The sequence below is a fragment of the Desmodus rotundus genome, chromosome 3, assembly GCF_022682495.2.
Source record: "Desmodus rotundus isolate HL8 chromosome 3, HLdesRot8A.1, whole genome shotgun sequence".
Classification (NCBI taxonomy): Eukaryota; Metazoa; Chordata; class Mammalia; order Chiroptera; family Phyllostomidae; genus Desmodus; species Desmodus rotundus.
In genome coordinates this window covers 56348176-56636533 of record NC_071389.1, presented here as the reverse complement: position 1 = coordinate 56636533, position 288358 = coordinate 56348176, and the positions used below count along the sequence as shown (strand labels likewise).

The 288358-nt window shown below is 35.3% G+C and overlaps 1 protein-coding gene, 1 non-coding gene and 1 pseudogene across 2 annotated transcripts; 2 read left to right on the top strand and 1 right to left on the bottom strand.

The window, feature by feature from the left end:
- Positions 1-484: 484 nt before the first annotated feature.
- Positions 485-648, top strand: LOC112309429 (U1 spliceosomal RNA). The gene has a single exon (XR_002975238.1). It is a non-coding gene; the product is annotated as a U1 spliceosomal RNA (small nuclear RNA).
- Positions 649-51549: 50901 nt separating this feature from the next.
- On the bottom strand, positions 51550-52230 carry LOC112309127 (putative elongation factor 1-alpha-like 3; annotated as a pseudogene).
- A 95806-nt stretch (positions 52231-148036) lies between these two features.
- On the top strand, positions 148037-259827 carry ADGRL4 (adhesion G protein-coupled receptor L4). The gene is made up of 16 exons (XM_024565496.4): positions 148037-148528; positions 149833-149982; positions 206400-206552; positions 213379-213528; positions 214171-214241; positions 215055-215234; positions 215344-215527; positions 217042-217158; positions 220782-220987; positions 225876-226049; positions 228023-228226; positions 230574-230794; positions 230924-230990; positions 256492-256583; positions 257904-258072; positions 258428-259827. Exons 1-16 carry the CDS (start codon positions 148279-148281, stop codon positions 258488-258490), a joined length of 2451 nt encoding a protein of 816 aa, XP_024421264.3. The 5' UTR covers positions 148037-148278; the 3' UTR covers positions 258491-259827.
- The last annotated feature ends 28531 nt before the right edge of the window (positions 259828-288358 follow it).

Sequence of the window (288358 nt, the reverse complement as noted above, 5' to 3'; positions counted from 1 at the left end):
TCAGCAATCTTGAAAAAGAAGAACAAAGTAGGAAGGATCACAATAGATAATATCAAACTATACTACAAGGCCACTGTAATCAAAACAGTCAGGTACTGGCATAAGAACACACACATAGATAAATGGACCAGACTAGAAAACCCAGAAATAAATCCATGTCTCTATGGTCAATATTTCACAAAGGAGGCAGAAGCATAAAATGGAGTAAAAATAACCTCTTCAACAAATGGTGGTGGGAGATCGGGACAGGTACCTGCAAAAAAAAATGAAAATAGACCACCAACTTACATCACTCACCAGAATAAACTCAAAATGGATAAAAGACAAACATAAACTGCAACACCGTAAAAGCCCTAGAGGAAACATAGGCAGGAAAATATCAAATACTACACACAGTATTTTCACCAATATATCCTGTAAGGCAAGAGAATTAAAGGAAAGAATAAACAAATGGGATTATATCTAATTAAGAAGCTTCTGCATGATACTTACCTGGCAGAGGAGATACCATGATCACGAAGGTGGTTTTCCCAGGGAGAGGTTTATCCATTGCACTCTGGATGTGCTGACCTCTATGATTTCCTCAAATGTGAGAAACTCGACTGCATAATTTGTGGTAGTGGGGGACTGTGTTTGCACTCTCCCCTGATTAAAAATAAACAAAAAACAAACTTCTGGATGGCTTAAGAAAATATTATCAAAATGGAAAGGGAACCTAATGTATGGGAAAAAACATTTGCCAACAATACCTCAGCCAGGGCTTGATCTCCAAAATATATACGGAACTCATGGGACTCAATGCCAGGAGGACAAAAAATCCAATTAAAAAATGGGCAAAGGACATGAACTTCTCCTAAGAGGACAAACAGAGGGCCCATAGGCATATGAAAAGATGTTGAACATCACAAGCCATCAGAGAGATGCAAATTGAAACCACAGTGATATACCACCTTACAGTGGTCAGAATGGCCATCATTAACAAATCAGCAAATAAGTGCTGGCAAGGTTGAAGAGAAAAGGGAACCCTAGTGCACTGTTGGTGGGAAAGCAGACTTGTGCAGCCACTGTGGAAAACAGTATGGAATTTCCTTAAAAAACTAAAAATGGATCTGTCTTTTGACCCAGTGATTCCACTGCTGGGATTATACCTTAAGAATCCTGAAACTGATACAAAAGAACGTATGCACCCTTATGTTCATAACAGCACAATTTACAATAGCCAAGTACTGGAAACAACCTAAGTGCCCATCAGTATATGAGTGGATCAAAAAACTGTGGTACATTTACACAATGGAATTCTACGCAGCATAAAGGAAGAAGAAACTTCTACTCTTCAAACAGCATGGATAGAACTGGAGAGTATTATGCTAAGTAAAATAAGCCAGGCGACAAAAGACAAATACCATATGATCTCCCCTATAAGGGGAACTTAATGAACAAAACAAACAAATGAGCAAAATAGAATCAGAGGCATGGAAACAAGAAACAAACTGACAGTGACCTGAGGAGAGGGAGGAGGGGGATAAGGGTAGAAAGAAGGGAAGAATCTAGTTCAAGAATAAGTATTAATGACCCATGGACATGGAAAACAGAGTGGGGATTCACTGTGGGAACAGGTGTGGTTGGGAAGGAGAGAGCAATAGGGGAAAATGGGGACAACCATAATATAACAATAGTAAAAAAATAAGTAAAGAGAATGAGCCACACTTAAAAAAAGAAAATATAAGAAAAGCTACAAATGTATTATTAAATTTAATGAGAAGATTTAGCAATTGGATACAAATCAATACCCAAGTGTGTTGGTAGAGCATACAATTTTCAAAGTCTTTGGATTGTAATAGCAAAAAAAATGGTATATGTAGTGAAAACTCAAAAAATTATGAGACATTTTTCAAAGCCATATAAGATTCAAATAAATGGGAAGTACCATGCTCTTGGTGAAAAGTTTCAATATTACAATAATTTCAATTCTCTAAAACACTCTATATGTTTAATGTAACTAAAAATGCCAGCTTGCTTATACAATGGTTGACAATCTAAAATTTGGATAGAAATTTAAATGTCATGAATTGCTAAAGCATTCTTGGAGAAAAACATAAAACTAAGTACAGTGGATATGTCCAGCCAACTCTGCATAATTATTATAAATATATATTAAGATGGTAGTACTGGTAAAGAATAAATATTAATTAGTGGGAAGAATAGGACTATGGACATTTAGTTTGTGATAGAGCTGACATTGCGTATAACTGAGGAAAAGATGAGCCATTAAATAATTTTCTGGGAAAATTTATAATTGCTATGAAAAACATTACACTTAGCTTCTACTCCACAGCATAATGAAATATTAATTTCACTGGGATTAAATAATTAAATACAACAGACAAAAGTATAAAACTTCTCATAGAAAACAGAAAATAAGTTATTATATCAACATTTATTTTTTGTTGCACTTGGTATCTATTTACTTATGTATATAATTAAAAATATACATTTTAATAATAAAGATGGTCTCTCTAGTTACATAGACCTTTTCTGCCTCCAGCAGTCAATTTGCATTTAGCCACTTCTTTTTTTTTAAATTTTTTTCAAGTACAGTTGTCTCCACTTTTCCCCCCACCACTCCGCCCCATCCCAGCCATTCCCACCTCCCACCCTTGATCCTATCCCCTTTCTTCACTATGTTTTTAAAAGAAATTCACTAAGAAAAACAAGTAATTTTAAACTTATTCACATTTAAAACTCTGATGTATCAGAAGTAAAACAGGATACAAAATGTAAAAGATTTTTACAACATATAACTACTAGAGGTGATAACATTTGCCTGTATTTATAAAAACTTAGATAATAATCTTGGCCGTTTCATGCTTATCAAAAATTATGGTTGACAGTTTTATGATACTTTGATATTTTTAAAAATGAAAGCAAAACTTAAAACTCTAAGATGCTTCTATGGGGGAAGATGGGGGGTTATTAAATGAGCCATTAACTAAAAAGTTACAAACTACTGCAAAAAAAAAAAAGATGAAGAAGAAGAAATCTAGATAAAGCCCTTGGGAATCTCAACAGTGAGAACTGTTTATGGACAAGGTATTAGTTCGAGTCTAGGCAAGAAAAATGAAAGAGTTGACATAGTCAAAAGTGTAACTGTCAGTGTTTAATGAATAAACCATTACCAAAGGCTTTGTTACAGAGCAGGTGGGGGGTGGTTCATGATAAATTATTACAGAAAGGATCCCCCCCTTTCTGTCTCTGGAGGTTCCCCCTTCCACACACACCTACTAGGTTCGAAATGCCCGCCGCCAGAGGAAAGACGTCTCTCAATGCCAGAAACTGGTGAAAAGGAAAGAAATTATTTATTTAAAAGTTACACAGACTTAGAGTAATGACTTAATGTCTTCATTAAGATACTAAAGTCCTTTAGAATGCCCACAGATGCACAGTCCTTCCCTCTCCCTCTGCCCAGTCGGGGTACCATATCTCAGGAAAAGAAGTAGAAGTCCGTGGTTCAGGCTCCCGGCACCATCAGCTGTGCAGCTGCTGCAATCTCCAGTTAATCCAAAGCCATGTGGCACCTTCTCATGGCCCACCAGCAAGAGTCCTTTCTCCCCTTTTCTTCCCGGCAAAGTCTCTCATGCTGCCTAAGCCGCATGGCAAAAAGAAGCACTCCAAAACCATATGGTCCGCTCCTATTCACTCTGGAACCCTGTGGTCCTCTCTTTTTCCTCCAGAACTGCATGGTACTCCTCGCTCACTCCAGAACCTCGTGGTCTTCTCTTCCTATGACTGATGCACCTAGGTTTAAATCCCAGCACCCATCTTCCTTTGCAGCCCCATTTCTGACTCCTCCTACAATCAGTCACACCTGCCAGCATCCCTGTATTCTTCCAGCTTTACTGGGCTGCCATTGTAAATCTGGGCAGGTGTGGCCCCATAGCATGGAGCCAATCATCTCCAAGCTCTCACGCAGGCTCTGAAACCAGGGGGAGTTGCTTCCCAGTCCCATCTTGGGTGGAATTCGCTCCCATCCCCCTGGCTCAAAGCAGGGGCACAGCTATTTAACATATCTATGAAACTAATTAAAGGTTATAGATATGTTAAATGACCATGCCAGGGGCTAGCTGCAAAGCTGTTGCTACCCAAAACAGCTCTGAATGACCCTGCTCCGTGTGTCCCATCCCCCCTGGCTCAGGCTTGTGGGGGTGAGGACATCCTATATATATTTTTCTAATATTTCCTGGACACCTTGAGTTCTGGACCCCATTACAAATCCCTTATTGGGGCTCTCTTCTTGGCTGCACCCTGCTTCAGCATGGGTATGCATAGCAAAGTGAACAAACAGAAAGCCCTGACCCCCACTAGCCCTGAAGGGGGAAGAGGAAGGAACAATTACCTGACAATATCTGTGGCTTTTATGGAAAAATAGAGCTATTCCAAAACTGTCCTTGCAAGATAATAGTCAAGAGTACAAAACCTCCCCTTCTACCCCTTACTCTCCTACTTACGAGTCCTGTTGAAGTGAACCCAACCAAAAGAGGGTAAGGCAATCCAATTAATTTATTACGTAGATGTCAGCTCCTGTTCCCTTCTTCCCACAATAGGATAGATAAGAAATATCCAGAAAGGAAGTAAAATTCAGAAATAACTGATATGCTCCAGTACCTAATAACAACAACAATCATAGTAAAACTTGTCATAATAATACCTTAACATTTTATAGCCTATAACTTTCTTCTCAACATTTTCAACTTCAATTATGTTTTCTCAAAGTTAGCCATAATCTCTATTTTACTAAATCTGATGACAATTTTTTCTGTCCTTATCTTCTGTAAACTCTGAGCAGAATCTGTTACAGCTAGATTCTTCTTTTTTTGATGATATACTCTCTCTCTTCATTCTTCACCTCTCCATTAAATGTAACTTTTGACACCCCTAAATCAAAGTTTCCTCATCATTCTACAACATTAAACTATTATTTTCCCATAATACTTATGACATCAGAAATTATCTTTTTTTTCTTTTTCCTTTCAGCTTTACTTGATTGTAAACTTGATGAGCATAAAACCTTATTTATCTCAGTCATTGCTGTGTCTCCAATGCCTGAACAGTGTCTCACATATTGTAGGCACACAGTGGTTAAATAAATTGATATATTCAGTAATATAACATATAAACAGATATCTGATACAAAACAAATGCTTTATAAGTAATAGTTTTTTTTATCTTTCTAGATTCTGTACTTTTGAAGAAAAGGTTTGTTTAGTTAAATGATCTTCTGAGTGATATGACTAGATTCCCAAATATATTATAAATCCAAGTTAATCATGGGTCAACATTCTCCTTAGTCTCAACTGCCATTCTTTTATGTTTCTTTCTTTTCTCAGTCATTTGAAAATCCTGGTTGAGTCACCAGCTCTTTCGCAAGGAATTCTCTCAGCAGAGCAGTTGGTTCTTCCTTTATTCTAACCTTTCCCTCCACTGTGCCTAGAAACTTCACTTCTTCACCCAAGCAGACACGCCACCAGCTTAGGTCCACTCCGTCAGATGTTTTCTGACATTCATGGCATTTTTTTTCAAACGATTTATTTTTCTCCAGCCAGCATCATCTCTTTTAGCAATGGCCATTCCTTCACATAGGCTCACACTTATGGAGACCGATTCAAATTCTCTCCCACAAACTTCCAAATACCCATGTAAATTTGAGTATGGTCAGGCATGTATTCTCATGAACATTCTGTGATAGGTAAAAGAATTCTCAAGTCATTTTGTCATAGGTGTCTCTACCAGAGAAAGAATACTAAGGAATGGTGCTACTTAGCTCTTCCACATTCTCTGACTCCCAAAGTACCCCAACAATATCCTAAAAATAAGTCAATACAGTAGCACACTCATTGACATGAGAAAGAAGTAAAACTGTTTTAAGAGACTGAATTGACCGTTTGAACGAACAGATCAGCAACAAGAAAGAACTGACCGTCAGCCCTGACTGGTGTGGCTCCAATCAGTGTTTCTCTCTCACATCCACGTTCTCTCCCTCTCTTTATTCCTCCCTTCCCCTTTCTCTAAAAATTAATAAATAAAATATTTAAAAACTGACCATTGGACACCCTAAAGTATGTACTTATACAAAGCACTATAATTTTCAAGTCACTGTTATATGTATTATTTTATTATTTATAGTGTTACGATAAAGTTAGAACTATCAGAAGCTATCATCAGTAGAAATGATCTAAGGTGTCATCTACTCCAATTTCTTTATTCCTATAACAATGATGATAATAACACCACATTACTGATTATCCCTTGATTTTATCTTATATCTTATAGAAAAACTAATATATTTTTAAAATTAACTTTAAAATTGGCTTTGACTAGCCAGTGTTCTTCTGTCTCAGTAATATTGCAATCTATGTCAATCATTCTAATAGATACATGGTGTTCTATCCTATTTGGGGGCACAGTTATAAATTATATTCTTAGAAATTTTTAAGTTAAATAAGGGAAGGGAAATGTAAGTTAGAAAATTTAAAATACAAAAATGCAGTCATGTATTGGCAGTTGCCATCCATATTGCCTTCTATTTGAAGACATGGCAACTGCACAAAACTTGTACCATATCCTACAGACTCTGATACAAAAGTTGACATATTCTAAAATGTCAAATCTACCAATGTCAATTCATAGTACCTTCTTTGGGAAAACGTTCAGATCCTTTTTAGCTCAGTGTTTTTTCCAGATACTATTTTGGAAGTTTCATGAGGTATTCATGACCAAAAGGACTCTATTAAATTGTTTTTCCTGGTAATTTTTTACACATCTTTATGGAATCTGCTCAGAAGAATACAAATAGAAACTTGCAAGACATTTTGTCATTTTTCAAATACCAACTGCCTGTCTATAAAAGAGAAAACTTTAGTTACTAGTTTCCTCTTTAGGCCACTAGTTACAGGGAAACAAAGAGTCACCTGGTAATACTGAATTGTTATGGCAACTTTGGTTTATCTAAATGCCACATCTTCACTATGAATCTCTATTCCAAGACCATTTCTGAGGAAACTTTAAAGGAAGAACAAGGTTAGAAACTGTGTGTTGACCATTTCCATGATTGTTTTGAGAGACTAAGGATTTGGTTAGAGTATGTTTTATATCTTATGCAATTTCCAGGAAACTATTATGTTAAATCATAGATGGTAGGGTGACTAAAGCCCAGAAAAATGCATCTGCTCCACCTGATTGTGCCTGACCAGGTAATAGGTGATAGTCCCATCTTATGGGGGAAGTAGCTGAGACTCTGACAGCTCAAGCGCTTTGAGAAAAATCGCATGGTTAATTCCACTGGAGAGAGGAGCTCTGTTACAGCACTTCGTGTGCTGTCATAATTGCTGATAGATCTTAAATAATGGCCCCCCTCAAAACATTCTAAGCACAAAAAAGTACAGTAGAATGATAGTTCCAATGCTTACCGTGAAATACTACTCATGTGTGAGCATAAAAGGGTATTTATTTTAATTGGAAGTTGTGAATGACACATTTCATTTGCATTTATTAGAATTATAAAATAAATAAATATTTTTTAGAGCAGGAGGGGACGATACTATATCCTACAAAGAAAAAACCCAAAATTTAATATTTGCTATTTTTTTAATTTCTGTTTATCAGTTTTACAGAGAAAGAGAGAAAGCGAGGAGGGAGAGAGAGAATGTGAGAGAGAGGATTTGTTGTTGCTTTTATTTATGCACTCATTGGTTGCTTCTTGTATGTGCCTTGACCTACAAATTTTGAACCTGCAAACTTGGCATATTAGGATGAAGCTCTAACCACTGAGATGCCTAGCCAGGGCACTAAGTTCTTTAAAGTATATAATAAATATGAAAATTAAAACACAAATAGGTATGAGTACTTGTTCCATATTGTTCAATGGAGCCCAAATGATGTTTTATTTTGTGTGTGTGTGCAGGGCGGTGGGGGGGGGAGTTGTGGATACCCTTTATGAATAAAATCTAACAAAAAATGTATAACCTCTTCAGGAAGTGTTATATTTCCCTTTCTCTCACCAGAGGAGTTTATTTCTGAGGCAGAGTACTCAATATAATTCACATTGAAAATTAACTTCAAAAGTCTTGCGCTTTCCTACCATCATCATTATTAAAGGCCTCCAGGTGCTCAGTGCTCAACCTCTTTCAGGCAGGAAATTGTTTGGGTCTTTTTGACAGAATTAGAAACAGAGAACCAATAAATCCATGTATAACCTCAAAGACCCATCTGTCAGTTGCAGACTGACAGGTCTTTGTTTTGTTTTGCTTTGTTTTGCTTTCCTTTATCCTGAGGGCACTAATGGATGCTAATAATTGGGACATAAAGATAATCAACAAAGAGACACAAACAGCATTATATATTAGAGAATACCATCAGATTGCCCTAAGCATTATTTTTCTCATCTGCTGCTAATGTGCATGGGTTTACATGATGTTTCTTTCAAATACAACTGTCAGAAAATATCAGACCAAATTGTTCTTATTTAGTATTCAGGTGGTCGGTCACTGTGCCAGGGAAAAACAGAAACAACGTATTAAAAGAGTAACTTTCTTGTATAAAATATCTATTCTTTTAACACACACTTATTTACCAGATCCTTATTATTATATGAAATATCTCTCAGGTTTTGAGTAATCATTTATCATATCAACATCGCAGTGATTTTTTCTTTCAACAAACTGGAAATTTATTCACATTCAAAATCTCATTCTTCTGTCAGTATATTGAATCTATAAAAACAGGGGAAGAATGAGGAGGAGAAGAAGGAGAGACAGAAAGAGAGAAGTCACTTTCTGAAATGAATGCTGTATGATGCACAGATGATGCCATTATCTTTAGCTATTGTATTCTGTTGTTTAATCCATAAGTGAGCTTCCTATTTAATCTTTTCTTGTAATTTAAAAAGCTCCAGCTTCAGTCAGAGCTGGTATCATGAACCTTCTAGAAAACAAAAACTTAAATAGCTTTCAGTTTTGAAGACAATATATAAAGTTTGTATAAACATCTCTAAAATACATGAAAATTGCTCAGTAATTTAGCTTTCTCCTTGAAAATCTGAGAGAAAATATTGAAAAATAATAATAGAGGCCTGATATTTGATTTGGTAGCTTTTTCCTTCTAATCTAAATAAACATGCAAGCACCGTGGGTCATGTCATCTCCATGTTTCTCCTCCGTTATTATAGATTTTAACACAATAGCTGATCTGAAAGTGCATTCCTGTGATCAAAGGCAAAACAAACTAACTAGAGAGCCTTCTCTTTTTCATAAAGACCAGCTTAATGGCTTCATTGGAGTTAGACTTATTTTCCTACTTTAAAAGTTCTTATTTGAGGCTAACCTAGAGCAAACCAAAAACAAAACAGGATAGAAAAGTTATTTTTTTTAATTTCATGGGTTCTTCTCTGTGTATCTGTCCTGCACAGGCCATGATATCACAATTTGTTAGTTCCAATTCTCAACTCTGCAAAAAGCCATATAGCTTGTCTATAGCTGTCTATATGCTTGAATATGCTATATTCGTGGTAATTACGGAAATTACCATGAATTGTTATTGAGAATCAGTATTATCGGGTTACATCTATTTCAGGGATAAATTCTGATGTCAAAAGGGCATAGAGGCAGTAGCCTACCAAGTACAAAAATTCTACAACAGGTGCTCTATACCGTATAGGAACTAGTACATAAATCCTATCTTCGCACTCAGGCGTCAGAATATGAGATTCACAGACAGGCCAAAAGATATTTCAAATGAGCATTATCAGTTTGGATGTTCTCCAAAGTGACTATATCTAATAAAATACTCTGTTTCAGACTGGGTTGAATAATAAGGAAATTATATTTTTCACATAAGAAATCCAGAAGCAGGCGTGGTGGAAGGGAAACACCTCACCGCTCCAGCTTCACTTCCCTTTGAATCACGTTCTAAAAGTGGCTTTGTTCTCACGTGGAAGAACTGTCTGCAGCGGTTTAACAAGTCAAATTCAGGGCCCACAGTGCCTCAAGGAAGAAGGTGACTATTTTATTTCTTACTATCCAGACTCTAGTGCATGAAAACCTTTCCAGAATCCATCCAGGAGATTTACCCTCCTTTCTTATTTATTAGTGTTAGGTCAAATAACACCCCTCGGAACCCATTCACTAGCAAAGGGAATAGGATTATCATGATTTACCCACTTTGGGGAAGATAGCATTAAGGAAAATCAATCTTAAGGAAGAAGGATGTATTCAAAGCAGAGAGAGTGAAAAAATAAACATACAAGAAAATCTGATTCAGGATGAAAGCAGAGTTGTCTCTTTATTTTGAAAATGTGTCAGCTATCACTAAAGCCTTGCTGAGGGTATATAAATTATTGTATTTTGGGATCCTATTTCCCTTTGTGTCTATGTAACAGAGCTTCACAAAGTGAATTAAATATTTTATGCTCCTGTCAACTTCTAAAACTCTAGCACAGCTCCTTAGTTACTAGCAACACCCTGGAGCTTTTCTGACATCTTACTCTACGTCATAAATTGCTTTTACATACCTTATTCCTTAAAACCATACTTTTTAATACTTAAAGTCAATATAATTAATTAGTACAACTCCTGCAGAGACTCACATTATCTGTGGTTTAATCAGAACTTAACTAAAAGTAGCACAGGTGTTTTCTTTAGGCTTCCTACTGTATTATGAAAGGAGTCCTCAAACTTTTCCCTTTCCTTTTGTGTTACTTCTTGGTTCCTGTCTTAGTTTGATATTGCTTTCCTCCACTCAGTCTTTGCTGCAAGAAAATCAATTATTCCACTTACTAGTCTATTGCCGTTGGTCATTCACCAATAGTTTCCCTGCAACTGCCCCATTTCCATGGCTACCACAGGAGATCATGTTTGGGGAGCACTGTCTTCCGTGACTTCAATTCTTTTGGCCAACTCAGTAAACTGCAACTTCTTTATAGCAGTGTAGCCTTTTAAAAAGTGTATTTTCTATTACAGTGTAATAAATAAATTGTCATATACAACATATTAAAACAACATAAATTTATTTTTTGTTTTTTTTAATTTTTTTACATTTTTATTTAATTTTTTTCAATTACAATTTACATTTAATATTACTTTGTACTAGTTTCAGGTGTACAGCATAGTGGTTAGATAATCATATACTTTACAAAATCTTCCCCCTGATATTTCCAGTTCCCAACTGGGACAAAACATAGTTATCACAATATTATTGACCATATTGTCTGTGCTCTACTTTACATCCCCATGACTATTTTGTTACTGCTACTCAGTGCTTCTCAATTCCTTCAGCTTCTTCCCCTAGTCCCCCAACCCACTACACTCTGGCAACCAACAGACTGTCTCTTCAAGTCTCTTACTGTTTGGTTTGTCCATTTATATTGGTCTTTAGATTGCACATATAAGTGAAATCATGGGTATTTATCTTTCTCTAACTGGCTTATTTCTTCTTTTCTTCTTTTTCATTTTTTAAAAATTTTATTGTTGTTCAAGTACAGTTGTCTGCCTTTCCCCCTCATCTCTTCCCCCCTCCAGGCATCCCCACTTCCCTCTCCTGATTCCACCTCGCCCCCTTGGATTTGTCTGTGTGTCCTTTATAGTTGTTCCTGAAAACCCTTCACCCTTTTCCCCCCATTATCCCCTCCCATCTCCCCTCTGGTTACTGTCTGTTTGTTCTTAATTTCAATGTCTCTGGTTCTATTTTGCTTGTTTGTTTTTTTTAATTAGGTTCCACTTAAAGGTGAGATCATACGGTATTTGAACATAAATTTATTATCTCAGTACAGACATGATGAGCTGAGTTCTCTGCTCAAGATCTCAGAAAGCTGTGATTAAAATGCCTTGGACTGGGTTCTCGCCTGAGGCTCAGTGTGCCCTCCCGAGCTCTCGTGATTGTTAATAGAATTAATTTCCTTCCAGCTGTAGAACTCATGAAGACTTCTTCAATGACAACAAGAACATTTGTTTGACTTTAGGAAGGTCCAGGACCTTTTAAGTATCCACATAATTAAGTAAATTCCACCCTGGAAAACCTCTCTCTCTTTTTTTAAGAAAGTGACATTTCATTTTTACTTATGAAAATAATAAATGCATATTGCTATAAATAAAATAATAAATACAGAATGCTATTAAATAAATAGTACAGTACTCAGCAAATGTGTTGCAAGCAAGGGTATGTGTGTGGAGGATGGTGAGTAATATATATATATATATATGTATATATATATATATGTATATACACACACACTGTGTATATAACAAGTTTTTCAAAAAGTCTTAACTTAAACATTTTCCTCTCAACTTTTATTTCCCCCTTGCTGGATTCATTACCCCACATTTTCACTCTTTTTTTATTGAAGTGTAATTTACATACATTATGTGTACACCATAATTTTTTATATCTGTATATATCACAAAGTGATCACCACTGTGTAAGTCTAGTTAACATCTGTCATCACACATAGTTACATAATTTTTTCTCTTGTGAGGGGAACTTTTAAGATCTACTCTTTTAGCAACTTTCAAATATGCTGTACAGTATTATTAACCATAGTCACCATATTACACTACATCCCACAAGGCATATCATAACTGGAAGTACACCTTTTGACTCCCTTCACCCATTTTACTACCCCCGAATCCCTATCTCTGGCAACCACCAATCTGTGCTCAATATCTATGAGTTTGGGATTATTTATTTATTTATTTATTTTCTTTTTGGATTCCTCATATATATGAGATCATATAATATTTTCTTTATTTGACTTATTTCACTTAACATAATGCCCTCAAGGTCTATCCATGTTGTAGCAAAGAGCAACACTTTATTCATATATACATGTACATTCAAATATATATTCATATACACACACATATATAAAGTGTGAGATATATATATATATATATGTAAGTTTCCAGGTAAATGGATAAAGAAATCACTTTCTTTATCCATTTACCTGGAAACTTATGTTTATGTTGTGGCTATTGGAAATTATACATGAAGGTGCTTATATAATTTTAAGACAGTGCTTTTATTTTCTTTGAATAAGTAACTAGAGTAAAATTGCTGCATCATATGGTAGCTCTATTTTTAATTTTTTGAGGAACCAACATACTCTTTGTCATAGTGGCTGCACCAATTTATATTCCCACTAAAGTGCATGAGGGTTTGCTTTTCTCCAAATCCTTGCCAACATTTGTTATTTTTTGTCTTTTTGACAATAACCATTCTAACAAGTGAAAGGGGATAACTCATTGTGGTTTCGATTTTCACTTACCTGATGATTAGTAATGTTGAACTATTCATGTGCCTGTTGGCCATCTGTATGCCTTCTTTCAAGACAGCGCTTATTTAGATCCTCTGCCTATTTTTAATTGGATTGTTGGGACTTTTTTTTTTTTGGCTATGGAGTTGTATGAGTTCTTAATATATTTTGGATACTAACTGCTTATCTGATCTATTATTTGAAAATATCTTTCCTATTCAGTAAGTTGCTTTTTCATTTTATTGAAATATTCCTTGAAATAGAGAATATTCAAAGATCTAGATGCTAACATCAACAGCAGATACATTCCAGAAAATTATGTTAACATTCCTGGGAAGAACATATGTAATAAAAAAAAAGAGAGCTAATAATTGAGTATGGGTTAAATGGAAGAAGAAGAAATAGAATCTGCAAAGCTGTTAGAAAAACAATAGTTGAATAGCTAGAAGAGGTTAGATAGAATAAGGCCATAGGAGTCCTAGAAAGAATGTCAACACTGCCGTGTAAGACTGGTGTAGAATAAGACAAGATAAAGACCAAAGGCCTTTGCCATTGGATATGGCAATTAAAAAATCATTTGAGTAACTTAAAAATATTTAATGGAGTCATCGAGAGAAAAATACACTTGAAATGATCCGAGGGATATAGAAAGTGATGAATTAGAGACACAAATGGGGACTATTCTTCAAGAACTTCACCTAAGAAGAAAGAAAGTTTAAAGGAAAATCTAGATGAGGCACAACTTATAGAAAAGGTAAAACTTGAAATATTTTTGGGTGACTGCCATGAATTAGTAGAAAGAAACATTAAATTAAAAGTGAAAGGAAAATAATATATGGAAATAAGTCATGAACAAGAGATGGGAATCATAAATGCGAGCTGTGGTGACACAGGACGATGGTCTTGAAAGGCAGAAACGCATCTCACGCAGACTGCTCGGAGGAGGAAGAGTAGCGATAGAACTGTCGGAGGATAAGGTTTTGTTAATGGAGTACAGCCAGATTACTTCAATTTGCTTGTTTATTTGTTTCATTAAAAAAATTAAGATCAGAGTTCAGGGCTTGTTGAGATGACTTGATTTTGGTAAGTTTCTGAGTGGAATAAATGAAGGGCTTTAAAAAACCGAACAAGTGTGGAGAGGCATTAGGGATCCAGGTGTAGATCACATTTAGCATCTCGTCATATTAAACATCACAAGCCAAAACGAGGAATTATTAGACTAAGGAACTAGATCAAGCAGCATGAAAGACCCACATAAGGTTATGAATTTCAAATTTCTCGTGTTAGCATAATTGTGTGTTTTTAAACAGCTACATTCAGACCTGTTTGTGCAAGCAGTAAATAGGCCGAGACTTGAAATTAACTTGGAGCACTAGATATCATTGTTTTGCCTTTTTTATCCTTAGTGCTTAAATATAAAATTCAAGTTGCTGCAAAAATTACTGCTAGTATTCAAATGCATACATCTTTAGTGACTAGATACAACACCACATTGTGATATAATTGAGTACTACCTCCTTTCTACAACCTGTGCTACTGGTTCTTTCTCCTCCTAAGTGTGACTGGAATCTAGTAGCTCTTCAGTTCCAAAGATGCCACATTAGTTCAAGGAACCAGTATCTTTCCCATAATCTAATACAATATCTCCTATTACTGCCTTCATGGTCATTTTTCCTTTCTTTCATTTTAATTATGAAGTTATTTAATACTAAAAAAACTATTGCGAATAATGGTAGATATTCAGATTGTTATATATATCACAAAGATTTTAAGGGAAAATGGGATTAAAATATAGCTAAGGTTTTTTTCTATTTATTTCTGATTTTATCAACTTTTCTTCCAAAAGATGAGCACTGTCCTGAATTTGGTGTTTATCACTTCCATGTAAGCTTTACAAATAAATTTATCATATACTCATTATAAATTAAAACAAAATATATGAGTGTTGTTTTGTATTTTAAAGTCATTTAAATAATATCATATTTTATGTGCTGTACCAGGTTTTATTTTTGAATATAATTTAATTTATAATGTATTTAAGCACATAAATTACTGAAGCATATTATGCAAAATTTGTAAAATATAACCAAACACTGAAAATGAGTGAAGAACTATATCATGTTCATGAGTTGGAAAACTCAATACTGTTCAATGCCAGTCCTCTCCAATATGAGCTATAGGTTCAACACAATCCTTTTCAGAATTGCAGGATAGTGTTTCCAAATACAAATTGGCAAGCTGAATCTAAAATATATATAAAAATGTAAATTATCTGGAATAGACATAACAACTTTTAAGAAAAAGTAAAATAATAAAGACACTATCATGTTTCAGTATTTACTATTTTTCTAGATACATTAGTCAAGACTAGAATTAGAAAATAGGATGAAGTAATTGATCAGAATAGAGTCAAGGAACAGATCCACATGTGTGGTCAATTATTAACTCAAAATATGTCATGGATCTAACAAGAAGAAGTAAACACATAAAACTTCTAGAAGAAAATCTTTGCAATCTTGGGATACAGCAATATTTCTTAGGGTATATGTACAAATAATAAAATAAAAATAATAAATTTTATTAAAATTAAAAAATGTAAAGGTATTTTTAAGAAAAAGAAAGGAAACCCACAAAATATTAGAATTATTTTAAATACGTATATCTTAAAATGACTTTTATTAAGAATACATAAATAATTCAAATGCAATAATGAGAAGATAAATAGCAATAAAAACAAGCATACGTCAAACAGATACTTCATAAGAGAAAATATATGCTCAGCAGAAAGAAAGAAGGAGCTGCTACCCTTTGCATGGATGGAATTGGAGAGCATTATGCTAAGTTAAATAAGCTAGGCAATGAAAGACAAATACCATATGATCTCACCTATAAGTGGAACAAAATAAATGAGTGAGCAAAATATAACCAGAAACATTGAAATAAAGAACAAACTGACAGTGAACAGAGGGGGCATGGGAGGGGACAATAGGGGGAGAAAAGGGAAGAGTTTTCAGAAACATTTATAAAGGACACATGGGCAAAACCAAAGGGGGGTAGGATCAAGGGTGAGAAGTGGGGATGGCTGTGGGGGGGAGTGGCGGAGGGAAAATTGAGACTACTGTACTTGAACAACAATAAAAAATAAATAAAATCAAAATTAAAAAAGAAAATATATGAATGGTTGAGCAGCACATAAAAAGATGTTCAGCATCATTAGTCATTAGGAAAATACAATTACAGCGAGGTTATAAACTTGTTAAAAGAGTTAAAATTTGTAAGATTGACAATACCAAAAAATATCAGGAATGTGGGAATACTGGGATTCTTATAACTTTCTGGTGGAAGAAAAAAATGGTACAATTGCCTTATATAACAGTTTGAGATTTCATAAGTCCAACATACTCTTTCCATACAACTTGCAAATTCCATTTATTGTATTCAAAACAATTTTATTACTAATAACCAAACACTTAAAACAACACAAATATCCATGAACAGGTGAATAAATAAAATGTGGTATATCCATATAAAACACTATTTAGCAACAACAACAAAAAAACTAAATCACTTTACACTGTGAATGAGTTAAAAAAAACTTTTTTTCTGAATAAAAAGCCAGAAAAAGGAGTACTTACCATATTATTTTTCTAATACATAATTCAAGACAATAAAAATGAATATCTAGTGAGAGAAATTAGACTAGTGTTAGGAATTATACTCTGCAAAGATGCACAAAGAATGCACCAAAAATGATTAAAATGTTCTGTATCTTGATTTTACACTATAAATGGATGCAATGTATTGTATGTAGGTTAAATACAATTAACCCTGCCACAAAAAAAATTAAAAGAAAATTGAATAGAGATACAAGTATACAATTTTACCACGTTAGCCAACAAAACAATTTTAAAACAATAATAAAGTTTTCAAAATTTGATTCAGGAAAAGAGGAAATAGTGTGAGTGATCAAATCTTCATCTTGCATTGAACGTGTGAAAATTAACAGAATAATAAGTCAACTTGTCTATTTTTAAAGTTGTGGAAGAAAATGCCTGAGGATTAAAGACCAAAATGCTATAAATATGTTGCTCTGAAGAACAAGATTGAAGTGAATGGTTAATGGAACAACACACCATAGTTTATTATTACTTGTTTGTTTTTAATAGACTATTAGTATTTAACTTCTTTCTCTATGAAGGTTTATTGTATGACTTTTAAGAGGCTTTACTGTCTAACTAGTGCTTCTTCCTGACAGCTCATGCCTTTTCTTGTTTTCTGTCTTAGAGTAAACTCTGGACATTCACCCATACCCCCTTGTGTCTTGTATTTATTAAGGAGTAATAAATACTCCTTGTATTTATTATTAAATTAATAAATACTCCTTTGTAATCTTGGCTGTCCAGAAAACTGTCCAGCGACCTCCAAATAAACTTCATTATTTTTCCCAAGAGGACTTACAGGGTTCTGTATGTAAATAGGATTCCATGTGGCCTTCTCTCTGTAACCTTGTGTTTACTCATAATAGCTCTATCCCTTTCCTCTCCCAGATTACAAAATTAGAGCCCTATTCAATATAATAAACCATGGAAATTCCCAGGTGCCAAAGGTAAAAATCAGGGGAGTTGTTTTAGGTCTGACACATTTCAAAGCAATGGTTTTGTCTACAGATGCATGAATATATTTGGGTCATAAGAATTTGATTTAACTAGTCATGCAATCATATGTTAGAATTGGGAAGAAAAATATTAAGTCCAATCTTATCAAAATGTTTTTCCATGGTCCTAAATATACTTTGTTTTTCTATTGTTAAACATCTAAGCCTCAGTGTGTATTCTTATTTGAATTTCCCCCCAAATACCCAAGTTTCACATGCTCAGAAATATATGGGGGTGATTCTTTTATAAAGCTTCATCAATAATTTTTTTTACCATTTTGCCATGCATAAACTCCTGGTTTTCCCAAAATCTCCAATAATATTGTCAAGCATGTCAAAATGCTACCTGTCATTTTGTCATTTTGTAGGGGTGGGGATGTCAAGAATGTTAAGTTATAATAAAATTTAAAAAACTCAAAGCACACTGATTTTTAACACAAATATTTTAAACAATGTATTTATTCATTGTTAAGAAACTATTTCTGGGTTCATTCCTAAGGGGAATACATATTTATAAATTCCGACTGAATGGTGAATTATGTCTAAGAATGGATGAGTAAATGGCTATTTACCGTTTAGATTGCCTGCTGATAATGTTTTAAATTATGTCAATTAAAGCCCCAGAGAAAATCTTTATATCTTTGTTCTGACTCAATGTGGTACCTGAGTATCATCTACTATTGAAAAAAAATGAAAGGTTTTGGTGGTATCAGTGTCCCTTGAATTAACAATTATATTTAATTGGGCTTTTAAAAACATTTTTAGCCCCCAAGAATGAGCCAAGTGCCTGATACAATGTCTAAGGACACAATAAGTGCCTAATGAACTACTGAATGGATACATGAAATCAAACACTTTTAATTTTTTAATCAAAAGTTATTTTATGCCTAAAATATCCTCTAAAATAATTTAAGTACCATCAGTAATCAAGCTTTTATGGAACTTGGAACAATATGGAATAAAAACAACTTTTGAAAAGAAATTAATTACCTACTTGACTGACAAGGTTAATGGAACAAAAGTTTTCAAAGTGAATATTCAAGGATGCTGAATCAACCTATTATTCTATACAAATTACCTTTTTATTGTCCTTGTGAAATAAATACGGTAATAATATTGATAAGAAATGGTACTGTTAATCAGTAATATTCTATATTTTGTCTCTATTTTCATGTATCTAGAGAATTTGAATGCAAGATGACTATTTTACTTTGCATTTGCAATGATTGCCTCTCATAAATAGCTTATGAAAGAGATTTAATATAGTGACCATTAAGAAGGAGAAGATTGTTAAATCTTCAGTCTATAAATTGCTAATCCCTTTTATGGAAAAATCAGCACAATTTTTATTAGAAGTTTTCACAGAATTAAATCATAAAGGGCAAGATTTTTATTATCTTTTCCTCATATTTAAAATATAGAAATGATTTATAAATTTTATTGCAGACACTTTGACCACTTAAAAAAAATCTTTCTCAAAGGTGAATCAGTTGACTGATAAGAACTTGAGCTTTTCCATAAGTAATATATTTTAAATTAGGGCTTAGATTTAACTGCAGCATAGCTTTTATATAGAAATGCAAATTTATAGATTCCTTAAATCTTGTTGAATTAATATGGCTATGAGAATATTTTCTCTATGGGTCCATTTAAATATGTCAATTTCATGTAAATGTCCATCTTGTTCCCATTTTCAATGGTTGAATAGCAAAATATAGCATTTTACAAATCAACAGATCTCCAAAACTAACACAATTAGGAAGAAATATAGCATAATAATAATAGAGTAAGATGTCCACATAACATGTCAAGTGACACTGGTTGTGGTTAAATGTCACCTTTATTTTGTAGGCACATAGTTCAAAAATAGGAAGTTGAGATATTCATAAATTCACCTGCTGAATAACAGATGTAATTCTGAAAACATATTCAGATACATTCCATGAAAGCCTTCTGAGCTTAATCATACACGGATAATCGAAACTTTGTCACAGAGTTCATGAAGATTGTGATTTAATTTGAAAATAAATTAATTAGCAGCTTGTACAGTACAGTTGATCCAGGTCCTAAAGACACATATCCTCTGCAAATTTGCCCAGTGATATTTTTAGATGTATGCTCTATGTTGAATTTATTCTGTCCCTGGGCGTCTTGCCTAAAACCATGTATGATTTTTCAGTTCCTCCTAAACTCTGTGAGCTAGGCAATTTCTTTCCAATAAATCACTCTTTTTGCTTAAATTTTTAAATTTTGTTTAAGTTAGCCAGAATTTGTTTTTCATTGCTACCAAACAACCACAATGGATATCAAAATTAGTAGCAAGAATAAGTTATGGGCAACATAACCTTGGAAATGTGCAGTGTTTGGAATTGATTGTTGAATTGAGAAGAATCAAAAAACTGAATTTTTGGTTCATATTTTATTACTTCTTTTGTTGTCTGGAAGGCATATGCCTACTAAATGTTAGATTCTGGTATCATTTTTTTTTTGTATTAGAATCCTTCTTTTGCTGTTTTAGAGATAAATTATTTTATATTATAATTTATTGTATAATTCATATAATTAAAGAGGGGAAATTTTACCAACTGGATCAGAGAAAAGACAGGAATTAGCATGTTGCCTTCACCCAGTAATCATTCTTTTTTGATATGTACCTCTTGGCTTACTGGACATTTTTGGAGACTGAACCTTTGATAATAGGATGTAAGAGAGGAGACAGTTTTCCTTGACCTTCTTAGGTTCCCTGGGTAAGCGTGAAAATTAAGCCAACAAGCACAGATTAACACAAGAAAAGCGTACAAATTTTAGTAAAGTTTTACATGTATGAGGAGCCTTCACAAGAAAGAAAGACCAGAAGAAACCACATCAGGAAGTTTTTGTAACTTCTGGACAAAAAGACAATAAATTTGTGAAGAATTGACAAGATGGAGGAGAGTTTGGGGCTGGAGGTAGTAAATGATAAGAAGCAACCAGGAAAATAAGGGTTAGTTTAATAAGGCTTATTTGTATAGATTTATTGGACCCAAATTCCCTGTCTCTGGTGATAAGAATGTTTCTTCCTTCTGGTACAGGGATCAAACCTTTCACATGGGAGTTTATGGCCTATTTCAGGAAAGGAGAAGAGGCAGGGTGTCCGAGTGACATTCTTACTTCTGTCATTTTTAAAAGATTCCTTTAGCTTAAGCTCTTTAATTTATGCTCTATTTTGAGGTAGTATGTCCTGAATTCATCAAGGGTACAAGAAAAAAATCCTTATAAATGAAGTACTATCAGATGAATTCAACAGCACCAAACAATAAATGAGTCAGACTCAAATAACCCTAAAAGCAGCAATGTGAATGAGAAAGTTACTCTCCAAATACGTGCTACTGTTTTCACGTTGTCACTCCTCCCACAGCCTACAACTGCAGTCCATGAAGAGTTTCCTACGGCGGCATGATTGACAGGGAGAAACCTCTAGCCTCATTTACACAAAGGCCAATGAGCTGCACCCACTGGAGTTGGAAGTGAACTTCTATCTTTTAATTTCACCAAGGAATGACCTTTAAAATTATGAAAAGTAATATGTTTCCAGTGGCTGTATATTTGCATGTTTATCTGTTTTCTACTTTGCCTGAAAAGTGTGATGACCATGCTTAATTAGATGTTAAGTTTTTTGGAAGGAGAAAGATTGGAGGATTAGTGACAAGGGGATTTGGGAAAGGGAAATTGGACCTCTGAGAATAAGTCTGAAGCTTGAAAAAAAATGTCTGTTTGATGTAATCATTCATCAAATCCTTTTCACCACCACCCCAGTTCCCATTAAAGAAAAGGCTTTTAGTTATCAGGTGGCCGGCAAAGCATCTCGGCATGTTGTTATCCTCTTCACTGAACCGGAGGACCAACAAATTGTTTAATGGGCACATCACAAAGCAGCCATGCAAAGGAGGCAATGCAGAGGCTGAAATACATGTATTTTCCTGCAGTGCTGACCTAGTTACTCACAATGCCAATCTTTTGATTTTCTAGGAATAGAAACCAATTTCAAGTTTCTTATTTTTGCAAATCTTTCAGAATAATTGATTGGGTTGGAGGAGGCAAAAATTTGCCCTCAGAACAGTCACTTAAATTATTCTGAATTTGGGTTTGTTTACTGAGTTGAATATTGTACTTTCCAAAATCATGTCCACCCAGGACCTTAGAATGTGACATTATTTTAGTTCACATGTAATTAACAATTAATTAAATTGAGATCACACTAGATTAGAGCAGGCCCTAAATCTAATATGAGTGGCATCTTTATAAAAGGAGGGAAAGTTGGACACAGAAACTGTGATATTGTGATATATAATAAGGAATATATGTATAATCTTCATCCACTGTTTCTGGCACAAAACTCCTGAAACTCTTTCCTATATAATTTCCTATATAACAGCTTTTCCTATATAATTTCCTATATAACAGCCTCAAAAACATCATTACATGTTTTGTTCCCTGCTTTTGTAGCTCCACAGCAAGAAAGGTAAAATGAGTATCTTTATTAATTCATAACACAAGTCCCTTTTAATCACACCTGAGTTTATGTTAATGAGGAGACTTTTGGAAAGCATCTAAGGATGGGGACTGGTTGCCTGGGAGAACCAGTAGGGTAAATGGAGGTTGGGAACATTTAACTCTACCCCTGGAGGTAGGGAGAGCAGCTGGAGGCTGACTTGATTACCAATGGTCAATAACTTACGCAGGCATGCCTAAGTAATGAAGCTTCCATAAACATCTCTGAAGGACCAGGTTCAGATTGGTGAACACGTGGAGGTGCTGGGAGAGTGGAGCTTCGCTTCCAGAAAGGGCATGGAAATTTATACTCCTTCCCATATACCCTGCCCTATGCATTTGTATATCCAAATTGTATCAGTTTCTTCCATCTGGCTATTCCTGGATATTTCCCTTTACAATAAACCAGTGAACTGGTTTTACTGAGTTCAGGGAGCTGCTCTAAGAAGTCATTTGAACATGAGGAAGGGGTTGCAGAAACCTCCTATTTATATCCAGTCAGTGAGAATCTCAGGTGACAACCTGTGCTTGCTATTGGCATCTAAATGGTGGAGATGGGGGTTTGTGGGGCAGGCTCCTGGGACTGAGCCCTTTAACCTGTGGGATCTGATTCTGTCTCCAGCGGATAATGTCAGAATTCACTTAAACTGTAGTACAGCCAGCTGGCACTTGGAGAATCTGAGACGTGTTTGTTTGGGAAACCCACCCTACCCCCACACAAACACGTCTGGTGGTCAGTAGTGCTGTCAGTATAGTGTGAGAGTCGAGGACACACGGAGGGCAGACACACAGAAAAAACACCACATGAAGACAGAGGCAGAGACTGAATGATGTGCCTACATCCGAGTAACACAAAGGATCACTGGCAACACCAGAGGCTGAGAAAGGCACAGACGGAACTGATACTTACTGAGAAACTTCAGAGAGAGCATGGCCCTGCCAACAACACCTTGGTTTCAGACTTCTAGCCTCCAGACTGCAAGGGAATACATTCCTGAATCAACTGAATCACAGTTTGTTTTTTTCTGAACAAAGCATTTACATCATATGGAAAGAAGCACAAAAATCATTTAATTTCTCAGATGACTTAGTGTAGTGACTGTTCTGTCTTTTACATGAGAAGCATTGAATGCGTTTTCAGTTGTGATGGGTTAATGTGATAAGATGGTAAAAGGGTGCATTGGGGCATGTTCTTCTTTGTGAAAATTGTAGAAATGAGCATAAAGAGAAGTGCCTTCAATGTTTATTATATAATTCTGTGCATAAAATGAGAAGAGATTGTTTTTTTTTTTTTTGCTTTCTAGAGGTAATCTGATAGTTTAAGATTTTAAATTATATTGCCTTTTCTGACATGAGCTAGATCCCAGGTCCTCAACTGCACTTTATTGGAACTGCAAAGTTTTAATGTAGAATGAAGAGTTAGCAGGACAAATAAGTAATAAAGCAGATGACAAGAAACTTAAGAAACTTGTGAGACTATTAGTAAGTTTTAGAAAGATAAAAGCCTGCCTCAGGGAAGTTGCTGGAACAAATAGAAGACAAAGCAAAATAGAGACTGTATTTTATACCACATAATACAGGCATTTAATAAATGTGAATATGTTTTCATTGCTTTCCTTTTGCTATCATTAATGTTATTAATTTATGAATCCCTGCAAACATAGAAAATATATGGTGATTGTAAAGCTTAATTAAACTAGGCAAAGTGCTACCAGAGTAAATGAATAAGTAAAACTTCCAAGTTCATTATATGAAAACCTCAGCAGTTCTATGTTATTAAAATTCATAGTAATGGGCTCTTTTTTAATGGATACATTTTTGATGTTTTTTTACATCAGATATGGTATTAGTCTCAAAATTTACATAAGCATAACCCAGATAACCAAAAATATGCCTTTTGGTACATTGTTATATATTTGTCCTAGTTTCTACAGAAATTTAAGCAAATCAAAGATTGTTTGATTAAAATATTTCAGGAGACAAAAAAGAATTGGAATTTAAGCAGTAGTCAAGGTTTCCTAAACTCCATTATTAAACTGGGTTTTTTTAGAAAACACATTTCAAGGAAACTACATTACAGGTCTATTTATAATTTAAGATTTTATTCCCCCATAGATACAATTACGTTGTAGAAAATTTCTTATTACAAAAATACTTCATATCTAATGAGTGTTTTTTATGTGTAGGGTACCATTTTAAACTCTGTTTGTATATATGTGAGCTCACTTAATGCCCACAGTTGAATAAAAATATTACTGATATTATCTGCATTTTGCCAGAGGAAACTGGAATAGAAAGGTTAAAATGACCTCTACACATTCATATAAAATTGAAATAACATTCCTTATTATTAATTGGTTAAATATGTAGAAAATAAGATTTCCCACAAAACGCGTAACTTAATGTGGCATTTCTCCAAATATGTTTCACTTTCCCATTATGAACACAAAACTTCAGAAGAAGTAGGTTTAAACAATGGTGGTCATATGATATATATATATGATATTTAGCTGGCTATACATATATAATTTATATTTATATAGCCATATATATGGTGTGTGTATATAGGTGTGTGAAGACTTCAGTGTTTAATAAGCTAATGTATTTTATGATTCATCAGAAGGAGGGTACAGTCACTTATTTAGTCAAAATATTCATTGAATTCCCACTATATCCTAGGTACTGAACTAGGAACTAAAGATGCAAACATGACAGAGACACATACATAGTATTGGCTGCTGGAGACATTATGTACAAGAAGGGCCAGAAAGAAGTGCAAGATATAACTTAAACATATACAAAGCAATCTCAGGGTGGTTTGGAGGAAATGACATTTAAGGTTTCTGGAATAAAATCAGTAGAAGAATGAATTGTTTAGCTGAAGAGAAGATATTCCAGATTAAAATACATCATGGGCAAAGTTGCTGAGGCAATAAAGAGAATGGTGGACTTAGGTAATTATGAAAAGCTTAGTTCAGCTGGATGAGAAAGAGTGAAAAGATACTGCCAGAGGGTGAGCCCAATGAACTTGACTTGTTCAGAGACTTAGTGAGATTGTAAGGATTTTGAATTGTATCCTAAGTCTAATTAGCCAGTAAAAGAGTTTTTAGCAAATGTATGCCTGTAACAACCATCCATTATATAAAGAGTAGTTGTCACTTACCTCATGACCTGCTTTAAAATAACACAGGCCATATTGAATCTGCCTCCAAGGTATGTTATGAATGTATTTGCTTCTCTCTATGTGTATTGTTACCACCTGGTCTAAGCCACCACCCATCTTTTCTCAACTGTATTGTATCAATTACCTGCTAACTGCCTTGTTACCACTTAATCACCACCCACAATTTCTAACCTTAACTTTTTTTTCCCATAGTGATCTAAATTTTTAAAGCAATATATTTAATTATTTTTATTACATAGAAAATAACCTCTGATTATTTTTTTAATTTTTAATTTTAATTCTTTACTATTTATTTTATTGTTGTTCAAGTACAGTTGTCTGCATTTTCCCTCCACCACTCCCCCCTACCCCAGCCATCCCCACCTCACTCCCCTGATTCCACCCGCCCTTGGTTTTTTGTTCATGTGTGTTTTATAGTTGTTCCTGAAACCCTTCACCTTTTTTCCCCCATTATTCCCCCCCAGCTACCCTCTAGGTACTGTCAGATTGTTCTTAATTTCAATGTCTCTGTTTATATTTTGCTTGCTTGTTTGTTTTGTTGATTAGGTTCCACTTATAGGTGAGATCATATGGTATTTGTCTTTCACTGCTTGTCTTATTTCACTTAGCATAATGCTCTCCAGTTCCATCCGTGCACCCCAATGTTCACTGCAGCACACTTTACAATAGCCAAGTGCTGGAAGCAACCTAAGTGCCCATTAGTAAATGAATGGATTAAAAAACGATGGTACATTTACACAATGGAATACTATGCAGCAGAAAGAAAGAAGGATCTCCTACCTTTTGCGACAGCATGGATGGAACTGGAGAGCATTAAGCTAACCTTACCTTTAGACACAGAGATCATTTCAACACTGATTATAAATCATAAATCACAAATCAGATTATATTCCTCCCCTGCTTAAATACATCCAGTGACTATCCACTGCTAAGAAGGTACCAATGTTTCACCGTGGTCATCAAGACCCTTCACGCTTTTGTTTCTAACACTCTGATCTCACTTACTCCTACTTTACAGCTTTTGAACTTACTATTCCCTCTGTCTGCTTTCTCTCTAGCTACTCTATAGTATAGGCAGGCATTCCAAGGGTATTGGGGCAGAGGGAGGAAAAGACCAGCATTCATTTTTAATCAAATGATATAAAATTTGTAAAATCATTGCTTTGTCTAGTTATATCATCTCACAGATACCTAGAACTCTCCCAAGAAGTGCCTAGAAAACTCAAAATTCCAAAACTTTCAGACAGTTTAAAAAGAAAACACCAAGGCTGGTGCCTAATTTATCTCAGAGAATAAAACAAATTTTGGAGTTGGAAAGTACATAAAATGTATAATTATCCCAAATTTCTATTTTTTATATGTAGATATATGTGGAAAAAATCTGGCTATTGCTTTTCAAGTGAGGATTAAGAACCTGAATTCCCTAGAACATGAGATATTAATACTGAGACATACTTTCCACTGTCCTTGTTAATTATGATGTCTTACCCTAAGACTTTAAAATATGCTTCTGCAAAACAATAGATGGATTGCTAATGACCTTGAATGTGTCTCTCTACAGTAGATGCTGTGATCGGGTGTGGTTCCCGAGTTGATTACTCAGTCTCAGTAAGTAGCACATTCTGTAAATAGCAAGGAACACCATCTGCACAGGCTGTGTTTTTGACTGTTCATAAGCTACAGGAAATCAACTCTGCCCTAATTTCCTATGTGATTCAATGCAGTGGAGGCCAAGGGAATACAAGCTAATGTGACCTTTAAATACGTCCACATGTATTAAGCTCCAGATGAAAAAAAAATAATTGGTAGAGGTAGATTGCCCTTTAAGATCAGGAATCTGCATCTTTCCTGGTCTTAGTAAACAAAGCTTAGCAATTTCAGAGCTGTTAGCCTTAGCAACAAGAATTGCTTCAAATTCTCACACTATATTTATGCATATCTTGCAAAGCTTAAAGTTGTAAAGAATATTCTAAAGTAATTACCATCTAGTAATGTAGATCAGTGCCCAAATTCAGTATAATAAACGTATAGTGTGACTTTTTACAGTGGTACAGTGGACCCACCCTTATGCATGGGAGGTAAGTTCCCAGCAGATGTCTGAAACGGAGGGTAGTACCGAACCCTATGTACACTATGCCTTCTCCTATACATATATGCCTATAATAAAGTTTAATTTATAAATTAGGCACAATAAGATTCAACAACAAATAATAGAAAACTAGAATAATTATAAATATATACTGTAATAAAAGTTGTGTGAATGTGGTGTTTCTCTCAAAAAAAAAAGTCTTATTATACCATACTCACCCTTCTTCTAATGATGCGAGATGGTGATATGATGCCTATGTGGTGAGATTAAGTGAGAAGAATGATGGCGGTAGGCATTGTGATGCAGCGTGAAACTATTGTGTTAGTTGAACACAAGCACTGTGAGATACCGTGACAGGTGACCTGACAACTGAAGTGGCTACTAAGTGACTAAAGAGCAGGTAGCATGCACAGGATGGATACAATGGACAAAAAGATGATTCATATTCTGGGCTGGACAGAGCAGGACAGCGTGAGATTTTATTATGCTACTAAGAATGCTGTGTAATTTATAACTTATGAACTGTTTATTTCTGGAATTTTCCATTGAGTAGTTTTGAGCTGAGGCTGCCTGTGATTAACTGAAATCATGAAAAACAAATCTGCAGTTAAAGGGGCACTGCTATTATTTATAATGCTTCTTTATCTTTACCAGATTCTTCTTATTAAAATTTTTAGAAGCCCTTATATTTTATATCTCAGGATCCCATTCCAAACCTATGAATTTGCTGCATAAATCCATTGCAAGGGCTGGTTAAGAGGCATGCAAAAATGGCCAAACCGGAGGATAACTTGTCTAAGGAAATGTTGGTAATATTGATGGATCCATGTCTATGACAATAATGTTGTTGCCTTTTACTGGGAAAAAAAAGAACCACCCCCACCAAAAAAAAATGCCTAAAGCACTCAAATGACAGCTATGGCCTCTGAGGGACAGTTGGCACTTCAAAGTAGGAAACCCCAGAAAGCCACGTACATTTTCAGGTAAACATATGTGAATAACAAAATGCAAAAGAGGCTGAGATTCTGAGAGGAAGAACTGAGCCATTCTTTTACTAGCTGGAAAGAAATAATAACACATTTATCCCAATTCTAAGGTTAACAAATGGAGACAACCACATATTTTTTCTCTATTGACTTTTTTAATGTGACTCCTGCATATTGTTTAGTTTAGCAAACTTTTTTAACAATTTCATCAAAATGTGATCATTGCACTGGCAAGCCAATTTTCCCTTCTGATGATGACAAAAGAAAAAAAAAATCCTGAGATATTCTAATTCAGGAATACAAATATTAGTGAATGTAAGAGAGAGTGGATTTTTCTAATTCATTTACTCAAACACATTTTGAAAGCTGTATTCCAAGATTGTGCCAGCGGAGGGTTATCTCTAAACTCTAATAAAAAGATTCTGCCCACTTCATCAATAAGGGTGTTCACTTAGCAGTCCTGTTTATATCTGGACTCCGCTCCCTGCCTTCGGCTGGTTGGATCAGTGGCGAGTTTTCTGTCCAAGCTAGAATCATCAAATGCTCTACCCAGCCAACCAAGAGAGTGAGTTCAGAGGCATTCTCTACCTTGCATAGTTTTCTGCTAATTGCAATTAAAGGAGTTATTAAATCAATGACATTTTAGTCTAAAGACACAAAGGAAATTCACAATTACAGTACAGGTGCTAAATGTTTTAAAAAAAGAACATAAAAGGAATGTATGCTAAACTAAAGTAGAAGGACGGAGAGGTTTTAGGGGCAGGGTAGAAGGTAGAGACAAAATTTTTTTTTAAATCTTCTTGGAGTTAAGGTTGTCCTGGATCGGGTCCTTGGTGCATATGTTAAGAAATAATGCAAAAAAAAAAAAAATCAAAGCAAACTCAAGGAAATATATGCAGGTCCTGAGAGTGTATATGGTTGATATTTACTAGATTTGGGGTTCTCTATGTGTTTATATATATAAAAGTATGTCTGGAGAAAGACTTCTGTGGAACAAATGCCCTGAATCACAGGTTTCACTCTTGTCTAGGGTAAAATGAGGGGATGCATAGAGAAACACACACATACACATTCTTGTTTGCCAGGGCATCAAGCCAATTGCCCAAACAATAGCAATTAATTCAGTATCTCTGTTTCTTTGAGATGCTGCAGATATACAAAACATTTAGGTCAGCATAGGTGTTATCAATGGAAAATAAAATGCCTACCAACTTCATTAAGATAAACGTTGTCACTGATACTAAAGAAGTAAACTCTTAAAAAAAAGAAAAACTATTAGTCAGCCTCTGTAAAGAATGAGATTTCTGTAACAGTTCTGTAGGTTTTTCTCTTCTTATCCATGGAGGATACAGTCCAAGTCCCCTAGTGGATGCTTGAAACTCTGGATATTACCAAACCCATATATATACTCATATGCTGTTGTTTTTCCTATGCATGCATACCTATGACAAAGTTCAATTTATAAATTAGGCACATTAAAAATTAACACAATAACCAATAATAAAACAGAATTAATTATAACAATATTCTGTATAAAACTTATCTGAATGTGGTCAATCATTTCAGGGGACTCCTTGCTGAAGTCTACATACACATGTATGCTCTCTGGGGCAACATGTTGCCATCAATCAACACATTTTATGTTCACGTCTTCCAACCACAAATTTAATGCCTTTTCCACCTTAATTAAGCACTTATAACTAAGCACTATAGATGTAACTTTTGCAGTTTGAGGTACAACAGAAAACTAGCATGATTTTTTTTCCTACTTAACAATTTTATGGATAGAAGATTCTTACCTTAGACCTTAACAACTTCAGCATATGACCTTTCTCTTTCCTGATTAAGAACTTTCACCTTTTCACTTCAAGGAAACACTTTATGGCTTCTCTTCAGCATATCTAAAATGTCAGCATCACTTCTCTTGCCCTTTGGGACCATGATTATGTAATAAAATGGTTATTTAAATACAGCATTACAATACCACGGCAGTACATCTGATAATCTAGAAGGCTACTAAGTGACCAAGAGTCAGGTAGTATATACAGTGTGGATTTGCTGGACAACAATGATTCACATCCCCAGCAAGACAAAGCTGGATGGCATGAGATTTCATGTGACTCAAAATGCTGCATAATTTAAAACTGATGAATTGTTTATTTCTGGAGTTTTCCATTTAATATTGTCAGGTTATGGATAACTGAAATCACAGAAAGTGAAATGGCAGGTAAGTGGTAACTACTGTACTTAACTCACCTACACTTTTTTCTCTCACCCGAGGATATGATATCTTTATTGTTTTTAGAGAAGGAGGAAGGAGGAGAGAGAGAGAGAGAAACATCTATACAACATGCATTCGTCAATGATCTCTCTCTCTCTCCTAAAGAAAAAGTAATATGTTTATGAAATAATTATCACAAATTAAAATTAATTCTTTTAGTTTTTGTAGAATGTTTTACAGTATCTCCTCTATTGCATGGTACCCAGAAGTATAATTAACCTATTTTTTGTATGCTTTGATTTTGCATCTTTAGAAGTACCACAATCACCTCTAAAAGAAACCTGACCACATTTTTAAAGACTAGAATTAGATTGCTTTCTAAATAACCACTCATTTTCACCCAATTTCCATAGTGCCTCTAGTTATTGACAACCCCTCCACAACTTACGTCATCTCCAAACATAACAAAATTCTTTTGAACCAACTAACTATATATTTCCTTCAAATGCTTTCAACTATGTCCCTGCTGAAATTCATTTTTTTGTTCTTCCTAACTTATATTTAATTTGTTTATTTTAGAAATACAGCTACATGTCCACTTTGGTTTTTTAATGACCTCCTTTGATAACTTGGTTATTTCCAATCAGTTCCTACTGTCACAAAAAAGAATTATTAGTGCAAAATGCCCTTTTCCTTCCCCTTCCACAAATATTCTTTAAACACTTACCTTAATAAACAATCTCCTACATTTTTCTCTTGGACATTTTTTGAAATTTGATATGTTTCGGTCTCAATGAATTATAAGCAGTTCCATTGTCCTTCAGCATTTAGATTTTATGAGTTTTTCAAAAAATATTAAATTAACATGTTGAATAATAAAAGAGTCAATAAGATATTTTTACCAGCTTTGCATATAAATTTAAGGACAAGATGTTGAAGAGCTGACAGACTGAAAACAATAATGGTTAATAGACATATAGGACAGCATAAATTACATTCCTTATGGAAATTTGGAGCAAATAATCTTTTAAGACCATTTGCTTTTATGAGGTTAAACCATGAGAGGAGATTAAAAACACAAAAGAAATGTCTGTCTTGTGCTTAAATGAAGGGCCCAGACAGGATTTCTAAAAGTAAATCTATAGTCAAAGTACAATGCACAAAAACACACTTGGTTAATCTTCGGTTTGAAAGAACCACATGCACTTCGCTTGCCCTTGAATTTTAGCACCTCATTTTTAACTGAACTTAGTTTACATTTTACTTACACAGATTAATCTTCTCTTTTGCTAACTGCATTGGAAATCATGAGTGCTAACTATGTAAATGATGTTAGGAAATGTATCCCCCAAGTATGAAATAAAGCTCTAACTAGATAATGCTAATAAATATTAATATGTGAAGAAAACAAAAGAATATTAAATAATTAAGCTGCTCAAAATAAGAATCGTCATATATCTAAAGTTCTCAAGGCAGTCGTTCTGTATTTCAAGGCTCTACAAATATTAACAAAAGCAGAGCCTGAAGAGAATTGTATGCCCTGAAGCTTTATGACTCACATCACCCTGAGATGAGGAATGGGCAGTGGCTATAATCAAACAGGTAAAACTGACTCAGTTGGTTAGAGCTGGTAATAAATTCTAATAGATATAGGCTACTTTTTCATATTTCAATAAGCAGTGTTTTTTTTTTCCTATAGAAGTTAGCACACTCCAGCCATTCTGTCTTTTTTTAAAGGATTTTATAAGTTTTAGGAGCCTCTGGAGAATTTGCTTCTACCCAAACCACATTACCTATTTTTCATTCTTCAGATAATTGGATAATGAATACTGGAGAGAAGGGAATGGACTGGTGTTATGCAGGGTGTAGAATCCGTTGTCACCCAAAGCAGAAATGAAGTCCACTAAGGTGCCTTATATCTTTGCAAGTTCACCCAGCAAAACATGAAATGAGTGGCAAGTCCCCTAACTCCCTAGTGCAAGACAGCATCATAGAAATAGCTTTTAATTTATTTTTTATTGGTTCAAGTATCTGAAAAATATCATGTCCAAGACATAACAGATTGCTTCAATTCAAGAGGGTATTCTCTCCTTTGCCTTGCATCTACATTGTTTCCAATATACTCTACTATTGTTTTAAAGCGGCCAGATGGATGACCGGGTCAGTGGGGGTTTGTAAGGATTGGTACCAGGCCATAGATGTTTTGTTTCCATATTAAAGAAGGCAAAGAGAGGAAATGATGGTAATCTTACTTGAATACCAGATATACGCTCAAGTTCCTCATGAAATTGCTCCCTCCCAAACCCCTCCTCAGTTTCATCAAGGAAAAGACACAATATTATACTACTGTGTATAGTAATAGTACAATAGCAAGTCCTGAGCATTTTTATAAGACTATTTCTTATCCCTGCAAGATTTGAGAGGGATACCTGTCTATCTGCCCCATGAACAGTTACTCTGTGTTCTGTACTGTAAATAAGGAAGCTGAGTTGTGACATTAAAAGTCAGTATTCTCAGTCATAGAACTACTGTTTCAGTTTAAGCTGCACTTATTGCTTATGGAGAGTATGTAAAACCAATAATAAGAAAATGACCTGGAAACAATTGAATAGCCGTAGCGTGATCGTTACCCTGCTGCAAAAATGAGAGGAACACAAAAAAGAGAACAGAGAATTATTAGAGGAAACAGAACAAAGCAAGCAGCACAAAGCAGAGAGGCTATAGATGCAATTTCAAGTAATTCAGGGAGTTTCTATACAGTGCATAGCTTTCAGCCTTAATAAAAAGCTGACGATTAATCCGACAATTACCCAGGCTTATCACCACTGCCCATACATGCTGACTGTGGCTAGAGTTCTAGGTGATATTCTTTTCATTAGTGTCGCCAAAGGGAAACTTAATTAGGGATGCATCTCTTGGATGGAAAAAGAAAAATACAAGGATTAACAAATGAATCCTAACACTTAATTACATTAAAATGTTTCCCATTCTGTATAGAAAATATTGACACTCTAGCTAACCTCCTTTTTATCTGCTCTCTTATATAACAGAGAAAACATTGTTTTTGAAGATAAAAAAAAAAAAGTGGGATATCCTTCCTGCTAGCTTGTGTCCTGAACAGGAAGAAATAATCACCCGAGTTATTATGGACCCTATCAGGTCCTAACCACATTCCGTAAATGCAGACATTTGGAAGAAAACAAACTTAAACACACAGGTAACAGAAATCAAATTATGTAATGATGGAAAGATAGAGAACTGTGGCTAAAGGATTCCAGGTAAGCCTAAAACACAATAATGAAAAGAAAACCTGGTGTAATATTTAAAGAAACAGTAATAATTGCATCACAAACCTCTATTATCCAAGCCAACAACTAAATTCCTATTCCAGGAATTGTAATCTCTGCCCTTCTGAGTTTTTCCTAGTTCTTTTTTCTTAATTTCTCCCTAAACTGTATGTGTGCAAAGGAAAGAAAATGTGTAGTTTCTTGGTGGATTTCTGAGCTACATGAAAATAAGGCCCAGCTATATGGTTTTAGACACCCATTCAAACCTTTCCATGTGTGTGCATTAACTTTACTATTATTGCTTTGACACTTAAGAAACAGATACATGTTTTTCTCTTTGGAAGGCAGACATCTGTTTTTCAGAATTTTCTCCAGAAGCTACAGTTTTCTAGCAAGAGCATTTTAATTAAAGAAATTCAACCATCTTGCCCTCTACTTGTGTCCTGAAATCCAAAATATTTTTAGAAACAGAAAAGAGAAATTTATGAATAAGCTCATAAGCATGAAGTCATTCCTCATGTGGATTAAGTAAGTCCATACAGTGTTCACTCCAAAGTAATCTATGCTAATGTAGTTTGCTGGTAAGAAAAAAAGAAGGATGTTGAGCTCTGAGCTGTGATATATGGAGAGTCACTGGAAGAGTCAGGTAGCCCCAAACTTCAGGGAAAAAAAGGCATAATTCTCAGGGAAATAAATTCTGTCTCTATTTATTTAGAAAAATCTAACCTAAAATGCATATAACCATTTGTGTCTGGTTCTGGCATGTTGAATGCCATGGTTAAAAGGGGGAAATCACCATGAATTGCACATAGGAAGAATTCTTCTTGTGTATGTTGTTTTGGTTTCATTTTGGGAGAGATTCTGTTTTGATTTTATTTAGAAAAGTGGATATTGGTAGCTCCATCAAAGTATCATTTGCAAAATATGAAACTGCAAAGCCGTCAGAGCATATCCAGTTCATCTGGAATTTGTAAGTATATTAATTTGCTATTCTCCAGGGGGAAAATGGTATGTTTTAGATGAATTTTGGATGTAAATTCTAAACAGGTGGACAGAGCAGCAGGAGGGCAATATCAGGCTTCCCCCAGGGGGCCCACACCATATAGTTGTAGAAAATGAATCACAGAGATTGGTGGTAAAGGAAATCAGATTTGCCAAGCCGAATATTTATATACGAAAAGAGCACCAGTGCTCAGTAAATTATAGATCAGGGATTCACAGCTGTGCGCCTACAACACAAGCATGAGGACTCACTGCAAGCCACCAACTATCCTTCACAATAACTATGCACCTATTTTCAAACCTTGTGCTGTGGCCTAAGTGTTCATATGTTGAACATTATATATATAATATATGCAGAGTGAATATATATATATGTATATGTATATATATATTCACATGTGCCCGAGAGTAAAGTTGTGTTTTTAATTACAAACATTTGCAAGCTTCCTGATGATGATGCCATTTGTGACCCTGGCAGGAACAGAAGAGTTCAGACTGGAGAGGTGATGAACTTGATGTTCTCTCCCAGTTAAATAAAACAGAAGAGAGCAAGGGAATCTCTGTGTCATTTCTAACAAGGCACAAATCGTCCTGAGAATAAATAACGGATGTTGTTTTTGGTGGCATACTCCCAGTGGGGACATAGATCTTTTTGTGGAATTTCCATTTATTGCTGGTATTCCAAGAAATGGCAGGGTTTTTTTCCTAGTTGGCAATTTGCAGGAAGCCGGAGAGTTTTAATTAAAAGATGCATTTTAACAATTTTAAAGTGTTAGAAGTTCAGTGTTTAAATGGTCTTGGTTGTACAAGGCCTTTATAAATATGATGAGTTCATCTGTGTCTCCCAGATGTAATTGAAGAAGGATCCTCAGCAGTACTTGCCTGGTGGTCTTCTCACAGCCACACTGATACTCCCAGGGTGTTTGTTCTGCATGATGAGGAATATAATGATAATAATGCAATTAAGATTTACTGAGCATTTACTACTTACAAGGCACTGGATTAAATGTTTTACATTCATTATCTTACTTAATCCTCACTCTAACTCTGGGAGTTAGGTAGTATTATTTTATCCCTTTTAAAAATGGATGATTAAGATGTAGTTTGAAGAGGGTAATTAATTTCTCTGAGATTACACATTCTAATCATTGGTACAGCCAGACTCACAGCTTGACTTCTCTGACAATAAAGCTACATGAGACCGCTCAAGGCAAACTGTATGGACTGCTTTCCAAACCAATCATTTTAATTTTTATTAATTATAATTGTAGAACATTAGGCTTCAAAAATTACTTCAAAAACAGTAATAAGCCCATGTTGCCTGATTGCATGTGAACTTGCTTTCATAGACCCTGCGGAAGATAACTAACTGCTGACTGTTCTCTCGGGTAAACGATAAAGGTGATCACTCGGTACTCATTCCTCAGCCCCTAGGTGGTTAGTCTCCAGCTTTTTCATACTGGAGCCTCTCCTCTGGGCAGCCCAATGAAATGAGTCCTAAGAAGACCATGTACATGTTCTACTCCTGATGGCCATCTACTTGACCACCATTCATTCACCTTTGCATCACCGAAGTCCAATCTTGAAATACTTCTCAACAAAACAGAACTTCATCTGATCAGCTACCAAGGTAGTGAGTCAAGGTAACTTTATCCTAGATGTTCTGTGGTGGGAAATAGACCACAGTTCATCATGCCTTCTAATTATAGAGGGTCACGTATAAGCTGTCTGTGGATCACCATAGAAGACCTCCACCAATAGGTGTGATGAAAGAAGGTAAGAAATGATCTCAACACTTGGATAAAGGAGAGGATAAGAATCAGAACAAAGACTTTACAAATATTGTATCCTAATAAGAATTTTCCCTTATTCACTCTACTGAAGTCTTAAAGGGACTGAGGAAACTCAAATTTCTTAGTACCGTTTCTACAGAATATACGTTGTAAATATGCATGCATATGGTGATTTGGCAAACATTTCATCTTATTTTATATCAGTGACTGGTCAAAATTTCAATTTCTTATATGCTGCTATATCTGTATCATTATTTATATTTATATGTTTTTTATCAAACATTGTCCAAGTTTTCTCACCTGATTATCTTTCAAAGACTGTACTTTAAATTTACTCAGTGTTATATTTGCTTATACATTATAATTAATTTAATTTCTACTCCATTGTGTGTTGTTCATGTGAGTTGTTTACAATTTGGAAAATAGTATGTGAACAATACTAACTCAGAAGTATAATTTAAGATTTACAGTGCCCAAACGTAACACATAAACAAGTTCAAAAGAAAAAACATGTTAATGGCACAAAAATACCGCCTATTTGCTTGAACATCACTTTAATATTGGATTAATTTGAATGAATCAGACAACATGAGAGTCAATACTACCTGTTAAGATAATCTATGACTACTTATTTCTTACTAAACAAGTATAGAAAGTGACAATCTTCAGGCAAAACATAAAATGTATCCTACACTTTTCAAGAAACTTTCCTTTGGACTGTCACTGTCCATTTTATTTCTTTTCTATATTTTTTCTTAAACTATGCAGAACTCTATTTTGCTAGAGTTATTAATATGTCAGCTTTTCCGTCCTTTCTGAGAGGTTTATAAATCAACCATAAAAGAATGTGATGCTGGCGTAAACTTGGCATATATTCTTAGCCTACGAGCATTATTTTTTCCCACACTTTTTAAATGAAATACTTTGGCTGGGATGAACCTACAAAGGGGCAAAATCTAAATGTGTTCTGACTCTGTATGTGTTATGCTCTTTTCCTAAAAAGATCTGTTCAACAAAAGGAAAGGGAAATTCAGAGACAGATCAAGATAACAGCTTCAGGGAAGTTATTACAAGTTTGCTCTGTCAAAGATTCCTGTGTTAGTGGCTTCATGTATACATCAATGCATGCATAATAATAACTTTAGAGCTTGTTTGACTTCCACTTGGAAGCAATCTAAAGAACACATATGGGAAAATGTGTTCAAAAGAGAAGAGGCAACCCACTGTGAGATATTCATTTCAACATTATAACTATTGCTTTTTTCTTTTTATTACCTATGTTTTGTTAATCAAAGCTCACTGAATATAGTGAATAGAAGAAGTGGCAAAATATCACTGAAAAGGAACAATATACATAGCTCACAAATGCTCTCAGCGCCTACAGAGAAGTCTCTAAATAGTGACCATTTCCTTGAGTGGGGAAGGGGAAAGCCAAGGAGGAAAGGGGGAGAAAAGAAAAATGAGGTTTTATTATTGTTGTTTAAACACTTTTAAAATTCAGAAAAATTCTATGGTTTATTTGATCATTCTAAAATATGATGTCATTGAAATAAAATAAATTTTATAATTTCCTTATATCCAATTATCCTATAATTATCTCATTTATAAAGCTTTCATTGAATTATTAACCATATAATTATCATAAAGCAATTATGAAGAATTAAAACATATTTGTGATTTTCTTTTTTCCTACATATAAGACAAATATTGCCCTAATAATAATAACTAAGAGTAATTTTATAGTTTTACCACATGGCTAATAATCAAAACTTATAGAAATAAAGTAAATCTTCAGGATTTGTTTGAATAAATTCAAGTTTGTATCCTTTGTACCTTACATTTCAAAAGAGAAAATAAAGTGTAATTAGTAATCATATCCTAAAGAAACTCACTTTTTCAATGAAATATTTAGTGTCTTACAAGAAAATCATCAAAGGACTTCTCAAAACAGTTCACTGACTATAGAGATTATATTTCATTTTCAAAGACCGACCGTTTAGTTTACCAAGAGTATGCTATGAGAAATACCTGATTTTGTTCCAGTTAAAGGTGAGATCATATGGTATTTGTCCCTCACCGTCTGGCTTATTTCACTTAGCATAATGCTCTCCAGTTCCATCCACGCTGTTGCAAAGGGTATAAGCTCCTTCTTTCTCTCTGCTGCGTAGAATTCCATTGTGTAAACATACCATTGTTTTTGGATCCACTCATTTGCTGATGAGTGTAGGTTGCTTCCAGTATGTGGGGTGGAGGGATGGGGAGAAAAGGCACACAACTGTAATTGAATAACAATAAAAATTTAAAAAAAAGAAATATCTGATTTTATATCCCTGCCCTAGAAAATGCCCTCCCTTATTAAAAGTACAGGAAGTAGAAAGGAAGTTTTTGATGGAGGATCATATAATCTAAACACAGAAGAAAAAATTTTCCTTGCGTAATAAAATATTATCCAGTTCATTATATCTCAGAGGACTGATAAGGTATCTTTAACCAGATGGTTTTGACTTGTTTTCATTTTATAAGGAATCAACAATTTCATGATTCCAAATCACATGATTCTATTCCCTGACCAAAACTTATTCATCACCAATATCTCATACTTGATTCTACAATATGAAATACACTACCCATAAATAATTTTCAGGGCCATATGAAAATAATTCTGTTTTAAAGTTTAATTAATTGCTGTTATGATCTGTAAAATTTCTGACAAATCAGAGAAATTCAATAGCATGTCATCCTATCAGATTTGTTATTTTCTCTCTCCTTATTTATTCAGTATAGATACACTCAGATCTACAATACAAAAAAAAATCTAACTTGCATTTCATTAGACTTTTGATTTGATATCAAGACTCTTTCAGTCTACAGAGACCAATTTAACTTTGTGAGCTTCAGATGAGAAAATTGTATTCAGTGACTTCCAAAGTCAGTTCCATCAACTACACTTACTTCATGTCCCTGGAATCCCTACCCCTATAAATGTATAAAATATAAGAGAACTAATATTTATGCCTATAATATACAAAACTGTATATGTAATATAGATATTATAAGTAATATCTAGTTTAAAGAACAGAGAAGGCAATATGGCAGAATGGGGTACATGGGCATTTAGGCCAATCCTTTATGTTACGTGCATCTACCTAAGGCTTGCTCAGGCCCAATCACATATTAATATGCTTGGATACCGGTTTGATTTAATGATGGAGTGCTGATGTGCACACTCAGGTCTGTGGCTTGTTGGGGCAAATAATACTCATTTTATGGTGGACATCTCAGGTTGCATGGTAACTTGGTGCCCAGTTGTTAATTGTTGAGTTTCCAATAAAGTCAAGTAAAAGGACAAAAGCTATTTAACAAAAGTGGGGTACAGAAATCCCTTGTTTTTTAAAAGTTTGCTTTACACCACCTTGCTTTTATGAGAGACCTACATTAGTGCCTGTTTCTGCTAATCAAAAGAAATCCAAGGAGGACTTTTGCTTTTAAGGAAAAAGGCAAAACTTGAAAATAGTGGTCAGTGTTTGTTTTGCAGTGAGCCATTATAGAGGAAGTTCATACCCACAGCAGCAAGAGTGGCCAAGCTCCTTCTGCAGGAACCATACTCAGCATCTCAGCATCAAGCCACAATAGCTTTGAACTGTGTCTGAGAGTATCTGTGCTTTATCTTGATTTATTTTGTGCTTCCTTTAGCAAGAAGTGTCCTAAGATAACTGTTTCTTTGCTGTATACCACTTTGACTTACAAAAGTTTTCCTAGGAATGCCCTACATTCATATAGCAAGGAAAACCTTAGTTACCTATGGAGCAGGGCAGGACTTTGTTCCAAAGCCATAAGAATCTGCATTGTGATTCCCCTACAGAGCCCAGCATCTCTACCTGCCACTGACATTTCAAGCACCTTTGGTTCTGCTCAATCACATGGTCCAAGTGGCAGAGCAGCTTGCAGAGCAGACTGGACCCATTACAGAGCCCTCTCATGCCCTGGGCCTCGTTCAGAACTAGCAGCTTCTTGGGTCTCTTGGTAAATGGGTTAAATACATACAAATCCAAACATCTCACTAGACATTGTGTCTTTGTGTGTGTTTGTGCCTGTAATCATATTTCTGGGAAACAGGATCATCTCTTTTTTAAGAAGAGGAAACTGGGTTTTAGAGGGTATAAGTCACTTGCCCTGCATCACATGAGTAGGGAGGAACAGAACTAAAGTTTGAACACAAGATACATTTTATTTGAAAGATTGTATTCTTTCAATTACATAACACTATCTTGATGGAAAAACTACACATCATGGTTGTAGCACATGCAATAATGATAAGTGAATTTATTCACTTATTCCACACATAGTATTGTTCATTTACCACATGTTAGGCCTATGCTTAGTTTGGGGAATATAAATATTAAAAGACAATATAATTTCTATCCCCAAGTAGCTGAATCTAGTGCAGAGACAAATATTCAATCTAAAGTTACATATGAATTATATGGATTGGCATACAACTTTCCAAGACTAAACCAGGAAGGAACAGATCATATGATCAGACAAATTAAAAGAAGCAAAACTGAGGCAGAGACCAAAAAACTTCTAACAAACAGAAGTCCAGGACCAGATTTCTTCATGGGAGAATTCTGTCAAACAGTTAAATAAGATATAATACTTATGCTTAAAGTATTCCAAAACACTACAGAGAAAGGAATATGGATGAATCTGAACCTCACTGTTTGAGTAAATATAATTAAACACAAAACAAGATAAACTATATATTTTTTACATGACATTCAAAATCAAGCATAACTATGTACACAGAAACCAGAACAGTGTTTGTCTTAGAGAGAGTGAGAATTTACTGGAACATGGTATCAGAGAACATTCTAGGGTGATAACACTTTTCACATCATAATTACGGTGTTGGATTTATCACTACATTTGTGAAAAGTCATCCAGTTGTACACTTCGAGCTGTAAATTTTACTTCAATTATAAACATCACTCTATTTAATCACTATTCCTTTTTCTTGCTGTGAATACAAAAACTTTAAGCACACAACTTAAAATAGCTATCAAAATTACCTATTACTCTTTCCTCATTTGCAGTTGTCAACTGATTAGTAACTGTTCAAATAACTGGGTTGGAGCACAGGCAGTTGAATCCCGTCTGACACTTACCTGATCATGAGGTCTGTGTGTGTGTGTGTATTTTCCAGGTGAGCACTCTTGCATAACTGTATGTATATAGACATGTCTAGGCCTACATTAATACTTATTTGCACATTTTAAAATAAGTTCAAGTATGTCTACAGAGAAAACATTTTTAAAAACTCATTTTGAAGTCTCCCTCAGCACACAGTGGGCGGTCACACACATGTGAAGCGTTCAAATTGACTCCGTACTCAAGTTGTTATAGTGAAATAATACAAGCTTAAGGTGCAGTGTGAAGAAACGGCTTTGCTGCGTTTTTCCATACCTACTGTTCTTCTCCCATGAGGAAAGTATTTCCATCCATTTGTTCTTATATATGCCTTAAAATTTGCTTATAATGTGCATATGTTGCTATTAATTGATTCTGTATTTTAAATATTATTTAATAAATTTCTATTATGGTAGATCAGATTTAGTCCCCTTACACCAGTATTCCTATCTTGGGATTTTGCCACCTATCATTCTAATGTAGTCTTTACATTTAATAATTATTCAAGGTTCATACTATTTTGAATATATAAAAATAACACTACTAAGTAAAAAGCCTTATGTTTATTTTTCTTTCTGGTGTGAAAAAAGTAGTTCCTATTATTAAAAATTGCATTTTTTAACTTAATTTATTTATTTTTATTCAGTTACAATTGTCTGCATTGCTTTTGTTTGCATACTTATTTCTGTACTAATCAATATGTCTATAATTTTTCAGTAGCTATTAAGTGCATTTTATAGTATTACCAGATATCTTATGGAATCCATCACTTTGATTTTTTTGCAGAACTCTCATTATTGAATCTTTATATGTTTCTGATCCAATGTGTTTTAGTTATTCTTCTGATCTACCACATAGCTTTTGTTCTGGAATTTCCGCTCCCAGTCATCTCTTGCCTTTTTTTTGTTTTGTTTTGAATTTCCAGTTTCTTTGATCTCATGTCTTGTCCTTTCTTCAACTTTTTCATTTTGGTCAATCACTAATCCGGTGTTCAAAGATGGACATTTTCTTAAGGAAATTACATGTATGAATATATATTTTTGTATCTTCACATTGGATTAATAATTTTTTTAATTATTTGATTCTATGATAAACCTAAGTTTCCCTCAAAATTTTGAAATCATTACTCTTTTTGTTTTCTGACTGCCAGTATTTCTTTTGAAAGTCTCCTGACTTTAACTCTTTGTATAAGAACTATCTTATTTTTCTTCTCTTCAAGGTTTGTGGTCTTCCTTTAATCTGTTTCATTATGAAAATTTAATGATGATTATGCATTTTAAGCATTGTTTTAACACATTCACTGTAATACTCATTTGGAAACTTTCTTCAATCTCTTTCCTCTACTTTCTTTTTCTGTTGAATCAACTCACTAATCATTTTAAAACCAAATAGTTGTTTCCTATTTTCTAACTCTGGATCTTTTTGTTAAGATCTTCTTACCTTTTATCTCTCTTTTTTTTTCCCTACAAAGTAAATTTTGTGTAGTTTATTTCAGTGATATGGCAGAGTTAATCGATAGGGACATCTGTGTGTTAATGATCGGCAACTCCACTAACTTACATCCATCTATTGTTATTCACTTTTCTTCCTGCTCTTACAATGCAAGAATTGTCTGTGCTCCCATCTCAGGCAACACCATCACTTCGTTTATTTATTCATGTTTGCATTCATTTATATGTACACATATTAGTTTAACAAATATTTATTGTGCATTTATTATATGCTTACCACCTAGCTCTGTTATAGTTGGGACAACAAATATAAAAATATATATCTGCCTCATAGAGTCTATTTGAGGGGCAGAGAAGACAATAAAAATTATGTTCAATAGTAAATTGGAAATTTATAACTCCAGTCTTACCCGTCTTTAAAAAGATGTTGCTCCAGCAACCAATTCCCTCATCTGTTATATTATCAACCTCATTAATACTGAGTTGTCTCTGTTAGCAAATGAACTCTCTATATTATATCCCAACTTAGAACAAAAGTTCTTAGACTGTATTGTTTCCCTTTATCTGTTGGCACATTTCTCTGCTCCCCTTTAGAGCAAAACTCCTAGAATGTGTTGTCTCTACTCACTATCATTGCTTGCCCACTTTCTCATGTCTTTTTACTCCACCACACTATCAAACTGCCATTATCAAGGCCACCCTCTTACCAAGATTAATGGACAATTTTGAATCCTATCATCACCTCACCTTCTTATTAGAAATATTTGATCATATGTTTCTTTTTGAAATACTTTCTTCACTGCACTATCAGACTACTATCATTGTTTCTATCTTAGTTTAACTTTCTGACTAACCTCTAAATACTGGTATGGCCAATTATATATAGCCTTAGCTTACTTCTCTTAACCCACTTCTCTTCATGAGGTGAACTCTTCCAATTCTGTGTCTAAATGCCATATGTATGATAATGAGTTCCAAACCCATGTAACCAGCCAGCTATTTTTAATGCCTTCACTGGAATAACAACTAATAATAGCTAACAGTAATTGAGTACTTTTTGTGAGCCAGAAACTGTTCTAAGGACAGTTCAAACATAAGTTCGTATATTGTATCTCCTAACCACCAATTTTATAAATGATGACATTGAACTGCAGAGAGCCTAATTCAATTCTTAATATCATATAGCTAGTAAGTGATTTAACTAAATTTAAACCTAAACTGTCTGGCTCTACCTGCCTATACTCTTATTGAATGTATTATATTTCTTCTGGCTAACTAACAGCTGGCATTTCATACTAAATACAACAAGAGACTTAAATCAAATTGTTTTCTAGTGTGAACCAATGCCATATGTATGTGTGTTTATATGTGAATATACAACTCATATTTCAAGATTATATAGATACCTGCTCAGGACAAAAATGAAGTAGCAGTTGATTTCCAAGACAGTCAACAAATATATATTTTTCTGTAATAATATTTTGTCTGTCTTCTGTTTCCATTCATTTGAAAGATAGTCACAATAAGTTTTAATGTTAAGGAAATGGGAAGGAAAAAAGCCTAGAGTCTATGGTAGAGTTTGAAGAAATATTTACAAATATGAAGTAAAAAACCTGTTATGTATATAAATTAATTGCTAATCAAACATAAATGAACTATTTCCATGAGTGTATTACTGAGTAAAGTTGAATATGATACAAATAACCTAAAAGTATTTCTACACGATAAACGAACACGTTTCTGGCCTCACATGACACTTATTATTGATTTCATGTAATTTGGAATGATACCATAGCTGACATAGTAATAGACTATACTGATAACTGTAAGCAGCACATGTTGACTACAAACATGAGAACACTACCCAGTGACAGCAGCCAATATTGGGCTACTGGTGATTGATAATCACCTTAGACATAATGAATGTCAGGTCTTCCGTGAACCAGGAAGATTTGGACCGTGTATTTGAGAACTCACAAATTGTTGGAATCCACAATTCAATACCTGCTTGAATCGGTTACTTTTTTATTGTTATTATTGAATATATCAGGAGAAAACAACTGAAAATCAATTCTTTAATTTCATAGGTCGTTTTTGAAATTCAGGTGAATTTATGACACATTGATCATGAACATGAAAGTTATTAGAAGCAATTGTTCTATAATAAAAATTGAGTGCACATAATGTGGTTATAACGCAAACATCTGCCACTCATGCAGACATCACTCTGTAAAGCCATCTAACTAACTATATTTTCCTTTCTGATTGTATCAGGGTAGCTTGCGGCATGACAGTGATTTGAGTGACAGGCATCCACCTTGGCATAGGGCAATGTATACTTCAGTTTTGTTTGTGGAAATTATCCCTCCTTGAAAAATGTAAATTTGTAAATTGGTTTTTATTGAAAAGAGGTATAAAAAGAAGCAATGTTGTTATCTTCCTTCCTTAAAAAATCAAAGTTATAATCTCCAGCTTTCATAAAAATTTTACTAACTTTTTAAATTGACTTTTTGGTTTTGTAATGCAAAAGAACATGAATTATTTAAAAGTCTCAGATAGGTTTTCTATACATATACATGTATATGTATGTAATGTATGTATATACATAACACACATATACATAATGGAAAAGACAATGTTTAAGAAAAAGTATAGCATTCACTGTATTTAAAAGAGGTTAATATCCTTACATCTACATCCACAGAAACAACCAAAATCACTTTTAAATTTTAAAGTTATGTTGTAGAAGTTACTATATACAACATACAACTACAAGGAATCCTTATTGAGAATATTAGCATGTTAGATTTGGGGGGACTTTTGAGGACACCTGATTTGATATGGAAAGCAATGTGGAAAGGTACTCCTGTCAGATGATCTTCTAGCATTTGTGCAAACATTTACCTGGATAGGAAATTTATAACTTCACAAGGAAATGTTCTATATTAGAAAATATGCTGTTGTAGAAAGATTTGCTAATATTAAGACAACACCTATTTTGCCTTCACTTCACAGAAAGCTCCTCCAATGCTATAAACTACAACAAAATACCTTAAAACGGAAACCCTTAAAATTTCTATAATCATGTGAGATGTTATTTTGATGTTGAAGTGTAACCACTTCAATTGTTCACACAAATATTATTAAAAACCCTTAACAAATAAGAATTTCAATAACATTCTGATACACTAATTACAATGTCTTTTAGTAGTGAAATTACTTTTATCTTAATTTTGACAAGTCTGAAAAAAAATCTTAAGCACGTAGAAAAAAAAGATGCATAAAGATTTGGATCTCTGCTCTTTCATTTGGTTACTTTTGACCATATCTTCATTTCCTCTCAGTGTAGCAGACATAATGGGTCATATAGCAAACATCTTAAACAGCTTTCCACCACCAGAGCTCCCTGTAGGCGAAATGTAGTCCCTCACCAATAAACTAATGTTCTCTTCAATTATATCAACCTATAAGTTGGATTTATACATTATGTGTTTATTTTCCAAGCAGTAAATTGATTTGTGAGGAGGTGAGAGAATTTTAAAAAGGAGAAAACAGTGAATAGATTCCAATAGATTTGTATTACTACATCACTGTGCTGTGCCAAAGAAGAAACAATAATATTTTTAATAATATATTTTATTGATTATGCTATTAGTTGTCCCATTCTCCCCCTTTATTCCCCTCCCACCCACATTCTCGCCCCCTTTAGTTCATGTCCATGGGTCACATATATAAGTTCTTTGGCTTCTACATTTCCTATACTATTCTTACCTTCCCCCTGTCTATTTTCTACCTACCATTTATGCTATTTATTCTCTGTAACTTTTCATCCTCTCTCCCCCTCCCACTCCCCTGCTGATAACCCTCCACCTGATCTCCATTTCTGTGATTCTGTTCCTGTTCTAGTTGTTTGCTTAGTTTGTTTTGGTTTAGGTGTGGTTGTTAATAACTGTGAGTTTGTTGTCATTTAACTCTTCATATTTTTTATCTTCTTTTTCTTAGATAAATCCCTTTAACATTTCATATAATAAGGGCTTGGTGATTATGAACTCCTGTAACTTGGCCTTATCTGAGAAGCACTTTATCTGCCCTTTCATGCTAAATGAAAGCTTTACTGGATAGAGTAATCTTGGATGTAGGCCCTTGCCTTTCATGACTTGGAATACTTCTTTCCAGCCCCTTCTTGCCTGCAAGGTCTCTTTTGAGAAATCAGCTGACAGTCTTATGGGAACTCCTTTGTAGGTAACTGTGTCCTTTTCTCTTGCTGCTTTTAAGATTCTCTCCTTATCTTTAATCTTGGGTAATGTATTTATGATGTGCCTTGGTGTGTTCCTCCTTGGGTCCAGCTTCTTTGGGACTCTCTGAGCTTCCTGGACTTCCTGGAAGTCTATTTCCTTTGCCAGATTGGGAAAGTTCTCCTTCATTATTTGTTCAAATACGTTTTCATTTTGTTGCTCTTCCTCTTCTCCTTCTGGTGCCCCTATAATTCAGATGTTGGAATGTTTAAAAATGTCCTGGAGGTTCCTAAGCCTCTTCTCATTTTTTTGAATTCTTGTTTCTTCATGCTTTTCTGGTTGAATGGTTCTTTCTTCTTTCTGGTCCACACCATTGATTTGAGTCCCAGTTTCCTTCCCATCACTGTTGGTTCCCTGTACATTTTCCTTTATTTCACTCAGCATGGCCTTCATTTTTTCATCTAATTTGTGACCATATTTAACCGATTCTGTGAGTATCCTGATTACCAGTGTCTTGAACTGTGCATCTGATAGGTTGGCTATCTATTCATTGCTTAGTTGTATTTTTTCTGGAGCTTTGATCTGTTCTTTCATTTGGGCCATTTTTTTTTTGTCTTGGTGCACCTGAGCCATGAAAGGTTAAGTGCCTAAGGCAGGTTCTGCTGAAAGGACTAATGTGCCAGACTGTCTTGGAATGTGCAGGTAAAAATGCTGGAATAACTTGTCCCCGTGTAAAAAGTCTACCTACATCCACACAATTAGAAGAAAGTACGTTCTCTGTGGAAGGAATCACAGCTCTTTTTTTTCCAAGTTTTCTGCCCACCTCATTCTTTCCCTCCCCAAATGTTTATTTTTTAAATCCAATCACCTCAAGTACAACTTGGTCCTCATGACTATATTTTTGTCTTTGAATACCTGATGCCTTATGAGTATAGTTATTAATCAGGAAAGTTCCAGTGGATCCTTTAAAAAAGAAGATAGGAATTTAGAACTTAGTTCAACCACATCATTTTAATGTTGATTAAACTGAGAAGACATGAGTAAACCTCACTTCCTCTGACTCAGAATTCTGATTGTTTAAACAATGTAGGCAAAACAATTGGAAGGTTCACTAAAAATTTTGTTGAGTCATGCATTTTTTAGCTTTTCATAGACAAGTCCATGCTATCTTAAGAAAAAAGACAAATTCTGACACATTCCTCACTTAAAATGTTCCCTCTGCACTTTGAGTTAGGAAGAAGGGCATAGTAAGTAAGGAACATGATAAGGCCTACCTATTGCTTTGTCAAGCTTGGGTAACAAAAAAAACAGGTATATTACATACTTTTAAGAGAACTTATATTTTCTGGTTTATAATGGGTAGAAGAGGGAAGCTAATTCTCTCAAACCTAGTCATTTCCACACACTATCCTAAAGTACATGTAATTATTTAATCAAGTAAATCTTAGGGGCAAAGCATAAGCAAAAATAATACTTTAATAGAGATAAGAAAATTGGAAGTTTTTCTTTCTTATAAGAGAACAATCCAATGTAAAATATGGAAATAATTTATTTTGCTAGAGTTGTAGAAAAGAAAACTAATAGGAATAAAACATGTAAAACATAAAGTGTCCAGATGTGACCCATCTGTATGAGTGGTAAAAAAATAATTAATGACTCTTTCAGTACCCGAAAGCCAGGAATTGATGATCCCTTTCTATCTTGTCTCCCAGGTTAAATAGAATGAGAATTATTAACTACTTAAAAAATGGGAGCTCCTTAGTGAAAGTATTTGTTTTGTTTTGTTTTATTTTGTCTTGTTTTTACTGGGTGGTGTTCTTGGTGATACTCCATTTAAAAATTATTACTATCCTTTCATAATGATAGGCTTTTTGAAGGAAAATACTACTCTTTCTCTCTATGTAGAGAATTAATTAAAGGGAATCTAGAGGCAACCTACCCATTATGATGCAGTTTGTTAGTATAGAAAACAAAAGCATAATGGGATAAAGCATAAAAATAATAGGAAAAACAAAAAGTGTGAAGGTTGAATTCCGTGAGACAAGGCAGCTACAGAAACACTGTGCATTTTTTCATAGCACTGAGGATACTTGCTGAAAGCAGAAAGCCTTTTAGCAATAACAGTGAGATAGAGATAGAGATAGAGAAGGTAAAAAAATACACAAGGAAAAAGTGAGGGAAATATAGTAACTCCCATAAAATTTGAGAGCTAAGGTAAGCAAGACTGTAGGAAGAAAGACTGTTTATAATACTCTCAGGGAAGGAAGCAAAAATTATTAAAAATAAAAATAACTTCGTACTTAGTCACTGTCAGAGGTGTGCAGTTCTGAAGTCCCTGAAGTATACAGAATACAAAAGAGATTTTTTAAAATGTCAATAGACCAAGAAAACAGATGTGTTTGTTAAGAACTTGCAGATTTTAGGGAATAGACACATGCTCCCTTTGTAGGTGATCTTATTCAGTCATTCGGCTTTAAGTGCCATCTGTATGCTAATAATGACAAATTTATATCCATGGAACAAGACTGAACACTGAACACCATACCTGGCTCAAAACAAACTTTGCCCTTTACAACATTTCCCAGTGTCCCTCCCCATGAACCTGACCTTCCCCCATGCTTTTCCACCTCCTTTAAAGCTTTATGTACTGAGGACAAGGGCAGAAATGAGAACGCAGAAGAATTTCAAACATAACATGCTCACAGAGTAATACCTGACTTCCACATACCCCTTCACTGGTTTTCTACTGCTTCTTCATGCTTCTCTGCCTCTTTTAATGGTACCAGTATTCACACATTTGATGCCAACATATCTAGGAGTCTCTTTTTCCTTTTCCCCCCAAATATAACTTTCAATTCATCATCAAGTTGACTATATCTACAAATTCCTTAACATTAATACTAATTGCGACCATTCTTTTACCACTCATTAAGACTGGGGTATCAGATATTACAGATAATACTCATTTAGCCTCTGAGCTTTCTGGGCAGACTTGGTGACTTTGTTGGTTCCAGCTGCCTTCTTGTCCCCAGCTTTAATGAAACCCACAACTGTTTCATGTCACGAACAGCAAAACAGCCCAGAGAAGGATAATCAGAGACACCATCAACACACATGAGCTTGCCAGGGACCATATCGATGTTGGGACCACCACCATATTTCAAATAATTTGGGGCATCTTCCAGCTTTTTTCCACAACAATGATTAATCTCTCTCAGCCCAGCAAATGTGCAAGCAACGTGAGCTGTTTGACAACCCAGCACAGGTGATATCTAGCATTGACAGCCTGGATGGTTTGGGATAATCACTTGACCTGTGAAGCCAGTTACTTTCATGGGTGGGTCGTTTTTGCTGTCACCAGCCACATTGCCACGATGAACATTGTTGTCAGACATGTCCTTGACATTGATGCCCACATTGTCCCCAAGAAAAGCTTCACTGAAGCTTCAACATGCAACTTCAACATGCAGCTTCAACATGCATTTCAACAGACTTTACTTCAGTTGTAACGTTGACTGGAGCAAAGGTGACCACCATGCCAGGTTTGAGAACACCAGTCTCTACTCGGCCCACAGGGACAGTATCATTACCACCAATTTTGTAGACATCATGGAGGGGCAGATGCAGCCATTGTCAAGGACAAGTTGGTGACAAGATGCAACCCAGAGCCTTAAGCAGCATGATTCCACTGGCATTGCTGTCTTTATGTGTGACTTTCCATCCCTTGAACCAAGGCGTGTTGTTGCCATTCCAACCAGAAATTGGCACAAATGCTACTGTGTCAGGGTCATAGCCAATTTTCTTACTGTAAGGGGTGACTCCTTTAACAATGTCCTTGTATCTCTGCTGGTTGTAGTGTGGCTCAGTGGAATCCATTTTGTTAACACCAACAATCAGCTGTTTCACACCGATGTGTAAGCCAGAAGGGCTTGCTCAGGAGTCTGCCCATTCTTGGAGATCCCGCTCACCAGCGCCAGCAGCAACAATCAGGACAGCACAGTCAGCCTGAGAATTATCTGTAACCATGTTTTTGATAAAGTCTCTATGTCCTTGGACATCAGTGATGGTCACATAATACTTGCTGGTCTCAAGTGTCCACAGGGAGATATCAATGGTAATACCACACTCACGTTCAGCTTTCAGTTTATTCAAGTCCCAGGCATACTTAAAGAAGCTCTTCCTTACCTCAGCAGCCTCCTTCTCAAATATTCTGGTGGTTCTTTTGTCAACCCCACCACATATGTAGATCAGGTGTTCAGTAGCGGTAGACTTGCAAGAGCCTATGTGTTGATGTTGATATGAGTCTCTTCCCATTATGGCTTTGATTTAGTGCTGGTTTTCATGACAACTGTGTTCTGGTGGCAAACCCACTGTGAAAAAGCCTACTACTTTATTTTTTATTTAATCCCAATGATACTCTATTTGGGGAAGTTTACAAAAAAAAGCAGACATATTTGAATATTTTTAAGGGTAACAGTTTGGAAAATCAACTTGGAAAGCCAATTTGGCAATATTTATCAAAAATATTATGAAATGTTCACAGGCTTTGAACTCAAGTATCCATTTCTAGGAATTTACCCCAAAGACCTACACAAAAGAGTTGTATTGCAACATTTTTGCCTAATAACAGAAAATACTTAATTAAAGCATGATGCATTTACTTGGTGGGATAGTTCATAGCAATATAAACTATAATAGACTATGTGGCAGTATGAAATATGGCTAAGTGAAAAATTGAGAAGTAAATATTACAGATATGAATCATAAGAATGAAACAGACAAACTTTCAATTTTCAATGATTCATATGTAGATTTTTCAAAAATTTAGTGTGCAATGCTTCCTTTGAAGGAAATTGACAGAATGGCCAATCCTGAAAGATCAAGTTTATAACACTTTGAAAAAGAACACAGTATTTGAAGCTTGGTTGAGTTCTACATAGGAGGGAAAAGAGGAGAGTAAATATACACACATATATTATATACACACATAAATATATACACATATGTAAATATGTATACATATATAATTTTTCTAGTCTAAATCCTATGTAAACATAATGATATGTTACAAGAGAGAAAATGAACTATGAACTAGATAATGATACAAAAATAAGACCTATACTAAACATTTTTGTGAACATTTTTGCTAATTTATTCACTGATATATTAATTTACCATTGGCATAGCTCTATAGTAGCAAGTTTGAGCTTCAGAGCCAGAAATCTTTGATGGGCAAATTACTTGATTTGGGGACAATATTAGGCAAATTACTTAAATTTTCTAAATGTGGCCTTCTCATCTGGTAAACGGGTTCAATAACAGTACAGTCAAAATTTGAAGTAAGAATTAAATAGAAGCATATTTGAAAGGTACCTGGCACAAGATGCATACAGCTGTCCCCAAAATGTTAATTTTTCTTTATCTTTCCTTTTGATTCCAGGGCCATCTAGAAAAGGAAATTTCTAAAATGAAATGCACAATTTATTTATGGATTTATTTTTACATTAAGAACATTCAAATATTTTCTTAGGGAAAATACAGTATTTTTTGTTCACTAAGTGGAGGTTTTAAAATGTTTTTTTTCAATCTTCTTGAGTATCAAAACTTAACAATTTTAAGAATTCAATATAAATTAACCAGAAGTGATCATATTAATTTACTTGACATGCAACAAACATTTAAAGCTAACATTAATTATTAAAGACAAAGGAGGTTTTTAAAACACTTGCGAAAGTTCCAAAGTGATACCAAAACTAGTGAAGAAAGTTAGCAAATAGCCACACATTTGAGTATTATGCCAATGGAATCAATACAGTCATCCTTCAAAGAGAAGACTAATCTAAGACCTGACTGATTTCTAGCCTTCAGTACTATTTAGGAGCACTGCATTAACTTCCAATTCAATAATAGATAAGCTTTAGTTGTCTCTCCCTAGAACTGAAAGGAACAAATGTATACTTTTCTCATTGGATGACTTTAACAGAGTCAGAGGGAGAGAGAAAGGGAAGAAATGACATTAGCCATATCACACACTCTAGGGGCTTTTAATATTACTGTCGCATTATATTTCTCCTGAATGAACGTACCCAAGGAGCATGACATGTTATTTCTTCAAAGAAGCTTTTCAAAAGGCAAAAGCCTTCCACTGACATGACTGAGAAATTATCTTATAATTCTTCCTAAGTGGATATGTATCCCAACCTGAACATACATGTAAATTAGTATTTTCCCCAAATGTGTATCTTACCTGTTATTTGTTTGGAATATATTTTTCATTGCCAAAGTCCCTTGACAAGCACTGAATCGGCTTTCAGGTTAAATGTATAAGTAATCAATAATACATTTCTAAGTTTTTCAATGTGTATTTGCATTTTTATAACTAAAGAAAAAATACTGGTATGAGGAAAAGGCTTTTTGTGGTTCTCACAGAAGCTAGGAGTCATTTATTCTCATATAAAGTCTCGATTATTTCTGCAAATAGAAGAGTTAAATTCATGTATAATTCAAAAGCATGAATACCAACAAATTGTATTATATTTGGCTTTGTGCTACATAACTTGGGAGGCAGAGAATTTACCCTTCTGACATATAAGATGCAACCAGAATGATGAGTAGGACTTGAACAAGTTAAAATGGGGACACATGGTACAACCTGGAAATGAAGTAGTTTAATAATTCTTGTACAAAATATAACAGCAAAGCTTTCTGTTATGTTGATAGCTAGACAAAATACATTTCACTCCTGCTTCCATGAAAGATTAGAAGTATAAGTTAGCTGACTTTTTCCCTGGGATATAAGTAACCCTGAATTAAGATTCAGAAAATTTCAATTTTGGTCCTGGCTCTCTCATTAACTCCTAAGCTTTATGTTTTCATGCAACTAATATTAGCTTTCTAGACCTCCAGTATTTCATGTGTATAATGTTGGAATTGTGTTAAGCAATCTCAAGGGTACTTTCCAGATTTTAAAATCAGTGTATTTGTAATTACTTCTAACACTGAAGCTGACTCTCAGGGAACGAAAATGGGCACTTAGCACTAGTTGTTCAACTTGTTTCCACTAGACACACATTAAACAATGAGGTTTTTTTTTAGTTGTTGCCCCCTGCCTTTCTTTTTCTTTTTTTTAAATATGCTCTTTATATTTTTCCATTACCATTTAGTTCATTTATACATATTCCCCCCAGTCATCAACACCCTGTTGTCCACGTCCATTAGTCCTTTTTCTTTTTTGCTCGATCCTTCCATTCCCTAATTTCCCCTCTTCCTTATTAGCTGTCATCTGTTCTCCATTTATGAGTCTGTCTCTATTTTGCTTGCTAGTTCAATTTTTCCATTAGATTCCACATATAAGTGAATTCATATGGCATTTGGCTTTCTCTGACTGGCTTTTTTCACTTAATGTTCTCCAGGTCCATCCATACTGTTACAAAGGAACACTTTCTTCTTTTTTATGGCCGAGTAGAATTCCATTGTGTTAATGTCCCATAATTGTTTTATCCTTTCATCTATTGATGGACATTTGGGCTGCTTCTGTATCTCAATGATTGTAACACTGCAGTGAATATAGTGGTGCTTAAGTTCTTTTGAATTAGTGTTTTGTGTTCCTTCAGATATATTCTCAGAAGTGGGATCGCTGGGTCAAAAGGCAGATCCATTTTTTGATTTTTCGAGGTATCACCACTGCTTTCCACAGTGGCTGCACCAGTATGCATTCCCACCAACAGTGCAAAAGGGTTCTCCTTTCTCCACATTCTTACCAGCATTTGTTGTTTGTTGATTTATTGATGATAGCCATTCTGACAGGTGTGAGATGGTATACCATTGTGGTTTTAATTTGTATTTTTCTGATTAGTGACATTGAGCATCTTTTCATATGTCTGTTGGCCATCTGTATGTGCTCTTTGGAGAAGTGTCTATTCAGGTCCTTTGCTCATTTTTTAATTGGGTTGTTTGAGGGTTTTTTGGTGGTGAAATTTGTAAGTACTTTACAAATTTTGGATATTAACCCCTTATCAGATGTATTATTCTCCTATTCTGTGGATTCTCTTCTTATTTTGTTGATGATTTCCTTTGCTGTGCAAAAAATTTTTAGTTTGGTGAAATTGGTCCTTTGGTCCCATTTGTTTATTTTTTTTCCTTTGTTTCCCTTGCCTGAGGAGATATATCTGATAAAAATTTTCTATGAGTAATGTCCAAGATTTTGCTGTGATACTCTCTTGTAGGATTTTTATGGTTTTGAGTCTAACATTTAAGTCTTTGATCCTTTTTGAATTTATTTTTGTGTGTGGTATGACAAGGTGGTCTAGAGAATTTTCCAGAAGAACTAGATGAAATGGAAGTAAGAAATTTATCAGATAGAGAGTTTAGAGTATTGATTATAAGGATATTCAACATCATGAAAAAAGGCATAGAAATCATAAAAAAGGATCAGTCAGAAATAAAGAATGCAATATATAAGATAAATAATACACTAGAAAGAATAAACAGGTTAGATGAAGCAGAGAATTGAATCAGTGTTTTGGAAGACAAGATAGAAAAAACAATCAGGCAGACCATCAAAAAAAAAAAAAGATTTACAAAAAATGAGGAGAGCTTAAGAAACATCTTGGACAACATGAAGCATAACGACATCCTCATCATGGGAACACCAGAAGAAGAGAGTGAACCAGGGTTGAGAACCTATTTGAGGAAATAATAACTGAAAACTTCCCAAATCTGATGAAGGAAAAAGCCACACAAGTCCAGGAAGTTCAGAGTCCCAAACAAGTTGGACCCAAAGAGGCCTAAATCAACACATCATAATTAAAATGCCAAGGCTTAAAGACAAGGAGAGAATCCTAACAGCTCCAAGAGAAAACAGGTAGTTACCTTCAAGGAAGCACCAATTAGATTGTCAGCTGATGATTCCTCAGAAACACCTCAGGCCTGAAGAGAGTGGCGTGAGATATTCAAGGGGATGAACAGCAAGGACCTACAGCCAAGGCTACTTAGCCCCCACGTTTCTTTCCTTCCATTCTTTAGTGAACACCTACCATTAGTCCACTAAAAACGCCATTGCAGGACATCACTGACTTCCAGGTTGACAATCTAATAATTAGTTATTTGCCCTTATCTCAGTCTTTCAGCAGCATTTGACACAATGAATTACCTGTGTTTTTTCTTAAAACACTTTTTTTTAGCATTAAAGTAACCTTTTATGTTAGGTTTCCCTTCATTTATCCTGTAGATTTAAGTTACCATCTGGTGTCATATCTTTAACCCAATTCAGCTTTGTGCTGAATCTTCTTCCCAAGAATCTTTTTTGTGCCTAAAGAAATTCTCATAGAATGTCGTGTTATCTGGGTTTGTCTACAATGAATCTTTTTTCAATTTTTGTTTATCTGATATTGTCTTTATTTCAGTTTCATTTTACTGCTTTCAAATTTTCAATTTAAACAAAGATGTCTTTGAATATTTTCACTATGATATTTCTTGGTATAGCTCTCTTTGTAGTTTTCCTACTTGGAATTTGTTGGGCCTCTTGGATGTATAGATTAATGTTTGTCATTAAATATGGGGAATTATCCATCATCATTTTTTAGCTAGTGTTTTGTTTGTTTCCTTCTCTCATTCCTCTCTTCTTCTGGTGAGTTTAATGGTATCACACGTTTCCCTTAGGCTCTGTTTATTTTTTCCTTCATTTTTTTTGCCCTCTCTGTTTTTTGAATTCTATAATCCCCATTGATATTTTTTAAACATATATGTACAGATTCACTGGTTCTTTCTTTTGCCAGTTCAAGCCTATGGTTGAGCCCTGTAGTGATTTTTATTTATTATTGTACTTTTAACTTTAGAGTTTCTAGTTGTTTATTCTAAACATAATTTATTCTAAATCATTTTATTGTTATTCTATTAGAGTTGTCCCAATTTCCCCCTTCATCCCTCTTCCTCCCATCCCACACCCCCCACTCCCACAGTCAATTCCCACACTGTTGTCCATGTCCATGGGTCATTCATACATGCTCTTTGTCTAGTCCCTTCCCCTTCTTCTTTCATCTGGTTCCTGGAAGATCATTCTTTCTTACATCTCTTCTGACATCAATATGCTACTCTTACACCTCTTTTGCTTAATCTTTTTTTCTCAGCCATTAATGGTTGAAATTCCTAAAGTTCTCAGATCTCATCATTTCTTCATCTATACTCACTGCCTAAGTGATCTCATCCAGTTCTATGGCTTAACAGACACAGGAGCAACTTATAATAGTATTGCTAGTCAGGCACTGTCTCTTTAATTACAATGCCAAAATCCAGTCACCTCCTTGATGTCTTTGTTTGGGTATTGAACAGGTTTTTCAGACTCAATTTTTTTCCAAAATCAGTATCTTGATTTTCACCAAGCACCTATGTCCTTGTTTTCTTCCTTCTAATCTTCCCACCCAAGTAAAGACAGTCACATTTTTCCAGTGGTTCAAGCCAATTTTAAGACCAACTCTAATTCATCTGTTGAATAGAAGCTTTATTCTATAATTAGAAAACTTTATTTCTTTAATATTATATTATCAATGTACAGATGTTTATTAATTCTATTTATTGATGTATTACACATTAATTTGTCCACACAGACTTGCTTTACTTATTTGTATTTTATTCAGCTGGGCATTTTTTTAATAATGTAAAAAGTACTCATGAACTTATAATTCAACATAAGTACTTCTCCTCCACTCCATCCCCTACCACTCCTAACCCAGAGTAACAACTATCAAGATCAATGATTCATCATTTCCTTTCTATAGTTTTACATATTTTAATCTCATCTATATGTATTCCATATATATTTTAATTATTTTTGACTTCATAGAAAGGGTTTCATGAGGTGTGCACTTATTTATTACTTAATATTGTATTGCTGACAATCATCCAGGTTATTGGGACTAAGGTTAATTCATTCTAACTTCTGCATAATATTCCATTATGTGAATATTCCACAACTGAGTTATCTACTCTCCTGTCACTGAACCCAAATATTGCTTCATGTACAAAGTGATGCTTCATGGTTTTGGCAACTGTGAATAGTGCATCGATGAACACTCATGTACGTGTAGAAAGTTTCTCTCAAGTTTTAGAAATTGGTGTTAGTGCCTTACACTAATTCTCAGGGACATTTTCACTGGTTGCTGCTGGCGCTGTTGCTAAAATCTTATACCTCCAACCTTTTCCGAAGGATCACTCTTGGGAAATAAGTGCAGCCTCACCTGAATTGCCAGGATTGTGCCTCAACCTCCCCACCCACCCTTCCTGAGTCAGCTGGGATTCAATGAAAGCATACAAAAGCTCTGCTCTTTTCCCTCAAGGCAAGGAAAGCTGCAGAGGGATCAGCCAAAATCACTTCCTTACTTAGCTCCCCTGCTTTCCCTCTCTTGCTTCCTAACTCCCACAATTGTAAGGTTCTCCCGAACACACTGCCTTAACAAATCATTACTCAGGAATCCCTGTCTCCCATCTGAGGAATTTGACCCAAAACAAACCTAGGATTTTAGGGTATAGGAACATACAATTTTATAAGACTGTCTATTTTTCAAAGGGGTTATATGAATTTCCATCCCCATCAGTAGTATACAAGTAAGTCTGTGGGTCCACATCTCCATCACTTAGTATTATCAGATATTTAGAAATTCTTTAAAACATCAGAAAACAAAATAGACATAAATTCAGGAAATTCAAGGAGTCAAGAAACTTATTTTGAGTAATTAAATATTTTGGAGGACACAGCAGTGCAACAGTGGCAGCTATGGAATTGTCTCACTCAGTACCTTTTTAAGGGAGAACCAGGGGTGAGAAATATAGTCTGCTGACAGCTCCCACCTGCCACACACATATGGGATCTACCAGTGTTTGGGTTGAGGGACATCCTTGCAGAGTTACTCCCATAAATGAACTGACCACAGTGGGAGTACCATAGTTGAGTCATTCTTCCCCAGTGCTGCTAAACTTTGATGAGAGACCATTGCTCTGGGACCCCCAAACAGGTTGCTCAAGATTTTCTCAGAACTCACTGTGGTTTGAGCCTTCTACCCAGCCCTTCTTTCTTCTCACACTACTTCTCAGGTATCAGACCCACATTTTAATCTGAAGACAATCTCTGCCTACTTCTTTTTCACCTCCCCTATATCCTTTATAGCAATCCCCTTCTCATCTCCCCCAAATTTCTTTTACTTTTAATTATATTTTTGGTTTCTGCTTCCTGGAGGACCCAAACTGACAATAAACACTGGTTCTTATTTGAAACTGTTAAAATATAAAGCACAAGGACATTAACTGGGATAGATTTGAAGTCTGCTGAATATTCACTTATTCAACAAATATTTGAGAACCATTAGTACCCATATGACTGTCTTAAGAACAACCATGACATTATAATTTTAAGATTTAATTAAAACATTTCTATTTTTTGTTCTTTAGAATTCAGAAAAAATATCTCTTGTTCTCCCATTGTCTGGACCATAATTGTGAATTATTAGAGTGTTACGTTATTTCTTGTGACTTAAAATAACTTTGTAAATTACTAAGCTTCATTGACTAGTCAGGTTTGTCAGATAATTATAGGTTATGATAAATAAAGAGAACAAGTAGGTAACTGCCCGATTAAAGAGAAAAATTGTAATAATGCCAAAGATTCTATTTCTGACATGCTTAGATCTTTTAAATAATTGAAATTTGAATAGAACCACAAATAACATATCAAACTATTATCAAGGTTTTGGATTAGATTCATTAATAAAATAAAGTTCACTTTTCATGCAATATATGTGTCCTGAAAAGTTTTATGCAAACTGAATTTGTCTAATCAAATCATGTACTAAAGCTTTTTATTAAGGGAAATTATGAATCTCTACCAAAGAATTATCCAGAGTTTTATACTGGCTTTGCTTAAATCAAGGTGAATTCTCAAGACAGCATATTTCAATATACTAAAAATTACAAATAATTGGAGAGGAAATGTCTAATAATTAAATTCAAAAGCTATATCTTGGAGTCTGGACTCCTACAAATTGAAAAGGGAAATGTCCCAAGTTCAACTCAATTTCAGTAAATTTGTAAAATAATCAGTTATTTTAAACCAATACCTCACTCTTTAAGATCTCTTGGCTCCTTTTCAAGTTATCTTGCTTTTCATGTACTTAGGAACATATTTTTTTCTATAATATATGTTAATAGACTTTTTTAAAGAACATTTTCCATTGTAAATACATTAAATCAAGATATTCTACTTTAGGATGTATTTATATAATGTTTTAAGTTATAAAAATCCTAAAATAGAGTTAATGTAATAGAAATCCCCCAAAAGATTAAAAGTGGCGAAGGATAGATGATAGAGTTAGTTACCATGGAAGAATCAAGATCTGCAACTTCTAAGTGTCAGAATCTATTATAACCACCTCAAATGCTTCCATCACCAGAAGTTACCATGCTAAATTTCCAAATTCCTCACTTTCATAACAGAATCTGAACATAGGACTATGAAAATTAGGTGTATTAAAGTCAATGTAAACATCGATGTACTGAGTTCATAAAAAGTTTTGCATCTGGATGGGAAAAAAATTGTCCCTGCTCAGTATTTTGGAATATTAAATGGCAGCCAGATAGAGGTTTTTGAAATTTCAGTTTTGCAGAGGGTTTTCCAATGGGCTCTTTTGATTTTCAAGCATTTGCTTCAAAGGGACACTTATTTCTCCTGAGTTTATTTAAATATTTGTAAGCATGCTCTTGACATTAGATGTCTATAGTAGTTAAGGGTTTATGCTTTCTTTCCATTCAAAGGCAAAGCCAAAGTAGCATATGGAGCAGGACTACCTTTGAGTTCTCAGTCACTGTCAGCCTTTTTAGCATAACATGACATGTACCATAGACTTTGAAGGTATAGTGGATGAATCCACATGCTTTCAGTTTTCAAACAAAATAAAAATGCAGAATTGTACAATATCACATTGCTGTTACCAAGGGTTGAAGTTCAGAAAGCATTAAAAAGAAGTAATTAACACAAACTAACTAAACCCATCAGTATTCCATCTGCACAGCAGTAATCTGATACCAGAGACTGATTTTAACTTCATATATATTCCAGAAGTCATTTCTTATAATCCAGTCTTGACTACTAAAATTTTATTAAGCATTGTTTTGATTCTTCTTTGAATACTTAATATCTCAAATTTATGTATTTATTCTCAAACATTCTGTTCGAGGAAAGCATCATTCCAAATTACTCTTAGGAATTTCCGTTATAATATTACAGTCACCTAGTTGATGTATCCACCTTCTGACTGACAGAAGGACAACTTTATTGCTTCTTTTCAGGATAGAATATAGAAGTTGATTTTATCTTTAGTTTGTTAAAGAATAGAATTTTTTCTTTTAAAATGGGTAACTGAATAAAAAAATAAAATAAATATTTAAAAAAGAAAATAAAAAATAAAATGGGTGTTTGTAAATGTAGTGTTTAAACAAGCCAAGCTACTTGAAAATAGCAATTCAGAGAAGACACCTTCGACTACTCTAACATTGCTTACTGATTTAAGGTAGAAAATGAATGCCTATAGAACTCCTTTGCAAACAAAACTTATGATGATCCTGAAGTGCTCTCAGAGGTACCAATAGCCAGTTCTGCAGAGCAACCTGAAGGAGTGCCCTCTCATCTCCAGCCATAATTTCTTAGGCTCCCTCACTCCATCTCAGGTGACTCAGGAAATTCAAAATTCTTTACTTATAAACTTCTCATTGTTTTTCTCTTTCTTTTTAGTGTCTGTTAAGAAATTCCTACTTTCAGTTCATTTCCCCTGCGTTCTATGTGCCCAAATCCTCACATTCTAGGCTATATAAAAATAAATAAGGTGCCCTCCTAATTTGAATATTTCTTAATGTTGGAAAGAGAAAAATATGTTCACAGATTACTTTGGGTAATGATCTCCCCTTTTATTGCAAGCATTCGTACATGTACTCCTGAAATATATATTTTCAGAAGCGCACAAAGCCAAGAACTGTAGCACCATGTAACAAGTGTTATAATGATAGAGATTGGGAATGTTGGCATCTCCAGGGGAACAGAGAGGAGGGAGCAAGTGGTCCCTCCCAGAGGAATTTGTAAGTGATATCACCCTGAATGCAGGTAATGTTCCTGTTTCCTCAACTGTGTAAGATTTTGTAACCTGTAAAATATAGAAGTGAGAGTGAGGAACCCAAAGTGCAAAAGCATTTAAATGGTGATTTTAATTTCAGAGAAGTATGAACAGTTTAATTCTGAGGGATTTTGAGTACGGATTCTTGCTCTTGGTTATACTGGGCACAAAGATTTAATGTAACGGAATGTGAATTTAGAGTTCTGAATGTGCTAATTTTATAACCCAGGGGTCCTGTGGAGAGCCACTGCTTAGGGAATTAAGTTCAACTGATTTATGTTAAAGAAAACTTGTAGAGTTAAAAGCTTCAGGCCAAAAAGACTGTGAAATATAATGCAGTATTTTCTTTCTCAAAATAGGAGAGACTTTACTGTCAAGGAGGTGATTCTGTGTCCTCTTTCTATAACAGAAATATCCACAACGATCTGTTGAAAAATGTATTTCTTTAATTTGATTTTTTTCTTATTTCATTTTTAAACATGAATAAATTCTGGTTTGAATTTACCCACTCTTTTGTACTATTTGCATTCTGTACCAGTCACTTATTACTTTCCTTGAGACCATGTCTTAATTTTTAAATCTGCAACATTTACAGATTCAAAAAAATAAATTTTATTATGTTTTTAGTGGTTCGGTGACTTGGAAAAGGCTGAATTACGATTCTTCTGCTCCATGTAGTGTTGAATGAGGTCCCTTGACATTATTCAGCTGAAAGGAGGGCTGACCTTGAGGGCCCAAGACAGCTTCTCTCACATGCCCAGGGCCTCTGCTGGCATGGCTGGGAGGCTGGGCTCAGGCAGCTGAGACTGACCACACACGGCCTCACCCACGTATCCTCAGGATAGTCAAGCTTCTGCATGGCTCTGGACTCCCAAAGAAACTATTCCTTGTGAGGTGATGGAAGCTGAAGTCTTTTGATAACACAGCCTTGAAAATCAAGGATTGTCAATTCTGCCATATTCAATTGGGAAATTAGAATTCACCTTTCAATGGGAGGAACAGCAAAGACTTTGCAGCCATCCTTAGTCTACCGCAGTTTGATGTTTGGTCAGCAATTACTTATATTTCTGCCATTTGCAAAACATGCTCAATGTCCTCTCAAAGCCCGCAATAGTGTTGTCTCGTTACAACAGTGGGCTCAAGTTGAAATTCCAGGATTTTGACCCCCAAATTAGGTCGAACTTAAAAAATATGTCCAAATTCTACTCTAGCTGTGTATTCCTGCATAAAATCTATCCCAAAATATAATTATTTAAAAATATATTAATAGTTCTTATAATTCTCTGGATTTATTTGGCTCAGATATATATTTGCATTCAATATCTCTCATGCTGTTACATTCAGGCAGGACCTGGGACTTCAGTTACTGAAAGACTTCTTTACTTACTACCCAGTGCCTGGGCTGGGAGGGTTTGAAAAACTGTGATATGGAACCCATATTCCTCCACAGCCTCTGAAAATAGCTTACTTTGCTTTCCTCAAGGCAGAATAGTTGAACTTCTTACATAATTGTCAACATCTATCAGATTGAGTCTTCCAAAAGACAGTGAGAGGAAGTTGCCAGTCCTTTATAACTCAGAACTGGCACGATGTCACTTCCACCATGATCTGCTGTTGGGAAACTTCCTACTTTCAATGGAAGGGACACACATCCATTGCCCATGAGAGAAGTGTCAACTAATTTGTAATCATGTGTAATCTGCTCCAGTCCTAGCTCTGGCCATAAATCATTTACATTTCTTCAAAAACCAAAATGCATATTCATGTCATCCAAAGACTTCCCAGTCTTATCCAATTATTGTATCAACCTCAGGCTCAAGCTTCAGTATCTGTCCACATAAATGAACTTCAAGCATGGGTGAGGTTCCCTGGGTACGGTTTCCCTAGTACATCCTCTAGTAGAGTTCCACTCAATCTGAAGCCTTGGGTACTAACACGATAAGTTATCGGATCCTCCCTCACATGTTCAACAAACATTGATGAGGTAGGCATAGGATCACCAGAGTAGACACTCCCTTTCATGGAGGTACAGGGAGAACAAGAAATACATAGAAGTCATTATGGTCCAAGCAAATTCTGAAATACAGCTGTGCACATGTTGACAATGTATCCATTAGGGACTTCTTCTGATCCTTGTATTTTGTATTTTGTTGTAGTGTTGTCGTTGTTGTTATGCTCTTGAACTCACTCTTTCTTTTCCATAAGAAATGACCATTGTTTGACACCGTGTGCCCTTTTCATTCTATTTCCTGTTCATAGAAATTCGGAGTCCTAAAGCCACCTTTCCTGTTGTTCTATCTCTACCCTTTTGAAGCTAAGCTGTGGTACAATTTTCTGAAAAACTTTGTGAGTTTCTATAAGCCACATTAGAATCTTCCTGAGACAGAACCCTCTCCATCATTGGCCAGCTGGGATACTGTTGTGAAATAATGTCTTTAAGTTTATTAGAAATCCTTTTGTCTAGAAAAGAGGATCTTAAATCTTTTGTGGACTTAAAAAGAGGCTTTCATTCCCTATCTTAGTTTCTTCCTTATCCCAAAACCACATTTTATAGTCTTAGAATTGATGTTTTCCTTGAGACCATATCTTAATTTGAGACTATTTTATTAGGATAGATTATCTTGAGAAACAGTTTTAATTTCAGTTCTAGAATGTCCTGGCTCCCTTATGTTTTCTCTAAATCCTGCTTGAAGGCTAAACCATTTTATCTTTACATTACTTCTATTTTCATATTTTATCTTACAGAAGTTAGCACTTTCTATATTCTGCCTACAAAGCTCTCCAGTGAGATTGATGAGTTCATTTGGTGACCTTTCTATTTTTCACATTATTGCAAGTAAGCTGCTAAATTCTTGCCGCTACCCACCACCTGTGCTCAAAACCAGTGTCATGTATTTTAGGTTAGGGTAAAGGCACGTTCCCATTTCCTGATGCTAAATTCTGTTCTGGTTATCTATTACTGCAGAACAAATCACTCCAAAATTATCAGCTTAAAAAAATATTTTATTACATCTCGTGGTTTTGTGGGTTAGGAATCAGATCAGAACTCAGGTAGTTCTTCTATTATGTTGCCTAATGGTACTTGGTATTCAGCTGGTAGAGGTTGGTAGAGACGGTCAAACTTACTCACTTGTCAGGAGCTTCAGAGGGACATCTGAAGGACTTGCCACTTCTGAGACTGGGGGCTGGGGTGCATACAAGTGGCCTAACTTAGGAGTCTTAGGACAGAGGATTTCTTACACAGTGTCTTAGGGCTCCAAAAGGAATGTTATATAAGATCTCCATGGAAACTGAAAGCTTCTAATGACCTAACTTTAGAAATCCCAAGATGTCACTTATACTTTACTCAATTGGTCCCATAAGTCATTATAACTGAGATTTATGTGAAGAAAAATATAAGGTGAGGAAAAGATACTCTACCTTTTAACAAGAGGAGTAGCAATAACCTTTTGCCATTTTTAATCTACTACACTTTTCTACTATGTAGAATAATTTTCATAAAAAGCATATTTTGATATGGACTTTTTGGTTCTTCTATATAAAAGAGGTTTTAAAACTGGCTGTTAATTCTCCAGTAAATAATTATGTTGTGTTTAAGATTCATGTCAGTGTTATGAGGAAATGCTTTGACTTGTGGATAGTCTGCAAATGCATGTATAAAATAATAAATTCCTAAATGTTTCAAGTGAGTACAGTTAGCATTATGTTCTGAAGTATAAATGTTTCTTTGGGAAGATAAAATGTTATATAGGAGTTAGGTCTAATGGTTTTATTTAGAATCAAATTTGGGGAAGTTTTCCCCTTCCAAACGGACACTAGCCCATACCAGCTAGTGTCAAGCTCATCCCCTGACACCTGCATGAGCCCAGCCAAGATCTGAAAATTACCTACATGAGCCCACTGAAAATGACCTCATGCACTTGCGCACTTAGTAAATGCTTATTGTTTTAAGACATTGAAGTCTAGCTTGGTTATATAGTGTTTTATGGCCATGGATATTTTATGTTACTTTTAAAGGTTCTATAAATTTCAAGCAAACATAAAAGTAATGGGAATCCTAAAATTAAGCACTGAACATGTAACCATGAATAATAAACATCCCAAATACATTTGAGAGCTTTGTAACATTCCATTAAGTTCTCCTGCTTTCCTATATTCTAGAGATAATAACAATCTTAACTTGTGTTATCCTCAAGAATTTTCATAATTCTGTGTTTTTTCTGTAAACAAAACATAGCATGGCTTTTCATTTTTAAAAAGACATTATATATATTCTTTATCATCTGCAATGACTTGTTATACTCAACATTACCTAATGTTAGTTTTTACTAACAATTTTAAAACACATTGTTTCAGTTCAATCAATTTTACTATTGTATTGCATTACTTTATATGTCTATGTTACAATTTATTAAAGCATTTCCCTCTATATAGGCATTATCGTATCATCTTAGGCCACCAGACATCATTTTGTATACTGACTGTATATAGAAATTTGGTTTTAAATTTTATATCCTACTGTTCTGAATTATGAAAGCAATGAAAATTCCTTGCACCAGAATATATTTTATTTATGCTTCAGGATTTGTCTCATATATCCAGCTAACAAACCCCAAAGGTAATACTATTCATGCTGACATATTCTCTACTTCACCGCTCTGCAAAACTAGCAAAGTTCATATAAAGATTGACTTCAAGCATTAAAAACATTAAGAAAAATAATCAAAATCAGTATTGCTTTATTTTAATAGCTTATTTTATTGTATTTTTCCATTACCATTTATCCTTCATATATATATATATATATATATATATATATATATATATATATTGTATATATATACTATTTTGTATAGATTTATTCACTATGCTGTAAATGCTGGAAAATAATTTGAATTATTTGCTCACAATTTAGAAAAATCAAAACAGACTCCATAGCAATTCACTTTTTAGTTTTGGTCTAGGATCTCTGTTCTGGGCGTAAATTAGAATATAGAGAAGTATTTTATGTGAGATTGGTTACCATCATTTACTAAGAAGACCACTGAGAGTTTAGTGTTCAACAAACCTCTTAATAATCATGAAGAACTATACATAAAATTAAATATTTCATTATTTAGAATACAGTTTAGTGATTCCACATAGTGCTTGCTTCTCCTATGTAGATACAAATATGTTATTTTTACAAAGCAATTCATGTGTACTACGTGAAGGAAATCATTCTTTCAATAAGCTCAGAAACATATAATCAAATGAAACTTCATGATCTCCACTCCCACGATGCCTGACTGCAAAATATTGACATATCTTAATATCAAAATACTTATGTTAAAAATGTTTGCACTCTTTAATTCACTGTAGATGGAGTTTAATTTTCAAATGTGAAATCTAAATGTCTAGACAGACCCATATTAAAAAACCATATAAATAACCTTTATGTCTCAAAATAATACTGTTAGAAAGAATTCAGAATTGTAATTATTCTTAATAGAGCAAAGACTGACCTAATTTACTGTCCTTATTTTTAATTGTAATGACTGTTTATATTTCCATGATCATAATATCATATGTGAACTTGAAGATCCATAAAAACTGAGGAAAGAGTTTATATTAAGTAATTATCAAGAATTTCCTTAGTAAACATTTTTAAATGACAACAATTTATTCACCCTTGATGAAAATTATTTACAAGATTTATTTATTATACTGCTTGAATAATGTTTAATTATATCAATTTGCTACTTTCTGTCTTGATTTTAGAGCTGTCTAGGTCCATCTATTTAAATTTTGCCTTTTGTCCTTTTAAAATTATCACAATTTTAGAACAATCTCATTTTCTATAATTCATTTAGATATTAAGTAATGTTTATAAAGATTTTTCATAATTTCATCTTAAATTCCTATGCTTATAAATTTTATATTAAAAATTCCATATGAACATCATCATAAGTAGGTGTCACCTACTTTCATTATAATATATATTATGTTGATTCTGAAATTTCAATATATTATTGATTCTGAATCATACTGTAAATAACTAAGCATTGTCAGACCAAAATCCTCAAGTCAAACTCTTTACATATTTTTAAGCAATATTTTTCATTTAAAAACTAAACTTAAAGCAACCATTTATTATTTGTTTTGTTTTCACAATCAATGTATTAATATTTATGAGCAAAACAGAACCTAAGGGTTGAATGTTGTGAACAATTTTCTTCATATTTTAATTCAAATCTCTCCTTCTGAAGTTGTAGATATTTTGTTACTTGAGGCTCTTTCAGTTATATATTGCTATGCAACAAACTACTCTAAAACATATTGGCTTAACGCAAACTCAGTTTATTATTTCTCACCATCCTATGGGGAGCTTGAGCAATTTTTCTCTTGGCCTCACCTGCACTCAGTCACACAGCTGAGTTCAACTTCCGGTCAGATCATGGCTAACTGAGCTCAGCCTGAATGGTTGAGACAGTTGAGTTTTTCTTCCCTGGTGGTCTTTCTTTTTTTTTTTTCCATTTTTATTTATTGATATTAGAGATAGGAAGAGAGAAAGAGAAAGAGAGAGAAACAAAGAGAGAGAGAGAGAGACATGGATTTGTTGTTCCACTTATTTATACATTTATTCCAGGTGGCCTTTCATTCTTAAAGAGGCTCTGTTGATTTCTTTAGCTCATGGTAATCTCAGCGTTTCAAAAAGGCTAGTCTGGCTACATAATTTGTGGGGTCCACTAAACGTGAAAGTATAGGGCCCTCTGGTTTAAATTGTTAACTGTTTAAATATGTTAATAGCAGAGTGTTAAACCAATGTAGGCCGTACTAACTATGGGGCTGTGTAAGACCACATAGCTTCATGTCCAAGAAGCCAGCTCTGGAAAAGGGTAACAGAAGAAGCTACAAAATTTGTTGCATCCCTGTATCTTCTCATGTCACACAGTTTTACACCTGCCAAATTATATGGGTTGCCACAGTACCAAGGCCAAAGCACATTCCAAAGGGTGAATCAGGATGAAAAGAATTTGTGTATATTGTGCAAATTCTGCCTCAGAGATGCATTAGTTCTGATGCTTCTTACGTCATCTAGTTACCCTCAGCATTTTTTATCTTAAAAAAATTAATTGTTAAAAACTTTAAATTATTTAATAAAATCAAGTGCACTCTATTATTTCCAATCATGTTTACTTACTTTTCAGAATATGATTCATTAGGAAGGAAATATTAAAAATGAATAAATAAAATTATTTAAAATGTATGGATCGAAAAAAACATATTCAGAAAGAAAAAAGTAATATTAAGGGACTATCAAGTTATTTATTGGACTACATAAAGATACATACCAGATAATTTACTACAGGCAAATACATCAGGGTGCATATGCATGGAGCTATTCCATTTTAACGAAACAGAATCTTGTAATCCCCAGATCTCGTGTAAGCCCCCATAAAGCACAGGGGCACAGTACTCCAGCTCAAATGAGAATCATCGTCCTAGTGTACAAAGCAGATCAGGCTATGAGTACGCATTTATGACCCGTACTTAAAAGGGACAAGTTTGCTTTAGAGAGAACAAAGAAAAACTTTGTAAACCAAACTCTTTTAATCTAAGGAAGAAAGGGAAAATTCCAGGTACTGCCATTTCACGGTGGGCCACCCATGCCCTTAGAACAACAGTGCTAAGGCCTCTCTGTTGCAATCCACAGTGAAAGGTTCTTTTATGTTCGAGAGATTCAATTCATTTTTTCACTGACACTTGGCTGTTTTTGGTATTTTTAATACTATTGTCCAATTTTATTAACTTTTAAAAAAAATCAATCTTACCTATAAAGGACATGGGTCCTAATCTTATGAATTCTAATGTTTCAGTGACATTCTATTATAGCTGCTCTATATTCCGATTCTAAATTTGCATCACCTTCCTTTTCAATGTTTAAAGTCATCTAGGAGAGTAGCTGTTTTTAGCCTTTATAATTTCTTCCTGTCTCTTATTTGTACAAGGTCAAGCCATTTGTTTAATAGAAAGAAAATTGGCATATATTGTTACAAGCTAATCATTGTAGAAAACTTGGACAGACCTATTATTAATAGAAAGGAGTAGAAAAGTTTAGTAACTGAGAAGTGCAGGTTTCACGGTATCTCCTGAGAAGAGCTCAAGGTTTTTGTTGTGACTGCAGTTTTTCCACTTGAGAAAGACAATGAGAGAGGGATGGAGAGCAGTGATGTCTATTTCCAACTTCAGGGTAGTGCAGGGACTGGATCATTCTGCTGAGAGGGCACCAAAGGGAAGAAAACCCATTACATGATGGGGGCAAAGACCCCGGGAAGAGGACAGATCGCTAGAAGTGTGGATCTCACAACACTGAAAGCAGACACTGAAGGGTGCCCTGCAGATTCAGAAAGAAGGATTCCTTCCCTGCCCCTGTGCTGATCCTGAATGAGGCTGAGGACATGTTACAGGCTGGGTTTTATGGGAATTTGCAACTTTCCATATGTTATTTACTACCTCCAGGCTGCATTATGTTAATTAAATCTCTTCCTGTCCAGCATAGTGTAGCAGCCCAGGAAGAGAGGACAGGGCTCTGCCAATATGTAAGGGGAAGCTCAAACACTGGGACCTATGTGTTTTTTTGTCTGTTTATTTTGGTTGTGGGGGATGGGGAGGCATACTCAAAAAAAAGATTAACTGGTTTTTATACTTGCAAATGAGACAGTGAGCTTAGTCCCCAGAAAGGCACTGTGACTAGTAAATACCTTGGATACAAATTTACTAATTAGAATAGTCTTAAATGACCCTGCATCTCCTGCCAAGGACATCAGCAAAAAAGAGTTAGAGTGCTTTCCTCTGCAGGACTCCTGCATTTCTATCCAGCCTTCTCCCCCCAGTAGATGGTGTTGTTTGAAATAGGAAGTTTCACACCAGCACTATGAGAAAATATGATGCTGAAAAGCTCAGTAACAAGATCCCTTTGTTGTAAAATAATGACAAGAAAATTCTCTATGTGATTGCAGATAATTGATAGGTAAATGATAGATGATAGATGATAGATAGATATAGATAGATAATAGATAGATCCTTTTTTTTCTAATTATGTAAGCCTCGAGGAGAATAAACTTGTGAACATGAATTGTGGTAGTAGATCGGAGATGCGGTAGAAAAGGGAAGTGAGAAGAAGAGATGAAACAAAAACAAAATCAGACAAAAAAACACTCCTTTTTAAAAGTTACAAAAATCATTCCACTTAAATGCTGTGTTTATATGATTATGTTTACATGTATATGTAATGACAAAATTTAAACAACCTTATGTAGTCTGAAACATTGTTTTTAAAAAATTTTTATTGTTATTCAATTACAGTTGTCTGCATTTTCTCCCCATCCCTCCACCCCACCCCAGCCAAACCCCAGTCCCTCCCCCACCTCCACCCTCCCCCTTGATTTTGTCCATGTGTCCTTTATAGTAGTTCCTGTAAACCCCTCTCCCCACTATCCCCTCCCCACTCCCCTCTGGCTATTGTTAGATTGTTCTTAACTTCAATGTCTCTGGTTATATTTTGTTTGCTTTTTTCTTTTGTTGATTGTTTCCGTTAAAGGTGAGATCATATGGTATTTGTCCCTCACCGCCTGGCTTATTTCACTTAGCATAATGCTCTCCAGTTCCATCCATGCTGCTGCAAAGGGTATAAGCTCCTTCTTTCTCTCTGCTGCGTAGAATTCCATTGTGTAAATGTATCATAGTTTTTGGATCCACTCATTTGCTGATGGGCACTGAGGTTGCTTCCAGTACTTGGCTATTGTAAATTGTGCTGCTATGAACATTGGGGTGCATAGGTTCTTTTGGATTGGTGTGAAACATTGATTCTTAAAAGAATAAAAGTTGCTTCTATATTTTTTCACGTAATTCCTGAACAAGAAAGTATCTGAACTTTCAGTTATGATACATTTATTGAGGCAACTAAACACTAGGCATTGTTCAAATTGTAAGGCCTGACAGCCTCCTTCTTCATTACACCTCTTAACACATCATAAGAGCAACAGCACAGTGTGATGCATCATGGGCTCTGAGCAGGAAGCTTTTCATGGTGGAACTAACTCTACCAAATAACAGGCAACAGCAGTGGGGGTCGGGGACTCTTTCCTGGTGGAGATAAACCATGAAGATGTTCATATATCCATAGTAAAAATATGAAAAGTGAAAGTTTCTAACCATGTCCTGGACACACACACACATACACATCTTTCCTCTCTAGATAAAAGTCTCAAAAATATTAATGATGTTTTAAAATACAAGTTTTATAAAGCATTACTTGATTGACATAACTTTTCATTTTCTTAATACATTTACCTCAGGGTAATGTAGAAGTAAATCCTTCACAACAATTTAATATTTGCAAAGAAAAGTATTCCTCATAAATGTGCATCCACCTTGTTTTTATACTCTCCCAAGTCTCTAGTATGCAGCTAAAGATGTAATGTGACCCTTTGCAATCTTGTACAAAATGAATGTGATGTCAGGATCCCAGCATTATTGTCCTCACACTGCAACAGCTCCCAAGGAGATCGAGCAGAGCTGGCCTCTGGCCTAAGAAGAGTGCAGTTGTGTCCCCATGCAGAAGACAGCGTGGGCAAACACAGCCGCTGTTTGGTCACCATCGATTGCTCAAACACAGTTAGGAGCATTGGAGTCCCTTAATTCCCTCTGGGAGGGTGATCTTAAAATTAGGCAGCAGAGCATCAGGAAAAAGGCTGTTGTGGAAAAATCTCATTGCCCTTTTTAACTTTATATTACTGAAGTCATTTTTTATTTCTCATGAATTCTGCCAATCCTATCATGAAGATTAAATTCAGAAAGCTGACTGGATATGAGAGAGTACTGGTAGAGATGATTGTTATTGATTGGAAGCAGAGAAGGGTGGGGGATAATGAGCATTTGACCAGATGAGAAATTAAACTGGGAGACAGGAAATACCTTCCTTATGAATATTTTTTCATAGGATCCATAATTACTATAATTAATACAATAGAGGAACTACAACAACATAACCTAGTAAATTATGTTTTCAATTCTTTAACCAAAGAATTTTAATATTTCCTAATACAATGAAATAAGACTAAATAATTTGGACTTTTCCCTATCAAATGCTATTATAAAATATTTCCTAGAATACAAAATGTTTCAATGTAATTTCTGAATTATTCCTTCAATTATTTCACTTTAGTAATGTAAAAGCACAATCAGGAGCAACTAGATTATAATGTATTCTAAGATAGAAATCAAAATTAGAATCAAAAAAGTTTTTTTAAATAAATTAGAATCAAAAACATAGTTTTTAAATTATTTTATATATATTTAAACATATGCATTTAGTGTATGTATATATATATACACACACACATATATATACTTGGTTGATGATAATTTATTCACTATGCATTACAGAAATTATTATTTATCTGCAACATTTTCTAATGATATTTTCCTCCAAGGTTTAATCTTTGACTAAAAGAACATGCTCAAAGTTAAATTTTTTAATGAGTTTCTATTGAAATCTAAATGGCATGTTGTTGTTTTTTATTGTGGTAATAACACTTAATGTGAGGTCTGCCCTTTTAACAGATTTTTAAGTGTACATTACAGCACTGTTATCTATAGCCACAATATTGAGTAGAAAATCTCTAGAATTTATTCATCTCAGGTGACTGAAACTTTATACCTGTTGATTAGTAGCTCCACATTTTGCCCTTATTCCAGCCCTTGACAATCACATTTCAATTCTTTGCTTCTGTGAGTTTGACTATTTCAGGTATTTTGTATAATTGGAATCATTCAGCATTTGTCCTTTAGTAACTGGCTTATTTCACAGGTCTATGGATTTGAAGTCTGTTGTTCTTGAGACTTTATGAAATGTATGATGAAAATAAACACAAAGACACCCACTGACTGAAAATCTAATTCTAGAACTAATATATTCTCTGCATTTTATATGCCTTCCAGTTCCACTGGACACTTACCATGAAGGCAACTGTGGCACAAAAACGCCCACGCTGAATTTGAAACCAGAAGTCCTCAACTTAAAAGTTAGCTCATTCACTTACTAGCTAAAGGATCTGGGGAACTCCGGGTTGGAAGAGAGGTTGTTTAAACCATTCTTCTATCCATGCACAACTTACTATCAGTGTACAACATGGATGAATATCAAAAGCACATATTAGTGAAAGAAACCAGACACAAAGAATATATAATATATGATGTAATTTATAGAAAGTACAAGAAGAGGTAAAACTAATACATAATGACTCAAAAGGGTAGTTGCTGAAGGGTGTGTCAGGAGGGTGAGAACAGAGAAGAGGACGAACTGGGAAACTTGGAGAAGGATATGTACAATATCTTGATCTCGTAGTGTTCATGTGGTCATATAAGCTAAAAATCACCATGTAGTATTACTTAAGATCTGTGCATTTTATTCTAAATAAATTATATGTCAGTGTAATACTGTAGAATTTGAATAAATCCAAGATGGAGGCAGAGTAGGTGAATGTTACGCATGCCTCTTCCCAGCACCAAGCTGGAATTACAACTAAAATATAGAACAACCAGCCTCGGCTGGTTGGCCCAGTTAATCAGAAGTTCATCTCCTACACCAAAATGTTGGGAGTTCAATGTCCAGTCAGGGTACATACCTAGACTGAGGGTTCGATCTATGGTTGGGGAGAATATGGGAGACAACCAATTGATGTTTCTCTCTCACACTGATGTCTCTCTTTCTCTCTCTCATCAATAAACATATTTTAAAAATTCAATAAAACAACAATCACCCTGAATAACCAATTGAAGACTAGCTGAAGAGAAGTCTTATAACCAAAGATTTACAGAAGAAGCCTTTTTGAGAATACTGAATATTCACTATTCTATTGTGTTGGCCAAAAAGTCCCTTTATTTTTTTTAAAAGACACATTTTTTTATTTTCACCAGTAATTTATTTATTTATATATTTTGAGTGTGTTGACTATTGCCCACTATTAACTTTTAGTGGGTAGAGGCCAGGGATGCTGCTAACCATCTTCCAATGCATAATACAGCCCCATAGCAGAGTTATTTGGCCAAAATGTCAATAGTACTAGAAATTTGCAGAACACTTTTGACACATACAATCACTCACAGAACCTTCTCCACACACTGCACAAATTTTTTTTTTTCATTTCAGTTGTGTTTTTACCTTTCTTGAAATAATAAAACATAATATGCAAAAAATGTTGTGTATTTTCTTCCATCTTCAATACTAAACTGGCTGCACAAAAATTCACCAATTTTGATAAGGGTTTTTTTTTGATGTATGTTGATATGACAGCTATCACCATACAATCTAACAAAATTGTTTCGAATGAAGTTAAAGACAGCTAAATGCTACTAGAGCCATCAAACAGAAAAAACTGAATGAACTTTTTGGCCAACCCTATATATTCAGTAACCAAAATATGCTCCTTCTAAAGAGTATATTCTCCTTATAAATCAATAATTTCATGATAGGGGTTTTTTGTTTGATTGTTTGTTTGCTTTTGTGTGTGAGTATGTTCTTAAACATACAGAGGTTTGTCACAAACTACAGAAAAAATCCAAGAGCATTACAAAAAACCCCAGCAAAACAACTCTCAAAACCGCTTTTATGTAAAAACGGTTTAGGCATTTTTTAAACCTGTTTTTCCATGAGAGCACATTGAAATCATTTAACAAACAGTATTGGCAAATAGTTTTTCAATGAAGTGAAACTTGCCCCAACTAGGCAGGCACTGACACAATTGTCAGCTTACGACTTGTCTTAACTAATTAAAAGAGATGAATTTTCATATTACTGATAAATCATTGACAACTATTCTCATATTTTCTAACACAGGAATAATAAAAATAAAATAAAATATTGTAAAAATATGGAAAGGATAAGAAGAAAACCAAAATATAGAAAAGCTAAGGAGAGAGAACTTAAAGCAAGGCCCAAACTCCCAAGAAAGGAAGAGAGTATTATACCTTAGTTTCTCTCCCTGGATCACCTCAGCCTGTGAAAAAATGGAGAATGATGAACTAGACCCAAGAGATGCAAGGGGTAGTATATCCTCTTTGAATAGGATTTCTCTCTTGACAAGCAGGTTCATTCCCATCGTTTTCATGATTTCCTCAAAATTCAAATTGCCTTACAAGGCAAGCTAGGAGTTCAGGAAACAAATGTAACTTCTGCTGTACTTTTAATCTATAAAAGTACAATTGTAATGGGGTGCAGCCAGGCTCCCCCCCAAGGGTGGATTTGTAACAGGGTCCAGAACTTGGGGTGTCCAGGAAACATAAAAATATAGGATATCCTCACCCCCACAAGTCTGAACTGGGGGATGGGATACATGGAGCAGGGCCATTGAGGGTTATTTTGCATATCAACAGTTAGCCAGCTTCATACCTGATATGCAAAAATGATTACATTCATATCTGTGATTGCTGGCTAGCTTCATAGATATGTTAAGTAGCTGTGGCCATGCTTTGAGCCAAGGGTATGGGAGTGACCTTTGACCCATGAAGTAACTGGAAGGAAGCTCCCCCTGGGTACAGCAGTTGCTTGAGAGCTTGGAGATGATTCACTCCATGCCACAGGGCCACGCCTGCCCAGACTAACTATAGCAGCCAAGAAAGGCTGAAAAAAATTCAGGAATACTGGCAGGTGTAGCCAATTGTGGGAAGTGTTGGAAATGGGGTTGCAGAGGAAGATTCGCACTGGGTTTCAAACCCAGGTGGTGCTTCAGCCATGCAGGTTGGAACCACGCAGTTTTGGGGGTAGAGAGGGTGCTCCTCCCTTAAACACCTCGCTTATGAAGCAGGAAAGCAAGATGTAGCAGCCATGCAGAGCTCTCTCTTAGCAGTTTGGAAGATGCAGGAGAGACATTGTGGAAAGGAAAGGGGTGAAAGGACTTGCTGATGGGCCTTGAGAAGGTACCATGTAGTTTTGGATTAAGAACTGGAGATCCCCAAGGTGCTGGGAACCGCAGGAGGCCTGCCAGCCAAGCACAGATGACTGAGAGGAACCAGGACCGGTGAGCTGAGGAATTCTATTTTTTTTTCTGAGATACAGTACCCAAGACTGTGCTGCCACAGCAAAGCAGGAAGGAAGGACTGTGTGTGTTTGCAGGTGTTTTAAGGAACTGTGAGTATTTAATGGCGACATTAAGTCATTACTTTAAACCTGTATAACTTTTGAATCAATAGTTCCTTTCCTTTGCACCAAACTCTGGCATTGAGAGCCATGATTCCAAATCCTAAGGGCGACAGGCAAGGTGAACCTGGTACAGAGGGAGCCTGGGAGAAGGAAGGGTAAATTCGGTGACAGTATCTTGCCTCCTCCACGGGTCCGTTCTGTAACATAATTACAAAAAAATTAAATTATTCCAAGTCCTTAAATTAAGCTGTGTGCTTTTCATATTTGCTATATAATGCATGCCTGATTTTCTAAATTATTAGAAGACATTATGTAGACATTATTGTCTACATTTTGTCTTCTAATTCCAAAAGACTCTAGTCCCTTCCCCTCCATCCCCCCCAACACACACATAAGTACACTTACATGCACACACAGTGCTGCTGGGAAATACCTCACCTGAGAAAGGACATGCCACACTCAAGTATTTGGGAAGATATGGTTTTGAAATGGAATATAATTATTCATTAATAATTACAGAAAATGAATCTGAAGCATCCAGTTCATCTCCTTGCCATTTCAAATTTTTTCTCTCCATTAATATATTTGTATTGAAATATAAACAAGTAGTATTGCATTTTATTAGTTCACATTTTAATATGACATTTATATTTCATTTTCTATTTCAATAGTTGTCATGTATATTCCTATTATCTTCCTATTTCTTCTTTGCCAATAGTGTTTTTTAATAAGATATTTCTTGTAAAGTCAATTTTTAAATGTTTTGATGTTCTATATAATGAATTTTCCATTGTTCTGTAATGATTGTTTTATAACATTCTATGGCTGGTTTTATTGCCTTTGTTTTCATTTATAAAATGAAAACCATTATAGGAATGTAAAATAGAAATGCATGTGTAGAGTTTTCCATATCACTGCAGAGATTTAAATTCAGAATTTTTGCAGGGCAGTTTATAAAAACATGGCAATAATCAGAGAGTTAAAGGATGGTAATTTTTCTGGTGAAGTATTATTTTTGGTAAAGCAAACATATAAATGGATACTGAATGACCTGAGTAATAATACTTCTACTTAATAAACAGGTTCTGATTTCCCAGCATCACCACTGACGAGTGGAACTAGTTAACAACCCAGTGTCTAAGTGATTGCATTCTTAGATTATCTAAAAATTAAGGAAATAGCAATCAACAAATTACTCTGGTATTTGATATTTTAATTAATTTACATTTTGCTAAAAGACAATAAAGACAAAACAAGGAATGCATACAATAAGTCAATAGTTGAAGTCTTTAGTATTTGCCTCTCTGATTTTTCATCATTGGAAACCTCACATCCACAAACACAAGTGAGAATTAGTGACAAGAAAATTCTGGAATACATTATGCTGCAAAAATAAAATTATGTTTCAGGTGGAAATATCCCTAGAAACTTTTAGTATCCATAATTACCTCTTTGGGCACAAAAGTCTGGGCCATTGGTCCTCAACGCCATCTAACTCAATATCTTCTTTATATTGCATATGTTTTTATAGTGAAATTTTTATAATTTCTCCCAATATAAAAATAACAGGTAACATATATCAAGACAAATTAAAAAATAAATCATTAACTTTAATATGAAAGAGAAAAATAAAGAACTTATTTTAAACAAAGTGCTATAAGTTCAATATGTGAATTTTAGATATGAGAATTCCAGTAACCATGATGAGATGGGTAGATGCTCACTGCTACAGGCATCATCTTTGGGAATGCCACAGAGAAAAATGCATTGTAATTCATGTTGTTGTATCATTGCCTCAAAACCAGAGAAACAGTACCAACATTCATGTGATTTTGAGAAATGGTGAGTCGCTCTTGGTATAAAGGTCTTAAGAGAACAAAGTATACAATCTTTCCTCAATTCACACAGTACTTAGATTACTGGAAAACTCTGCATACTAAAACTATTCACAAATATTTGATTTTACTAGGCTGGGTTGTTTACAAACAGCTCTTTCACTCAGAGCATTAGAAAGTCATGCAGAGCTGTGGAATCAGTCACCACACAGGACTTCCTCATACACATTTACCACACCAAGTATCCTTGGCAATTACTCACTAAATGACAGCAGCATATCTCTACCTCACATGACAACCACATCCCCCAAGACACTTCCCAAAGGACCTCTAGGGGATTGTGCAACCAGTTAAAAACCACTCTTCTAAATAAGTCACACTATATCTGTTTGCTACTATGCCCAAATCAGCACTCTAAACAATCACTGCAATGAAGTTAAATTATTGTACAAGAGAATTCCTGCCCTGGCTGGTGTGGCTCAGTGGATTGAGCACTGGCCTGTGAACCAAAGGGTCAAAGGTTCGATTCCCAGTCAGGGCACATGCCTGGGTTGCCTGCTGGGTTCCCAGTAGAGGCAACCACACATTGATGTTTCTCTTTCTCTCTCCCTTCCCCTCTGTATAAAAATAAATAAATAAAATCTTTAAAAGAGAGAGAGAGAGAATTCCTGTACCTCCCTGTTTTTCTATTGCTTTTAGCCTAATAAGAAACTTGAGTACAAAGGAAAAAAGCAACTTCTGTATTTATATTCTACTTTCTTTGCCTTCAGAGAGGTGAATCATGCCTTGGTTTTTTTTTTTTTTTTCATTTTTTCAGAGGGCAACTAACCATGGAAGAAGTGGTTTATGTGTAATCATAAAACATGAGCATAGAGATAAACTTACCCCATTAACTGCAGGGCTTCAAAAACAAAAGCCAAAACTTACAGGGCCTACTGACTATTGTGCCAGGTACTGCTCTAGGTGGTCTTACAGATATTAAATGCATTTAATTATCAAAACCTTTTTAGAAATGTGCTATCATTCCCATTTTACAGATGAGGAAACTGAGGCACAGCCTAAAGGTGGAAAGTGGTAGAGTAAAGCTGAAAACTTGACAGTCTGATGGCCTGGCAGCCTGGTGCCCATGTCCATGTGCTTAACTGCTTAGGTTGTACTCTCTGTGCATGTGGGAAAAAAAGTGACGAGATAGTTATGAATTTGTTGCTGGTCTAAAAGTTTCAGAGTTGTAGTGTTGTTTTTATGTTCTTTTTTTAGAAATGGCACATGTGGTAGTTATTTCCTTCTCTATCAGTCATTTCCTTCTCCTCTATCAGTGATTTCCTGGCCTCCTCAAATTACTGTTGTTCAAATACAATATCTGAAGCCCCTATTGTTTAGGTCCCGTGGAAGTCACCCTCAGCTTTCTGGTTCTTGGGATGGCTCTGATTTTAGACCTAGGGGGCTTCCAGAATACGCACCGGCACATTGTGCCTTCACTTACAAATCTTGGCTCTCCGGTCTTCCAGCTTTAATTAAGTTGCCCAATGAACATTTTTATTCTCCTACTCTAGCACAGTGAAATTATAGCTATTCAGGAAGTCCAGAAATAGTATGGATCAGAAATTATATAATCCGGTTTATGAGTTCTATGAAGGTAGATAATGTGTTTGTTCCAGTTAATACTTTTTCTCTGCCTCCTGGTACAATGCCTAAAACAGAGCATGTATACAATAATGACATCTAAATAAATGAATTGATAAATAACATATATAAGGTTTGAAAGAAAACTTGGTTTGATTTTACTCATCCTAATGCTATTGCCATGGCCACTCTCTCTTCTATTGAGTTCTTTCACCCCTTATGATTATTGTCATCCAAACCTATCCACATTCTATGGTCCTCAGTCAGAGATGATCCCACTTAAAGGGCCTATACATAGCTCCTTGAATTAAACACAGCGTCAAATTTGTGTGGAAATCATCCCTTTAAAAAAGATCTCCAAAATCTTTTTTTTTCATTTCATTAAATCACCATTTGGTACATATTTATCATGGAAATTAAACCATATAATAATCACATTGTATTTTAAGCATATTTTCCTGCTACAATCAAGTTCTGCATTTACAGACATTATTCTCTAAGCACCAAAAGAAAACTAAAAAAGGCAGGTAACATTTATATGCATAAAGATCAAAATTTTACATTAAGTATTCAAAAAACAATTTCCTTCATTTATATAATTTTATGTGAAAACCAGAACAGAAAACATTCAATACTCTCTAAAACATTCATTGCATCATTACACTGGCATGCCTATTGGAGGGTTTATCTTCATTGCAGTGATATGTCAATGTGGGGTAATGTGGTACACAGATGTAACAGAGATTGGTCTCCCTAGCATGCATTTCCTTAAAAAGCAGGAAGATTTAAAGTGACAAAACAATTTGAACATAAAATATATACATGTGAATGTAAAATGCAGTGAAATTAACCTTACGTTTATTACAAATAACGATTCCTCAAAAATATGAAACAAGCTTAGAAATGCATTATTTTAAATACTGTCCTGAAGTGCATGCACAAGCTGGAGCACACCATTGAGTGAAACTCAGAAAAGAATTTCCCCCAGTTCTGACTGTTAATTATGTTTCAGCATTTTAAAGGAAAATCCAAACTGTACAAGACAAAGAAATAATTCCAGCTAAATAACACAAAGATCAGTTGAAAGTCCCACCTAGCAACAGATACTAAATTAATTCTCTGAAAATAGTTAATGGAAGTAAAAAAATGAACTACAATTTCCAATATAAAAATATTCCCATTGCAGGAAATAAAACCAAAAATCAGCTCTGTTGTAAGAAGTCTCAGAGTGATATATGAAACAGGAGATCAGAATGCTAAATTCTAGAGAAAAATGAGTATTTAGCAATGAATAAAATTAATGATATTTTTGATTTTTAGATATTTCAAGGAATATTTTTAAAAAGTAAGAAAGATGAAAATAAGGAAGGCATGTCATTTTAGCATTGTAGACCGTGGCTAGACTATAGTTCTTATAGTCGACCTTTGTCAAGCTCAAAATTACAACCTAACATATGTATAGATCTGTGTCCTGGTAGGAAGACTTACAATGTTAAACCATCTAAAATTCTCCCATACCTGCTTTGTCATAGTGTAAGTCATTTCCCCTTTAATAGTTTTCTCTGAAAGCATTTACAGTTGCTTTCTTTACAATTTATTTTCCTTTCTTACTCACCTCTTAAAGTGTACCCTAAGCCAAAACTCCTTTTGTAACCCCCTTTATTATTAGTATAAGGTAAATAGTTGATGCTATGTCCACAGAAATGCTTCCAGTGTGTCAGCATATGCCTTAAGGATCGCAAACACTCTTTTAATTACTTGACAGGGTATTTTCTCATAGCACTTCCGCCTTAACCAATTCCTACCCATCCATAAATTATTTTCTGTATACATAGAAAATAAATCTCTATGAGTTGAAGAAAGAAGGTACTGTGTCTACAGATGCTTCAGTGACCTAATATTCAATAAAATTATTTCTTTAACTATTTTTAAGTTTCTTGTGAGGATTAAAAATTTTGTCAAGCAATCTGCAAACTGCATCTAACCAAAAGGTTGATGATTGTTTCAATTTTTTCCAGTTCTCTGAAAGTAACAGCTATCTGGTCATTCAGTACTTTCAAGAAACAGTTGAATGAATACAGCAAGAATTTCCTGGGTACAACATTTTCTGGTAAATTAGAATGGTGTTTCATTTTAGTTTTCGTTTTGTTCTGTTTTCAACTTTAGAATTAAGTAACCTTTTGAGAAGATGGTTTGAAGCAAAAGAGTGATTAATTCGGGGACCAGGAACCACACTAGTTCAACGACATTGAAACAGCTACCTCTTTTTAAAAAATTTTTGTTCAGGCACAATTATCTCCACTTTCCCCTCACCATCCTCCCCCGTCCCACCCACCACTACCTCCCACCCTCAATCCTTTCCCCCTTCAGCTTTGTCCTTGGGTCCTTTATACATCTTCCTTGACAACCCCTCCCCTTCTTTCCTCATTATCACCCCCCCCTCCATGTGGTCACTGTCAGTTTGTTCTTTATGTCCCTGTCTCTGGCTCTATTTTGCTTGCTTGTTTGTTTTGTTGATTAGGTTCCACTAATAGGTGAGAGTATATGGAAACAGCTACTTCTCATGTGTCATTGACTCTTCACTCATAAAATGGCAAAACTGATAATACCCAACTAAGAGGGCTGGAGAGAGAATTAAATGAACTAATATATGTAAAGTGCTCTATGTGTTTAGTGTCTGGCATATAGTGAGAGCTATATAATCACTTACTATTATGAAGATGATAATAATGATTCTCCAACCCAGAACAAATGATGCAATTTTGAAACTACCATACATGACAGATATGAATACATATATACTTATATATCTATATCTAATGAAGCCTCTTAAAAAGTTTTCTTGTCAAGATTACATGACATGAGACACATAGGTATAGTTTTTCCCAGTATAACAAATATCTACTATTATAGTCTTTTGCTCTCTAGAGTGAGCAATCTGAGGACATATCTCTTCAACTTTATCAAACAGGGGTCACCATTGGGAGAGCCTTGATAGAGTATATCTGTAAATGGCTTCATCTAGCTGAGGGCAGAGTTCCAATGTCCAGAGCTGATTTCCCCAGAGAGGTCTTGTGGTTATGAAGTTTCACTGAAACTCACACCCAATAGCAAAGTGCACAGAGGGTTAGCATTAACCACAATGTGTTCAATTTTTCAGGTGAGCTCTTTAAAGAGACAGCTATATTTAACCTGGGTGTTCCTCTTGTATCCACCAGAGATACATATGAGTTGAAAATAGAAGCCAGAGAGCTCTTGGATATGGCCTAATAACTGAAGGAATTCCATAATTCATTGGTTTCTGCTTATATAGACACAGCTGAGAAAAGATTGCTGGTGAGAGTCAAGATACAATTCCTGATCAGCAAAATACATTTAAAGGTGTGCTTATCCTAGGGGAAAAAGAATCGAAAAAATGCCATGTTACTGCTCAGGAGTCCAGTCTTGGGCAGTGTTAAAAATGAACAAGAATGGGTATTTTCCTCGTTTAATTATTTGGTGGAGTCTTTAAAATCTATTTTTCCATGAACAGCAATTTTATTTATCTCAACAGAAATAAAATTATATTTGATAAATATTCCTTTATATATATATATATATTCATACATATATTATATATAGTAACATATATATTTATATATATACATATATGTGTGTGTGTGTATATATATATATGTATATATATATATATATACATATATATATAAAGGAATATGTATATACTGGAGGGTGAGGAGTACATTTGTTGATCAAATACATTTGGCGCCATGATAAACACAATATATTACATACACATTATAATTTAAAGCTTATAACATTCTCTGGCTGGTGTGGCTCAGTGGATTGAGCACTGGCCTGCAAATGAAAGGGTCGCTGGTTCGATTCCCCATTAGGGTATGTTGCGGGCCAAGTCCCCAGTGAGGGGTGTGAGAGAGGCAACCACACATGGCTGTTTCTGCCCCTCTCTTTCTCCCTCTCTTCCCCCTGTCTAAAAATAAATAAATAAATCTTTTTAAAAGCTTATAACAAACAAGTATGACTATATTTTCTAACTTTACAGTTTAGGAAACTGAAGTTTTGTCATAACATCTCCTTAAGTAGTACTGGTGGTAAAGAAGGAATTTAAACCTGATTCTGTTTCACTCTAGCTTACATTACACTGTGCAATTGTTCTACCTGACATGACTGTTTGGGGTAGATTACATACTTTTTTCAACTGGTTGTTTTGGCAGTTTGGTAAATAAGTCTCAGGGTTTTTTCATCTTTCTTTTAAGTAGCTCAGCAATCTACTTGTGATTTTTTTCTTTCTTCCTTTTTATTGAAGTACCATTTCTCTCTTTCATCTTCTGGATTAAGTGATGTTACCACTTAACTAAAGATACTGATTAAATTACTTAAGTAAGATACATAAGCACAATAGACTGTGTAACCTGATCTGTGGGTACCAAGTGCCAATTATAGCATCAAAATAACTTCTCTGGTACTTTTAAGAAATCTACTATTGGATCACTTCTTTCACCCCTATTCTAAGAAAGATAAGTTCTTTTGCTTTTGAGAAATTTTAGCAAAATAACCAGGAGGACATTAAGAGCCACTTCAAGAGTAATCAGTTACTATACCCAAACACTGCCTCTTGTCAAAGAAGGAGCACTTGCAAAGAGTTGAAGACATGGGCTACTTTCAAAACTTGCCAATGCATTTATAAAGTCCTCATTCCCATGGGTAGATTTTGAAACATTTTATAAGAAAAAAAAAAGCAAGGAAGAGAGATGGGTTTGGCTGGGGTTGCGGGGGAGTAGTGGTGGGTATACATAAACAACTGTAATTGAACAACAATAAAATAACTTTTTTAAAAAAGAAAAAAGTAGAGAAAAGAAAAACAAATGATTCAAACCATTCAGTGCTCTTGTTTTTAAATTTAATTTTTAGCAGATGTTTGAATGCTGAAAACAATATTATTGGTTTTCAAACTCTATTGGGTTTAAAAACTATTAATTGAAAATTGAGATGATGTATAAAACATAATCCAAAATCTAAGATTCTCTGGACAATATCTGTGAAGTCTAGAGCTCAGAGCTGACACAACATCTACAGAACCATGAAGCTCACTCATAAAGCAGGAGTCATCAGTTCTCACATTTCTGGATGAATGAAAAGTATAATTACTTTGGAAATAAGAGGGAGACTCAGAGTATTAAAATTAATCTTATCTTTAATTAATTAATTAAAATTAATCCTGTCTGAGTCTATGAGGACAGGGACTTCATCTCATTAATCATTCTACCCCAAGTACCTGCTGTTATATATGAATGATGTAGGTGCTTAAAATATACTGGGAAATGGAACTAGCAAAATAACAAATGGATAATTTGATAGTAGCCATAGGCATGAAAGATCACATGATTCCAACATAGGATTAAAAAACTGTGGCAGAAACTTAGAATAAAGATGAGTACACTACAAAATAAGTAGCTTTTTTTTTTTAATTTGCCTACTGCTGTCTTTGATGATACACAAGGTATTTGTTATACTCACTGTTTATGTTCCAACCTCAGAAAAGATGTCTCTTCCAGATCGTGGTCCATGTTTTCTGTCCTCCTCCTGTTGGTCACTTTCCCATTCTTCTTAGTATCATACTGAGTGCAAAGCACACAGTGAAATATTCCTAAATTCCCCTGCCCTAATAATTTTTAATTAACTTTAAAAACAAAAAAAATTTAACCTTATAAAGTTTACACCAAGATAAAGAACATTAATCATCTTAGGATTTCCTACCTAATATGTGCTTAAATTCCGTAATCAATAAATTCAAGCTAGCACTTGTCATTATGTAGTCTTATTCAGAGCAGAGAGGGGTCTGTAAAACTGATTGATTAAGTAATTCATCAGCTCCTCCACATGACCGTCCTAGAACCCTACCTCAATAACTCATTCTGTCAATTTACTATAGATTCTCAGATAAGTGGTATTCATTTTCAATAGCACAATAAAATCCCCAAATAGTTTCTAAATAAATTATGCAGCAAAAACTAAAGGAAACTGCAGGACATCCAACTTGCACATTAGTAACACAATTTATCGATGCATGGTTAGCCCAGTGTTCTTTTCCTCGATCAAACCTACAGACAAACAGAAACTTGGAAATGGGAAAATCAAACAGCTTCAACAAACCTAGAAATGTAAGTAGTATATATACAGCACTAACAATTCTAATGTTTTGTGATTTTTATAACTCAATTAAAGTGATTTCACAATCCAGTCCTTGCAATGAATAAGCTTTTGTTTTGAGGATCCAGAAACGGTTATGAAATATTTCTTGACCTTAAGATCTTACTAATTAAATGAGGGATAAGATTGGCATGCAAATAGTATTAATACGAAATAGAAAATACATTTCAGAAAGGAAGTGTTAAATACCATGTGACTAAGAGGAGAAAAATCTTATATATATACTTTAGCAATTGTTAGATGTTTTTGAGTGACAATTAGAAATTGCACAGGTAAGCAGAGACGCAGGGTTAGGGTAATCCCATCCTAGTGCAAATACTTAGTTTGTACTTATAAAACAGCAAACACATATATTTGCTGGAATAAATGAGAACTGTATTATATCACAAAATGTGTTACTTTTATTGAGGAATAACTGACAAATAACATGAGAGTAATTTCATTGTACAATATAATAATTCGACATTTGTATATATTGTGAAATGATCACCACAAGAAGTCTAGTTAACATCCATAACATCCATTGGGATTAGAACTTTAAGATTTACTCTCTTAGCAGCTTTCAATTATAAAATACACTATTATTAACTGTAAAGTTTGATCCATACAACAGCAACAAGAGATTAAGGTGTTAAGATACATTTTTATTTCAGTGACAGCTGGGTTGGACTTGAGCATCCTTACACCATATAGTTTACCCTTAAACACTGCATCACACTTCCCTCACTTCTTATAAAGTTTCTAACTGGTCGAATGGCATGAATGGTGTGGTCATTAAAAAAACCTAAATGTCAGAGGGAGGCACTGCTCTGGGCAGAGAAGAAAATGATTTCATATTTCTATATTTCAAATTACTGGATCTGACATGATATTCACGGAATTGGTTTAGAGAGTTGGAGAAAACTCTAGTTTTAATTTTGAAGTCAGCTTCATAGAGTTGAGGTTGGAATATATGTTTCCCACAGAAAGGTCAAGAGTGATAGAGAAAAGAGCAAAGAACAAAGCCTTGAGGAAAGCTTTCATTTAGAAGAGAACAGGCCTCAAAGAAACAATAGGTAGTGATTTCTTAGAGTTCGTGATACTCTTTGGCAGAGACCAGTTGTTCTAAGTGGACTGCTTTCAACTTCTCTCCTCTCCTGTACAACACTAACTGCAAAGCTCCGCGCCGGGAGCATAAGGGATGTTCAAACATCTCTTCAAATTAAATTGGAAAGAACTAATATTTTCTGTATGTGCACACACATAGGTTTTTATAACTCTTCCTCATTGATTACTCATGATTTTTCTCCTTTATAGAAATAAAGAACCCCATATATTCAATAAATGGGGAAACTAAGACTCAGTGTCATATTTGTCTAAATCCCAAATTGACTTCCATTTTCTATACCGTGTATAAGAGACATCTGCCTTTTGTTCCTTAAATTGTCGTTTGTGTAGTTTAGTTTCACAATCACTATTGTGACTGTGACGGTCGTTGTTTGCAGAAATGAGAAGGCTTGACAGGAAGAAATGAGCTGCTTTTCTTACAATCATATTCACACTGTCATGAAACAAAATCTATGTAAATAAAAAACAACATGGTAACTAATATTTGTGCTTAAGCTAATTATTGCTTCATCTAAATTAAATGAACCAAGTAGTTAGCAATATATGAGATTGCTGAGGAGATAGTTTTCTCATAACTCTACAGTTGGTTGTCCTAGGTAAACATCACCCAGCTGTCAGTAGATAGGAAGGACGCAAGACTAACACACACACAGGCAGGCACGCATCATTTTTTGTACTGATAGTTGGATAAAAGTTTATTCTATTTCTAAGATTTTGCTGTTGTTATTGTCTCACCTGTTTTTTGTATTTCCTTTTTGTCATTTAGGACTTGGAGGTATATTCTAAACAAAAACCTCCTAATTTGGACCCTGAGGAAATTGATTTAAATTTTCTTTTAATGGTTTTCAGTGAGGTCAACAAGCATGTTATTAGAGGATCCAAGATAGTGGAAGAGTAAGTGAAAGCTACACTAACCTCCTCCCAGTACCAAATTGGAATTACAATGAAATTGAAGAGAAACTGTCATGAATAACCCATTGAACACTAGCTGGAGAGAAGCCTTATAACCGAGGACAGATGGAAGGAAACACTTCACCACAATGCCACTGATAGGAAGTGCACAGGAGGCCTGAGAAGGCTGGCTGGGCCCCCACAGGTGGCAGCTGAAGTTCCAGAGAGATATTTCAGTGGCAGGGGGGTTCCGCATGAGAAGTGTGGAGTCCAATCCCAAGCTGGCCCCAGCCTATAGCACCAGAGCTGAGAAATGAACCCAGATAATGTCTAGCTGTGAAAAGCAATGGGGTTTCTGCCTGCCGTGGTGAGATGGCTGGAGACTCAGAGAACCTCTTAAAGGGCCAATGCACAAAATTTAGTTTGCAGTCACTTACCCTGGGCCACAGCACAGGAAGGGCAGAGTGGACAAGAGATGTGTAAGGAGATTCTGGTGGCTCTGGTGAGAGAGCTGAGTGGTCAGCTGCCAAGATCCTTGTGCTGAGTCATTTCTCATATTGCAGAGGCCATCTCTCTAAGGCGGAGAACTCCTTTCCAAGTGGCAGAAGCCTGAGGGGAAACAAGAGCCTCACCACTTGGAGCTTAAGCCAGGCTGCTGAGGAGTACAATGGGAGGTTATCTCAATGATTAACTTTAACAATTAAGGCAGATCTCTGGGGGCTATGAGACTGTGGTTGACCCTTCTCCAGGCCTGGTGCTACTTAATGCTAACTTCAGTGTGCAGATTTGCTCTTTCTGCACATACTGAGGCCCAGCAGAGAGAGCCAAAAGCTGTGGATAACTGATAACTCCAAACAGGTTGCCCAGGGTGAATCACAGGCAGATTCCAACACAGGCCTGCAGCAGAGTTTTTGCAGATCTACCTAATCCACAGAAATAAACACAAAGAGGCAGTCAAAATGGGAAAACAAATTACAAAACCCAAATGAAAATACAAGAAAAACTTCCAGAAGAAGAGCTAAATGAAATGGAGACAAACATGTTATCAGTATAGACTTTAGGGTAATGATTATAAGAATACTCAACACCATGAACAAAGACATAGAAACCATAAAAAGGACCAGTCAGAAATAAAGAATGCAATATCTGAAATAAATAATGCATGAGAAGGAATAAACAGTAAATTAGATGAAGCAGAGAATCACATCAGTGATTTGGAAAACAAGGTAGAAAGAAACATCCAGGCAGAAAGCAAAAAGAAAAAAGAATTTAAAAGAATGAGGACAGCTTAAGAAACTTCAGAGCAACATGAAGCATCATAGGTATACCAGAATGAGAAGGCACACCACATAAACAAAATGAAGTATAAAAACCACATGATCATATCAATAGATACAGAAAAAAACACTTGATTAAATCCAGCAGGCATTTATAATAAAAACTCTCAGCAAAGTTGGAATAGAGGGAACATACCTAAACATAATAAAGGCCATATATGACAAACTCACTGCCATCATTATACTCAATGGGCAAAAACTACAAGCTTTCTCCTTAAGATGGGGGACAAGACAGGGATGTCTGCTGGCACCTCTCTTATTCAACATAATCCTAGAAGTCCTAACCACAACAATCAGATAAGAAAATAAATAAATAAACACATCCACATTGTAAAGGAAGAAGTAAAACTGTCATTGTTTTCAGAAGGCATGATAGTGTACATAGAGAACCCCAAAGTGTCCACTAAGAAACTACTAGAACCGATAAATGAATTCACCAAAGTATCGATACACAATTAATATCAAGAATGCAAAATGGAATACCTGAAGGAAAGGGAAGAATTCAGAAAAACTGGGATCCCTGCCAAGAAAAGGATACAGAAGCTTCCAACAAGCATGTCGGCAATATTCAGATGATACTCAGTAACTCTATTACTGGAAATCACATTTACCTAAAACGATGGACTCAAGGAAGAGTTTGCTTTATCCTGAATTATGGAAATATTAATCTTATCTGAAATAAAGATTTTTTTAATTAAAAAAAAGAAATCAGTTGCATTCTTACATGCCAATGATGAATTTACAGAAAGAGAAATTGAGAAAACAATCCCATTCACAATTGCTTCCAAAAGAATAAAATACTTAGGAACAAACCTAAACAAGGTTGTAAAAGACATGTACTCAGAAAACTATAAGACACAGAAGAAAGAAAGTGAGGAAGATACAAATAAGTGGAAGCCCACACCGTGTTCATGGATCAGAAGAATAAATATCATTAAAATGTCCATACTACCCAAAGCAATCTATAGATTCAACACAATTCCTACCAAGATTCCAATGATGTATTTCACAGAACTAGAACATTTATTTCAAAAATTTATATGGAATCATAAAAGGCCCTGCATAGCAAAAGCAATCTATAGAAAGAAGAACAAAGTCAGAGGAATCACACTCCTTAATATCAAACTATACTCTAAGGCCATAGTAATCAAAACAGCCTTATATTGGCATAAAAAACAGACACATAGATTCATGAAATAGAATGGAGACCCCCAAAATAAGCCCATAAATTTACAGCCAATTAATATTTGACAGAGCAAGCAAGCACATACAGCGAGCTAAAGATAGTTTATTCAAAATTGAATAAAAAGACTGATAGTCTATTCAATCTGTTGGGAAAACTGGACAGATTCATGCAGAAAAATGAAACTAGACCACTTCTTACACTACACAAAAGAATAAATTCAAAATGGATTAAAGACTTAAATGTTAGACCTGAAACCATAAGAATCCTAGAAGAAAATATAGGCAGTAAAATCTCAGACTTTACTCATAGCAATATTTTATCTGATATATCTTCTTGGGCAAGGGAAACAAAATAAAATATAAACAAATGGACCTACATCAAACTAAAAAGTTTTTGCAGAGCAAAGGAGACATCAACAAAACAAAAAGATAATGCACAAAATGGGAGAACATATTGGCTGATATATCTGATATGGGGTTAATATCCAAAATTTATTTTAAAAACTTGCAAAACTCAACACACACACACACACACACACACAAAACAGAACATTTAAAAAATGGTCAAAGGACCTGAATAGACACTTCTCCAAAGAGGACATATGGATGGCCAATAGATACATAAAAAGATGCTCAACCTCACTAATCATCAAAAAATTGTAAATTCAAACCACAGTGAGATACCATCTCACACCTCTCAGGATGGTTATCATCAATAAATCAACAAACAACAAGTGCTGGTGAGGATGCGGAGAAAGGAAAACACTTGTACACTGTTGATGGGATACAGACTGGTACAACAACTCTAGAAAGCAGTTAGGAGATACCTCAAATAATTAAAAATGGATCTGCCTTTTGACCCAGTGATCTTTCTTCCCTTTCTCTTCTTGCCTGATTGCTGTGGCTAGGTCTCCCAGTTCTATGTTGAATTAAGAGTGGTGAAAGTGGACATCCTGTCTTTTTCCTGATCTTAAGGAGAATGCTTTTAGTTTTTGTCCATTGAGTATGATGTTGGCTGTAGGTTTTTCATATATGGTTTTTATTATGTTGAGGTATGATTCCACTCTTTCCAATTTGATGAGAGCTTTTCTTATCATAAATGGGTGCTGAATTTTCTCAAATGCTTTTTCTGCATTTATTGATATGATCATATGATTTTTATCTTTCATTTTGTATTTGATGTACCAGATTTTTAATTTGCAAATATTGTACCTATCTTGCATCCCAAGGATAAATCCCACTTTATCATGGTATGATCATTTTAATGTATTGCTGGATCTGGTTTGATAACATTTTGTTGAGTATTTTAGCATCTATATTCATCAGTGATATTGGCTTATTATTTTATTTTATCATTGTGTCTTTATCTGGTTTTGAAATTAGGATAACACTGGCCTTGTAAAAACAGCTTGAGAGTCTTCCCTGCTTTGAATTTTTTGGAATAGTTTAAGAAGGAGCGGTGTTAGTTCTTCTTTTAATAGTTGGTAAAATTCACCTATGTAACCATCCAGTCCAGGACCTTTGTTTGGTTGGAGTATTTTGATTACTGCTTTAATTTCACTAGCTGCTATCAGTCCATTCAGGTTTTCTGATTCTTTCTGATACAGTATTACAAGATTATATATTTCTACAGAAGGCCCAGAGACGTATGAAAAGATGTGCAGCTTCACTAGCCATCAGAGAGATGCAAATTAAAACCACAATGAGATACCACTTCACACCAATCAGAATGGCCAACATAAACAAATCAACAAACAAGTGTTGGAGAGGATGTGGAGAAAAGGGAACCTCAGTGCACTGTTGGTGGGAATGCAGACTGGTGCAGCCACTGTGGAAAACAGTATGGAATTTCCTCAGAAAACTAAAAATGGAACTGCCTTTTGACCCAGAAATTCCACTGCTGGGATTATATCTTAAGAACTCGGAAATACCAATCTGAAAGAACCTATGCACCCCAATGTTCATAGCACACAATTTATAATAGCCAAGTGCTGGGAGCAACCTAAGTGCCCATCAGTAAATAAATGGATAAAAAAAACTATGGTACATTTACACAATGGAATTCTATGCAGCAGAGAGAAAGAAAGAACTCCTACCCTTTGAGACAGCATGGATGGAACTGGAGAGAATTATGCTAAGTGAAATAAGTCAGTCAGTGAAAGACAAATACCATGTGATCTCACTAATATGTGCAATCTAATAAACAAAATAAACTAATGAACAAAATAGAAACAGAGGCATAGGAACATGGAACAGACTGACAGCTGTCAGAGGAGACATAAAAGGGGAGCACTAGATAAAAGAAGGTGAAGGGAGTAGCCAAAGAACATATATGCACCCAAAGACATGGACAATGGTGTGGGGATTGCCTAAGTGATGGGGCTGGGTGGAGGTGGGCAAAAGGGGATAAATGGAGACAACTGTAATAGATAAACAATACAATATAATAAAAATGAAATTTTCATCTGAAAAATTAATTTTCTAAAGAATCTGATCAGCTTTGCCTAATAAATGAAATTAGTGCTACCAAAGTGATGACAATATGCCAGAGTTGTTTTTCCAAGACCATGAGACATATTTGGTTTTGCATATACGTATAAACTTGCCCATTCTCTCAAGAGTGATTTATATGTGCCAGACACCTGGCTAGCGCAGTCTGGGATCAGTATACAGAAGAAAAAAAAGGTAATTGACACACACATGGATCAAACCCCTGACCTCTCCCTCATTATGTGTCGATCCAAGTCAACTGTGCTTACCAGTCGTAGACATACAGAAATGTCATAAAGTGCACCAGGTTTCCTGACATAGGCTCCTTCCTTGCCATGCCACACAGAGTTTGGTGATGATTCACTCGTCTAAGAGGCAAGCCATGCACACCTCAGCTTCCTGAGGAAGGAACCAGAAAAACAGGGCAAACAATCCTGAGAAGCTGATAAGGTTATGTCAGCACCTTCTTCATCAACATCTTCCAGCCCGCTCCAATGACTCCTTTCCCTTGGCTCACTCTGCTTCTCAGGAAATGGAGCCCAGGGCCTGCTGCGCTCTGTAGAATTATGGTTATGATTTTTGTTTTAAGAAATGTTGAGTTGTTTATTGTAAAAAAAATATTCTTTTACCTAATGTTAAATTCAACTAGATGCATCTCTGGTGTCAATTATATCAGAATTTCAATATTAATCACTATATTTCAAGTTTACTTAAGGTAAGTTGAACACATTCATGCTTTTTCACTTTTTCATACTCTACCAGGTTGCACAAGTATGTTAAGTTTTATCAACATATAATGAACGTGTCTCATCTTCTCCATCATCACAGCTATTGTTTTTTTTTCCCTATAGGAGACATTGTTAAAAAGACTTCATTCATATTTGATACAGATATTAAAACATTTTTCACACTGATTAGCAACTGATTAGATACACTTATAGTACTTTCTTGTATGTAGCTAAAATACTTGAAAATGATTTTTTAGCACCTTTCCAATTTGTGAGTTCAATGATTATATTAACATCAGATCATCACTTATGAAATCTATTTGATAATGTGCATCATAATCAGAATTCATAGCCTCATCCTATCTTATTAAAATATATATTATTTTACAGGTCTTGATGCTAGAACTCTATTGTCTTATGTATTATTCTCTGGTGATAGTAGGGTTCAAATTTTCTGAAGGCTGAATTACCAAGGCTGCCATTAAGTGCCTGATTTCATCTCCAAATATATGAATAAATGCACCTTAAAAATATGGTGTTGATTTTGTTAACTGTTATGTTAGGCTAAGAAGGAAGGAAGAAATGACTGGAGAAAGAAAAGAAGAAAGGAAGAAGGAAGGAAGAGAACAGAAAGGAAGAAAAGAAGGAAAGGAAGAAAAGGAAGGAAAGAAGAGAGGAAGGGAGAAAGAAAATAAGAATTACTTATAGATTTCCCATCCACTTTTAGTAGTATAATTGTATATAATAACTAAATCTATTTCTAAAAACTATTTTAAAAATACAAAAACTGCCCTTAGTCTAAAACAACTTTCATTAAAGTAATAAAATATGAAAACATAGCTTTATATGAAATAGATACTGAATGAATAGTGGTTGAGAAACTCAGATAAAATGGTTGAAACATTTTAAAAATAGATTTATTTTTTCTCTTTCAAGCCAAAAGGAAAGCACAAGTCCATAAAAGAAAAAGGAGGGACATGAGTGTTTTATTTCAAATGATTTGGCAAGTCTCTTTCCTTGAAGTGTTTGAGAAGACTCTTTATGTGATCTTAGAAAGCTGTAAAAATATTGTGTATTGTACAACTGAAAACATTACAGACATCCTGAAAAATAACAAAAGTGAAATACAACACTATTTCAATCACACAAAGTTAACCATAAAGATTTACAATAATTAACTTACATGGATAGTTATAAACATATAATTCTAGACATATAAAGGAACAAGTATAAAATACTTTAATTAAAACATCCATTAAAGCACATATGGACTTAAAAGTCTCACTGAAACATCACTATTAACTTTTAAAGGATCTTAAAGCCAGCAGTTCAGCTGTTTAAATAATAGGAAGACTTGTAATAGGAACATATTAGGTCATTGTATTAGAAAAACCTACATTTTACACCTCTGTAATGTGAGTCTTTCTGGGATGTTCTTGATATATTTTATTAATAGCAGAGCCCAAACCTGGGTGCTATTTTAGCTACAGTCTTTCTAGGACCCCTGTGAACGTATTTGGTTGAGTTGACAAAATAAACGGAAGCATTTTAAACATGCTGAAGTACGGTTAGCAGGAAGTATGCATGTGACCATTTTTCTCTCATTCTGAATTCCATTAATGTTCATTATCCCGGAGTGTTGGTGTTTAGAAATTCTCTTGGAAGGGAAAGGTTGGGTAGCAGTGAATTAATAGAATAACAGATGAAACCTCAAGTACTCAATGATTGTTGAAAATCTGAAAATAGGAGATTTATTTAGATCAATTTAGAATTAGTTCCACTGACAGGGTCACTTGCCAAAACTACCTTAGAAGATATGCAAGTAGGGATAAGGAATTGTTTATGATAATGAAGCCTTATCATCTGTGGGGCTATGGTGGGGGGGGCATACTGTATACAGTATACGGGGCATACTGTATACTGTATATAACACAGGATACAAGGTAAATATGGATCAAGCACCTTCACGATGGCTCTCCACTACTTCCTGAGTATCCATGTGCAGTCCAGCACTCACATCCTCAATCTTATTCCTCTCATCTGCTAGAAGGTCTCGTATCTACCGTGTCTTTCCATTTCCAAGGATTCAGCTGAGAGGTCACTCTCCCCACACTATGCTATTCAAAAGATTTTCCTGGCCACTTCCTGTCTCCCTACCGTTGTTCTCCTTTCCCTTTCCTCTTTTCTCTATTATTGTACTAGAAGCAGTGCTATAAATTTGTTTTGTTTTTAGGGGTTACACTCTTCCTTTTTATACTTTCCTCTTGATAATCCTTTTAATGTTTAAAATATTGTGTCCAACTTATAACTCATCAGTTGGCATCAGTTTTCTAACAACATTCAAGCAACATTGAGCTCACCCTTTAAATAAATAAGAAGTCTCACAAAGATAGGATAAAAATCTCATGTACTAGACTCTTCCTAAAGTTAAGCCTATGCTAGAATCTTTTACAAGTTATGTCACTGAAAAAATTCTAGCAATCTACTCTCTCCAACACCAGCTGGGTCCATGTTATGTGGGAGAAACACCAACTAACCTGAAGGCAGTAGCCCTGGGTCCCGACCCCTCCCCATTGCTTACCAGCTGTTCAATCACGCACGCTTCTCCCATTTTAAACCTTGTATCAAAGTCAACTGAAGTTAATAATGGAGAAAGTACCCATGTGGGGATAGATGTGAACAGTGTCTCTACATTTCAAACTGCTATTCAAATATCAGGTATTAGAATCTCTTGCAAATGTGCACAAAAGACTACCTTTGATTTTTACATAATTGACTCTTTAAAATGTAAAATAGAGTCACTTAAAACTTGTCCCTATGAAAGGTCACTATCACTTCTTTATATGTTCTTATTTGGGAGGAAAAAAAAGGTTAAAGCAGGTTAGAAGGTTTGGAAGAATACGTTATTAGTGTAGTCAACCTCTTCAAGCTTCTTCCCTATGGTTTTGAAAGCTACCAAGAATCAGGGCAGGAAAAAGTTCAATGCCTTATATATGCCTCAAAGAGTAAAGGACAAATTCCTCCTGGGAATGAAACCTTTAAAGCCACAGTGGATATGGCTACAGTATTATGGAAGAAAAAAAAGGAAAACTCAAAGCTTAATTGCCCTGTTGGTAAAGGTTTTGGGGATTGGGGACCAGGGGCGGGGCTGGACAGTGAGATTGAAAAGAGAGAAAAAAGGTCAATTAGGTTTTGAGTCAAGGCAAGTTAGTGACAAGTTTCTGGTTTGGGAAATGGATGAGAAACCTTTTAAATGGTATAATTAAAGCATATTTTATTGAAACACCAACAAACTTGTGAACCTTAGTGAAGCATGCCCCTTCACACCCTCATATACACATTCTTATGGTAGTGCTACTATGGGAGGGATTAACAGTGTGATGGGGAAAATAGTGTGGTGGGGAAAATAGACTGGACAAGCAGGATGGGGACCAACAGAAATCCCAACTGAACGGGGCTGGTATACTTGTGTACATCTCTAGGAGGTCTTAGAAACTGGATGAAAATCTAATATCTAACAATTACAATGGTGTGCTCTTGGGAAAGTCTTTTTTCCTTTCTGAGACACTGACTTATCAGAAGTAGCTATTGGTGACGATAATTTTCATCTTGAGAGATCATTGTCTAGGTTAAATATTTAAAAATATTACATGATCAATTATAGGTTATATGGATATACTCAATGTACTCTAGTCCCCTTAAGCTTTTCTGTCCTCTTAAGGGTTAAACAAATGTTAAAAGGGGTGGAGAGCTGGGGAGAAAATGCAGACAACTGTAACTGAACAACAATATAAATAAATAAATAAATAAATAAATATAACTCACTTAAAAAAAAAAAACTATCCCTCTCTTGTTGACTATCTGCAGTATTAATAAGGGTATTTCCTGGAATAAAAGAAAAGGACACTGCTGTAGAGTACCAGGTGGTAACCTTGACTCCACATCGTGCACACTCTTTCCACGTGTAGGCTCACTGTGCCTGATCACGTAACAGCACGGGAAACCTAGGCCGCAGGGTGTGGGTGTCCCTGTGAACTGGGGACATAACCACATGGGCCTGATCACATAACAGCATGGAAAATAAATGCCGAATATCTTTTCATCTTCTTAGCCACACCTGTGACTTTGCTTCCCATTTCATGCAATATAGAAAGTGATCTGAAAAACTAGTTTTCATTAAGGTGATATTAAATGACAGACTGTCAACTTTTCAGAGGGATAAGTGCATGTTAAAAATAATAACAGTTAACCTATCCAGAGCACTTCCTGTGTTAACAGGCCATCTTCTAAGCACTCTTTGTGTTTTTATCTAGTATTTAACTTCATACAACCACACGGCAAACGTACTTTTAATATACCCATCTTGAAAATAAAAATAACTAAATTTAATAGGTTAAAGAATTTAGCTAAGTAACTCATCATCATTAAATAGTGAAACTAAAATTTAAACATAATTTTAATATTTAATAAACACTAGATGTTACTATTAATACCTAGAGTTATTAATAATAATGTTTGTGTTGATAATTCATTTATTATTGTTTCTTTGGATGGGTATCATCTCATAATAGTCCATCTCAAGGCAATTTAGATAATGTTGTTACTTTCTGAAATGCAAACAGAGAATTTTACCCTACTCTCATGAAAATATCTTCTAACAATCTCAAACCACCCATTTACTTATGAGTTTGAACTGTTAATTAATATACTTGAGCTCTAGATCTCTACAGCAGGTCACTTCCATTTTAAAATCCCTCCATGATGTTCTATAGCTCACAGAACTTAGTCCATGTTTCTACAAGGCCACGGTAATCAGCCTCTCCATCTTTATTTTGCACACATAACAAACCTCCTGCTACTCTTCTGCTGCATGCAATGCAGCCCCACATCCTTCCTGACCTTGCCAACTTACACTCATCTCCAGGACCAACTTAAGTATAACTTTCACTGTAAAGAATTCTGAGACCCCATGTATGTGTCAGGCTGGGTTAAATACACCTAACCGAAACTTTTTGTACACGCTCTACCACCCAATGCAACTCCAACATGGCTCTAATTAATACCAATTTTTGTAACTATTTTCTCTACTTTTTCCCGTAAATATGAAGAGTCTACAAAAGCAAGGGTATGTCTGCTTTGTTTTGTTGTTCTTGTTTTCACAATTTTATACCATTTCTTATTATACTATAAATGGTATCCTGTGCCTACCAGATAATTTCTTATATTCACATAGGCACAGAAATCTCAAAACGTCAAGACTCAGCTCCTTAATATCTCCCCAAATCCTTCTTGAGAATTTGTTTCCATCTAAGCAGTGATTGTCAATTTAGTCCATCACCCAGGGAAGTATCCTTCACTGCCTGCTTGTCTCCCTCTGCTCTTTCTTAGTCATCAAGTGGTGTGGATTCTGCTTCTTCAACTCTTTTTCTCCTCTCCATTTGCAAAACCCAACACTCAATCTGTCCTGAGATATTTGCAGAACTTGTTTGTCCTCTTTGTCTCCAATCTGCCCATCAAAAAGATATTTTTTCCAAACACACAGCTAGTCAAGTTAATTTTCTGCTGAAAGACTTTCAACGAATAATTTAACTAACTTCAAAATATCGTGCCATACTTCTCCTGCAGTCCTCACCTATCCCGCGCATTCATTCACCCCTCCAGTCGTTACACACCTGTTCCCTACAGATATCTGACACTGTATGTGCTTCCCCTCCCCCTTGGATTACTGTTCTTCCTTTGGGAATGTAGCTATTCTTATCTATTTTTAAGAGTCATCTGTCAATTCCTCTAGGAAAATTCTTCTTATTCATTCTCACCCCTTCCTCTGTTCTTTAGAGTTTTATACTTCCAAAGTGACCCATAATCAAATATGAAAGTTTGGTATTGTGTGTTCATCGACAACTAATACTGAAATGGGAAGATCAGATTTGGTTAGAGTAATTTCAAAATTCATGTTTGTTAGAAGGAATGCAATTTTCCATTGTTTGCAGTTTTGTTTGGTATTCACTATATCGGTCCTGTTCCCATTTCAATCTGAGAGAAAATCCAGACATCACGGGAACCCACTGAGGGTTTTGGTTTTGTTTTGATTTCATAATGAAATATTTGCAATAAAATCTTTCTAATGGTACCATAAAGCCTATGGGAACTGTAAAAACACTCCGCTCCCCAGTGCTATCTTTTTGTAGGTATAAATTGTTGATCTTTGAGATAAAAGCTGTAAAAGCTTTAAAAATGATTTGGAGTATTTCCTGCTTTTTTATAACTACAAAGACAATATTCCAACCAGAGGAATGTTTTCTTGTATTAAGGGAACCTCAAAGGAATCTCCACAGAATTGAGCTGTGGTGTGTGAGAGGCACAAACCTTGACCTCTCATTCTTTCACAAAAATCATGTGATGATTTCAAGGAATTGGTTTTCTCTTCTTTCCCATCATACATCTGTGTGTGTGTGTGTGTGTGTGTGTGTGTGTGAGAGAGAGAGAGAGAGAGAGAGTCAGAGAAAGGAGAGAGTCAGTCAGAGTTTGATGCATGCTTTCATCTGCATGATTTTCTATTTGGGGGGGATTTATAAAGTTAAATGTTTAAAATGTAAAAGGAAGACATGGATTTTTTTTTTTTAGCTCAACCTCTGTGCCTTTTCAACGTTTTTATGTGTCTTATGGCCAAAATTACTATTGAACCGATTACTTCACTTTATGTGAGGTGGTTAAATAACTTTGATTATATATTAAATGTTTGTTGACCTTAAAAATAAAATAGCAAAAATTGTGTCAGTAAAAAATGGGTTTATTCAAATATAGCAAAAAATTGCAGTTCCCATCAAACAAGTTTTAGGGCAAGAGCAATAGGCAAATCCAAAATAACAAAGGAAAGGAACATTATTTTGTGGGGAAAAGGAGGAAGTAGGGACGTGTTGTTCTGAACAAAAATCCATTGGAGAAAGGTGAGAGTTCATGGAGATGATGATTTATCACTGGATGAGTTTCGGGGGTAATGGATTTCTTGTAGAAAATATGATGTACATACAGCTTTTCTTGTAGTCTATAATTGATGCTATTTTCTTGTTGATGATTCTTCTGTTGACATTGAGTAGTACTGTATGAGAGCTCCCTTCTGGCTTCCTGACTTCATTTTAATGGTTTCCCTTAATTAATTTTTGCAGGTTAAATTAAGAAAAGTCACATATATTATTGTAAAATAAATATTTTAAATTGACTATGAAATACATATTCTATGAAATATTTATTTACAGTATATGCATACCTAACAGAAAACTATTGACATGATAGAAATCTATTGGCTGTATAAGTAAGTTGTGAAAAAAACGCCTCAAAAATTGTCTAGCTTCAATTAACTTGACTGAATTTCTTAATCTGTCTTGTTCTCAGCTCTTTAAAGTAAACATACCTCAGATCTGTGCGGGTCAAATAAAATAGTATACATAAAGTGTCTAGCCAAAGCTAGCATATGGAAAATCCTCTGAAAATGTATGCATTGTCCCTTCAGACTTTGAAATCATAATAGTTCTAAATATTTAATTGTTGTTTATGTTTGCAGTCATGGTCATGTAATATTTTAATTATCAGAAAATAACATGTGGCTTCAACTAAAGTCATGTTTTTGTTTAAATACAGTTGTTTAGATGTTGTGAGTTTATCTTTTAATTTAATATACTCACTAGCATCACAAATGGTAACACAGTGTAAAATTAATGTCCTTATATATATTTTTAAATGTCCTTATATTTTAATGGTACCGATATGTCATCTTGGGCCCAGAGTATAAAACTTGTGGTAGACAGAAAGAGGAGGAGGAATTCTGGTTTCCCATCTGGGACTATTTCTTGTGGCCTTTGAACCATTGGTATGCAATTTTCCCCTGCAGAATTCAGTAGTCCCACTTCCTCAACTCTGCACTGAGGATAATGACATATAACCTGTTCATATTTCTTTCTTTCCCCCTCCCCACCCTGTTGTTTTACTCGTAAGTAAGGAGTGTACTCAAAGCAAGGAGTTTGCAGGGATTTTTAAACAGTTTGTTGAGGTAAATTTAAAATAATAATGTAAAAATACTTAAACTTATAATTTAACAAGTTTTGACACATATAAGGTGGGGCAAAAGTAGTTTTATGGCTCTGAGTATATGAAACAGAGTTTATTCTTGGGTTATTACTTATTAATTATTATATTATTTTCCATACAAACAACTGTAAGCCTACTTTTGCCCCACCCTGCATGTGCTCCTGAGAAGCCATCGCCACAATCCAGATAGTGAACATATTCATCAATATCTTCACCACCAAAGCTTCTCCACGCTCCTTTTAACACCTCTTCCTTACACCCAGCTCCTCCCCTTCCCCAGGCAACATTAATCTGCCCTTTGTCACTACAGACTGTTTTGCATTTTCTAAGGTTTTATATAAATGATATCATACAATACATACTCTTTTTATTCACTTAGTTTAAACATTTTGATCCATCTATCTTATGTCATATATTGTTAGTTCATTCCTTTACTGCTAAGAAATATTCCATTGTGTGAATATTCCAAAATATGTCTTATCTTTTTACCTGTTGAAGGACATCTAGGTGGCTCTGAGCTTTATAAAAATGAAACTGCTATAAATGTTCTTGAAAAAACCTTCATATGGTTGTGTACTTGAGGAAATAAGTAGGCATGGAATGGCTAGGTAGTATGGCAGGTGTACGGTTAAGTGATTTTAGGAAATGAACAAACCGTTTCCCAAAGTGGTTGCATATGTTTACATTCTGACCAGCATTGTGAGATTTCTGTTACTTCAAATCATTGCCAGCATTTGGCATGATCAGTCTTTTTAACGTTAGCCATTCTAATGGGTATATAGTGGTATCTCACTGTGGTTGTGTATTTTTTAATTAATTTTTTGAAATTACTAATTCAAAGCAATTTTAAGAAATCATACAAAGAGATACTGCATACTCATTTTTTTCCAATGATAACATTTGGCAAAACTATAGAACAATATCACAATCAAGATATTGACATGGATAAGTCAAGATACATGACGTTTCCATCACTACAAAGGCCCGTCCCATCTCCCCTCTACACCCATGTCTACCTCCATTTTATTGCTTTCTATTTGTTTCCCATTTCTTGTTTCTCTTTTTCTCTTTCCTTTTCTTTCTGTAGGTAATTTGAACATGTCTTAGCATTACATCTTGATTTATTGATAGAGTATTAGAATATGTCACTTTTAAAGTTTTCTTTGTGGTTGCTCCAGGTAATATAATATACATACATACTTTATTCTGGTAGACAAGTGTCAGTGTTTGCTTAGCCTTTTAAAACTTTAAGTTCATATCTATCCTCAAATTTGAAGTTTTCTGCTATTGTTGCTTCAAGTACTTTTTGAAACACTTCAACAACTCTCTACTCTTCTGGGTCTACAATAACATGGATGTTATCTCTCTTCTTATTGTCCCACAGGTTCCATTTTTTTCCAGTCTATTTTCTTTCTGTTATTCAGGTGGGTGTGTTCTATTGACCTGTCTGAAAATTCACTGACTCCAACCCCCACCCATCTTCATTCTCATATTGAACCCATGCAGCGACATTTTTCAGTTACTGGAATTTTCAGTTCTATAATTTCTTTTTGGCACATTTTTATAACTTCTATTTCTTGGATGCCATATTTAATTTTTTATTTGCTCAAAAGAATTTGTAATTTTTTGTTGAAGGGTTTTTTTTAATGCTGCCTCAAAAATCTTATTGGATAACATCAATGTCTGAATCATCTCAGTGCTGTCCTCTGTTGATTACATTTTCTCATTTTGTAATTTTCCTAGTTCTTTGTATGAAGAATAATTTTTACTGTATTCTAAATATATTTGACTTTATATTATGAAATTCTGAATCTTATTTAACTTTTTCAAGTAGGCAGTCCCCGGATGAGGTATAATGCTGGGACAGTCAGACGTGTGTGTTCACCTTCCCATGGTGCCCTGCTGACACTACAGCGCCCGGGGGGTTCTGGCTCACACGGCTTCATTGCAAACAGCTGGGATGAAAGGTGAGCTTCCCTTGACCCTGCTGACAGTTTCCCATTAAAAATAGGGCACCTATTCTCACCACCTCATTAACTCTGAGCTGAGGGGTAAGATCAGCTTTCCCCTGAGAGGTGGGAAGTGAAGAGCTCAAGCCCAGACTGCTTTATTGCTGCAGTTGGGAGGCAGAAGCTCAACTCTTCACCGGGTCCCCCAGACTCCAAGAGAAGGGAGGTGGGGCAAGCAGAGTGTCAATTAACCTGCCTGCTCTACCTTCTTGTGCCTTCTGGGGTGCATGCTCAGCAACCCACTAAATCTGAAACCCATGCTCGGACAGGGGAGTTGTGTGCAGAAACAGGAGTGCAGCTAGGTCTACTTCAAACATTTTCTTTCAGTCACATTGCTGTCTGGTGGATATGGAAATTCAGCCCCCTCAACTGGGCTTCACTGACACCAAAGTGGGGAGAAAATGAAGTACTTATTAGTATTTATTTGCACTGTCTTGTTTCATTTTATTGATGTCCAGAGGGGTAAAAGTGTATCTCCCCAACTAACATGGGGATGTGAATTCTAGTGATAATCAGCCATATCTGCACAGCCTCCTTAAATCTACTTGTTTATGAGCATGGCACAGAGGCTAGCGGCCAGTGGTCCACACTGACACAATCCTGGTTGGGAGCCGTTAGTACCACCTGCATCTGCCCCACGGATGATGGAAGATCAGCTCCCTGCTCTGCCTGCCAATTCTGGAATTGGTTTCTGTGGGCAGGGAGTAAAGGTACAGGATCAGTGCCCTTTCCCCTGAAGTACAGTGCCTTGATAACCAGTATTTCATATATTTTTATCCAGTTTTGTCTTATTTCAGGCAAAAACCTGGTCACTGCTACTCTACCTTGGCTGGAAACAGAAGTTTGAAATAAATCCTTTAAACTGATTTTCAAACTTTTGGAAAAGATGGATTTGAGTTGAATGGAAATTAGGTCACAGTATCCAACATTGTTGACAGGTAATCAAATGTAGTAATCTGGAATACATTAAATTATAGAGAAAAACATAAAAACAAAGACTATGACATACTCTCCATGGCTTCTAATATTTTAAATGAAGTATTTTTCAGTAAGATCCTATCAGTAGCAAATTGATATCTTATGTCTAAAGTTTGTTAAGTATCCCTTAATATTTTATTTAAAAGCAAAAAAATATATAATAAATGGGAACAGAGAGACACTTATTTAAATAATTAAGTGAAGTTGAGTATCTCTTATGTACAATTTTAATTGTATTGTTTAGTTAGTTATTGCAACAATGTAAATGTCTTAATTTTGTAATTGCTCCATGGTTATGTAAGATATTACATGTAAGGTGAAGGGAATACAGAAACTGTACTATTTTTGCAACTCCTCTGTAAGTCTAAACTCATCTCAAAATGAACAGTTAATTACAAAAAATTTTCTTACTTTTTTATTACATAAGCAATGACTTGAAATTGTTGGACAGAAAAAACTTTACTTCTACCCTTTGAGGTCCTTTGGTTAGTTTAATAATTAAACTAACATAAGATAGACAGGAGGAAAACACATTTAATTATATATATTAATTATATATAACTATAATTTAATTATATAAATATATAAAACTATATATATGTATATGAGAGAGAGAGCCCTATGCATATGAGACCCAGGGCCAACTTGGACACCTTAGGCTTACACGCCCTCCTGAGCTAAGGAATGGGATGGGGTCTGGGGCTTCACAAGGGAGGGGGACAGTTCACAAGGAATTAAGAAGAGCAGTTGTTTGGTAATGAGATGTTTGCCCTGCCATACAGGTAGAACATTCAGATAAGTCATTTCTGATAATAGCTTCATTTCAGGGCCAGACCTAATATCTAAATTCTTTTAGGAAGTTAAGGGAAAAATAAAAGTTTCTCTTGAACCTGCTGGATCTTGAGTGCCATCAGTGCAAAATAGTCCACAAGAAAAAGTGACACATTTTGGGGAGGTTCATTCTCAGCCATTTCAAACTGTTGGAGTCATTTTCATCCTTAATTCCACTCCTCCTAACATTCACCCAAACTTGCCATTTTTACCCCTGCACCATTTTTTTGTCTTCTGAAACACACTCTTTGTTCAAGGTCCCATTATTTCTTTCTAGCTGGGGTCATTACAATGGCCTCATGGTAATTTTCTTATTTCTATTCCAAAGAAGGAAAAACTAACTTAAGTGGGTCCCTCTGTGAATTGGCTGAAAATAACTCACATCACCACCATTTGGTAACCACTTACCTCTTCTAGACCACAATGTCCTCAACCGCAAAATGGAAATAATTACAAAGTGACAGTGAGACAGAAACTATGTGTGTGTAAAAATATGTATAGACGCAAATTATGTGTGTAAAAATATGTATATATACAAATTATGTATATGTACAAATTATACACACATACAATCTTGGAATCAGCAAAACACTTTTTAAAGTGGTAATCATAATTACTTGCTAGGTGCAGCCCATCATAAACAATTGCTTCTAGGAAAATCATCCTACTCATATATTTTAGGTTTGTAGGCTTCCTGTCTTCCACTTGCATAAAAATAGCCTCCAGTGGTGACACTGAAACCCAAAGTACATTGACATGAATCAAGCCAAGTCTACCTGGGGATGGCAATGGCCTCTTATTTCTGTTTTGTTCAATTTCAGTCATGTACGGAGCTAAAGCTGTTAATTTTTATTTTGTCACGTTCAGTAACTTCTTAAAGGCATGTAGCTCTAGAGCTGTCTACAAATTAACCCCAAGTAAAGTAAGTCACCCTCCAGTGATTGAATTGCCTTCCTGGATACACGTAATTATACTCACTGATTAATGCACCTAAAGAATAAATGTTTTGAACAGAAATCAATTGTTTGCAAGTTCAACTGCAAGAAACAATAAGATGTGCTCTTAGAATTATTCATGACATTTAAACACCATCATCATCTTCATAATTTTGTCACATTTTAATATCCTTTATGAAAATAAACACAAACATTAGTATGATTTACTGCCTTCTTTTAAAATTAAGAACATTTACAAAGCCCATCCTGTCCGGATCCCTAACATCTCCTCTTTTTTTTGCCTTCACAAGGGAGAAATCATCCAAAAAATTTTAATGAAAAAAACAATGAGATATCTTAAACTTTTGATTATGAACTAAGCATATTTTTTAAAATTAGCATAGATATTTTTAAAAGATTAAAAACAAAAGCCAGCCTGTATTGTAGTAGAATTCTCCAGTTTTCAATAAAAGAAACACACAGACAGCACCATATGTTGGCTGGGTAAAGGGGGAAAGGGTAATGAATAATTCAGAATTGCCGCCAGAACCTTAACATCATAATGGTTTTCATACTGCTTGGTTATTTTTTGCTGGACTCACTTAACTGGCACAGTCCACATTTCCACAGCTATATTCAGTGAAGATAGTCTATACGGAGACCCTAAGCCTTAACAAATTGCCAAAGGAGGAGGCTACAGATGACTGGGGCTCACTGAATATTTAAATATTCAAGAGCCAATCCCAGTAAATATGGAGGGTAGGCAGAAGTTAAGTGAAAAAAGTTCCCATTTGCATCCCAGATAGTTTGCCAGTCCGCTGTGGTGTTAAATAAGAACCTTGGCTTTCAATATTGACAGATGAAAGATTTGATTTTTGAGGAAGAATTATTATCCACTAAGGGCTCTATGTTATACAAGCAATTCTGTTTGGGTTCTGGGGGCACTTGGCAGAAAAACCCTCCACTACTATGTGCAGCTTGAGAATGCACAGCTGGATTGGCAATGGATTTGTTATTTGTAAAACATCCATGAATTTCACCACAGGCCTTCCACCAACGTGGAAGCATCTGTGAGTCAAACTGTTCCCCAGCTGTTCATCTGCTACCTGCCGGTTCTTATAGCATAAAGTCCCTATTAATACTGCTGGTTATACTGCACCCCTGATGAGTCCGTACAAAACTGTTCCTCTTATACTACAGTTTAATGCATGAAATCCCTCAAGATAAATCCCTTAAGATTCTTTAAAAGAAATCATGTCTTCTTGGAACTAGCGCCAGAGTTTCTGGGGCAACTGAACATTTTCATCTGAACACTTTTTGTCTCTGAAGTTCCGCACATGGTCCTCCCTTCCAGGCTGATACAGCCTCCGTGCTTTCCCACACAAAGGATAGAGAAAATTTCCATGAAAGAAAAGATTCAAAAACTGAATAGAATAAAAACAAATGCTACACTGAAGTTGTTTAGGCCTTATCTTCAAAAGCACAATTGCTTCAGGACCCCTTCACAAATAGCTTTTCTCTTTAAGGCTCTGGAAATTTTAATTTCTTTAACAGTTACACCCACATTTTAGGTTTTAATTAAAAGTTTTAGTGATAGTAATTTGTATCATTGTGCCACTGTACTTTTATTTGAAAACAAATTGCATTTATAAATCATTTCATAAAGGGTGTTTAACAGCTTTACTTCAAGAAATGGAAAGGGAGCAAACTTTTATATTAAAAGTGAGAATTAAAATATACTGTTTAATTTTGTAAAGAATACTTATTTTAACCTAAGTATCGATTAATAATTATGATACATAAATGATTACAAGATTTAGTAATTCAACCAACTTTTGCAAACATTTCCATCAGTAACACATACAATGGCTTGTTTGAAAGTCCAGATATCTTCAATGATTATATTTTGTTTTGTGGCTCCAAAATTTCAATAAGATCATGCTAACTGTTGTAATACCTGGACCCTCTCAGCAGCAGTTTGCCAGTTTTTCCACATCAGCAGACCTAGAGTTTTTGACATAAAATTGAGTATTCTTTCCAGCACCCAATGTTTGTTTTTCTCTTGATTTATGTTTTTTTGGAGGTAAAGAATTCAGTTTTAGTAAGAACACAGTCATATGAGGGTAAAGTGTAATCACTTCAATCTGATATTATAGCATTCATAACAAAGCAATATCCATACAGTTTTGTGTAGATTTCTAGATTCCAGTTTTAGATTTCAGATACTGACCTTAATTTTTTAATTTTAGACATGAGATTTCTTATATTTATGAATAGGGATAAATATAATGTACTTTTAAAAATAAGATTCCTGGTATATCAGCCAGTTTGAAATGGGAATGATACATTTGGTCTCTACTAGAAGAAAGGCAATAAATCAAATACCTTCTGCTTGCTTACATGAGAGAAACATATTACCGACTTGTAAGTAGAAGAGTAATTGATAATACATTTGTGTACACAGGTGGTAAAGATAGCAGACTAAGCTCATCAGATTCCAATCTGTGGCCCACTTACCTACATTTAGCAGCATTTCTCTGAAGATATAACCACTGTTTTTTTTCATTTGTTATCCCCTCCACATCTCTGCTTTGTGTACCTTCTTCTCCAACCCAATCTTTACCAAAGCACTTAGTGTTCATATCCTCATAGTCACAGAGAAAATCTCCTTAATTTATGACACCTTAACCACATTGGTCAAGCTCATGACTAACACGTGATCTTATACTGGGTCTCTCTTTGGTCTAAAATGCCTTTTTCTATATATATTTATTTTTATGCCACTCCTTATTATATTAATCTATCAAAAATGTCTTGCCTAATTATCCAGTATATATTAATTATTCCCAATCATTCCTGTGTAAGGTAGAAATTATAGTGGTCTACAGCTAACAGAAAACTCAATCAAAGAGTAGCTTAAATGAATTGGGACTTTATTTTTCTCATGCATAAGAAATACATAGGCAATTGAAAGACAGAAGTCAGGGCATTGTCCTGTCTTTCTTACATGGTCACAGTATGGCTTTTCTTGCATCAGTCACCACTTACACATTCCAGCCAAGGAGAAAAAGTAAATGGCAACTAGGGCACATTATTCAGAACTGTGTCATATGACTATCATTAGCTGCAAAAAAATGCATAAATATGCAAAATACTTGCCACTTTGAACAACAGTGATATTCTGTTAGCAATAGAGAATGGATAGAGAACAGACAACTAAAAACATCTGTCAAGCTTTTATATATATATATCTTTTGTCATATGTGTTCTTTGCTGCCCTTATTAATCGATTTACTTGCTTATTTTTTAAGTATATAATGTCTTATATCACTGTTGCTAGCAAAGAGCTTCAGGGAAGAAAAAGTCCCATCTGGGATTTTCACTCCTACATGCCCACAATCTCGAAAACTCTTTGGCCCCTTAGATATGTGTTATAAATATTGGGCTAATTGAAATTCAAGTAAATAGCAACTTTGGTTTGTATAATCCAAACTTATTAAACAAATGCTTTCTGTCTTAAATTATCACAGAAAATGTCTTCATTATTTTCAGTTGATTGTGCCAATGATCATTTAAATTTTTGTTCCAAAGGATTACCGTGTAGAATCAGACATTGCTAGGATTTTCTCAGTCATTACTTTGTTTTGATTTGAAAGAATTCTCGTGCTTAAAGTCCAACACTGTTTTTTTCTGTAGAGCTAATAATTCCTGTTGCTTCACTACCCACAAACTCCCACCAATAACAGAAATGTAGGAAGCAACACCATTTTGAACAAGTACTATATTCTACTTCACTAGATATCACATGCATAAATATTTCAGAGACTAAGAGAGTCATTTGCTTATTCAAGTTGTAATACTAAAAATGAATGAAATAGCACAATTATAGGTTTTATAAGATCTAATCATTTTATTTCTAAAATGCAGCATTTCATAAATGGCCACTTGTTATATGTAAATTAAGACAACTAGGCTACTTTCTTATTTAGCTTTAAAGTGAAATAGGCATGTAAATACCTGCTAAATATAGTATGTACATAATAAATAGTTTAGTTGGAAAATGTTCAAGTACTTTTAAGAAGACTTTATGCCAAATAAATATGGCTGAAAATTTAGTTATACTGTTTCAGAATATAAGCACCTATAGGCAGAATGAGAAAGTTTCTGCATATATATGGCACCTATTATTGAATCCATCTTTCCCAAAAGCAGGCTGCCCAGAAAATAGTTACTTTTGTATTCCATGGCCTTTGATACTGTTGGAAGCAAAGGAAAAATCACTACTTGTTCTGCTCTTTTTCAGTTCGCTTGAGACTGCAAAAAGCCATTTATTTACCCAATTCTCATCACTTGAAAAGGAAATCTCAAGATAATAAATACAAAGCAGTTTCCATTGGTTCATAAGGAATTCTTCAGTAGTTTTTTTAAAGAAAAATCATAGAAAACTGATGTAATCCTTTTTATGTTCTCATTACTACACGATAGTTATTGAAGGATATTATTTTAATTATCCAAGCAATTGCTTTTCCAGTGAGAGGACTGAAGGAGCGGAGTTACTGTTACTTAACTGACTTACTCAGAATTGCATAATCACCTTAGAAGTGGTGTTAAACTTACAGCCTGAATATCCCGACTCCAGAGCCTCTGTTTGGAGTATTCGTTCACGAGGGTGCCTAAGACTGGCAACTGAAAAGGATCAGTAATTCTTCAGGGCATGAGGGTGTCCTTTAAATACTCAGGAAGAAACGACTTGCCAACTGGTACACTGACTCCCTGAAATAGTAAAAGAATGAAGTTTACACCCACAAAGTATTTTTAGACCCGGGCTCAATCTAGAATGAGCAGCTTTCTTTAACTTTTATCTTTTAAAATAAATTTAGCTTTGATGGAGTTGAAGTATTTGTTTGCTGCTTGTTTGCTTGGGAGTCCAGGCAAATCACTGTTTCCCTTCCCCGCTCCATTCACTCTTCTTCTTGTCTGCGTGAATTTTCAAGGACAGAAGAACACTAATGTGTTACTAAGGACAAATTAAATTGCAGTTCCAGAGTTTCAAAGCTTTTTATGTATCTATTAATGAAGACTCACTTTCTCTCAATATTCAAAATTTCTCTATAAATGAAAAAATCAAAATGCCTGCTAGTATAGATAACACAGTTGATAGTTACATATATTCTTGTATCATTACTGTTTTTTATTGTTGTTCAATTGCAATTGTCCCCATTTTCCCCCATTACTCTCCCTGCCCTGCTTACCCCTCACCTCCCACATTCAATCCCCCCGTTATGTTTGTCCATGGGTCCTTTATACATGTGCCTTGAATTGACCCTTCCCCTTTTCTCCCGTTATCCCCCTCACCCCTCCCCTCTGGTCACTGTCAGTTTGTTCTTTATTTCCATGTCTCTGGTTGAGTCATCACTGTTTTTAAAAATAAAAATGAATATCTGAAACAACTTTAATACTGTTATTTAAATGATTCAGCTATAACCATTTAAATTTTGTCTTATCCTCACATGAGGACATTTTTGTCATTGCTTTTAGAGAGAAGAGAGAGAGAGAGAAGAAGAGAAACATCTACGTGAGCGAGAAACATCAACTGAACCTGCAGTCCAGGTAAGTGCTCTGACAGGGAACCAAACCAGCGACCTTTCAGTTTATGGGACGATGCTCCAACCAAATGAATCACACCAGCCAGGGCGCCATTTAGAGTCTTAAAGCAAATTTTATTAGTGCTGTTACAAATTTTATTTATGTGTTGCTGATATGCTGATGAAGTTTTTTCTTTTGCATATGATAGTGAGGGGGGTCAGGACAAGCCTCCCCAAACTGTGACACTTTGGTATGTGGATTATTTTGAGCTGAAGGCACTGAAAACTCAGCAGATTCTAGAAAAACTTTTACGTCTCCCTTAATTACCTAAAAGAATTTAGATAGAGGGCCTGGCTCAGAAAGAAAGCTATTATCAGAAATAACTCTTAGCTGAATGACCTACTAGGTCAAATATCTAGTTACAAACATCTGCTCTTCATATCTCCCTTTGAATTGCCCTCCTCCCCTTTGAAGCTCAAGGTCTCTCTCTCATGCCTTAACTCAAGATAGAATAGAAGCCTCAATTGCAAGATTTGTCCTAAGGTGTCATTGTCTTTGTGGGGCCCCACACATACATGATTAAATTTGTTTTTCTTCTGTTAACTTGGCTTATATCAACTTGTTTATTAGGCCAGGCAAAAAACCTAGGAAGGTAGAAAAAAATTTTCCTCCCCGACATTAGACAAAAAACATGAATATTAAGCCATTATTTTTACATTAGCAAGTTTTCTCAAGGTGGGTTTTTATCATTCTAAGACATTTTGTTTTGTGTGGTACTCCCTTTTTGTCTAATCACCTCTAAAATTATGAACTCTACAAGAATAATGCATGCTGAATAACAAAACAGCTTGAAATATTCATAACTAAGAAAGCAACTGTTAAATGTTCATAAACAAAGTTGTTTGGAGACTCCTTTATTAATTTTTAATTTATTTTGAGTCAATTTCTTATTACTTCCAAATTCCTGTAGGGGATTCTGTTAATTAGTCATGTGTAAAATATTCATTAAAACCAGCTTCTTATTTTCTTTCCTCTTTTATTGCAAATTTACATTTCTAATCTTATAACCAAAATAAATGCCATTGAGTAGAAGAACCACATTAATTTTGATCAGCCACTTAAAATATAAGGTTATGCAACAAAAGATACGGGAATAAAACCCAGGCTAATGTTGGGGTGCTGTGTTGGCAAACCCTAATATTGCAATAGCAGATGGTTATCAAGTTTGTGTTTGAGAAAACTCAAGGTACACGAAACATAGCCTGGTTGAAATCTTTTAATCTAAAATACAGTAATACTGATTTTATACTTTTATACATTTTCACGTTAAGAACAGTTCTGAAACAACATAGTAATTTATCGTGTTAAGAATTCAAAGTTAATTTAACATAACAAAGTTGATGTTAAATTTAAATCATGGAATTGGACAAGTTTTGCTGGGCCAATGAACTTCACATTTTACTTTTCTAACTAGTCTCATTAATTGTTATTTATTACATTTGAAATATTTTACATGTCTGTTTTTGCTATGGATTACTGCTGTTTTGATTCCATACCACCAATGACAGTGTAGTATAGAAAATGAGCCCTTGACATGAGTTTAACATTATTAATGTAGCTATTGAATTTTCCCTATAAGGCATATCAGTAAAACATTCATACAAATATCCTTAAAAGTAATACACACTGGCTTTGTGAGAAATAAAGTTTCCAATCTAAGGTACAGTATTGCAAGACAGAAAGTCCTGGTCTGGTTGAAAGTTCTTCTGTTTTTGGATACATCTGTACACTCTACCAACTCTCCTGAAACACTCCCGAAAGTCCGCATATGCTGGGTCTCTTCTGGAAGTCCGGGTCCAGATTTTAAGTTTTCAGCTAAGTAATTAAAATATGTAAAATATGACTCCATTTGAAAAGGCTCCTAAAATAAAGTTATTTGTTGAAAAATGTATTTTGTTGAGAAAGAAAGGGAAATTATACTCAAACAAATGGAATATTTTATTTGTTTGCTTGTGATGGGGGCAGTAAATTTCCTACCAAACTGAAGGCACGGTCAGTGACAACACATTTATAACACAGAAATATTCAGCAACACTAAGCAAAGGTCTCTCAGATTTCTAACTTTGTGTTGTGACGCTGAGCCATAGCAGAAGCAATGATGCAGGCAGCACAATTTATTGGTTGTTTTAAAGATAAAATATTGATTTTAACATTTTAAAAGAATATTTTCAATTAAACAGAAAGTCTAACAGACACCCAAATTTTTGGAAGACATAATAGCAATATTCAAAGCAGATCTCTGAGTAATATATAAAATGTATACTAAAAAATGGTTAATCTCATAGCATATGGACAATCATTAGACATCACTTACCAGTCTAATTTGATCTGTCAGGAAATACTCTTTAGGGTTGTTTATTCTCCTAGACACCCACCTACTCTGCATACAATCTAGCCTGCATTGATGTCTTCATCTAGACCACCGGACTATGAAGAAAGTTACTCTACAGGAACATAGACACATAAACCAATCTACCAGTCTTGCACTGTAATTTTCTTAAATGTTGATTTAACACAGCTTGCTGGGATAGGATCCATGCTTGCCCCTGGTTATCACCGCCTTCTTTACTAAATGCTCACACATCATTAACTTCAACAATTTTTCTCAAAATCAAACAACTTAGAGTTTTCTAAATCTCTTTTTTATTTTATTTTATTTTACATTATTTTATTTTTAAAGAGTTTTTTTAAATCTCTTTTTAACGCTTGTCCTCAGTGTTTTGCAACCGTCATTTTCCAAGTGTTTTCATAAAATTTTGGACCACTCTTATTTTTTTTAGGCTTGATCAATGTGGTTCTTCAAGATCATGACTCCCTAAGTTTACATAAACCACTGGAGGAGATTTCAGAATCTTTTCTCTACCTTGTATCCATTATGCCTCTTCATATATGTTCTGTGCCTTCGAGTTTAAAAATCATTTGCATATCTTAGGTGGCACAATGGGGAGTGCCTAAAGAGTGCCAATCCTCTCTTTTACAGATGAGGACCTTGGGGTCAAGCACAGGTGTGCCCCATTTACACTGGCCAGCTGGGCCTGGAGCCACTCCTGGCGCTTATTGTCCTTGAGAAGAACTTGAAAGCAAAACTGGAATGAAATAGTGTGTGTGTGACTGAATGTACCATGAGGGAAAAAAAGACAGCTCTAATTTAGGTTCAAGTTCCATCTTAACTCTTAGTTACATTTTCAGTTTCCTCATCTAAAACAGGGTGTTTTACAATACTGCTGCCAGACCCCAAATTTAGAAACAAGGCATGAAAACTGTAAGAGAATGTATAAACCTAAATTATTAGAATGACATAGTAAATTATAACATCTGTTATTTGTTCATTATAAACTTTAAAGTTCTTTCAACATAGCCTGTCTTTGCTGTTTCTCAAAATGTTTTAAAATTTTCAGATTGTTCTCATCTTTCTGGACCATTTCAGAAAAAGAAAAAAAATGATCGTGAGTTTTTGTAATACCCAACAGTGTTTTTCCCTTAACATACTTTTTGGCAATGATCAGCATTTAAAGTTCTTTAAATTGTGTGTATATGAATGTGTGTTCTACAAGAGTATTTTGACAAATTTAATTCTATTTAGAGTTGGGGTGGTAGCTCTCCCAAAGAACTAATAATGGCACTTTCTCGGAACTGTAAGAATGATCTATTTCTAAAGATATCCTCAGCTGTTTCTGAAGAGACTTACATGCAAGCTGTGATTCCTTTTTAGAAACATCTCCAAAACAAGTTTCCGTTTTAAGACACTGCCACACGCAACTTTTTCTTGCTCCCTCAGAAATTTTATTTCATCTCTACAAAAATGTATCGCATTGGTTTCTTCTGAAAGCATAGAAACTTTGAGTCCAACTAGTGTCTTAATAAAGAACTCCTCAATTTCACATAAAAATACTAATACTTTCTTCTCTATCCTGCAGTAGCTGATAGTAAGTTGAGTATTATAAAAACAAAACAAAATTCCAATCTATACCGTACTCATCTGATAAAATGTGTTTTGTTTTCACTATTCACACTATGAAAATCAACTATAGCAAACCACCTAATCATTATTGTAAGCGTATCTGGTTTGCCCAGTAGGTACATATTGAATAGTTTCTTACAAAGTTGTTATATCCAAATAGTTTTAAAAGTGTCTCCTATCTTAAATATTTTTATGAAATGATTAAAGTAGTGACCAAACTCAAAAAATTATAAAATGGGCAGTTTTTATAAAGAAAGATAATTGTTTGGGTTTTGTTTTGTTTTGTTTTTTTAGGTTTTCTTTTTTAAAAATTTTTATTGTTATTCAATTACAGTTGTCTGCATTTTCTCCCCATCCCTCCACCCCACCCCAGCCAGAATTAATTAAGCAATTATTAATCCACAACCCCAAAACATATTTACTGTAGAGCAAAACAATGAAATATAATGTGATGTTATTAGGTTATACTGCTAGGATTTTGTCACAACAAATGATTTTATTTTTACTGGACTCTGCAATAGCAAAATTATTTTACTATCATTTCCAACTTTAATAATAACTTAGCCCAAGAAAATCATGTGTAAAAAACTTAATGCTTTGATAAGAAATTTGAACACATTTTTATTCACATTCAAAACCTCTTTAAGTTAAGATTTAGGTTGAAAGGAAAGAATGTAGAAGAGAACCAACGATTAAGAATTCATCATTGCAGAATGACATTTCTTCTGACAACATAACTTCATTGCTACTCAAAAGTAAATCATTTATGATTCAAATGCTGTGAATATTTACTTAGTGCTGCACCTGTCATTTGTTCAGCTTTTCCCACATGGATAGACAAGAACAACTGTATATCTCTTATTACACAGCCAAAATGATTTCTTGTAGCACAAAACCACAAATGGTGTTCTTAAAATGGGCAGCAGAATTTTTCAGTTGTCCTAATAAATCACAAGAATAACCAATAAAATTCTAATACCACTCCACTTGCTCTAAAGCCAACACTTTATAAAATATGATTCAAATACATTAGAAAAATATAACCAAACTATTTGCTCAGATATTATTAGATGTAATAAAAAATAAAAGTGGAAACCATTGAATTCCTAGCCTTTTCTAAAAATTAAATCTCTGTGGGCTCCAAAGAATATCTTCATTCCATATTGTGTATGTGAATATTTTTTAAGAAACAAACCATAATGCTGACTTAAAGGTCCAACATGGCATGATGAAACTGGGAAAGAGTAGGAATTAAGAACAGCTTCTAAGAAATTAAGTTGGACAAGACACTACTTGATTCTGGGCAAGAATGAGTCATATTTTAATTATATTATAGTGTACCTATAAAATAATGTTTCCACATTTTAAAACAACATGTTAAATTAATTTATTTGGACTTGTACAGCTTCTAATTTATCACATTTTTGAAGACCATAAATTTAACATCAAAAAACATCTTGGTGGATGAAGGATTTTTGACAAAGCATAACATTCTAAAATATAATGAAACTTCTATCTTGTACTCTTTTTGCTGATTGACCAAAATTATATATATAAAGTACATTGTCAAAGCTTTATAACACTATTATAGATTACTGTGCTGCTGATGATTAATATTCGTAGCCAATTTAACCAGATATATATTCATTCAATCTTAATGGATTTTTGAAGGTTCAACTACCCTACATAAACCAGGTAAAATGTCTAGATTTATCAGAGAATTGAATGTTAATGGAAATCTGTTAATAAGAAAGAAAGTAATGAATTAATACACAAGTTGATGCATCACGATGAAGTGAGGGTACATTGGAGTAAGTCAGGAATTTTGAGATCTAGTCACTCAACAGATCTAGGATCCGATTTCTTTTGGCCTGTGAAATATATGAGTTGAATTATAGGTTCCCCAGATTTCTGTCCAACGATAAAGTTCCATGTTAATGGTCAGAATTGGAAGTTAATATTTTTATAGTTCATTCTTAACAGTACTGATGGTAAAATATATTTTTTGATTCAAACGTTTTTCTATGTCTACTATCTCAATTCATCCACACCCACCTCCAAAAGAAAAAATCTATATATAGCGGTCAGGGAGCCAGGGCAGACATGGCTGCTCCCCACACACCGATGCTGAATGAGGTAGCAGACAGAGTGCACAGTGAGGGAACCGTAGCAGGCTCATCCGGGGCTGCAGTCCAGAGTCTTTCCATCCCAAGAAAATGAAAGTTTTCGGGATTCTTATGAAACATTCTCTCAAAATCTTTTTAAAAAATCATTGATCAGAAAACATTCTGACTTCTATTAAAAATAAAATGTTTATGAGTTAAGCAATTAGAATTTACAAACATTAAAATATTTTATTCCACATATTAGTACATAAAAACAAGAACAGTAACTCTATGTGTTTATCTTTTGTTAAATATTTTAACAAGAAATGGGAAAAGGATTATTTAAGTTTTTAGATTTTAGACACTTCTCCTTAGAAAGTTGTGTTTGCATTTCAAACAGTGTGTCAGAATTGAAAAGTACCATTATTATATTTAAAAGTATTCATTTTTCTCTGGGTCCAAATATGAGTACATAAGTCATATTCTAACTATATAACCTCTAGAGTTGATTAAAATCAAGTTTTATCATTTTCACATTTTATTTTAAAGCCAATTAATTTACTTAATAGATATGTACATATACTATTAATACCAATTGTTTTTAGATATATTAATATTTTTGTTTCAAAAGAATAATTTCCTGCACTTGTTTTAAAACACCATGTAAAAAATAGTTTAGAAACGTGGTCTACAGATCTATTTCTGAAGGTCCATATATATAATTGCCATCAGGTTTGATGCCATTCATAAAATTTGAAATACAGTGATAGAGTGATATGTCAAAGACATTTGAGTACTAACTCTTGAAAATTTTCTTTCATCCCTAGTATTGATTTCCTGATGAAAACTAATATATTGATATAAATTGCAGGTAGCTGAATGGGTACCATGAATTAAGACACAATGAAATGTATTTACTTCTTTCAGTAAACTCAGCTTAGAAAGTTTGTGAAAACTTGTTATTTATTTATTTTATTTCTTGTTTGGTTCAGTGATGGGAAGTAACAGTATATGAAGTGCAAAAAGATTATTAGCATATAGACTGACGAGATTATTTTTGATTTGCAAAAGAATAAATGAATTTTCTAGTGCAACTTTAAAATTTATTCTTGGGTGGACTAAATTCCTTATTTTAGTAAACTGAAATTGTCTTTTAGCTCCTAACATATCTGTTACATTTTAATATCTACTTTTTTACAAAATTTATGAAAGTAAAATATGATAATTATTTTTGAGAGCTTTGTAATCTTTTGAACTGAAAGGAAGGGAGGCTTGGAAGGAGTCAGGTTGGGGAAAGGGAAATGAGAGGAGAGGGGAAAGAGAGTAAGAGAGGGCAAGAAAGGGGAAAGGAGGAGAGGGAAAAAGTGAGGAGAAAAAATAACCCTGATGCCCTAATAAACAAACGTGCCTTCCCTTGCCTTGCATCCTAACACACTAAGCAGGTTGCCAGCGGCAGAATGAAGTAATTCACAGATTCTGCAGATATCAGTCATATTCACGGGAATGGATTCTGGACTTCCTAAGAACTCACTGAGAAGAGGGATCATGGCTTAACTCACGTGGAAATTCATTTCAGCTCTTCTTACTTTATGATGTTTATCATGTATTTTTGATGACTTAACAGAAATAAAAATGAAATTCTACTGTATGAATTTCTATTAAATATCATTCTAGCTATCAGTTATCACACCTGCTATTAGATACACTTCAGTCAATTTACATGATTATATATTTTTGCAACCTACATAATTCTGTGAAGACATATTTTGTACTAAATCCAATTTATTAAAAATGTATTCAAACATTCTAACACATACCAAATATTTGTTTCCAATATATTTAAATATTGAGAACAATATTTAAATATAAATCCAGTTTAAATTCATAAAATAATGTTTTCACATTTTATAAAGGATTGATGACATGCGGCTGTTTTAAAGTTAAAATGAACCACTGCTTCTATGATAATGTTGTGACAGCTCCGCAGGCTCTCTTCACAAACACACAGGCCAGCACATGCACTTAGAATCACATACAATTTCAGGAAGATTTGAGGCCTCCTGACATACCTTCACAAACCCCAGGTTCTGCAGGGCCAGCAGCCCGCTACAGTACATCAGTCGCCTCCCAAGTTCTACCATTAGATTCACGACATTCATTACTTCCTTTTCATTTTTTACTATGCTGCCACCTACATATATACATTTAAATACAATACTATCCAGGATTAAACCTCTCCTAAATGTGACAAAAACATATAAAAAAGTAGATTGTTAAAAGATGAAATAAAGATGTGATAAATAATAATTTACTTCTTTATTGACATGGCTTCAGAGTATCATCACATATATTTTGGGTGTGATTTATAATTAATGATAATATGCAAAAATCTGTTGCAAAAAAGTTCTTGATTTTTTTGTTTTTGCCTAAATTTTTGTCATATATGATTAATAGTTGCTGTATTTGCCTCCTAAAATGACTCATCATACAAGTCTTAATATACCACTTTCAAAACCAGTAGTCTATATAATACCAAAACCAGTAGTTTATAAACCAGTAGTCTATATATAACCCCATATATATATAACCCTGCATACAGGGTTATTACTATGTACCTCGTGATGATGGGCCATTAACCAATCAAACTTCTGAATTGGTAGAATCTTGCCTAAATAGGAATTACTTAGTAGGATGCTTAAAATAAAAGTATACTTACATGTATGTTTCAGTACACATATATTTCAATTGGTTTAGTCATAGTCAACTCAAATAATTTTTAAATGATTCTATTTTACATTATAATATTTAAATATCCATAAATTATATAATTTAAATGTGTACTTTACTGATAATATTTAAGATGATTTACTGGTCTTCTGTTTCTATATTCACGGGACATATTTAGATCATTTTCTGTGTCTGTGGCAGTTGATAGAAAGATTAAAAGAGAGTGTACTTCATTAGCAAAGATACTCTCTTTTGGATTTTTTTCTGCCAAATATTTCTTTTAACACAAAGTTTCCTTTGTGACTTTTCTCACCTATTTCTCAACATTCAATCAATAAAAGTATATCTAAATGCATATTATTTATAAGCACCATGCTATGTACTGTAGACTTCAACAGCTGATGATAACTCTGTTTTAAATTATTTGAATTAACAGGGTACCACCCAAATTTCCCGACAGGTTTTTTTCCTACTGCAACTGCACTTTTTTAAAGTAGAAACTAGGGAGTGCTTATCAAACCCAGAGAATTACTTCACTGTGTATGAATGAGTACGTGGAAATCAGTCCCACCCTCACAATCTGAGTTTAGAATAAATCCTGGAAATAGTGTTCATTTTTTCAAGCATTATAAAAGTTGACATTTCTATAGTAGCATGCTATTCTTTAGTGGTGACAGAAATGGAAAAAAGACTGATCTAATCAGTTCAGTATTTCAAGTTACATCATAGATAGTGACTTAAATAAAAACATATTTCATAGACTGACTCTGTAAGGTTTATATCCTGTGCTATAACTAAGCATTTTGGATTGAAAATGACAGATATGGGGTGCATTAGAGAAATGAATAGTCACTTCTTTCCACCAGATGAAGCACTTTTATCATCACAATTTATCATTAACTAGATCGGGATTAGAGAAGAAACGATTGAACTACAGAATATATGGCAAAGGCAGTGAGCAAATTTGAAATTATGACTACAAACCTGGTAGCATTTTCATTATTGATTTTATATTTTGAAATTAAATGGTGTCACTTAAAAAGTGAAGAAGTAAAAAAAATATACAGTTGTCAGAATACTTCAGGTAAGTTAGAGAGGAAAGAAGTTTAACCCCGATTTAGCCAGTGGTTGCCTGCATTTTTCACGGTGCATTTTGTACACCTGCATTTTGGGAGGGTCACTTGGTTGATTTTGCAGGAAGGTCTGATTCTTCCCACTGCCTGAGTCACTGTTTGCAATTCATTGTTTCCGCTCAAACATTTTAGAAACAAATGCAAGTATAATTTCAAATCCAAATGCTTAAACAGCAAAGAACTTTTTATTAATTCTATATGTTTTTATTTCATTATTCTTATTAATAGCCATTGTCATTCAGGAAGACTTACTTTAAGGCCATGAGTGACCGAGGAAAGTTCCAGAAATAAATATGTATAATAAATACTGATAAAGGACATAATTCCAGAATAAAAATATGCTTTGGAGTGCAGGAAAGCATTCCATCCCTCAGTTTTTACTCACTTCATTAGACATAAAGAACCTCCTCTGCCAGGATTGAGAGTGAAAAATGAGAAAGACACAGCCCAGACCCTTAGGAGCTCACACATTATTGACAAGAGTTAATATTGAATGTGAATACACTGTGCACATGGTGAAATAGGAGCATGTTTAATATGCCATTAGAGAAACATGACCAAAGGGCCTCGATGTGTGAGAAATCTTGAATGCTGCCCAGAGCAGGTGAGCTGGAGACTAGAGGGTGGCAGGACAGGAACATGTCCCCACAGTGCAAGCCAGCTCTGCCACTGCCCAAGCTGCAGGCGTGCGTCTAGGCAGTCAGGATGCTCCCTCTTTTCTGAGCAGTCATCACCTCAGGAATGGCTGCATGAAGTGGTACTGGACAGCATGCAGGGGATCTGCAGGCAGTGGGGTTCTAGAAAAATTTAAGAGAAACTTAAAGATGGCCATGCAAAAACAGACATTTCCTCTTCCAGCCTTTGCGTGTTACTGTGAGAAGATACGATGCTAAGAGCTGCCACGGTTTTGTTACCACTCTAAGAAGAAATAAGAAAGAATAATTGGGAGAGATTGATTAAACTGAACACAGTCAAAAGTTCATTCAGTTATAGTATGCATTTGCAAGCACAATGACCTAGCTTTACTAACTTGTCAAGAGAATTCAAAAAGTCAAATATATATATATGTGTATATGTAGATATATGTACATATATGCATATATAAGGTCTGTCCAGTGAAAAATAGAGACATTTATTGAAGATACAAGACACAAGAGACATTGTACAAAAACAGTGACTCATCAGTCCCCTTCTAAGTAGGCACCTTGGGACCTCGTACAGTTCTTCCAGCACCTCTTTCACTGTTCAAAACTGCAAATCCTTTGTTGGAATCGCCATCAACTGCCCCATTGTATTTTCCTGAATCTCATTTATTGTCTGAAATCTCTTCCTATTAAAAGGTGATTTTAGTTTTGGAAAAAAACAGAAGTTACAGGGCTGTAAGGGACTGAGTCACCTGGGTGATTTGATGTTTTGCCAAAAAACTGCACCAGAAGTGAGGCAAGAACAGGCACGTTGTCATGATGAAGCTGCCAATCACCAGTTGCCCATAGCTGCAGCCATTTTCAACATATTGCATCTCTGAACCTATGAAGAACATTGAGGTAGCATTCCTTAATTGTTTGTCCTGGAGGGGGATACTCATGGTGGACAACACCTTCCCAATCAAAAACACATGGATAGCATGGTCTTGATCTTACTGCAACTTTGTCATGCCTTCTTCAGTCATGGAGAACCAGGCAACTTTTGTTGGGATGACTGGGCCTTCATTTCTGGATCGTAGCCTTAGATCCATGATTCATCTCTGGTTATGACCTTCTTGAGGAAGTCTGGTTCATTGGTAGCTGTTTGAATCAAGTCATTTGTAACTGTAGCACAATGTTCCTTCTGCTCTGGTAGCAGAAGCCACAAATTGAATTTTGCCATAGCAGATTTCATGCTAAGACCCTGCTTCAAAATCTCCATCACAGTAATTTCTGGAATCCCTAAATCAGCTTCTAGTTCCTGCACTGTCAGTCACCGATCTTTGTTGATTGCAACCTGTACAAGTTCAACATTCTCAGGTGTTCTGCTTGTTACAGGGCTTCTAGAACATGGATTATTTTCAACAGATTCTTGGCCATCTTTGAAGCATTTGCACTGCACTTTTATTTGTGCTGCATTAATTGCACCATCCCAGAAAGCCTTCTGAATCATCTGAATAGTTTCTGGAGAGGAATATTCAAGCTTAATGAAAAATTTGATGCAAATTTGTTTCTCCACTCATTCAGTCATTTTGAATGTGATGGCCACACAGTACACATGCTCACTCAGTGGCATTTACTGCCTCCACTGACCAGTATAGTGAAGTCATCATTGTTCACCCATGCACATTCCAGTCCATTCTCCTGGGCTGCCAGGTTACATCAATTCGTGCAAACCGTTCTCATTATATTAACAATGGCTGGATTTTTTCCAGACATACTTTGAGATATATATTATATATAATACATTACATATATATTATGTATTATATATTATATAAAATACATTATATAGTATTATGGATTATATATTAACCTATAGGTTACTTCATCAACACAATTTAACTCAGCCAAAGGGACAGAGAACATGCAACTCGAAGTGAGAATGTATCTTCTACTGATCTATCTAGTCCCCAAATTTCACCTTAAATGATTCACTCCCCTATGTCTTAATATAAAAGCTTAAATATTCCTACATAGGCTCAGTTATTATTATCTAATATAATAATGCATAGTATGTACATATTACATGATCTAATGATGTAGTGAATTGGATGTAGAAAAGGTGGCTGTTATTTGGGAGAGGGCTAGAAACAGGAGACGTAGTCGAGGGTAAAAATCAAAGGAATGACAGAAGTGGAAGTGAAGTTAGAATGAGGTCGATTTGCTTCCTTCATAATTTTGCCTAGCTCTGGCCATGAACACAATTTTTGAGCTGAAGTCTATTTTGTTCCTTGTTAATCAAGCCTACTGTCAACTGGGTTGAAAATTAGAAGCATTCCACAATAGCATTTGCAGGTTTATTATGAAATAATGATTACAAATCACTGCCAGTATTGGAAATTAAGAAAAGCAAGAATTGTGCCCGATATGTGTTATCTCACTTAATGCTCAAAGCAAAACTGTGAAGCTGATATGGTCTTTAAACTCTTTGATAAAAACCAAGACTCAGCTGATCAAAATGACAGGACTTGGAAGAAGCAAAAGCAAAGTTCATACCCAGGGTTTCTGAATGCAGGTGTTTGTAGCTACTAGGTGTTATGAATGGCTCTTAGAGAGAACATGTCAGTAATTAGCCACAGAGTGGCACCTCTTTGCCATAGAGATAATTATTTCAGTGTTTTGAGTGTTGAAATAATCTATGGTAGTGTTTCTAAATTTCCTCATCATAAAATCACATCAAATTTTCTTTTCAAGATATGTTAAAACTGCTTTATTTCTCACTGAGTATAGACTAAGAATTTGCAAAGATTAATAAATATTTTTTAAAATACCTAAAGACAATCCTATAACAGCTGACCACTAATTCCCTTCCAATCATACTCTTATAAAAGTAATATTTTAAAAGTTATGTTAGAATAGCAATATTAATATTTTTCTTGAAATTTTATAGGAAGCAATAAATTAATATTCATAAGGTACATTGTAAATCTTAAATGTACTTAAAGACTATATGGACTCTAATGAAAGGTCAGCTGTGAAATTTACTGAACTAAACGAAAGTTAACTTTTATGTGGAGTTAATCAGGGAAATTATATTTACACCACCTGAAAAACAGAGAGGCTCATTGCAGTTCAACCTCACTAGGGTAGTTAAATGAAGCACAAATTGTCTAAGGATCAGCTTAAGGGACACAACAGAACTTATATAAGCATAAATGTCATAATTCCCATCATTAATTTACTGGCTGCCTGATGAGTTGATATAGCTATGACAGATGCTTTAAGAGTTTTAAGGACAGGGTAAACAGTATAGAAAAAATAGTCACATGATATAATTTTTTAAATAATTTATTGTTGTTCAATTACAGTTGTCTGCATTTTCCCCCAACCACTCTCCCCCACCCCAGCCAACACCCCCCACACCTTGCTTCCATCCTCCCCACCAGTTTTGTCCATGTGTCCCTCATAGTAGTTCCTAAAAACCCTTCCCCTCATTATCCCCTCCCACCTGCCCTCTGGTTACTGTCAAATTATTGTTAATTTCTATGTCTCTGGTTATATTTTGTTTTCTTTTTTCTTTTGTTGATTATGTTCCAGTTAAAGGTGAGGTCATATAATATGTGTCCCTCACCTCTTGGCTTATTTCACTTAGCATAATGCTCTCCAGTTCCAGTTCCATCCACGCTGTCCTAATTTTAATAGTTCTAAATTTAGTCCTCTTTCATTTATAGTAAGCATTATTCACTCACAACTGCATTCTTTTGTTTATATTTCATTAACTATTTTTTGTGATAATATTAAATTAAATACCACAGTACACACTGTCTACAACTCCTGTGTCTTTTGTTTTTGTCTCTCTCCCAGAAGTGTCTCTCTACCTTCAATTTTTTAATATGATTCCCTTGATTTTTATGGTTTTAGCACACTTATATCTATCCCTGAACAATAAACACATTTGTTTTTGAGATTTATAAAAATGTCATCATACTTCATGTCAGCTTCTGTGACTTGTTTTTTTTTTTCTCTCCTTGTTAGGTTTCTAAGACTTAACCATTTGTTTTAATTTTTGTTTCATTTATTTTCATTACTGAAAAATATTTCATTATGTGAATATACTTCAGTTATTTATCAGTTCTCTTGCCTGTATTCAGGAAGGTTGTTTCTATTTCTATGTGGGTTTTTTGTGCTTGGTATTACAAACAGAGCAATTGTGAACATTTTTTGTTTTCATCCTCACCAGAGGGCATATTCATTGATTTTAGAGAAAGGGGAAGGGAGGGAGAACAGCATCAATATGACAGAGAAGAGACAAACATCAATCTTGATCAGTTGCCTCTTATACACACCTTCACTGGGGACCGATCCCACAACCTAGGCATGTGCCCTGATCAGGAGTTGAACCTGCTACCTTCCAGTTTACTGGACAATGTTCCAACCAACTGAGCCACACAGGTCAGGGCAGCTAGGAACATGTTTGTATTTGTCTCTCAGGGCTCATGTGCAACAGTTTTTCTGATTATATGTCTAGGAATAGAATTGCCCAGGGGTAGATATTAGGTTTTTTCCCCTAAGTGAATATACCAAAATGTAAAATTACACTTGATCTACATCCAAACCGACACCTGATATCGTCAGGCTTTTTACTTGTTGCCCGCGACTATGCTAGTCCCAACAAAACTGAGACAATTATATTTTGTTTTTCAAAACTATTCAGATTTAGTTTTCAATTTAATTGAATATATAGATTAGTTTGTACAGAAATGACAAGCCTATATTTCTTGACTTATTTAAATTTTCTATTTAAAAAATCCATTAAAATTTTACATGTAGGACTTCCAAATTGTATTATATATTCCAAGGTACATTTTATTTTTTATTGATAGTGTGGTATAGAATACCCCTGAAATCTGCAGAAATGAGAGTCGTCTTGTGGATTTTCCCATAACTTTGGAGATGGCACAAATTTGTCTGCCTCATGCCCTGTGCTCTTAGGATAGGCGCACTTTAGAAAGTGTCTTGGTCCCTAATACAAAGAAATCCATGACCAGCTGCTCCATCAAGGCAACTAACATGTTAAATTTCCTACAGTATATCCAATTTATATTTCTGTATAGGCATATCTGTATATGTAATATACAAGGTCTGTCCGGAAAAAGTTTAACCATTGTTAATAAAACAAGAACAGTTTGGGCGACGTTGATGTAACCCGGCAGCCAAGCAGAGTGGACGGGAATGCACATGCATGAATGATGACTTCACCATACTAGTCAGTGGGGGCACTAGATGCTGTTAATTGAGCATGTATATTGTGTGGTCTTTGAATTCAAAATGACTGAGTAGAACAACAAATCTGCATCAAATTTTGTGTTAAGCTTAAACATTACTCCACAGAAACTATCTGGATGATTAAGAAGACCACAGCTATGGGTAACTGGTGATTGGCAGCTTCTCACAACAATGCGCCCACTCATGCCTCACATCTTGTGCAGTTTTTCTTGGCAAAACATTAAATCACCCAGCTGACTCAGTCCCCCTACAGCCCAGATCTGGCACCCTGTGACTTTTGGCTTTTCCTGAAACTAAAGTCACCTTTGAAAGGGAAGAGATTTCAGACAATCAGTGAGATTCAGAAAAATACTGTGGAGCAGCTGATGGTGATTGGGAGAACTGTGTGAGGTCCCAAGGTGCATACTTTGAAGGGGACTGAAGCATCATTGTCTTATGTACAGTGTTTCTTGTATCTTCAATAAATGTGTCTATTTTTCATGTTGCATGATTGGATACTTTCTGTGTAGACCCCAATTATACTTATGTATTATATATGTTTTGGGGGATCAAGGTGGTCATGACAATGAAAACTAAAATGATTCTAAGTAGATTATGAAGGTAGAGCTCACAGATTTTGCTGATGGGTTTGGATGTTGGGTGTGGGAAGAGTCAAAAGTGATTCCAAGGCTTGTGTCTTAAGTAGCAGTCACAATGAAATTATCCTTAACTTAAATGTGGAAGTAGACACAGTTACAGATGTTTAGGGAGGTAGAGGAAGAAAGGAAGTTTAATTTTGGAAAATGTTTTAGACATTCAAATGGCATATCCAAGTAAGTAGTCCTAGGCGTTAGGGATATAGCTTAAATATAGTAAGTGGAAACAACACAGACGATAAGCTTCATAAGGCTTTGTCTTGTTCACTGTTACATCCCCATTACCTAGCATAGTGCATTGCTCTTAAGTGCTCAATAAATATTAGAGACATGAAGAAACAAATGTTTTATTGTAAACATATACAACTCAGCCAGGGTTTGCCTCTATGGGAGCTGTACAGTAAGAGGACTTAAGGTTAGGGCTGGGAATTTCCTTAGTTTGCAACTCCAAATCTATTCATTTTTGACCTCTATCCATCAAGCAACTTGCTTCCTGTAACCTGTTTGATTTGAACAGTGATATCCATGTGAGTCAGCTAGGTTGTTAGTCAGAAAATAAACCTCTAGATAAGTAAAGGAGTTTAGTCTTATCTATTACACTACCAGGTCATTTTTGTGCAAAACAATAACTCTGATTTTTTCAACAATTGACATTCAGATGTTTTTCTGACAAACTGGCCAAGATATTTGGCTACCTCTTGAGACTGGTCCTGGAAAGAGGAAGTTTGTTTTCCTGTTGCTCTGACAGGAAGAGGTGGATCTACTGTGGCAGAATGCAGCACTAACTTGTTAGGACACAAGCTAAAAAGGATGAGTAAGTTAGTATATGGTGCTTTTTAAAGTTATGTATCTATATAGACAGTTATGTGTGTGTTTCTGTGTGTTTTTTCACATACTGAATTTGCAGCGCTAAACACATCTTTTATTATGGGTTGTGGGCAAACCAATTTTAAACCCCAGTGGGACAGACAAAACCACGGGCTATGATGGGAGCCAGACACTGCCACTCACCAACAGATGATATTGGACACATTTTATTATTGCTAATCTTCAGATCTTCATTTTTTAAATGGTAATACACATTTAGCTTATAGAGTTACCTCAAATTATACGTGAATTTATATATACCAAATGCTTTATAGTGGCTGGTAAATAACAAATATTTACTACATAGTAGTTATTAGTGTTAATAATGTTGTGTATGCAATTTGTTTTTTTCTGTTCATTACTTAAAATTATGCTATACGAATTTTCCTTGTCATTAAATAGTCTATAAATAACATTTAAAAATGTTGCTGGGCCATGGCCGGGTGGTTCAGTTGGTTTGAGTATTGTCCTGTACACAAAAGGTTGCAGGTTCGATCCAGAGTCAGGGCACATACCTAGGTTGTGTGTTTGATCCCTAATTTTATATGATCAATTAACATTGACTAGTTGGGGTGTAGTTTCCTTAATTATGTCCTGTTTGTTGAGTTCTTAAATTGGTTTCAACACTTGATTGCCATGATTAAAGTGGCTTTAATTAATTTTGTGCATAAAACTTGTTAAAATTAGGAGTTATTTTGTTCTTGTTTCATACTATATGTAAAGAATGTGAACTACTGAGTCAAAAGATAGGAATACTTTTAAGGCCGTGGATACAATAAATGCTGAAAATTTATACTCCAAATCAGTTTAAGTGTTTAATTTTGTTTTGTTTGTTTAATTAATTAATCAACTAACAACTGAGGAGGATTTGCAGTATAAGACCTCTTTTGTCAAGGCATTCTTTTTAAAAATTATATCTTATTGATTCTGCTATTACAGTTGTCCTAATTTTTCACCCTTTGCTTCTTCAACCCAGCACCCTGCACCCTCTCAGGCAATCCCCACACCATTATTCATGTCCATGAGTCATGCAGATAAGTTCTTTGGCTACCCTGTTTTCTGTACTGTACTCTACATCCCCATGACTATTCTGTGACTACCAATTTGTACATCTTAATCCCCTCACCTCTTCATCTATTCCCCCACAACTGCTTTCCATAGGGCAATCATCAAAATGTACTTGGTATCTATGATTTTGTCTCCATTCTTCCTGTTTGTTTAGTTTGTTTTTTAGATGCAGTTGTTGATGGATATGTATTTGTTGCCATTTTATTGTTCATAGCTTTGATCTTCTTTTTCTTAAATAAGTCCCTTTAACGTTTCATATAATAATGATTTGGTGATGTGAACTTCTTGAGATTTTTCTTGTCTGGGAATCTCTTTATCTTCCCTTTCATTCTAAGTGATATTTTTGCTCAGTAGAGCAATCTTGGCTATAGGTCTCTGTTTTTCGTGACTTTGAATATTTCTTGCCAATCCCTTCTAAACTGCAAAATTTCTTTTGTGAAATCAGCTGATGGTCTTTTGGGAACTCCCCTATACGTAACTGCTTTCCTCTTAGTACATTTAAGATTCTCTCTTTATGTTTAACCTTTGGCATTTCAAGTATGATGTGTCTTAGAGTGGGCCTCTTTGCATCCATCTTATTTAGGACTCTCTGTGCTTCTTGGACTTTCATGTCTATTTCCTTCACCAAATTAAGGGAATTTTCTTTCATTATATTTTTTATAGATTTCCAATTTCTTGCTCTTCTTCTCTTTCTGGCACCCCTGTGATGTGAATGTTGGAACACTTGAAGTTGTCCCAGCGACTGCTTACACTATCCTTTTTTTTTTTTTTCTGACTCTGTGGGGTTTTATTTTTTCTCTCTGTGTTGTTCTGATTGGTTGCTTTTTGCTTCCTTATGTTCCAAATTATTGATTTGATTCTTGGCTTCATCCACTCTACTGTTGTTTTTTTCTGTAAATTGTTCTCTATTCCAATTAGTGTATCCTTTGGTTCTGACTGGATCTTTTTTATACTGTTGAGGCCCTCACTAGTTCCTTGAGCATCCTTATAAACAGTGTTTTGAACTCTGCATCTGATATATTGCTTACCTTTGAAGAACTTTGTTTAGTTCTTCTTCTGGAGTTTTGATCTGTTCTTTCATCTGGGTCATGTTTCTTTGTCTTCTTGTTTTGGCAGCCTCCCTGTGTTTGTTTCTATGTATTGGGTACAGCTTCTATGACTCCATATCTTGGTAGCATGGCCTAATGTAGTAGTTGTCCTGTAGGGTCCATTGGCACAGCCTCCCCTATCACCCAAACTGGGTACCCAAGGTATACCCTTTGTGTGGACTGAGTATACCCTCTTCTTGTAGTAAACCCCTGGTTGCTGTTGGAAAGTCAATGGGAGGGATTTACCCAGACCAGTCAGCAAGTACTGGCTGTGACCACTGACCACCAACCTCCGTCCTCTGCCTATCAGTTGTGCAGGAGCAGGGTGGTGGTGCTCCAATGTGGTCTGTAGCTGTCCACTGAAGATGCAGACTTTGGGGTTTCCCAGGTGGTACAGGCCAAAGTCTTCCCCCACCTGTGTTCTGTCTGGGCCACCCTACCTGAGCTATAAAACAATCTAAGATTGTTGCTAGTTGTGCTGGGATTGGACATTCCCGGGCAAAACCAAGCTGTGATTCTAGACTGGCTACTGTTAGTACAGGGCCTGGGGCCACTTAGTCAGAGGTATGGGGGTTCTGGTTCCACTGAGGATAGATGTTGCTTGCTTGAGAGGACTTAAGAAGCTATGAAACATGAGCCAAGACCAGGCGTTCATATAGAAAAGTCACTGTTAACAGCTTGGGTGGCCTATAAGTTGGGTGAGATGGAATGTCAGAGGATTAATATCCAGAGTGGGGCAAGCAGGTTTGGCCAAGCTGATGGAGTCTCAGGTATGGCACCTGCCTGCCACTCTGTGTGGGGAAGGTTCAGGAAAGGGACAATGGCCTCTGCCTACCTTTCTGTCTGAGAGAAAGCTGTCCCTCAGTTCTCACCTTGATGCCAGACACTTCAGTTTCTCCCTGTATGTCACTGGTGCTTTTCAAGCTGCTACTCTGGTTCTGGATCTCAAAGGGAGTGAGTCTGAGTAAGTCTGTGTGTGGGTCCTTTAAGAGGAACATTTTGTGACTCTAGAAGTTTCTTCCACTGACTCATTCTCCTCTGGCTTTTGCAGCCAGAAGATATGGGGACTTACCTTCCTGGGACTGGAACCCTGGGCTGAGGGGGTTTGGTATGGGGCTGAGACTCCTCACTCCCAAGATATGCTTCCTGACTTTTATCCAGCATGCATGGATGAGGGACCAGCCTTTTCTGAGCCTCCACCCCAACTACCAGTCTGTATGGATGTGGTTTCTTTAATCCCATAGTTGTGATACTTCCATTCCACTGGATCTCTGATGGTTCTGGGTGATGGTTGTTCTATATTTTAGTTGTAATTTTGATGTGGTTGTGAAAGGAGCCAAGCTATGTTTACCTATGCTGCCATCTTAACTGGAAATCTCAAGGCATCCTCGGGCATTGTTGCTCTAAATATATCCACATGATAGATTATCACAGTGGCCGGCAATGAGTAAACATATGACATGACTCAATATTACATATTAATAACTGCACAAGACAAGGTTTGTCTTTGGGGAAACTTACTGTTTAATGTGGGGCATTCTACATAAATACATCACTGAGGAAGTGTCAAAACAGATAAAGTCAAAGGAACACAGAGAATAAAGAAATTAAATTCTATAAACAATTATAAATCACAAAGCAAATGGTTTTTCTCATCAGTGATGTGTACTCAAGATGTGAGAAGACTTTTAGACTATTCCTTTTTTGTTCATTAATAGACCATTATTTGAATCTCTATTTTATTTATAACTGAAAAATGTACATCAAATTTTTCTTCATTTCTTCCCAAATTTATTTTTGATCAATCTTATTAATACTATCACATTCTAAGACAACATAAATTTGCTTTTAAAAGGTGTATTTATGGTTCTGCAAAATAAATGTTGATATGTTGCAAAAAAATTTCATGTGTTGAACTACAGACACTTTTTGTAAAGATGAAAATATTATCTTCTTTTTACCCTTGTATGAAAGTCCATCAATATCAGTAAGCTAATGTTATCTAATAATTGCACTTAAAAGTAAAAGTAGAACTGACAATTTTACTAATAAAGCTATTACTTCTAAATATTTCACTTAACATGTCAACTACTCAGAAACCAAAAGACTATCAATAAGCCACATTTGCTTAACTCAAAGCCTCAGATTGTGTTACAAAAACACTGTGATAGCTATAAATTAATAAAAAATTCCCACTATAACTTACAGCATGTTAGAATGCTTTTTTCATGTTATGCTGATAAATACTATCTTATTTTTAATGACCATCTTCAAAATCTATAAAAGTCGCCATGTCAATTATTTAGAAACATTTCAGTAATCCTTTGATTGAACAAAGTCCTTATGGATTTCTTTGAAATCTTGAAATTCTGTCATTTTTAATACACTAAGCAAAGCACTCAGAAGATGGAGTCATGAGCAGTTAAATCACTTGGATTTGGACTTGCCACAGAGAGGTACTTTCATGTAGCTTTATATGTTAATCAAGGATGATCTCTTTAATTTAATGTACAACTTGAGAATCTATTATAATAAGTTCAATATGCTTGAAGACTTTGGACGGACATCCAGCATTAAAGCTATTATCTCATAATAAATTTTGAGAAAACACTTCATTGCCCTAATTTTGTTTTAATCCCTGGACTAAAAAAATAAGTGAAAAAAATAAAGATTCTAATCTTGATATTTTTATTGTACTTATGTTTGAAGAAAGGTTAAGTTTAAAAAGTTTACCATACCTGCACCTATCTCAAACTATATATGTATACACGCAGTCCAGCAGAAATAATGCCTGCGTGAGTGTGGTTGGGAGGGTAGTAATATGGGTGTGATATTTATAGTTTTAATTGAATATTTCACCTAAAATGTCATATGTTGTGCTTGAGTGTTATATTGTTGTTACATAATTACATGCTTATGATTTTGTAATAAAAGAGTTTGTAGTAAAAGGGGGTGTTATTTGTGCTGGTCCATTTATATATTAGAAATGTAGAAATGAGATGATCTTTTTGTAACCAAAAATATTACATAGGAACTTAACTCTTCTTTGTATCAATTAATTGATAAGTTCTTGGAAACTGACTTTAAGCAATACAACACACAACAAAATCAATTTTACTATAGGCTAATGTGAGCTATATTCGCATTTAAGAAAGATGAATAAAAACAAGAAAGATAACTCTTTTCAACCTCTAATTCCTGTTCAGGGCCCCAGGTGGGAACAGCCTGTCCAGGTAGTTCAGGTTGCAAGGTTGGACCCACCCTCACAGGACCCTCTTCATCACAGGACACACTCACACACACCCACACTCACTGAGACAGGGACAATGTGGACATGCCAGTTCACCTCAGGTGCACATCACTGGGGTGTGGGAGGAAAATGAAGTCCCAAAGAAAATCCACACAGACATGGGAGAACACACACATGCCACATACACACAGTGGCCCTGGCCAGAGGTGATTTTTTTCTCATCAATGTTGTAACAAAAGGACATTGAACAACATGATGTTATTTGAGGACATGCTGTACACACATATATACACATACACATATGAGGGGAAACACCCACCCAAAACGAAATTATCTTTTGGAGTATGGGCCTTTTGTAGTACAGGCCTCCCACACAAGGTGAGTGTTCTAGGAACACAGATGTATCAGTGTGCTACCTCGTGGTGTTGTGAGAGACTGAGTCTGGCTTCAGCGAATTTTTTGAAGACTCTTTCAATGCATTTGCACATTTCATCATGGGCAATTTGTGAGCACATCTGCCCACACCACTGAGTTTTTTACCAAAAACGGGATGGCCCTTGTGTCCCACCTGCCCTATTCACCTGATCTTGTCCTGAGCAACTTTTTTTGTTTCCCCCAATGAAAAAAGTCCTCAAAGGGAAACACTTTGCCAGTGTGGAAGAGGTGAAACAGACACACACACACACAACAAATGGCAGAGGCACTAGAAGGCATCAAAATCAACAAGTTTAAAAACTGCTTGAGGAGTGGAAATAACGTCTCGATAGGTGTATTGCATCGAAGAGTACTTTGAAGGTGACTGAAGTTTAAACAAGTACGAATAAATACACACTTTTTATAATTAAATTCTGTTTTAGGAGTTCCCCGTCATATGTATATATTCATATATGAATATGTGTATATGTATATTTAATCTCCTAAACTGCGGTCTAGAGCCATGTGGTAGGCCTGTCTTATCTTAATGTTCTTCCTTCCTTCCTAAGCTTCTGCCTTCCTTTGCTGACAGCCTCTGCTCATTACCTGCTTGGAGTCAAGGACAAATTAGGTCAAGGCATTATGTTGGTACAAAGAGTCCATTTGCAGATTGCCATGGTGGACTTGGCTTTGTCCCGTGCATCACAACAATGTCCACGACTCTGGCTCTCTCAAAGCTATATCACTGATTGTTTGGAAAACATCATCAGTTAGGATTAGATTTACCTCTGGTTAAAAGTAAGTCTCCACATAACAGTGGCTCAAACAAGACCGGACATTATGTATGTGTGCATGTATTTGTTTATTTGTTTGTTTCTACATTAAAGAAAACTAGAGGCAGCCCATTCTGTCCACTCTGGGAGGCAACAGTGGTTTGTCACCTCACCAAAGGAGGCTGTGGCTCTTTCTCCTAGACCAAGATAACTGTTAGAGGTCTGATTTTTACCACCATGTCACAAGGAGCAGGATGGAAAAAGCAGGGAGAAACAGTTAGTCTATTTAAAGGAGGTTTCCAAAAGTGAAATTAAAAGCTTGTCCAAGGCAAGAACTTGGTCTAAGCGGTCCCAGCTACAAGGCAGACTAGAAAATGCAGTTTTATATTAGTAGGCCAAGTTCCCGTCTTCAAGTACAGGGTACCACTAATATGAAAGATGGAGAAGAGTGTTTGTTAGGGAAGCATCCAGCAATCCCTGCCATGCCCTCACACCAGGCTATGTTCTTTGTTGGCACCATTGACAATTATTTCTCTGTATTGATTATTTTTGTTTATTGTTGCTTAACTCTCAAATTACTGAAATCAAAAACATGCTATGTCAACTTGATGGTACAAGGGACAAGGCTGCCTGAAAGTTACCCTGAGGATTCATTCTGGAGTTCCAAAGATAGCTTGAATTAGGGAGTCTCTTTCCATCAAGAGGAAGTTATCTTTCATACCCTAATCACCCACAGGAAGACATAACCTTACAAAGGGCTTTATAGTCAAAACTGATTTTAAGCATCTGATACACAAAGCCAAATTTCTTGACTCCCAGGAGCCTGCCACCTTCTGAAAAAAGCCTTGTTTAGGCTTATGCAGTAAGAAAACAGAGGGCTGACACCTATTCGCTGGACTTCAAACCCTCAAAGTATGTCTAGTACAGCATCTATCCAGATACATTTACAAGCCCAAGGACAGTAGTAGAAGAGAAGGCAGAGGCCCTCTAGTCTTCCCAACATCCCCAGGGGCCGGCTGCTGCTGGGGCCTCTCTCTTGCCCATGAAGTACAGATGTGCCTTTCAATGGAGAGGGCCTGCTTTCCCTGATGGTGGGGTGAGTAGGAGATCAATCTTGTCAGTTGCAGAGGAAGGAATTTTCAGTTAATTTGAGAGCCAGGAAGTCTGAATTTTGAAGCCAGCTATTAACAACAGTTGTCTGGGAAAATACCTGGGTACCTTGAGCCACCAGGGGAAGTCAGGTTTGGTACAGCCACCCCCACTGAAGAAAGTAGAGGGGCATCTCCGAGTCCCAGCTGGCTCATTGTCCAGGAAACACAGCATCAGACCCTAAGGCCATTTTGTTCTACTGTGGTTTTCAGTCTCCAGCCTGTCATGCAGGCAGGCTGTGAAGCAGACACTCAGTGAGTCGGCTAAAGAATTCATGAATCAGTAGAGAATATCTGATGCTACTTCTGAAAGCAACTTTGAGATAGATTGTTCTTGGGAAGAGGGGATTACAGGAACTACTATAAAGGACACATGGACAAAATCAAGGGGGAGGGTGGAAGTGGGGGGGGAGGTGGGTTCGGCTGGGGTGGGGTGGAGGGATGGGGAGAAAAGGCATACAACTGTAATTGAATAACAATAAAATTTTTTGTTTAAAAAAAGAAAGCAACTTTGAGATATATATTAAAACTTGAATTATTTGCTTTTTTCTTTAAATAAAAAGAAAGTCACCCTTATGTTGCTAACCTATCATTGTGTGTTTTCTCGTGAAAGATCAAATTTTTATGACTACCAAGGGGAATACTGGGTGGGCTTTACTGGAATAATGCTAAGAGCCTTCGTCTTTAGGAATTATTCATCAGATGGAAGCAAGAATCAAGATTCTGTGGTGTTTTTTTAATTGATTTTGTTCCTTGCAATCTAATTCCAGTCACCTAATTGGAATTGTTTCCATTAATCATCAATTTTTAAATAATTCATTATAAAACACAGGCCATTTTAACTGGTTTGAAGCTCGCGGAAGAGCAGGAAGGCCAGGCAGTGACAGTGCCACGTTTCCTGTTCTGACAGAGAAATCGGGCCAGGTAGACAAAGCAATGCCTTTGGCTCCAGAAGATAAAGAAGTTTGACCTCCCTCAGCCATATACGGTCACTGGAAGCCACTGAGGAAGTGATTGTAGCAGTGATAAATATGAACTGAAGCAAAATTCTCCAGATAAAGCAGGGTACATAGAAATATTTTATATTCTATTGTTCTAGCGTCTTAGGTAATTGTTAGACAAGTTATACAGAATATTGCTTTTTTGGATAATAATATTTGGAAATAACTCAGTGCTAACGTAAACTTGGCACTCTAATAAACAAATGACTATGTTGAGAGTTAGATAATGTACATTAAAAATTATATCTGCACTATTTTACTATATACATACCTGCCCTCAACATGAACCAGGAAGTTATCATTTAAAGACTCTAATAAAATGATGAATTCTTTTGGCATGTTATCTCTCAGTAACTTTTTTACACAGTGAAATTATTAGCTACACTTTTAATTCAAGGGTAACTTTTTGTTTGGATCAAACTTTTTATGATGACAGAAGTATAACTTAATCCATTTTGTTGACAGCCTTATAAGTTCTTTAAGGAAACAAAAAACAAGAAAAAGAGAAGATGAGATTTTGCCATTCTATTGAAAAGGATAGTAAGAAATGGAATACAATTAGTGTATTTACAGGACAAGTTCTAAGACCATACTGATATGGGCCCTCTCAAATGCTGTGGTAATGGGGCACGGAACACTGTAAATGAGACGTCAATCAAAAACTATATAGACAACTTTAACAATCATAGTGCTGAAAGTACAACAATACATATGATTAATTTCAGCCTTCCAAAACAAAAAGAAGAAAGTCAACAGAGAATTAAGATTTTGAAGTAATATATATTATTTATTATAAAGTTTTCAAAAGTACTTTTATACAAGTGTAAATAAAAATATTAAATTTTCACAAATATAGTAGCAATAAGGGACATCTTTAGAAGATACATTGTAATAATGAAATACTGAAATTATTTTTAAAAATGAAGAAAAAAATTTTTTTAATTCTGGCCAATAGTATACAATAATCTAGTAGAAATCAAATAAAAACTACTTATGAAAGGTTTAATCTATAGCCCAATATTTTAAGAGTAAGCACCTAAATTACTATAAATATTAACTACTTATGTTGGAATATTATTTTTATCTTATAATTTAATCAAACAAAATTTTAAAAAATCTTTGATAGTATCTCAACCTCAGGATTAAATGCCAACTATGCTGATAATAATTTAACTGCAATTTCTATCTTTCACAGGTAAACAATTTCATGTATACCCAACATTGTTACAATTATAATTTAGATTTCTTTTTTTCTAAACATAAGTATTTTATTAGAAAATATACTTAAAAAGTAAGTATAGTTTAGTAGATACATGAATATCAGCTAATACAAAACTACCACCACAACAAACAACTCTTCACTCTTCCTGTGTTCTCAGATAAGCAATCTCGTCTGTCACAAAAATAAAATAATGTGAGAGTTGTTCTGTACCATTACTCCTTACACTTCAAATATTTTGTTTATATTTTACAGATAAGATTCACTCACAAAACACATCATTTAAAGTACCTTTTTTCTCTCTAGAATTCCACTCATAGAAAAAAATGTTCCTGGAATTATTATCAAAATTGATCATTATTCCAGATTCCAATCACTTTCTTGTAAGTTATCAAATAAAACAAATGTGTTTTACCTATTTTATATGACAAAAATACCTATTTTTATTAACAGATTTTAAAAAATAACATTATACTATGTCATTACAAATAGTATTATTTAATTAATAGTATGATTAAAATTTGCAAAATCAATGTTTAAGAACTTTGGATGACAAACTAATACAACTGGCTTTTTAAATACTTCTAATGACATATGAAAACTTAATGCTCTATGTTAGCCTTTGGTTTAAAATGTTAATTTATAAGTTATGTGACAATGATGCCTTTATGTCACCATGACTTTTAGAAGAAAACATGGTTCCCTTTCAAGCTGTTTAATTATTTCCATGTTGGCAAAATTATATCAGCAATTGCTTGGAAACAGCACTGTTCATACCATTTATGGTTATAGATGAAGACATGGGGAAAACTCATGGCCTGATGTCCACCTTTCATAATTTGTTTAAATGAGATAAACTATAAATGATTATAAGCTAATGTGTTTTATTTAGACTTCTAAATAGTTTTCTATTTTTAAGCCAATTACTTCTCACTGAAGGATATTAATAAAAGATTACAATGAAAAAATTAAATCCTGCCTGAGAGTTAATCTTGCCTGAGATTAAAGATTTGTGGCAAAATAGAAAATAAAGAGTTAGAATAAAAGGATAGCCCTGGCTGGTGTGGCTCAGTGGATGGAGTCCCAGCCTGCGAACCAAAGGGTCACTGGTTCAATTCCCTGTCAGGGCACATGCCTGGGTTGTGGGCCAGGCCCCCGGTGGAGGGGTACATGAGAGGCAATCACACATTGATGTTTCTCTCCCTCCCTTCTCTCTCCCTTCCCTTGTCTCTAAAAAATAAGTAAATAAAATCTTTAAGAAGAAGAATAAGAGGATAATTCTCTAAGTGAGAGGAAGTTAATAATAATGCGTCCTGGAGAGCTGAACCAGAGACTTCTATTTTCAATAAGCATGCTAATGATAGTGATGATTATAAGGAATAAGCAACTAAACTATGCTGACAGCACATACTTATAATATTTAATTTTGTAAAAAAGAAATCGAGCAATTGTGGGAATTGTAAGAAGGTAAAATAAAGTAGGGATTACAGAACACAAAGGTAGGTGAAATGTAAACTACAATAGATAACATAGCTGAAGAAACAATTTAAATCACTTGTACATCCTGATGGGTTCTATAACCTCTCAGGATACTATTTTGGACAACTCAAGGAAGAGTAATTAACTATGAATAAATCAATACCCCAACATGTTAAAAGCATAGCAAAAAAGTTTAACAATACTAAATAAAAGGTGATTTTAGCATGGTTTATATTTTTAAAGTGCTGCCCTTTAAAAAGATGAGGTCAGCTTAATATTTTTGTAACATGGAAATTGTCCAGACAAAAGGAAGTATATTAATAAAATAATTTAGAAGTCAGTTACAATGCAAACATTAGCATAATGCACATGCTTTTTTTTTTTTAAATCAATGCCTGGCTCAAAAATATCAGTTCCTATGTGGACGATAATTTATAAATCTTTATGAACAGAAACCATAGGAGAGAAAAAAGTCATACAAAAGAGGAATATTTGCAAGTGTTAAACAGAATACTGGAAAGATTTAGTGAGTTTTCTTAAGGTCACAAAACAATTGAATGACCAGACTGGGAAGGAACTCAGATCTCCTCCCTTCCAGTCAACTTTGAAAATTACCAGATGCTTTTTGTACCCCCTTACACTAAAAAATGAGTAGCATAAAAGCTAGTCAAGTGTTTCTTTTCATAGTTCTGGAAACTCAATTTTAAATGATTTTTAAATACAAGGTTTTATTTTTCTAATTAGAGTATGAAGTTGTTAAAAGTGCTTAAGTGGAAATGCTAAGCAAAATAAGCCAGGCAGAAAGACAAATACCATATGATCTTACTTATATGTGGAATCTAATTTAAAAAAATAAACTGAGGAACAAAATAGGACCAGAGGCTTAGATACAAGGTACAGACTGACAGATCTCAGAGGGGAAGGGCGGTGGGGAGGGCCTGGATGAGATCAGCCAATGAACATATATGCATATATGCATAGGCCATGGACACAGACAATGATGTGGTGAAGGCCAGGGGCAGATGGGTGCTGAGGGGCTAGGGGCAAGGGGAGGAAAATAATTGGTGGACATCTGTGATAGTGTCAACAATAAAAAAAAAAACTTGAATAGGCTCAATATAGATTAGAGAGACACAAATTTCCAGATAGCTGGTTTGAAAATTGTAGCATAGTTATACTGATTATTTAAAATCATAAGCTGAACACTGAGAATACAAAGAACAAAAAACAAAATTCTCCACTGTTTGGGAACCATGAATGACTTTACAAATAATTAAGTGTTCACCTGGCTTTTTAAAAAATTAAGTGTAAAAGACTGATATTTTCTATATCCTATTAATATAAAATGTATCTTGAAACTTAAGAGACCTCTGAGGCACACAATTTCCTGTTAATCTCCAAAAATAAAAATGTCAAATTTTGATAAATTTGTATTACATACCTATCATTCTGGAGTCATTTCCTTTATGACAGTGAGGTGTCATAAAGGAAAAATAAAAGCTATGTTTTTTGGTTTTTGTTTTTTACCTTCAAGTTCTAAGAGACCAGTTAAGAACCATTCACAAACAATTCCCTTGTGGAACCTCGGTGTTTACCCATTGGTGGCAATTCCCTTACATCGGGGAGCGGGGAGGGGGGTGGCTGATCTCCTACTTCAGTAAAGCTTTCTTTGATTTCAACATTGAGTATATTGCAATCAGATTACTCTTTCCAACCTTACATATAACTCAACTTCCCTTTTTTACCTTTTTACAGCTCTTTTGGCAAATGTATATTGTTAATGGTACTAGGTTTGACTAAAATTGACCTGTGGTGGAAAAATTGTAATATTATTAGTGGTACTATGGGAAGAGCGATAATATGAAGGAATGAGTAACTACCTAAAGTAAAAAATTGGTGACAAAGTTTCCATAAGTTGAGAAAAGTCAAATGACTTGTGAGTAATAACAGTATTTAGAGGTATGGTCACAGAGCTGGCCAAACACATAGAATCCGATCCTAGAATTAGCACCCAGGTGAGGCCTTAGACACTCTCACAGAGGTCCTGAAGGGGGTCCAGAAACAGCCTGTGTTCCCGGGCCAGTCTCTGTGAAGACCATCTTAGTACCAGTTGCACGCTAAGTTTTTATACTTAGATGTGTTGAATATGAGAGAGATGGAATACCCCACAGATCTGACATGTATATTAATAAACTTAGCAGTCCACTGTGATGTAGCAGGCAGGCAGGCACTGTTATTTTCAAGTTACAGCAGGTGAAATGGTCCCCAAAGAGGTTAAAGAATTATCCAAAATTAAAACTAGAGCTAAACCCAGGTCTTCACAGTGAATACTTTCCATAACAAACTACAACCTGACCAGGAACCTTTCAAGGAAATCCTGTCTAATTTGGCATCTGATAGACAGACCCAAGATAGAACTAATCACGGATTTGATAAGATCTCACCTTGCAGGATGAGTGTTCATAATAGTGCATTAAAACTACAATTGGGCGGGCAGCTTAAAATGACTTCATTTCCATGTGTTATGCTTAGTTTAAAATTCAAAAGTCAGACATGTCTCAATGCTACACAAGTGAATATTATTAATAAAGTTTGAACTTGCCGTTATATAGTCTTTGAGAATACTTTTTAAAAATATGATTTTTTCACTTATAATTGAAATATTTATATAAATTGAAAATTTTAAATGTTTCTTTTATATTTCTTTTAAAACAAGGATCCAGAATTATACAGCTATTATCTTAATACCTACTCCCACAAAAGTAATCTTCTTTAAGTAATGTGTTTTTAATTAATTTTAATTTTTACAAAGAACAATCTTAAAACTATAAGGATCACTAAACACTCAGGCTTGCCAATGTGCTATCTGGTATTTTCTTGATAAAAATATCTGGATAAACATTTGCTTTTTAATTACACACATCCAAAAGAGAAGTTTGAAAATATTTTTTCAAAAAATTGAATTTTAACTCTGCTAATTGTTAAGCAATTATAGAGAATAATAGTTTTTAATCTGCTACTTCTGTTATCTTTAGGGTAAAAATAAAAAGAATTTATGATGTGTAAACTATTTTAAAGTAAAGATTTTAACTATACATACTGCATTTCAGTTTATAAGAGTCTCAGAAAATAATATATTCTATATTTGTGCTTTTTGAATAATGAGTGTATTCATTGACTTGGGAAAAACTAGCTTCATATAAATGGAATCAAGACATTAGAACACCTTGAACTTTATATTTTAAAACTGGGTTCATTACATGTACATTTTTTTTTTTTCACTTCAAAGCTACTCCTGGTCTATCTTTTGTATTTTCATGAATGGCTCCAACTATCTTCTGCTCACACAACTAGAAAACCCCTACTCTCTTTGTCTCAAACAGATCCCTCAACCTTAGCAAGGCAACCTGACATCAATTTATCTAATTAGTCTTTATCCAGTCCTTTCTATAATCTGTCACCATCTCCCCATCCAAATATTCCTACCCTTGTTCGGGCATTTTTAGTCTATTTCCTAGACTATTCTGGCTTCCTTGCCTTTGATGTCTCCTTAACATCCCTCATTCAGATTCCTGCCAGAGTTTTTTCACTGAATCACTGCCCAAGTATTGTTTATATAGAAAATTACTAAAGGAAACCAATTATTGACAGAATAATATCCATGTCTGTGTGTGTGTATGTGTGTGTGGCATTTAGGGCCTTTAAATCACCTTTCAGACCCTCTGAATAGCAATAACTAGAGACTTCTCATTTTTGCAACACCCTCCTGAGGGTGAGCTGTAGAAGGAACATACATAGCAGGTGACCGAGCACCGACGCAGGGACAAACAGCCTGGGTTTGAATTAAAGCCACTCTTTTAGGCTCTGTGTGACTCTGAGCAAGTCACAGCACACCTCCGTTCCTCACTTCCCTTATCTATTGTGGTGCCACTTCTGGAGCTTGTTGCAGGAATTAAATAAAACTAGAATGGGTCTAGAAAAACACAATAAAGACCTGAGAAAATGTGTCTATACATAAGTATTTATCTCATTATAAGGTCTGTTATTGTGACCAATTTTAATTGCTGCCTTACTAGTTTATAACCTTTTTGGAGCCCAAAGGCCATGTTTTGTTCATCTTTGTGAAGGTACTCACTATACAAAATAGATTTTCAGTAGATGTTTGTTAAATTAAACAAAATACATATGAAATATGACAAATGGATGCCAAATAATTTAAAGGAAAAATGATTTATTTTGATGACATAAATATCAGTCACTTCTTTAAATAAATGTTATTGAGGTTTAATCTACTTACTATAAATGCACCAATTTTAAGAGTAGAGTTCAGTGAGTTCAGATAAATTCACACATACATGCAACCTCCATTCCAATCAAGATGTTGAATATTTCAGTCCTGATTGGTGTGGCTCAGTGGGATGGACGTCGTACCACAGAGCATAGGGTCCCCAGTTCAATTCCAGGTCAGGCCATATGCCTGGGGTTGCAAGCCAGGTCTCTGGCTGGGGGTTTTCAAGAAGCAACCAGTTGATGTTTCCTTCTCTCTCTCCCTCTCTTCCCCTCTCTCTAAAAATAAATAAATAAAATCTTTTTAAAAATGTAGAATATATCCACTGACCTCAAATTTTCCTTCATGCCTCTTTTAGTCAATCCCGACTCCCCACCCCACACGGGGGCAACCACTGATCTGCTTTCTGTCTTTATAAATTAGTCTTATCTGCCAGTTATTTTGAATTTTTAAGCTGGAATCAATATTTCAACCTGAGTCACCAGTTTCTATATGATATATAGTGATATGCAAAAGGAACATTTGTTCTGGGCATGGGAGATGAGAGTATACGTAAATTTTAATTGAAAATGAAAAAAACAACATTTTGTAATGCCAGAGCCTTTTAATTCTTGAAACTTGGCTTTTCTGATTGTTTTACCCAGGCGTTTTGAGCACAATCCTAATCTCTAGGCACATCAGAGGATATCCGTATGTCATACTCTGGAACCCTGAGCCCCACACGGTGAGGACTGAATACTGGCAATGAGTGCCCCATTGTTTGGACTCAGGGCTCCTGACCGCTTCTCAGCCCATAGTTTTCATGGAAATTCATTAGTGGATAAAATAATGCAGTATCCTGGAATTTAGGCTGTAGGAAGGACCCCTAAGACCTGTTCAGTTCTGGATGCTTTCTCAGGCGGACACCGCACGGGGCTCTGAACTGCTTTGGTTGTTGAGCACAGGCCTTGGGGTGGGATGGGGCTCTCTGGTCCCTGCACCTGGGGGCAAAATGAGCCGGAATGGGGTCTGCCAGAGTACTGACACTGACAGCCTGGAGACGGACGAGGAATGAAGTCAGGGCGGCGTGGGGGAAGGGGTCGGGCCGGACGCGGCCGGCAGACTCGGGGCTTGACACACACAGTCACACAAAAGAGACCGGAAAGTGTCCGGAGGAAGCCTGCGCGTCACTGGGGACGGAGCCCAGAGCCTGCCGAGCCGCCCGGCCGCGTCGCGTCCCCGGGACCCCGTCGAACACCCAGTCGCGCTCCCGCCTCGCCAGCACCGCGGCCGCCGCCAATGAAAGTCCTTCTGCTCCTAGGTGAGTGTCCAGCGCCCCTGGTCACCGAAGTTGCTGCAGAGCCGATTACTTGTCGGGAATGGGATTTTCCCAAGGTGGAACTCACTTGCCTAGTGCGAAGCGCCAAGTCTCCATGAGCTTTGACGCAACTTCTCAGGATGTTTTTCTCCTTGGCCTTTCAACTCTATGGAGTTCGATATCCAGGGCCTAGGGACTGTCACCTTTTTCTTTTTCCTGCTGACAAAATGCCCCAAATCCCCAAAGTCTCAGACTGTGACCTTTCTTCTGAGCCCTCCCTTGCTCAAGAAATTTGAGAAAATCCAAACCATTAACACTTGTGGGAGGTTTCTTGGCATTTTAAAAGGACTGCCAGCCCAGACTTTGGGTTCTTTTGAAATACCATTTGATGATGCTGTGCAGAAAGAAAATAAATCACATCCTTGAAGGCGAATTAATTATGATTTAGACAGTATATACAGCCCTGTGCTAGGCTGGGGTTTAGAAGCAAATGTTGAAGAATCTCTTGTTACTACTTTATCTGAGATGACTGAAAATATTCAGAGACCGTGCATGATCCTTGACTGTCCATCCCCAAGCGGGTTTGTCTTGAGAAGACCTTAGACAACAATAAAAAATAATAATATACTATACTTTTCCTTATTTTTTCCAAATAGCCCACCATTTCCAACTTGTTTGTAATAACTCTGAAATAGGTCTTATTGCTGCGTTTCATTGGCCATGTTTGTGTGCTGTTCCATTTCTGGAAGATGAATCTTTAACCAGTATGTTGAGTTTTATTTTAATTTCCCCTAATGGGAGAAAACATAAAATAATTTTTAATTGAAAAGGCAGAATGTAAAAACACAGAAAAAATTGTAATTGTATTTGCCCTTCTGGTAGCTACGATATGTTGCTCTTCATCTTAAAATAACACAGATTTGAATTTCAAAAGACTTAATTTACTGTGATTTCAGCATTGAATCATTCCCAGAGTGTAACATTGCTTTACAATCATCAGTTACCTTTAAGAGCATCTCACCGCAGGGTGAGGGGTGATACTACGGCCCAATGATCTAGGAATGCTGTTTTCTTTATAAAGCTGGATTGTTACATTTTGGCTTTGCTGAAATTTACTTGATCAACATTGAGACTCAATAGTGCCCTTTTGCCACTTGCTCTTCTGATGTTTTTAACTAAATGATCCCTTGGGAAATTCTTGTAATCTACATAAAAAGAAATAAATCTATTTGTATTTACTATGATCTAACTCGGCAGTGGGGGGAACTTTTTCTTTCTGAAAAGATGTATTTTTCTATTTTCTTTAGTGGGTTTTTCCACTTTGTTGAATTGTTCTTACACTCAAAATTGCACCAAGACACTTTGTCTTCCAAATGCAAAATGTGAAATACGGAATGGAGTTGAAGCCTGTTATTGCAACATGGGATTTTCGGGAAATGGTGTCACAATTTGTGAAGGTAAACAATATTTATTATTTCTTTTGGATTTTATTGTAAGATTAAATTTAAATGTGATTGTTCTTCCCTTGTCCAGAAATTTAGTTGTTTTACATTATACTGTTTGATTCCATCATATTGATAAAGAAGCTTAATTAACTAAACAATAAGTTTGAATTTCCTATGCCCAAACTATGCTTGAATATATATTATATGTATATAATATATATAATCTAATGATTTGCGGGGGGAGAGAGAGAGAGACATCTATTTCTTGTTCCACTTATTTATACATTCATTGGTTGCTTCTTCTATGTGCCCTGACTGGGGATCGAACCCACAACCTTTGCATATCAGGACAACGTTCTAACCAACAGTTCTACCTGGTCAGGGCCTTGATTATATATTTGTGATGATTCCATTTGTCTTTTTTAATGAATATTAAAGACTGCCCTTGAACTTAAGCTGAAAAACAAAGTTGCAAAGAGCAGAGTCACAAAGGACAGAGAGTCAGGGCATCCAGGCTCCACTGCTAAATGTTGTGCTCAGATACTTTCTTTAGTACATGATTACTAAATTTGAGAATGATATTAAGATATTTGAGGTTCCCTGTTGCATACCCTGGGGGCTGGAGAAAGAGAGATACAGGAGGATTTTGAAAATGCATGCTTTCGTGGAACCGTAGATCTCACTTATAGGACTTTAGGCTAGAGCCCAGAGCAAGGATGTTAGAAAAAGTCCTTCTAGGGTGCAATTTAGCCATTGACTTGGTGAACGTACCACCATCGGATAATCATATTTAAGTGTTTTCTTGTCTGTGGCTTTCCACACCACCACCACCATCATTCCTCCTCTTTCCTCAACATCACTCAATCTTTATCTGCTTTTTCATTTGCAGAAGAATCTAGTTTTGCAGAGCAACATTCTGAGTAGGAGAGAGGAAAAGAAAATCATTCAAGTCATATAAATTAGTTTTAAAGTATAATTAAATGGAAATTTCAAATGCCATTTGAATTCATGTGGTCTTTTATTCTTCAATGTATTTAAGGTAACATGGACTTTTTCTAATTAAGCCACAATATTATATATATATATATATATATATATATATACGCCATGTGTTTTTGCTAATAGTATAAATAAGTTGTATCTTGCGAATCAATTAGATAAGCTCTTTAGAAAGATTAAATATGCAGTATGTTGTAAGGCCAAATCTCCTTATAATTAGTGTAATGTTTAAAAAATGTAGAGCAAAAATAAAAAAGTAGAACAAAGCTACAGTTGCTTAATGTTGCATTAAATCAGGCCTTTCTGCTTATACACACAGCCAGAGTTGGTAATATACTGTTCTACAAGCACTACAAAATTCTTTCCATAAATGATCTTGGATTTTTATTGTATATGAAATTGAATGGCGTTATGGCAAGCTGATAGTTGAGTGACCTTCAAAACATTGCATTAAGCATATTAGCGTGCTTCTCTGCTAATCGTTACAAATTGTACCACGGCACTTTGTAAGCAGTGGTGTTTTTCTGCTAGCTATTTCTCAACTGTTGTGATTACCATCATTAACGTCAATAATTTTTCCAATTACACCTTTAGCAGTCAAACAGTTTTTGTCACGTATTTAATGATTTGGGTTAAAAACACATCTTTTCTCCTGCTGCCTAAGTCAATAGCCAGCTGAAGGGCAGAAAATGTTTTCCACTGGAAAAAATACTTCAAGACCTTTTAGCCTACAATTTCTTTTCACAAAAAACATAGTTTGTAATTGGAATATTTTTTCTTTTCAAGATCTTCATAACTTAAATCTCTCCATTTTAACTTAAATCCTTTTCTTTTTAACTTAAATCCATTTTTATTTATACGAAGTTATATATTCACTTGTTCTAATATTCCTTAGTAGAGGTTTATGATGCCCCTTTAAAGCTGTTTGAATGTTGATTTTCATAATTTTCAGCTTTTATTAATTTACTGTCAGATTTTTGATATTTTTTCAGTAAGTATATTAAATATGATTTTTTAAATTTGAATTAAACTTAAAATATTGTATTTTCAACTCTTGTTGATTTTTTAGTTCCCCAGAGAGTTTCCCCAGTTTAGTTTTCCTGTGTTTCTTTAAGATTAGTATTAAATCAATAAGAAATGATTGACCAGGAATTTCATTACAGAGGATGCCTACTGCTAGAGGAGTAAAAGTTGGGGGGGGGTTTGTCATCATTACCATCATCTTCATTATCTTTATAAAATTGGCTCCCTCAGAGACCTGTCAAATAAATATGGTAATAACCATTTCTCACTAAATGTACTCTGTTCCAAGAGTTGGTTTAGAACAAATCATTCAGAATTTGGATCATGTTTCCATAAAAACAATTTTTTATTAGTAGTCAACATATTTCATTTGATCATCTTTTTACTGAACAAATATTCATTGAGGACTTTCATCATCATCATCATCATTATGATTATTACCATCATTATTAGGATAGCTAATATTTCTGTATGCTTAGTTCAAGATATTAATTATCATAGCACCTTTATCTGGAATTATTCTTACTTTGTCTGCAAGGAAAGAGAGTCTTAGAAAGGTTTAAATGAACATCTGAAGTAGTACAACAAATAAGTGATAAAACTAAGATTTGAACCCAAGACTGTCTGATTCCAGAGCTTGTACTCTTACTGACCATGTCTGACCATAAGGCCTCTACTTAACATATACTGTTATGCCCTTGGGGTAAAATAATAAATAAGAAATTAGCATTGATTTCTAGTATCTGGGGACAGTTACCGAATTGTATTTATGATTGACACAATGTTATAAAAGCTATAAATAGAGGTAAATTTGAGATGTGCGAACAACTTCAGGAAAACTTTTTAAATAGTGATAACACTTCAGTTGAGGATAAGAATAAATAGGATTTATCAAGATTGACAAAGTGTCAAAAGAGAATCAGGCAAAAGGAATCAGACTTAGCAAAGGCCTAGAAGTTGAACATGTGTGGTATGCTTTTAGGAGTTCCAAGTATTTCTTGCTGGATATGTATCACAGGGTGTGAGGGGTCAGTGGGCATTATGAGGCTATCAAGCATATGAACTTTATTCTGTTAACAAAGAAGAGTCGTTGGCAGGTAGTAAGTAGCTGAGTCACATGATAAATTGTGTGTATTAAGAAGACGACCCTGTTAGTTAGAGTAAGAATGGATTAGCAAAGGTCACTCTCAACTTATAAAATCAATAGTACTTTATATTTGTATAGTCCATTATATCTCATGTCACTTGAACCCAATAGATCTTTAATTTTTTCTATCAACCTTTTGAAATAAAAAGTACAGATGCTGGTTTTATTTACAAACACCCGTATGACTGGCTGTACTGGTTCTGCTGCAGTCTGCTGCTACAGTGCCTCACGGATGAGAGGGGCAGGGCTCTGAGAGGGGGTGTGTTTTGCGCTGCCTCAGGCTACAGTGCTAAAGCTAAGCCCCAAACACAGGGATCTCAACCTTTTCCAGATTACCAAAAATGTCAAAATATTACTAGTCACCTGACAGAATTTTGTAATACAGGTTTTTTAAGCCAAATTGGCAGAGCCATATCATTTTAATGGGTATTTATATTTTTAACAACTTCACTGAGGTATTGGTGGGAATTTATTTACACTCTTATCTTTATGCTGATATGTGAGGATAAGACACAGATGAAGAAGTTTGTATAGAAATTTGGGGGTATGTTTAAAGACTTTTGAAATTGATTCTTTTTATCCCAGGTAATTAAGAAAGTGTTAAAATGAAAGGAAAAGTTGGAAGGGTTGAAAGAATGTCTGTACATCTACATAGACATTCTTTCAACTCTTCCAACTTTTCCTTTCATGGATGGAACTGGAGAGCATTATGCTAAATGAAATAAGCCAGGGGATGAAAGACAAATACAATGTGATCTCACATATAAATGGAACCTAATCAACAAAACAAACAAGCAAGCAAAACATAACCAGAGACACTGAAATAAAGGACAAACTGAGAGTAACCAGAGGGGAGGAGGGGGAAAATAAGGGAAAGGCGTCAAGGAACATGTGTAAAGAACATATGGACTTAGCCAAAGGGGGTAGGTAAAGAATAGGAGGCGGGGATGGGTGGGGCAGGGAAGCATGGTGGGATGAAAATGGAGACAACTGTACTTGAACAATAACAAATAAATAAATCTTAAAAAAAGAATGTCTGTGTACATCTAAAACATGAAATTGCTTGAATTGGAATAAACTGAGCAGGGAGAAGGGAGAAACTGGAGCAAGGGAAGGATTCAGTACAGTGCCTTTTTGGATGTGAGAATGGGTGGAAGAGGCAGTATCCTTATTCTCATATAAACTGATTAAGTGAGGCTACATTGTTGGAATTTTCATGGAATCAGAATGCGGAGGAAAAAAATAATTGTCCAAGGTAAGGACAGGAGGGGTCAACAAAGATGTATTTGCCAGCTTTTATGCATGTATAAAAAATCTTTTCTTAGCTTGGGACGTGCCTATTATAAACAACATCACAAGTCTTTTACAGAAAATAATGAAGTCTTGGTGCCCACACTCAGGGAAACATACTCTATGTTTAAAAAGTGGTTTTTCGTTATTATCTAATAACCATACATATGCTTGTCAAATTCAACAGGAAGAATATTATAATAAACTAGAGAGCAGTATGACACTGGTAGACATAGAGAAAGTAATGGTACAATAGCTATCTAAGAGCCAAAAGAAGAAAGCGCCTATGGGTTCCGAATGCGGGGGAAATATTAATTAAAATAATCCACTAGCATGATTCTGCCTGGGCTAGAGCAGAAGTGTTGAGGACATGTAATCGTTTCTATAGCAGTTGGTTCTTTAGTAATGAAGAGATTGCTCATCAAAATGGGCAAACCAACAGTCATCAGAATGGATGCAAAGCCTACAAGATGTATGTCTGTGTGTATATTGTATATATATGCATCCATTATCATAATTCGATATGCTATCTAAACTATGTGCTACAAATAATAGCTACAGCTTTAAATATTTAACGAAGTGACAAAGTGATAATTCCCCAAACAGAAATGTGAACACAAAAATAACTCTAATTCTTTGCATCTCATTTCCATCATATTTCACATTTACCTATAATATATTATACCCATATGATGGACATAATGATATATACACCTTTGACTTTTTATAAGGTGTAGTCACCTCATATATGTGAATGACTTTTGAAAATGAGCATGCCAGAATCATAGGTGCTGATGAGTAGCTCCCATTTCTCACTCAAATAAGTATAACCAGTACTCAAAATTTTATTCAAACCCATTTATGTTTTATATATACATATAAATTATAATTACACATATAATTTATAGCATATAAAGAACATATAACATACACTATATAACATATAACAAATAACATGCATATATAATATATAATATATGCACAACATTATATAATATATTGTGTATGTGTTATATGTTATTTGTATTATAGATTATATGCTATATATCACATATAATATAGATACTATGGTATATACTATATATACTGCATGTGGTATATATAATATATACTACAGTAAAGTATACACCACATGTAGTATATATAGTATATACTACAGTTTAATATATACTATATATTATATAAAATAATATGTATTATATAACACAATATATTATTATATAATAAACATTATAGTGTATATAAATTATATAATGAATAATGCATAATGTATATTGATTATAATATAAATTTTATATATATAATTTTTTCCTATCGCCAATCACAGTGAGATTTTTGAGAGTAGATTTAACTTTCAGAAACAGTTAAGAGGAACTGTTAACCAAATCTGATGGGTAGTGTGGAAAATTAATTGTCAAAGTGATTTTCAGAAAATGGTGTGTGATTATAAAGTAATCTGAGGTAAAATATTTTGCACAAATAGCATACAACAAAGACACTATTAACATTTTTGAAATGTCCTGATTTTTTTACAATATCTTGTTCATAATAGTAAGATAAATGGATTGAATGTACTGACTTTCAAATTGTTACTTCTCGTTTGGATGCACACATTCTTTTATTTGTTTAAAGACAAGTGCATTCATCCTATAAACACCATCTGTTCTTCATGAATCCACACCCCCAAAACATGGTTAATATCTTTAGCTTTTCAAAGTAACAAACATAAACCTAGTTCATTGTTGAATTAGGTTCTAAGTATATACCAACTTATTCAGAAACATATCACACAGTTACTAATGCAAATATTCTATGAAACAACCATTACAGTTTTTTTAAAATGTCCTAAAAACATATCAGTACATTTTGGGAAACAGACCAAACATTTTCTTATATGAGAAAAAAAATCATAATTACCTTCTAAAAAAATAACTTAGAAAGAGGCAACATCATTTACATATTTTAACAATTGGAATATTCATTCTGTCCCTTTCATAGTGAGAATCTATTACAGTTTTGAAAATTTAGAAAATGGTACCCTAATTACTCAGAATAACAACAGTGTGTTTCTTTTACAAAAAAAAAAGATGATCTCTCAACTTAGTTTTGTCATGTCCTAGCAAATTAAATAGTCTGATTACCAAAGTTAGCCTATTTAGTCAGTGAAAGAGTTTGGAACAACAACAACAACAACACCAAAAAAACCAAAACAAAACAGGGAGGTTCACAAATTACCTTAAATTGTATCCATATATAACTCTTTGAAGTCACCTACCCAGAATGTAGAGTGGGACAAAGTGACTGGATCAGGTCGCTCTTGAGAAGCTATTTTTCACAACATCATCTACGTCTTGTCAGAAAATTTGAAATGACTATCTTTTGAATATTTGCTTTCGTTTCTCACCAGTCACTGTCAGCTTTCCTGGTAGTTCATGTGTAACTCCTTTTGTTCAGCAAAAATGCATGTTTACTGCATTTTTGTGGCATTAGAATTTGGGAGGAGAGGGTTGAGCAGCAGTCTGGGCCAGTATTTTCTTTTATTTGGAGTTGGTCCTTTCCTCCCTTCCTCTCCTCCTTCCTTTCTTCCTCTCTTTTCTCTTTTTTGCTCTGATTCCAATCCTCAAAATGACATAGGTCCTGATTTTTAAGTAATATTTATAGAATATTTGAAGAATTGGAAATATATATCTGGATATCATTACATATACATCTTCCTTCATATGTGATATTCAAAATTTTGAAAAAGCCAATGTTTTTTGTAGAACAAATGTATTTTTGCCTACACCAGGGGAGCTTTTTAGGTAGAGAAATACTAAGACAAACTTGAAAAAAATAATTACTTTGATGTGCTTCCACATAGTTGTATGTACAGTTTGTTTAAAGAGAGGTGCGTATTTCCTTGGATTTCTTGTGCTAAATGGAAAACGTGACCTATTAAGAAATCATTGTCTAAATTAACCTTATGTTTCAGGATGCATGACTTCTGTGAACTTCATCCAAATAAATAAAACACCTTTGCCAATTTCAGAAATCCTTTTCCTTGTGCTAGAAATATGGCCTCTTTAATCTGTTGACAAGAAGCTTATACAATCGAGAGAACAAAATCTACTGGAATAATTAAGTAGAACTTCCTCAAAAATAGCCACTCCACAAAATTACAAACTCCTTCAACATATAGAAAGGGCAAAAATAAAACATTAAGTGATAATAAAAACTTTCTTTAAGCTAATACTTTATTTTTAAAAGGAAAATTTAAAAAAGACTTGTGTCATTTGAGTTTTGCTTATCAGCTGCAGTTTAAAAACTAAAAATATCTCTGATCTGACTTGATGTTTTTCTAAGTCATTTCTGTTTCACATTTATCTCAGAAGATGATTATGAGAATTAATGACATACAAACTAAGAAATATCTTGAGATATTGATGAAAGGTTCATATGAACATTTAATATTGGATTTTGCCAAATAATCGATAATGAAACATAAGAAAATATTTCTTTGGTTAGAAGTTTCATTTATTTTTAATCACTTTAAATCAGTATTATCTAAATGGATTCATTGCATGTTGAGAATCAGAGAAGTACCATCAGATAACGAATAGCACAGAGAATTAAGCCAAAATAACAAAAACAAACACATAAATTCTGAGTCTTGATTTTAACAATCAAAAAGAGTTACTCAAAATTCTCTATCAGTTCAATTCTAAATAAGACTTACCATCAGATTTGACATTGTCAGAGTACTGACTTTTTTTCAAGTAAAGTATATCATTTTTTAATTTTACTTCAGGCTAAAACATTAACTCATTATATGCACTGCAGATGATAAAGTATCAATCATAATAAAAATTGGAGGTCATTTTTCTAGAATTAGTTTTCATTTTGCATGTGAAATTAACATGGCAGTTGTACCATCTTATATTTTCTGTTCAGCAATATCTTTAGGAGCTGCTAGGAAATTTAAATTAAATGAAAATTGTGGTCTCCATGTGGAATTTTCATACATTTTAATACTCAAGAAAAATCCTGGCAGAAAGAGCAAAGGAATAATGGAAATTATACCCTCCATACCACCAAGCAGCTTACCTGGCTGTTTCAGAAGCAAATGGGCCAGTCTTACGATTATCCATTTTCTCATTGTTTCTCTTCTTCCTTATTTAGTCTCTTTATGCTTAAATAAGTAACTGTCAGATTTATAACTTATTCACAAAACAGAGTAGTAATATTAAAGTATATTAATGTTGATTTTAGTGCTTTCTGTGAGCTAGACTCTATTCTAAGCACTTCACGTGAATTTATGGATTTAATACTTATAATAAGTCTCTGCGATAAAGGCTAGTATTATCCACAATTTATAGATCAAATAATTTTCCCAGAGAAATCACACTCAAACAATTGCCTCATATGATCCTTATCCTACAACATCAGGTATGTCTGTAAATAAGGAAATTGCATCTCACTGAGATAAAAATTAATTATTTTGGTTCTACCCCTCCCATCTCGATCTCTTTTTTTTTCCTACTACATTATGGCAACAACTGATACAACAAAAAAAATACATTGTGTGCATATTTATGATACTATAGAAATAAGCACAGGAAAGTTAAAACTATTTATTCGCTTCAATATCTTAATCAGGTACTGACAGTAAAGTCATTGAATTCAGAGTGGAGCCATGGAGGGTCTATACATTGAGTGAACTTCTCAAAGCAGCATCCATTGCCACAGGAGGGGGCATCTCAGGGCACACAGAGAAGGCTGCAGTGAGAATGGTGGCTTTTCCTTGTGGGGACGGTATCCTGTCCCCTTCCCAGAAAATGCATGGAAATCTAGGTGATCGGTTGAGATGCTATTTTCCAAAGGCCACACAGATCAGGCTCTCCATTTCCCACTGATGTTTGCTCCTAGTTAAAGTCAAGAAAATACTCCTAAAGGAAGTGTCATCTACTTGGAGGGAATTCTTGAGTGTGAAAATTACTGCCACCTTTCTTCACACTCCCCACCTCTGTATGCTACTTGGAATTATGTCTGGAAGTTGCTGTGCACCACCCACACATACAGGAAAATCTGAATTGTCTTGCACTGAAGAGGTTGTAATGGTTGGCAGGCAAAACCTTGGTCGAATACCTGTAATAATCAACATTGTTATTTAATTATAAACATGTGAGTCATTTAAGGATAACTAGTCATTGGAGAAAAGCCAATAATACAAACACAAAGATGAATAAATAAAACAATGGCCTGGAAAATGATACTCGAGGAGGAAAACAGAGGTTGAGAGAAAAAGTCCAATTTATACCCTTACAGAGATTCTGGAAATTTTTGCATCCAAACAAACAAAAAAATAGAATAGAGCTATACACAAAACAGCTAACATGCCACAAAACATACTTTCTTCTTTGATAAACCCTAAAACATTCAGATTGCTCAATTCCCAGTACCTCCTCTGTCCTGTCCCTCTCCTCTTGTAGCAAGAGGCATCGAGACAATAAGCTGATAACATGGCAGTAAACAAACCAGTGCTTACAAACCAACAGAAGTCTCCGTTTGGGGGTTTCTTCTCCTACAGGGAAAATCACACATAACCAGGGAGGCTACAAAGAACAAGTATTGTTTACACATGCGTGGAAGGTACACCAGGATGCATTAGTCCAAATATTCTTGAACTAAACAGGGGAATTCAATACTACTTTTTACGATAATCTACTTTCACTCCTTTGTGATTTTTTTTTTAACCTGGGACCAGACCTCTTCCAAATTCCTCTCCTGTTTCATCTCAAAGGTGAAATCAGGTAGCCAATGTGTTTTCTGACTTTAATTGCATGATTTGCGTATAGTTTTTTACACTGTAATGCCGTTAAATGAGATGGAGCCCATATATAGAAACAAGGAATAGCACATTGGTTTTAAAGAAATTCTGCCCCATTTGATTGACCCAGAACTTTGTTTTGTTTTTTGATGCAGAACTTTTGTAGTTGCAAAATTGTAATTATCTGTAGTCTTCTACTTATGTTCTTTGTTTCACCCAACTGATTTTATGAATTTATTTGCTAATGCTTTGTTCCCTTAAACTATAAGAGAAAGTTTATTTAGAAAGTCACAGAGGTAAAAGAAGGGACCATAGCAGAAAAGAGCCCAGGAAACAAGTTACAGAAGCAAAAGAAGGTCTCTTAGGGCTTAGGAAAAATGGAGAGGCCAGGAAAACATGCCTGGGGAAAGGCGGTGGGGAAAGGCACCGGTGTGCTCCATAGAGAGAGCTGCCCAGTCGCTGATACTTTTGATCACTCCTGCCAAACAAACCTAATAGATTTTTCTCCTGCAATAAAATGTGCTTATCATCTGATAAATATTATTCCCAAATTGAGGTGATAATGTACAATAAAAGGGTTAAAATATAATATCCATATTAATTCATAAATAAAATATATGTCTTGTTTAGAATTGCCTAAACAAGAAGCAAAGATGAAAAATAAGGGAGCAAAGATGAAAAATAAGGGAACAAAACTGAAAAACAGAGGACCAGACATAGAGAATCTAATATCCATCAAGTGGAAGTCTTATGAAGGTCAGAGAAAATAAAAAAAGATGTAAGAGGATTTCTCAAAGATTAAGAAAAACAGGAGTCTTCAATTAAAAGAGCACTTTAATGCCCACCTGTCTTCTACAAAATGTTTGGACCTTAATTCTTAGCTTATGTTTAAAGCATATCTACTGATATCTTGCTACAACAAAGGAATACAGTTGGTTTCATAACCTGTCACTTGTATGTATGTATTCCAGTGTTTTGACTACTTTTATGTTCTTAAATAATAATGGAGAATACAGGTTGATCCATTCCTGGAGCCTATGTAAAAACCTAGGCTCAAATCATGGGAGACAGTGAGAGAAAGTGCTTTTCAAAAAGGACATTTGGGTGACTGTTACTGTCAGGGGAGTGAATAGATGCCAAGCAGCTGAAAAAGATAACCACTACAAAAAAAGTTTCTATGAATCTTTTGAGCCTTCATTTCTGTATTCATCTACTCTCATTTAACCCCTACTTCATTTAATCCCTTTCCTGAAACTCATTTTAGCTTAAAGAAAGGGGTAACATTTTAGAAATCCTATGATATAAGCTCATCATCTCAAAAATAAAATGATTTCTAGAGCAGTGTTACCCTCCAGGTTCCCATTATTAGATCCCTCCTTTATGTCCTTACATCCCAGTAACTGAGACACCAGCTACCTTCTACCTGAAAACCAGCCTAGTGTGTTATGCCCTAGGAACTAGATTCTCTGGTAATAAACTCTAATTTTACTGTGTCAAAGTCTCCAAGCTTCTTATCTGTATTCTAGCCCTATTCAACTGGGATTCTCATGGTAAATCCCAAATAACATTCGAGCCTCATTTTTTTGGTAAAATGAGCTGATTGGACTAGGATCATTATTAATGTCTCTCTTAGCTTTAAAATCTTTCATTCTGTTATTGTGAGATAATAATCAGTTTCTAGGTCATCTACTGTTTTGGGTAACTAGCCTGGACTTGGGGCTCAATTTGAAACATGAACGTGAAACATACGAATTTTGGTCTCTTGCCTCTAAACTCAGTGCACTTTCTAATGTACGCTGTTCTTTCTAACTCTGACCTCTGGAGCTGACATGGCCAATGCAGGCAATGTTTTCATTTAGTCCGTCTACTTCCCTCCTCCTACTTAAGGCCATGCCCCATCATGATATTTTTCCCTGCAGAGCCAGGATGTGACCTCAACGTTCTTCTCCCGGCAGATGCTACAAATCAGTAGAGACTGACACATCAATGAAACTTATTTTCCATGTTCTCTCTGGTGACTTCCTCCTTTGGAAGGCATTTCTGGGCCAATCATCAGTGAACCCTCCTGAATTATAGTGCTGAAAATAAGGTGTTAAATAGAATATGATCAGCAAGAGAAGTATTGTATCAGAGGCACTTGAATCATTAAAAACAAACCAGAAGGTATAAAATTTTGACATTTTTACACATGTTCTCCTGTTAGAGAGGTTTAGTCACTTATATGTGATTGAGAGTACCTCTTTTAAATAGGAGGCTATACATATCTATTTGGGGGGAGGAAGATTACAATTTGTGTGATTTTATAATTACCATTTAACTACCATCTGGAGCAAAATGCTACAAAATGGAATTTCTCTTCACGCTGTAATTCCGAAAGGACTTTGATGATTATTTGTTGACAAGTACATGATGAGCCAAAGATGGAGAGAGTGGAATTGATCAGAGGAACAGTCCTCTTACAAACCTATAGCCAGATTTCTCCATTCTGAACACTGCATATGTTACCAGGCAGGAAACTACTTTGTCAGACACAATAAATGAAATAGGATAATCAAGAGTGTGTGTTCAGAGGAGAAACTGAGAATTTTCAATGTTAGAAATATAAGCCAACACTCATTGTCTAAGATCCAATATACATGTCATTTTCTAAGACCTTTCTGATTTCTATCTGTTAAGAAAAAATGTTTGTGTTTTTCATAATTCCCTTTAATTTTTGTTTTAACATATAATGTTGAAGTAAGTTTTGATAGGGTCTGCCTGCTTCTTAGCAGTGCCTAGGGAATCCTATCAATGATTACTGTTTGAGGACTGTAACTGATTCTTATCCATTACATCCTTGGGACCTACCAAAGTTTTTTGGGTCCAATATTTTAAATACCATGAATTGTTTTTGAGTGGTTATCCTGATTGGTTGGTGCCCCATTCCTATTTTACCTTGCCTATTCTTATTTTATTAAGACATGGTGGATGATATTCCTGCTTGGGTGTTTCAGCACTCAGATTTTATTCAGTGTTACACTTCATCAAAGGCTAATACAGCAAGTTTACCTTACATATGATCCCATCCCAAACATTTGTTGTAAATAAAGTGTATCCATTACAGCCAGATGGAAAATTTACATGAATGACCAGTTAGCATCATAATGGTTTTCTCCAAACTATCTTTTTCTACCTTATTTTCAGTGATCTATTATGCAAGACTGAATTTTCATTAACCTAACTATTGCTCTTTGGAACGTTTTCATGAGTTAGGAAGTGGCATGTCCGAAGTCAGGATCAGTTGCAATATTGCCGCCTATGCTTTGGATGATGGCCTTCTGTTTTTGATGCACTCTGGCCGCGATCTTCAAAGTCTCAGCAGTCACATTGACTGTGCTATTTACTTGTGCATCTTATGTATCAAATATGCCTTTTCACAGAAATCCTGGGAAGTGTAAAAATATTGGCACTTAGAAAAATGATATTTTTACTTCTAAATGATTATTTTGACGGCTCTTTTTCAAATTACAAAAATTTAGTCCATGTGTTATTGAAAATGTCTATCACTCCTTCTAATGAACTGACCTTTTAAAGTACAATTTACATGGAGCTGTATAGAATGTTCAGTTACCTATTTAAAATGGAGTTTCATCTTTTTTGAAGTAATATGCACAAAGCCAAGATTGTTATTGAAACAAACTTTGTTTTTTTAATAAATCTCTCAATTTGATTAAAATACAATAAATGATCATATGAATGAATTGGGAAGAAATAAAATACATTTACTCTCTATAACTTTATATTATTCACTAGAATTTTGATACTTCCACATATAAAGGTTATAAAGAAAATATTGTCTTCATCCACAAAAGGGTTTAGTTTAGGTTTTGTTAAATAAAGAGACTATAATAAGGGTCTACTTATAGAAGTGTGGATAATTTGAAGGGTGGTGGTGGTGAGGCATAACCGTGAGCCATTATCCTTTCCTGCAGGGACAAAGGAGAAACCGAGGTGACTGGAGCCGAGAGAGAGCTGGAATCTTGGAGAATAGGTCCATGTGAGAGCCGAGGCTGGGGACACTGGCGCTGCCCAAAGAGAGGGCACTGATGCAGGGAGGGAGCAGGAAGGATACACCAACTTTTCTCTCCTTCCAGCCTTCAGTCTCCTGCCCAGAACTCCACCAGGGAGCCTGGGGGATGAGTGTGGTCTGTGGGGACAGCCTCCTGGGGCGGGGAGTAGGCAGGGAAGGATGTCACTTCTGGTGTCTAACAGGCCTTTTGCATTCACTTCTAAGTCGTTTATTACAACAAATTTCCCATATTGATTTTTTGTGTACTATGATTTTGCTTATTTTGATTCTTTCCTGCTTGCTGAGAGTACATCTCTGAGCATTTTCCCCAGTGAAAAGTGGAGTCACACGTGGCATATATCCTAAGTTCTGGCATCAGGGAAGTCTCTGTTGTCTCCATGCCTGAATGTAGGCCTTAGGTTAAGCGGTGTGATCTCTGAAAATTCTGTATGATAGTGGTTACCAAAGTGCATTTCACTGAGCACTCCTCTTACCATGCAGATGGAAAAGGGTTTCATCATCAAATAAATGTGAAAAACTGTGCTTGCTAATATCACTAATTTAACATGCACGGGGGAAACCTACAACATTTCTAAAAATGTATAATTGGAAGAAAGATTCCATGGAGTGTTGGAAAATGCTTGTGTTGGCGGGGGGGGGGGGGGGGAGGGGGGGGAGTTTCTGTCATACAACAAACTGGAGAAATGCTGAATAAATAAAAAAATAAAATTCAAAATCTTGCCCTGGCTTGGTGGCTCAGTTGATTGGAGTGTCAGCATCATACATTACACCAAAAGGTTGTGGGTTTGATCCCTGGTCAGGGCACATACCCAGGACGCAGGCTCAATCCTCAGTCAGGGCACACATGGGAGGCAACTGATGGATGTTTCTCTCTCACATTGATGCCATGTTTCTCTTTCCTCTGTCTCTGCTCTCATCCTCTCTCTAAAGTAAACACATCCTTGGTGAGGATTTAAAAAATATATTATGCTTAGGCTTTTCTAGGGTATTTTGTTCAATTTTTTAAAATGTGTTTTAACTCTTCCCAAAAGTTATTCACTCCCTTGCTCTAGGACAAATTCTTTTCACTCCATTTAGCTGTGCTGAAGTCATCAAAAAGATAACATGTTTAGGGGAATGGAGGAAAAATGGTTTTAAAACCTTTAATGTATTATGTCAGATAATTTCTTCTTCCTGTCTTTTTGAGATATGATTTTATGTGTTGTATTTTACCAACCATCAAACTGTTCCCAAAGATCCGAATTTACAACATACTTGTATCATTTGTTAGTCAGCTGTATGAGGAAATACCACCGGATGGTGTGTGTTGTACAGAATTCGTATAAATGCATCAAACATTTGGAATGTTGAAAACCAGACCAAAGCATATTTATCTGGCATGAAAATTCTGATTTTCTGAGTATCAAAACATTAAGGCAGGATTATTGAAATAGTTCAGCTCTTTTTAGCTACTTTGATCCATTGCCATTGAAACAAAAGGTACCAGCCCTTATGTTACTGTAATCTCATGTGTAGTTTTGAGTAGGGTGAATATAAGGATATCAGGACAAACAAATCTGTTTAAAGAAATTGGAACACAGAAAAAGAACATGTGAATGTAATAGATGATGGCATTTAAAGCTCAAGTCAAAGAGTTTTCATTAAAAATGTGATTATCTTGTGTGTCGTTGGTAAGACAAGCTCAATTCCTGCAAAGTTCCTTTGGAAGGTAATGCTGTTTTCCATAGTAACAGGATATTTCCCACAATTTTATGTTCAGATACTTATATTACCAAGAAATCAGGATTAGTATATGGGTTTATGAATTCTCTTTATAAGTGTTTTAAAGTTCCCAAATAAATTGCAGAAATATAGACTGTCAGAATTGTTCAAACCTTGTACTTACTTTAATAAGGAAATTAACACCTTGGTCTTTTATTTGCTATGGAAAAAGATAATGATGTTTTCTAGGAAGATTAGAATCTAACCAAATATTGTAAGCTATATATAGCATACAAAGCCTCGTGCCATTTGTGAAAATGCTATCAGAAAAAAAAACCAATGACCAAATTTCTGTGCTATATTTTTCAGGTTCACAGATTTAATTTAAAAGTTATGGTTTGAAAATAAAATTTACTGTATGAGTGTTTTCGGCTGATAAGAAATTGATTTTGTGACCTTGCTACACACTAATTGAAATATCTGGCGGTATGTGTTGGCTAGATTTAAGGAATCGAACGTATTGGGAAGCCTATCATTCCTTCACATGAAACTCGTAGGTCAATCACTTTGTTACCACTACAAGGAAGGAAACTACTTTTTGCTACTGTGGGTCTGAATAATCTGTCTCTATTGTATAACCAGTGTGTTTCATTTAGTGTAATTGACATTATATTATTATATTCAGTTGGCTCACTATATTGACAGTGGAGCCCTTTAATTTATTTCAGTGATTTACTTACAGATTAATATAATACTTTATATTTTCCAATATTTAAAGGTTATATTTATAAACTAAAAAGAAGAAAGTGTGCACATGAGCTCATTTACACATAAAGTTTATTTGTTATTTAAATCATTCAATACATTTTAAGGTGTAGTTTTTAAGTTACAATAGAATGAAGGTAATTAAGTTGTGTTCTCCACATGTCTTACATGTTAGCTTAACAGATTGTGTTTATACAGGAAAAAAAGGATTGCAGAAGAGAGTTAAAACCAATGGTAAAATTGGTAATATTTTCCCAAACAAAGACAAAATATATAATTTCCTTAAGCTTTTTTGGTCTGACAAACCAGCTCAGTTATCTTTATGTATAATAATTATCCTGCCAAGTGGATATTCCACTTCATTTCTCTTTTATAAACACATAGCATCAGAACCAAAATTTGGGAAATGTTGATTTAGTGACCATGAGATTGGCCTTCTGCTGAATAAGAACATCCCAAGTCTTAAAGAATTTAGTTTTGAAAAACATAATTGAAGGTGTGTTTAACATTTACAACTTAAATTGGAAAGGAATGTGCTGTTTTCTGTGCATTTTTTATGATTAAAGTCAACATATATTGACAAGTCAATTTTGATGAGATTGCACAGAATGTTAGGTGGTTCTAACACTTGGTTGAAAGTTTTGCATTTGTGGCAATTTTTTTTAAATTTTGAAATAAGAGAGTTGTATAATCCTTTGTGTTGGAAAGGTTGTTATGCCAGGTTTCCTGGTGCCATATGGAGGATAAGTTCCAAAGATAATTTCTGGACCTTTATAAACACAAAAATCTATTGAGAATACTAAAGAAAGTACAACAAATCTCTGTTGTATATGCAAAGCAGGAAGGCAAGCAGATGCTTGATTAGAGTGTTATGTTTGTTCAACTAATGTTATGTTCATTGCAGCAGGTCCACAGCGGAATTTCATGTGGGGAAAAATGCTTTTTTAAATGTGTTTGGGACTTGAAATTTCAGTTTATTAGCAGACAAATATGTCAGAAAAATTTTAGCAGAGGCATTAATTGTTATTTTAGAGCCAATAATCTCCTTATACTTATCCTTTGAAAAAAACTCAGATGGTTGCTTTAAGAATAAATATGTAAAGAGTTCATCTGAATTTAAGCAAGGCTTTAGTTTATAACCCATAGTCAAATTTCATTATTATGTTAAGGAAGGAAACCCCAAGTCTTATGAATTATTGGTGATAGTTTTAATAAAAGATTCTGGTGATTCATACATTGCTAATGCCTTAATATTTGCAGATCAATTCATTTTTAATTCAAAAGTAATTGTCCTTATAACATTTTAAAATGTAATAGAAATATGATATACTTAGCAGAATTTAAAATAAAAATTTTAAGTATAATAAGTAGTCAAAACTAGGATATCAAACACATAAAAAATAGACACAAAAACAAAATAGTTATTGTTTATTTCAAAGTTGGTTTCAGAAGATGAAGTATCATGAGGGACACCCACTATTAAAATCTGAGCCTCAGCTTTTTGGATTCAGACACTATTGACTATTTCAACCAATATTTATCAAAAGTAGAATTACAGTTCATTGTGGGAGGCAAGGCCATAATAGAAGCAGAGTCTTTAAGTAAGTGATCTTTGGGATCAAATCCTGGTTCTGTCATTTACTAGCTGTCATATTTGGACTATTTTCTACATATTTAGATATAGATAGTTTTGTCAACATCAAAATATTTTTGAGGATTAAAGCACATAATACAAATAAAGCTTACTAAATACTAAATACTAAATACTAAATAAACTTAGTTATGATACTGGCCATATAGAAAGGTTTCAATAAACAACTGTTATTAATTAAATCTATCACTTTCTGCCAAATTGGTTTTGGTAAGTTCATTCTCTTTCTACTTTCCCCAACTATCCAGAAACCAGACAATCTAGACATGTAGGTTCTGGGGCTCATGTTACATAGAATAACAAGATGCACTTCTGCTTCCCCCAAACTCTACAAATGGCAACACTTTCGTGCACTTCAGTATCTACCTAGAATAAGGGCATATCATTCCCTATTTGTTAACAGTTTATTCATTTTAACTTACTTTTTAGGCTCACTGTGTCTGAAAGAAAAAAAAAGAATTAAGTCATTTACTTATTAGTAAGCTTTCTTTAAAGAGTGAGTTCTTTAAATTTCCTTCGTACCTATCCCCTGGTCAGCACAATGTAAAACTGAATTTGAACTAGAAACAGATTTTACAATGGAAATCTCAAAAAAAAATACTTGTTGGGCACCGATGATATATTAGGCACTTTGTAGAAATAGATACGAGAAAAAGTGTTTTATTTATTATGAATATTTATAATAATTTATTAACAGGCACATTAATATTCATCACGATTTTTATTGCTTGTAATCAATAGGGTTTACACAAAACCTTGAACAAATCTCCGTATTATAAAATTCTACATTTTTTTGTTTGGCTAAACAAATCTGCCACTGAAATTAGCTATTTAAACGTGTACAAAGATAGAAAGAAGAATGGATAGATGATAGATATTTCTATATATGAAGTTTCTTTTATTATTATGCAATTTCAAAAAGGACTTGCATAATACTTTGGCAGAAGCTTCTGTAAATAGAGAAATACACATTTACAGATACACATTTGTGTTTATGTATATCATATGTAATAGCATCACTATATATAATATCATTATATATAATAAGATTTACTTTTCTTTTCATGATATTATTCTGAGAAAAATATAGGATAAAATAATTTTCCAAAGGAGAAGGATTGAATATGTGGCACAACTTTGTTTCGAAGATAGAAATTTAGAGTCTTACCTGTCAGTATAATCTCCAGGTGTATTTTTACACACGGAGGGAAACCACAGATCTAGAGAATAACCTCATGAGAAGTACGTATCAGGACTTTCAGTGCCTGGGAGAAACGACACGGGTTCATTGTCGGGAACCAGTTGAGAGGAATATCTGGAATTACCCTATCATGATTCTGCTCTTCCGTGGCCATTCAAGTATTTATCGGTGTAATATCATATAATGATAGATTTGAATGAAAATATGTCAAGATACCTTTCTTTAGTTTAACAGTATTTCTGACTTATGCTTTATGTCAGCTCAAGATGATCAAATATTTACTCCTTGCTTTTGAACTCTCTGTAATTTCTTAGAAACCTTTCCAATAAATGAAAAACAGAAAGGCTAAACAAAAATTCAATTGATTAAAATGAAAAGGAACACTTCTGAAACTAAATTTCAACTTATCATTCTTAAAAATTCAAAACAGACTTCTTACACTTGGCCAGTGGTGGAAATCCCCATCAGGTTCACCTACCTTTGACTTCACTCCACTTTAACGTTTGTGAACTTCTCATTTCAACATTATTATTAAGGAGCTGATGATCAAGTTAACTTTTAGGGGAAATCCTTGAATAAATTTTTTTAGACCCTCCTTATAACAACATTTGTTTTTCATCATTTTCTTTATGTAATGTGGCAAGAAAGCATTAGGTTATGACTGAATGTCTTTACTTTAAAGGTTTTTTTAAATTTTAAATTCTAATACATTTTACAACATTCATTATAATTGTCAATATTCCTAATTATAGACACATAAATGTAGTTACCATTTAAAGATATATTTAAGTATTATGATAAATAATACCTTCTTATATAACTTTATAATTCCTGTAGGTCACTTTTTTAACAATAGAGAAGTCAAGTTGAATCCTTTGTCTAACGGTTCATTAATGAATCCATTCACTCAGAAAATACTTTTTGAGCACCTATGATATATTAGGCACTTTTTAGAAATGAGTATAAAACTATAAACAAGCATATGTGGCCCTCATGGATTCTAGAAGGAGAGAACAACATTGAAAATACAATTTACGAATGAATTATTTGAGTGGTCTGAATGGTCATGGAAGAGTCTTAAGGAAACAATGGTTAAGCTGAGGGTTGAGCTGGGAATTAATTTGATGCAGCATGTTCTTGAGGATAGAAATGAGAGGTAAAAAGATCATAACATGCACTTATAAAAGCCCTAATGAATGTTAAAGAAATGCAAATTCCAAAACCAAAAATAAGTTGCTGAAGTCTAGTTAGTAAAGTAATGCAATTGTAGAACATGTCTACAAAGTTGGTCAGTGGTCATATTATGGAGGTCATGATGTTTTTCATAGAAAAACTGGATTCTAGTTTCAAATATTTGCATTTTGAATATCAAATTTTCTTCTGCAAAGGAAATGAATTCGAGGCCAATAAAGGTGGATTCAGGCTCATCAGGTGAAGGCTGTTTTGTTGGATTGGCCAGGAAGAGAGAATATTGACTTTGTAAAGATTAGTGACCAGAAGGATGGAGGAAAACAGACAGGAATGATGTAAAAAATGTGGAGATCTATGGGTGAGGATGATGAATTGGATATTCCAGCTGAAAAGCAGAAAGATAAGAAGGATATCTCTAGGGTTTGTAGTAAGAACAATTAGGCAGATACATTTGATGAAAAAAACATATGAAGAAAGATGAGTATTTCTGTTTTGGACATGATATCCCTGACTTGCTGATTATACACATGAGAAGAGACAATTGCACACACTGGTCTGAAACTTAGAAAAGTCTTATGTAGGCAGAAAAATTTTGAAGTCACAGAATGTGGGTATTAATGGAAACCATGTAAGCAAGTACAATTTCCTATAGGGGCCACATAGGAGATCATATAATGAAAATGAAGGGGAATTAAGTTCAAGTCCTAAGAGATGCCAGTCTTTACTCAGAAGAGAAAATAAAATAGGCATAGGAGATTTAGAGATGTGGACTTAAAGGTAGGGAGACCTTGTATGTTATCATTAAGGGTAAAGGAATGGGCATATCAAGAGAAAGGGGGCATTTCCAGTTTCAAATGCTACCGAAAGGCTCAGTGAGAATCACAAAACACCCAGTAACTCTTTTAACATAGAAATCAATGGTGACATTAGCAAGAACTACTTTGGTGAAGTTTTGGTGATTGAATCTAACCTAGAATGGGCCAAGTAGTGTCTGAGAGGTAAAGAAATTCTTTTAAGTAGTGTGGCTATGAAGGTAAATAGAAAAGCCCATGAGGAAATTGACCAAACATAAAGGCTGTTGGAAAGAATTGAGTAGAGACAGAGTAGAAAATGACAGAAAAGACTAGAAGAATGTGTAGGTTCAATGAAGACAAAATGGATGGGCTCTCAAGCACTGGAAAAGGGCCACCCATGAGGGTTCAGAGCAGAAGAGTCTGGCTTACAGCTAAGCACGGGCTCAGGTTTGGTGTCTAGAGCACCTTCACATACTGTTCAAAAAAAAGAGGAAATAAATGTGGCCCTCCTAAGAAAATTACAGGAGTCTGCAATATTGAAAAGGGAAGGATAGCAACAAAGAAATTCTCCACATGAAATAACCAAGCAGTATGTGCTAGCACCTAGCGCAGGACCCCAGATGATGGTTCCTAAGGTGCCCAACTTCCTGTCTTTACCCGTAAGTAACCATGATGATTTCTTAGTTACTGAATTCGGGCTGCTATAGCAAATACTGTAGACTGCGTAGTTTAAACAAACATTTATGCCATACAGTTCTGGAGGCTGGAAAGTCCAAGATCAAGGTGCAGGCAAAATAGGTGTCTGGTGAGAACACTCTTCCTGGTTTACAGATGGCTTTTTTTTATTTGTATCTTCACAGTTCAAAGAGGAAACACTGTGGTCTCTTCATCTTCTTAATACGGCACTAGTCTCATTCATGAGGTCTCTACCTTCATGACCTGCTTATCTCTCAAGGCCCCATCTCCAAATGACATCACATGGGGATTAGCATTTTGACACAGGAATCTGGGGGGCGGGGCACAAATATTCAATTCATAAGAGTATCTCTTACCACCATTGTCTGGACATTGCCTTAGAATTTTCTCAGAACAGTGAACTGAGCAGTAACTACCAAATATTTAGAATTGGCATGGGATTAATCCCATTCTAATTAATGATGGTAAAACTTTTTGATCCTGAATTCATGCTATAAATTAGACTTCTTAGATTAAACATAATATATACAAATATATTTACTTACTATATTTATACCAGCCCACATTATGAAACATCCCTGAATGGAGATGTAAAAAGGAAAAGATATAAGTAAACAGAGGAATGTTAAATTTTTCCCTATATACGTATGGCTAATTTTGCATGTACTTTGGGGTGCATTTTCTCCAATGTGATTTGGAAACTACTGGAACTGATGAGGTTCTCGTTGGTACATGTACCATGCTAGACTGTCATCTATATGCTGTGTGACTGCCTGAAGCCATGCATGAAAATTGCAATTATTGTACTTTCTGTTAGTAATTGACTTAGACATTGAGAGTTGCAGCTACTTTTAACTAATGTTCTTGGTGGTGGAGAAAAAAATCATCTGTGATTGAAAATTTACTGTTAAAAATAGCACTGACAGCTCCTTCCAAAATATCCCTTTTAAATGATACCAACGTGCCATGATTTATCTATTTTTGTTCCACGACACATGTATGGAGATTAAAGTGCTTTCAAAGCATCATGTTGCTACAGAACACCTCCCTTATGGTCAAATTCATTTTTAGATCCCAGCCTCTTTTTCAAGAGACATTTATTTCTATTTTGATGATCTTTTGAGACATTAACTTAGATTGTTTATAGTCATTTCATATAGGACACCAGCTGCTTTTAGTTATGATGAGTCAACAATTTTGAAAATATTTGAATTTGAGTAGAAACATAGTTTGCATTTGGATTTCAATTTTATTTGCTGCAAAATATTATTTCATATGCACTTTTTGAGAGTTTGAATGAAAGAAAAAATAATGCATACTGCTATTTAAAAGACAATTGATATTGTTATTGCACTCTCACTCTCATTTTACTAGAAGTTAACAAAAAAAGAAACTGAAATGAACTAGAAAGAATTGGTAGTTTCAGATTCCTATTTTTAATCACCAGAGAAATGAATTTTAAAAGAACTCTGTGTATATATACATTTTTCCCACCACAATGAAATATATATATATATATATATATATATATATATACACACACACACACACACACACACGTGTGTGTGTGTGGAGAGAGAGAGAGAAATCTGTCTGGGAAAAGTCTAGCCATTGTTAATATAACAAAAATGGTTTGCATGAAATCAATGTAGCCTGGCAGCCAAAGAGAGTGGACTGGAATGTGCATGCGCGAACAATTATGACTTTACTGCACTAGTCAGTGGAGGCAGTAGACGCCTGTTGAGTGAGCATGTGTACGGTGCAGCCATTGCATTTAAAATGACTGAGCGAGTAGAGAAATGAATCTGCATCAAATTTTGCGTTAAGCTTAAACATTCCTCTGTGGAAATATTGGGATGATTCAGAAGGCCGCAGCTATGGGAAACTGTTAATTGGCAGCTTCATCATGACAATGTGCCTACTTATGCATCACATGTTATGCAAAGTTTTTTGGTGAAACATCAAATCACCCAGGGGACTCAGACCCACTACAGCCCAGATTCAGTGTCCTGCAACTTCTGGATTTTCCCAAAACTAAAATCACCTTTGAAAGGGAAGAGATTTCAGACTGTTAATGAGATTCAGAAAAATATGACAGGGCAGCTGATGGCGATTGGGAGAATTGTGTGAGGTCCCAAGGTGCCTGCTTTGAAGGGGACTGAGGTGTCATAGTCCTATGTACAATGTTTCTTGTATCTTGTTTCTTCAACAAATGTCTCCATTTTTCATATTACATGGCTGGATACCTTTTGGACAGACTATATATGTATATATATATATATATATATATATATATATATATACATATATGTATATATAAAGTCTATGTGTGTGTGTATATATATGAGTGCTGAGATAATTTTTTACCACTTGTTTTAGTTTCAGACAGTACTGGTGTGCCTGCTGCTACAAAATATGAATCAACTACATAGTAGCACTTTCTTCTCCCCTGTTTTCTCTTTTTACCTGATTTTGTTGCTTATGTTCTTTCACTTTGTCAAGGCTTATACTATTGATATTTTCTTCTTTCTCAATTCCCATAGAAGTTTAGTCTTGATTTTATGTTTTTAAACATTTTAATGCTTTGGTTGAGCAATTTTCAATGTTGATTTTTCATTTTTAGGAATTAAAAAATATCTTTTCCAATTAGCTGAATTCTATCATTGAATCTTTTTTTTTTTTTTAAGGAGGATTTCTGACCACTGTGTTCTCTGTGTTCCACTATATTTGAAAATGTCTGACAGCTTCTTTCATTTGAAAACTTTTTCTGGACATACTATTTTCAAGTCAAGCTGTCTTCTCATTAGAACTTCATACACCACAGTTGTGAGTTCTGGCACTGACTGTCATGCCAAAGATTCAGGCTGGCCTGTCTTTTACTTCTCATGTAGCACATGCTTTTCTACCTAGATGGCTGCATTCAGAATGTATCCTGCCTGTGTCCTAGCAGATATTTTTCCTGTTCAGTTTCTTTTCCTTTGATAGTGTCCTTAATTTTCAGCTTGCATAATTAACTAAACAAGACAAAGATAATCATTATGTCCACATACATCTCAAAATATAGGAACTTAAATATTTCAGCACTGGTTACCCATCTTTCATCTAACTTGTTAGTATGGTGCAATATTTTATTTTAGTATTTTTTGTCCCTCAAATTAGTCATTATTATTTCAAAGTAATAGTAGCAATTATAATAGAAATATTAAGAGCTATAATGGGCTTACTTTATGGCAGGAACTGCTTTAGGACCGTGGCTTGTGTTAACTCATATAATCCTCACAATACCTATCTCTCAAATATGGAAACTGATATATTGCCAAGAATCATACAACTAGCTAATGACTGAATGGCAGGCAGGCCAACTCCAGAAAACACGTTCTGAACCACTACGCTACTGTTTCTTTGAATCTACTGCTTATCCAGTAAGGTTGTTTTAGATTTGCATTGTTATTTATTCATTTCTTTCTCACCACTTCCTCATGTTTACCACTCCTTCTTCTGTGTTCAATATTCTTCGCCCTGAAGTTCGCCATTGGCGGTAAATTTTGCAATGTTTGTATATCTAAAGATGTGTGTATTTTTTTCTTGTCCTTTAATTCAACATAACGTTCTGAATTTTCCCTAACATTTGTGAGGGTGCCTGGCATATTATTTTCTAGCTGTCACTGTTTAAAATGTCTGCCACCCTCTATCGTTTCTCTACATTGCTGTACATCAGCTTGGGTTTACCGTAACAAAACAGTATAGACCGGGTGGCTTAAAAAACAAAAATGTCTTTTCTCGCAGTTCTGAAGGCTGAAAACCTGAGGTCAGGTCCCAGTAGCTTTGGGTGCTGGTGAGGACTCCTCCTGGCTTGGAGATGGTCATCATCTCACTTTGTCCAGATGTGTCCAAAATAATGTTTATAAGATCTCTATGCATTTCACTCTGATGTGTTCAGGCTTCCATTGATAGTTATTTTCTTGCTTGAAACTGATTTTTCCTGAAGTTAGACATTCTTTTCTTCAATTCTTTAAAAGATTTATTTTAGTTCATAAAACAATGGCTCTCCTTTTACTCTAATTGGAATTCCAGTTGAATGTTTTTTCTCTCTAGGCTTCATGTCTCCTAAACTTATTTTTATTTCCCATCTCGTCATTTATATATACTACATGTGAGGTAACTTTTATATCTATCTTGTACATTAATCTTCTTTTACAGAAAGAGGAGGTAACCTTGATGGCACAGCTACGCTACTAATCACCCCTGTAGTTACTCAACTGCTGTGCTTTGTTCTTTTGTGAGATAATTGTCTTATGTTTTATGTCACTTAGAAGAGTTTTTTACTAATAGTCAAACACCTTCCATGATTTAGAGTCCATTTGTTTGTTTCAACTCCTCAAACGTCCCCACTTGTGCCTTGATTGTAAGGCCCTATGGATGCCCGCTTTTGGACTACCTTTCACTGGTGAATGTTACAGCAGGGGGTTGTCAGTCTCTAACAAGAATGCCACACATATTTTAGAATGGTATTTGCAAATAGGGAAAATAAGTGGCATTTTCAAGTTATACAGCTCTCAAGCTTAAGTCCAGGATGTCAAAAAATAGTCTTTAATATAACAATATGAACACAAAAATCATGGAAAGCTCAAAAACGAATGTTATAGCATCATATTTCTTAGAAGGTCCTAAAAGTTGAACTCAAAGAAAGTGAAATAGATAGGTGGGGCAAATTGCAAAGAAAACTAAAAATAGAAGTAAAAAGTAAAAGTTAAAAATGAATTATAATACATGTGGAACATAAATTGAAATGGTTCTTAGCTGCCACTTTTGTAAAACTGAGGAAACCCAGGATATTAAATATACTTCTGTTTCTAGAAAACCATGTCCTTAGTCATTTTAAAGCTTTTTGGAGAATTGAAGTTATATAATATGGTTAATATGTTTAAGGAGAGTAATTGGTCATCAGTACTACTACAAACACTACTAATAATAACTAACATTTACTGACCACTATTCAATGAAATAAGTCTTTTTATTCAATCATATCATTCTTATCAATCCTATGAGGTAGGTGTTTTTACTGTAACCATTTTATGGGTGAAAATAAATTGTTACAATTTAATTTTTATACCTAAATCAGTGGTGCAATAAATCGACACAAAATAACCTGATACATCATAAAGGGAATGGACATGATGTAACCACGGCTTCGTTCTTCAGCCGATCCTTGCTCCTTTAGTCATTTCATATTCATTATTCATTTTTATAACATTTTTATTCTGTACTATTTGTAGTTTGCATGATAATACAACTGTTTTTGGTAGGACAACTTATTGAGGGACAGGAGTGAAAATTAGAATGCCGTTGTGAAGAGTAGCTGGTGCCTGTGGCAAGAATTCTAAGAGGTGTCACAAAGAGTAATAGAAACCTGGAGAATGACGATTAAACGTAAGGCAAAGGAAGTACTCAGGGATCCAGTAATAACTGTACAAGCTGTCCACACAGAGGAGATTAATGTGCTCTTCTCAGGCTTAAATAGTGATGGTACAAAAGGAAATGGTTTAACCTGTAGCAATAGAAATTTAGGTTACATTTAGGGAGAAATTTGTAGGGTGAAAGGTGATAAGTACTGGAATGAGTACAGAGAGAAGTTGCCACGTATCTACTTTCCTGAAAGTTTTTAGAAACGGTATACCTTCTCATTTCTGAGATTATTTAAACTTGAGCAATGAACTAAGTGACCTTTCTAGTTTATTTCCAGCCTTGTAATTCTGTAAAGAAATAAAATATTTCTTCAGAACAATTTATAAATTCCATGAGGCTGGAGTTTAGCACTCTCAATTGGAAACTAATTGCTAAAGATTTCTGCTAAATTTTATGACTTTATAAATAAAACTTTAACTCCTCAGTGGCTGTAAAATTTTGTGTTTTAAGAATATTAAGTAAAAGTCTTTTAATTATAGAAGTCAACACTTTTTTCCATGAGACATTCAAATGGACTTGATTTATAGGTTTCTATTGGAGACAATGTTATGTTGTAAGAAGCCTGTTTCTTTAACTGAGTATTTATTATGTCTATTCTTACATGAAAAGGTATTAAGCCTCAGAAAGAATTAAAGACAATGTCCTTAGTCTTCAGAAGAAAAACAAGTGGGGAGAGAGGTCTATAGGAGCTACTACTATAAAGGACACAAGGACAAAATCAAGGGGGAGGGTAGAGGTGGGAGGGAGGTGGGACCGGCTGGGGTGGGGTGGAGGGATGGGGAGAAAATGCAGACAATTGTAACTGAATAAAAATAAAAAATTTAAAAAAGAAAGAAAGAAAGAAAGAAGAAAGAAAGAAGAAAGAAAGAAAGAAAGAAAGAAAGAAAGAAAGAAAGAAAGAAAGAAAGAAAGAAAGAAAGAAAGAAAGAAAGAAAGAAAGAAAAGAAAAGAAAGAAAAAATGTCTTATAGTAAATAAAAACTGTTGGAACTGGGTGTGAATAACCACGATGAGAATAGACAGCACAAAGGAACAGGGAGCGCCTTCCAGCTGGTCTGTGTGGGCTCATGCCCACAAGCAGATGAGAAACTAGGAAGGCTGCTGGAAAAAAAGATGAAATTGGAACTGTGTCCTAAAACATTAGTATTTTTCATTAAAATGAATTTTTAAAAAATAATGTCAAAAGCAGCGTGGTTCCAGAAATGAGACACCTGAGTGTTTTGAAAATCTTTATGTACTTCGTAGATCTGAAATGTTGGCTGCAAGGGAGGGGTGAGAAGAGAGATGCTGCTAAGGGATGGATCATGAAGTAATTTCAGTACCAATCTATGGGAAATGGACTGAAACACATGGGATTTGAGGTTAATTTTTAAGAACAAAGACTTTTTAAAAGGTGAAAGCATATGATGACATTGATGTTTGGGGTCCATAACTCTCAAGACTGTATGAATACTGTTTATATTTGAGGGTCAGGTTAACCATTTATAAATTATCATAAAAGTTTGTTTTTACTTTCTTAAGAAGGCTAGACCCTGCATAAAATAATTATGCAGGTCTAGAGAAGACTAGTATTTTTAAAGTTTAAGTTGGGCACATTTGGAAATGTGTTATTAAATTTAACTCATAGCTGGTTATAAAAAATTGCTACTGCTAGTAATAAGTGATAAGTATTGATACTACAAAATATTAAAATATAGAATATCAACATTATTTAAAATTTAATGTCTATACTATATTATACTATACATGCTCTACTATATACCATATTATAGATATTATAACAGAGAAAAAAGATAAAATCTTTGACATTACATTAATTTTGGATTTTAATAATCCAATATTTCCAGCTTTGTAAAAAAAAAAAAAGTCAACCTCTGTTTATCTAATTTTTAACTGGTGCAGTAGAACTAATAAAATCTAAACCGCAGGAATTTTTGTAAGGATCAATTGAAACAACGCATGTGAAACACAGATTTCAGCACCAGCTCTCGTGCACATTTGTAAAATGCAGTAAGATTTCTTAGGGAATTCTTCACAAAGGGAAATATAGATCATACATTCTGAAGAGTAACATTATGAGCAAAAGATGATAATAAAAACAGAAATATCTTGCAACAATAGCCTGAGGAATTACATGGGAGAGGAATTGAAGCATTGATTATTGCAGGCAATTTTCTACTTGAAAATCGAGCTTTTTATCTTCCATATTCTTGTGAGCAAAAACAGTGCCCTTCACTTTTACAGTGCCGGCGATAGGGTAGATAATGCATTTAACACAAAAGTAGTCGTGCGGGTGGAATGATCCGTTATGCCAATATATACTCTATGTCCATCTTTTGCAGAGGGCAAGAAAATCCCCCCAAGAATCCCACAAGCTCCAGAAATCTGGGACTTGATAATAGACACCGAGATTAGAGTCAGGAATCTAGAAACCAGTGGGTACTTTTGAACTGGAAGAGAACTGGTGATTTGATTCGTGATTTAGGGTCCAAGAGCTAAATGGAAGTCCTGTTATTTTGGTTGTCGAAGAAGCAGATCTCCAAAGCTTTTTCACACACGAGGTAAATGAGGAGATATGACAGAGGGTGGAATGGCTATGGGAATTTAAATGCCTGCAAAATTTTGTGGGGAGGATACTATTAATTTTGTTATAAAATCATAAAGATTATTTGTTAATTTTTTGTTTAGTCAATGAAATTATTTTCTGGTCCTGTGACCTGTATTTATTTGCTAGTATTTTCTACCACAAATACATGATGATGGTGGCTGTCTGGTATTGTAATCATGTTAGACTTTGTTAATAAATTCTAGGTGAAAGTTACTGTATTTACTTGCAAAAATAGTCTGTAGCTAGTTTCTAGTAGTGCCAGATGAAATATAGCACTTATCCTCCAGACTACTCACCAACACACACGCGCACTACTACTGTTCTTGCCACTACTACTACAGACACACATCTGAACACGGCTCTGTTTCTGGGTTCTCTACTCTATATTTTTATTATATTTATTGTAGTGAGACTGGTTAACAAAGTTATAGGTTTCAAACGTTCAATTCTATGATACATCATCTGTATATTGCACTGTGTGTTTACTACGCAAATTCAAATCTCCCTTCATGACCATGTATTTGACCTGTTCACCATTTCTTACCCACCTCTTTTCCCCTCTGGTAGCCCCCGTACTGTTGTCTGTAGCCATGAGTTTTTGTTTGTCTTCTTTGTTCATTTGTTGCTTCCAGTATTATATGCCTGATATGAGTGATAGCGTATGGTTCTCGACTTTTTTCATCTGACTTATTTTGCTAAGCACGATAATCTCAAGATCCATCCATGCCATGGCAAATAAGAGTGTTTCATCTTTTCTTATGGACGGGTAGTATTCCATTACACCTACATACCACATCTTTATTCAATCATCTAACAAAGGACATTTTGGTTGTTTCCACATCTTAGGCATCATAAATAGTGCTGCAATGAACTTAGGAATATATATATCTTTTTGAATAAATGTTCTCACAATGTTTGAGTAGGTGCCCAGAAGAGGGTTGCTGGGTTCTCTGTTCTATTTTATAGGACCCTTTTTCTATCCTTGCATCAACCCCATATGGTCTTACCGCAATCTAAAGTTGGTCTCTGCTGACAAACACATCCACCTTATTTTCTTCTCTTCAAAAGTACAAGAGTATTTAGCCTGTAGCATTTTTAAAAATCTACTTTATTTATATTGGTGTCATTTCCATAAAATAATATTCACTCATTTTTAAATACATTTGATGACTTTTCTATAAATTTATAATACCATGTAACCAATGCCAAAATCAACATGTAAAACATCACCCCAAAAAGTATCTATATAATCTACTACAGTCACTTTTGTCCCCACTCCCAAACCAGGCTTGAAATTCTATCACTATAGACTAGGTCAGTGATTTTTATCCTTTTTAATCTCATAGCACATATAAACTAATTACTAAAGTTCTACAGCACACCAATCATATAATTTTGTCAATCTGACAAAACATATTAGCACAATTTGTATTCATTCATACCAGACAGTGATTGTTGTGGGGGCTGTTGTCAATTTTTTACTTGACAGCCTAAGGGAAAAGAAGTCAGTGCCCCCAACTAAATAGTCAGGTACCACACGTTCTAAACATTTTTGTAGCACAGCAGTGTGCTGTGGCTCACTGGTTGAAAATCACTGCCTTAAAGCAGGGCAGTTGTCCTAGATTAGCTCAGTAGGCCCAGTGTGACCTCACGAGTGTCCTTAAATATATGAAGAAGAAGGCAGAAACGTCAGTGTAAGGCAGTGTCATTTCTGGCTTTGATAATGGAAGGGGGGCCATGAGCTAAGGGATGCTGGCAGCTTCAGAAGCCAGAAGCCAGAATAATGGATTCTCCCCTTGAGTTTCCTGAAGGGAACTGAGCCATAGCAACACACTGAGCCCAATGAGACTGATTTCAGACTCCAACCTCTAAAACTGCAGGAAAATCAGTGTGTGTTGTTTATAGCCACCAAGTGTGGAGTTATTTGTCATCGCAGCAATCACAAATTCATACAGTAACAGAGTATGTTTCCTTGGATATAACATTGTTTAAAAGTGAAAAGCACCACTGGATGCATTTTTATTCTTTTATTTTTTTAACCACATAGGATTTGAAAGTCATGTTTTTTTAACAGATTACAAATTTTTTTAAGGCAAAATGGCACAGTTGGGTCACCTAAATACCTGGAAGAAAATAGATCATGGTACTGAAATTTACCTGTATCCATAGGCATGTCCTCAGTTTTATGCTCTGAAATTCACTTGTATCCACAAGGAGACAAAACACAAAGTTGTGATTTGTTTCTAATTTTCTCCCAATTCTGTAGGTAATTATTAAATAACAATTTAAAATCAGAGTATTTACCCCAAGAGTAAAAGATTTTAGAGTAAAGGCAAACTGCAAATTAATACAAATTTTGTTTGTGCATGTACCTGAGAGAAGAGCAGGGCGGCAGCACCAAGAGCAGAGGGTAACTGTGGCTGTGCCTGCCAGGGTGGGTGCTGGACGGAGAGGTGGGTGTGGTCTTCATTATATGAATTGAGCAAAGAAAAAACAGTATGTTTTTATCTAAAGATTATTACCAATATGTGCTTAATAATTAAATAATGAAATCCAAGGTAAGGCTCATGATTAACTACACAAAGCTGTTTCTAGGTTTCTATAATCTTAACTTGTTTATAAAATTAGTCGTGTCCTTAGTTATTAAAAAGGGGATTTATAGAATATAAATGGATATGAAAAATAAAATATTGAACAAATTCCCATTAGTACTAATGGGTATTTTAGCGCATTTTATAAGTGAAGCAAAATAGCCAGCAGGTCAATTTATCAAGATTTTAGATACCAAAAATTGTTGAAAAATGTGTTTATGTGTTTAAACTAAAACTGTATAAATAGACTTCCTTCTTTACTTATTTCTATTGACATTTAACTATTTTTATATTTGATACATCTCATACACCACATCTCATACATCTCATACATCACTTAGAAGAAATTGGTATGTTACATTTTATTTTATTATGTTTTCAATATACTGAACCTGCTCATAAAATAACCCCTATTTGAAACTTTAAGTATAGTCATAAGAATATCCTTTAAAACCTTATATATTTATGTAAAACTTTTAAAAATACTATTTTTAATTATATGCAGGACAGTCAGAATCTTTTATTTCTTTAAAACTGAAGGACGTTGCTAGATCCTTGTTCTGTTACATGGTGCAAAAATAAACTCACTTTAAACAGTTATGTGAATTCAGTGGTGAAAGGAGTTCTTGGTTTGATTCTAAAGTCTGAACCAAAATTAATAACTTGTTTTTAAAAATGCTTTAGAACTAGCCCATAAGGAAAGAAAAGAAGACTAAATCTGGAAAGAAAACAAAGGTATGAAATGGAGAAAACTGAGTATTTGAGAGAAATGGCCAACGTTAACAACCTATGTGTGTCCCCAGTCTGGTTTCCATTAAAACCACAGAAATAAGTGCTGTGCATCTGAATTCAGTCTGATGTACAGGGCGGACAGGCCCACCCCTGGTGGGAGCAGGGTCCACTGGCAATCCTATTCCTCAGTCAGAAGCCCCGCGCTTTTGGGGCAGAAGGGGAGAGGCGGCAACAACAGACAGAGTTACACTGTGGCGCAAAACGTGTTCAGGTGGGAAGCATGTCCAGGTGTACATGGACCAGGAACTGTGTGCAAAATCTGATGCTTTGAAAATTTAATCAGAAAACAGAAACGTTTCATAGAATTTGAGAATGTTTTGCTAATGAACAGATCACTTTTATGAAACCAAATAGACAACACTGTCCTCATCTTTCAAATAACACATTTTATTTCTCAGCATGTTACTTTTCTAATTCAATGAGCTCATATCACTGTACTAGGGGTGAATGCATAGAGTCCTTAAATTATAAATGTTTGCTGTAGGGGTGAAGCTATTTTTTCTACATAAGTTCCTCATGTTTTGGGTTTTATTCTTTTTAATGTGTTTGTAATTTCTATTTGTTCTAAATATGCTATACTAGAAAACTTATGGTAGTACCATATTCAATGAAATCTAATTCTAATCTTAGAATTACACAGCAATGTGTTTCTATTGACTGTCTTAATAAAGATTTGACTATAAATACTAGACCTGAGCAGTTATACTGATATAAATCCCAGACTTATTCATTATGATGATAAGGTATGGTGATAAATGCATGCTGTGCATAAACAGAGGTAGAATTCCATAACCTGAGCAGTGGCTTAAAAATAATTATTTACTATCCTACTTATTTATTGAAAAACTAGTATGCTTTATTGTTTATAATATTTATACTGCATCTCCACTGTGCCAAGTATTAACTGAGGATATTTAATTTTTTAAGTCTTATTTTATAAGCAGTTTTAGGCGTATTGCAAATTGACAGGAAGGTACAGAGATGCCCCCACACCCCAAACCTCATGTTTGCACAGGCTTCTCCATTTTCAACATATCTACCCAAGTGGCACATTTGTTACAAGTGATGAACCTACGTGAACACATCATTATCACCCCAGATCCCTAGTTTTTATTAGGTTAACTTTGGTGGTGTACATTCTGTGGGTTTCAAAATGTGTAATGAAATTATCTACCATTATATTATGCAGACTATTTTCAATTCACTAAAAATCCTCTGTTATCTGCCTCTTCCTCCCTCCCTTCCATCTTTAATGGATTTTTAATTTTCACAGTAACCCTACAATGGGCATCAGTAACTTTCTTCTGCTGATGGAAAGAATTAGAATTTGGACAAGTCACATAAGATCGAAACTTGTGCTATAGGACTCTTCGGTCTGTGTTTCTTCCCAATCTCATTCATGATGGCTGTTTCTTTTCTTTTCTTTTTTATAATTTTTATTGTTATTCAGTTACAGTTGTATGCCTTTTCTCCCCATCCCTGCACACCACCCCAGCCAAACCCACCTCCCTCCCCCACCTCCACCCTCCCTCTTGATTTTGTCCCTGTGTCCTTTATAGTAGTTCCTGTAATCCCCTCTCCTCACTGTCCCCTCCCCACTCCCTCCTGACTATTGTTAGATTGCTCTTAACTTCAATGTCTCTGGCTATATTTTGTTTGCTTTTTTCTACTGTTGATTATGTTCCAGTTAAAGGTGAGTGAAAATAAGCCACACGGTAAGGGACAAATACCATGTGACGATGGTTCTTTTCAAACAAGATTCCAAACAACAGCTTCATTGTTTTTTGCTTTTGACCCTTTGCTATCATCACTGTGAAACCATTGGCTAATGTTTTCGAGGGTCAGCTCAGCTGTCAGATTAAAAACCTAGCTCTCACACTCTAAAGCTACGTCCTCCCGTGTGCTGCTTAACATCTCTGTGATTTCTACATTTTCATCAATAAAATTCAGGCAATATCATTTCAAAAGATTGTTGTAACATTTAAGGAAAAGTTAAATGTAACTGCATAGTACATAGTAAGTGCTCAGTCAATATTAGTGATTAGTGACTTTTTTTATTAGAGATAGGTGGAAGTCAGTACCATAATTTTAATATTTATAATCTCTTGGCCACCAGATATTGGTCTTTGGAATAGCTTATTTAAGAGATCCTACTTATTCTTGTTCTTGGTATATCATTTTATCATTCTCTACAAAATTATTGGATTATGAGATAAGGAGATATTCCATTTTTTAATTAAATCAACACTTTATTATTTGGGTGTCTTCAGGAACATTGTAAAAGCCAAAAAGCAGCACAGTTCTCTATCACTTATTTTCAAGTTAGCCTGAAAAATTTGCTGCTATGAACAAGCCCGTGTAAAGAGTTAGTGCTCCAAATATCTCTCTTTTACGAACAGCTAAATTAATCATCAACTAATTTTTTACTTAAATTTTATTCCTATAACAAAATATTATATGGATTATAGTTTTTTTTTCATTTTCAAGTAAGATTATTTTGAAAATTAAAAACATTAAATAATTTCACTTTTACATTAAAAAGGAATCCCCTAAAACATATATTTGCATTTTATCAGAACTCTGAACTAGAACTAGATTTTTGTACTATGAGTTAGGCAAATTCCTATTTTTAAAGATTAAAATACTAAGAATAAAATAGCTTCACAGCTTTATTCAAGTTCATTTACAGTCATTATCTCATTTATTACTGAAGACAATCCAACAGAAATTTAGAAAGGTACAGTGGTAATGTCACCACTTTGTAGGTGAGAAAATGGAGATGCAAAATAAAACTAAGTGACTTCCCTGAAGTAAAAATAACAACAACAAGAAAACTGGTTGTTAGTAATTCCAGAATGGGATTAATCTTCCTAACTTAAAGACTCCATATTTTCTAACACACCAATAAGCAGAATTGTATTCAAATTACACGCTTTTCCTCTTCCAAAATATGAAGTATGAGTCATTTGGCCATAACCAAAAAGTTGCTATTTTCAAAAAGCCTGTACAACAAAGGCTGGATTAGCATAACTAACTGTAATTGCAGGCATATTTAAATGGGCTTTGAAAGAAACAACTTTGATGCTGTAACAGAAAACATCACAGAAGCAGAAAACGGTATTTTATTTGATGAGTTTAGCAACATCTCCAGTCATAAATTGGCTGCCATCCCTGCCCGGTGTGGAGATAAGGAGGATGAAGATATGTAGGTGCATTTTTGGTGTCCCGATTTGCAGTTACCCCAGGAGAGAGCACAGTTTTACTATGATGGATAAAGCATTTTAGAAAAAAAACTTAAAGGGAAGAATTTTATTTTGAAATGACATTGCTCACAATAGTGCTAGGGGAAAAATAAACATGAAAACATTTTAAGTAGATAGTGAGAGTGCAACCTAATCCAAACTGCCTGGAATGTCCTTGCTGTTTTCACTTACCTTCACAGCGTATCTGGATGTAAACAACTTAATTCTAAGGTTATTGTTGCAACCTTTTCTGCCTTGCACTTTGATCAGATATAGTGTCTGAAATAAATGTAAGATACCTCCAAGATTTAAGTGGCTTGTCATAAAGGGATATTATTAAACATAAAAAACATGCAGTAACTGCATACTCTGAGCTAGAAAAGCAGTAGAGTGCTAAAGAAATGAACATTTCATAGTAATACCAGGATCAGTCTGATCTTGAACCTTCATTTTTAAGTGTGACAAAGATTTTGAATCTGTTTCCTTTGCTCTTAAGTATTCATATCTCAAGTTATATAATCAGTTTAACCGTCTCACATTGGGTCAGACCACTGGTCCAGAAAATAAGGCATCATGTCTTTTCCCAGAGTCTGTACTATTAGCTAAATCATCTTCACACAGCTCAGTGTACCCAGCTGGTAGTGTAAGGCTACAAAACTGATGGAGGAAAGCAATTTCTACCTGACCCTTAAGGCAGTTATTTTAGGGCTGTCAATGTGATATTTGAATACACATAGTATCATTCTTTTATTCAAATAGCTATAAATTATCAGACTTTTTTTGAATAGCAGCGCTTTTTAAATCAATGAACTCTTCTACAAATCGAAGAAATGGCCGTATGTTTATTATATGCCCCATAAAACAGTTCTTTTATGTGCTTTAATTATTTCTTGGGGCCTTGATTTTATTATGTGTAAATTTATTTTTATCTTTTTTACTAAGAAATCACATAAAACACTCAAGTGTCTGATGTTTTGAGACTAGCCAGACATAAATGGTAGAATAATAGTTTTGTGGTATGTTTTGGGATAAAAGTAGATTTTTCTTGAAATATAAACAAATTTTATACTTAATCCTGCTAGGATAAAAACTAGGAACAAAAGATTCATTTTCCACAGTCCCAACATAGACCTCCAATATGTAAATTGAATCAGACGTTTCCATCTCACTAAAAATACCTCAAAAGGTTCCCTTTTCATTTCAAACATATGGGAAAATATATTTTCAAATGATACCTCAGACAAGGGTTTGATCTCCAAAATATATAAAAAACTCATGCAACCCCACTCCAGGAAGACAAACAACCCAATTAAAAAATGGGCAAAAGACTTGAACAGACACTTCTCCAAGGAGGACACACACAGGGCCCAGAGACATATGAAAGGATGCTCAGCATCACTAGCCATCAGAGAGGTGTGAATTAAAACCACAGTGAGATACCACTTCACACCAGTCAGAATGGCCAACATAAACAAATCAATAAACAAGTATCGGTGAGGCTGTGGAGAAAAGGGAACCCTAGTGCGTGCGGTGTTGGTGGGAATGCAGACTGGTGCAACCACTGTGGAAAACAGTATGGAATTTCCTCAGAAAACAGAACATGGAACTGTACTCTGACCCAGCAATTCCATTGCTGGGATTACACCCCAAGAACCCTGAAACGCCAATTCAAAAGAACCTATGCACCCCATGTTCATAGCAGCACAATTTACAATAGCCAAGTGCTGGAAGCAACCTAAGTGCCCATCAGTAAATGAATGGATCAAAAAACTATGTTACATTTACACGATGGAATACTACACAGCAGAAAGAAAGAAGGAGCTCCTACCCTTTGCGACAGCGTGGATGGAACTGGAGAACATTATGTTAAATGAAATAAGCCAGGTGGTGAGGGACAAATACCATATGATCTCACCTATAACTTGAATCTAATCACCAAAACAAACAAGCCAGCAAAATATAACTAGAGACATTGAAATAAAGAGCAAACTGATAGTAACCACAGGGGAGTTGGGAGGGGGATAATGGGGGAAAGAAGGGTCTAGTCAAGTAACATATATAAAGGACCCAAGGACAAAACCAAAGGAGGTAGGATCAAGGATAGGAGGTGGGGATGGGTGGGGCAGAGGGGAGTGGTGGGGAGAAAATGGAGACAACTGTACTTGAACAACAATAAAAAAAAATAAAAAACCTCAAAAGGAACAGAAAGATGATCTTGGCAGCAGCCTAGGAGTGAGAACATGCCTAACAAGCAGGTCTCCTTAGCTCCTTTCTGAGCTCAGAGTTTAGGATCAGGTAGGGAAATCAGACAGGTACAAAGGAGCAAAGGAAATTTGGAGTATGAATTTCCTACTGAGCAGCATAGCCTCTGTATTGCAGAAGGAACACTAGTCCGATTTATACCTCTTTCAAATCCTGTGCCAAGTTTTAAACTGTTTGTCCATGAAGGTGTATGACATACTCATGTCTGGGCACAAGCAAGAAGACTCAGCATGTGGGCTCCTCAATGAACAAGCACTTACTGTACATCTCCTATGCGCCAGGTATAAACACATGTCTAAAAATACAAATATCATTAATTTATGCTCTTCTTTGTTGAGAATCTAAGAATTTAAAAAGAAGGACAGATATGTAGTATTCATTAACTTAAAATATAGGAAAAATATTCTAAAAATAGTAAAATATGAAAGAAAATATGCTTTTATGAACACTAGTTTTGCATATCAAGTTTTCCTAGGAAAAGGTAATTTTCTATGACCGTTTTTCTCAAGGACATTGCCACCTTTTTTTTGTATTAACTAAAATGTCCTCCTTGATTAGTTTTATTTAGCCATAGATTTAACTGTGGCCTCACAATTATTGTACTTTATTGTACATAGTGAGATATGTGTCATATTGAAAGGATATCTTACCAGAATGATGAAAAAATCATGAAGTTTAATTTCTTTATTGTTTTCTTTCAATAGAAATCATGTATTATATATACACACATATATGCATATACACATGAATATAAATCAAAATACATATGAAATTTCACCGATTTTTGAAGACATATATTTGATGAAAAATATCTGAAGAAAAGATGTCATTTTGACATAATCAAGACAAAGCTCATGCTTAGATGAGACGGGAGAGAAAAATCAGAGATGTATTCATATGGGTCAGCAGGAGGATTTGTGAAAAATAATGGTGTAGATAGAAAGAACTTGAGGGAAGAGAAATGGTTGTCACCATTAAAGCATATGGTAAAACATTAAAACAACATATCTAATATAAGGAAATGTGGGGAGAGCTAGGTGAGACTATCAAGTAGGGATTGAATTAAAATTCAGTGAGAGATCAAGGGGAAAAAATGTAGAAGTGTCCCCAGGTGAACACAGAGAGTGAATGCCATATCCAAGGAGGACAATGAGCTGCTAACTGAGGGACGTTATGGACGCATTAGGTGTCAATTACAGTATAGCCTGAAATCCTGCCCATGCTGTGCTCTCCAGGGCTTGTACCGCGGAGCAGGACTGCTCACCTACTCCTGTGCCTACAAAGCTGTGTCCGCCCAGAGAGGGCACGTTTATCTAATAAGTACAATGGTCCCGTATCAAGGACATCAAGGCTTTGCATGTAACCCTGATGTCCGTGCTTCAGGGTTGTAATTCCTGGTAAAAATCGTGGTTTGGCTCTGGTATACAGTAGGTCATCAACAATTGGTGTCTTAGACTGTGGAACTCAGACTAAACAGAATCAAGAGACTTGAGCCACCTACACTTGTTCAAACTGTAGTTCGTGACCCAATAGGAGGCTGCGCAGGTAATGTAGTAGATCATGGTCAGCATTTTAAAACATGTAAGATATGAAATAAGATAGAATCCAAAATATCAGAGCACAATACATTACAGAAGCTATTTTTTAATTGTTTCCATTTATTTATTAATATATCCACCACACATGGGTGTGCAAAATACCCTTTTCACTATACTTGACTTAAAAAAAAAGGTTTGCAAAAACTTACCCTAAGAAATATACAATAAAATGGAAGAGTTTGGATAATATCTCAAATTTCCTGTGATTTGAATTCCTCATCTAAATCACAGTTGACTATGAAATCTGCATGGTCTAGGATATAGGATAATTATGTTAGGTCACATAGTGAAAATGTCGGGGCTGTAATTATGGTATCAAGAGCAAGTAATCATGTTTATTGTCAGAGTTATGGTGTATTTCAAAGGCCTATGGTTATCAGAAATATGATTTAAATGTTTATTATGGTATATGAGTGATAATTTAAAACACTAGATATTATTTACCACATATAACATATAAAACTATAAACTGCCATTGATACAGATACAGTTCAAAAAACATCTTAATTGCTTTTGCAAAATTTCATAGTTTTTAGAAAAATCATGCTGCAAGCAGATGCATTTTAGTAAAGCTACATTATTATTTCACAGAAATAGTTCATAGGAAGATATGCCCGAACGATATCGACACCTGCAGAAGCTTCTAACCAGGACTGGCTCTTTGCTGAAAAGGAACATTAGCAAGAGTTAGAAAGAGACAAAGTGTATATTTTATCAATATCAAAAATGTAATCTCTGCCACTTTATAACTGTGAATTCCTTTGTTCTTGATTGTAATATTGTCAAAATTGTTTATTTTTTCTTAGCATTTGATTCACATATCATTTTCAAACTTTTGGTGCAATCTTGCTGTAAATACAGTTCTTTTCAATCATACATGAAGTTACTTTTTTCCAATATTTTTAATAAAAGACTTTAATAAAAGAAATAAGATATTCCTTTAAGTAAGCGTCTTTCCTAAAAGATGCCAGAGATATTTCAACCAATTAGTGAACAATGAGAGGTGGAATTCATCTTTGTGCTTTCAGGATGTCTCACTTATTAAACTATGGAAATTACCTAAAGTTAGCCAGTATTCTTCAAAATGTTCTTTTGAATGGCTGTAAATTACCAGATAATTTTAGAAATTGTCCTTGGGTATTGAGGCTTTTGTTTATTCTTACCATTATATTACTTCAGTGAATGTTCTTGTACATAACTTTTACCAGATCTCTGAACCTTCAAATTATTACCTAGAAGGGAGATCCTAAGAAAAAGGATATGACCATTTTATATGGTTACAGAAAATTAAAATGTTATAGTAACATAAAATGAGTCCAGACCAGTAAAGGAAAAAGGAAGTACAAGTTGAATTTCATGACTTCTGTTAATTGCTATTGAAAAAAAAAGGTCATGAGACCAGGTGGCCCACCAGCCTGGACACTGCTCTGACACTTTCCGGGGGTCAGGGACGCGGCAGGACTGGGGTAAGATGTTAAGGAAGATGTCCTTGTGTCTTTGCTCTTTCTGCCTTCCACCTCAGTCTCATTAAAAACTGTGTGTTCTGGCAATGGTGAAATGCAGTGTGGGATAGTGTCATAACCAATGTGACTACTTATTAACCACAAAATAACAGCAAATCTCTAGCTCTTAGAAAACTGATAGTTTTTAAATACCTTTTATAGATTTTATAGATGACAATTGGCTTTGCACTTGCTATTTTCATTTTTTTGTTTATTAGTAAGGATGAAAAATTATTTACAGAGCAATGAGATATCTCTCATTTCTTTTGCAAATATATTCATTTCTATTTTCCAAGGGCTATAAAATTTCCATTATGATTTTTGATGCCCTATGTGTTCTATGCATATTTAGCAGTTTTTCATTTTTTTCTAGAACATTGTATAATTGTAATCCAAAACTTTTAACGTTTTTTGCTGTTGATACCTAATTTAATTCATTGTCATGAGGAGTGCTGTTCTTAATTACGTAGTATGAACAAAAATAGTGGGACTACCTAATTTAGCATAATGGAGCTGAAAACAAGATAAGGAGAAACTAAATTAGATTAAGGGATTTGAAAAATGAATGGTAGACTCTTGCCTTACAAAAATAAAAGAAAGTAACCAATTTGAACACTACACAAATACTGTTTTTCAATATTAATCAATCTGATATCAAGATGAAATTGTTGGATGATAGAGAAATAAGCTGTGACTATGTTGCCATTTCTTGCTCAGGTATTAACCCAGTTTTACCTCTGGAGAATGGGTAACAAGATTTGCAGTGCTACGTGAAGTTGGCATAACCAATGTAGGCATCAGGAAAGACGATCCGTCAGGGAGGAGCTATGTGTCTGTCAGAGCTTAAAGCTGAGTGCTGGGAAAGTTATGTGAATTTCCAGTGTTATACAGTGCAATGAAAAGGAAAGAAGCAAAATCCCAGTTAAGCTAAAGAGAAAATGCTGACAAACTCTGATAGTTTTGTGTTTCAGTAACATTTCCACATCCAAATGTACTGACTACAGAGGTCAATGTTATAATTATGAGTATAGAAGGCAACATTTCATGGTGTACTATGTACTGTTAGATGCCAAAGTTAATTCCAAGTAATATTAGAATATAATGTGAAAAAGGATTATAGTCAATTTTACTATACCATAGAGAAACTACTATGTAATTACATCGGTACATATTTAAACTTTCAGTAAATGCAAATTGGATAGAGTTTTTTTTTTTTCCAAAAAATTGTATTACATTGATGATGTGTCAAAATTTATGGCCCCTTAAATGAAGGAAACAAGGTCTCATTAATACTTAAATCAGGCTGGCAGTGAGGTAGGTATATACAGGGTGGAATAAAAGTAGGTTTACCATTCATATGGAAAATAATACAAACATTAGTAAATAATACAATAAATTCTGTTTTCTGTACTCACAACTGTAAACCTACTTTTGTCTCACCCCGTACTTTTATATTAAATGTGCTATCTCTATTTTCTTTGTCCATTGATTTATTTCAAGTTTGCTTTAATTTAAATGTTTAGGTTTATTATTAACAAAGTACAGCTGAATTTCATTTGTAATCCAGTAAGTGGTGTGGTATAATGAGGAACTATGGGGCTTTTCCTTTTAGTGTAACAGTTGATATATTTGATAGATTTTTTTTTATTGTTGTTCAAGTACAGTTGTTTCCACTTTCTCTCCACCACGTGGCACTCCAGCCCACCCATCCCCACTTCCCACTCTCGAACCTAACCTCTTTGTCTTTGTCCATGTGTCCTTTATACATGTTCCTTGATGGAACTTCCCCTATTTCCCCTCATTATTCCTCTCCTGCCTCCCCTCTGGTAACTGTCAGTTTGTTTTTTATTTCAATGTCTCTGATTATATTTTACTCACTTGTTTGTTTTGTTGATTAGTTTGATCTCACTTATAGGTGAGATCATATGGTATTTGTCTTTCACAGCCTGGCTTATTTCACTTAGTGTAATGCTCTCCAGATCCATCCAGGCTGTTGTGAAAGGTAGGAGCTCCTTCTTTCTTTCTGCTGCATAGTATCCCACTGTGTAAATGTACAATAATTTTTTGATCCACTCATTTACTGGTGGGCACGTAGGTTGCTTCCAGCACCTGGCTATTGTGAAATGTGCTGCTATGAACATCGAGGTGCATAGGTTCTTTTGAATTGGTGATTGATATTTTTATCCCACCCAAATTATTTCATGTTAGACATTTTATTTTTATAATCTTATTTTCTCTTAGTTTTGATTTTGTTACTTTACTTTTTGTACCTTGCCCCTTTTTTTGAAAATTCAATTGTGGGTTTTCCATCCACTTCTTTTTCTTGATATTCATAGTCTAATCCACATTTTGGTACTTTGCTAAAATTAGGTAATTACACTTCCCTTTCACAGCGTGCTTTTCTTGCCTACTCTACCCTGTCCTCATCCCGACCCAGGTAATATGAACCTTATGAACACTGCTGTGTCCATACTTGAACGGATGTAATTGCACGTTCTTATGTTATACATTCATAGTCACATAGTCACCATTCCGCTGAATCTGAGCACCGCAGGGCTTACTGCCCAGCACCATCACATCTTCACCCAGTTTGCTCATGTGGAGGTCGGTCTCATAAATTGATTATGATTTGATTAGAACACTGTTTTGAATATTGTATTTACAGAGAGAGCATGGGTGATCTACCCTCTGAAGCCACATATTTCTACAAATGTTTTTACCCCTGATGAGTGCAGTAGTTCTTTATCCGGTTAGAGAATTATAAGATCACAGGCATTTTATCTCAATGACTTATACATGTGAACACTCTCTCAGTCATGTTAGTGAGAATCTGATACTATTGTAACTAATTTTTTCCTTTGTAAACAAGCAACTATTTTTGCAGCTGAGATTTTGTAAGGTTTTTTTTTTCCAACCATTGGTTTGATTCTCCCCTTGAATATGTGTTACTTTAATGATTAGAAACAAAAATCGATAAAACTAGTTTTTCAAAAACTATTTCATAACTATCACTTAAGTACCAGAAAGACTGCATTATTCATCTGTACTATTACAGCTGATAGATAAAATGGAATGAAAATATTTCAGAATTGTTGACTTATAATTTGAATCAAATGTGTGAGAAATTTTCTCCTACCCTCTGCATCCAGTGAACAAGGAGAGTGGTTTCCAGTGTTTAGAGATATGAAAGTTTCTTTTCCTTCTATTTGCCTACTCTAGTTATGTTCAGTTATAATTCTTTGCCCTAAAATGTGTGCTCTGATAGTTCTGACAAAGAAAGGACAAAAAAAAGTATTAATACAAAATGGGAACATTTTTTCAGTGCTATATTTCTCTCAGATAATAAGTAAATGCAAAAATAGCAACAGAGACATTTCTATACATGCTTTCTCCCCACCTGCCCAGGCTGATGTATCCTTTGCAATATCTGATCCATAGTGGAAGGCAAATTTCTCATCTCAAAAAAAAAAAAAACCCTTGAAATAATACTTGTTTCTTCGAACAGTTTAAAAAACACAATTCCACTTATAATTTTTTAAACAATAAATACCCAGCATAGACACTTTATTCTCATGTAATTCTGCTTTCTTTACCATGAGAATTCTAACATTTTGCATTTGATGTGTCTGATTTTCCCTAAGTTGGATTTATTAATTCTGTGGTCATGGGAAACATGAAGTCATACTGTGCATTTTATAATCAACAATGAGAAAGTGGAAAGTATTTCTCAATATTGGTTTTTTACCTGTCTTCTTAATCAGTAACCTTGCATATGCAAGTATGTGGGCGTGGGGGGGTGGTTTGTGTGTGTATCATACTCATATTCTGGCCTGCACTTAAAGACTTACGTGCAGAAGAAATTCCAAGAAGGGGAGAGAGAAATAATGCTATGTGTTCCCTTTGGTCTCTTTGTTTGTCTTATATAGAGGGTGGTAATGACAGTTCCAGTGAGGAAACAATAACTCCATTAGTTTTCTTGACTGACAGAACTTGTTCTGGTTTCATTGAAGTTCTCTTTTTTTTCCTTTCCTTTCATCTGAGCTTTTCTACCTTCTGCCCTATGTGTTTAGCTTGATATTCCACCCAAAATATAAGCCATAGAAGGTCCATAATTGAGGAGGCTCGTAATGATGAGTTTTCTAAGTGCATCAGAGTGCTGGGTATGAGAAGAGAATTGCAACTGCTCCTGAAAACAAATGAGCCCAGAAGGCTTCCCTGGGTAGAAAGAGAGGGAAAGAAGCTTCTGCCTGGCCTCACCTTTGACTTGCAGGGTCCATTCCACAAGGAATCATATAATTGTTATAGTCATTTTAGTGTTCAAATGTACGGAGCAATACTGGAAGCATGTCCAGAGGGAAAATGTGGGGCGGGGGGAATGATGCTGCACTTAGAGTTCCTTAGCTTTCAAGTTGTTACAATTAATTCAAGCCCCATCAATACCATCTCAAGTGCTAAGAAAAGAGAGGGAACTATTTTCTCTTTTTATTTTACTTTACCCATCTGTGGTCAATATGTTGAAAAATCGAATACAAACTAAAATCTTATTCAGATTCTGAAATATTAGTGTCTTATAAAACCAGTAAAGTTCTAATTTATTATACAGGAAATAATATAATTACATGGCTTGTTGCCAAAGATATTTCATTCCTAAGGTACTCAGTATCACTCTGAATTTGAGAATTAGATGCCCACAACTTGTGCTTTCTTTAGGAGCACACTCTGTGATGATGTACATCCAACTCCATAATGCAAAAACATATCTTCATCTTTGGAGCCAGGCAGCCTTTGATTTTTCTTTTATTTTTTTTTGTGCTCACCCAAGGACATTTTTTTCATTGCTTTTTAGAGAGAGAGGAAGAAGGTTGGGGGAGAGAGAGAGACAGATAGACAGACAGAAATCGATGTGAGAGAAAAACATTGATTGGTTGCCCTCTCGTATGTACCCTGACTGGGGATCGACCCCTCAACCTTGATATGTGCCCGGACTAGAATAGAGCCCACAATCTTTTGGTCTAGGAGAAGATGATGCTCCAACCACTTAAGCCACACCAGCCAGGGCTGGAGCCAGGCAGTCAACTGTAAAAACTATGTCCAATACAATCTCTCTCTAAATTGGCATGATTTAACCCATCTGAGCATTAGTTTCCTCTTAAGTAAAATGGGACAACATCAATCATTTTGTTATTGTAGAAAATAAAATAAAATGAGCCCTCTACCAGAATGCTTGAAAAATGTTTTCTCTCTTTTTATGATTATGGGGTATAAATCACAGCAATCCATTCTTTAATACAGGCACACAAAAACTAAGTGAGTAACCAGCCACCAACAGTAGGTTCAAGCTGCCCAAAAATACTGTACAGAGGTTGGTGAAAGTAGGTTTACAGTTGTTCTTTTGGAAAAGGACATGTAGGTTATGATTAGAACAATAGATACATTAACAAAAGCACTTACAATCTCGTAAGTGCTCAAATTGGTAACCTTCATTATGCACACAATCTTGCTGTCTACTTGCTATATACTCAAGCAGATTTTGGCACCCCTATATTGGGAAAGTTTATTTCTGGCATATGCATCTTTTATTAGTTTAACCCCCTGTGTGGTTTTTCGGTAAGCTGGACTGAACCATGTGAAACTCCAAGAATTTTGCTGGCCAACACTGAAAACAAACAAACAAACAAAACCTTTAACAGGCTTCCTTGCTCCTTTTTCTGTCTTCTTACCTTCTAAACTCTGGATGTTATCATTCAGTTGGTAGGAACAGGCAAACCCAAGTAACCAAAAAAACAGCAGGGGTGGGGGGCGGACAAGGATGCAGTGATGTCTGTGGCCAAGTTCATTTACACTACTGAGATCAAAGCAGGTGGAGTTTGGAGAGAGGGTCCATGCAGAGATAACTGCAGAGGAAGACAGCAGGCTTACTCTTTGCACAGGAGCCTAGTAAATGCCAGGCTCTTGATTCCGATGCTTCCTCTCAAAGAAAAGAAGGGAGTCTTGAGCTCCACCTTGTGATTAAACAATTTATGACATAAGGTTGACTATCCAACAATTGATAGTTCTATCTAAATGTCCTACAGTCACCTGAATTTTTCCATGCCCAAAAGTGAATTCACTCTCTCAGCCGAGACTTCTCCTCTGCTTCTTCTTACTGCGATCAGTGGATCAATTTACCCACTGGCCAGAAACTGGAAGTCATCCTTGCTTCCTCCCTCTCCAAGTAACTCCTATCTAATTAGTCTCTAATCCCCACTGATATTTTTTAAATTATTTTATTATGAAAACTTTCAAACACACAAAAGTAAAAATAATATTATAAAGATTCACATGTAGCCATTAGCTAGATGACACAATTTTCAATTCATGCCGAGTTTGGTTTAATCATACCCACTTTCCTTTCTCTCGCCAGATCACTGATTTTTAACAGCTAAGTATTTCTGAAATATAGTCCACCCCACCATGTAGTTCTTTTTGGCTTACAGTGTTCTACCAGGTCTACCTGGGTCTTAACTACTTTTCCTTCTATTTCAAAAACTGTTTTGAAATTCAGATCACATCTGACTCTTTCACTATACGCAATCTGATGATGGCCATCTATTAACCAATGAATATAGTCCTAACTTCTTAGCAAGTGTCCCCCCAGTTTAGGCCATGCCTATGCTCAGATTCTTAAATCTTTTCCCTCACACCCAGTGTTCAACAATAGAGTTCTCTAAAGTATGCTGCTCCTGCAGGCCTCCTGCATTTTGGTCAATTTTTCCTTTGTCTGAATGGATTATTGGGACCCTTCCCCCTTTTTTTGTCTAACTTCTTATACTATACTTCTCCGCCTGGCTCAAGTATTTCCTAAAGCTTTTCTGTACATCACCTTCACCCCTTTATCCTGAAAATGTGTTGAGGAAACCATTCTATTTTATGAGTTACCACTGTTCTAATAAAAAGCCTTTTTTATTCGTTACACATACTACATTCTATAATTTGGGTGTTTGCCCATCTTCTCCTGTAGCTGTGGACCCTGTTACGCTGTGCGTGCCTCTGATTTTGCCATCCTCAACTCAGTATATCAGACATAACCCAGAAAGAATTTTTGCTGAAGGAATGTCAACTATGTATTAACTGTGTTTGATAAATTTTAAAAATTTATCTCCATTTTAAATGTATCGGTGAATTTTTCTAGTGGCATCCTAATCTAAATATTTATTTTATAATCCCATAGGAAGGATTAAATGTAAAGATAAGAGATTTGGTAGTATTATTGACAAATTGATTTTAACAATGGAAATCATAGCACAAAAGAATTGGGTTTCTATTTTCCTATGTTATCCTCAGCCAAAGAAACTATCTCCTTGAAAATTAATTATTATGAAGCTGGGCACTGGGAAGTGTAAGACAATTTAAATAATTCAAATTTATATATTACTTCAGGTTACTTCCAGGTAAGTGGTATTTTATGGAACAATATTTGAGCCAGACCATTAGGGAATACATTCATATTGTATATTCACTGCAGAAGATTGGGAGATAATTAACAAAATACTTTTTATTTCCAAATTCTTGATAAGGAAACTAAGAGGTCAGATGCTCAAAACCACATAGTAGAGAAGCACACAAAAGTCATTGTCAATCTTTTTTTTATTTTTCACCTATTAATATGTTACTCAAGACTTTTAAAAATGTGTTGGAGTTCAAATAACATAGTGGCATAATAATTTGTTCTAGTAACACAATCGGGTGATTTAAAGTGCCTCATTTTCTTGGACTCTGACCAATACCGCAGACCTACTGAGTCCTTCCCACTGTACTTTTGCATACCGATTTTATAGCTATAGACCACAGGGGATAAAATCTTCATCATTCTCTGTATTACCAATAACTGATCTGAGAGCACAATCCTTTTAAAGTTAATATAAACTTTTCCCAGTATGCTGTGAAGGCAGGCAAATTTTTAGATAAAAATGGAAACTTTTTATTTTAATAAGACCTCAATTATATGCTCCTGTGTTAACTTGCTTTAAAATGTGACCTCTGACAGCAGGGCACCGATTCTGACTTTTTGATTAATTTTTACTTATTTCCCATTATAGACATATTCACATCTGGGAACTGGGAAACTCCATAAATATTTAAGTAACTGAATAATTGAATCAAAACGAATGTGTGTGAAATATTTTTATTTAACTTGATTTAAATGCTTGTGTTCAATTTGTGATCTATGCATGCATAGACATATATGTTTGCTTTCTGAGTATATATGCATATATAGTCATATAGAGTTGCATAATTAACGGGTCCCCAACTCCCTGCCATGGACCGGTACTGGTCTGTAGCCTGTTGGGAACAAGCTGTGCCCCAAGGGAAGCTCTCCTGAGCTCCGCTTCTAGTCTCTGCTCCCGCAGCCCCAAGTTGCACAAAATCCACAGCAGGAGGTGAACGGGGGCAAGTGAAACCCACCTGAGCTCCACTTCCTGTGTCTCCAACCCTCACAGTCCATGGAAAAATGGGTCCCTAGTGCCAAAAAGGTTGGGACTAATGGCATGATATATTTCTTTATGTAGAATAGACAAATTAATATATAAATACACCTATGTTAATAAAGTATTAATACCAGCATTTTAAATAAGATCATTCACAATTGATCTTATTTTGTTATTATATTTTCAGCAATGTTACTCAATTCCTCCAACCTCCATGTGTCTTATCTTAGGAGTGACAAATTCCTAGACAAATGTTAAATCTTAGCTAAGTGTTTTAAATATACTTTCTAAATGTTTTGAATTTTAAGTTCTTTAGAAGAGGCATGAACATCCCAGTATCACGAGTCACACCAGCGTTCTATTGTCTGGTACATGGTGGAGTCAAATGTTAATTAATACCTTCCTGGCCTACACAAGGTTTTGAGAACTCAGTCTTTGTTCATATGTCTCCAAGTGTCTGGCTTCTAGGCAGAGCTCAAAACTCTTCTATTGGTCTGTTCTTTCTACTCACCCAAGAATAAATCAGGCCACATGCTGGAGATTAGAATTGTCAAGGGTACAAGGGATTAGAACTCAAAATGTCACTGTGTGCCAGTGGTAAGGAAAAAGAGGCCCCAATACCCAACAAAAAAACAAACAAACAAAAAATATCTTGTATGTGAGGCCAGGCCTACCATTGCTGCAAGACCATTGGAGATGACGGTCTTGCTTCTCATGGGCTGACTAGTTTTTCATTTCAGCTGGTTTTTCTAAGCAATTGAAGTACTAGTATGACAAAAATAGAGATTTGGGTGTGAGCTCAGAGCAAAAGACACTCTAGGTGATGCTTGGTTCCTTTGTTTTAGGGACAGGCCGGCCTCAGGCTAGGAAGGTAGTCTAACATAAGGTCTAACCGGTCTTACAATAAGATAGATCTGAATTGAAGAACAAAATTCTCATAATAATGAAGATTTTACATTTGTTGAACTTTGGATCTCATTGATACTAAAGAGTCAGGGACAAGTCTTAAATATTTGATAGTCTTCCCAGAGAACTTTTGTAAAGTAAACTGTATTTTTTTTTGCATGACATACAATGAAATACCATCACTTCATTGTTTTGTATAACTTCTAACAACATAAAATAATTCTTACAAAAATGTCCTTATAATGGTACTATCTAGCCATACATGAAGGCAGATATTCTGCACCATCTGAATTAACTTTAAAAAATGGAGATGACTCAAAAGATGATTATAGGAGCTTTACAAATGATTTTTATTTTCTTTGTCTCCTTTCATCATTCTTTTAAAAATTACAGTAGATAGATGAGGAACATTAGATTATGGGAACTTTATAAACTGAACTATGAGAAAACTCATTTGATGTTTTGGCATTTTATATTGAAATATTCTATCCATACCAATGGAATCCCTGAGCACTTTGAGATCTTACATTGTAAATTCTTTACAAATATCTTTATTGTTACATATATGTAAAGATGAGTGATTTAAACTGATTCCCAGGCTTTGGAAGCTCATGTCTACATAAAGAAGAGAAAAGTCTCATTGTCTTATGAAGGACTTTGTGTTACTGCAAAAAATCAGATAGCTGTTAAGAATTTTTAAAAAGGTTTAATAAGAGCTGATTTCTTTTGCTTATATAGCAATAACAATATTTTAAGTGATATTGGATACCTGTATATAGCACTTGCTACATGCTAAGTACCCATCTAAGCATCATCTGCACATCAACTCCTTTAATCCCCTTGACAGCCATTTGAGGTAGGCACCATGTGTTTTCCCTTTTACAGTCATCTTCTGGTCACAATGACTAGTATATAATAAACGCTCAACACATGATGGAGGTTACTAATATGAACCCTTTTAACAATGTAGTATGTAAGAAAAATAAGATCACTTTGACATTCATAATACCCTAGGCTTGAACCCGACTTTGCCACTTATTAGCTGTGTTCCTTAAAGCAAGGAAATCCACCTTTTTATATTTAAATTTTCTTATTTATAAAATGAAGATAATGTATGTCTCATAGGATTTATATGAGGATTAAAGATACAAGTCAGATCATGTATATGATGAAGTTCTTAGATGGTGCCTGGTCCATTGGGAAACGTTAATAAATGCTGGTCACCATGTCAGTCATGTCTGAAAGGAGTTTCCATGGAAGCTACAAGTTGTGAAACTGCCCTATAGTCAGGTAGAGGCAAAATACATCAAATACATTATTTCCTTTTTTGTTCATGACATCTTTTAACTGTTTCATAATATGTAAAATTATATCAAAGCAGAATAATATAAAAAGGTAACGCAAGAAAAACCTCATCTTTCAAGACTCAGTGAAATCTTTTCTGGCCTCTTTCCCCACTCAAGCACAATGAATGAGTCCATTACTTCCCCTTTCAGTCTTCTTTTACCACATCCACACTTCCTGCTCTTCTTTGCTCTTCCTCAACTGCCTGTCAAGGTGCCCAGGTTCTAGGAAGCAGAGACAGAGCTGTAGCTCTTTTGTTACCCATTAAAGGCCCAATTTCAAAATATCAAGACAAATAAAAATAGTATACAAAATAAATAGTTGGCCAGGGGAAGAGTAAAGTTATTAATGCAATAGATATGCCTAATTAAAATGATATCTATTGATTAAGGAAATTATAATAATTTTAAAAGTATACTGTTATCTTCTTTGTGTGTGTTCCAATAAATTAATTTATATGAGCTTGCTATTAATCAAATAGATTTTCTTATATGTGGTAATTTTTTCAGTATTCCAATATGTGTCTGGTTTCATTACACAAGTATCATTATACTTGTGAAAAAATAAGCATGTCAGAGACTTCTGGATGTTCAAAATCTCCTATTCTTTCCTGGGCACACAGCTGGACTACAATTATCGGCCTCCCTTGTAGTTAGGTGTGGCCATTTGAATAAATTCTGGTGAACAGAATGTGGATGAAAGTGTTGGGTGCCATTTGTAGGCAAAGTCCTTATTCTCAGATGCTCTATTTCATCCTAACTGCCCACCTGGATGAATGCAGACAGCTTGGAGGCCCTATGGGGTGGTGAAGCCATCAGATGAAACAAGTCGGGGACCCCGAAACACTGAGGAAGAAGCACGCCATCAACCTGAACACCGGTTTCTGACTACAGCATTAAATAATCTTTTACTGTCCTGAGTCATTACATGTTTTTTTTTATATTTATAGAAGTTGACCTATCATAACTAATACAATAAAAGTAATAAAACAAAAATACTAAGTAAAATTATGGAATAAAATAATATAGGTTGGATATTGTGAAATACTGGTATTTGCAAATTTTACATGATCTGTTTAGAAAAAAGAGGGGAATTTACCTCTAGTTGTCTGTCAAATGTTACCTTTAGCTTCTACACTTAAATCCTTAATGTTTGAAGTGGAAATAAAATTTAAGTTAAAATATAATGCAAATAAAGTTTTCATTTTCCTTCTCTCAAAATAGATCTATAATTCATTAGATACACTTTAGTCTATATTTTGGCTTTTAAAAATGATATTCAAAGAGACAGCAGGATGTATTAGTTAAGAGAATAGGCTTTGAAATCAAAATACCTGGTTCTGCAATTAAATGGCTGTGTGATATTGACAAATGGCTTTTCTTCTCTATGCCTTATTTTCCTCATCCTTTAAGGAAAGGATGGCACCTACTTCCTAGAGCTTATGTGAGGATTAAGTGAATTAATATTTATAAAACGTGAAAAGATCTCCACCTTTAATTACCATTATATATGTGCAATAGCCTGTATATGAATTACATATTCCTTTAAAATTAAATTAAACTTGGTTTGATTAAAATGGAGAATATTTTATTTTCTCAAGATATTTTTCAAGCTTGATTTGCTTTTATACCAATTTCCCTATAATTTCTCTCTCTGCTCCTCAATTAGGCTTCCCTCTGCCTTCAGAAATGACTCAATCATCCTTACGCTTACAGCTGTGCCCAAAATTTTTTACTTTAGTGACCTTCCTTCTCGCTGGCTAACCAATACTTACCTATACTAGATTGACCAGTTTGGATCAATTAGTTTTCCAGGGCTGCCCTAGCAAACTTGCACAAACTTGGTGGCTCAAAAACAACACAAATGTATTCTCTCACAGTTCTGGAGGCTACAGGTCTGAAATCAAATTATTGGAAGAGGCATGCTTCCTCTGATGGGCCTAGGGAGGAATCCTACCTGTCTCCTACTATCTCCTACTGGTTGCCAGCTCTACATAGCATTCCCTGGCTTGCAACTGCATCACTTCAAACTCTGCCTTTGTCTGCATGTAGCCTTGTTCTCTGTGTCTCCATGTCCAAATTGCCTGCATATTGTAAGGACACCAGTTATTGGATTAGGGCCCAGCTAATCTGCTATGACTGTGTGGTAACTTGATTACATCTGCAAAGGTCCTGTTTGGAAACAAAGTTGCATTCACAGACATGGGATCAGGACATAAACATACCTTGGGGGAGATACAATTCAACCCACAACAGGATCTTTCTCCTCCAGCCCTTCGTGATCACTTCTGAGAAGCACTTGATTTCTACTTACTTGACAAACAATATAAATCTGCTTTCTGATTTTACAGTTTATGAACCTATGTATTTTCTGACAAATTATAAGAATCTAAGGGTTGTCACAACTGACAGTATTTCATCTTTTCTTATCGCTGAGAGGTATTCCATTGTATATGTGTAATGTATCTTTATCCAATCATCTATGGAGGGACGCTTTGGTTGTTTCCATGTTTTGGCCACCGTGAATGATAATTTCACTCAAATGTGGGACGTAAAACTGAAAGCAACAAGTGAACAAACAAGATACACAAACAAACAAAAGCTCATAGACACAGACAACAGTATGGTGGTTGCCAGAGGGAAGGGGTGTGGGAGTGGTAAAGAGGAAAATGGGCCAAGTATATGGTGACAGAAGGAGATCTGATTTTGAGTAGTAAATATACAATGCCATGCATAGATGATGTATTACTGAATTGTAGAATTAACACTTATATAATGTTATTGATGACTATCACCCTAATAAATTTAATTTAAAAATTTAAAGAAGAAAAGCATTAATCAAAACAAATCTAAGAGTAAGGACCATGGGCCATGATATAATTTTTGTGTGTTTGTGTACTCTTCTCTAGGAAAATATAATGCATATAGTAATGAATTAATTCATTAATGAATAAATGAAGGGATGTAGAGTCAATTCAAAATCCTTGCAGGGAAAAAATGATAAAAATAAATGTACATAATTGGAGCATGTTAATTTGTAATCTCTGGTTTTTCATTTTCAACTTAGATTCAACAATTATATTCACTGATTTTGAAGTAAGAGATTCTATTTTGTTTTGCAACTACAAAGAAATGTTTACATTATAAACAAGAATAAAACAAGTATAGAATGTGAATTCTTTAGCATTAACTTTTCTTAGGGAAAAACATTGTATTGCTTTAAACTATTCAACAGCCAAAATTCCATAATACTGATGGAAAATACTAACACTTCATCTAAGTGATATAAAAATAATGTTTTAAATTTATATTTCCACAGATGATAATGAATGTGGAAACTTAACCCAGTCCTGTGGTGAAAATGCCAACTGCACTAACACAGAGGGAAGTTACTATTGTATGTGTGAACCTGGTTTTAGAGCCAGCAGTAACCAAGACAAATTCATCACAAATGACGGAACCATCTGCATAGGTAAGTCACCTAGCTCACTTAAAACCTCTACCTACTCTTAATGCTTATTACCTCCATAGGTTAAATAATACTTAAGCCAAATTCTGCCGGTTGTTGATTATACCCTATTTATAAATGCTTTCAGAAATGTCATTAATTCCTTTATTTCCCCAATATTGTCTCATCAGCTTCTATGAAATATTTATCCAAGGATATAAGAAAAAGATTTATTTGAGAAAAATCAAATAGTTTACAAAACAAAATCTGTGAACCATGATGACAAACAACAGAATAAATATTTCCACTTTAAAATACTAACAAGAAAATTATGATTTACATCACAAGACATTGATGCTCGCACAGCTACACGTGCTGAAATGGGCTCTATATTTTCTTTAAATATGTTCAGAGAGGCATTACTTATAAAATAATTGGTCTAGTGCTTTACTTCTTCCTTCAAAAAGTTAGTCACACATAAGATATGCATTAAGGTTTTCTGAACGCCAGAATCCAATTTCAAAAATCATTTTAGTTTCACTAAAATACCCTTTGGGAGTTGGGGGGTGGGTAGGGCAAGGGAGAATAATGGGGGAAACAACTGTAATTAAACAACAATAAACTTTTTTTTAATATCCTCTGGGGTGGATAGTAACTTCAACTTAATTCCTAAGTGAAATAAACTGAATATGAAGAGAGAATCTAGATGTTTTTAAATGTCCTTCTATTGTAATGTGGTCATTCATTTGGTTTATCAGATCCTATAGAGTTTAGATTATATTCTGAGATGAAAAGATTAGAAATTTCAAAAGGCGAACAATTTTCAGAAGCAAATTCTCTGAAGTGAAAGACATTACTTTTGAAAATAAATTATAAATCATTTTACTTGTGGTTTCTAAAAAAACAGTCCAGTTTATCAACAACTAGTATAATTAATTATGATTAATTATCTTCAAGATTAAAAGATGAACGGAGGCCTAAGAGTTGAACCACATAGCCAGGGGTAGATACGGGACTAGAACTCAGGACTTTCTGTGGAACGTGAACAGAAATAATATACTGCTTCTCCTTTACATAGTTAGATAAAAGAGAGAGGTCCCAGTCAATCTAGATCACACTAAGGCCTTTAATTAGGTCCCTAGTGAGATTCTCATCAGTAAACTGAGCAGAAATCTGGCAATGTTATTATTAACAACATGATGAGCTAGCAGATAACGTTCAAAGGAAATTTATCAGTGAAATGTCTGTATCAAAGAAATTATCATGTACCTGTGGTTCATAACATTTACTTTGCTATGTAAACAGGAAAGATTTTATTCTACTCATTTTATAGCCAAGGGAAGTGCAGGACCACTCCCAATTCATTGAGGATAAAGGGAGAATTAGATCACAGCCTTGCATCTAAAAAGCCATTGTTATTTCCACAGGAGACTGAAGTGGGTGGGCAGTAAAATCTACACATGTATCTGAATCACGTAAATGCCATGGATCAAGCTTTGCAGGGACATAAAAGCTATAACCTATGAAAGAATAATACTACTTGATTGAATAATAATTTTATCTTTAGTGTTTGCAGCAAACTTCTTTTTTATCAGAATATAGATTTACAATTAAGGAAAAAGGATAAACATGAAGTTCTGACCAGAAAAGTCACAGTACCTCACTCTTGGTTCTTCTTAAGCCTATATATACTCTTGTTGCTAGTCTTCTTACAATGTCATTTTAATGTGAGTATTTTACCTTTGGTAGTGAAGTTCTAACTATGTAACTATGCAAGACTTATTAGAAAGGTCCCAGGAAGTGAAAAAAAAAAAAAATCCAACTGTGACATCTTACTCCCTGGAATTTAATACAGTTTTAATTGTGCTCTCCATTCCTCCTTGTCTCTAGAAGATACCTTGCATTTTATCTGATTGTGTTTACTTTTAATATGCCTCAATTCACAAAAGCCTATATTTCTCTGTGTTCCTTACAAGCACAGAATTCCTATATTAGAAAAAACTTAAATCACAGATACAGAGAAAACACACACACCAAGATGATTCAATGCCAACATTTTATGTGGGTGTAATACATTTGTAATTTAGAACTCTTTCTCCCAATGTTCATTTATTATTGAGAATGGCCCTAATTTCTTACTAATTCCCTTTTTAGCTATTTTAAGTAATCAGTAAACACAATAACTATATTAAAATTCAGTATCTGATACGGAGTCCTTCAGTTTCTACTTGTTTTGTTTGATGGATTATTCTGTTAAAAACTCATTCTCTGGAAAATTGTTACTTCTCACCAATTTTGTTGTCCTTAAGGATTAAGCCTTTTTGAGAAGTAGAGCAGCTATTTATTTTTTCCAGACTTGTAGTTATTTTTGTTGCACTCTGTGATGATCCTCAGAGAATTTGAACAGAGAACCGTAATTCTATTCTCTTTGTACATTAGTGTATCGCCCTGTCGTGTATTGCTCTTGAAAGTTTAGCTGATACTCAAAGTTGACATGTCTCCTAATTATAGTCATTAAGAATCTTTATAAATAGGTAATGAAAAACTCCAGTTCAGGTCAAGAAGTGACTCAAGTGAAATTCTTTATCTTTAGTCTCTATTCAGATACAGTTTAACACAGATAATATCATTTTGTTGCAGAAGGCTTCCAGTAAGATTTAGCATCATAAATAATTTTCTTCTTCTTGGAATCACAGTGAAACAAAACTTCAGATGCCCAACTTCCCAGAGACCTGGTTCCAGACTTGCATTTCGCAAATGGCGTTCAATAGCAAAGCGACTGTGCCATTGCCACATGGGCAGAGCTCAACAACGCCTTCCTGTTTCCCACCGGGCCTAGAGTTGTGTTTACTGCTTGTAATCTTTTCTCTCTTGTTTCCCTGGGTACTCTTACAGTTTCAGATTTTCTCCCTGGCTTTGAATAATATTAACATCCAATTTTGTCTCTGCAAATTACTTCTAATAATTGAACATTTTATCTTTTCTTTGAAGTCTGTGAGTTAAACAACTTTAGAAAATTCAGCTATTGATGAAAATTGTAAGAATCAATCATATGATCATGTTTTGAAAGAAAATTCTGACAATATTCTTCTGGGTTGGCTCTTTGTAGATATGAAAAACAAGTAAAAACTTATTAATGAGAAAGTGGCAAATTAAATTTTTGATGTGCAAAACAAGCAAATGATTTCTATGATGTGTCTACATTTAGAGAAATCAAGTTAGCATTATTAAGCCGAGAGTTAGAGTCACAGTGGAAAAAAAGTGGATCGATTCTTAAATATGGTATGTCAATTCTAGCTCGACTGAAATAATTACATTGTAGCTACTTTGTTTTCATTAGAAGGAGAGGGGATTATTCTCTCCTTCATAGCTTTGGGACGTTCCAAGACATAGAAACCTGAGACACTCATTATCAATCTGTTTTCTTCAAACCCACACATTCAGAGGGCTCCTGCTATTGAGAAAAAGCGTAATATAAACAGAATCACTGGACCCAATTTCTAATTAAAATATCAGGTTCCTACTGCATTTTAGGCAGTACTCCAAACAGCATCACACACATTTCCTCATCAGTTATGAAAAAGAACTCTTTGGAGTTAAAAAGCATTTCTATAGCATTACCCAAGGTCCCAAAATTAATGAATAATACAAAGTTAGGGGGGACCCATAGCTGTTTTATTAGCTCCAAACCAATTAAGCCCTGCAACTGCAAGGGGATTTAGGGTGGATCTTGCTGGAAAGCGGCAGTCACATTTATTTTGGCTAATCCAGGTTCACCCCACTGGGGTATGGGGTATTTTATCAATATCTCGTGATTTTCTCTGTTTTACTGGGTAGCAAAAGGGCACAGGATGATAAACTGAGAACAGTGGGCGTCCTTTGACTACCCTGTCGCACAGCCAGCTGCACTAGTCACACTCCGTTACCAGGTTAAACTCAGTAAACTTTACTACCGAGGCCCTGAGCAAAAAGGGTATCAAATTCAACAAACTTCATATCCACATTTTACAAAAAGTAATGGGAAAAATATAAATAAGAAAAGAATAAACAGTTTGGAAAGCACTACTTCGATGAGATGATTAAGGTTTAAAAGAACATTGGTCAGACATTTAATATGCTTTTATAACATTTAGAGTCAGAATATAAAAATTTGCATAATGCTAATCTTTAATACTAGCCTCTCAGAATACTAACTGATAAATTTGAAAAATTACCATCTTGTCAGTTGATGAATTCAGAAGTTGAAATACCCTCCTTGGTCCAAAGATGACATTCTGGGATACCAACTAGCTTAGTGAATGGAGAGGGCTTGAACTAGAAGAGAGACCCCAACATAACCACCGCGGGGTGAAGAGAAGGCGTAGGGGAAAGCTGAAAGCCAGTTATGAGCACCGAGATTGTGTACACCTGTGTCCACAGTGCAAGAGGAAAGATGGAAATTGAGTTATAGAGCAAGATTTGTGTGTTGCTCAGAGACTGGGAGTGGGATGACATTCCCAAGAAATGTTGCACCTTTAAATGATTTTGAAATTGAGAAAAACACCATGTTTTCTGTTAAGCCATAGAAGGCATCTAAAGATATGAAACACAGGCATTCAAAAAGAAAGCTTTGGTATCCATGAAAGAAATTGTTCTGTTCATGATACTTTGTGGCTATGTTTACACTTTCTTTGGGGTATTTTCCCATTGGTTATAGCCTGGCTACTTCTTCAGCTTTACTTCAAAAAGGACTAGTCTTTTGGTTTCTCATGCTTTTTTTCTCACTTCATTGATTTCATGAAAAATAATAATCCTAGTCTGCATTCCTACCTGGGTTCTTTTCTTCAGCTCAACCTGGGATGCTTTCTCTGGTGGTTCTCCATATTTTAAGAGTTAATCTGCTATTATTACTTATCCCCTACTTTCTTTCTTCTTTCTTTCTTTCTTTCTTTCTTTCTTTTTTTTTTGGAGTGACAGTTTCCAAACCCATGTATAGAAATGAGAGGAAGAGGGTGAGAATGCTAGAGCAACAGTTCTGTTTCTTTAAAAGTAAAATACTCAGGCCTTCCCTGCCCAGACTTACTATGGCAGCCCAGTAAAGCTGGAAGAATACGGGGATGCTGGCAGGTGTAACTGATTGTAGGAGGAGTCCGAAATGGGCCTGCAGAGGAAGATTGGTGCAGGGATTTAAACCCAGGCGTGGCAGCCATGCCAGGGAGGACCAAGCAGCTTTGGCGGAGGAGGTTGGGGCCACGTGGCTCCCCTTTTGCCACGTGGCTTAGGCAGCAGGAGAGGTTTTGCCAGGCAGAAAAGGGGTGAAAGGACTGTTGCTGGTGGGCCATGAGAAGGTGCCACATGGATCTGGATTAACTGGAGATTGTGGCAGCAACACAGCAAGTGGTGCCCGAATGGAGGGGCTGCCTGAACCATGGACTTCTACTTCTTTTCCTGAGATATGGTACCCCAGACTGGGCAAAGGGGAGAAGGAACGACTGTGTGTGTTTGTGGGTATTCTAAATAACTTTAGTACTTTAATGAAGACATTAAGTCATTACTATGTCTGTATAACTTTTAAATAAATAATTCCTTTTCACCAAAAAAAATAAAAGAAAAATAGCATACTCAGATTTCTGGGCAGCACAGGTCACGAACGTACAGACTTGGCAGAAGAACAAGGGATTTTCTGCCTTTTAGTCTGTCCTGTTAATTGTCTTCTTAAATCTAGTATCGTCACTTTTCTGGCTAATAGAAATTTCTTCAAGAATCTGGCAAGACATTTATTGTCAGTTTCAATTTTGTGTGGTGTGAGTTTTAATATTTTTATGTCTATTGCATTTTTAAATGAAAAATTAGCATCACTACCTTTTAAAATAACTAACTAGGTGGCATTTTAATTAACTTTGATTCCTCTCCTTTTTTATGACAAACAGCATTGTACCACTCTATTTGTTTTTAAAAATAAAATTGTATGCTTAAGAGGACAGATTTATTCATTAATCCAACACAGAGTGGCTCTAAGATATCAGAGCCAGGCTGGAAACAAAAAATCTTTGCATTAGTTTAAGGTAACAAACTGGACTTCAGCTTCCTGGAACCATTCCCTATTGGAACTCTGCCTAATGGCAGAGTTCATATACTGTATTTATTACTTTAAGATATATTTCACTGGAGTATGTAAAACTTTAAATTAAGAGCATAAATTATGTGAGCTTAAAGCCTATTATTTTTATTGTGGCTTTGATATATAGCTACTGAAAAATCTAAGACTTAATTCTGTACAATTTGTTACTTTATCTATGTTGGGTGTGTTTTAAGAATCATTATATAATATAGCCTGAACAAAAGTATAAATTGTGGTAAAATTGTAAGGGGGTTGAATCACACATTCTACTAAATCTTAATTTTCAGGTTAACTTACATACAAAAAAGAAGCTTTGAAAAGAAACTGGGCTATTATTTCTTATCCTCCAGATTTATCTAAACTGAGTTATTATAATTAATTATGTTTCATACTAGAAAACAAATCATTTTATAAATTGAGATTTTATTAAATTAGGACTGAATATTACATAGCCAATGACAAAAATGACTTAAATGTCTTTGTTGATGAATCATGCTAGTCAGAAAACAATTCAAGAGTTTGGCCCATGAATAACATTTTCAACCCACCACTGTCAAAATGGATCGGACAAGTCAGGGTCCAACAAATATATGCAGCTGAGTTAGCTCTGTCGTTTTCCCAAGTGATTGGATTTTCTCGCATTCTTATAAAATCTGTTGTGAACTCACCAACTGTACATGGTAATATTATCAGTAACATAACATCTATATGAGTACTAAATTAAAAAGTTACTTCTTCTAATATTTCCAGATATAGACGAGTGCAGTGAATTGGTTGCCTGTGGTGATCATGCAGAATGTTTAAACGTGGATGGTGGGTACAACTGCTCCTGCCAGGAAGGTTACCAGACATCCACAGGGAAAGCACAGTTCACACCTACTGATGGCACTTACTGCCAAGGTAAATCATCAAACAGCTATGTAAAGTATGTGCTGCACAGTGGAGAAGTGTCAAAGAGCGACACCTCCAAGAAATGTGCCGGGATTCCTTTATTGTCTATAAAATGAAATTAGAAAAATGCCCCAGCTGGTGTGGCTCAGTGGATTGAGTGCCAGCCTGCAAACCAAAGGGTCTCTCATTCGATTCCCAGTCAGGGCACATGCCTGAGTTGTGGGCCAGGTCCCTTGTGGAGGATGCTTGAGAGGCAACCACACATTGATGTTTCTCTCCCTCTCTTTCTCCCTCCCTCACTCTCTCTGTAAAAATGAATACATAAAATCTTTTTAAAAAGTACTGTTTTCTTAACAGAAGATGTAGACTACATGTTTGATATAGTTAACATACTCATATTTCTTCCATTTTCCATAATAATTGTGTTTTAATGAATAAATTTTATTATGAATAAAATTCTTAATAATGAAAAATAAAATTAAATTTTATTTGCATAAAGAATGAAAATAAAACTCATGTTAAGAATGTGTTTTATTTTTTAAAAGAATGTGTTTTTAATATTTCAGTAAGTAAAATCATTGGAATCAATATAATCACCTTCAGAAAAATATTTTTAAAACTTACTATACGATCTGTTTTCTTCTTCCACAGAAAATGTGAATGCAGACTGCCATTTAGATAATGTCTGTATTGATGCAAATATTGATAAAATTTTAAGAAAAGTAAGTGGACTAGTTAAATTAAAATTTTATTTTACTTTGATAATTTGATTTAGTTAACTTTTTTCAATGTCACATTTTAGAATGTGTAGCAAGCAGTTGATTATCATGAAGAATGGAAACTATTTACATACAAAGATCTAAGTAATTCATTTGAGTCATAGATGGGATTAATTTGAAAATCCCCAAAGTTTTGAGGAAGACTTACACATAATTAACTTATGCTACTTATCACTGTTCAATATACTGGAAAATTCTTTTCAATATGTAAAGAAAGTAGATAAATAAAATACCAAAACCAGACTTTGATCTGAGGCCCATTCCCACATTTTAAAGAGCCACAGTTGAATGAATCTAGATTTCATTCTCTACAATAAGTATATCAAAGAGTAAATAAAAAGTAGGGCACCTATAAAACTATTGTCATGTGATCAAAAGTGTGAATCTCAACATAAATACTTAACAATCAGCTAAAGCAATTGCCATTTATCACATTGTAAATAAATTTCTCTACTTGATTAAAAGCTAATTCAAATTAAGTTATAATTATTATATCTTTAAAAGCTAATTTTTTTCAGTTATCAGTTCAAACATGCTTTTCCTTTTCTGAAGTAGTGTCTATGCTTTTTAAATTATTTGCTAAGCTTTGGTGAATGATTTTGGGTTTCCGTGCTGCATGTTATGGTTTGGGTTAGTCGTACTAATGCATAAGACAAAAGCCAAACTCGGAAGAAATTTAACATACAACCTTTATTCTCGAAAAGACCCAGCAGTACTCTAAACTGTTTTCATTTTTCTGAATTCATTTTTGTTCAGATTGGACGCAATGACCAACCTGTGGCTTTACTACAAGAAGTCTATAAGAATTCAGTGAAAGATCTTTCCCCAATGGCTATAATTACATACATAGAAATATTAGCAAAATCATCCCCATTACTGGGAATTGTCAATAGCACTAACTCAGACAAGGACACCCTTTCTAATTCAACTCTTGCTGTAAGTATGTTGAACTTTAGCTCAATATTATTGAGCTTCAAAATTTCCCTTACATCTGTGATTAATGAAAGATTACAACATGTGTAAAAGATATACTTTTTTCCAACAGGAATTTGTAAAAACTGTGAATAATTTTATTGAAAAAGATACATTTATAGTCTGGGACAAGTTACCTGCGACTCGTAGAAGAATTCATCTTACAAAATTGATGCATGCAGCTGAACAAGCTACCCTAAGTATTTCTAAGAACTTCCAAAAGACCACTCAGTTTGATACTAATTCAAGCGATGTAGGTAAGAAGTCAAGGTCAATTTCAAAACAACAGTATTTTCTAAACACTCTATTCTCCAAAGGGAAGGAGAGTATTTAAAATACTGTGGATTAAAAAAGCGGTTGTTTGATCAATGTAGAATGAATGGTTGGGCATACTACAAGTGTGGTGTGGATAGAGGATGCGTATGTGAGCGCCACCTTGTCCCTGCAGTCTCTGCCTTTTCTAGTTCCTGAACTGGAGGGCATTTAAGTGCTCCACCTTTCCATTCTGAGTCAGCCGTCTCATGACTTGTGAGGATCCCCCTTGACCAATGATAGTGACTGACAGATTTTCTGGATGTAGTGTATTTAAATTTCCCTTTAGGAATCCTTTGCCTTTTTTTTTTATTTTTTTTTTATTTTTTTTAAATTTATTTATTGTTATTTAATTACAGTTGTATGCCTTTTCCCCCATCCCTTCACCCCACCCCAGGTGAACCCACTTCCCTCCCCCCTCTCCACCCTCCCCCTTGGATTTGTTTATGTGTCCTTTATAGTAGTTCCTGTAATCCCCTCTACCCACTGTCCCCACCCCCACCCCCCACCCCCGCCCTTGCTATTGTTAGATTGTTCTTAACTTCAATGTCTCTGGTTATATTTTGTTTGCTTTTTGCTTCTATTGCTTATGTTCCAGTTAAAGGTGAGATCATATGGTATTTGTCCCTCACTTCCTGGCTTATTTCACTTAGCATAATGCTCTCCAGTTTCATCCATGCTGTTGCAAAGGGTATAAGCTCCTTCTTTCTCTCTGCTGCGTAGGAAGGAATCCTTTGCCTTTTGATAATATAAAACAATCAGTATAGTAGCTTAGAACGTTTCCTGCTTCGTGCAATCTTATACTTAAAACATTAGGAATCTTGGATCAAATTGAAGTTGCCGATCAAGTTGTTCAGAAGAAACAAAAGCACGTTTTCTGAAATAAACATTCATATATCTCTCCTATATTATTTTCTGGGTAGCATCCTGCTATGCAACAGTAGATATACAGGAAAAAATTATCTCATCAGGGTTCACCACTTACTCAAAATTAAAGTAGCAAACACTGTGACTAATGTATAGGAGCATACATTTCTATGGTGTTCCTGCATGAAAAAGATGAAAATACACCAGATAAGGAAATGATCCTATAGGAACTAAATTCAATCCCTCTCCATATAGTATATTATAGGTATCATCCTCTAAGATATAGTTCTTACTCTTTGCCTTGGTAATTATGATATATAGTCTCCCTGTGTTCATACATGTTTTATCTTTTATTTAATTTAATAAAGATAAATATAAATAATGAGTGTTATAGTAAAATAAAAATGATTAAACTTGAACCTGATTTTATTATATAAATTATAATGTCTAAACATGTTCAGAATAGGTTTATTCTACCTGCCATAAATAAAAAGTTGAAAGATGATAGTGAGGATAAAGTGGTCTCTAACTTAATAAATACACTGATTAAACTAATTTCAGGGAATTTGCGATTTTTGTGGTTTTGTTTCAGCTCTCCGAGCATTCTTTTTTGATTCACATCACATGAAACATGTCCATCCCCATATGGATGTGGACGGAGATCACATAAAGATATTCCCAAAGAGAAAAGCTGCCGATGACTCACACGGTAGGACGCTGACAACCTTATATATACAATGGCAATAATGTGCAATAAATACTTCTCATGCACTTGATTGTATTGTATTTACATATAATAGGCATGGTTTCCTATAGAAAATTATTTGATGCTTATACACAGATTTTCTATATTTGTACTTGAGATTTTACTGAGGTATAAATACCTGGGGACTTTTAGTTGATAATCTCTACACCCTTCTTGTCTTACCTCCAACCTTTGTAATCTGATATTGTTCAGATTCTAATGAAAACATACAAAAAATATGTATTTTAACTACTTGGTTTGCAGCAGTCAATAGATGTCATAATTTGCAAAGAGTTTTTAATATTTCTTCTTCAGTGATCCTTCATATTTTTCATTGTGAGACTGAATTTGTGATTCTGTAAGACAGAGATAGTGTTCAAAAAGTTATTGTTTAGGCTTGGAGTGTTTTTCCACTTTTCATTTCATAGTCTTAAATTAATGGCAGAATTTCTTAGGAAATGGAAACACAGAATGCTAGACTAGCAGGTAACTTAATGATTAAGTTAATTTCCTCATTTGTTATTCAGTTATTGACAATATCTATTAATAAATACATTCATTAGTTAAAAGCTGCATAGTATCATTATTAAAGGCACAAAGAATTTAAAAGAGTTGTCTCTATACAGAACCAGCACTAGGAGGGAGGGAACTGACAAAGAAAACAGTCGGCCAGCTTTTCCTTGTCACCTAACCACAGGCAAGCTGGCAGCTGCTGTTTTACTTTAACCATTTATCTCCTCTCTCAGTGCAATGCACGTGGTGCAAATCTCTGCTGATAGTAGAATAACTGTGGCTGTTCTCTTCATATAGTTTAAAATATATTACCCGGGAACAACATGAATTATATTGTGATTATATTATGAATTATATTTTTCTCAAGAATATGTGGGTGTTCATAAATACAAAGGAAAATACATACAATAACACACATAAGTTCTCATAATCATCATTTAATAAAAAGATATGTCTTTATGATTAAAAAGCATGTTGTGCATTCATTCTCAGAAGAATGTCTTTTTAAAAAATTTTTTCACAGCACTAATGTGAAATTTTTTTCTAATCCATCGATCGCATCCTCTCCATTTTTTCTCATTAATGTTTATGCAAAAGTAAGAAACAGATGGCCATTGAACAAAGCAAAAGTAACTAAGTCTTCCTGTCATTAAACTCATGGCTGTTACCCTATTACATCATATTCTAATTAATCAAGAAGACATATAATATTTAGGGGCAAATTCAAAGAATTTGTTAAACTGTCATATTTTCAAAAATTTGAGTTGTGTCTAGAAGTTAAAAAAACATCAAGAGTACTTATCATAGTGACGGATGATGAAATTGTCATGCAATATCTCAAAAAGATCCTATCTGAGTGTACGGTAGTTTTGTTACATGTATTGATCATGCAAGTAAACTGATATTTGAAAGGGACAATGATAATATCAGATCTCAAGAAAGCAGAGGGAGAAACTTTGTTTTCCTCAAGGTTGGGTCTTAAAAATAAGGACAAGCCTAACAAACTGATGAAACCCACTCAATGATGTCAACAAGTGGTTATTCATTTATTCACAAAATCTGTTACTAAAAACATGCATTAGTTAAAAGCTGCATAGCATCATTAGTAAAAAATAAAATAAAATAAGGAGGAGGCCCAGGTGGATTTTTTAATCTTTTTATTGAATAAAGATACAGATTTCATAAGAGTTAAAATCTAGATCAGGCCTAGAATTAGTGAGAAATCATGGGAATTAAAAGAGGTTCAAAACAATGAGAATGGACAAATACTGAATCAATGCTCAGAAAGGAGGTTCAAAAATGGATGTTGGAGCATTCTCTATGGCATGAATCACCTTTTACCCAAACTCAAAAATTGATGTTATTTTTCCTTAGAAATGGTAGGAATGATTCATAGATTACAAAAGTCCATCTTATATTTTTGGTGTTTCAATGGATTTTGCATTGTCTCCTACTACAACCTCTGAGAAATCACTGTTGAATGAACTGCTTCATAGGACAATTGGACATAAAGGTTTCCAGGTCCTGATTCTGGCCCTGGTCTGTCCATAGAAAAGGCTGGGCTAGTTATCACCTCTCAGTTATCATAATTTCATCAGCCCAGACGTGTTTTACTAACACTAGTTCTTCTTTTGATGCAAATTTTTTAGGCTGGCAGTTTAAGAAAGTACTCTATGTCATGTATCCGAATTTCAGCAAGGCTATTAAGTAATGTCTCTTGTGGTGCTTCGAAGGTTAAGACAGAAAATAGGAAGAGCAATGCACTTTGGCAACTTGTCGCTCACATAACCATATCCATCCAGCACTACTTACTGGTGTGGTGTGGCAACGTGGACAGTGCCAGTGTTGTCTCACAGCCCTTTGTTTCTGTGATATTATCATCATTTGTATTTATAAATTTCATTAATTTATGCTTTTCGATTTATATGCTGGTATCAATTTTGAGGGAGCAAATGAATATGGTAGAGCTCTTCCTAAGTTATCCAAGTATCTAGTTAATAAGTAAAACAATAATCAAAATAATATAGCATCTTAAAGTTTACAAAAGACTCTCTCATATATTTATTTGGCTTCCACCTTAACCTAGTAAATAGCTAATGTATTTTGCCATCATTTTATGAGTGAGAAAGCTAAAGTTCAGAGCAGTTAGCTACCTTATCATTGGCCACACGAGTAGGAGCAATGACTGAAAGCAGAATTTCTGATCCTGGGAATGAAGTCTAACTGTAAAATCCTATATTTAGTGTTCATAGTCCTGTGCAGGAGGAACCTGATATACATGGCAATAAGAACTTTGAAAGATACCAGATCTAGATGTTGAGTTGTTCACACATTTAATGTCTGTGATAATGAGCTGCTATAAACACCAAGGCAGTTTGAGATGCATTAATGTAAGTGTAGTGTCCAGGCTAAGGGAAAAGTAGTCACACGATAGTCTGTACTGATCAGGCTAACTTTCTATTATTGGGTTATGTGCAGATGTACTGCATTTGGGGAACAGCAAGGGGTCAACGTTAGGGTTAGAGTTAATGGCTGCCTGAAAAAACAATGGTTCCTACCCTGAGACTGCGTAGCTCCATGTCATCAATATCAAATAGAAAACATTTCAGTGGACAAGAGGTTAAACTCAGTGGGATCTCACAACTTGTTCAATTCTAATTTTTTTTAATACTATAAGTCTTTGATAGTTTTCTTCCAATAACTTTCTAACTCATATATTTGCACAGCAAAGTGATAACTCAAAAATGTGTCTTTCAAGTGAATACACTTTACACCTTGCTTCTCAATCAAGACTGGGATGTAAATTTACTTAGGATGATTTTTCCCTTAAATATGGTTTGTGCAAAGGAGACGTTACAGTCCATGATCAGTTTCAGAGACATGGAGGTAAGAGAATATGTCTTAATATGGCCTGGTGATGCCAACATGGACTTGCTGTGACTCACATTTCAGTATCTGGGTATTTGTATGACTCCTGTAGAGTAAAAATTTTGTCTGTTCAATTATGATTATTTTAAGAGCTTAAATATATCTGTGTTCTATAATTTCACCAAATACACTTATTTGATTTATAGGCAGTGTTGCAGTTGCATTTTTATATTATAAGAGTATTGGTCCCTTGTTCTCATCATCTGACAACGTCTTACTGGAACCTCAAAGTTATGATAATTCTGAAGAAGAGAAGAGAGTCATCTCTTCAATAATTTCAGTCTCAATTAGCTCAAATCCACCCACATTGTATGAACTTGAAAAAATAACATTTACATTAAGTCACATAAAGGTAAGTTGTTTTTCTGGTGACTATTGGTTAGGATTGTGAGACATTAAAAAAAGTGAACATCTTTGTTGTGTCACTAACTATATGTGAGTTTTTGAATTTAAAAGAACAGATTCAAATGTCCAGTAAAGTGGCTACAACTAATTTTCTAAAAAAATATTTTTATGTATTCAATGTTGTTTAAACTATCTAATAAATACTAAAGAATTTAACATATTTGATTCTCTAAAATTAAGCTAATTTTAGTTTTATTTTTAAGTACATACACTGTTCATTTTGGAAGTCTCTGTACCTTTACAGAATGAGTTATAAAAATGTACCAGTGTCAGGGGAGTGGTGGGAGGAAAATGCAGACAGCTGTAATTAAACAACAATAAAATAATTTTTAAAGAAATGTACCAGTGTCAAAGAGATCAATATTCCTGGTGTAATTAAGGCAGTGTTTGGTTGGTAATTGTCATTTAAAATAATATTTGTACAGATTTGGTGCTAATTAAAACACAATCACAGTGAAGTTATAATATTTCATAGAGAAATTAACTGAGACCATTTTGCTCTTTTATTGTTATTCTAAATCTTTTTTTCAAATTCATATGTAATTAAAAAAATACAATAAAAAAGTGATTAGAAATAACCAAGTATTTTAGTTCTTATATACCTAAAAATGAATGGGGAAACTTAAAGTCATAGTGTTTGCTGCTTTTTTACAGTTAATGTTTTCTTGGGCTTTTAGTAGAATTTCAGCCCTGGACATGACGCTCCATTTGGAGAAACTTGAAGCTGGCCAATTGCATTGACACGTTTATGGGGGACAGAGGGAACTAAAATGACATATATGATTACCCACTATACAAATGTGTCACTGTAAATAATGACATCTAATGTAGAGAGAAACTAAATGTAGAGAAGTGCAAGAAAATAGCTCAAATGTAAACATTGGTAAGCGTTACGTTGAGAGAAATAGAAGGTGTGGAATGTTGTAAAAATGGAAACTAAACTTATTTTCAGATGCTAAATGAAAATGACCTATTTGACAGTAGAAACCAAACAGTTATTTTACATAGTCTGATGGTTTTCCTAGTTTTTGTTGGTGGAATGCTTGGCAGGTAAAGAGATGCCAAAGACAACTTACTTCAATCTGTTTGACACAGCAAGAAAACAAATCACACACTTAAACCAAAATTCTTCAGTAGAACTAGTGGAAAAATGTTATTGTCCTATCTGCCTCTCTGGTCAAATCTTTTTCCCACTTGAAGTAGCGATCACTGTGAAATGCCATCACTTTCCTCCGGCAACACGTCTACCTCCTCCGTGTGTCCTCTCTCTGAGAATAAAACTCGAATCCTATTTTTTCTAAGAAAACAGAAGTTATCTCATACATAACACCAGTTTCCTGATTCTCTGTTAATTTATTCACAACTTCCCCAATTAGTATAGATGTCTCTGTCACCTCAGGGGAATATTAATAGTTGTCATAACAATATTATTAATAATAATAAAATAATGACAACCAGTACTTTAGTAATGTTTACATGGGACTAGGCCTTGCTCTAAGTTATTTACTTTTTAAATAACTAATTTAATTTCACAAGAGACCTATGAGGTATATAGTATTATTCCCAATTCACAGATAAGGAAACGGAGACTCTGAGAGATTAGGTAACTTGCCTCACTAACTAACTGGTATAACGGTTTTATTACCAGAAAGTCTTCCTCCAGGATCCACTCTTTCAGCAGCTATAATGTTGTCCTGCCCAGTGCTGTCCTCTGAAACCCACACCCGGGTTTCTCTCAAGAAATTATGCTTCAGCTACTATCTAATCTTTCCTGGATATCTCCACATTAGCGCCAGTGTCTCCACCAACAAATAGGCCCACATTTCTGGCTTACTACACAAAAAAGGACCATACTCTCATTAACTCTGCATCTCCTTCACCCAGACTCAAAGCACCTGTTCTTCTTTTTTTTTATTGTTGTTCAAGTACAGTTGTCTCCATCTTCCCCCCACCAGACCTCCCCACCCCAACCAACCCCACCTCACACCCTCAATCCTACCTCCCTTTGGCTTTGTCCATATGTCCTTTATATATGTTCCTAACAACCCTTCCCCCTTTCCCCCTCATTATCCCCTTCTACCTCCCCTCTGGTTATTGTCAGTTTGTTCTTTCTTTCAATGTCTCTGGTTACATTTTGTTTGCTTGTTCGTTTTGTTGATTAGTTTCCAATTAAAGGTGAGATCATACGGTATTTGTCTTTCACCCCTGGCTTATTTCACTTAGCATAATAATCTAATGGCCTGGACATGACTTGCACCATCATTCGGGACCTGCCTCCTGTGTCAGATTCAATGTTTCCTTGAGCCAGTGTTCCCTCTTCCTTAGTTTATTTCCACATTTAAACCATATTTATCAGTGGTTCTTGAGAAAAGGTACACGGAATGTCAACTTTTTGAGGTACATTATCCTTACACTTAGATAAATTCCATGATGTACAATTATAAATTGTAAAAAAAAAAAATCTATCTTCAGATTTTTCTAGACCTTGCTCAGTTGTCTTCTCACTTTTAAGGTTAACCTAGAGAAGTTCACTGAGATTAATATTTTAGTTTAAATGTGCAGCCTTTTATGTGTGATCAGTCTCTTTTTCTCTCTCTGAAACTTTCGGGATCTTATTTTTATTCTCAGAGTTCTGATCTAAGATGAATCCAGATGGGTCTTTCTTCACGAATTGCATTAGGCATATGTAAGTCAGTTCCAGGGAGTTATCTAATATTACATCATTGGTAACTTCTTTTTCTCCAGGGTCTCCATTCACCTCTCCTGTTACTTTTGTTATTTGAGTCTTAGACTTCCCACCCAAGCCACTAAGCTGTTTGTTGTTTTTTAATATATTTTCCATATTTATTTTTTTCCTGCTAACATTTTTATTTCAGCTTTTATACTTACCACTGAAAACCTTATGATTTTTGCTCTGTTTTTATTTGATGGATACAGTATCTCCTTCTCTCTCTCAGATATTATTTCTATACTTTAAAATAACTTTTTCTGCTCCCTATATTGTGTTGTTCCTGATTTCCCTTGATCGGCTTGTTTCCTTTGCTCTCTGTCTTCCATGTTAGAGCTATTCCTTGGAGTTCTGGGGGTTCGCGACTCTGCGCTCATATCTGAGAATGAGAGATGACTGCATGCTCAGGCGCCTGTGGCCGTGGTGGGCTGCATAGAAAGTCATCAACAGACAGGTTGCTACCCTTTCCTGAACGTCACTACCCAATAGTCATTTCTCTTGGGACTATGAGTTTCACAGAAGGAATCGGTTGGTCCTGCTTAAAGACAGAAGCTTTTCACAAGGATTAGGACAATGAAGAGAATATGGTGAGCACAATTGGGAGCTCAGTGTGTGGAGAAACTCTCATTTAACCTGTTTTTTGAATGGCACCTTCACTCACAGCTGACCGTGGTTTCCCAGTTTGGTTCCCTGTGGTTCTTGAGTCCCACCATTTTTTCTGGCTTTTCTGGTTTCCCACAGAGTGGGGTTGATCATTTTCCTATATGTTTGGGAGAAATGAGATATAGAGGTAATTTTCTTCACATAACTTGACCTCTTTGGATAAAACTTCCTGTCATCTCCCCAATTTTAGCTCAGTCACCATCTTCCCAGACTCACTCACTCAAATTCAGTCTGACTTCCCCAGGGCGCCAACCGTTGTTGACCCACATGTTGGATTTAGCATAGAACTCTTTACAGCAATAGTGTCATCTTGTTGAAATCATCTGGGTTTTTACCATCCTGAGGGAAGATGCTTTATCTTTTTAACTGAGAATTTCTGGCTTCTCACAAGAAACCTATCACATATTTGATACTCAACTAATATTTTTGTTTACAATAGTTGTTTGAAGCTTTGTGTTTGATTCTGTGCTATTCTACTTACTAATGGTTGTCTTGTATATATCTCAACATCTCTGAGCCCCTTAACATACCTACCTCACAAGGCTCTTTTGAGAGTAAAATTAAAGTAGGTGAGAAAGCACCTTCTTAAACTGTAAACTATATATAATTATAAATAGTTTTATTTCCATTAGATACAAGATGAGGGTATTCATCATTCTATGAATAAATTATTATTAAAACTCACAGTGTATGAGGTGTTTTGTTATGATTACTTAATATAAATATATAATAAAGAGAACTACTATTTATCGAACAACCATCTTATAGTCCGTGTGATCTGCCCCTGTCTGTCTCCGTTCTTGTCTCCACTGCTCTTCTTCTCATTCACTGTGCTCTGACTACACTGGTTTCCAGATGCTTCTGGAAGATCCTTGTTCAGGTTCACCTCATAGCTTTTCCATTTTCCATCCCAACTCTCTAGGACCTTCTATTCCCATGTCTCCCCCTCCTTGAGATACTCACTTACATAGACTGTCCTGGGAAAGGCCTCCTCAGATGAAACTCCATGCTTTCTATCCTCTTTCTCTGCTTTATTTTTCTTCTTTAATAATTTCTCATCTCCACCTGAGAATGTATAATAAAAAATACAAACACTTTTTCTGTTTTGTTTAGCATTGTATTTTTAGTACCCAGATCAAACTAATATTTAGTATATACTCAATAAACACTTACTGAATAAATTTCATATAATTGACATATTTGACAATAAATAATTTTCACAACAACTTTGTGACAAAGCATTGATAAAATATAGCCTCGTTGCAATATTTTCAACTCTTTCACGTAACAGCAGCATTCATTTGTTAGCATTGATTTTATGCTTCACATTTTAGGCATATATTGATATGGAAAATAGTATTATAAATACTATGTAATACTTCAAAGTAATGCCACATGTGTAACTTTTTCTCTCTTTCCCATCAGTAAAATCTTTCTTTTTCAGACCACAGAGAAGTACAGGAGCCACTGTGCATTTTGGAACTACAACCCCGATACCATGAACGGCACCTGGGCTTCGGAGGGCTGTGAGCTAACGGACTCGAATCAGACCCACACCTCGTGCAGCTGTAATCACCTGACACACTTTGCCATTTTGATGTCTTCTGGAACTTCCATTGTAAGGCAATTTTCTACTTCATATTTGTAAATCTGCATGTGTTCTTTTTATGTCATTCAAGAGAATAATTAAGTTTTATATGTTTTGGGGGTGTAAATGTCATGCATGGAGAGAGAGAGACCTGTCAGGAGGCCTTTCTCTCCTGCCTTGGTTCTTGTCTTGCTGCAAGAGAATAATTCAAGCAAGAGGCAAACACATGGAGTGGAAATGAGATAGAGAGTTTATTTATGAAATATACATACAAGCATGGAGCTGCAAAGCAAGCACCCGACAAGTCTAAATGTCCCACACAGAGAGGAAAGAAAGTTGTTAGGGAGTTTGTTAGGAAGTTAGTTTGTTCTAACACTGGAAAAGAGGTTACAAGTGGGTACCTAGCTAATCTAAGTATGCCAACTATTGGAGTTCAGGGGTTATATACCTCAGCTAGCTTCTAGGTTCCCCTCCTTCTCCCCCTTGGAAATAATGTACAACTACAAAGGCTTTCTTTTTCAGTTAGGAAAGGCTCTTTGTCTTTATAATTGTTACAGAAGCTCCCTTTGCCAACATAGAATCTCAAGGACTAACCCCTTTTCCTGTACTATTCCTGCTTGTAATGTTCAGGATACCTGACAATCTAAGTGAGAACCCCCTATAACTAAGTGAGTTATAGAAGCTACAGAACCCCCGCCCTTTCTCAGCACAGTCTCAAGGACCCCCCTTTCTCCTGCACTATGTTTGCTTGCAATGCTCAGGACACCTGGCAATCAAGCTCAGGACTGCTGAGTTATTTGGTGAGACATGTCTCCCTTTTGTTTCTAGCCTCCTGTGTTAAGTTCTTTGTTAGATTATAATGGTGAGGGCCCTGCCTTTGTTTCCTCTCCGGCCACTCATTCCTAGCTGCTACCTAACATAAATAACATATTTCATTAATTGATGAAACTGTATCTTTTTTCAGTCTTTGTTTTTCTTACCTGTCTTCTATGACAAATCTAGACTTGATTTTAGTTATTTTTAGTCTAGGACTTATCTAGACTGCAATATGTGGTAGATTGTGTTGAATATCCACCCATTGACTGTTTTTAGTGATGCTTTTAAAAACTACTTATATATTAAAGGTCTTTGGCTTTGTATATAAAGTTTATTTTTTTCACCAATAAAAACTTAGTTAAAAATATCTGATACCCAATCAATAAGCATTAGCACATTCATAACTAGTATCATATTTTAATAATGTAGAATCCCACAAGATTTTTAAGCATGAAAAATCCCCCTAAGGTAAATAGCTTCAGAATATGTATTTTACATCAATAATATCTTGCTTTTATATTATATAATACCTTATTTTATACCTCTCTATAACAATCTTAATTGTTACAGGTTTATTTTCATATATATATACACACAGAGACAGATAAATCAGGCTAACCATATCAGTCATGAAGATGGGGGGGGGGGGTTTTCCTGAATATTAAGTAAGTAAAGAAGCCTCTATTCTTCATATAAAATGTAAACATTCATCTGGTTAGAATAAAACCAATCTTTCTCACTTCAAAAACCTCTCACCTATACTATATATTCAACATTTCTAATACATTTGTTAATGTGTTTTAGATGAATTGCTGCATAGAAATAAGATTTGGTCTTACCATTGATGAATCTGTTTTAATTAACCATTTTCACATTATAATAATGAATTACTATTCTAATACCATGAAACTGATGATGATAACGGTATTAAACTATATACTAATATATATACTGTGCCTAGAAAAAAATCACTAATTACAGAACTGTTAAAGTGTTACATGATTTATATCACATTTCTCTGAATATTGAGCATTTTCAAAAATCATCTACATGCACATTTGTATTTTTACATTTTATGGACATTTTGATTAATGTTTCACCAAAAACGAAAGTTCATTATATGTTGTAGTTCTTTTGACAAGTTACTGAGTTATTCTCTGAAATGCTTTATTATTATTTTCCCTTAGGGTATTAAAGATTATAATATTCTTACAAGAATCACTCAACTAGGAATAATTATTTCACTGATTTGCTTGGCCATATGCATTTTTACCTTCTGGTTCTTCAGTGAAATTCAAAGCACCAGGACAACGATTCACAAAAACCTCTGCTGTAACTTATTCCTTGCTGAACTTGTTTTTCTTGTTGGGATCAATACAAATTCTAATAAGGTATGTAAATCTCCCTTGCTCTCTTATTTTTATGTTCTAAATTCATACTTTCTGAAGTGCAAATATCATAGAAACATGAATTGTAATTAAGGCTTTAATGGAGCAAACTCAATGTCTTTTCTTATTGTGATATTGCTAACATATCTGAGCAGTGTGCTTATCAATTCCATTAACCAAAATGTCCCTCATTATGAAATATTGGGACACATGGAAACTTTGCAACAAAATGAAAAAATAATTTTTTGTTTTCATTTGATTTAAATGGACATTAAGCAAAGGAAGGGGGAGAGAGGAGTGGAAATAAAGTTTCCCTTAACACAAGGAAGGAACATGAAAACAGCTAGGGTTCCTTCCGTAGGATAAAACATGAAAAATTGACTCTACTTAATAACTACACTTTAATAACTACCATTTTTAGCATTATTGATCAAGGACTTTACCAAATAGTTTTCCATATTGTGTTTAATCTAGGTCCTGCTAGAAGCAGACACTAAAATGGACTTACACATGTAATACTTGTATTAGATGAAATGACTATGAAAAAAAGTGAGAAGAGAGACCTGGAGAGTCATCAGTCCATGACCCAGGTCTGACCACGAGTGAAGGAGGGAAGAAGGAAAGGACAAGTGATGGAAGCGTTTTACCCCACAGGGCAGTTCTAAAGAAAGTTCAGCAAAATTGTCAAGGAGTTCTGGGAGATCTTAAGCCAGAGTCACATGACAAAGGAGTCCTCTGTCTCTCAGAGGACAGGAACATCTTACAAAGCCTGTCAGGCTGCTCTCGCATATCTATGAGTCTATCTCTATTTTGCTTATTAGTTCAGTTTGTTATTAGATTCCACATATGAGTGAAATCATATGGTACTTGTCTTTCTCTGACTGGCTCATTTCACTTAGCATAATGTTCTCCAGGTCAGTGGTGTTAGGGAGAGGTTAGGGGGTGAAGGGATCAATCGGGAAAGAAAAAGGATTCTTGCGCATGGACAACAGTGTGGTGATTGTAGGGGGAGAAGAGGTGGGTGAGCAGTAGCGGAAGAGGATATAAAGGGATGAATGATAATAGGAAAAAATACAATAAGAAAATTTTAAAGAAAGAAAGAAAGCCTGCTGTGCTGGGTCATTGGCTGGTCAGCTGGGAGAAACAAACAACACAGCAATGGCTTTCCTAGTGCAGCAGCTGGAGCCCTAGGCCGACTGCCCTTCTAGCACTGGAGACGGCAGAAGTGCGGGTCATGGCACAAAACAATAATCGCCTCCACATCTCCGCTGTTATTGTAAAGCTTTCAAGGACGAAAACTAACCATCAGCTCTCAAGGTTTTCTTCTGAAATAGATACCACAAAGCTTCTATTTTAAATAGTATACATTAGACAAACACCTCTCAATTTTATACATCTACCACTATCCTTAATGCCTATTTCCTCCTTCAGTCTTTTTCCACCATCATTCTCACCACAGAACTATTCCTTATAAAGTGTTCACTTTAAATTCTATTTCACCTAGCAAATTCCTCCCATTCTCAAGCCATATTTCAAATCTTGAGTCCTCCTAAATTGGTTCCCAAATCGTACTAACCAATGATCTCTGTTCCTAACCTTATGTAGTACTTTCCACCATATTTTATCTATTGTAATCTCACTATGCTTGAGTTGTACAGTTTAATAAATGCAATAGGCATGTAAGTGTGCATTATGTTATCTCTCAGGAATAGATGACATTAGTTCTATTAATACAGAAGTGTATAACTACTTTTTTTTCTGTTATTTCTTATAAGCCTAACTCCAATTATAAATATAAAGTAAATACTAATGAATAATATTTAACTGAAATCATCTCAAATTTACCTGGTAATCTTATAACATAAAGTCATTCTTCAATGGATATTTTTTAAAATATATCATTTGTCTGTTTTATGTTTGACACCTAATCAGGATATTATGTTTTATCTACATAGTATTAGCAATAACTTTTACTGAGTATGAACAAAACTGAGTGAGTCATCTCCAAAACAGAAATTAACTTAAATCATAATATCTTCACTGAGATCATGGTTTATATGTAAATCCATAATTTGTCATTTTACCATAAAATGAATGTATAAAACAAAATTCTCTGGACAAGAACAGTTACATAGTTCTATCACAGAATTGGCAAATGTTTTACATTGATGAATCACAGTTCTTTCAAATCAGCGGAAAATGGTAGATCCTAAAAAACTGACACTTGACAGGAATATTTTAATGTGACCAAGTATCATATGAAGTGGCATGATTTATAGAGAAAGTCAAGATTTTATGTTGTGATAATGTTAAAGCAAACATTTTTTGTGTGTCTTTCTTTGACTTCTAGCTCTTCTGTTCAATCACTGCCGGTCTGCTGCATTACTTCTTTTTAGCTGCCTTTGCGTGGATGTGCATTGAAGGCATCCACCTCTATCTCATTGTTGTGGGAGTCATCTACAACAAGGGGTTTTTGCACAAGAACTTTTATATCTTCGGCTATCTCAGCCCGGCTGTGGTGGTTGGATTTTCAGCATCATTGGGATATAGATATTATGGCACCACCAAAGTGTAAGTTAAGATGATCTTAAAGTATTTGAAATGCAATTTTGAACATGGTTTGTACATCACTGAAAATGTTGTTTTGTTAAAGTACATACAAGAACATTTATAGATTTTTATTTATTATTTACTTTTCAGATGTTGGCTTAGCACAGAAAACAACTTTATTTGGAGTTTTATAGGACCAGCATGTCTAATCATTCTTGTACGTATATTTAAAATTGTTGCTAGAATTTGAAAAAGTTATAAAGGGTGTTTAAAATTCTCAGCCATTAGGCATTATTCTGAGGGGGAAAATGAGCACTTTACAGTATATTATTTGTTAATATTTCAATATATTCTACCACTATTGAGAAAAATATAAATGCATCTTTTGAAGTTTTTTCCTTGTGTTTATCCTAGAGAGGGGGGAAGAGAGGGAAAAAGAGAGAGAGAATCATTGATGTGAGAGAGAAATATCTATCTGTTGCCTCGGGCACCCATCCCAACCAGGGACCAAACCCACAACCCAGGCATGTGTCCTGACTGAGAATTGAACTGGCAACCTTTCGGTTTGTGGGATGACACCCAACCAACTGAGCCACACTGGCCAGAGAAAAACCATATATATACATTTTAAATTCCAAACTATTATAGTTCATTTACCACTCCTATGACAGGATGTATCTCTGCATAATATGAAAAAACATTTTCTACTCATCAGTAGTATCTCAGCATACTGCAATACCTAGAGTGTTCCAAACTTTTATAACCTGGCATTTCAGGTGTTTTTGTTATTTAATATTTTATTGATGATCAGTGACCTTGGAAGATTAGACTGTCTTCTTTGCAGTTTTACCGTCCTGTGTGCCCTGTTATCATGAAAGTGATTTACATTATATCGTGGCATCTGAGACAAGAACTCACTCTTTCTCATGAGCAGACAACTCATACAGTCTTATTTCATCTAGGAAGAGGACCTTTTAATTCTTATTGAATGTGGTTTCAAATCTACAATTATGGCAGACGCTAATGTTCCATTCTAAATAAAGACGTGTTAATATGTCTTAGGAGCATTTTGAGGGCTGTGAGTTTTCAAAGCCATTCTGAATATAAAAGTCTGTCAATGAATCTGTGAGGTCTGACAAGGCTCTAGAATGAATAACTTATCAGTGGAGGAGATGTGACAATATTTTGGACCACTTTGTCCCATATGTTTTGATCATAAGCTGGGTATCTTCTTGTTAATGTTTTTTCTGTCACTCCTTTCCAATTTTTTATGGTTATGGGGAAGCTACGTAAAGGAGGAAGAGCTGAAATGCAAAGCAAAGAATTTTCATCAGGACTTACGTTTCAATGATGTGGGTGAAATAAACTACATTCAAGGCTATGCTTTTCATTGCCACATAAAATTGTTATAATTTTCACAACAAATCTAGTAACACAAGAAAACTATTGATTAGCTGTTAGCTAAAATTATCTCAAGGTTAGTTTATTACAGTTCCAAAATGTTCAACCTACATGAGAATAGACTGAAAAGTGACCCATTCACATATTTTCATGTGTTTCCCTGTATGAGTATTTTGTGTGAAGACACTTTGTACATATACTAATTTTACTGAATGACTTTCTATAGAATGGACTGACCCTGATATCATTTCATAGAACTGAAAGTTGTGTGGATCAGTGATTTTTATAGTTTAGAGGAAAAGTAGATAGCTAGAAATTATGCTGAAAACAGGAAAAATAGGAGTGTATTTATGTGACGTAAAAAAGGGAAAGTGTCCCCTGAATTTTTTTTAACTTTTGCTTATGTAAAGGAAAAATAACTTTGCACTGTTTTATAGTAAGGTCCACTGGCTTTAGATGGGCTTATCTAAAAACAAGTCTTGCTAACTTTCTTAGAAGTCTAAATGAACAATTTCACATTGTCCTAGTCTGGAATTGAACCAATTTATCTTTCGTACAGTTTCAGTGTGATAATTATTCCTTTTAACCAGATAAAGTCAGGCTACTTAAGAAATGTAGGAGACCTCTCACTTTTACTCTAAAATTGTTTAGCATTTTTAGTCTTTAAAAACTGCAGAAATTTCTTAAATAATTATTGAATTGAAATGAATTTATTTACTGTAGTCATTCCTGAATTTCTGTGCTAATGCTGGCTTCTTTTTATTCTCATTTTTCTTTTACTTTTTCATATTATTATTGTTGGTAGTAGTAGTAGTACTTCTATTATACTGCTTTATAAGACAAAGTTAGGTGAAATTTTTCTCATTGTCCCAAAATAGTATCTAGTTCAAAGATTAAATAAAAGAAATATTGAGTACCAAACATCTGAAAAAGAGCCACCAACAGGTTTGGCCTAACACTCCACATGGGTCTTACGAAGAGACAGTAGGACCATCTACAACCCAGTCAGAAAACTGGAAAGGGGGAGCCAGGGGCTAGTGGCTCAGAGTTAGGAGTGCTTGGCCTTTGGGAGAGTACAGTGCTGTCTGTGGAATGCTTGTCTCTGCCTGTAAGGAAAAAGTTAGGTGCTCCCCTTTCTCCTAAAGATGAGTTGTGGAGGAGCACTCTAAAGGGCTGTAGAAAATAGAATCAGAAACAGTAGAGTAAAACTATCATTCCGATCCCACACTGAATGCTAGTGTGACTGTGGAATTTTCATGATGAACATGGTTTGCATGAGAGCTTGACATATGTCTCTTGACATTGGACCAAATGCGAATATCAAGACTAGACCTGCATTTGTTTGGAGTTTCTTGCAAGTTGAATGTTTACTGGAATTTCTCTTCACAGCAGGGAAGGATAGGATTATTATATAGCCTGCCTCGAAATAAAATGATGGGGGAACACACAAAGCTATTAGCTATTCTACAAGCACAGAAAATTTAGAGAAGTGGAGGGAAGGTTGCCAGGTCAAGTGAAATTATGCACAACTAAGAGAATTGGCTGAATAGAGGTAAGGTTAATTGTTGACATGGCCACCCTTCCCTGAAGATTAGAAGCGGCCAAGGTGAAGAGGAAAAACTATAAACATCAAGACAACCATATATGCTATCTAAGTGGAAGTCATCACATAAACCAAGATTACCAGTAGGAATAAGAACCAGACTAATCCAGAGTGATGCCATGAAGCTTCCTCCATCACCAAGAGGTGGCCAGACCCTTCAAGCTCCCAAAAGCAGAGGAGTTGAGCTTTGTCAATGGAGAAATAATATCCCAAAACCAACCATGCTGTCTCCACACCCATCCACACAGTTCTACTGAATTGGAAATCATCATTCTGTGATTAAGCCCTCTTAGTAAGTTTCCATGTTAATTGGGAGGTGTGGATATGATGGCAAAACAAAACAAAAAATAAACAAACAAAAATATTTAAATTATCTCATATCCACTATAGCATTAATGAGGAGAAAGCAAGAGAAAACAAATGACAAAGAACAATATATAATAAAATAGAAGTGATACTGATGAAATGTGGGAGAGATCAATATGGGAAATGATAATCATTCAACAAATCTTCCTTCAGATGGAGGAACTTCTTTGTGGATGGGGCAAGAAGCAGATTCTGCTTCACATGCGGTGGATTCTAGATGTGGACTTAAGGTTGGCAGCAACCTGCCTGTAGGCTTGCTTAGATTTCCTTTTAAAAGAAAACAAAGGGCAAAAACAAAACAGTAGCCACTGTAAATAAGGCAGTACCAAAAATAACAAAATTATTATATGTGTTATTAAAATATTTAAAATTCATTTTTATAGATTCATCTGGACTAGATGTCATTATTTATCAAAGTTTTGCTTCCATAAATATACCCTACTTTAATAGTCAAACCATTGTTATCCTTGGCTAAAATTACAGCATCAATAATAATAGAATTTTAAATAATTTTTGATTTCTTGAGTATAACTGCTTTAATCACTAGCAACATTATCCCACTTTATAGTTAACACAAAATAGGATTTGACTCAAAATGTTAAGGCACTGACGCAAGATTGTAAGTCTACAGATAATGTTGATATTAGAACTTAAAACTCTCTGCCTTACTCTAAAGCCCACCTCTTCATTTTACCTTGCTTCTTTTGCAGTTGCCTTATAACCTGGCTTTCTGCTGTAATTCTCTCCCATTTCATTTCTATCCATAATAAACTCAACTCAGACAATAGGAACCATTAATAACAATAAAAAGAATGTGCCCTGGCTGGTGTGGCTCAGTGGATTGAGTGCCAGCCTGCAAACCAAAGGGTCACTGGTTTGATTCCCAGTCAGGGCACAGGCCTGGGTTGTGGGCCAGGTCCCCAGTGGGGGACACAGAAGAGGCAACCATAAATTGATGTTTGTCTCCGCCTCTTTCTCCCTCCCTTCCCCTCTGTCTAAAAATAAATAAATAAAATCTTTAAAAAAAAAGTATAACAAGAATGTTAATGTTAAGTCTTAGCATATTTCTGACACTAATCTAAACATTCTCCATGTGTTAGCACTTTTAATTTAATCATCTAGACAATTCATCTGTGTGTACATGTGTATGGGAGTGTGCAATCTATTTTATTTTGAATTTGGAGAACTCAAGATATAGAGTGATTACACATCTTACCCAACAGTTAGTTAGTACCTGAGCTGGACTCACATTCATAAAATTGAATCTATGCTCTGCCTTCTTAATCCCAATGGTGATAATTCCTTTGTCTCTACACCAAATGCCATAGGCTGGTATATAAAATTCTCAGTAATCCAGTTGAACCTTACCTATTCCAGCCTTTTTTCACACTACATATCTCTACAAAATAACTCCTTTAAGAACTTTATCCTCATAAGAATACTTACCGTTTCTTGGCCTTTTCTTGGGCTTTTTCAATCAATAATCCTACCACCTTGTGCAAAATTCTATCATTAATTAATACACAACTCACTAAAAAACCTTTCCAGGTTTGTAACTAAGCTTCTACAGGGTAAGGACTAGGTTCTGTAAATAATATTTGCTTGTTTTTATGAATGGAGCCCTGGGACTTGTCTGCTTTGGGATTATAATGTAAAATTCCTTCAAAACAATATGGAAATGAGTAAAAACTGAATTAGTTCAGCACTGATAGCTTTTTCTACCCTTGGTTATGTTGTTTCAAAGGAACATTCAAGCTTTTAATTTACCCTGATAAGTATGAATGAGTAGGAATTTGAGTACCAACACTTTGCATTGATCCAAGTGAAAGAACTTCCTCAGGCGTTGACTCATTAACAATCAGGATCTCTCAGAATTCTGCAGCAGAAACCAGTGACCCCACGGATCCCATCTACGAATCACTACATTTGGAATGTTCAGGTTGTAACTGTACATGAAAAGGCCTAGCCACGCTTTTCAGAGATTGAACTGTACGAGGAAAGGCTTCTAAATCTTTGTAAAGCAAGCTGCAAACTGAAGATAACTTCCAAAATATGTTTTTTCTTTGATATTCTTAATCTTTAATGCTGAATTCTTTCAACTAAAACTATGCAAGTGATTAGGTTCAAGTACAAAAATGTAAAAAAGATTGTGAAAATAATTTAACTTTTAAGTAGAAATTGAAGTTTTCCATAGACACATTTGTTATTGAAGGAGGTTCCTTGATTAAAACAAGTACTAATTAAGCTATATCCAAATAAGGCATTTTCATTTTTTAAAAAAGTGAGACTTCGTTTAAATTTAAACTACAACTCTTATAATTGAGTGTTTCTATATTGCTACTCTTACCCACTTCCTTTCAGGTCTGCCCAGAATTCCAGTCGGTTTTCTTGTAGTTTTCTCCTTGAGTTGTTCTTTCCATGACTACAATCTCTTAATTCCCTTTCACCAGGAAATACCTGGTAAGACCTACTCAAAATTAATTCCTCACATAACCCTTAAAAGATGGACCATGTCTATATGTGTTTATTATTTTGTTTTCTTATTACATTTTTTAATTTCACAAATTTTCCAAGATTGAAAGAAATGAAAATATTACAAGATATGTAAAGTGAAAGAGTGAACATTTCACCCATAATCATATTCTCCGTGACTAACTACTCTGTCTCCTAGTGGCTACTCTAACCCTCCCAGACACACACACATACATATTTAAGAATTTTGTTTATAAATTCAAACAACCTGAATTGCTTAAAATCTGTGATATCTCATGTTCATTCTTCCTTGTTAGAATATACAATTCTACCATTTGTATGGTTGCTAATTATGACTGTGCTCTAATTTATTTAACTACTTCCTTATTCATGAACATCTAATTTGTTTTCAATATTTTCTTATTACACATAATACTAAATAGAGAATTCCTGTTCCAATAGAGTTATTTATATATATATAAATAAAGAGTTATTTATATACACATAAATAACTCTGTGTGTGTGTGTGTGTGTGTGTGTATATATCCATAATGTAAAATTGTTAGGAAATGCTTCTTAAAAGTAAAAATGTAAGTAGAGGCAGATTTTTAAATTTACAAATTGCCTCCAAAACATTTACTTCAATTGATACTTTCACTAAGGATATATGTGAATGTCTTTTTTCTGACATTTTTGCCAACACTAAATATTATCTACTGGGGTATCAAAATAGCGAAATTAGAATATATAAACCCAAAGGCAGGATTATGATAGACCAGAGTTCTGCAACAGTGGCACCATTGACCAAATTTCCAAACCAAATTTTTGTTGCGGTAGCTGTCCTGTGCATTAGAGGGCGTTTAGCAGTATCTCTGGCTTCTACTCACCAGAGGCCAGTAGCACCACTACCATCACCTACGTGTGACAACCAAAAATGCCTCCAGAACAACCAAATGTTCTACGGGGAGCAATATCCCCCTGTTCTACTCACTGGGAACCACCAGTTTAGACTCTGATATTAAGTCTTATATAAAATTTCATGTTGTAGCTTGCTTTACATGGAAAAAATATTTTTAAAAGAATTAAAATTATGGTTTGGGCAGCCTCTTTTAGATGACCCCATTGAAGCTATATTGGAAAGACTACCCATTGTAAATTTTAAATGTTGTGGATAACAGCATCAACATTTTAATTACAGGTTTTAATTTAATGTTATCATATTTGTTAAATACAACCTCTGTGGTTCAAGGTACTTTAATATTCTCACCTTTCCTCCGTATTATGTATTAATAAGCATTTCAGTACCTGTAAGATTTAGCTACTTTCTTCATATTATTCTGACCTTCTCAAAACAATAGGTAGCTAGCAATTTAAAAACAAATAGTAAAGTTTAAACACATCTTTATATAAATAATACATTGGTAGTTTTCAATGTATTTCTATACATGAAAATTATACTCCTACTGGATATACCTTCACAAATAATTTCCTTGGGAATCATACTAAAAAAATCATAAAAATCAAATAACTGCATAGAAATTAGAGATCTGAAAAAAATTCCTTGGGTTTCTCAAACCTAAGTAGAAATAACTGGCCAAGGTGAAGTTTATCACTGATATTTTCTTTCAAATGTAGCTTTAGAGTGAGGGATGTTACATAATGAAACAGGAACTATGGATGTTGGTAGAGCAAGATAGTCATTAAAATTGTTCTTCACTTTGCTTTTGTATAAGTCTTCTAATCTTTACAAAACCCTTTCACACCTCAGTTAATCCTCACAAACTTCATTAGTATATCAAACCAAAAATAGTAATAGCATTTAGCAAGAGATAATGTTTTACAAGACTTTCACTAGATCTAGTGACTGTAATCTTGACTTACATATTTATGTATACCATCGGGTATTCTGCTATCTATAGCTTTTTGAAGAACTGTACCAGTTATTTGAGATGGAGTGGTTACATACTTAAGCAAATTATGTGTGCTCTTCTGTAGCTAACAGATAAAGCCTTCAAGCTTCTACTCCTTAAAAATTTATAAAAATCATTAAACTTGGTCAAGAGCACAGTATCCATTCAATAATTCTTATACTTCTGATCATCCTCGGAATATAACAGTGTCCTTGCCCAAGCTGATCTGCAAGAAGAGTCCTTCTTTGAATCAGAATTTATTAGCATTTGCAAAGCTCCTGTTCTACATCCATGAAAATATTTAATCTTTCCTATAAGTAGGTATCATACCCCTCCATCCCCTTCAGTATTCTTTGCAAAATACAAGCAACTAATTTTGAGAGAATGGACTATCTGTGTGGCTCTGTCTTGATTTCTGTTTCTCATATGAAAATGTTGTGTCTAGTTTCGGGGCTTCCCAGAAAAGAAGATTTAAAATTCCTTCTGATGAAAAAAACTATGCCTCTTGATGGTATCAGATCAAAAAGAAAGCCCAAGTTGCTTTATATTAGGGCACAGCCTTTAGTCATTAGAGCTTAATTCACACTCATTTATGTAGAAGCCACCATTTTGTCTTTATTTTAAGTAAGTGGAAATTAAGGCTTAACATGCTTAAGCCATTTACTCAGCAACACCCAGCTATATTAACAGGTGGAGGCAAGCTCAATGCTTTTCAAATTCACATCTGGACTGTTCACTATCACATAGCCTTTCGTCTGTCCCCGCGCAGATTGAAGTGAGTAGGTTTCTGTTAGGTCCGTGAAAAACTTGTTCCTATCTCATGAGTGCCACAGTCAGTTCAGGATGAGTTTTGAGAGACCTAGCAACTGCAGGCCTTCTAAAACACCATTTATAAACTTTCAGTTCTTCATATTACTTAGTGAATATGTCAGAATAAATTATGTTCCACTTGTTGAAAATGAAGGAAATCGTGTCTACTCTCAATTTTTCTTCCCTCATTTTGTAATGCTTTATCTAAATGTTTGTCATGAGTATCCACGACTAACCAAAACACCCTACCTAAAATCCTGACTATATAGATCAATATATGTAATACCCATATTGGATGTTTACTGTCTCATAATTGTTATCTGTGGGGGAGCTTTGCCCACTGAGCTCCCCCATCTGCTGCTGATGAATATAAGTCTACCAAGACATGATCTGCTTGGGGAGGAAAGGTAGTCAATTTCTCAAAGGAGAAGGGTCAAGAGTCTTTTCCTCAATGGGCTTTTATTGGGTTCAATTTGCACAACAATACAGGTAAAGCTCATCAATCATTGTCAGGCAGTAAGGATCAAAGAATAGATAACAAAGAACTCCGAGGGCTTATTCTGAGTCAGGGTAAATTAGCTAAAGGGCTATAAGACTTTGGGAAACAAACTCATTTTAGGCTTGGACCCTTATCATTTATATTGAAGGTATTAGCAAAGCAGTTTTAACAGGATTTTATGCATTCTTTCTTAGGCCTGATTGCCCCAGGGAATCCACCCTTTCCAGCACAGGACTGCACCACCCTCTGTCATTGTTTCAAGCTTAAGTCAAGCAGGGGAAGTAAGGCGCCAGGAGATTAGGAGACTTCTTGTAGACAGAATGAGGACTCAGGCTATGTCAAAGCCCGGGGGCAAGGGTCCATCACCCCCTTTTTCTATAGCCCCCCAAGTCCTTCCCTGTGGGCCTCTTTGTGACCATACCTGTCTTAGGTCATCCATCCCTTGAGGAATCTTACCCATCATTGGCTAACTGGTCAGGCTCAGGGCCAAGCAGGGTAAAGTAAAGTGGGCAGAGGTGGCGCCCCTGCCAGTGAGATAAGCTTTGTCCCCTTAGTGGCAATGGTTCCAAGGTCTCTGACTCAGCCTTAGCCATGGGGGGTTACAGTTTCTGAAACCAGTCAGGGCAGTTCCCAACAGATATCTATCATTAAGTAATTTCCAATGCTCTGTATGACATCTAATTGCTCAAATTCCTTTTTTTTCATTTTTTATCATTGAAAAAAAAAAGCTAAAAGGTACATTAAAAGCTTCATCCATTTAAATTGTCCATAATCTTATACTTCTAATTAACAGATTTATTAACAGATCCTTGTGGAGAGGGTCGGGTAGCAGAGGTGAGATATTGCTGATTATCTTTCACATTTCGACACATGTGAAAGTTAGAGTGATCACTGCACATTTAACTGTCACACAGTAACCACGGAGATGTGGCAGAATCTGGAAGTGGAGCTTACCAAACCTATCTGAGCTTATCTTAATATGATGTAAACCAGAGGTGTCAAACTCATTTTCACCAGTCGTCACATCTGCTTTGAGGTTGCCTTCAAAGGGCCAAATGTAATTTTAGGACTGTATAAATGTAACTACTCCTTAACTGTTAATCGAGAGCTTGGCCCTGCTGCCAGGTGGAAACAAGGTGCCAGGCAGCTAATACAAGGTGGAAGGTGGATTCAGCCCATAGGACTTGTGTTTGCCACCTGTGATGTAAACAAATGAAAAAAAAAAAACCCTCAGATGAACGCTAACCTAAACAGAACAGTAGGCAACAGACTTGAGAAACACTGACTCTGGCCAAACAGGGGTAAAGCAGTGCACACTCTACCTCGGAGGCACCTCTCATCTCACAAGACCCTCCCATGGACATCTGCATTTTAATCATATTGGTTGCTTCACAGCTTCTGAAAGGTTCTGTGTGCCTTCCCACCTCAGTACCTCTGCACTAAAACCCTCCCTGTGTCCTCTCACTAGCCATCCCTTTTTTTCAGTTAATTCCTGTATGAGTTCAGTTATCAATTCAAACAATGCTTCTTGAGGGAGGTCCTCCCTGGCTTGGCTCATGGTTCAATAACATCTTTTTGCCTACATAGAAGCCCATTATTTTCATTTGGAATACTTTCCTCTATGTAAAATGACATGTGTCGGTGTCAATAACTAATTAATGATTGATTCATAGCTGTCTGATCCAGGAGACTGTAAGTGCTATGAGAGTAAAACCTACGGAATTTATCACACTATACTATCTTTAAGCTTTATCAGGTAATGATCACTAAAGCGATATTGTTGGATGAATACATAAATGACACAAGCATAACAGTTCGTCAAAAGTGTCGATTCCTTTCCCCAAAAGGAAATTAAAGAAAGAAACTATGATATGGAAATGAGATTGTTTCCAGAAGACTCCACAGGAAAGATAACACGTGAAGCATTCATTATAGCCTATCACTTTTACTTATCTCTTTTCTGCTTAGGGTGATTGCTCTGTCTATCTATCATCTATCTATCTATCTATCTAACTATCCATCATCATCATCTACCTATTATCTCTCTATCTATCACCTTTCTATCTATTTATCTATGGCAAGCTTTCACTAGGAATTTAATTGGCATTTTATGTTTAACTGAATAAAATAAGGTCCTGGTCAAATAATGGCAGAGGTTTTCGAAAGCAATACTATTGGGGCGAAAGCCACCACGGCTGTGCCCTGGATTTCTGTGCACTGGGTTTCCAACACGCGCATGAAGGTAATGGTGCCAGCTCTACACATACAGCTACACTTTTAAAAAGACATGAAAATTAAAGAATAAAAGCATCCTTTTAAATTCAAAAGGAGAAAAATTTTAATAACTTAGGGGAACAATCATGTCTGTTCTTGCACTTTCATCTTTTAAATTGGTAATAACTTTAGATACAATTTAAATTTGTGCAATGTTTATCTTTGTTTCAGAGTAAATCAAATGCTTTATATATATGTATAAAATTAGTTCATTCTTACTAACCTCTTCCTTCATTTGTTACAGCATGTATATACAAGGAACATTTTTCATGGCTTATGTTATCAAAAAAGATTTTATGACTGAATGTTCATTATTATATGAAATTGACAAATTGCTGTTAATACTCTTCACATACAGTCTTTCTCCTTCACCTTTGCTCCTTTTCTATTATCTTTCTATGACTTATAACCATCTAGAGTTAAAAACAACTATAAAAATAAGCCCATAACATTCACTTACACCCATGAAGGTCATTTTATCCTTCAATTTTATATATTTCTAGTTCTCTCCACCTTTTTATACTGTTTTTATCCTGTAAACTATTCTTTTAAATACTGAAAAAATCAGCTATTAAAATATTCCTAATGGAAACACTTTAAAATATGAAGTGTAAATATTTTTAATGCTTATGACTAAATATTAGATTGAGATTTCAGCCATAATAAAATAGAGCCATAATAAAGTAAAAATTTATCTATTACCTCAGCAGATGTGGGAAGATGTGAGGCCATTTATGTATTTGAATGCAAGGTGATGCTTACACCATATTGGATGGGATAGGGTCTGGAAGGAGAGATGAGAAACTGCTGATTATCTTTCATATTTGAACACATGTGAAAGTTGGAATGGTCACTACATATAACTATTTAAGTGTTTATTCTGCTAACATTATTTTAGAGGAAAGTCCTGATAGAGGAAAAAGATCTTCTATTCTCTATTGTGAACATACTGTCTGAAATAAATTATATACATATATAATTTTTAAAAATTAATCAAGTTAATAATTGAATTCTCTTTTACATAGACCACTAAGTACACCTGGGGTTTGGATATAATATCTTTCATCTTTTTACTCATTCAACAAACGTATACTGAACATTTTTTATATGACAGATATTGTTGAAGGCCTTGGGAAAAAGTCCTTACCTTTAACGATCTTGGGTGCTAGACCAAGAGTCAGCAGTGGCCACAACCTGTTTTGTAAATAAAATTTTATTGAGATACAGTCACATTATTAATTTGCATATTGCCTAAGGCTGCTTTAATGGTATGTCAGAGTTGAGTAGTGTGATAGAGACCATGTGGTTTAGGATAGTAAAACCTAAGCTATTTACTGTCTAGCCCTTTTCAGAAAAAGTTTACTGATCCTTGTTCTACATGAGAGTAATATAAGAAAAGATAACTATCCTCTTCCATAAAATATCCTAGTATAATGTATTGAATTCTTATATTTTGGTATCTGGTTATTTTTTCTATGGATTGCCCTTTGATATATAGTTACTTCTTCCTTTGCTATAAAATTTTGAAGATAGCCGCATTTTTTCACCTGGAAATGTCCATTCTACCCTAGAGGAGTTTCAAAAACCATGAAAAATGGTTTACATGAGTGATAAATACTTGACCTATTGTTGAATTATATCTATATAAGTATTTATTTTGCTGACATTATTTTAGAGGAATGTCCCACACATATTTAGACATGTTTCTATTGAGAAGAGATTGTCTAAAATAAAGACTGAAAGATATAAGTTCTGATATTTTAAGGTGCTGTTTACAAGTCCAATGAGATTATAATAAAGTAATTTTTATCCAATTGTTGAATGTTTTGTGTGTGTGTATATATACATACATATATATGTATGTGTATATATATATAGTTCAGCATTTCAAATATTTGAGACAATTTGGAGTGATGTTTGTTGAGCATATACTGAGCACTAGTCTAAGTATTTTACATTAATTATGTAATTTAATATACCAAAAACCCTATGAGATAAGGATTAATATTATCCATATGTTACAGATAAGGAGAGTGAAGTACAAGGAATTAAATAAGTCACCCAAATAGTAAGGGTCAGAGCTGGAATTTGAACAAAGAAGTGTGGTTCCAAAGTTGAATTTTATCTTTATTTTGAAGATACATCTGCTACCTTGTTCAAACTTTCAAATCATATGAGGCAATGGTCTCCAACCTTTTTGACTAAAGAGCCCATCGGTAAAAATTATGTACCTCAATAAATGTGTGATTTCATCTTGAAAAATAATGTATGTTTACTTGTTTACTACTATTGTGTACACATTACATCATACATTATACAGGGTAGGGCAAAAGTAGGTTTACAGTTGTGAGTACACAGATTTTATTCTTGTATTATTATTTATTAATACATGAACACAGATATTACTCTTGTATTATTATTAATTATTGTATTATTTCCATATGAATGACTATAAACCTACTTTTGCCCCAGCCTGTATATAATGTGTGTTATAAGACTCAAAAATATACTCTAAAAGAAAAGATGTAATGACAATGTTTACATATGTTCAATATAGCCCTCACTAAATATTAGTATTTATTTTTTAACAAAATACTGATTATGCTTTTAATACAGCAATACCAAGTCTAGCCCTAAGTTCAGTTTATTTAATACCTAACAGTCATCAGAGCTGAAGCTTCACAAAAATACATTAAATCTGTATTTTGGTGTGACTGTGTAGCAGATACCATACTGACTGCTCCATTCTAATGCTTGTTTCTGCAGATCTTCAACAAGGCTTCCTAACTGCACTTTCCAAAAGTGTTACTGAGAAAATATTTTTTCTTTATTTTTATTGTTGACCCCATTGCAGATGTCCCCATTTCACCTCCTTTGCCCTCCTTCCCCCAGCCCACCTTCCCTTTTGCCATACAAATTTTATATTTAAATTTATGTAGATATAAATTTAATTTAATTTTAAACATTAATTTAATTTTAATTACATAAATATACATTTATTCATGAATGTAAAGTTATATTAAACATAAATTTTATATTTAAATTTATAAAGAGAGTGCATTTACATTTGTGCCATAATATTTTCCACGTATTATTTCAGTTAACTTCATCATGAGGAACATAACTTTTCTCCAATGGTACATGGCTTTTTAAAGATCTCATCATTAAGTAGAAAACATTAAAAGAGACTTTGAAATACATGTTATAGACTTTAGAAAAATTATGCATTTACTTGAAATATATGACGTTAAATATGATTGAAAACTGTGGATCTAAATGCATACTTTAAGTAGCTCATTTAATAACTTGAATTTTTTAAATAACATGTTATGAAATCTGATTAGACCTTCATGGATTTGAATCTGGCTGATTTACATGGACTTGTAGCTTGGATGGCAAATAACTTACTCTAGGACTAGGAAAAAATGTCAGTTCTGTCACTTTCTGATTTGAATACTCTTTATCAGCACTAATTTTAAGCCACAGTGCACTTGGAGGCATCTTGGGTCTTCTTTTTGCCTTGTATGGCATTTGTGACTCTATTTGCCATGTTAAACGCCAGAGTATGGTATCATCTTTAGGTAGTAAACCTTAATGTCTTCCTTAGAAAAATATCAGTGGGAATTTTAATATGTTCTTCCTGTGCCCCAGTAGATGACTTTGGCATTGCACTTTGGAGATTACTAACAGGAACCCAGTAACCAAATTCAAAATCTAAGGGATAGAATGCTGTTGTTTACTAGGACAGGAAGAATTGCCACCTTCCTAGACCCTTTGACCTCAGAGAACAGGGAGGACAGGTACCTCCACCGAGGTCACTGGCATAACCTACTAACTCCTGTTCAGTGCTAACAAGGCCTTCCTCACTCGTATCCCAAGTTCAAAGGACACTAATGCCAATTAACTAACCATATCACTACTCATTAATGTTTTACTTTTAACCATTTCTACAATGAAGTAACTGTTAGCAGTTAATTTAAATGCATAAACAAATTTTTGAAATTTTAGATGTCAATTTAACTTCTCTTTATTGATCCTTCATTTTTAGTTTGGAAGTTTTGTAAAGTTCTTAGTTTTGTAAACTCTAGAACTTGTCTAGTAGGTCTGAATCTTGACTTGGCTACTTCCTAACCGTGTCACCTTGGGCAAGTTATTTTATCTCTCTGTGACCCTGTTGTCATAAATATTAAATAAATGTATTGATAATGGTAATATTAAGAGGAATACTTACCTCACAAAGTTGGTGTGAGGATTAAATGAATTCATAAAATACAGAAGGCTTGCAATAGCGTCTGGCACATAGAAAATACTATTTTATTCCAGAACCGCTACCCAGCCAGTGTATACCCCAGCACTCGATGCAGATAGAGGTACCCCGTTGTCTTCTAAAGGGTAAACCTCAAGGTACCAGTGAAGTATCCTAAACACTGTTAGTATCCCAGAGTTATCTATGAAGGGTAGTCTTCTCTTATGACATTTAGAACCTACTTAACTAGATTTACATTTTCAGGTTGTTTCACGTGCTTCCATGTTTCATTTTACTCTTACCATATATTTCTTCAGATAATTATAGACAATTGTACACTTCACTCCCATTTCTTTGTGGTCTACTGTCCCGAGTCTGGTGTTAATAATCTGAGCAGAGGAGACTCTCTTAGCTCTGCAGGTGTTCCCAAGGCTGCTAAACCCTGAGGGCAGGGGATGTTAACAAGATGAGGCTTATGATGTTAGGAGAGAAGTATTTCCTAGCAGTGTCATGGAGATACCCACAGGGAAAGAAGGTATTCTACTCTACAGTTCTGACAAGAGGTCAACGATTACCGTGGCATTATAGCTTCTGTTATTTTTCACTGAACTTATACTAACACAATTTCACATTGAACCTTTAAAAATTGTATGTATAATTACTGCTTAATTAACAAAGGCTTTTAGCAAGCGCCAGCCCATCGCTTCCTGGCACAGCTTCACCATGCACACCGAGGCAGAGGAGTTCTGTCAAGCCTGGGCGTATTCTTTACTCAGACCTTTTATATGTGATTTCATCTGCTATATGTACTTTCATTTGCTCAGGCTCAGCCCATACGCACGTGTTTCACAACAGTTGCCACACCTGAAAATTTACCCCTTCTGCCTTTGAGAGCTCTTTTCAAATAGTTATGGATCAGCCTACCTGGCGAAGGTGATGTCCTTGGGATTTTCTACTAAGAAGCCAGTGTCCTCAGATAATTTGTTGTTTACCTGAAATTCAGTTTGACTGGGCTGAATAAATACATCCTGTATTTTTATTTACTAATCGGACAACCCTCTGAGCAGGGCCTGAAAAGGTAGGAATTATAGGCAAGAACATTAACAGATGGCTTGAAAGTACAAACTGCCATTTATGATTTCCTGGGAAGGACGTCATTTACTAATTATAATTTGTCTGAATCTTTTTCTTTTAAGAAACCTAGAAGCAGAATCCACAAATACTAAAGAAGTGTTTTATAAAATTGACTACTCACCAAATATCGAGAACATTAATAATAAATGAGTTATTGATAAATTAGTGTTTATTTAAACAATCTTAAATTTTTATTCAAAAAAATAAGAAACACTATAATTATAGGGTATTTCACACATATGTTTAACCCTGCATTAGTTTTCTATTACTGTCATTAAATACTACAAACTTAGTTGCTTAAACAACACAAATCTATTATCTCACAATTCTGTAGGGCAGAAGCCTGGCCACAGTGTGGCTCAGCTGGTTCCTGTGTTTGCAGTCTCATTTCAGTAAAACCAAAGCATCAGCCATTCAGGTGGCAGAGGGAAAATTTATTGTCATGCTTATTCTGGTCATTTGCCAAATTCAGTTTCATGCAGTTGATTTTCTTGCTGGCTATTGGATAGGGGTCAGTCTTAATTTGTAGAGGTCTCCCACATTTCTTGACTTGGGGCCCATTTTGTCTTCAATTGTCTCTGCCCTCCGCTTCTGGCTCATCTCTCCCACCTTCTTTTCTGCTACATCTCACCGAACCTCTTCTGCCTTCCTCTAAGTGCTCACAGGTTCACACTGGGCCCAACAGAATGATGCAGAATGACTTCTTTATCTTAAAGTCCACAACCTTAAATTTATCTGCAAAATTCCTTTTGCCATTTTCACAAGTTCCAGACATTAAGGTGTGAAAATTTGGGTAAGGGGAGACATTATTCTGCTTATCACATACTTCAAGGTTATGTGATTAGCACTGTAGCTAAGCATTTACTGAGACGACTTTAATTGGGAAATAATAAAAAAAAAGTAAGACAGAAGACAAAACTCCAACTACTTGATTCCAATCTACCTAGCAGGCAATTTTTTCTTTAATTAAAAGATTTTTTTCATTTTATTTTAAAGCTTAAATTGAAAACTACTTAGTTATCGCTGCAGGGGTTGAGGCATGAGAACGAGTTGATGTTGTATTATGACCCCTCAATAGGCCAGAAAAAACCCACCTTTCCTCCTTTGCAGGAGATTTGTCCTCAGCCAGTTCATTCAAACGCAGTAAAACTACGTGAAGAGACACAGTAGTTGCGATCATGACACATTCTGAAATGAACCAGATTCGGTTTGATATACATAAAAAATTAAAGCCTGGGTCTCAAAGTGCTGTAAGAGAACTTTCCTCATTTTTCCCGGTGAGATCTGACATCAGCGTAGAGATGACTTCATCAATTATTGAGGAAAAGACTAAGAAGAGAAAAATGACTGATTGGGACGCTTCGTTTTGAAATCTGAATGTGAAGCCCTTGCCTTGAATGTACCTGTAGGTTTAAATCTTTCAGAATTAGCTCCCACTTTCTCCCCAGCTCATCTATTTAAGATTTTTTGTTTTTTTTTTTAAAGGCACTTAAAAATTTGTATTGCACTCTGTCAAACATCAGAACCTGTGTGCCAAACTTTAAAGTAACTATATATGTCACTGAAGTTAAGGCACAGATCTCTGTATAGGTAAATATCCCTTAAGATGAAGCAAGGGAAATGATTTTAAATTTAAAATATTACTTTTTCTCAAGGGTTAAGTTTTCACGACATTGAATGACTTTTCTTCAGTTATTTTTATTCTCCTCTGTATTCGAAAGTGCAGCAATGAATTCAGACTTCTTGTTTGTCATCTTATGTCCTTGTCTTGTTTATTCCTAGAAAAGTTTATGGACTCCTAGTTAACAAGCTAAAAGTCTTTTTCAAAAATTGAGACAAAAATGATTATGAATGACTTTGTTCATTTGCAAGTCATTAATTAGCTCCTGTGCTTTTATGGCACTAACATCTAGAGATAAATAATGAAGGAATCATAATTAATAAAACCAACACATGTAGGTAAACACTAATGAGCAAAAGTGTGAGTAATTTTAAAGACACCATTTTCTTAAGGTTAATGTTAATGATTTTCCAATATTTTAAAAAATTACACATTCAAGTCAGTTATCATTGATGTATCAATCATGTAACCATTGCCTGTAAGCACAGTGCTATTTGCAAATTTCCAACTAGTTAAACTAAACTGCAGATATTTCTCTAGCCTCAGTCATCACTTCACATTATTTAATATTTGTGAACTATTCCTTATTATCAGAAATACTTTTTTAATTCTCAATAATTTTGAGCTTTTGTTTTTATCTCATCTCGGACCATTCATACTTACTTCATAAAACACTCCCTCCCGAAGGATACTATTCCATACGATGCAAAATGCAGTTTCCACTAATCTCCACCTCTAAGTAAGTAAGATCATGTGCATTTAGGTGATATTAATTCTTTACCTACAGTTTTTTTTACTCTGTTAGAAAAAGGATGTAAACTACCTTATATACTTATGGATAAAGAGATGACAGGCAGTGAAAAAGAAGCAAATGTAGATTTTTTTCAATTACCCCAAATTTACTGAATATTATAACTTGACGTTAAATTTGGCTCTGAGTTTTTTTTAAAGAAAAACACTACTCTGACATTTGTTAAAATGGTGATGAGGACTTTACCTGGGACTCTGTGGTGGGTGTCAACACTATCACAATAGGAGCGAGAGATTTGGTTCCGCTTTGAATACAATAAAGACTTCTGGGGATCATAGCCAAGGAACAGGCTGTGTGTTGGGGTCGGGAGGGGGTAGTTGGAGGCTGGTGGATGGAAAATTACTGAGAGGCGACGTCAAGGTTAGGGGGAGTTCTTGCTCTTCTCACTTTAACAAGATTCTTCCTGAAGGGCAGGCCAGGATGATCAGATAGCAAGGCTGGGAGGTGAGGAATTTGATTAGATATCAAAAGTAGGAGGACCCTCTCTAAGCTGACTTAGCAAAATTCTTGCTAAAACTGAACTCTGCAAGGATGAACACTGAAGCCCAAGGTTGAGGCCTAGAAGAAAGCTCAGAGGAACCTTACTAACTTTTAGTAGAGGAAAGTCTGTGTTGGTTTTCCAGTGATGAAGGCAAGGGAAGAACACGTTGGTGTATAGAATCTGCATTGTTCAACATTATAAAACATACCACCATTCTCTACATTTCCATGGAATTGATCTAGGTCTGTTTATCATTCGGGTTTTAGATTTTCATAAAAGTACACTGGGAGGTGCTATGTGGACAAGCAGCATTTAAGCACAGGTGGTAAGGGAATGAGCTGTGGGAGTATCTGAGGGCCCAGCAAGCACAATCACCCTCAAGGCATGCCTGGTGTGCGGGAGGGAGGGCAGGGAATCCCATGTGAGTAGAATGAAGTGATCAGAGAACAGAGCAGGGTGTGAGGGAAGACATATATCATTTCAGACCCTAGCGGCCATTGTGAGATCTTCAGTTCTAACTCTGACAAAGGAAGCCACTGGAAGGTTCTGAACAGAGAAATGGTCTGACTTACATTTTAAAGATATCCTTCTGACTGCTGGAATGAGAATGGATTGCAGGAAGGCAAGTCAGAAGAAGGAGGACTGATTAAGAGGCTTTTCTAACAGCCCAGGGGAGGCATGATGGTGGCCTCTTCCAGGATAGAAGCTGTGAAGACCGTGAGTGGTAAAGACATTCTGAACATATTCTGAAAGTACATGTGAAGGGTTTGCTGACAGATATGCCTGATCTGCAAGAAGGATGAAATAACTTTTTTTTCAGATACACAAGATTACAGCAAAAATATGTTCTTTGAGGGAAGAATAGTAATTTAGGTTTTAACATATTTTTAAAATATATTTTATTGATTATACTATTGCAATGGCCTCAATTTTTCCCCCTTTGTACCCCTCTGCTCGGTAACCCCTTCCCTCCAGCAATCCCCACCTTAGTTTATTTATATCTATGGGCTGTGCATATAAGTTCTTTGGCTTCTCTATTTCCTATACTATTCTTGACATCCCCCTGTCTATTTTGTACCTACCATTTATGCTTCTTATTCCCTGAACCTTTCCCTCCATTCTCCTCTTCCCCCTCCCAGCTGGCAACCCTCCAAATGATCTCCATATCTATGATGCTTTTCCTGTTCTAGTTGTTTGCTTAGTTTGTTTTTTCAGATTTAGTTGTTGGTAGTTGTGAATTTGCTGCCCTTTTAATGTTCATAGTATTGATCTTCTTCTTTTTCTTAAATAAGTCCCTTTAACATTTCATGTAATAATGGCTTGGTGATGATGAACTCCTTTAATTTTACCTTGTCTGGGAAATGCTTTATCTGCCCTTCCATTCTAGATGATAGTTTTGCTGGATAGAGTGATCTAGGTTGTAGGTCCCTGTTTTTCATCACTTTGATTACTTTTTGCTAGTCCATTCTTGTCTGCAAAGTTTCTTTTGAGAAATCAGTTGATAGTCTTATGGGCACTCCTTTATAGGTAACTGTCTCTTTTTCCCTTGCTGCTTTTAAGATTGTCTCTCTATCTTTAACCTTTGACATTTTAATTATGATGTGTCTTGGTCCTCTTTGGGTCCAAGTTGTTTGCGATTCTCTGTGCTTCCTGGACCTGTATGTCTATTTCCTTTGCCAAATTAGGAAAGGTTTTCTTCATTATTCTTTCAAGTAAGTTTTCAATTTCTTGCCCTTCCTCTTCTCCTTCTGGCACCCTATGATTCAGATGTTGGTATATTTAAAGTTGTCCCAGAGATTCCTAAGCCTATTGTCATTTTTTTGGATTTTTTTTTTCTTACTCCTGTCCTGACTGAATGCTTTTTCCTTCCTTGTGTTCCAATTTTTTATTCTTGGCTTCATCATCTCCACTGTTGGTACCCTGTAGATTTTTCTTTATTTCACTTAATGTAACCTTCATTTCTTCCCATATGTTGTCGCAAGGAGTTCTTTGAGCATCCTGAGCACCAGTGTTGTGAACGCTGCATCTGACCGGTTGGCTGTCTCCATTTCACTCCGTTCTTTTTCTGGAGATTTGTTCTGTTCTTTCATTTGGGCCATATTTCTTGGTCTTCTCAATTCAGCAGCCTCCCTGTGTTTGTTTCTGTGTATTAGGTAGAGCTGCTTTCACTCCCCGTATTAGAAAAGTCACCTGTAAATTGGGTGGGGTGGAGCCTTAGGTAATTGCCAGGGTAGGGCACCCACTTCATTATTTTGTGGCTCTGTGTGGAGGGAGAGCTCGGAGAGGGAACAATGCTGCTGCCTGGCTTCTGGAGGTTTGCCCAGCACTTGCCTCATTTCCAGTCATTTCACTCACTTTGCATATGAGACTGGTACCCTTCCAGCTGTTGCCCTGGTGGTGAGTCCTGAGTGGGTGGGTTTGCGTATGTTCTAAGCCCATGCGGGCCCTTAAAACAGACTCTCCTAAAAATCTGGCAGTTTCTTCCACCTCCTCAACGCCCATTGGTTTTTGCAGTCAGAAGTTACAGAGAGCTATCTTCCCAGTGCTGAAATCCTAGGCTCTGCAATCTGGCCTGGGGCTAGGATCACTGCTCCCAAGGTATCCCTCCTGATTTTTATCCACTGCACGTGAGTGTGGGACCACCAGTTCCACCACCACCACCATCACCATTGCCTCTCCACACCACACTGCATCTCTATGCCTCTCCGTCTGTCTCTTCAATTCTGCCCCTTCTACCCACCTAGGTGAATGTGGTTTCTTTAAATTCTTGGTTTTTGGACTTCCATACAGCTCAATTTTCTGCCAGTTCTGATTGTTATTTGTCCTAAGATATAGTTATAATTCTCTCTGTGGTTGTGAGAAGAGGTGAAGCATGTCTACCCATGTCTCCATCTTGACCAGAAGTCTAGTTTTTGACATTTTTAATTCAGGATGCCTATTAGATTTCCAAGTGGAAAGGTCAGATAGGACCTAAGAATAGTGTTTTGAGTTATAAGATCTGATCACCTGGGAAATCAGTGTATGTAGGTAAATCCAATGACCAAGATCCAGAGTAGTCATTTATTTTCACTGAGTTGCCATTATTCTATCCTGTTCATTTAAGATTGGCTTAGAAATCATATGCTAGGCCCTTTTCACCTTGTTATTTTACTTTATTATGCAAATAATTGCATGGCACTTATTGAATAGTATTGTACTTTCCGGTGGACTTGTTATCTTCTCCATTATACTGTAAGTTCCTTGAGGAAAGACCTATAGTACTTTTCCTATGATTGCTGACTAAAAGAATAAATAAAAACCCTTTGCATTGAAGATAAAATCTGAGTCCTATCTCTGTCTACCTCCCCTGCTTCACATTATGCTACTCTTCCCTGTGTTTACTACACCCCGAGCACCTCATGACTTTTTTCTATGCCATTTCCTTAATAGAATGCCTTTCTGCCTTCATTGTTGATCTGCTAATGCATTATAATTTATCAGGTACTGGCTTAGCTGCTAAATCTTAAGAGAAGTACTCCCAAACCTTTGTTCTAAGCAACCCCCATTTTGTCTCTCCTGATAGTCTAAATTTGTGACTTACTACCATTTATCACAATTTGTAACTTTATAAGTATTTGTATGATTATCTGTTTACTATCCATCTTCTTAGTAAGTTTGTGAAAACAAATGGCAGTGGATGCTGTGTTCATTAATATGTACCAGCCCAACTACTGTACCAGCCTCTTAATAGACCCTTTATAAATGCATATTGAAAGTTCTATATATTTATATTATTATCAATGATTGTGGATAACACAAACAATATGTGGTTATTTTCATTACATAAAACTATAACACCTATTGATAAAACTGTTTAATCTGTTTTCTCTTACAATTAGGAAAGTGAGTTTACAGAATAGGAATTCATCCCTTCGTTGTCCAACAGCACTTGGTTTTTATAAGTATGTAAACTGTTTCCCTTTTGTACAAGAAAAAAGTACTTTTCAGAACAGGTTAACCCATAGGGAATGTTCCATTTCTACCCTTCACTATTTTACCATATGATGTAGAAGAACATGTCAACAATGTATATGCATTTCTGAGAAATCAAAGCAGTATGAGCAACTATTTTTCAAATCTATTTTGTCAAAAACAGAATTTTCAGAAACTGTATTTAATAAGTATTATGAATTACTTATGTAGATAAATGATACATTAGGGAACAATTTATCATTTAAGGTTGTTTTATCTTGTAACTCTTCCTTTGTTATGACAACAAGTTCAATACAAATGTCTTATAAAACTTATTTGAAGATTTTCAAGCCAATAATGTTTTGAGTATATTATTTATACTAACCAATTTTTAATACATTTTATTATTTAACTAATGTATATGTTTATAAAACTAAATACAGTGGTTGTTTCCAAATTTATTTTAAGAAGCGTAGCTATAGAAACCTAGAAACTACTATGCCTCCTTTTTCATAAATCATAAAGACTTTTTATAAAATTAAATATTAAATTGTCATTTCAGTTAGTTATTTGAGCATACGATAAGGTGGAACTGTTAACTAAATCAATTTAAATATACTGTATCTGCTCTCAGCAGTTGCTAAAGATTTTTCTTTGTATGGAAGCATAAAGGTAATTAGAATTAATTAATCATATAATTAGAAGTAATAAACATTTGGAAGAAGGAAGAAGGGACTGAAACCTTACTTTTCCTCTCAAGGATTTCTCCATGGAGAAGTGACAACATAAGAAGGTTGCAGGTTCAGTGAGGGCATCGTAAGAGAGGCAGCTAATCGATGTTTCTCTCTCATGTCAATGTTTCTCTCACTCCCTTCTCTCTCTGAAATCAGTAAGCATATTCTCAGCTGATTTATGCACTTAAAAAAGGTGCAAATTCTGTGTATCCTTTTTAGCTCATATTAGAAAATATAGATATTATAATGATAAATGTTGATCAATAAAATGTACATATTCCTTCAAATAAACATTTAATTGATTAATATTTTAAAGTTTCTGGTTATATTTTGCTTGCTTGTTTGTTATGTTGATGAGGTTCCAGTTAACGGTGAGATCATATGGTATTTGTCCCTCACCGCCTGGCTTACTTCACTTAACAAAATGTAACCAGAGACAGTATCCAGAGGGCAGGTGGGAAGGGATAATGGGGGTAAGGGTTTTCAGGAACAACTATAAAGGACACGTGGACAAAACCAAGGTGGGGTTTGGAATCAGGGGAGGGAGGTGGGATGGCTTCGGTGGGCGGGGGAGACTGGTGGAAGGTAAATGCAGACAACTGTGATTGAACAATAAAATAATTTAAAAAAATAAAAAAATATTTTAAAGTTTCTGTAGTTAAATCTAGGAAAAGGAAATCTCAGCATAAATATTAGGAGAGCTAGCTAGATGAACTATATAAAAGAAAGTGCATTCAAAATGTTTCTAGCAATAAAAATTGAGGGTGTTTTATTGAGTTTTTTAATTTCCTTTTAAATTTTCTGTTTCAGTTTATATTTTTAAAGGATTGACAGAATTATCACTAACAGTGCTCCTTAAAGAAATGAAACACATTTTATGAACAAATATTTGATTCCTCAAGTGTTCATAAAGATTTAAAACCAAAATTTAATATGTAGACTGATCATAGCATTGGCAGCAGGTGATATCAATCTATAGATGTGATCATTAAATCTGAAGAATTTTCTTGAAGAGTTCGCTTAATACAGTCTGCCAAATTGAACTACCAGGGGTACCCCAAATGCGGAGTGATACTGGAAAGATAAACCGCAGATCTGTTTTCCTAAGTATACCAGAGTGTGTGTGCTTTGAAATATACATTAGATGGTGGGGGAGGGGGGTGGGTTTGGCTGGGGTGGGGTGGAGGGATGGGGAGAAAATGCAGACAACTATAATTGAATAACAATAAAAATAAATTAATTAATTTTATAAATAAATAAATAAATAAAAAGAAAGAAATATATATTAGAATGCTGTGATTTTCTGGTTTCTGTTAATTTGAAACCTTTGCTATTTGTTTATTTTTATATATATATAATTTACTATAAAAAGTATCTCTTGTTTGAAATGAGTTTATTTTCTCAGGTTAATCTCTTGGCTTTTGGATTTATCATATACAAAGTTTTTCGTCACACTGCAGGGTTGAAGCCAGAAGTTAGTTGCTATGAAAACATAAGGTAAATGTTTCTCATGTCTACTTTCTTTAGAAATTAAAAGCTTTAGAAACTTAAAATATAAGTAAGTTTTGGAAAGACAAATTTTAATGATTTTTATACTTTCCTCCTGCATTATTAAAATAGTTATGTTAAATGGCATTTTGTATAATTAATAAGCCTACAATCACCACAGATCAAATAGTGAGTAAAACAATCTTTTTAAGCATAGTCCTCTTTGAAAGAAGAAATGATGACCATTTTAAGCAAAAGTGGACCTTAGTGATTTTCTTTTGCAAAATATTTCTCAAAGCTTCATAGCTATGCTTCTTTCTTGCATTTCTTAATTTGCTTACTGCCATGATTTTTCCTTGAAGGCCCTGTCTTTAGAACTGATTTATTGAGACCTTGAAAACAGTTTGTCTAGGAAAAACCGAAGTGTACTGTGAGGAACATGAGACACAACTGATGCTGGGTTACTTGGGAACTCTCCGGTAGTTTCAATACCTTGCACAAGGGTTATAGTGAGGATTTAGCAAATGTTTGCTTGATTACTTTCTTTTACTTCTCACCATTCATAGTTTCGTGCAGTGTGCTGGTTTTAATAAAGTTAAAAGTGACTCATTTTCTGAAGTACAGTGCTAAACCAAAAATGAATGAGAAAATAATCAGTAGTTGCCTCATTCTTAAAGCGGTATCCTCAGGGAGCAAGGTTGAATGGTTTTACCAAAAGTCACCGAAAATAAGCTGAAAATAGGTAAGAGTATGTGCATGTATTATTTTTTAATTTTTAAGAGATCAGTATTCCAACATGAATTTATTTGGAAGTAACAGAATTGCACAAGCAAAAAAGAAAGTCTAGTTTTATATCCCACACTTTCTTCTGTACAAAACCTGAAAAAAAACAGAAGTTTTCTTCGACGTCAGACATACGTGCTGACCACAGTTCACATGGTATACTTCTCAAGGTTTCTTAAAGAAAATATTTCCTAACAGATATATGTCTTACCTTTGGCAATTACTGCAACATCAGATTTTAAATCAAAGCATATACACTGCAGTACACCAGATAAAAAATTTGTTAAGATTAAGAAAACTCCTTGACAAATAGTGTATTTAATAATGCCGCCTTGATTTTGGAAGCCCGTCTCTGCCCCGGCGCAGCGGCAAACCCTAAGGGCTGTCCCACAGGACTGTGCAGACCGTGTCAGTTTCAAAGTTGTTGGTCTTTGCAAAAGATTTGTGGGTTATACCAAAAACTCATTTCCCACATAATCTGAGAAATTTGGGGATGTGCTGAGTATGTGTAACGTTCTTACCTGGAATATTTCGAATACGATCCAGGTCCTGCGCCAGAGGAGCCCTGGCGCTTCTGTTCCTTCTGGGCACCACCTGGATCTTTGGGGTTCTCCACGTGGTGCACGCCTCGGTGGTGACGGCGTACCTCTTCACCATCAGCAATGCCTTCCAAGGGATGTTCATTTTCTTATTCCTGTGTGTTTTGTCAAGAAAGGTATGCGATTCGTTATTTTGGTCAACTCTATAGTATCTTCACGTAGCATCGGTTACCAAGTTGATAAAAATTCTCATAGATTCATGACTTGAATCTTTATTGCCTAAATGTAGTACATTTTAGTATCAAAATAATCAGAGCACCTAGCTGTTCTTAGGAAATTATGCTTTTTAAAAACTTGCTATTAGGAATATAAATAATACCTTATATTCACTTGAGCTTTTTCTCACTATCAGAGGCAGGCCTTAATAGGTAAGAAACATAACAATTTAATGTGATTTGAAAATAACTTGATATGATTGTTGCAATTACGTTTAATATTTCTCTCTTCCCTTTTCTTTTCTTTTTGTTGTAGATCCAAGAAGAATATTACAGATTGTTCAAAAATGTCCCTTGCTGTTCTGGGTGTTTAAGATAAACAAAGGGAACCTGGATAATTACTGCTGCACAAAGATAAAAAGGCCAAGCGGTGGATGGCCGGTGTATAAAAAGTACTCAAACTGTCCAATTATTATTACTAGATAATCATATTTTAAATCAGTTTTTCTGTTTACAGTGTAGGAACAGTGTAAGAGGTAAGAGTATGTACTGTGTAAGTATAGTGTGCTTCCCTATACGACTTAGTTATGTCAAAAATCGTGTTGCAGACATTTGGAAAATAATTGGTTTTTCAGGAGTGATATCACCGCACCCAAGGAAAGATTTTCTCTCTAACACAGAAATAGATGAATGTCCTGAAGGAAACCACTGGGTTGATATTTTCTGACTCATGTTGCCTTTGAAACTACTCCCCTCTCACCTTGGTAATGAGCTCTGTTACAGAAAGTGGAACAGAAGAGAATGAAAGAGCAGCATATAAAACAGCAGAAAGGGAATGGCTGTTATAACAACAGATTGTATTTTGAGTAAACTTGTATTTTTTATAAACGAGATGAAAAATTATAGGGGTAAAATAAAGAATTGAACAAACACATCTTACTATTTCGTGAATTGTTCTGAACGTAAACTTCTACTAAAATAACCTGGACCTATATTTGTTATATCCATTTTCTTTTCTGATTTTCTAAAAATCACACAACTTCACAGAGGCAAAAACCAACATTTCTGCTCTGTTCTTAGCTTAACATTGGAATGAGGTATATGGTATTGCTAGAGGGACTGCAAATGCCTAATCAGTAACACATAAAGGTGTCAAAACCTAATAGTGTTCACGTCTGTAAATGTGGCTCATGCCTGTAAATAAAGCTAAAGTATTCTATTCTATAACCTCTCCATAGAGTGAAAAATATCATGTCTCATCATACTAGTACGAGTTCTTTATTTTTGTAATTTTAGAAATATTGTAGTTCACATTGGGATATACCCTTTTAACTTACCATTTTTAAAAGGGCACTGTAAATATGGAAGTATTCATAAAGTGAATTGCTATTTTTTCTGTTCATAAAAGTACACACTTAAAAAGTGTTATTTATAACAACAAGGAAATCACTAAGAACTGTAGCGGTCTTCACAGTGGATCTATTTTCCGACAGTTCCCCGCAATCTATTAAAGCAGATCTGCTTACACGTGTGGCTTCGTCTGTCCTCAGATCGTCTCATTAAGGTGAAGAAGCAGTGGCTAGACTTCATAAGTATGTCATTGTTCTGTACCTACCTGCAAAGTCTGCCCATACACTAAATGTTGTGATTTAATTTCTCCCGCTATTGAAATACAGTCTGTCAAATCTCTAACAAATAAAATGTTATCTAAATGAATCCTGCTACTGCTTTGCTGAGTCGTTTTCTCAAGAAAAATGTGCTACCTGCCAATATGGCTTATGCATTTTTAGAGGATTTATGATAATAACTTTTTACTGTATTTTTTGATCTCGTATATAAAGTAAACCTATGACCTACTATGGTCATTGTCACTACAGGACAGTGTTATAGGAAGGGCATATTGGAAAGTAATTTGTTTAATCACTGTATACAAAACTCAGTGTGGTGGGCAGAATAATGGCCCTCCAAAATGCCCACACCCTAATCTTTACAACCTATGACTCTTTTAGGTTGCATTGAGAGGAAAACTTAAGGTTGCTAATAAGCTGACGTTAACATGGGAAGGTTGTCGTGGATTATCTGGTTCCCAATGTAACCACAGAATTCCTTATAGGTCAAAGAAGGGGCAGAACAGGTATGCTGTCAGAAGATAGAGCCTACATCCCTTAGCTGAAGATTTCAGTCCCTCTCATATCAGCTCGCCTCCCTGGTTTTCGCTTTTGCCCTATCAAATTTCTCCAATCATACCAAACTATTTTTCCCCAAACTTACAATGGTTTACCTGTTTCCCTATTTCTGGAATGTTTTACTTGTTGTTATCTGACAAACATCTACTTATTCATAATGTATCTTCATGAAACCTTCCTTGAGTCACACAAAAAACTAATCACTTCTACCTTTGTGTCACAGGTCCATCTAGAACTTACCTATTTTAACATCTATCACGTTTTATTGCAATCATTTAGCCTGAGCTCAGGACACTCCCTTTACCAAGTTTTGTTCTTCCTTAAAGTCAGGTACCTTCTCAGGCACAATATCACTGCCTTCTGCAGCCCGGTGGCCACATGATTGATGTTATACGAGGGCATGAACCCTCGGAACAGTCTGGGTTTTGCTCTTTTACTTTACGAATTTCATAATGGAAGTCCATTTGGTGAACCGACTTTCTCAAGAACAGCCTTCTGTGCTTGCCTCTAACTGCCATGCAGTTAGGTGGAAAGAGAGGGCCCAGCAATCTCAAAATGGTGAAGTGGAGCAGGCCGAAGAATTAAGCCACCTTGAGCTTGTACTATAGCTCCAACTCAGTTTTTCAGGAAAGAACTTCTCCAGGGATTTGTAAGGAGCTTGCCAAACTATCAATAAAGTACTGCCTCGTTGTCCATCTGGCTGTTGTTCCTCATGTACCACTTCCTCATTTGAGAGTGAGTAGAGTAAATACTAGGACTCGAGCCTCGGTCTCCCCATTCACAGGATATATCACAAATCCGTTAGTAAATATATGTTTACATACTGTTCTTCATCAACAAATGGGGTGAATGGAGGTCTATAGGATCTCAAGAGATTAAATCTAAAAACAATATATTAAAGTTGGCCTCAAATGATGAAATAAATGGACACCAAAGAGCATAAAATTAATTCTCTGTGTGAAACTTGTTATTAAGACAATATAATTTCCCAATAAAAATATCTCTTGGTTGACTGACTACACTTTGGTTAGGATAAATGTTTACATAGAATATGATAATTAGAAAAAGTATAAGAAAGTCCATAAACAAATACTCTACAATCTGCATGCTAGGCAAAACTAACAAATCATACATACTAAATTGATATTTCTTCAGTCCCTTTTAATTCAATGCTAACTCCCTAAAATCAAACAATAACTCTGCATTCTTAATTTTATATATAGTCAATCTAACTTACTGTACCCACCTTTAATGCCTTACAAAATACGAGCCTTTTCTAATTATCAATATTATTCTCTAATTTCTCCAACATGAATCTTTGAGGAAAGCATGAAATATGGATTAAGTATGGCTCCAGAAAGAGTACCCATTGTTCAGATTTTCTGCTACCTAGAATGTCTTCCCCCATGCAAATTCCACCTGTCATTCAAGACCTTTCTCTGTGAAGCCTCTCTCATCAATCTGATTTTTATTAAGTGCCCCACACACTGTAAGTATAGCACTTGCAGACTGTACAAATACCAGCACTGAATTATGAAGTCACCATGCAGTGTTCAAATTTAAAACTTTTAGGTTTTAGATTACAGATATGAGAAAAAAGACCTAGAGATGGCATTTTTAAAAAAAGTCTTAAAGGTTCCTGATAGTTAATACAGATCTCACTTAATGCTCATAGTAGTGTGTGCAATTCTATCTTCATTCTTCATGTGACAAGTGCTCACACAGCTAGGAAATTGCAAAGCTAGTGTTCAGACTGGAAACCCCAGCTTTTCTGCTCTCCCATGTGACTCTGAGAAACTTGTTCAGACTCTCAGGTAAGAAGGTAAAGTGAACAGATTCATACTCAGGTTTTCTGCTTCTAAGTTCAGTGCATGTTCTACTGTTCCCTGACTATAAACTCATTTAGCATGAGGGCAATATTCTTATTTGCAATTATGTCTTTTGGGGATAAAAGAAGCATGACATATGCAATTTGAAATAAGTACATTTCATATGTTTTATGGTGAAGTGTTTTTCTTCTTTTGTTTTTGCTTGGCTGTCCTTTTCCTGCACATTTATTTCTGTCCCTCAACTCCTACCCACCTCATCAAGCAGGCAATTTGTTTTAACTACCCAGTATATATTCTTCCACATTTTTCTTCCTGTTTATATCATCATATTCAAATCATTAATATGAGATCACATTATAAAAACATCTGTTATCTGCTTTTCTCACTTGGAAGCTCACAGGTATAGCTCATTCATTCTTTTTAGTGACTGAATAATATTCCATATTGAGGATGGACCATAAATCGCACAGCTGGTATGCAATCTGAATTAATTCAGTAACATATTTAAAAACTTCTATATCTTTCATAAATAATGTTCTTCATGCAATGTGGTTTGGTTTTATTGTTGAAAATAACAAATGCCAACAGGTTTTTTTTCCCTCTGTAATAGATGGGGGGACCTTGCTGATAAGCCAAAACACCAGAACCCTTTTATCGGTATAGATCGGCTTGTTACCTCTGGTATGCATTCACCGAAAGCCATATCATGGATCAGAGATCCACAAAGCTCCTGGAGCATTTTCATTTAAGTCTAAGGGTTTGAATTATTTACCCTAGATTGAAGGCTTGAGCAAGCATTAGAATCAATAGGCAGTTTGAAAGTACAGCACATTTACTTGGTGATTCATTCAGATGTTATGCATCATAAGTTTGCACGGCAATTATCATTCATATAAAATGAAAGGGTTAGTTTAGCTGCAATGGATCTCTTCCGGTACCAATGTACCATGATTCTAATTCTGACCCCCCACTTCGAGGCATTATAAATAATAAAATCTACAAAGTATATTATAATTTATGCACAAAAATAAGGGAAAAAATAATAGGTCTCTTTCAAATATGTCCTTAAGATATGTGGTTTAATTTCCTATTGGTCTGCAATTTGCCATGTATCAGCATCCAAGGGCCAGGCTGCTCAACCTGAAAATGGTTATTTTCTTTCTTTTCCCTTAATGTATCAGAAGTGTATCTAAAAGAACCTCCAGTGTGCAGGGGGGTTAATTATCCTTTGTAAGTTCTGGTGCTAAGAACAGAGCCCTAAAAAGCACTGCTACTGCTGCCTGCTGTGAAGAAAGAACCATGTGCTGCCGCCACTGCAAATATTGTTCAAATTACCCTAAAATTCCCCTGGTTTTCTGTGCACCCTGGCTTCAGTGAGGTCATTTATTCTGTCACTTCAGCCCACTTGGCAATCATGACAACTACATCTTTCACTTAGTCTAACGCAGGAGGCTTTTCTGCAAGACCTTATGCGCCTGAGTGAGGAAAGTAATTACTGAAAACAACATTGCTTCTTGTTCAAGTGTGGCCAACTCCTCTGCATAACCACCGAAATGCTCCCAACTTCCTTTTCCACTCTGATCAATTTCTCAGATTCTCCTAAAGGAAGGTGTAAATAAACGGTCACCTCTCACATATTAGACCTTTGCTTTCAGAGAGGCAGGGCTCTTACGGATACCGCATAGACTCTGCAGTCAGATTGCCTGGGCTAAAATTCCATTTTTACCTCTAGTGAGATATATAATCTCTGGCATGTTATGGCCCTGTGCCTCAGTTTCTCATCTAAATAGGATAACAACAGTAGCTAGCTCATAATGTTGTACAAATTAAATCACTTCATGAACAGAAGAAAATTAGCGCAATGCTTACTGAGCACATAGCAATTGACATTGAAGAATTAGCTATTATTATTATGACCTGGGTGAGAAGCTATTGATTGTGCATCTATTAGGTGTCAACAATTGTTCTAGGCATGTGCTAGCATTCACTATTTGGATTTACATAACTAATAAAAAATAGACATAAATTTGTAGTATAGAGCATTGGTCCCACACTTTTTTGGCACCAGGGGCCGGTTTTTCCACGGATGACAGGGGTGTGAGTGGTGGGGTAGGAGGACGAGTTCAGGTGGAGGAGGGACCGGAGATGGAGTTCAGGCTAGCTTCCCTCGCGGCTGGGTTCCTAACAAGCCAGGGACCCTTCCTGGTTGGCAGCCCTGGGTTTAGAGACCCCTGGTATAAAAGGAGGATTTCCACATTATTGATTTATCTGCAAATTATTTCTGAAATAAGCAAAGAAATAGTAAAAATCACAATCAGTAATGATGAAGTCAAATTGTAGGTTTATTTTCTACCACTTCCCAATCTACTTTTGCAACCTCCATCCTGCACCAGTCAAAAACCTCTGATTCGAATCTCACTGCCATCCACTGTGAAGCTGGTGGGATGTCAGAGAGAACTTCAAATGTTCAACATTACTGACATGTTCTTTGCAGAGGGTGCCCCCAGGTCCCACACATTCTGTACATGTAAAAACATCTGTCCCTGCAGGGACAACGTCCTACAACTTTACTAAAATAGCTTTCCTCTATGAAGGTGAATCAATATATTTTATTTAAATATAAGTACTACTAGCATTTACATGAACTTGAAAAAAAAGTACATATAAGCAAATTTAATACGGAATTCTCAGCTTTCCCCATATTCTTATACATGAGAAAGAAATTCACACTGGCATTATTTGGGTGCTTCACACTCTCTGTTCAGGACACTTTGTGGTTGTTTCGCTGACTCTTTGCCAAATGTAAAATATAGAAACCATGCTGCTTTAAAACCCAGTCTTTATTTCTTTAAAAGCAAAAGCAAATGCACCGTTGTAACACTGAGAAAAAAATAACACGGCTCTTCAATAGAAAAGAATATTTTTTAATAAATGCCTATTGCCCTTATGGAAAATGCATCTGGTTTTACCCATTATTTATGATTCTGAAATGTTCAGCATTGTTTCCTGAACAATAAGATGGCTTTGTATACAGATAATTTCTAGTTTCCATATATAGTTAGCTAGATATTGCTAATTTATGAGATAAATGAGCTAGGAATACTATTAGTTGCTAATTTAGAAATTCAGATATTTTGCTATATTTGTCACACTCACTTGCATACTTCATCATTCTCATAAAGAATGCCTCAGGGGTTAAAAATGTAGTTTATTATTCAATGTGCTAAAGTATAGGATATGTTTAGGATTGTGTGATTTTTCCTCCAAGTAGATTTGTATACATAGCTTAAATACAGAGTGAAACACTTTTTTCCCCATTAGTTGGGAAAGTAGAATAGAAGCTCCTTCTTGCTCACCAAATCTCTACTTTCTTGAGACCAGAAATAAATCATAGTTTCTGGAATCCCTCCATTTTCTTTATAAAATTCAGAAAAGGTAAGTGGATAATGTACAATTTTGGCTTGGATATGATATGAATTTTATACACAAAGAATTATGCACATTTAAACTTCTTACAAAGTGAACTTAAGGCCCTTGAAAATGATAGATAAACTATTAAGGAGATAGTAAAACTGTGAAGCACATACAAGAATTGAGTCAAAGTAAAAACAAGGGTATAGGCATGAAATGGAGGTAAAAGCTTTAGTAAAACATGAGAGCTTCACTCATCATTCTGTTGGGACTTGTTATGTCCTGCTGTGCGACACCACCATACAGAGCCTGACACCTTAAAGAAATGATTTATTATTGTTTCTTGTTGGGAACCGCCCTGCCTGGTTTCAGAAGCAGTAACCCCCCATAGCTAAGGCTGAGTCAGAGACCTTGAGACCATAAGCCATTCAGGAGACAAAGCTTATCTCCCTGGCAGGGGCGCCACCTCTGCCCACTTTACTTTACCCTGCTTGGCCCTGAGCCTGACCAGTTAGCCAATGATGGGTAAGATTCCTCAAGGGATGGATGACCTAAGACAGGTATGGTCACAAAGAGGCCCACAGGGAAGGACTTGGGAGGATCTATGGAAAAAGGGGGTGATGGACCCTCGCCCCTGGGCTTTGACATAGCCTGAGTCCTCATTCTGTCTGCAAGAAATCTCCTAAACTCTTGGCTGCCTTACTTCCCCTGCTTGGCTTAAGCCTGAAACAATGACAGAGGGTGGTGCAGTCCTGTGCTGGAAAGAGCAGATTCCCTGGGGCAATCAGGCCTAAGAAAGAATGCATAAAATCCTGTGAAACCTGCTTTGCTAATACCCTCAATTTAAATGATGAGGGTCCAAGCCTGAAATGAGTTTGTTTCCCAAAGTCTTATAGCCTTTGGCTAACTGACCCTGACATAGAATAAGCCCTCAGAATTCTTTGTTTGTTATCTATTGTTTCATCCTTGCTGCCTGACAATGATTGATGAGCTTTACCTGTATTGTTGTGCAAATTGAACCCAATAAAAGCCCATTGAGGAAACGACTCTTGGCCCTTCTCCTTTGAGAGATCGGCCACCTTTCCTTCCCAAGCAGATCATGTCTTGGTAGACTTATTCTCATCCATGGTGGCTGGGGGAAGGCCCTGAGGGTGGAGCACCCCCTCCAGTTTCTCACATTTGTGTTGGTTGATTGGAGCTCAGTATAGGGTAACGGTCATTTAGGGTTTCTCATGCAGCTGAGGTCAGAAGTTCACCGGGGGTGCAGCCATCTGACATGGTGGTCCACTACCATCTCAGTGTGTGCTGCTGGTGAGCACCCATTCCTGGTCTCTCCGTGTCATTTGGGATTCACGCAGCATGGATCCTGGGGTCCTTGAGAGAGCATTGAAAAACTAAGCATTTCAAGAAGCCCCCATGGGGATCGAAAGGCTTCTTACCACCTAACCTCGGGAGTCAAAGTGTTTACTTCTGCCTAAGCAGCCAGTCACGAAACCCACCAAGATTTAAAGGGTTGAAGAAATAGACCAACCTATTAATGAAGAAATGATGTGGTCGCATTGCATAACAGCATGTGGAAATGAGAAACATTATTGAGGTTATTTTGGGAAAATACAACTTGTCACAGTTTTCTGTTCTTGCCAATATCCATATATCATAATAATATTCCTACAATAGACAAAGCAATGAACTTCATAGGACAGTTTCCTGAAGTGTCCTTGAGTATAAGCCAATGAAATCACTCTAAAGAACAATTTAGCAAAAGCAATAAAAGCCATAAAAGTCTCAAGTTATATGTCCTAGGTAACTATTTTTATCATATCTTAATCCAGAGATAGATTTAAAAATTCATGTCTATATCAAGATTTCTCATACTATATCCTCATATTCTGATGCCAGTGGTCTGACTATTGGTAACAGGGCTCCATTTGAAAAGTAAAGTATAAAGGCATTCCGTAAGTAAAAAATCTGTGAGGAACTCTGCATAGTTTGCCTATATTCACTGTCTCACTCACCACTGACTCTGAGTGAGCTTATCAATTCTTTTAATAGAGAAAAAATTTTGAGAATTACTGCCATTAAAAAAAAAACACACACACAGTTCAAAATGCTGATATTTGTTTAACATACCTTTCTAAACTTGGAATACTTTCCCACCACCTTAAGTAAACCAATTAAGATCTGAGACATCTCACAGATCATACATTGGGGAGTTCTGATGTGATAAAGTATAGTTTTACATCCTTTTATGCCACACATCTATAATTATTTACTTCGTCAGTTGAGTTGTTTGGAAATATTGAGTGGTATTCTATTTGAGAATAAACTCTAAGCCTAGTACCTGTTACATATGAAATAATATCCCTTTGCATTCAGTCAATCCAGGAAAATAGCTAGCTTCCCTTTGTAAAAACAGCAACAACAAGGGGGGAGTGTAACGTTATTCAGAGGCAAAGCAAGGAAGTCTTTTCTAGAAAACATAACAAATGATTGGACGGTGGAGAGCTTAGAGTTCAGTATGTAGTACAGTGGAAATAATTTAGTAAAATTCTCTCTGGTCAATATGCAGATAAATACCTGGTCAATATACAGACAAATATCAAGCAAGATGACTTTTGCAAATAAATTGATCATAATTCTAGATTCAAGGTTATAGGTATAAAATCAAAATCAGTGTAAAAATCTACAGATACCCTTCTTTCACTCACTTGATTACTTTCTAAACAGTTTCAAGTTTATAACATACTTACAAATTATTCAGTTCTCAAAAAAGAACGATAACGCTAAAATTTAAGTGAACATATTTTCTTTTTCTAAAATAGCATAGAAAATATTGTGTATTACCCTATATAATTATGATTCTAAATCTAATCATTTAAGACTAATAATAATGTAATTTATTCTAAACTGATGTGACTTGACTAATACTTAGTAAATATGTGAATGGATGCTTGAACACATTTAAGGCTATGCGGTGGTTCCAGCTCTGCTACGTTGTTTACGGAATAATATTTCCACATAGAATCCTGACTAGAAAAAATAGAAGACATGTTTAATATTATAAAAAATAGAGAAAAGAGTTTATAAACTTAAAGAATATATTTCAAAATTTTGATATAGTGAAACCAATATCATATTTTCCCTTTCCATGACAACCCGAGTCAAAAAGCTATACCCCCAAACAGATTGTACTACACTATGACTAGATTTTATCTAGCCCACATCTAGCTGGGGCACTTTTTCAAGGCAAAAATGACTGCTTCAAAAATAATTGGGTGCTACCCATGATATTAAAGAACTCTTGGGCCCCTGCTTCATTGTGACCAAAAAGAAAGGAAAATGATGCAGTTGTGTTTAAGAGAAAATGAATATTTGAATTAGTGAGGAAATGAAAGAAACTTCAAATGAATGCAGTTTGCTGGGATGCCTCCCCTGAAGCTACACAAAATTGAAAAGGCATCTACCGAATCTTAAAATAGCATTCAATGATATCTTCTAGTCTACACTTTAATGGATGATTTGTATGCAACACTTCCGAGTGAGATGAGAGTGTCACAGACTACTGAATCAGACATAATCACCCTTTAGACCCAGCAGGGGTAGCTTGAGATAATAGGGGAGGAGTAAAAAATCCTATGTTCAAAATGTGTGTTTCTCTGAAACCACCCAAGCAATGCAACTAGTGAGCACGGCGCCCATCATCATGTGCTTTGGCCATAGATTATGCTTCTCATTTTTAAAGGGAAAATATTAAAGGGAAAATAATGACCCCCCAAAATTGGCCAGCTTCCGTTGGCCCTATGTCTCTAATAAACTAACTCTCACAGTAAGTGGTGTCTGCTTTTGGTGGCATTACACAAACTAATATGCTTAAGAGGAACACAGACAGCTATTTTGGTTTTAATTTCGTTTTCAAGAGCTGACATTCCAAAACTATTGTAAGCTGATAAAAACCAAAGAGAAGACTTTACTTTCATGTAGTAACCCAATCACTGAAAAAAGACACAAAAAGTATTATTTTATAAGCTAGGAACGATAGCTAACTTTAAAGAACTGCCATCTTTTTTGAAGAATATATCCACGAGGTAAAGACCGTGTGTGGGATTTTTCTCTTTCCTACTATGTCAGAGATAAACAACATCTTATAAAGATTAGCATGTAGTAATACAGAAAGACTTCTACAACTAAGATGCCTGAAGAAAAAAATTAACAATTTTTTTATTCAGAAGTTTATGTTACAAAATATTGAAACATATGAAAACTTACAACCAACTTTCTGATAGAAAAGAAGAAAAATGGTCTGTAGAAATCTTAGAGTGTGTGTTTTTCCACACTGGTAAGTATTGTCAGGACCACATGTATTAACATTCTGGATCATGATACTTAAATTCTATATAATTCTTTTCTTATATTATGTAATACATACTAAAGAATTCTTCTTACCCAAAGAGGGGTCTGAACTTTGCTTTCAATTTCTGGAAGGTGATCCTCAGGTCCCTGTAATGTCCTGCCTGATAGGAATGTCTTTGTAGGCCTGGGGACTTTGGCCACCAGACAGCATAATAGCATAATTTATAATGAAAGATTTGGGCCACACGGTATTGGTTCTGAGCTCCAGAGGAACTAGAGAGTAAAGGTATCAGCTCAGTTTCTGGGAGAAGCTGGAGACCAAAGGTTCTGGTGAGCTCTTTTGCTGAAAATATCATTATATCATGGCCAGGAAGAGGCGGGGAAGGGGGAAAGAGAGAGGACAGAGAGGAGAGAGAAAGAGATTTTTCAAAATAAGAAATTGGCTCATACAATTTCATGCTGGCTGGCAAGTTCAAAATTTGTAGGACATAGTGGCAGTTTGGGAACTCAGGGAGGAGTTGATGTTTCAGTCTTGAAGTAGAATTTTTTATTCTCTGGGAAACCCTATTGTTTTACTCTTAACTCCTTCAACGGATTGGGATTAGATTCGTCCACGTTTGAAGGTAATTTTCCTTCCTTAAAGTAAATTGTAGATGTTAACCACATCTACAAAATGCTCCCACAGCAACATCTATACTAGTGGTGAAGGAAATATCTGGGTAGTATAGCCTATCTAAATGGACACATGAGACTAACAATCATGGTAGCCAACTGGTCTGAAGCGAATGGAGTCCTAGGGTTCCCTGAATTTATGACTGATATCTGAAATGAGGTAGTCCTGTGGGGACTGTGTCCTCTAATAAATATAGTGAACTGATTTTTTTTATTGTTGTCCAAGTACAGATGTCTCCATTTTCACCCCACCATGCCCCAAAGCACAAAGACAGTTCACTAGAGAAAGAGCAGTGTTTTCAATAAATGATGCTAGAACAAATGAAAATCCATATTATTTTTAAAAACTGAAAATGGACTTTATACATAACATAAATTAACTATAAATTATATAATTAACTGAAAATGGATTGTAAACAAATAAATTTCAAACTACAACACTCTTGGGAAAGACATTGAAAGTATCAAATACCATATGATCTCACCTTTAACTGGAACATAATCAACAGAAGAAAAAAGCAAACAAAATATAACCAGAGACATTGAAATTAAGAACAATCTAACAATAGTCAGGGGGGAGTGGGGAGGGGACAGTGGGGAGAGGGGATTACAGGAACTACTATAAAGGACACATGGACAAAACCAAGGGGGAGGGTGGAGGTGGGGGAGGTAGGTGGGTTAGGCTGGGGTGGGGTGGAAGAATGGGGAGAAAATGCAGACAACTGTAATTGAATAACAATTAAAAAAAGAAGGTATCAATTCGATGATGATATTTTAGATATAACAAGAAAATCACGATCTGAAAGAAAAATTGATATTAGGCTTTTTTAAAAAATAAAAGCTATTGCTCTCTGAAGACAATGTTAAGAGAATGAGAAAACAAACCACACACTGTGGGGAAATATTTGCACATCACATATCTGATAAAGTATTCGTACCCAAAATATACAAAAAAAAAAAAAAACCCCTCCAAAACTCAACAATAAAAACCAAATAATACATTTTGAAATGAGCAAAAAATCTGGACACTTTACCAAAGTAGTTATACATCGAGTAAACAGGCATATGAAAAGACATTCAACCTCTTTTGGCATTAGGAAAAATGCAAATAAAAAAAACAGCATTGCAGGCTGACTAGAATGGCTAACATCCAAAAAACTATCCATTTCTGGCAAGAATGCAGAGCAATGGGAACTCTCATTCATTGGTTGTAAGAGTGAAATGCCACCACTTTGGAAGACGGTAGTTACTTAAAAGCTAAACATAGTTTCAGCATATGATACAGTAAGTGTACCCTAGATATTTATGCAATTGATTTGAAAATTAATATCTACATAAAATCTATACATATATTATAGAAACTTTGTTTATAATCACCAAAATAAATAAACAACCAATATTTCCCTCAATAGATGATTGGCTAAACAAACTGAGGGATGTCCATACAATGGAATGCTATTTGGTGATTGAAAGTATTACACTCTGAAGCCATGCAAAGACATGAATGAACCTTCAACACATGTCACTAAGTGAAAGAAGCCAGACAAAGTTTGTATATTTTTTAATTCCATGCCTGAAGGGGGACACACAAAAAAACCGGAATTATCTTCTGGAGGGTGGGCCCCTTGCATTACAGGTTTCCCCCACTAGGTGAGTGTTCTAGGAACCCATCTGTATCAGTGTACCACTCGGTGGTGTTGTGAGAGGCTGTGCTCTGCTTCAGTGAATTTTTTTGAACACTCTTGCAACACGTTTGCCAATTTCATAATGGGTGATTTATGAGCACATAGCAATTTTTGACCAAAAACAACATACTCCCCTGCCCCATCCTCCCCATTCACCTGATCTTTCCCTGAGCAACTTTTTTTTTGTTTCCCTGGATGAAAAAAGTCCTCAAAGTAAAACGTTTTGCTGATATTGAAGAGGTGAAACAAAAAAAGGCAGAAGCACTAAAAGGCATCAAAATCAACAAGTTTAAAAACTGTTTAAGCAGTGGAAAAAATGTTTTGATAGGTGAATTGCATCAAATGGAGAGTACTTTGAAGGTGACTGAAGTTTAAACCTATGACAATAAATACACATTTTTTATAAATAGATTCTGTTTGGGGGGGCGCACCCCTCATATATGACATTCTGGAAATGTCAAAACAATTAAGGCAACAAACAAATCAGTGATTGCCAGGGATAAGTAGGAAGTGAGTCTATTGACTGGAGAAATACAAGGGATTTCTTTTAATGCAGTGAAACAATTCTGTAGGCGCCGTAATCATGAGCACATGGCACTACGCATTTGTCAAAATCCATAGGAATTTACAGGACTAAGAGCGAACCTTAATGTATGCAATTTTTTTTATTTAGAAAGATAGGGAATTCCAGGATGTAATGCAAAATGTGACAAGACAATACAATTCTATTACAAATTTATAATACAACCCTACTAGAAGGGAGTGAGAGAAAGTGAAGTAACTTTGGAAATGAGTAGAGTCTATAAGACTAAAGGGGGAAAAAAAAGAACCGTACATAGCACGGTATGCTAGTGGATGAAGTTGTTTTCTATGGAGGTACGGGTTAACAATTTAGAAATCACTATACCTGTATGCTGGAACTGAACAATCAAGTAAAATTAAGGTGGATGGTGATAGCCAAACATCTCACTTTTGAAGTGAGAGGTTATAGCTAAGGAAAGGGAGAAGGCTGGAAAGATATACGTGATAATGAATCACAGTTGGAGATATCAGCATGAATGGATTAGCTTAACATATATTGAGATAGTTACTATAGAAACATGTGTGTGTTCACATGCACAGGTGTATGTCCATGGGTTGGTGGATATGTATCTATTTAAACTGTCTCTCACCTGAGAGATCCTGAAACAATGATAGCCCCAAAATTATGAGTACATCTAATACATGTATCTTGATTTTGAATATCATCTTTAATGAAGGGAGCTAGGATTCCTTAGAGAAGTGGCCTTTCTAGGAATGGAGCAGGAAATATACAAGATGAGTGACAAAAAAAGTGAGGAAATGGCCAAAAATTATTTTTAAATTTTAGGAATAGGTCAAAGGGGAAACTAGGCTGATAGAAGAAGTTCTCAATGGCCAAACCTGGAATACGACTTATCTTTGATAGAATATTGGAAGAACTGTACATCCACATGCAAAAGAAAAATGAACTTACACAAAGACCTTACACCCCTCAAAAATTATTTCAAAATGGAACACCGAGATAAATATAAAACACTAAACTATAGCACTCCCAGAAGATAACATAGGAGAAAATCTAGGGAATTATGGATATAGCAATGACTTTTTAGTACAATAACAGAGACATAGTCCATGAAAGAAATAATTGATAAGTTGGACTTTATTAAAATTTTAAAAGTCTTCCCTGTGAAATACACTGGCAAGAGAATATAAAGACAAGCCACAGGCTGGGAGAAATTATTTGCAAAACACATATTTGATAAAAGACTATTTTTGAAAGTATAGAAAGAAGCCTTAAATTTCAACAATAAGAAAATTAACAAATTAACAATTTGCCCCTGATATTAAAAAAGGGGCAAATGACCTAAATAGACACTTCACAGAAAAAGGATATACATATGGTAAATAAACATATAAAAAGGTGCTATACTTCATAAGTCATTAGGGAAATGTAAACTAAAGTAAAAATAAGATAGCAGCATTAGAATGGCCAAAATCCAGAGCACTGCTGACACCAAATGCTGATGAGGATGGGCAGCAACAGCAGCTCTCATTCATGGTTAGTAAGAATGCAAAATGGTACAGCTGCATGAGAAGACAGTTTGACAGTTTCTTACAAAACAAAACATAGTTTTATCATGCAACCCAGCAGTCCCTCTCCTTGGCATTTACCCAAAGGAGTTGAAAACTTATGTCTACATAACAAGAGTTATAAACAGATGTTTATAGCAACTTCATTCATAATTGCCAAAACTTGGAAACAATTAAGATGTTCTTCAGCAGGGTAGATGAATGGATAAACTGTGGTACATCCAAACAATAAAATATTATTCATCACCAAAGAGAAATGAGCTACCAAGCCATGAAAATCAATGGAGGCTATATACTGTTTGATTCCAACTACGTGATGTCTGGAAAAGGAAACACTCTGAAGGCAGTAAAAAGATCAGTGGTTGCCAAGGTTTTGGAAGAGGGAGGGATGAATAGGCAAAACAAAGGGAATTTTGAGGGCAGTGAAATCATTCTATGATACAATAATAGTGGGTACATGTTGCATTTAATATATTTGTCAAAACCCATGAAACATACAACACCAAAAGTGAACTCTAATGTAAAGTACGTACTTGGGTGATAATCACATGCCAATGCCGTTTCACTGATGGTAGCATCGGGACTACTCTGGTGTGTGATGTTAGTGGGAGAAGCTGAGCATGCATAGGGGCAGAGGGTATGTGGGGACTTCCTGCATCTTCCACTCAATATTTCTGTGAAGCTGCAAGTTCTCTAAAAAAATAAAGTTCGTTAACTTAATGATGAAGTATTAGATTATAGTCCAAAGTATAAAATAAATATACATGAGTCCATACTGATATAAATAAATGGCTAATAATAAATAGAGGAGAGTGGACAAATCTCCCATGCAGTAGAATTCTGCATGGGAGAATTCCTCATTTCTCACCTTTGCATTCAGCATGGTCTACACTGGTGTTTTGTTACCTACAGACCCATTTCTGGCTGCTTAAAATGTATTGATGTGATGTAGCATTCAATAACATTCCCTAGTTTTCAGTTTAGGGTTAACCACCCCCTTTTTTTTTTAATTGTTGTTCAGTTATAGTTGTATGCATTTTCTCCCCACCCCTCCACCCCACCCCAGCCAAATCTACTTCCCTCCCCCGCCTCCACCCTCCCCTTTGGTTTTGTCCAAGTGTCCTTTATAGTAGTTCCTGAAAACCCCTCTCCCCATTACCCTCTCCCCACTCCCCTCTGGCTATTGTTAGATTGTTCTTAACTTCAATGCCTCTGATTATATTTTGTTTGCTTTTTTCTTTTGTTGATTATGTTCCAGTTAAAGATGAGATCATATGGTATTTGTCCCTCACCTCCTGTCTTATTTCACTTAGCTTAATGCTCTCCAGTTCCATCCATGCTGTTGCAAAGGGTATAAGCTCCTTCTTTCTCTCTGCTGCGTAGCATTCCATTGTGTAAATGTACCATAGTTTTTGGATCCACTCATTTGCTGATAAGCACCCCTCTTGATAGTCCCACACAGAATCCAAGACACCAGTAGAGTTTATGTACCTCTCTGAAGCTTTGTCTCTATATGTACCCCTTTGCTCTGACTGAAAGAGTCTAATTTATTTGTGTGAGTCCTCCTAAAACAACTATATAGTTTCATTTTAAGAATCTTTTAACTGTATACCATTTGAAGGTGTGTAAAAGCACATTCACATCTATTTATTCATCTGATTCTTCCACAAACTCAACAAAAATGGTGAACTAATAGTTAACCATTGTTAGAACTAAGTTCTAAGAATGTTATTCTGAAGCCCATAGCTAGTGACAGATTCCAAAGTCCTAAACCAAAAGTACACTACGTGAAGGACAACACAGTCTGTTAGTCTGGTTTGAAAACTATAATTGACAAGACAAGTGTGAAAAAACTTAAGATCACAAGTATGCCAAGTGAAAACATCTTTGTTTCCACTGTTATTTTTGAAAACTGCATCTCTGCACTGAGCACTAACACTTGAAATTCCCTCAAAATAAACAGATTTTCCCAGCTGCCCCTCACTACCAACTGTAGTGATGTTCTAGAATTATGATGAAGATTAATTATCTATAGGAAGCAAAAATTTATGATTAAGCTCTAATTACAATCAAACATAAAATTATTCTACTTTCTTCTATCACTTCTAATTGTACTCCATGCTCTCCGTGTTTCCTACCAGACTTTCCCATCACTGCATGATAGGATTATCAGTTTTGCTTCTTCTCTTACTCCTCACTCTCAGTACTTATAAACAGGGTTACAATGATAATTTTTCTTAGAATATTTAATATAAACTTTCAAATAAAATATATTTTAAACCAACCTATTAGTTCTTATTAAAAATAAAAACAAACTTCTTTGTGGAACATGTAAGACCTTTATAAATTACCCAATTTTGAAACTCATTTTTGTTCCCTTTCATGTATTTCATTCAAGTTAATTTTTTTCTGTTCTCCCAAGTAGGGGCTGATCACTGAACTCTATACTTGGGTCTTACCTTACATTTCTCTCCATTAATTAATATCCTTCACTAACTGTAAGACCTGAAAATTAAGATCTTACCTTTTTAATAAAATGTATCTGACTGTCTCTACTATTATCTGTTAAATTCCATTAATTGGGATTTCTTCTTTGGCCAATGTGTTATTTAGAAATTATTAAGAGAAATAGAAAGTGAAGAACAAAATGTGTAGTATGATTTGATTTTTAAAAACTTGTTTAGGTATATAGGTTTGCATGCATTTAAATGAATAAGGAGAAAGTTTGTAGAAGGACTCAAATTATCCTTTTATTAGTAGTAATATTAACCAAATTGATCATATCATAGCAATTGTAAAGGAATAAGGATGATTGGGGTTGAGAAACATTATTAATTCTTTAAAGAATGTATTTTTTCAATGTTTAAATCAGTATCCACTGCATTATACAACTCTCAGATGGCATTTGCAATGTTTACCATGGGACTGGTCCCCTGGATGCCAGCTCTGCAGAATAAAACGACTGGTCCCCTGGAGTTGCAGAAATCAGTGGCTTCACGTTTAAGTCTGTAATACTTTTATGCCTAATTTCAAGTGTCAAATAAAAATAAAAGACATACATTGAAACTGCCCATCTTTCAGTGGGTTTTGGAAAAATTGTTTCGGCAAAATGGCCTCAAGGGGACAGTGAACCCTCAGAAAGTCAGGTTGCCTGCCCCTTAGAAATAACTGAGGGGCCTGTCCTCATTCCAGCTTATAAATCTTTCTATTTTACCTCAATTCTTTTTTTCCTTTTTAATCCTTTTAAAAAATTTTTTAATCCTTTTTAAAAATTTTAATTTTATTTTTTCAACTTCAGGTGCCACTCCTTCTTATTTTGTATTAGTGTTAGGTATACAGAAACATGGTCAGATACCTGCATATTTTATGAAGTGGTCCCCGCCAATAGTCCAATACCCACCTGACACCACAGAAAGGCATTACCTGTTACCTATGCTGCACTTTACATCTTCGTGGCTATTTTGTAGCTACCAATTTGTACTTCTTAATTCCTTCATATATCTCACCCAGCCCCCAAACCCTCCCCTCTGGCAACCAGCAGTTTATTCTCTGTATCTATGACTCTGTGTCTGGTTTGTTTGTTTGTTTGTTCATTTTGTTTTTTAGATTCCATATATAAGGGAAGTCATATGGTATTTGTCTTTCTCTGACTTATTCACTTAGCATAACACCCTTTACGATATTCCCATCGTTTTGATCAGAAGAGTCATTAAGCATTGGGAAGATCTCTGAAATTCCAACCCTCACTCAGAGATGGAGTCATTTTACATTGGCAACAAAAAAAATCTTCTTTGTTTAGTAAAAAGAAAGATTCATTAATGGGGATGAATACTGAAAATGTTTCCTGTTGACTACTTACGTGATAGTTTGGGGGTAAGTATTACTGATCATCAGCCTTGCAGCAGTGACTTGGGGAATTTCCTGTTTAGCAGTTGAGAATCCGTTTCACGTTGTCTATACAACAGTTGTCTGAGCTCTGACAATGTGTCTTGCCTAAACTGGGCACTGTGCCCACAAGCGCTATCAAACACGGTCCTGATGCACGAGGAGCACAGCTCTGAGCCAACACAACACAGAGAAACCAGTTAGAGAATAAAGCATTATGCACAAAAAAGGACTAAATAAAAAACCTGGATAATAAGGTATAGATAATAAGATGGTACTTACATTTCTTGAAAAGGATGAAAAAAGGCAGGCTAAATATGAGACGAAATCCTTGCAGAAGTTGTATATAGGTAGTAAAACCTGATTCTTGCAGAATGAGTGAGGTTTGGTTAGATGAGTGAGGTGTCAATAGTGGGAAATGAATAAGGTTCACCGCTGTGGTGGAAGAAGCACTATGGGCAAGGTTTTAGAGGGGGGAGCCTGTACAGTGCCTGAAAGCAGTGGAAAGAAAACTGGTCTAATTGGGGCAGTGAGCAGACATTGGAAAGTAGTCAGCGGTAAAGTTGAAAATTTAAGGAAGGGTCATGTTATTATGGAAAGTAAAATCCAGGGAGAGAAAGTTTAAACATGTTTATGGCCATAATTGAGAGTCATTTTAAGTTCTGAGCTGTAAAGTTACAGGTATTCTCACATAGAGGCTGTCACTCAGGAAGCAAAGACAGACAGTTCTTTGCGCTGAGTGGACAAACTGAATCAGAGTGGGTACCTGCCGTGGGTACCTAATGATAAACAAAGGATTTACCCAATATGAATAATGATAATTATTCATTAAACCAATCAGACTGAATGCATAAACTGTTCACAGGAAAAGTAAGAGTTAAAAAGAAGACATTTGTAGATAGAAACACACTAAGAAACCACATAGGCCATAAGACAGCTGCAGACAGCAGACAGTAATTTCCAATAACCCCTTGTGTGTAAGGTGGTCAGAGCAAAACTGTCTGTTGGTTCAAGGAGACTGACTCACTCATTGGTGCTGTGATAGAGATGCTTTAGGAAGTTTTATCAGGCATCATTGCAGAACCTTGGGGACAGAAAAAAAAGCAAAGAAAACTTCTAGAAATATATTGATTGGGGAACATGTGGGCTATAGACTATGATAATGGTATGAGCATAAGAATGAAGAAGCATGAATGTGTGACCCTCAGAAACCAGACTGGAAAGGCTGGATTGCTGAGCTGACCATCATCAGAGCTGACCCCGCGACTGACCTCCACAGATACATGGACACATTCTTTGTAGGGAATAAGTAATGCCTACGTGCAAAACTTTATAAAGAGGGAGAGATTTTCTTTCTTTCTTCCCTTCTTTTTTTCTCTCTTTAAAAAAAAAGTAATACAAAGAACATATTGCTTGAACCACCCACCTAATTAGGCAATAGGGTTAACTTGAATAAATGTGTCTATTTGACCCTGAGAAAACTACAGTTGGCTTACCAATGATGAAAAAAATGGCTTTCTCAAAACCCTCATGTTGTAAAAAACTAAATCATAATGAACAATTAAAATATAACAAAGCATATCATCCACAGCAATATTCAGGCTCTAAATACCAAAACATTGCCTTAAAATTGGAAGCATAGTTTGGGGTTCTGTGCAGTCCTATTTTCAGTTCCAAATTTTCAGATCTGTGCTCCTTTTGGCAGAGTGACTACCCTGCAAATTCCCCTGTGACTCTGCCGAGCTGTAAACCAGTTCATTGCAGCTGGTTTTGTGCTCAGCACTGTTGCCAAGCAGCATTGGAGGAAATATATATATATATATATATATATATATATATATATATATATATATATATATGTATATGGCAGTGTTTCTCAAATTTTAGTGTGGGTAGGAGTTGTTAGGAGCCTTGTTATAAAAGCAGATTACTAAGTCTTATCCCTAGAGGTTCTGACTCAATGGGTCTCCGATGGGACCCAGAAATAATTCTGATATAGTCAGTCCATGGATAATGCTTTGTGAAAGTTGGATTTGTAAAAACAATGAGCTAAGTTCTCCATCCAGCATGTCCCCAAAGCAGATTATGTCAAGGAGCACATCATATTAATGTGATTTGTTTATATTATGTCTCACTAGATAGAGTATGAGTTTCTTAAGGGCATGTCTTGGTCAATTAATTTTATGTCCTCAGTGCCTGGAACAGTGAGTTTAATGGAAGATAATCTAAAGTTGATGCCACAAGTGCAAACAATGTTTCTCAATGAACAAAAAAAGGATAAAAGAGCATTGCAATTGAATTAGAATTTACTGTTTGCCAGGTTATTCCCCTGCTAAAATTTACTGATTTGAGCCATATCCAGTTTCCCACCCTGACTTTTAGGACACTGTTTCTTCTCTTCCAATGTAACTAAATATTATAAAACCGAATCACCACCTTCTCATAGAAACTCACCTTCCTATCCACAGTGAGGGTTTTGTTTGTTTTGTTTTGTTTTGTTTTGTTTTTGAGAAGTAGGCAACTGTCTGACCTTGAGCTAACTTTCCTACCTAGGTTCCTGATCATGGTCATAGAATTTATTCAAAAATAGGCACAAACCCAAAACAGAGCCTTTCAGTCATTCCAAGGATTTTTTTTTTTTTTTAGTGGAGCTACTACGATATAGTTTCCCCTTCTTTATAATTATTCATCCAGTAAAATCATGTCACTTCTCAGTTCAAATACCAAATACAGACAATCAGCCTCAAGTCTTTAGTGAACTGGTCCCTTTCCTTCTCTTCAGCCTCTGACCTCCTCCACCTAACCTCCTTCCTAAACTTCCTGTTCACTCCACTCAGCCACACCTGCAACAACTCTCCAGCCAAGCTCCAGCCATAGTGCCTTCTCACTGGCTGTATTCTCTGCCCAAAATGCTTTCACCCCGTCTTCTATGTCTACATGGTTCATGCCTCGCCTTCAAGTTTTCATTTGGATGTAGCAACTGCGTAACTTGAGAACACTCCTGATCTCCTTTTTGCCTGCTTTATTTTCTTCTCATTTCATAAAATTTATCACCTTCAAACATACTAAAAGAAGTACTTTTATATTAGGATAATTGCTTGTTTTCTTCCACCTCATCTAATGTGAATTGCATGAAAGCAAGGATCTTTCCAAGTATCTAGAATAGTGTGTGGCATATAGCACACAATAATTTAGTCAGCTTGTCCAACCAATATTTGAATGTCTATGTACCAGATAGTTAATCAAACAGGTAAGTCTCTGCTCTTATAGAACTCACACAGTTGTAGAGAATACACATTGTAGAGTATACTAATATGTACATATGTAATATGATGTCAATTACTGATACAATGTTTAGAAGAAAGATAGCATGGAAATGAGATAGAAAATACCGTGGGCGTTATTTTAGAAAGGATGGTCAGGTCTTCATGGTGGTAACATTTGAGCAGGGTCCTAAAGTGAGAGAATAGAAATGTAAAGGCAGACTCTGAAGCCAAGTTACTAGGGCTTGAATATGGCTATGCTATTCATTAATTGTGTGACATTGTGTAAGATATCTTTCCATAAATTAGTTTCCCTCATCTGTATGATGAGGATAAAAATAGTATCATTCCCAGAGATTTGATGCTGAGTATTAAATGAATCAACTTATACATAAAGTCTATCAAACAGCACCTGAACATATAAATACTCTATATTTAGGTGAAGATCTGAGAGGTGTTGTTAAGAAAGCTTGGCTTCCCACGTAATGTATTGTTGTTGGCTCTTTCCTCTTACCTTGTGACCTCTTGAAGATAATTTAGAATTGCCCTAGTTTCAGAATTTAGCCCTTCTCATTTAACTTTACATTCTCTCTCTGGACAACTTCCCCAGCTTGCCAGCATCAAGTATTAAGTCACTTTAGATTAATTCCCAAATCTACAAACTTGCAGTTATTTAACATCTTATAGTTCTAGAGTCAGAAGTCCCAAATGTGTCAACAGAGCTGCATTCCCTCTGCAGAGGCTGGAGAGGAATTTGTTTTCTTACCTTTTTCAGCTTCTATAATCTGCCTGCTTTCCTGGGCTCATGGTCCCTTCTTCTATCTTGAAAGGTGGCAGCCTAGAATCATCCAGTTTTTCTATGACTCTAAGCTCTCTGCTCCCTTCTACCATCCGACCTCCTCTCTTTCCCTTACAGAGACATGTGTGATTGCTCTGGGCACACTCAGAAAATCCAGGAAAGTCTCTCACACTTGCAAAATTCTTTGTTATATAAAATAACATATTCAGAGATTCTAGGGATCGAGATACAGGCATCTTTGGAAGTGGGACCTTATTCAGTCTACTACATTAACTTTGACTCTTCTCTCAAGTGTTATATTTACATAAAATTGACCAGTGTTCTTGTTCCAAAGCTACCAACTCTACCTAAAAAAGATTTTACATGCAATCATTCTCAGCATATATTCAAGGAACCTTCTCCCTCTCTTTCAACTAATGTCTCACCATTATGCCTGTCATCCCAACAAAGAAACACAATAAAAGGATATTTTAGTGCATAAAGATGTGGTAGCTGGGGAGAAATTGCCTAGATTCAAATCCTAGCCTGAGTGTTTGGCTAAGATATTTTTAGCCAAGCTTTCTTAACAACTATACCTCTCAGATCCTCACCTAAGTATATAGGAATAGGAATGTTATCTACTCAATTGGTTCACTTTGTTAACTAAATAATTCTTAAATAGTGCCCATCACATAGTAAGTGCTCAGTAAATCTTAGCTAGTTTCTTCAACCCCTGTATTAACCAGGACAGGCTAGCTTTTTGCTGTTACAAATAACCCTAAAATTTCAGTGGTTTACAGCAACAAAGACTTCTTTGTCATTCATAGATCATGCCTCTCATGGGTCAACAGGCTTCTGCTCCTCAGCCACTCAGGAACCGTGCTGGAAGAGAAGTCATCTGGTCAGGGGTTGCACGTCATAGTTACAGAGGAAAAGGGAGCTCTGGGGGTCCTAAATTGGTGATTAAATACTCCGGCAAGAAATTAACATACTTCACTTTCCTGTATAATCTGTTTTCTGAAATTAAGCACATGACTCTACCCAACCACAGGAGGACAGAAAGGGCCTTCAACGCGTATAGAAAGAGAAAGAATTGGAATTATTTGAGTAATAGCACTAATGACAACTACCTCAAAATTCTAACTATCTGAGTTCTTGTTATATTACCTTTGACATTATTTTCCTATTGAAGCCCTATTTTTATTTCTATATCTATAGATTAAATGATATTTTGCTTGGACAGTTGCAATAATCTTAGTGGTCTTATTACTTCCAATGTCTTATATTTTTAATGCATTCTTCAAACTGACATATGGTCCTAATCATACCACCTCCCCCAGAAGCTTTTGATAAAAAGGCAGCTGAGTATAATAGTTAATAGCACTGGCTTTGGAGTTCGGCTGATCTAGATGCAGACAGATATGCAATTAGCCAGATATGTAACTTTGGGAATATTACGTAAACTCTCTAAGCCTCGGCATAGTATTGAGGATTAGGTAAGATAACGTTTATAAATTGCATATTTACTCACTATATAAATTGATATTACCATAGTTTAATAAGTGTTAGCTCTGTCTCCACTGTCTAAAGAATGAAGTTCAATATTTTTACCATGATAGTCAAGTCTTTTGTAGCTTGAGATCAACTTCATTTCTCGTGTCGTTTTCTCTGTTTCACTTTCCCCCATAAACTTTACATTGTATCTGTACCACCTGGCATTCCATCAATATAGCATAAACTCTCCCACCATTCTGTCTTCACATAGACTGACTCTGTACCCAGGAATGCCCTTTCTCTCCTGATCCTGTAAAAGTTCCTCAGAGTCCAAATCCTGTCTCAAATACTAGACTTCTCCATGAAGCCTTCAATAATGATCCAATGAGAATGAATCCCTTGCTTCCCTCCTCTCTTGTACATGGATTATATCACTTATCTTTTGTTCCTTGCGTTACAGCCCTTCTTTTATTTCATCCCTACTACATCGTAAGGTCCTTGATTCAATTCATCATGTATGCACTGAGGTGCTGCTATGTACCCAGAACTGTGCAGAGAACTACGGACAAATTCATTAATAAAACTCCTGTGGGCCCAGCCCTCTGGGGTTGTCCCTTTCCCACTGGGATACCTTGCACATGTGTTTCTTTCTTACGAGAGGCAGGCTGAGGAATCTTTATATCATTCCTGATTCTCTCTTCTGGATTATCTCCAAGTTCCACATTATCTATTTTAATTGCTTTGGTCACTTTTAAACATGAGGCACTTATGAAGGCTTCACAAACGCTAGGGAGTGTAAGAGGATTAACCCCTGTTTCTTATAGTTACGCTCCTCTTTATATGTCCCAGCATCAAGCTTTCCTCCATGAACAGCAGGACTATACTGTGGCTGTGTTTTAACTATGCAATAAAATATGTGTTGGGGAAGAACCAGATTCTCAGCCTGTATAACTATAAACATTTTCTCCAAATTGCCTACAATGCGATCCACCCCACAAAGAACATATACAAAAACAAAGCTTTGAAGCAAGGTGTTTCCCAACTTGAAATGGAATAAAATATAAACTACCTAGCAACACTCCAATACTTCTTTTTTTAATTAGCTAATAAAATATGCCAAGCAAATGTATTCCTCAGCCCCAAGAGAGGCCTTCCCTGTGAAGTCTTACCTGCTCACCTCACTGTTCCTGGCAGAAAATCTCACTTGATCATTTTCATTCCTGTGGTGTACAGAAAGGCCTCAGTCTCACGAGCCTGACAATCCTGGGTTCAAATGATATCTTTGTCACTTAATAAGGTACTCTTTAGCCACGTAACGTAATCTCTCTGAGCATTAATTGTCTCATTGGTAATGTGGAGGTAATACATATTTCATAAGATGGTTGTGAAGATTAGCAAGATGGTGTATATTAGGTGCTTAGCAGGTATGTGACATTTAGAGTCACTCAGATTATGACAGTTAGTCGCTCCTGTAGTTTCCTCTGTATCAACCAGCCTTGCCAGACCATGAATCTCTTGGGAACAGGGATGATTTTTGAGGATTATTTTGGCCACTGCCTCCATTGCCTTGCACAGTGCTTTGAAAATATTTTTAATAGATAATTTATAAATGTTTGCTGTTTGTGAGTCATGCAGGCTTTCTTTGACATCTGTTACCTACTTGCTATAAGCTTTTCTGATTTCCCTGCCTGTCACTTCTCATTGAATAGTGACCAGAACCTGGAAGGTAGTAAATGGACTGTTTTTGAATTGATGTTAGATGATTAAGGATTTAAATATAGTAAATGACATGTGGTTTGAGTATCCTGTGCTAAAGAATTATTGTTATATTCACTTGGAGAAAATGATTTCAAATTTTAAAAAAATTAGCAATGACCTCAGAATGCCCTTAAAAATCAGAGTACATTTATCTCTTGCTTTGAACTTTTTCCCTTCATGTGGGTATGTGTAAATATTCCAAAACAACATATCTGCTAAAGAATAGTACTTTTTTTTTCTGTGAATAAATGTGCATACCCTGTTAGAGAGCAAGAGCAGAGTGATAGTACAAGTAATTGTAAAAGAAGACTAAATTCAAATTTAAAGGTGCAAGGCCTCCGTTTTGTAGTCAATAAAACTTAAAGGGAAAAAACCCCGTCTGGTCACTTTTGTCTTATAATCAATAGCATGCCTCTTCCCCTTAGTAGGCAGCGCCAGTTGCAGGCAGCCGTTGCCGACAACCAGTTTGCTCCATCAGTGAAGCAAGTCATTACTAAACACGTGGCGCTATTGTTGCAGTTCTCCATTCTGTCTTGAGCACAAAATGGAAAGGAAAATAAAATCAAACATTTTCTTTTACTTTAGGAATTAAAAACCAACAAGATATAAAGGAGAGTGAAGTTTCAGACTAACATAAAAGGTTCTTTTTCATCTTTTCCTAAAACCAGAGGGAATTACCTATCTATAGTATACACTGTCTCCAATTAGGCCTTTAAAACTTGCTCATTAAATATGGGAGGCAGATACGTATCTGACGGCTATCACCTTGGCAAGCACAGCAAGCATAAACAGAAAAGGTAGACATGGCTAATGCAGAGGGAAAAGAAATAAAAGGCTATTTTACTTCAAAACCAGTTAGAATCAAGAGTTAAGAAAATTGAAAAAGAATGAAAATCTTTGCCCCAACCATGATATAATCAGCATAAAAAAGCTCTAGCCATATCGTCAGTACTCAATGAATATTGTCTAATCAACTTATCCACTGACAGGAAACTGAAGTCTCTGGCTACTGGAAGTATATTCTCCGGAACAGAAGGGCTTTTGGCTGAGGCCAGAAAGCCTTTGGGACTGTGGGAAGCAGAGAATGCAGCTGGATGGAGACCACACAGATTCTTGAAGTGATCATACTTGTTAGTCATCTAAGCGCAGAAGAGCAGAGCTAGGAAAGACAGTTAGCTGAGAAAAAGACTGGCTGGCTCCTTGCATTCCTGCATGGAAAGGTTTCTTTTTTGGCACAAGAATCTTCTAGGTCTGTAGGGCAGGATATCGTTCAGTTGTCAAAACCCTCTCTTCACGTTCCTAGTTAAGTGTCAAACCAGAAGTGTCAGCCAGGAATAGCTGGTTGCTGCAGCACAGATGATATTTACTCCTCACTGCCTGGGCCTGGAGCATTCTGGAAAGAACCTACTTGTACTGGGTCACTGGGACCAGCTTCAAATCCAGGTGGTATTCTGAGGAGCCCAGGAGCAGCAGGTGCCCGGGACACTGAGCAGTCCCACTGGGTGAGACAGAAGAAGCTGCAGAGATAAGGGTTGGGAGGGAGCAGGAAGCTCTGCTGTTTTTAATGTGCTTGAACTGGCGTGGAAAGGAAGATATTGCTTCTTGGAAGCTAGACCCAGGAGCAACCTCCGCTACTATGGGAACAGCTGTGGTAGCTCTGGGGATGGCTAAGTTCCAGAATTCAGGGTTGGCAATCTGAGAAACCTCTCTAGTTTTTGGCTCTGAATTGATCATCACACTGAAACTGAACGTTTAACTGGAATAAATAACACTACAAGGTCTGTTGTTTCAGGTGCAACATATCCCTACTAAGTTTAAAGATACAAGAACTGCTATACTTGTAGTTTCTTCATAACCAAGAGTAATACAAATACAGATTTTAAAATCCTTATGGAGATTTTCATCTCTATGTATTAGGACTCAGGGATTTACACACATAATTTCCATTAACAGTAATAGGCGTTCGGGCATGCACACCAGTCCCCTTGTGTTTAAATGAGAACGTAACCAGATGGATACTGATGAGTACATTTTTAATTCTGATTTTATACAGATTTAACGTAAGATTTTATACCTTTAGCAAATTCTTTGAAAACAAAGATTGTCTCAACTAATTCTCCCCAATGGAGGCAAGTGCATTTATACAAACTCCTGTTATTTCCATAAGCTATTGATTTCCTTTGTAAAGAGGAGGTTTGGCTAAATTATCGGTAGTAGTTTAAATTTGTGAGTGTTTTTCGAGTGCAAAATGTTCCATGTTTGCAAACATGCCTTCTTTACATGTAATGACCTCATGACCCATCAGATTTTTTTGTTCCAGGTGACATTTTAAAAATAAGTTGTGACCTGATCTTTTTATAGTGCTTTACTGCCACCTTCTGGAAAAACTCGTAAAAGTAATAGCTACAGAAATTGAATGGGCCTACATATTCCAAGGCAAGAAACAATTAGCTGAGTCTATTAATATTCACAAAGGAAAATTTAAAAATTTTAATGAAGAAGAAGTAAAAAGAAGATGAAAAGGAGAACTTATCGGAGAGAAAGAAAGGTTTTTGTTTGTTTGTTTAAAGCATGAACAAAATTGGACGGGATCAACCATGGGAAGAATAAATAGATCTGAAACTGATGCAAATCTGGGTTTTTTTTTCATACTGAGAATTCAGCCTCTTTTTGATGGACACATAAAATTCCAAGATAATAAGAAAAAACTGAAGGCAATTGTGTATACATGAGAATAAAATATTTGGGATAAATTACCTCAAAGATTATAATAATATTAGTGGACAAGGTCATTTATGTAGGATTGACTAAAAACAGCCTCAAT

Bases quoted from the DNA above. Each gene is read 5' to 3' on its own strand.
- ADGRL4 (XM_024565496.4), top strand. From the start codon at position 148,279: ATGAAGTCAGGGCGGCGTGGGGGAAGGGGTCGGGCCGGACGCGGCCGG. The intron at 149,983-206,399 runs GTAAACAATATT...ATATTTCCACAG, and splicing joins TGGTGTCACAATTTGTGAAG to ATGATAATGAATGTGGAAAC. The intron at 217,159-220,781 runs GTAGGACGCTGA...TTTGATTTATAG, and splicing joins AGCTGCCGATGACTCACACG to GCAGTGTTGCAGTTGCATTT.